The sequence below is a fragment of the Chiloscyllium plagiosum genome, unplaced genomic scaffold (genome assembly GCF_037043375.1).
Source record: "Chiloscyllium plagiosum isolate Xiang-an unplaced genomic scaffold, Cpla_swu_hap1 HiC_scaffold_23, whole genome shotgun sequence".
Classification (NCBI taxonomy): Eukaryota; Metazoa; Chordata; class Chondrichthyes; order Orectolobiformes; family Hemiscylliidae; genus Chiloscyllium; species Chiloscyllium plagiosum.
Genome location: NW_028270161.1, coordinates 12,691,142 through 12,979,499, shown reverse-complemented (window position 1 = coordinate 12,979,499; position 288,358 = coordinate 12,691,142). Strand labels below are relative to the sequence as shown.

The 288,358-nt window shown below is 42.2% G+C and overlaps 1 protein-coding gene and 2 long non-coding RNA genes across 6 annotated transcripts; 2 read left to right on the top strand and 1 right to left on the bottom strand.

Moving 5' to 3' along the window:
* Positions 1 to 28,515: 28,515 nt before the first annotated feature.
* On the top strand, positions 28,516 to 47,209 carry LOC148145813 (uncharacterized). The gene is made up of 3 exons (XR_015761204.1): positions 28,516 to 28,605; positions 33,020 to 33,088; positions 46,681 to 47,209. It is a non-coding gene; the product is annotated as an uncharacterized LOC148145813 (long non-coding RNA).
* A 34,479-nt stretch (positions 47,210 to 81,688) lies between these two features.
* On the bottom strand, positions 81,689 to 249,313 carry net1 (neuroepithelial cell transforming 1). 4 transcript variants are annotated; one of them, XM_043714079.2, is made up of 12 exons: positions 249,181 to 249,313; positions 200,833 to 200,896; positions 160,369 to 160,431; positions 89,840 to 89,947; positions 88,723 to 88,893; positions 88,120 to 88,182; positions 87,246 to 87,342; positions 86,828 to 86,904; positions 86,034 to 86,291; positions 83,874 to 84,044; positions 83,509 to 83,695; positions 81,689 to 83,103 (listed from the first exon to the last, which is right to left on the bottom strand). In XM_043714079.2, exons 1-12 carry the CDS (start codon positions 249,291 to 249,293, stop codon positions 82,673 to 82,675), a joined length of 1,803 nt encoding a protein of 600 aa, XP_043570014.2. In that variant the 5' UTR covers positions 249,294 to 249,313; the 3' UTR covers positions 81,689 to 82,672. The 4 variants fall into 4 exon arrangements, with proteins under 4 accessions (XP_043570014.2, XP_043570015.2, XP_087855493.1 ...); XM_043714080.2 differs by having other exon boundaries at positions 160,369 to 160,428; XM_087999367.1 differs by lacking the exons at positions 200,833 to 200,896; positions 249,181 to 249,313 and adding an exon at positions 166,344 to 166,457.
* LOC148145812 (uncharacterized) lies at positions 120,107 to 159,324 on the top strand. The gene is made up of 4 exons (XR_015761055.1): positions 120,107 to 120,210; positions 138,329 to 138,414; positions 154,023 to 154,135; positions 158,448 to 159,324. It is a non-coding gene; the product is annotated as an uncharacterized LOC148145812 (long non-coding RNA).
* Positions 249,314 to 288,358: the final 39,045 nt, after the last annotated feature.

Here is a 288,358-nt window from a genome sequence, read left to right as displayed (position 1 = left end):
TGGGGTCAGTGCATCAGCCCACTTCCCCATGATAGGGTCAGTGCTTCATCCCATTTCCCCATGATGGGGTCAGTGCTTCACCCTATTTCCCCATGATGGGGTCAGTGCATCACAGCATTTCCCCATGATGGGGTCAGTGCTTCACCCCATTTCCCCATGATGGGGTCAGTGCTTTATCCTATTTCCCCATGATGTGGTCAGAGTATCACCCCATTTCCCCATGACGGCTTTAGTGCTTCAACCCATTTTCCCATGATGGGGTCAGAGCATCAGCCCATTACCCCATCATGTAGTCAGTGCATCACCGCATTTCCCCTCGATGGGGTCACTGTATTAGCCCATTTCCCCATGACGGGGTCAGTGCATCACCCCATTTACGCATTATGGGGTTAGTGCATCACCCCATTTCCCCACGATGGGGTCAGTGCATCAGCCCATTTCCCCATGACGGGGTCAGTGCATCCGTCCATTTCCCCATCATGGGGTCAGTGCATCACCCCATTTCCCCATCTTGGGGTCAGTGCATCAGCCCATTTCCCCATGATTGGATCAGTGCATCACCCCATTTCCTCACGATGGGGTCAGTGCATCACCCCATTTCCCCATGATGGGGTTAGTGCATCATCCCATTTCCCCATGACGGGTTCAGTGCATCCGCCCATTTCCCCATGATGGGGTTAGTGCATCATCGCATTTCCCCATGATGGGGTCAGTGCATCAGCCCATTTCCCCATGACGGGGTCAGTGCATCACCCCATTTACCCATTATGGGGTCAGTGCATCAGCCCATTTCCCCATGATGGGGTCAGTGCATCACCCCATTTCCCCACGATGGGGTCAGTGCTTTATCCTATTTCCCCATGATGGGGTCAGAGTATCATCCCATTTCCCCATGACGTCTTTAGTGCTTCAACCCATTTACCCATGATGGGGTCAGAGCATCAGCCCATTACCCCGTCATGTAGTCAGTGCATCACCGCATTTCCCCTCGATGGGGTCACTGTATTAGCCCATTTCCCCATGACGGGGTCAGTGCATCACCCCATTTACCCATTATGGGGTTAGTGCATCACCCCATTTCCTCACGATGGGGTCAGTGCATCACCCCATTTCCCCACAATGGGGTCAGTGCATTAGCCCTTTTCCCCATGATGGGGTCAGTGCGTCAGCCCATTTCCCCATGATGGGGTCAGTGCATCAGCCCACCTCCCCATGATGGGGTCAGTGCTTCACCCCATTTCCCCATGATGGGGTCAGTGCATCAGCCCATTTACCCATGATGGGATCAGTGCATCACCCCATTTCCTCACAATGGGGTCAGTGCATCACCCCAATTCCCCATGATGGGGTTAGTGCATCATCCCATTTACCCACGATGGGGTCAGTGCATCAGCCCATTTCCCCATGACGGGTTCAGTGCATCCGCCCATTTCCCCATGATGGGGTTAGTGCATCAACGCATTTCCCCATGATGGGGTCAGTGCATCAGCCCATTTCCCCATGACGGGGTCAGTGCATCCGCCCATTTCCCCATGATGGGATCAGTGCTTCAACCCTTTTCCGCATGATGTGGTCAGTGCGTCAGCCCACTTCCCCATGATGGGGGTCACTGCATCAACCCATTTCCCATGATGGGGTCAGTGCATCAGCCCATTACCCCACGATGGGGTCAGTGCATCAGCTGATTTCCCCATGATGTGGTCAGTGCGTCAGCCCACTTCCCCATAATTAGGTTTAGTGCATCTCCCCATTTCCCCATGATGGGGTCAGTGCTTCACCCCATTTCTCCATGATGGGGGTCAATGCATCACCCCATTTCCCCACAATGGGGTCAGTGCATCAGCCCACTTCCCCATGATAGGGTCAGTGCTTCATCCCATTTCCCCATGATGGGGTCAGTGCTTCACCCTATTTCCCCATGATGGGGTCAGTGCATCACAGCATTTCCCCATGATGGGGTCAGTGCATCGGCCCATTTCCCCACGATAGGGTAAGAGAATCAGCCCATTACCCCACGATGGGGTCAGTGCTTTATCCTATTTCCCCATGATGGGGTCCGAGTATCACCCCATTTCCCCATGACGGCTTTAGTGCTTCAACCCATTTTCCCATGATGGGGTCAGAGCACCAGCCCATTACCCCATCATGTAGTCAGTGCATCACCGCATTTCCCCTCGATGGGGTCACTGCATTAGCCCATTTCCCCATGACGGGGTCAGTGCATCACCCCATTTACCCATTATGGGGTTAATGCATCACCCCATTTCCCCACGATGGGGTCAGTGCATCAGCCCATTTCCCCATGACGGGGTCAGTGCATCCGTCCATTTCCGAATCATGGGGTCAGTGCATCACCCCATTTCCCCACGATGGGGTCAGTGCATCAGCCCATTTCCCCATGATGGGGTCAGTGCATTATCCCATTACCCCATGATGGGGTCAGTGCGTCACCCATTTCCCCATGATGGAGTCAGTGCATCACCCCACCTCTCCATGATGGGGTCAGTGCATCAGCCCATTTCCCCATGATGGGGTCAGTGCATCAGCCCACCTCCCCATGATGGGGTCAGTGCTTCACCCCATTTCCCCATGATGGGGTCAGTGCATCAGCCCATTTCCCCATGATGGGGTTAGTGCATCATCCCATTTACCCACGATGGGGTCAGTGCATCAGCCCATTTCCCCATGACGGGTTCAGTGCATCCGCCCATTTCCCCATGATGGGGTTAGTGCATCATCGCATTTCCCCATGATGGGGTCAGTGCATCAGCCCATTTCCCCATGACGGGGTCAGTGCATCACCCCATTTACCCATTATGGGGTCAGTGCATCAGCCCATTTCCCCATGATGGGGTCAGTGCATCACCCCATTTCCCCACGATGGGGTCAGTGCTTTATCCTATTTCCCCATGATGGGGTCAGAGTATCATCCCATTTCCCCATGACGGCTTTAGTGCTTCAACCCATTTACCCATGATGGGGTCAGAGCATCAGCCCATTACCCCATCATGTAGTCAGTGCATCACCGCATTTCCCCTCGATGGGGTCACTGCATTAGCCCATTTCCCCATGATGGGGTCAGTGCATCACCCCATTTCCCCATGATGGAGTTAGTGCATCATCCCATTTACCCATGATAGGGTCAGTGCATCAGCCCATTTCCCCATGACGGGGTCAGTGCATCACCCCATTTACCCATTATGGGGTTAGTGCATCCGTCCATTTCCCCATGATGGGGTCAGAGCAGCACCCCATTTCCCCACGATAGGGTCAGAGCATCAGCCCATTACTCCATCATGGGGTCAGTGCATCACCCCATTTCCCCACGATGGGGTCAGTGCATCAGCCCATTTCCCCATGATGCGGTCAGTGCATCACCCCATTTCCCCATGAAGGGGTCTGTGCATCACCCCAGTTACCCATTATGGGGTCAGTGCATCAGCCCATTTCCCCATGATGGGGTCAGTGCATCAGCCGACTTCACCATGATAGGGTCAGTGCATCACCCCATTTCCCCACGATGGAGTTATGGCATCACCCCATTTACCCATGATGGGGTCAGAGCATCAGCCCATTACCCCATCATGGGGTCAGTGCATCACCCCATTTCCCCACGATGGGGTCAGTGCATTATCCCATTACCCCATGATGGGGTCAGTGCGTCACCCATTTCCCCATGATGGAGTCAGTGCATCACCCCACCTCTCCATGATGGGGTCAGTGCATCAGCCCACCTCCCCATGATGGGGTCAGTGCTTCACCCCATTTCCCCATGATGGGGTCAGTGCATCAGCCCATTTCCCCATGATGGGGTCAGTGCTTTATCCCATTACCCCATGATGGGGTCAGTGCATCACCCATTTCCCCATGATGGGGTCAGTGCATCACCCCATTTCCTCACGATGGGGTCAGTGCATCACCCCATTTCCCCATGATGGGGTCAGTGCTTTATCCCATTACCCCATGATGGGGTCAGTGCATCACCCATTTCCCCATGATGGGGTCAGTGCATCACCCCACCTCTCCATGATGGGGTCAGTGCATCAGCCCATTTCCCCATGATGGGGTCAGTGCATCAGCCCACCTCCACATGATGGGGTCAGTGCTTCACCCCATTTCCCCATCGTGGGGTCAGTGCATCAGCCCATTTCCCCATGATTGGATCAGTGCATCACCCCATTTCCTCACGATGGGGTCAGTGCATCACCCCATTTCCCCATGATGGGGTTAGTGCATCATCCCATTTCCCCATGACGGGTTCAGTGCATCCGCCCATTTCCCCATGATGGGGTTAGTGCATCATTGCATTTCCCCATGATGGGGTCAGTGCATCAGCCCATTTCCCCATGACGGGGTCAGTGCATCACCCCATTTACCCATTATGGGGTCAGTGCATCAGCCCATTTCCCCATGATGGGGTCAGTGCATCACCACATTTCCCCACGATGGGGTCAGTGCTTTATCCTATTTCCCCATGATGGGGTCAGAGTATCATCCCATTTCCCCATGACGGCTTTAGTGCTTCAACCCATTTACCCATGATGGGGTCAGAGCATCAGCCCATTACCCCATCATGTAGTCAGTGCATCACCACATTTCCCCTCGATGGGGTCACTGCATTAGCCCATTTCCCCATGATGGGGTCAGTGCATCACCCCATTTCCCCATGATGGAGTTAGTGCATCATCCCATTTACCCATGATAGGGTCAGTGCATCAGCCCATTTCCCCATGACGGGGTCAGTGCATCACCCCATTTACCCATTATGGGGTTAGTGCATCACCCCATTTCCCCACGATGGGGTCAGTGCATCAGCCCATTTCCCCATGATGGGGTCAGAGCAGCACCCCATTTCCCCACGATAGGGTCAGAGCATCAGCCCATTACTCCATCATGGGGTCAGTGCATCACCCCATTTCCCCACAATGGGGTCAGTGCATCAGCCCATTTCCCCATGATGGGGTCAGTGCATCACCCCATTTCCCCATGAAGGGGTCTGTGCATCACCCCAGTTACCCATTATGGGGTCAGTGCATCAGCCCATTTCCCCATGATGGGGTCTGTGCTTCACCCTATTTCCCCATGATGGGGTCAGTGTTTCACCCCATTCCCCCATGATGGGATCAGTGCATCACCCCATTTCCCCATTATGGGGTCAGTGCATCACCCCATTTACCCATTATGGAGTTAGTGCATCTCCCCATTTCCCCATGATGGGGTCAGTGCATCAGCCCACTTCACCATGATAGGGTCAGTGCATCACCCCATTTCCCCACGATGGAGTTATGGCATCACCCCATTTACCCATGATGGGGTCAGAGCATCAGCCCATTACCCCATCATGGGGTCAGTGCATCACCCCATTTCCCCACGATGGGGTCAGTGCATCACCCCACCTCTCCATGATGGGGTCAGTGCTTCACCCCATTTCCCCATGATGGGGTCAGTGCATCAGCCCATTTCCGCATGATGTGGTCAGTGCTTCACCCCATTTCCCCATGATGGGGTCAGTGCATCAGCCCATTTCCGCATGATGTGGTCAGTGCTTCACCCCATTTCTCCATGATGGGGTCAGTGCATCAGCCCATCTCCCCATAATTGGGGTCAATGCATCTCCCCATTTCCCCATGATGGGGTCAGAGCTTCAACCCATTTCCGCATGATGTGGTCAGTGCTTCACCCCATTTCTCCATGATGGGGGTCAATGCATCTCCCGATTTCCCCATGATGTGGTCAGTGCGTCAGCCCACTTCCCAATAATTAGGTTCAGTGCATCTCCCCATTTCCCCACAATGGGGTCAGTGCATTAGCCCATTTCCCCATGATGGGATCAGTGCTTCAACCCTTTTCCGCATGATGTGGTCAGTGCGTCAGCCCACTTCCCCATGATGGGGGTCACTGCATCTCCCCATTTCCCCATGATGGGGTCAGTACTTCACCACATTTTTCCATGATGGGGGTCAATGCATCTCCCCATTTCTCCATGATGGGATCAGTGCTTCACCCCATTTCTCCATGATGGGGTCAGTGCATCAGCCCATTACCCCATGATGGGGTCAGTGCATCAGCCCACTTCCCCATGATAGGGTCAGTGCTTCATCCCATTTCCCCATGATGGGGTCAGTGCTTCACCCTATTTCCCCATGATGGGGTCAGTGCATCACCCCATCTCTCCATGATGGGGTCAGTGCATCACCCCATTTCCCCACAATGGGGTCAGTGCATTAGCCCTTTTCCCCATGATGGGATCAGTGCTTCAACCCTTTTCCGCATGATGTGGTCAGTGCGTCAGCCCACTTCCCCATGATGGGGGTCACTGCATCAACCCATTTCCCATGATGGGGTCAGTGCATCAGCCCATTACACCACGATGGGGTCAGTGCATCTCCCCATTTCCCCATGATGTGGTCAGTGCTTCACCCCATTTCTCCATGATGGGGGTCAATACATCACCCCATTTCCCCACAATGGGGTCAGTGCATTAGCCCATTTCCCCATGATGGGATCAGTGCTTCAACCCTTTTCCGCATGATGTGGTCAGTGCGTCAGCCCACTTCCCCATGATGGGGGTCACTGCATCTCCCCATTTCCCCATGATGGGGTCAGTACTTCACCACATTTCTCCATGATGGGGGTCAATGCATCTCCCCATTTCTCCATGATGGGATCAGTGCTTCACCCCATTTCTCCATGATGGGGTCAAAGCATCAGCCCATTACCCCATCATGGGGTCCGTGCATCACCCTATTTCCCCACGATGGGGTCAGTGCATCAGCCCATTACCCCATGACGGGGTCAGGGATCAGCCCATTTCTCCATGAAGGGGTCAGTGCATCACCCCATCTGTCCATGATGGGGTCAGTGCATCACCCCATTTCCCCACAATGGGGTCAGTGCATTAGCCCTTTTCCCCATGATGGGATCAGTGCTTCAACCCTTTTCCGCATGATGTGGTCAGTGCGTCAGCCCACTTCCCCATGATGGGGGTCACTGCATCAACCCATTTCCCATGATGGGGTCAGTGCATCAGCCCATTACCCCACGATGGGGTCAGTGCATCAGCCCATTTCCCCATGATGTGGTCAGTGCGTCAGCCAACTTCCCCATAATTAGGTTCAGTGCATCTCCCCATTTCCCCATGATGGGGTCAGTGCTTCACCCCATTTCTCCATGATGGGGGTCAATGCATCACCCCATTTCCCCACAATGGGGTCAGTGCATCAGCCCACTTCCCCATGATGGGGTCAGTGCTTCACCCTATTTCCCCATGATGGGGTCAGTGCTTCACCCCATTTCTCCATGATGGGGGTCAATGCATCACCCCATTTCCCCACAATGGGGTCAGTGCATCAGCCCACTTCCCCATGATGGGGTCAGTGCATCACAGCATTTCCCCATGATGGGGTCAGTGCATCGGCCCATTTCCCCACGATAGGGTAAGAGAATCAGCCCATTACCCCACGATGGGGTCAGTGCTTTATCCTATTTCCCCATGATGGGGTCCGAGTATCACCCCATTTCCCCATGACGGCTTTAGTGCTTCAACCCATTTTCCCATGATGGGGTCAGAGCACCAGCCCATTACCCCATCATGTAGTCAGTGCATCACCGCATTTCCCCTCGATGGGGTCACTGCATTAGCCCATTTCCCCATGACGGGGTCAGTGCATCACCCCATTTACCCATTATGGGGTTAGTGCATCACCCCATTTCCCCACGATGGGGTCAGTGCATCAGCCCATTTCCCCATGATGGGGTCAGTGCATTATCCCATTTCCCCATGATGGAGTCAGTGCATCACCCCACCTCTCCATGATGGGGTCAGTGCATCCGTCCATTTCCCCATCATGGGGTCAGTGCATCACTCCATTTCCCCACGATGGGGTCAGTGCATCAGCCCATTTCCCCATGATGGGGTCAGTGCATTATCCCATTACCCCATGATGGGGTCAGTGCGTCACCCATTTCCCCATGATGGAGTCAGTGCATCACCCCACCTCTCCATGATGGGGTCAGTGCATCAGCCCATTTCCCCATGATGGGGTCAGTGCATCAGCCCACCTCCCCATGATGGGGTCAGTGCTTCACCCCATTTCCCAATGATGGGGTCAGTGCATCAGCCCATTTCCCCATGATGGGGTTAGTGCATCATCCCATTTACCCACGATGGGGTCAGTGCATCAGCCCATTTCCCCATGACGGGTTCAGTGCATCCGCCCATTTCCCCATGATGGGGTTAGTGCATCATCGCATTTCCCCATGATGGGGTCAGTGCTTCACCCCATTTCTCCATGATGGGGGTCAATGCATCACCCCATTTCCCCACAATGGGGTCAGTGCATTAGCCCATTTCCCCATGATGGGATCAGTGCTTCAACCCTTTTCCGCATGATGTGGTCAGTGCGTCGGCCCACTTCCCCATGATGGGGGTCACTGCATCTCCCCATTTCCCCATGATGGGGTCAGTACTTCACCACATTTTTCCATGATGGGGGTCAATGCATCTCCCCATTTCTCCATGATGGGATCAGTGCTTCACCCCATTTCTCCATGATGGGGTCAGTGCATCAGCCCATTACCCCATGATGGGGTCAGTGCATCAGCCCACTTCCCCATGATAGGGTCAGTGCTTCATCCCATTTCCCCATGATGGGGTCAGTGCTTCACCCTATTTCCCCATGATGGGGTCAGTGCATCACCCCATCTCTCCATGATGGGGTCAGTGCATCACCCCATTTCCCCACAATGGGGTCAGTGCATTAGCCCTTTTCCCCATGATGGGATCAGTGCTTCAACCCTTTTCCGCATGATGTGGTCAGTGCGTCAGCCCACTTCCCCATGATGGGGGTCACTGCATCAACCCATTTCCCATGATGGGGTCAGTGCATCAGCCCATTACCCCACGATGGGGTCAGTGCATCTCCCCATTTCCCCATGATGTGGTCAGTGCTTCACCCCATTTCTCCATGATGGGGGTCAATACATCACCCCATTTCCCCACAATGGGGTCAGTGCATTAGCCCATTTCCCCATGATGGGATCAGTGCTTCAACCCTTTTCCGCATGATGTGGTCAGTGCGTCAGCCCACTTCCCCATGATGGGGCCACTGCATCAACCCAATTCCCATGATGGGGTCAGTGCATCAGCCCATTACCCCACGATGGGGTCAGTGCATCTCCCCATTTCCCCATGGTGGGGTCAGTACTTCACCACATTTCTCCATGATGGGGGTCAATGCATCTCCCCATTTCTCCATGATGGGATCAGTGCTTCACCCCATTTCTCCATGATGGGGTCAAAGCATCAGCCCATTACCCCATCATGGGGTCCGTGCATCACCCTATTTCCCCACGATGGGGTCAGTGCATCAGCCCATTACCCCATGACGGGGTCAGGGATCAGCCCATTTCTCCATGAAGGGGTCAGTGCATCACCCCATCTCTCCATGATGGGGTCAGTGCATCACCCCATTTCCCCACAATGGGGTCAGTGCATTAGCCCTTTTCCCCATGATGGGATCAGTGCTTCAACCCTTTTCCGCATGATGTGGTCAGTGCGTCAGCCCACTTCCCCATGATGGGGGTCACTGCATCAACCCATTTCCCATGATGGGGTCAGTGCATCAGCCCATTACCCCACGATGGGGTCAGTGCATCAGCCCATTTCCCCATGATGTGGTCAGTGCGTCAGCCCACTTCCCCATAATTAGGTTCAGTGCATCTCCCCATTTCCCCATGATGGGGTCAGTGCTTCACCCCATTTCTCCATGATGGGGGTCAATGCATCACCCCATTTCCCCACAATGGGGTCAGTGCATCAGCCCACTTCCCCATGATAGGGTCAGTGCTTCATCCCATTTCCCCATGATGGGGTCAGTGCATCACAGCATTTCCCCATGATGGGGTCAGTGCATCGGCCCATTTCCCCATGATAGGGTAAGAGAATCAGCCCATTACCCCACGATGGGGTCAGTGCTTTATCCTATTTCCCCATGATGGGGTCCGAGTATCACCCCATTTCCCCATGACGGCTTTAGTGCTTCAACCCATTTTCCCATGATGGGGTCAGAGCACCAGCCCATTACCCCATCATGTAGTCAGTGCATCACCGCATTTCCCCTCGATGGGGTCACTGCATTAGCCCATTTCCCCATGACGGGGTCAGTGCATCACCCCATTTACCCATTATGGGGTTAGTGCATCACCCCATTTCCCCACGATGGGGTCAGTGCATCAGCCCATTTCCCCATGACGGGGTCAGTGCATCCGTCCATTTCCCCATCATGGGGTCAGTGCATCACCCCATTTCCCCACGATGGGGTCAGTGCATCAGCCCATTTCCCCATGATGGGGTCAGTGCATTATCCCATTACCCCATGATGGGGTCAGTGCGTCACCCATTTCCCCATGATGGAGTCAGTGCATCACCCCACCTCTCCATGATGGGGTCAGTGCATCAGCCCATTTCCCCATGATGGGGTCAGTGCATCAGCCCACCTCCCCATGATGGGGTCAGTGCTTCACCCCATTTCCCCATGATGGGGTCAGTGCATCAGCCCATTTCCCCATGATGGGGTTAGTGCATCATCCCATTTACCCACGATGGGGTCAGTGCATCAGCCCATTTCCCCATGACGGGTTCAGTGCATCCGCCCATTTCCCCATGATGGGGTTAGTGCATCATCGCATTTCCCCATGATGGGGTCAGTGCATCAGCCCATTTCCCCATGACGGGGTCAGTGCATCACCCCATTTACCCATTATGGGGTCAGTGCATCAGCCCATTTCCCCATGATGGGAACAGTGCTTCAACCCTTTTCCGCATGATGTGGTCAGTGCATCCGCCCATTTCCCCATGATGGGGTTAGTGCATCATCGCATTTCCCCATTATGGGGTCAGTGCATCACCCCATTTCCCCACGATGGGGTCAGTGCTTTATCCTAATTCCCCATGATGGGGTCAGAGTATCATCCCATTTCCCCATGACGGCTTTAGTGCTTCAACCCATTTACCCATGATGGGGTCAGAGCATCAGCCCATTACCCCATCATGTAGTCAGTGCATCACCGCATTTCCCCTCGATGGGGTCACTGCATTAGCCCATTTCCCCATGATGGGGTCAGTGCATCACCCCATTTCCCCATGATGGAGTTAGTGCATCATCCCATTTACCCATGATAGGGTCAGTGCATCAGCCCATTTCCCCATGACGGGGTCAGTGCATCACCCCATTTACCCATTATGGGGTTAGTGCATCCGTCCATTTCCCCATGATGGGGTCAGAGCAGCACCCCATTTCCCCACGATAGGGTCAGAGCATCAGCCCATTACTCCATCATGGGGTCAGTGCATCACCCCATTTCCCCACGATGGGGTCAGTGCATCAGCCCATTTCCCCATGATGGGGTCAGTGCATCACCCCATTTCCCCATGAAGGGGTCTGTGCATCACCCCAGTTACCCATTATGGGGTCAGTGCATCAGCCCATGTCCCCATGATGGGGTCAGTGCATCAGCCCACTTCACCATGATAGGGTCAGTGCATCACCCCATTTCCCCACGATGGAGTTATGGCATCACCCCATTTACCCATGATGGGGTCAGAGCATCAGCCCATTACCCCATCATGGGGTCAGTGCATCACCCCATTTCCCCACGATGGGGTCAGTGCATTATCCCATTACCCCATGATGGGGTCAGTGCGTCACCCATTTCCCCATGATGGAGTCAGTGCATCACCCCACCTCTCCATGATGGGGTCAGTGCATCAGCCCACCTCCCCATGATGGGGTCAGTGCTTCACCCCATTTCCCCATGATGGGGTCAGTGCATCAGCCCATTTCCCCATGATGGGATCAGTGCATCACCCCATTTCCTCACGATGGGGTCAGTGCATCACCCCATTTTCCCCATGATGGGGTCAGTGCTTTATCCCATTACCCCATGATGGGGTCAGTGCATCACCCATTTCCCCATGATGGGGTCAGTGCATTATCCTATTACCCCATGATGGGGTCAGTGCGTCACCCATTTCCCCATGATGGAGTCAGTGCATCACCCCACCTCTCCATGATGGGGTCAGTGCATCAGCCCACCTCCACATGATGGGGTCAGTGCTTCACCCCATTTCCCCATCGTGGGGTCAGTGCATCAGCCCATTTCCCCATGATTGGATCAGTGCATCACCCCATTTCCTCACGATGGGGTCAGTGCATCACCCCATTTCCCCATGATGGGGTTAGTGCATCATCCCATTTCCCCATGACGGGTTCAGTGCATCCGCCCATTTCCCCATGATGGGGTTAGTGCATCATCGCATTTCCCCATGATGGGGTCAGTGCATCAGCCCATTTCCCCATGACGGGGTCAGTGCATCACCCCGTTTACCCATTATGGGGTCAGTGCATCAGCCCATTTCCCCATGATGGGGTCAGTGCATCACCCCATTTCCCCACGATGGGGTCAGTGCTTTATCCTATTTCCCCATGATGGGGTCAGAGTATCATCCCATTTCCCCATGACGGCTTTAGTGCTTCAACCCATTTACCCATGATGGGGTCAGAGCATCAGCCCATTACCCCATCATGTAGTCAGTGCATCACCACATTTCCCCTCGATGGGGTCACTGCATTAGCCCATTTCCCCATGATGGGGTCAGTGCATCACCCCATTTCCCCATGATGGAGTTAGTGCATCATCCCATTTACCCATGATAGGGTCAGTGCATCAGCCCATTTCCCCATGACGGGGTCAGTGCATCACCCCATTTACCCATTATGGGGTTAGTGCATCACCCCATTTCCCCACGATGGGGTCAGTGCATCAGCCCATTTCCCCATGATGGGGTCAGAGCAGCACCCCATTTCCCCACGATAGGGTCAGAGCATCAGCCCATTACTCCATCATGGGGTCAGTGCATCACCCCATTTCCCCACAATGGGGTCAGTGCATCAGCCCATTTCCCCATGATGGGGTCAGTGCATCACCCCATTTCCCCATGAAGGGGTCTGTGCATCACCCCAGTTACCCATTATGGGGTCAGTGCATCAGCCCATTTCCCCATGATGGGGTCTGTGCTTCACCCTATTTCCCCATGATGGGGTCAGTGTTTCACCCCATTCACCCATGATGGGATCAGTGCATCACCCCATTTCCCCATTATTGGGTCAGTGCATCACCCCATTTACCCATTATGGAGTTAGTGCATCTCCCCATTTCCCCATGATGGGGTCAGTGCATCAGCCCACTTCACTATGATAGGGTCAGTGCATCACCCCATTTCCCCACGATGGAGTTATGGCATCACCCCATTTACCAATGATGGGGTCAGAGCATCAGCCCATTACCCCATCATGGGGTCAGTGCATCACCCCATTTCCCCACGATGGGGTCAGTGCATCAGCCCATTTCCCCATGATGGGGTCAGTGCATTATCCCATTACCCCATGATGGGGTCAGTGCGTCACCCATTTCCCCATGATGGAGTCAGTGCATCACCCCAGTTACCCATTATGGGGTCAGTGCATCAGCCCATTTCCCCATGATGGGGTCAGTGCATCAGCCCACCTCCCCATGATGGGGTCAGTGCTTCACCCCATTTCCCCATGATGGGGTCAGTGCATCAGCCCACTTCCCCATGATGGGATCAGTGCTTCAACCCTTTTCCGCATGATGTGGTCAGTGCGTTAGCCCACTTCCCCATGATGGGGGTCACTGCATCTCCCCATTTCCCCATGATGGGGTCAGTACTTCACCACATTTCTCCATGATGGGGGTCAATACATCACCCCATTTCCCCACAATGGGGTCAGTGCATTAGCCCATTTCCCCATGATGGGATCAGTGCTTCAACCCTTTTCCGCATGATGTGGTCAGTGCGTTAGCCCACTTCCCCATGATGGGGGTCACTGCATCTCCCCATTTCCCCATGATGGGGTCAGTACTTCACCACATTTCTCCATGATGGGGGTCAATGCATCTCCCCATTTCTCCATGATGGGATCAGTGCTTCACCCCATTTCTCCATGATGGGGTCAAAGCATCAGCCCATTACCCCATCATGGGGTCCGTGCATCACCCTATTTCCCCACGATGGGGTCAGTGCATCAGCCCATTACCCCATGACGGGGTCAGGGATCAGCCCATTTCTCCATGAAGGGGTCAGTGCATCACCCCATCTGTCCATGATGGGGTCAGTGCATCACCCCATTTCCCCACAATGGGGTCAGTGCATTAGCCCTTTTCCCCATGATGGGATCAGTGCTTCAACCCTTTTCCGCATGATGTGGTCAGTGCGTCAGCCCACTTCCCCATGATGGGGGTCACTGCATCAACCCATTTCCCATGATGGGGTCAGTGCATCAGCCCATTACCCCACGATGGGGTCAGTGCATCAGCCCATTTCCCCATGATGTGGTCAGTGCGTCAGCCAACTTCCCCATAATTAGGTTCAGTGCATCTCCCCATTTCCCCATGATGGGGTCAGTGCTTCACCCCATTTCTCCATGATGGGGGTCAATGCATCACCCCATTTCCCCACAATGGGGTCAGTGCATCAGCCCACTTCCCCATGATGGGGTCAGTGCTTCACCCTATTTCCCCATGATGGGGTCAGTGCTTCACCCCATTTCTCCATGATGGGGGTCAATGCATCACCCCATTTCCCCACAATGGGGTCAGTGCATCAGCCCACTTCCCCATGATGGGGTCAGTGCATCACAGCATTTCCCCATGATGGGGTCAGTGCATCGGCCCATTTCCCCACGATAGGGTAAGAGAATCAGCCCATTACCCCACGATGGGGTCAGTGCTTTATCCTATTTCCCCATGATGGGGTCCGAGTATCACCCCATTTCCCCATGACGGCTTTAGTGCTTCAACCCATTTTCCCATGATGGGGTCAGAGCACCAGCCCATTACCCCATCATGTAGTCAGTGCATCACCGCATTTCCCCTCGATGGGGTCACTGCATTAGCCCATTTCCCCATGACGGGGTCAGTGCATCACCCCATTTACCCATTATGGGGTTAGTGCATCACCCCATTTCCCCACGATGGGGTCAGTGCATCAGCCCATTTCCCCATGACGGGGTCAGTGCATCCGTCCATTTCCCCATCATGGGGTCAGTGCATCACTCCATTTCCCCACGATGGGGTCAGTGCATCAGCCCATTTCCCCATGATGGGGTCAGTGCATTATCCCATTACCCCATGATGGGGTCAGTGCGTCACCCATTTCCCCATGATGGAGTCAGTGCATCACCCCACCTCTCCATGATGGGGTCAGTGCATCAGCCCATTTCCCCATGATGGGGTCAGTGCATCAGCCCACCTCCCCATGATGGGGTCAGTGCTTCACCCCATTTCCCCATGATGGGGTCAGTGCATCAGCCCATTTCCCCATGATGGGGTTAGTGCATCATCCCATTTACCCACGATGGGGTCAGTGCATCAGCCCATTTCCCCATGACGGGTTCAGTGCATCCGCCCATTTCCCCATGATGGGGTTAGTGCATCATCGCATTTCCCCATGATGGGGTCAGTGCTTCACCCCATTTCTCCATGATGGGGGTCAATGCATCACCCCATTTCCCCACAATGGGGTCAGTGCATTAGCCCATTTCCCCATGATGGGATCAGTGCTTCAACCCTTTTCCGCATGATGTGGTCAGTGCGTCGGCCCACTTCCCCATGATGGGGGTCACTGCATCTCCCCATTTCCCCATGATGGGGTCAGTACTTCACCACATTTTTCCATGATGGGGGTCAATGCATCTCCCCATTTCTCCATGATGGGATCAGTGCTTCACCCCATTTCTCCATGATGGGGTCAGTGCATCAGCCCATTACCCCATGATGGGGTCAGTGCATCAGCCCACTTCCCCATGATAGGGTCAGTGCTTCATCCCATTTCCCCATGATGGGGTCAGTGCTTCACCCTATTTCCCCATGATGGGGTCAGTGCATCACCCCATCTCTCCATGATGGGGTCAGTGCATCACCCCATTTCCCCACAATGGGGTCAGTGCATTAGCCCTTTTCCCCATGATGGGATCAGTGCTTCAACCCTTTTCCGCATGATGTGGTCAGTGCGTCAGCCCACTTCCCCATGATGGGGGTCACTGCATCAACCCATTTCCCATGATGGGGTCAGTGCATCAGCCCATTACCCCACGATGGGGTCAGTGCATCTCCCCATTTCCCCATGATGTGGTCAGTGCTTCACCCCATTTCTCCATGATGGGGGTCAATACATCACCCCATTTCCCCACAATGGGGTCAGTGCATTAGCCCATTTCCCCATGATGGGATCAGTGCTTCAACCCTTTTCCGCATGATGTGGTCAGTGCGTCAGCCCACTTCCCCATGATGGGGCCACTGCATCAACCCATTTCCCATGATGGGGTCAGTGCATCAGCCCATTACCCCACGATGGGGTCAGTGCATCTCCCCATTTCCCCATGGTGGGGTCAGTACTTCACCACATTTCTCCATGATGGGGGTCAATGCATCTCCCCATTTCTCCATGATGGGATCAGTGCTTCACCCCATTTCTCCATGATGGGGTCAAAGCATCAGCCCATTACCCCATCATGGGGTCCGTGCATCACCCTATTTCCCCACGATGGGGTCAGTGCATCAGCCCATTACCCCATGACGGGGTCAGGGATCAGCCCATTTCTCCATGAAGGGGTCAGTGCATCACCCCATCTCTCCATGATGGGGTCAGTGCATCACCCCATTTCCCCACAATGGGGTCAGTGCATTAGCCCTTTTCCCCATGATGGGATCAGTGCTTCAACCCTTTTCCGCATGATGTGGTCAGTGCGTCAGCCCACTTCCCCATGATGGGGGTCACTGCATCAACCCATTTCCCATGATGGGGTCAGTGCATCAGCCCATTACCCCACGATGGGGTCAGTGCATCAGCCCATTTCCCCATGATGTGGTCAGTGCGTCAGCCCACTTCCCCATAATTAGGTTCAGTGCATCTCCCCATTTCCCCATGATGGGGTCAGTGCTTCACCCCATTTCTCCATGATGGGGGTCAATGCATCACCCCATTTCCCCACAATGGGGTCAGTGCATCAGCCCACTTCCCCATGATAGGGTCAGTGCTTCATCCCATTTCCCCATGATGGGGTCAGTGCTTCACCCTATTTCCCCATGATGGGGTCAGTGCATCACAGCATTTCCCCATGATGGGGTCAGTGCATCGGCCCATTTCCCCATGATAGGGTAAGAGAATCAGCCCATTACCCCACGATGGGGTCAGTGCTTTATCCTATTTCCCCATGATGGGGTCCGAGTATCACCCCATTTCCCCATGACGGCTTTAGTGCTTCAACCCATTTTCCCATGATGGGGTCAGAGCACCAGCCCATTACCCCATCATGTAGTCAGTGCATCACCGCATTTCCCCTCGATGGGGTCACTGCATTAGCCCATTTCCCCATGACGGGGTCAGTGCATCACCCCATTTACCCATTATGGGGTTAGTGCATCACCCCATTTCCCCACGATGGGGTCAGTGCATCAGCCCATTTCCCCATGACGGGGTCAGTGCATCCGTCCATTTCCCCATCATGGGGTCAGTGCATCACCCCATTTCCCCACGATGGGGTCAGTGCATCAGCCCATTTCCCCATGATGGGGTCAGTGCATTATCCCATTACCCCATGATGGGGTCAGTGCGTCACCCATTTCCCCATGATGGAGTCAGTGCATCACCCCACCTCTCCATGATGGGGTCAGTGCATCAGCCCATTTCCCCATGATGGGGTCAGTGCATCAGCCCACCTCCCCATGATGGGGTCAGTGCTTCACCCCATTTCCCCATGATGGGGTCAGTGCATCAGCCCATTTCCCCATGATGGGGTTAGTGCATCATCCCATTTACCCACGATGGGGTCAGTGCATCAGCCCATTTCCCCATGACGGGTTCAGTGCATCCGCCCATTTCCCCATGATGGGGTTAGTGCATCATCGCATTTCCCCATGATGGGGTCAGTGCATCAGCCCATTTCCCCATGACGGGGTCAGTGCATCACCCCATTTACCCATTATGGGGTCAGTGCATCAGCCCATTTCCCCATGATGGGAACAGTGCTTCAACCCTTTTCCGCATGATGTGGTCAGTGCATCCGCCCATTTCCCCATGATGGGGTTAGTGCATCATCGCATTTCCCCATTATGGGGTCAGTGCATCACCCCATTTCCCCACGATGGGGTCAGTGCTTTATCCTAATTCCCCATGATGGGGTCAGAGTATCATCCCATTTCCCCATGACGGCTTTAGTGCTTCAACCCATTTACCCATGATGGGGTCAGAGCATCAGCCCATTACCCCATCATGTAGTCAGTGCATCACCGCATTTCCCCTCGATGGGGTCACTGCATTAGCCCATTTCCCCATGATGGGGTCAGTGCATCACCCCATTTCCCCATGATGGAGTTAGTGCATCATCCCATTTACCCATGATAGGGTCAGTGCATCAGCCCATTTCCCCATGACGGGGTCAGTGCATCACCCCATTTACCCATTATGGGGTTAGTGCATCCGTCCATTTCCCCATGATGGGGTCAGAGCAGCACCCCATTTCCCCACGATAGGGTCAGAGCATCAGCCCATTACTCCATCATGGGGTCAGTGCATCACCCCATTTCCCCACGATGGGGTCAGTGCATCAGCCCATTTCCCCATGATGGGGTCAGTGCATCACCCCATTTCCCCATGAAGGGGTCTGTGCATCACCCCAGTTACCCATTATGGGGTCAGTGCATCAGCCCATGTCCCCATGATGGGGTCAGTGCATCAGCCCACTTCACCATGATAGGGTCAGTGCATCACCCCATTTCCCCACGATGGAGTTATGGCATCACCCCATTTACCCATGATGGGGTCAGAGCATCAGCCCATTACCCCATCATGGGGTCAGTGCATCACCCCATTTCCCCACGATGGGGTCAGTGCATTATCCCATTACCCCATGATGGGGTCAGTGCGTCACCCATTTCCCCATGATGGAGTCAGTGCATCACCCCACCTCTCCATGATGGGGTCAGTGCATCAGCCCACCTCCCCATGATGGGGTCAGTGCTTCACCCCATTTCCCCATGATGGGGTCAGTGCATCAGCCCATTTCCCCATGATGGGATCAGTGCATCACCCCATTTCCTCACGATGGGGTCAGTGCATCACCCCATTTCCCCATGATGGGGTCAGTGCTTTATCCCATTACCCCATGATGGGGTCAGTGCATCACCCATTTCCCCATGATGGGGTCAGTGCATTATCCTATTACCCCATGATGGGGTCAGTGCGTCACCCATTTCCCCATGATGGAGTCAGTGCATCACCCCACCTCTCCATGATGGGGTCAGTGCATCAGCCCATTTCCCCATGATGGGGTCAGTGCATCAGCCCACCTCCACATGATGGGGTCAGTGCTTCACCCCATTTCCCCATCGTGGGGTCAGTGCATCAGCCCATTTCCCCATGATTGGATCAGTGCATCACCCCATTTCCGCACGATGGGGTCAGTGCATCACCCCATTTCCCCATGATGGGGTTAGTGCATCATCCCATTTCCCCATGACGGGTTCAGTGCATCCGCCCATTTCCCCATGATGGGGTTAGTGCATCATCGCATTTCCCCATGATGGGGTCAGTGCATCAGCCCATTTCCCCATGACGGGGTCAGTGCATCACCCCGTTTACCCATTATGGGGTCAGTGCATCAGCCCATTTCCCCATGATGGGGTCAGTGCATCACCCCATTTCCCCACGATGGGGTCAGTGCTTTATCCTATTTCCCCATGATGGGGTCAGAGTATCATCCCATTTCCCCATGACGGCTTTAGTGCTTCAACCCATTTACCCATGATGGGGTCAGAGCATCAGCCCATTACCCCATCATGTAGTCAGTGCATCACCACATTTCCCCTCGATGGGGTCACTGCATTAGCCCATTTCCCCATGATGGGGTCAGTGCATCACCCCATTTCCCCATGATGGAGTTAGTGCATCATCCCATTTACCCATGATAGGGTCAGTGCATCAGCCCATTTCCCCATGACGGGGTCAGTGCATCACCCCATTTACCCATTATGGGGTTAGTGCATCACCCCATTTCCCCACGATGGGGTCAGTGCATCAGCCCATTTCCCCATGATGGGGTCAGAGCAGCACCCCATTTCCCCACGATAGGGTCAGAGCATCAGCCCATTACTCCATCATGGGGTCAGTGCATCACCCCATTTCCCCACAATGGGGTCAGTGCATCAGCCCATTTCCCCATGATGGGGTCAGTGCATCACCCCATTTCCCCATGAAGGGGTCTGTGCATCACCCCAGTTACCCATTATGGGGTCAGTGCATCAGCCCATTTCCCCATGATGGGGTCTGTGCTTCACCCTATTTCCCCATGATGGGGTCAGTGTTTCACCCCATTCACCCATGATGTGATCAGTGCATCACCCCATTTCCCCATTATGGGGTCAGTGCATCACCCCATTTACCCATTATGGAGTTAGTGCATCTCCCCATTTCCCCATGATGGGGTCAGTGCATCAGCCCACCTCCCCATGATGGGGTCAGTGCTTCACCCCATTTCCCCATGATGGGGTCAGTGCATCAGCCGATTTCCCCATGATGGGATCAGTGCATCACCCCATTTCCTCACAATGGAGTCAGTGCATCAGCCCATTTCCCCATGACGGGTTCAGTGCATCCGCCCATTTCCCCATGATGGGGTTAGTGCATCATCGCATTTCCCCATGATGGGGTCAGTGCTTCACCCCATTTACCCACGATGGGGTCAGTGCATCAGCCCATTTCCCCATGACGGGTTCAGTGCATCCGCCCATTTCCCCATGATGGGGTTAGTGCATCATCGCATTTCCCCATGATGGGGTCAGTGCATCAGCCCATTTCCCCATGACGGGGTCAGTGCATCACCCCATTTACCCATTATGGGGTCAGTGCATCAGCCCATTTCCCCATGATGGGGTCAGTGCATCACCCCACCTCTCCATGATGGGGTCAGTGCTTCACCCCATTTCCCCATGATGGGGTCAGTGCATCAGCCCATTTCCTCATGATGGGGTCAGTGCTTTACGCTATTTCCCCATGATGGGGTCAGTGCATCACCCCATTTCCCCATGATGGCTTTAGTGCATCAACCCATTTACCCATGATGGGGTCAGGGCATCAGCCCATTACCCCATGATGGGGTCAGTCAGCCAATTTCCCCATGATGGGGCCACTGCATCAGTCCATTTCCCCATGATGGGGTCATTGCATCACCCCATTTCCTCATGATGGGGTCAGTGCTTTACCCTATTTCCCCATGATGGGGTCAGTGCATCACCCCATTTCCCCATGATGGCTTTAGTGCATCAACCCATTTACCCATGATGGGGTCAGGGCATCAGCCCATTACCCCATGATGGGGTCAGTCAGCCAATTTCCCCATGATGGGGCCACTGCATCAGTCCATTTCCCCATGATGGGGTCAGTGCATCACCCCATTTCCCCATGATGGGGTCATTGCACCACCCCATTTCCCCATCATGGGGGTCTGTGCATCACCCCATTTCCCCATGATGGGGTCAGAGCATCAGTCCATTACCCCATGATGGGGACAGTGCATCACCCCATTACCCCATGATGGGGTCAGAGCATCAGTCCATTTCTCCATGATGGGGACAGTGCATCAGCCCATTTCCTCATGATGAGGTTTGTGCATCAGCCCATTTTCCCATGATGGGGTTAGAGCATCAGCCCATTTCCCCATGATGGGGTTAGTGCATCATTCCATTTTCCCATGATGGGGTCAGAGCATCAGCCCATTTCCCCATGATGGGGTCAATGCTTCACCCCAATTCCCTATGATGGGGTCAGTGCATCAGCCCATTTCCCCACGATGGGGTCAGTGCTTCACCGTATTTCCCCATGATGGGGTCAGAGCATCAGTCCATTTCCCCATGATGGTGTCAGAGCATCAGCCCATTTCCACATGATGGGGTCATTGCATCACCCCATTTCCCCATGATGGGGTCATTGCATCACCCCATTTCCCCATGATGGGGTCAGTGCATCACCCCATTTCCCCATGATGGGGTCATTGCATCACCCCAGTTCTCCATGATGGGGTCAGTGCATCACCCCATTTCCCCATGATGGGGTTATTGCATCACCCCAGTTCTCCATGATGGGGTCAGAGCATCAGCCCATTTCCCCATGATGGGGTCATTGCATCACACCATTTCCCCATGATGAGGTTTGTGCATCAGCCCATTTTCCCATGATGGGGTTAGAGCATCAGCCCATTTCCCCATGATGGGGTTAGTGCATCATTCCATTTTCCCATGATGGGGTCAGAGCATCAGCCCATTTTCCCATGATGGGGTCAATGCTTCACCCCAATTCCCTATGATGGGGTCAGTGCATCAGCCCATTTCCCCACAATGGGGTCAGTGCATCAGCCCATTTCCTCATGATGGGGTCAGTGCTTTACCCTATTTCCCCATGATGGGGTCAGTGCATCACCCCATTTCTCCATGATGGCTTTAGTGCATCAACCCATTTACCCATGATGGGGTCAGGGCATCAGCCCATTACCCCATGATGGGGTCAGTCAGCCAATTTCCCCATGATGGGGCCACTGCATCAGTCCATTTCCCCATGATGGGGTCATTGCATCACCCCATTTCCTCATGATGGGGTCAGTGCTTTACCCTATTTCCCCATGATGGGGTCAGTGCATCACCCCATTTCCCCATGATGGCTTTAGTGCATCAACCCATTTACCCATGATGGGGTCAGGGCATCAGCCCATTACCCCATGATGGGGTCAGTCAGCCAATTTCCCCATGATGGGGCCACTGCATCAGTCCATTTCCCCATGATGGGGTCATTGCATCACCCCATTTCCCCATGATGGGGTCATTGCACCACCCCATTTCCCCATCATGGGGGTCTGTGCATCACCCCATTTCCCCATGATGGGGTCAGAGCATCAGTCCATTACCCCATGATGGGGACAGTGCATCACCCCATTACCCCATGATGGGGTCAGAGCATCAGTCCATTTCTCCATGATGGGGACAGTGCATCAGCCCATTTCCTCATGATGAGGTTTGTGCATCAGCCCATTTTCCCATGATGGGGTTAGAGCATCAGCCCATTTCCCCATGATGGGGTTAGTGCATCATTCCATTTTCCCATGATGGGGTCAGAGCATCAGCCCATTTCCCCATGATGGGGTCAATGCTTCACCCCAATTCCCTATGATGGGGTCAGTGCATCAGCCCATTTCCCCACGATGGGGTCAGTGCTTCACCGTATTTCCCCATGATGGGGTCAGAGCATCAGTCCATTTCCCCATGATGGTGTCAGAGCATCAGCCCATTTCCACATGATGGGGTCATTGCATCACCCCATTTCCCCATGATGGGGTCATTGCATCACCCCATTTCCCCATGATGGGGTCAGTGCATCACCCCATTTCCCCATGATGGGGTCATTGCATCACCCCAGTTCTCCATGATGGGGTCAGTGCATCACCCCATTTCCCCATGATGGGGTTATTGCATCACCCCAGTTCTCCATGATGGGGTCAGAGCATCAGCCCATTTCCCCATGATGGGGTCATTGCATCACACCATTTCCCCATGATGAGGTTTGTGCATCAGCCCATTTTCCCATGATGGGGTTAGAGCATCAGCCCATTTCCCCATGATGGGGTTAGTGCATCATTCCATTTTCCCATGATGGGGTCAGAGCATCAGCCCATTTTCCCATGATGGGGTCAATGCTTCACCCCAATTCCCTATGATGGGGTCAGTGCATCAGCCCATTTCCCCACAATGGGGTCAGTGCATCAGCCCTCTTCCCCATGATGGGGTCAGTGCTTCACCCCATCGCTCCATGATGGGGTCAGTGCATCATCCCACCTCCCCATGATGGGGTCAGTGCTTCACCCATATTTCCCCATGATGGGGTCAGTGTTTCACCCCATTGCCCCATGATGGTGTCAGTGCATCAGCCCATTTCCCCATGATGGGGTCATTGCATCACCCCATTTCCCCATGATGGGGTCATTGCATCACCCCATTTCCCCATGATGGGGTCAGTGCATCACCCCATTTCCCCATGATGGGGTCAGTGCATCACCCCATTTCCCCATGATGGGGTCAGTGCATCACCCCATTTCCCCACGATGGAGTTATGGCATCACCCCATTTACCCATGATGGGGTCAGAGCATCAGCCCATTACCCCATCATGGGGTCAGTGCATCACCCCATTTCCCCACGATGGGGTCAGAGCATCAGCCCATTTCCCCATGATGGGGTCATTGCATCACACCATTTCCCCATGATGAGGTTTGTGCATCAGCCCATTTTCCCATGATGGGGTTAGAGCATCAGCCCATTTCCCCATGATGGGGTTAGTGCATCATTCCATTTTCCCATGATGGGGTCAGAGCATCAGCCCATTTTCCCATGATGGGGTCAATGCTTCACCCCAATTCCCTATGATGGGGTCAGTGCATCAGCCCATTTCCCCACAATGGGGTCAGTGCATCAGCCCTCTTCCCCATGATGGGGTCAGTGCTTCACCCCATCGCTCCATGATGGGGTCAGTGCATCATCCCACCTCCCCATGATGGGGTCAGTGCTTCACCCCATTTCCCCATGATGGGGTCAGTGTTTCACCCCATTGCCCCATGATGGAGTTAGTGCATCATCCCATTTACCCATGATAGGGTCAGTGCATCAGCCCATTTCCCCATGACGGGGTCAGTGCATCACCCCATTTACCCATTATGGGGTTAGTGCATCAACCAATTCCCCACGACGGGGTCAGTGCATCCGTCCATTTCCCCATGTTGGGGTCAGAGCAGCACCCCATTTCCCCATGATAGGGTCAGAGCATCAGCCCATTACTCCATCATGGGGTCAGTGCTCACCCCATTTCCCCACAATGGGGTCAGTGCATCAGCCCATTTCCCCATGATGGGGTCAGTGCATCACCCCATTTCCCCATGAAGGGGTCTGTGCATCACCCCAGTTACCCATTATGGGGTCAGTGCATCAGCCCATTTCCCCATGATGGGGTCTGTGCTTCACCCTATTTCCCCATGATGGGGTCAGTGTTTCACCCCATTCCCCCATGATGGGATCAGTGCATCACCCCATTTCCCCATTATGGGGTCAGTGCATCACCCCATTTACCCATTATGGAGTTAGTGCATCTCCCCATTTCCCCATGATGGGGTCAGTGCATCAGCCCACTTCACCATGATAGGGTCAGTGCATCACCCCATTTCCCCACGATGGAGTTATGGCATCACCCCATTTACCCATGATGGGGTCAGAGCATCAGCCCATTACCCCATCATGGGGTCAGTGCATCACCCCATTTCCCCACGATGGGGTCAGTGCATCAGCCCATTTCCCCATGATGGGGTCAGTGCATTATCCCATTACCCCATGATGGGGTCAGTGCGTCACCCATTTCCCCATGATGGAGTCAGTGCATCACCCCACCTCTCCATGATGGGGTCAGTGCATCAGCCCATTTCCCCATGATGGGGTCAGTGCATCACCCCACCTCTCCATGATGGGTTCAGTGCATCAGCCCATTTCCCCATGATGGGGTCAGTGCATCAGCCCACCTCCCCATGATGGGGTCAGTGCTTCACCCCATTTCCCCAAGATGGGATCAGTGCATCACCCCATTTCCTCACGATGGGGTCAGTGCATCAGCCCATTTCCCCATGATGGGGTTAGTGCATCATCCCATTTACCCACGATGGGGTCAGTGCATCAGCCCATTTCCCCATGATGGGTTCAGTGCATCCGCCCATTTCCCCATGATGGGGTTAGTGCATCATCGCATTTCCCCATGATGGGGTCAGTGCATCAGCCCATTTCCCCATGACGGGGTCAGTGCATCACCCCATTTACCCATTATGGGGTCAGTGCATCAGCCCATTTCCCCATGATGGGGTCACTGCTTTACCCTATTTCCCCATGATGGGGTCAGTGCATCACCCCATTTCCCCATGATGGCTTTAGTGCATCAGCCCATTTACCCATGATGGGGTCAGAACATCAGCCCATTACCCCATGATGGGGTCAGTCAGCCCATTTCCCCATGATGGGGCCACTGCATCAGTCCATTTCCCCATGATGGGGTCATTGCATCACCCCATTTCCCCATGATGGGGCCACTGCTTTACCCTATTTCCCCATGATGGGGTCAGTGCATCACCCCATTTCCCCATGATGGCTTTAGTGCATCAACCCATTTACCCATGATGGGGTCAGAACATAAGCCCATTACCCCATGATGGGGTCAGTCAGCCCATTTCCCCATGATGGGGTCATTGCATCACCCCATTTCCCCATGATGGGGTCATTGCATCACGCCAGTTCCCCATGATGGGGTCAGTGCATCACCCCATTTCCCCATGATGGGGTCATTGCACCACCCCATTTCCCCATGATGGGGGTCTGTGCATCACCCCATTTCCCCATGATGGGGTCAGAGCATCAGTCCATTTCCCCATGATGGGGACAGTGCATCACCCCATTACCCCATGATGGGGTCAGAGCATCAGTCCATTTCTCCATGATGGTGTCAAAGCATCAGCACATTTCCCCATGATGGGGACAGTGCATCAGCCCATTTCCTCATGATGAGGTTTGTGCATCAGCCCATTTTCCCATGATGGGGTTAGAGCATCAGCCCATTTCCCCATGATGGGGTTAGTGCATCATTCCATTTTCCCATGATGGGGTCAGAGCATCAGCCCATTTCCCCATGATGGGGTCAATGCTTCACCCCAATTCCCTATGATGGGGTCAGTGCATCAGCCCATTTCCCCACGATGGGGTCAGTGCTTCACCGTATTTCCCCATGATGGGGTCAGAGCATCAGTCCATTTCCCCATGATGGTGTCAGAGCATCAGCCCATTTCCCCATGATGGGGTCATTGCATCACCCCATTTTCCCATGATGGGGTCAGTGCATCACCCCATTTCCCCATGATGGGGTCATTGCATCACCCCATTTCCCCATGATGGGGTCATTGCATCACCCCAGTTCTTCATGATGGGGTTATTGCATCACCCCAGTTCTCCATGATGGGGTCAGTGCATCACCCCATTTCCCCATGATGCGGTCAGTGCATCACCCCATTTCCCCATGATGGGGTCATTGCAAGACTCCATTTCCCCATGATGGGGTCAGTGCACCACCCCATTTCCCCATGATGGGGTCAGAGCATCAGTCCATTTCCCCATGATGGTGTCAGAGCATCAGCCCATTTCCCCATGATGGGGACAGTGCATCAACCCATTTCTCCATGATGGGGTCAGAGCATCAGCCCATTTCCCCACGATGGGTTCAATGTAACAGACCATTTCCCCATGATGGGGTCAGTGCTTCACCCCATTTCCCCATGATGGGGTCAGTGCATCAGCCCATTTCCCCATGATGGGGTCAGTGCATCACCCCATTTACCCATGATGGGGTCAGTGCATCAGCCCATTTCCTCATGATGGGGTTAGTGCATCAGCCAATTTCCCCACGATGGGGACAGTGTATCTGCCCAATACCCCATGATGTTTTCAGTGCTGTAGCCTAGGCAATAGGATCCAGAAACAGAGCTGGCTTTCTCCAAATGCAGGGCGCTATTGACTGTGCACACAATGAATTGAGAGCAGTATATTACAATGCTGCAGAGTAGATCAACTTTCCTCAATGTGCAAGTCATCTGTGATCATCACGATCTTCAAATATTGTGAAATGTACCTTAGGAGCTGCCATTTCCTTGAGAACTCTCAGGTTCCTGTTTCCTTTCTTCACCTGGATACCTTGCCAGGATGGTTACTCGGGTAAAGGACTATTGCTACAATCATTAATGATTCCATTATACACCTTGCTGACTGAGGCCATGCAGTGATACAATGCAGCCCATTCTTCCACCAGGCCACTGTCAAACAGATGAGTGACACCCCCTGAAGGTAAGGTTCTGACACATAGATCAGTCCAGCCAGAGGGTGGGGGTGGGAAGTGCAGTGCACATGACGCAAAGTGTGCCACATAATCCTAGCATTCTGTACTCTGCATCACTGAAGCAGACATAGCCAGGATATTTTGGATGCTGAAGAGTTGAAAGAGTAGGAGCAGTATTCCAAGGAGGAAGAAGAGGACACTGAGCAGGAGGAACATTACATTCTGCATGTCAGAACATTGAAACATCAGGCACAATAAGCCAAACAGAACTAAATTGACCCTCAGTTCCAGTGGATGGGAGCTGGGTGCAGAGATCACTCACCGACTGGAAATGTGTTGCTGGTCAAAAGACAAGGAGTCCTCCATCCCTTCCCAAAGGCAAAAGCAGCTTCTCTTTGTTTGGTGAATGTTTGCCTTGGATGGTTACTGAATAAAAGGGAATGTTTTGCACAGTTTGAAGGCTTTCCTCTATTTGATGGTCCTATAATGAACAATATTGAGCTACACTGGAGACTGGGGAGAAAGTCACACTCCCTTCGACAGGCTGGTAAGATGGGACGAGGCTGAGGTTGAGTAAGTTGTGTTGCTTTGTTCTGAAATAGAAATAAATGCACTTAATACTTGCAATGAAGTGTCAGCCGTGCCACTGATGTTCCCTGAGATCTGGGGTGGAATGGTGGCTCAATGGCTAGCACTGCTTCCTCACAGTGCTAGGAACTCAGGCTTGATTCCAGCGGGTGCTCCAGTTTCCTCCCACAATGCAAAGCTGTGCAGATTAGGTGGATTGGCCATGCTAAATTGCCCCTTGTGTTCAGGAATGTGTAGGTTAAGTGCATTAGTCCGGGGTAAATGTAGAGTAACAGGATAGGGGAATGGGTTTGGGTGGGTTGCTCCCTGGAGGGTCAGTGTGGACTTGTTGGGCCTAATGGCTTGTTTCCACACTGTAGGGATTCCTGTTTGCTTTTGATTGCACTCGCACTATGTGCACAGAGAAGGGCAGATGTGAATTGACGTGGTGAATGTCTGAGGCTCGAAGATGGCATCGGTACCAGGAATGCTGGGAAGGTGAAGACAGGCAAGTACCTCTGCCTGTGGTGAGTGGGATGAACAGGGTAAAATAGAGTGTGTACATTGGTAATGAGGCACATTTGAGAAGGTTGTGGGAGAAATTTTGCAGTCAGAAACCCTCCATATAAGTTGCAATTTCAAGTATATCTCAGCCCAATTTCTCAGGCTGATGATTCTGCTTCCTGGGAAGGAGGGTCTCTCGGGATTGAGAATGACTTCTTTCCACTCCAGTTTAGCAGGTACGTAGCTGGTTGACAAGTTCAATGTGCGATCTGCAGACTCTGCCAACATGTGGAGCAGCTGGTGCCTGAGGGGGTTGTGTAAATGGATTGTTTGGAGGTTTTTGCTGTACCTGTGATGCCTTAATGTCGCCTCTGTACAATCTAGACATAGTCTCCTGAGGTGCTTGGTGCATTCCTGAATGAGTCTTCTCTGACTTCCCACCATTTCTACAGGGAATGAACTCCCTCTGCTAACTACTACTCCACAGCTGAGATAAGGATGAGGTATAGCATTTGTCAATTGTGAAGTCCCAACATTGTTAGCAGTTCTATGTCTGCATGGCCTTCCCTACTCTGCATTTGAACATTCTTTAACTATATTGGAGCAATTATCTGGGAAACAATCACTTTGCTGGAATGTTTATCTCCATGTAAATTTAAAGAGAGAAATATGTCATATCTCAATTGCATTTTTTTCTCCACCTCAGAAAGTACCAAAGTACTTCATTTCATTGAAATGTATATCAGTAAATTTGCACACAGCAAGATCCCACAATGAGGTAAATGATGCAAAGTTGTTAGTTGAGGGGTGAATGTAGGCCAGGTTGCTAGACAGAACTCTCTGCAGTTCTCCAAATCAGGCCACATGATCTTTTGCATTCACCTGACAGGTCAGACAGTTCCTGGATTTAATATATCTCACACAAAAAATAGCACCAACAAATAATACAAGGTTCCGTCTTTGCTAGACTAAGAGAGCCAGCCCAAAGCAGCGTGTTATTGTACAACGCAGAGCTGACACCAGCTACTGAGCCAAGACTTTGTAAGAGCTTATATTGCCTCACGAGACGAGAAGGCCCAATCCTCAAAGCAGCCACGGCACACCATGTAAGTATACTATAGGATGCTGTGTTTGCTGTTTGCTCAGTGGCTCCTCCTCCCCCAACCCAACCCAGCCAAGACTGGGAACCTAGCATGCAAGGACCTAGATAGACGAGGTTAATGTTATCTTACTGCAATTTCGTACTCCATTAATTTAGCAGGAATCAGTAAAAGTGATGAAAAAGTAGTTTTGGACTTGACTATTTGTACTGGATAAGCAAATGTACAGTCGCAGAAAGTCGAACATTTGGTTTTGTTTTTATTTCAATTTTATTATACTTTTCCCTTCATAGCACATTGAAGCCAAGCTTGAGATATTTGGCTGATGCCTTTACTACCTTCACTCACTAGCTGGCCCCTGGGAATTGACAGTTGTTCAATGTGCCCCTCATTCCAAATATTGCACCCTGGGGAGAAACAGCTGATCTGGCCTTTGCATCTACTCCCAGCTGTACTGACCTCAAGCACAACACGATAGGGAGAATTGAGAGCGTGAACAGGCATCTGCTTCCTTCATTTCACATGGTAATGCAATTCATAAACATTTCACACAACCATCTTCTCAGTTAAATGGTTGTAGCTTCAACCAACATGATAACAATAAGCATTCTGTCAGGAAGAACTTTGAAAGACAATATTAAATCGGTTGTACAATTGTAAAGGGTGTGCTGGAGCAGAGGGATTTGGGTGTACATGCACTCAGATCATTGAATGTGGCAGGACAAGTGGGGAGAGCAGTTAATGAAGCATACAGTGTGCTTGGATTTATTAATAGAGGCATAGAGAACAAGAACAAGGAGATAATTGAATATGTATAAGACACTTGTTAGACCTCAGTTGGAATATTATGTACAGTCTTGGCACGACATAATAGGAAAGATGTGAATGCATTGGAGAGAGTCGAGGGTGTGGGGGCTGGAAAAGCACAGTCGGTCAGGCAGCATCCGGAGCAGGAAAATTGACGTTTCAGGCAAAAGCTCTTCATCTGGAGATTCCACATTTGAGTGCAGAAGTGATTCACAAGTAAGGATCCAGGAATGAGAAACTTCGTTTCTGACAACAGATTGGAGAAGGTGGATCTGTTCTTAGAAAGAAGAAGGCTGAGAGGAGATTTATTAGAAGTTTTCAGCGTCATGAGCGGGGGCTAGATAGAGTAGATAGGGAGAAACTGTTCCTGCTCGGAAAAGGAACAACAACAACACAATGTAAATTTGAAGTGATGCACGAAAGAAACAAAGATGATGTAAGGAAATGTTTTTCTTTCACTCAACAAATAGTGAGGGTCTGGAATGCACTACTTGGAAGTAGATACACTTGGGCATTCAAGAGGCATTGGATGATTAGATGGAAATGGTGTGTAAGGGTATGGGGAAAAGGCAGGAGATTGGCACTGGGTAATGATGCTTATTTGAAGAATTGGTGCAAACACGAATTGGCCTCCTCCTGTGCCACAGAGACTCTGTGAACATACCATCTGGAAAGTCAGAAATTAGACTGCAAGAACAGTCAATAGTGATGTTAGAATGAGCCGAAATGGGGTGTGGTACATAACCACAGAAAGGGATGCTTCCACATTCAATGCTTTGGCTCCTTACTGAATCTATCAACATCAGCTGGTGAGTAGTTAGCTTCCCATGACTCAGTTCAATGAGCTCAGGATAGGTGGTGGGGAGGGCAGCGAGAAGTCAGCACTCCCCCACAATCCCAAACTCTATTTGTTGAGCCCAGTATCCATGTCAACACAAGGTGGGGCAGGATGAGCTGTGGTTATGATGCTTTATCATTCCCAATGCAACCCTCACATTTCCCCCTTCTCTGCTGACGAGCCTCCTCCATAAAGGAGTGGGTAAGATATTGAACAGCACCCAAGCATGAAGCCATCTCTTCAGGAGAAGAGAACAAGGATAAACAAAGCTCAAACAAAATGCGCAGCATCAAACCAGGCAATTGCAGATGAACCCTATTGCTGGGGCAGTTTGACAGAATAGCTGGCGGATGAGATCAGGGAAAGATATTTTCAATTTTGCTTCATTTTGACATGTGGCAACAGGTGTTAGCTGTTTCAAGCAACAAAATCCTTCAGAGTGGTACACAGAGACATTGTAAAGGTCAAATTCCAAAGGAAAGTCAATAAGGAGTCAACCACAGACTTTAAAAAAGTACAGTGCTGGAAACTATAAAAGCTTGATCGTATCTGTAAAAACTATGAATAAGTAAAGCCAAAAAACTTGATCATTACTGTTAGAGTTATAGAGTTGTTGCAGCACAAATGATGATTGTTCAGCCCATTGAGTCCGTATAGGATTCCTTCACGAACATTTTCCCTTGTCCCATTCGTACAATCATAGAGTTATAGAGTCATACAACATGGAAACAGATCCTTCAGTCCAATTCAATCATGCTGACCAGACATCCCAATCTAACCTAGTCCCATTTGCCAGCATTTGGCCCATAACCCTCTGAACCCTTCCTATTCATATACCCATCCTGATGCCTTTTAGATACTATAATTGTACTGGCCTCCACCATTTCCTCTGGCAGCTCATTCCATACACTCACCATCTTCTGTGTGACACAGAGTCATGTACAGAGAAACTTCGATTATCCAGCATTCGATTAACTGAATTTCGGATGATCCAAACAAGATCACAAGGTCCCGATGTATGCCTCACCATATTATCTGGCATCAATTATCTGGCTTCAATTAACCGAATGAAATACTCCTCACCTGTGTCCTTTGGTAATTGAGGTTCCTCTGTATCAGACATTACCAAAACTATTCCTTTACTACAATTTTTTCCTCTCTTTTCTAAAAGGTGATAATGATGACAGTTCCACCGCTACCAAACATCCTCAAGAGATTCCCTCAAGTGGATATGCTTCAGGTATGAGCCTCTGGATATTTACAGGCTATTCAACTGTAATATGAACCAGAGACTTGGTGGGATGGTTGAAGAAATGGCATGTACCACAGTTCCACAAGTGGGGAAGTTAGCCAGGAGGCCAAATGAGGTATTGAAATGATCAATTAGGGTCATTTCCCACCCTGGAGGCATTAGTTCCTCATTGTGGTGTCAGATACCATCATGGCAGCTCCCCTGCCCCCCACTGAAACCAGAGGTCCTCTCAACTCCCTGCAGAAACGAGACAGTGTGCCTCGTTTTGGGAATGTCATGGCCCACAGAGGAATCACCCATATGCAGTGAAACCCTCTTTCCTTCTCCCTACCAATTGCCTGCTTGGGCCTAGCATCGCCCAACCATATTTACCCCTCTGCAGGGCATTTGGTCATTGAGATATTCTCTTCCTGTGGCTGTAGTATTAGCAATGGGCACTGCCAGGCCTACAGAACTGACCGCACTAGATTGGGTCAGCTATTGGGATGGGATGGGTGGTGTTGGGGAAGGTGGACAATGGGGTGTGGTGTGGCACAGAGATTGGAGATTGGTGAGGGTCTGCAGCTTTCTCAACTGGAAGGGACTCTGCCCGCCAAATGGTTGTTGCCTCTCCACGAAAATTAAGTCTGTGCTAATGCAGCAAAGCCCATTTCCGTCAAGTGTTCCTATAGGAACGAGAACACTTTTTTTTCCCTTTCCTTAGCCTCAGGATGTCAAAACCGATTATTGTATCAAATTGATAAACTTCTGAGACATCAAAGTTAGCATTGACCAAGGATTGAACCAGGGACTTTCCTAGCCTTTCCTGATACACGCTGCACGAGACATACTCCAGCTGAGTTATTGCAGCAGACTGATAGGACACAGGCTCCCGTCCATAACAATCCACACAACTAGCTCATCACTTCAATTATCTCAGGTAGTCATAGTTTCCCCATGGGTTGATTCTTAAAATTTTCTTTTACTTTTTTAATGGAGAGTAAATAACATTGGAAAAGCTGGCATTTATTTCCCAACCGTAATGCCCTTGGGAAGATGATGGTGGTGAGCTGCCTTCTTGAACCTCTGCAGTTTACAATATATGGTGTAGTTACACCCACGATGCTGTTCCAGGAGTTTGAACAAGTGACAGTGAAGGTGCAATGCATGTCCAAGTCAGGATGGTGTCTGGTGTTGAGGGATAACTGTGAATAGTGGTGTTCCCATGTATCCGTTGTCCCTGTTCGTCTGGGTAGCAGAGTTCAGGAGTTTCAATGATGCTGTCAAGGGAGTCTTGGTGCGTTGCTGCAACTTGTAGGTGGTGCACTCTGCTGTCAATGTGCATTAATGCTGAAGGAAGTGAATGTTGAATATGATGGATGGGGTGCAAATCAAGTGGCTGGGTTTGTGGCAAACACCTTGAGATTTATTGGAGGAGAACTCATTCAGGCGAGTGAGGAGTGTTCCATCACAGTCCTGACTTGTTGGAGCTCCATGACGATTCTTCCATCAAACTCCTAAAATGTGTCATGTAAGTGGTAAAAAAACTTCATGAAATCATAGGTTGAGTTATTTGCCACATCATTCCCAGTCTATGCTCTGTTCTTGCAGTCAGAATATTCATTTGATTATTCCAGTTAAATTTCTGCTCGACGGTAGCCTCCAGAATGTTCATACAGGTATAGCGTCCTATAGCACAGAAACAGACCCTTCGGTCTAAGCAGTCAAAGCTGATTATAATCCCAAACTAAACTAATGCCACCTGCCAGCAATTGGTCCACATCCCTCCAAACATTTCTTATTCATGTACTTATACAAATGTCTTTTAAACACCACTGGGCCCACATCCACCACTTTCTCTGGAAGTTCATTCCACAAAAGAACCACTCTCAGTGCAAAGAAATTGACCCTCATGTCTTTTTTTAACTCTTTCTCCTCTTCTTTTAAAAATATACCCCCTAGTCTTGAAATCCCTCATCCTAAGGAAAAGACACCCACCATTCACTTACCTATATCCCTCATGATTTTATAAACCTCGATAAGATCACCTTTCAACCCTCCACACTCCAGTAAAAAAAGTCCCAGACTATCCAGTCCCTTCCTTATAACTCAAACTCTCTATTCCTGGCAACATCCTGGTAAATCTCTTCTGAACCCACTTCAACTTAATAATATCCTTCCTATAATGGGACAACCAAAACTGGACACAGTATTCCAGAAGGGGCCTCACTGACGTCCAGTACAACCTCAACATAATGTCACAACTCCTATCCTCAAAGCTCTGAGCAATGGAGACAACCATGCTAAATGCCTTCTTAACCATCCTGTCTACCTATGATGCAAACTTCAAAGAATTATATCCCTGAACCCCTCAGTGTCTCTGTTCTACAGAGACACTGTCCTTTGTCTGTCCTTAGTCCAGGAACTCCCCACCTACGTTCGGGACACCACCCACGCCCTCCACCTCCTCCATGATTTTCGCTTCCCCGGTCCCCAACGCCTTATCTTCACCATGGACATCCAATCCCTGTACACCTCCATCCCCCATCACGAAGGACTTAAAGCCCTCCGCTTCTTCCTCTCCCGCCGTACCAACCAGTACCCTTCTACTGACACCCTCCTTCGACTGACTGAACTGGTCCTCACCCTGAACAACTTCTCTTTCCAATCCTCCCACTTCCTCCAAACCAAAGGAGTAGCCATGGGCACCCGCATTGGCCCCAGCTATGCCTGCCTCTTTGTAGGATATGTGGAACAGTCCATCTTCCGCAGCTACACTGGCACCACCCCCCCCACCTTTTCCTCCGCTACATCGATGACTGTATCGGCGCTGCCTCATGCTCCCACGAGGAGGTTGAACAGTTCATCTACTTTACCAACACCTTCCACCCCGACCTCAAATTCACCTGGATCGTCTCGACTCCTTCCTCCCCTTCCTAGACCTTTCCATTTCTATCTCGGGTGACCGAATCGACACGGACATCTACTGTAAACCGACCGACTCCCACAGCTACCTAGACTACACCTCCTCCCACCCTGCCCCCTGTAAAAACGCCATCCCATATTCCTAATTCCTTTGTCTCCGCTGCATCTGCTCCCAGGAGGACCAGTTCCAAAACCATACAACCCAGAAGGCCTCCTTCTTCAAGGACCGCAATTTCCCGCCAGACGTAATCGACGATGCCCTCCACCGCATCTCTTCCACTTCCCACTCCTCCGCCATTGAGCCCCACCCCTCCAACCGCCACCAGGACAGAACCCCACTGGTCCTCACCTACCACCCCACCAACCTCCATGTACAACGTATCATCCGCTGTCATTTCCGCCACCTCCAAACGAACCCCACCACCAGGGATATATTTCCCTCCCCTCCCCTATCAGCGTTCCGAAAAGACCACTCCCTCCGTGACTCCCTCGTCAGGTCCACACCCCCCACCAACCCAACCTCCACTCCCGGCACCTTCCCCTGCAACCGCAAGAAATGCAAAACTTGCACCCACACCTCCCCCCTTACTTCCCTCCAAGGCCCAAGGGACACTTCCATATCCACCACAAATTCACCTGCACCTCCACACACATCATCTATTGCATCCGCTGCACCTGATGTGGCCTCCTCTATATTGGGGAGACAGGCCGCCTACTTGCGGAACGTTTCAGAGAACACCTCTGGGACACCCAGACCAACCAACCCAAACACCCCTTAGCCCAACACTTTAACTCCCCCTCCCACTCCACCAAGGACATGCAGGTTCTTGGACTCCTCCATCGCCAGACCATGGCAACACGACGGTTGGAGTAAGAGCGCCTCATCTTCTGCCTGGGAACCCTCCAACCACAAGGGATGAACTCAGATTTCTCCAGTTTCCTCATTTCCCCTCCCCCCACCTTGTCTCAGTCAAATCCCTCGAACTCAGCACCGCCTTCCTAACCTGCAATCATCTTCCTGACGTCTCCGGCCTATCACCCTCACCTTGACCTCCCTCCACCTATCGCATTTCCAACGCCCCTCCCCCCTACCTTTTATCTTAGCCTGCTGGACACACTTTTCTCATTCCTGAAGAAGGGCTTATGCCCGAAATGTCGATTCTCCTGTTCCTTGGATGCTGCCTGACCTGCTGCGCTTTTCCAGCAACACATTTTCAGTTCTACAACACTACCCAAGGTTCTACTTTTAATTGTATAAGTCCTGCCCTTATTTGTTTTACCAAAATGCAAATTCAATGCCTCACATTAATCCACCTTGGAGGATTCAGCTACAGTAATGCCTCTGAAGATCAAGGCCAGATGGTTAACTTCCCTTGTTGGAAATATCATTGCCTGGTCCTTCTGTGGTCTATGTCACTTACCACATTATTTTATCCATCACATCAGCCTGAATCCATCACATCATTATCTCGATGCTGCTGCAAGTGAGCTTTCAGTCTCAGTTCTTGCTGTTAAATGGGACACAAGAATTTCTGGATTGTTGCGATTGTTTGTTATAAGAACCAGGTAAATAATGCACCAAGAAAGAAAAGTTAAACAATGATCTGGGGAATAGGAAAATGTTATTCAGAGTGTTTGCAAATTATGTAGACTGTATGTATTCGGTTACTAACTCCCCTACTCTATGTTTAACCTCATACAAAACAAATCTTGCACCATTGTTCTTAACTTCGTGTCTAATTATAATAGCATACTTAATTGAATCTCAGTTATGTTTTACATTTCTTAGACTCTAAGATCATAGGATATAAGGACAGAATTAGGCCATTTAGTCCAGTATTCTGGCTGATATGTTTCTTAACCCCAATCTCCTGTCTTCTCCCCAAAACCCTTGATTCGATTATCAATCATGAACCTACCTATCTCTGTCTTATATACATTCATTGACCTGGCCTCCACAGCCTTCTGCAACAATGAGTTCCACAGGTTCACCACCCTCTGGCTGAAGAAATTCTTCTTCATCTCAGCTTTAAAGGGCCATCCCTTCACTCTGAAGCTGTGCCCTCAAGTCCTAGTCTCTCCTACTAATGGAAACATCATCCCCACATCCACTCTATCCAGGCCTCTCAGTATTCTGTAAGTTTTAACCTTAATACCCATCCCCTCGTCCTTCTAAACTCCATCCACTACAGACCCAGAATCCTCAACCACTCCTCATACCTTCAAGTCCTTCATACCTCGGATCATACCTCTCAACCACTTCCAAAGCCAGCACATCTTTCCTTAGATACAGGACTCAAAACTGCTCACACTATTCCAAACGTGGTCTGACCAGAGCCTTATACAGCCTCAGCAGCACATCCCTGCTCATGTATTCTAGTATTCTGTATTCTTGTATTGTTGCTATCCAGAATAAATACTAGCATTACATTTGCATTCCTAACTGCCAACTGAACTGTTGAAACTTGTCTAACACAAATATATTTCCCAGTTAGATAAGCACAATGGGCCTTTCTTGGATTTGCAGTTAGAAATGGTGAAACATTTAGTTTGACTTTTCTTGACAAAATTAAATCATTCAGTTCATGTCACTGAAAGAGCAGATTAAACAGCATCTCTGAGAAGAGATGACTGATTCATAAGAAGAATTCCAACGTGGCCATCCTTCCAGCTATTTGGTCCCTTCTTTCCATATTACAGACATTACCAGCTTCTCAACTTACCACTTAGCCCTCTTGTAACTCTTGTTTTTAATTGAACAAGTTCTGTTTTGGAGTATTTTCTTGGCATTGCATATCATACCTACAATCAATACCAGGAATGATTTCTGAATGAGTAAAAATATCTTACATTGAGACTAAGCCGACTCCTCCACCTGTCTCAGAACTGACCTAACAGACCAAAAGTTCACAACAAGGCAGCAGTAGAAAAGGAGATTGTAGCTGAAATGATATGAAATGAAGACAAACAATTAACCATTTTGCAGATGGATGATCTTGCAACTCATTGCAACAAAGATTTAGGCCAATGGCTAAACTTTGCAGCCAAAAACTATGCACACATATTGTGATTCTTCTCAGTTACTGCCTATATGTGCAAGACATCAAGTATAAACGGCACTGGTGGAAAGTCAATACACGCATTTGTTATATATTAAGACTTTTGCATTTATGAATAGAGAAATTTAGCAATATACAGTCATTCAAATTATAGCTTACAATGTTGAAATGGTCATTATTTTAGCAGGACAGCTTCTACAGGACATAACTATAGCTTTTATATTGGTTATAGAATCATAGTCATGGAGATGTACAGCACGGAAACAGACCCTTCGGTCCAACTCATCCATGCCAACCAGATATCCCAACCTAACCTAGTCCCACCTGCCAGCACCTGGCCTATATCCCTTCAAATCCTTCCTACTCACCTATCCTTCCTGATGCTTTTTAAATGTTGCACTAGCCTCCACCACTTTCTCTGGCAGCCCATTCCATACACGTACCACCCTCTGCATGAAAAAGTTGCCTCTTAGGTTTCTTTTATATCTTTCTCCTCTCACCCTAAACCTATGCCCTCTAGTTCTGGACTACCCCACCCAAGGGAAGAGACTTTGTCTGTGTACCCTATCCATGCCCCTCATGATTTTAAAAACCTCTATAAGGTCACCCCTCAGCCTCTGATGCTCCAGGGAAAACAGTCCCAGCCTGTTCAACCTCTCCATACAGCTCAAATTCCCCAACCTTGGCAAATTCCCCAACCTTCTCAACCCTTTCAAGTTTCACAACATCTTTCCGATAGGAAGACCAGAATTGCATGCAGTATTCCAAGGTTGGAATTGGAAAATCTGATACATTTGAAAGCTGTTTCACTTGAAGTTGTGCTTTTCAGAAATATAAACTTTAAGCAAGGGGTTACTGCCTTTCAGAGTCTGGGGTCAAGGCAATGAGAGCTTTTGCCCGAAACGTCGATTTCGAAGCTCCTCGGATGCTGCCTGAATTGCTGTGCTCTTCCAGCACCACTGATCCAGCAATGAGAGGTACGGCTGTCAACAATTTAGCAAATAAACATGCTGAGAAGGCCACAGCTGGAAGACTGACACAGAACAAAACGAAGGGTTTAATCTTAAATCAATGAGTCTGTACAGACTGGTTCCCACTGGGGGATTGACAGGGAAAAAGTTCCCTCACCAGCAGTGTCCTTCCAGCTACACTTTGGCTGGTTTCAGGCCTTGGAGTGGCACATTTGCAGCGGACAGGAGCTGTGGGAGCAATAATAATGATTGGCGCCAACTTCACATCATAAAGAGTAGTCTTGGTTCAGCCATTCGAGAACATGATCACCAGCTTTCATCTACCAGGCTGCTGCTGTCCAGGCCAAAACACCATTCCAGCAGTCGTGATTTTTAAATGTTTCTTGTAAATGAGATTATGATGTCTCGGCAAGCAAAGAACTGTATCAGCTCTCATTCTTGATTTTACAATCTAATTTACAGCTTCAAAACTTAGCATCTCAGCAAGGATTTAATACAAGACAGAGAAGGAAAAGTGAATTTATTTCTTTGTTTTATGGTCTGGTTCGCACTGATCCAAAGGCATGTTTTTCATGCAGGTCATACAATAAGGACAGTTGGATTCATATTTAATGTCTTTTGAAAATACAGATTGGGTTTTAGGGTCCCTGTGGAGGACAATATTAATTGCACATCTCCAGATGCCCTAATGAAGGTGGTGGTAAGTTTTCTCCTTGAATAGTTGCAGATCTTGTGGAAGCTCTCACTAGGGAAAACGAAAGGGAAGTTCCCACTGAAAGCTGTTGGCTGTTGATTCATGGGTACTTTCCTCTCTTCACCCTACCAAAGTACTGAAAATTTATGTATGATTCTGGTCCATTGAATGGACACAGCCACATCACGTTAATGACACAGCATGGCAACTACTTCTGGGTACTGTAGTCATGGTTAGACATTTCATGTATTCTGGTCAAAATTGGACACCATCGCAAAACTTGAGCAGCAAAATAACAACAATATTTCGTATTTATATATCATGATGAAATGTCCCACGGCACTTCACAAGAGCACATTTGACACCAAACTATATACAACACCAGAAGAAGACAAACCAACAGCATGGCCAAATAGGCATGCTTTAAGGAGAATTCTAATAGAGAAGCAACATGACAAGCATTGTTCTTACACATAGCGAGAGCATTAGACACATTCAGCTTCTTTTTCTTTCTCCCTCCTTCCCCTGGGGGCCATTTTTGTGGACTGTTGGACATTTTATGCTATTGCTATTTTCACATTATTATAACAGTCCATTTTGTTTTTAATCAGCATGAGATCTCAAAACAAATCGCAGTCCATAGTGGAGCACTCTGCCAGATTTAAATAGAATGGAAGACAATGAGGCAAGTTCCATTAAAGCGATTAATTAGGACCAAATCTAGGTTTTATAAACGAGGGCAGTACTTAACCAAGATCTTAAGAGGATGCTATTCTATCATGCAAGATGGCATCAAGTTAGCACAGTCACACATTAAGTGCATAATATTGTATTTTAATGCAATTGGTGACATGCCTTAAGAAAGGAGAGTTTTAGCAAAAGGAATAATAAAGAAAATGACACTGAGTTAAAATATTGGACATGAAGATCTCTGGATTGATTAAACCATTATTCTAGCCATAATATATTCAAGAAAAATCATAGTGAAGAAGCACAAATGAAAATTACATGGAATATAGAGCCAATACAAATCCCTTACTGTCTTTATACCAGCCACCTTTTGTGTGTATGCGTGTGTGTGTGTGTGTATATACGTATGTTTGAATGTGTATGCGTATGTGCCATATGTGTGATAGTTTATGCGTGTGAGAAGAGTGTGTGTGCAAGGGTTTGAGCATGTCTGAGTGTGTGTGGCTGTGAATGTGGATGAGAGCATGTGAGAGTGTATGAGAGTGTGTAGAAGCGTCTGTGTGCGTGTGGTGTGTCTATCTGTGCATGTATGTGTGTGAGTGTGTGCATTTATGTGTGGATGTGTGTGTATGAGAGATTGTGTGTGTATATAAATGTGTGTGTGATTATGTGTATGTGCATTTGTGTGGATGTGTGTGTATGTGTGTGTGCGAGTGTGAGTATGAGTACATGTTGATGAGTATTGGCTGAGTGTTGTTGAGTGTGTGAGTATGGGCACATGTGGGTGGGTGGGAATATGTGTCACTGAGTGTATGGGACCACGTGGATGTGTGAGGACGTGTTTGGAGGTGGTTGTGGTTGTGGGTGTGGGTGTGGGGTCTGATTGTGAATTCTTACGACAGTGTTTTTGCTTTAGGATCAGAAGCTGGGCCAACAATTGATCCTTACATTAACATGACAAAGAAATCTTGTTGTGTAGAAGTTGTCAACAATATTCAGTATTGTATTGCAGTAATTACTAATTATTACATGTCAAAGTAACTAATTGTATGGTTGTGAAAGATGTGAAAACGTACTAAATAAATGCAAATCTGTCTGCTTTCAATGACAAAAAGTTCACAGCACAAAAATGTGACGAGAGATGAAATCAGCATAACTTTTCCCAGGTAATCAAAGTCTGTCTTTGTGTTGTTCAGGCCAGTTTAATGGGTGTCTTCCATTTAAATAAAGTCTGTTAACAAAACAGATTTGAGGGCGTGCATCTCAAATTTCCAAGAAAAGAATTTAGGACTGAGAAAATTAAACCCTTTATAAAAGGGAACAGGAGAAACTGGCTGCAAAATATATTTAACTTGTTCTTTTTCCAACATTTCGTAATCTTGACAGTATCTTGCACTGAGCCCTTGACAGAATTATCTTCATTAACAAGCAACTAATAAACACAAACTTTTTTTGTTTGAAAGCTTGGTTCAGTTTGTTATGGTCTTGCCCCTGCATTAGAAAGAATAGGTTTGAGCCTCATAATAGGTTTTGAGCTGATGTTACACAGATGCTTTGTAGCTGGACTGAGACAGCATTGCTGCTCTGTCAGATATGATTAGACAGGAAAATAATGGCCTTGACTGATTATGAAAGTTAAAGAGCCCATTGCCACATTCAAACAGCAGCACAGTCTCTGGCACTGAGATGGTGGTTGTTTAGGTCAGTTGGCTGGATAGCTGGACTGTGATACAGAGCAATGTCCAAAGGGATGGAGTCAATTCTTACTCTAGTTTAGGATATCATTAAATTCTAACATCCCTTGCCTGAGGTGTGAAGAGCCTCTGGCTAAACTCACCATCAATTGACTCTCTTAATGGGAGAGTGGTCCTCTGGGACTATGATAACTTTGCTACCTAAAACTAAAGTCAATCTGACTTCTATTTACGGCATGTTCCTGCAGTAGAATTGATACTACAAGTCATCATGTGGTGTTCTTTGAGGCTTTTCAGTTGGTAATACATTAGGTATAAATGCAAATATTGTCAGTTCATTTGAAACTGAACTGAATCAACCATGCAAATATTGCACAGCAGGTCAGAAACTGGGGATACTGAAGGGCGTAACTCACTTCCTTATTCCCCAAAGTCTGTCCACCATCTACAAGGGCCGATAGTGTGTTGCTGGAAAAGGTCAGCAGGTCAGGCAGCATTCGAGGAGCAGGAGAATCTACATTTTGGGCACAAACGTCGATTCTCCTGCTCTCAGATGCTGCCTGACTGGCTGTGCTTTTCCAGCACCACGCTCTCAACTCTGATCTCAGCATCTGCAGTCCTCACCCTCTCCCACCATCTACAAGGCTTTAATCAGGAGTGTCATGGAATAATTCCCACTGGCCTGGATGGGTGCAACTCCAACACCATCCAGGACAAAGCAGCCCGCTTGACAGGCACCACATCTACCACCTTCAACATTCACCCCTTTTACCAGCAGGGGAGGAACTCTCAGGATCCAGATTTTTGGGTAGGATGGGGGTTGAGGCTGCTCTGAGACCTGACAGTATTGAAGGGGAGGTTGGCAAGTTCCTGGATGATCGCAAACTTGCATGAAAGGTAATGCTGGGGTGAGGGGGGGGGAAACCTATACTTGAACATCCTGCTTCAATTCCAAGGTTACAAGGTGGGATACAACCCCTTGGAATAACCACAAATCAGCCCCATGAACCTGCCACATCTGACACATGGATAGGAACTCCTTATAGGAACAAATCATAGCTTTTACTTCAGGAGGCTGTCGCCACACACACACCTTGGAGGTAGGAGAGATTAAAGTGAATGTTGCTTGAGGTTGGTTTGCTTCCAACAGTCTCTGTGGTAACAGAGGTCATATTCAAGTCAACTGTAATTCGTTTCAAAAATGCAATAAACATCATGTTGTTTATTCAACAAGATTTCCTAGTTCGACCAGAGAGGTGGAAAGGAGAAACTGAGGGCTGCAGATGCTGGAGATCAGAGTCGAGAAGTATGCTGCTGGAAAAGCACAGCGGGTCAGGTAGCATCCAAGGTGCTGGGGAATTGACGTTTTGAGCATAAATCCTTCATCAGGAATGAGGCTGCATCATTCCTGCTGAAGAGCTTATGCTCGAAACGTCGATTCTCCTGCTCCTCGGATGCTGCCTGACCCGTTGTGCTTTTCCAGTGTCACACTCTCGACACAGAAAGGTGGAAAACCTAAACCACTTGGAGTTTAAATGAACCCACTCACAAGACTCAAAACTCAGAATGTAAGACCAAATTACAGGACAGGACAGGTTAAAGACGACAGGCTGGTTACACTGTCTACCACCAACACACAGTAGCAGCAACGTGTACATCATCTACAAGATGGACTGTGACAGCTGAACAAACTGCCTATATCAATCCTCCAAACCTGTGATCTGTACTACATAGAAGGACAGAGGCAACAGATACATGGGAACACCACCGCATGTAATGTCCCTTCCAAGCCACACACTTGGAAATATGTCGTCATTCCTTCATTGTCACTGGTCTAAACCCTGAAACTCCCTCCCTAACAGCACTGAGAGAGTACTACACCCCAAGGAATGCAGCAAAAGTAAAAGGCAGACCACTAACATCTTTGGCATGCAATTGCAGATGGGCAATAAATGCTGGACTAGACAACAATACTCCTATCCCAAGAACAACTAACTAAAAATTGGCTTGCCTTATCCGAATACAATGGGCTCAATTTAAATAATTATTCAATCTGAGGTTTAACTGCAGAATAGAATTTATATGCAGGTTCTGAATTATTTTCCTTTCTCAGTCTACTATAGCCGATGTCATGGTTAAAATCAACTAGGCAAACATGAGGACTGCAGATGCTTGAAACCAGAGTTTAGATCAGAGTGGTGCTGGAAAAGCACAGCAGGTCAGGCAGCATTCGAGGAGCAGGAAAATCGACGTTTCGGGCAAAAGCCCTTCATCAGGAATACAGGTAGGAAGCCTCCAGGGTGGAGAGACAAATGGGGGTGTGGGGGCAGGGAGTGGGCTTGTGGGGCTGGGGAGAAGGTAGCAAAGAATACAATAGGTGAATGGGGATGGGGATGGAGGTGGTAGGTCAGAGAGGAGGGTGGGGGAAGATAGCAAAGAGTACAGTAGGTGAATGGGGGTGGGGATGGAGATGATAGGTCAGAGAGGAGGGTGGAGCGGATAGGTGGGAAGGGAGATTGGCAGGTAGGACAGGTCATGAGGATGGTGCCTGGCCTGCTGTGCTTTTCCAGCACCACTCTGATCTAAAAGCTAATAGCCGATGTCATGAAAGTGTAAGGTTTTTATCTGGTATCATAGAATCCCTACAGTATGGAAACAGGCCCTTCGACTCAACAAGTCCATACTGACCCTCTGAAGAGTATCCCACCCAAACCCATTCCCCTACATTTACTCCAGCCTAATGCACCTAATCTACACATCCTTAAACACTACTGGCAAATTAACATGGCCAATTCATCTAACCTGCATATTTTTGGATTGCAGGAGGAAGCTGGAAACATGGAGGGAACCGACATAGAGAATGTGCAAACTCCACACAGACAGTCACCTGAGGCTGGTATCAAATCTGGGTACCTGGGACTGTGAGGCAGCAGTGCAAATCACTGAGCCGTCATAACTCGTTCCTCTCTTATGGGTCAAGCGTTATAGATTTATGCACGAGAATAGCAATTAACTACTTTTCTTATCATCAGTACTTTTTTTTAACAAACATTAAAACATAGAACTCAGTCTTTTACATCAAAAGGATTTTCCATGAAGTGTTAACCAAAAACAATACAAATCGGGTAACGTTATTGGGAAATAATCTCTGCTTGAATGTTTCTGTCATCACCAGAGATTTCAATCCCATATTTCCTGCTGTCAGATGTCTGCCCTTGAGCAGAATATTTGTTAAATGAAGCTATTTTTTCCACATTCCCTCCTCTTTTTTTGGAAACTCCCCACTTCACACAGCTGAGAAGTCTCAATCATTCCCACACTCTGACATGCAGTAGGAGTTTGAGTGACCTCTGGTGACCTGCCTGCATTCATTGTAAGGAAATGTTTGGTTCTCCCCATCCTTTCTGCTGAACAGTATCACTAGGAGTTTCACAGTTCACCATCCGAGAAGGAATCAGAGTCACAAATTCCTTCTCTTGGCACACCACAGCACCGTGCTACATAATTCAGTGTACTGCTCCTCAAAGTAAATCATTAGATAATTAAGTGTGCACACGTTCCATTGCAGGTGTGAACTCACAGACTGAGACCTTGAACCATGATCTCAACTGTCAACGTGGCAAACAGAAGCATGGTGCGAAATTGGTTACTTAAAACGGAAAAAATTCCAATATCAAAGCAGTATTCACATTAAAGGAACTCTTGGACTCTACCGTCTGTTCTGAGGAAGGGTCACTCAACCTGAAACGTTAACTCTGATTTCACTCCACTGACGCTGCCAGATCTGCTGAGCTTTTCTAGTCATTTCTGTTTTTGTTTCTGATTTACAGCATCTGGAATTCTTACGGTTTTTAATCCATTTCCTCTACTGGGTGATTAATTCCAAATGGGGTCATAAATTCTCCTGGTTTTTTGCAGGTGAATAAACAACACACATTCACCTGAGGCTCAAAGTCCATCCTGATTCGATGACTCTTTGTTGATGGCTGCAGGAAGTTTTACTGTAAGAGGCTCTTCCAGATCACTTTTTTATTTGAAATGTGAACCAGTTGATACCAGTGGTGGTTAAGTGTATTTCTGAATAAATGTAATTAAACATTTCCAGTGATCTACTATAGCAATCAGCTGCTTCATATGTTACACTGCATTCAACATGAGAGTCTCTTCTTAGACAGATCCTCAGGATTGAAGCCAGATGGGGTTCCATTCTAGCTTGATGGATTAAGAGACAGCAGATAGATCTGCAGCCTCTACCATATAGAGTGGCGGTTAGTGCTTGAAGAGTTGAAGTGATGAGTTAGTTGGAGGTGTGTGAACTCACTGCAACACTTTGACTTCAAGTTCCTGACAAAGTCTTTTGATGTGCTCGGAACCTTCCTGATTGAACCTTCACCATTCCTGATAAAGGGTTTTTACCTGAAATGTTGATTTTCCTGCTCCTTGGATGCTGTCTGACCTGCTGTGTTTTTCCAGCACCACTCTAATGTTGACTGATCTCTGGCATCTGCAGTACCCACTTCCGCCTTCATCATTGCAGTCAATACAAAACAGGAACTCCCACAAGTCAATCGAGATATTTAATCTCCTCATGGAGGTTTTAAGGGCATCCCAAACACATTTTCACTATACTCCCGAGACTCTTCTGCAGCAACTGAATTCCAAACAAAATCAGGAGTCAGGCAGATGAACAACATATCCTGCCCAGCAGAGCTAGTAAGTGGCAGATACTTAAGAGTAAGCTCGTGTTTATTCTTAAACATTTTCATAGGACCTAAGAGGCAACTTTTTCATGCAGACAGTGGTGTGTGTATGGAATAAGCTGCCAGAGAAAGTGGTGGAGGCTGGTACAATAACAGTACTAAAAGGGTATCTGGATGGGTATATGAATAGGAAGGGTTTAAAGGGATATGGGCCAAGTGCTGACAAATGGGACTAGATAAAATTAGGATATCTCATTGTCATGGACGAGTTGGACCGAAGAGTCTGTTTCAGTGCTGTACATCTGTGTGGCTCTAACTGTTTCCTTTGAATGGCAGAGATTATAATAAAATTACACCAGGGATGAAGGATGTCTGGTGAAGAGAGTAAGGAAGCTATGACTGTTTTTCAAAGAGCAGAGAAAATTAAAAGGGGAGTTGTCAGAGGTGTTCAAGACTCTGAGGCATTTTGCTAGAGTAAGTTAGGAGAAATTGTTCCTTTCGTAAATGAGTCAGGAACAAAACATCATATATTTAAAACAGTTGACAAAAGAACCAGAAGGGAAATGAGGAATATTGTTTCTCACACAGAGGACTGTTAATGTTTTGAATGCATTACCTGAAAGGATGGTAGAAGGAACGTTTGAAGGGTCACTGGACTTGAAGAGAACTAAATGAACCACTTGGGCTGTAGAACTAAATTGGGCACAGATACTATGGGCCAAATGGCCTCCTTCTGTTTTGAAAGAGTGAGTTTGACACTTTGCAGTGATAAAACTAACTCTTACTGTTTTTGCAAGAAATTAACAATCATTCACTTGATTCCCCTATTAACTTATCTAAGTGTACGATAGCAACTCTGGCAGGGTAATCAAACATGAGGATGTAGTGTTGGAAAAGCTTAGCAGGTCAGGCAGCATTTAAGGAGCAGAAGAATCAATGTTTTGGGCATAAGCCCTTCCTGATGATTCAAATGGCTCAGTGGTTAGCTCTGCTGCCGCACAGTGCCAGGAACCTGGGTTTGATTCCTGCCTCGGGCGACTGATTGTGGTGTTTGCACATTGTCTGCATGGGTTCTGTCTGGGAGCTTGGGTTTCCTCCCACAATCCAAAGATGTGCATGTCAAATGAATTGGCCCATAGTGTTAGATGCATTGGTCAGGGGTAAATGTAGGGGAATCAGTTTCAATAGGTTACTCTTTGGAGAGTCAGTATGGACTTGTTGGGCCGAAAGGCCTGTTTCCATACTGTAGGGAATCTAATCTAAAAACAAGTCTTTAAAAGGTGATGTGGATGCATATAAATATACCTTCAAGTTTTAAGCAAAGGATGCTTTGCAAAGGGAAAGGCACCAGGTACAACAGCAACAGCAAGGAGCATTAAGCTTGGATGGAGTTACACAGTCTGGAAGTCTGTGGAAGTCTCTTCCACAGAGAGGTCACAAGCCCAGTTTGTGAGTGGGATAAGGTCATTACATTTTTGTACTGAGTGATGGAGAATTGGAGAGCTGGCCGAGAGATAATAGCCCATTGTTCCCTCTCTCTTTCTCTTTTTGCAACTCTTTGTAGAAACATGTATGAGCTGAAAACCCACCAAATAGTCATCTTGGCCATTCAGGGAGAATTTTCTTGGAATCTACACTATCATCTAATGCAAAGGGAATTTAGTTCAGCAACACCAGTTCCTGGAAGACATCTCAGAACCAGAATCTGTGTGCAGGATAACTCTGAAATCATCAGCTGGGACAATCAGTGACATTTCCTGTCTTCATGAGTTTGACTATTACTTTGCCAAAGTATTTTAAAGTTAGCAGTCTGCAGAGTTTCGTTTCCTTTGTTTACCCTCAGACTTGTGTGTGCGTGCGTGTGAGTGTGGGTTAGTATAAAGGGTAACTGTTATGTATATACATATACTGTACACATTTTCATAATTCAAGGCACTCATCAACAACCTTTGCTTCTTTGTTTGAACAAATTTATTTTTAGTAACAATCCAGTTCTAAACCTAGCTGATTTGTTCTTAACACTGAACCTGACTCTGCCTGAGATGTATACAACAGGCCATCCCTCCAATCTGAATTAATATTAAAATTTGCTGTGACTAGCAGGGAGGTGGGACTAGAGAAGGAAACTGACTCCTCCAACTTTGGCTGGAACAAGGAAGATAAGTCTTGCAGTTAAACAACATTCACATCATCAATGCATCCCAAGGCACTTTAAATTCAAGTATTTAATTCTTCTTTGACTTCTTATACTTTGGTAAAATAGATTTGGGCTCCATTTTACACTACCTGTAAATATTTCCTCACATTCATTCTTTGGCCTCCTTTTTTCAGTCCCTTCTGTGGATTGCCACCATGCTGTGTTGGAGAGACTGGAGTCTCCCATTGAGCTCAAGAGCTAAGCCATCAGGAGTAATCAACTCCTGGCAAGGCCACCCATAACAGTAAGGTCAGAGAGGAGGGACCACACAAAGCACAATCCAAAACAAGTCCTCACCGGTGATCCTAGCTGAAAATATTCGTGTGATATCAATGGCTAAGACAGTGGGATGTAGGAAGAATCCCCAGTTGTCGAGGTTTGCTTGCCACTAGAACTGGATCTACGTCCTGTCAAGGACCATGTTTCTGCTGACGTGCAACACTATTCCCACGGTAAAAAGGGTCCCACAGAAGCTGTCGACCTAGAGGGGGCCAAGGACTGCTCTCAGTTCCCAGAAACACCTGCCAAGTGTATGGTGGGAGACATGGCTCCTCAGCCACACATGGACCCACAGGACCCAGGATCAGTGACACGGAATTTCCAAGATGGACAATCATACTTGTTAGTGAATGATTGCTGACAATGATACTTTTTCAGTTATCCTTTGCACTTTCTGAATTTACTGAATTCTGTATCTATTTGCCATTTGCCATAAATCTCCTGTAATCTTGTTTGATTTAACCTTTGTTTCTTTGTCATCAAGGGAGCTGTAGCTATGGATCGCCTTTCTTTCCTGTTTTTAGTTGGTAACTGAAGTCTCTCAATCTTGAACAGCTCCTGTTGCTTAGAGCTCGATGGACTAACCTCCGAATGTACAAACATGCGCAGGAGATGGGCATTACCTCAGAACATATGAACATGGACAAGCCAGGGAGAAGACAATGCTTTAAACGTTTTGTTTCAATTGATCATCTGCTCAGATGCTTTCCCCAGGAATGCATCCAGCAGCTGTCTGGTTAGGTTCACTTATTAGGCAGTGTCACCTTCTTCCCGGAAGGTCGGCTATGATCAATCTCCCCTCTGTGCTGCCTCCACACACTCCACACTGCATCCTGTCCATATAACCATCATCTATGTTCCCCTCTGTTTTCCTCTCCTATGCTTTCCCCCAATTGTCACCTGAAGAAGGGCTTATGCCCGAAACGTCGATTCTCCTGTTCCTTGGATGCTGCCTGACCTGCTGTGCTTTTCCAGCAACACATTTCCAGCTCTGATCTCCAGCATCTGCAGACCTCACTTTCTCCCCAATTGTCACCCTCCAATAAGTGTCTCTGTCTCCCATCTGCTCTTTGACCAAAATACGGTTTAATTCTCTCTTTCATGTTACGCACTCATATCCTCTTTTTTTCCAACCATTTCCACCACTTCCTCACTAATCATTTTCTGTGGGTTATGTGGAACATATAGTCTCAAAAGATATCCTTTGTTGAACAGTAATAGTGAAATTATTGTTTTGTGCTTAATAGGTTAGTCTTAAAAGCACGTGGATTCAAAGCATTTTCCATCTAATATGTAACAATGTTGAAATCGTTATACAGTGGGAAGAATGACTTAATGTCCAGTCTGTCTGCAAAGGTGGTAATTTTTCCATGGACACCTGCTGTTATTAATGTATAAAGAGAGGTGTCTATTTGATTCATGCTGTTTGTTCCACTTTCAGCCTCAGACTTTGCGTCTATTTAGCATTTATATTGCTAAATTATTTAATAGATGCAAGCAATTTCTCTACACATGTGAGATTCTGCAATAACAGAGAAATATTCTAACTTTTGTTACATTGAGGTGAATTAGTAATGTGTCCTATTTTACAAAATAAGGAAATACTCTGGTTTTCGAGAACTACTGCATTACAAGAGAGAGCGGAAGTGAAACAGTGCAGATTGTCAAAGAACAGAAACCCAAAGCCAGGGGAAACATTACTACAGCTACCGAGATTAGAATGTTCCTAAGGAGCTCAAATTCTGTATAAACTGCAAAAGGACACTCCGATTTAAAATATAGTTCCCAAAAAAAGATTTTTGTATCGAAGAAAGAAATTGGAAATACTTTGTGATTTTTTCATGCCCTTCATGAACTTTTAACCCATTGATATATTTTAGAAGTGGTGTTAATGGTATTGGAAACATGGCAGTACAGAGAAAGATCCCACAATGACAAGGCACGGTGGCTCAAGGGTTAGCACTGCTGCCTCACAACACCAGGGACCTGGGGTTTGATTCCACCCTTGGGTGACTGTGTGGAGTATGTACATTCTCCCTGTGTATGCATGGGTGTCCTCTGGGTGGTCCACTTTCCTCCCACCATGTGCAGGTTAGGGTGGATTGGCCATGCTAAATTGCCCATGGTGTTCAGGGATGTGTCAGGTTAGGTGGATTAGCAAAGGGGAAAGGCAGAGTTACTGGAAGAGGGTGAGGGGGATGCTCTTTGGGGAGCTGGTGTGGACTTGATGAGCCAAATGGGAGAAAGTGAGGGCTGGAGATCAGAGCCCTGATGAAGGACTTATGCCTGAAACATTGATTCTCCTGCTCCTTGGATACTGGCTGTGCTTTTCCAGCACCACATTCTCAATTTGATGGGCAGAATGGCGTGCTTCCACACTGTAGGGATTGTATGATTCTACAAGATAAACAGCTATCGGTGACATTGATTCAGTGAGTGGTATTTGACAGAGGGCCGGGAGAACTCTAGTGCCCAGTTTCAAGTTGTTACAACTTGAATCTGGCATCACGGTTTAATTTTGAAAGAAGTGGAAATGTTAAGGCAATTACATTTAGTCCTTTGTTTAAGTATCCAGTAGCCTGAGGCCAGTAACATGACACAGGGTTCTGACCTGCCTGGGACTAGTCAGCTTTTCAAACTGCTTTCCTGGTCTTGCACCGTGACAAACACCAATACAAATACTACTGAGTTAGTGGTGGATTCCGTGTAAGGTTAACCCTACTCAGCTAATAAGCAATTTGAAGGAACAGAAACAAAAGTTGCTGGAAAAGCTCAGTGGGTTTGGCAGCATCTGTGCAGAGAAATCAGAGTTAATTTTTCGGGTCTGGTGACCCTTCCTCAGAAGTGATGACAGCTAGGAAAATGTCGACTGATATGCAGAAGATAGGGTCCGGAGAGGGGGGTAAGGAGTAAATGATGGGAATAGAGCCCAAAGACAGAGGAGAGAAAAGTTGGATGGACAAAGAAATGGATAACGACTGTTAATGGAGACCATTAGTGGCTAACAATAGGTAGCTTGTAATGGCAGATTATGTGATAACAAGGCCTGGTGTGTGGGGGTTGGGGTAAGGACTTGGTAGAGCTCATACCCTAAAGTTATTGAATTGAGTCCAGAAGGTTGCAGGGTCCCCAAGTGGAAAATGTCCTTCCTGCTCGCTCTGAGGTTCCCTGGAGCAATGCAGCAAGCCTGAGACAGAGATGTTGGCTGGGGAACAGGCTGGGGTGTTGAAGTGGCAGGCAACTAGAAGTTCAGGGGCTGTTATTGTGGGCAGATAGCAGGTGTTCTGCACAGCAGTCACCCTGACAGTGATTCATTTCCCCAATGTAGAGGAGACCACAGTGTGAGCAACGAATGCAGTCATCTAGATTGTGTGAAGTGCAGGTAAAGTGCTGCTTCACTTGGAAGGTGTGTTTCAGCCTTTAGATACTTGGTTTCATTTAGTAATTTGCAGCAGTGCAGCCCCATTGGGTTCCATTCTATTCCAACTTCAATTTGATAGATAAAGGGCTGGATGCAGTGGGCTTTGGGACCCCGTCAGAGGCTCCTGACCGTGAGCAAGGGGATCCTGGGACCTTCCTAGAGGGTTCCTCCCCATTGGCTGCCTTTGGATCTGTTGTTCCATTCGAAAGGGCAGACAGGCCGTTAATGAAGCTGGCCCAGCCAGGTTGGTAAAAACAACGACTGCAGATGCTGGAAACCAGATTCTGGATTAGTGGTGCTGGAAGAGCACAGCAGTTCAGGCAGCATCCGAGGAGCTTCGAAATCGACGTTTCGGGCAAAAGCCCTTCATCAGGATTAAAAGGGGCTGGCAGCTACTGCTCCACTAGGAGGAGCAGGCACTGCCAAGAGAGGCCAGTGACATCTCAATATGGCAAGTTGGTCCACACACCAACCAACAGATAATCAACATCCAGGCTCTAGAAAGGGTTAAGAAAAGATTTACAAGGATGTTGCCAGGATTGGAGGATTGGACCTATAGGGAGAGGTTGAATAGGCTGGGGCTGTTTTCCCTGGAGCGTCGGAGGTTGAGGGGTGACCTTATAGAGGTTTATAAGATCATGAGGGGCATGGATAGGATAAATAGACACAATCTTTCCCTGCGCTGGGGGAGTCCAGAACTAGAGGGCATAGGTTTAGGCTGAGAGGGGAAAGATATATAAAAGAGGCCAAAGGGGCAGCTTTGTCATGCAGAGGGTGGTACGTGTATGGAATGAGCTGCCAGAGGATGTGGTAGAGGATAAATCATTTGCAACATTAAAAAGGCATCTGGATGGGTATATGAATAGGAAGGGTTTGGAGGGATATGGGCCGGGTGCTGGCAGGGGGACTAGATTGGGTTGGGATATCTGGTCGGCATGGACGAGTTGGACCGAAGGGTCAGTTTCCATGCTGCACATCACTATGACTCTATGTTAGGTGAAAGGGAGACCTCATGGGGATCTGTCTCAGCTGCAACTGTGTTTGTCTATAATAGTATGCCTTTCCGGGAGGCACAAAGTCTCCCTCTCCGATGAAATCCCATTCCAACCTCATTCCCCCGACACCTCACCCCACCAGCACTGACCCTGTCACAGAGAGCCTGCCCCCAGAGAGCTAAGTGAAGCTGGCTATGATGTTATGAAAGGGCCTCTCTGTCATTGTCCTGACAGTGGACAGGTACAAACTGCCTGCAAATGGTGCTTTAATACTGGTCATTGGCAGTCTGCCAAAGATGCTCTTGCCAGCATTTCCCTGGGAGCATACTTCACTGACAGTGGAAAATGGGTAAAAAAAAAAGCTCAACTCAAAACTTCCCACCCCTGTCAGTGCTTTGATATTCTGAGGATGACAGTCCCTCCTTTCCATAACAAAGATACAGTTTCCACTTATATAGGCATGTAATTTTCCACTGAGTAGCAAGGAACTGAAGGTCAAATTTCCAAAGCCAAATAAAACATATCTTCAACTTATCTTCTTGAAATAGTTTCTTGTTTTTTTGTTCTAAATTTCCTGGGACCCACCCTCTATCCTGTGAAAAACATCAGCATTTGATTGGATAAATAACAACCGCACGTCCCAATTTTATTTCAAGCAATTGCGTGACCGGTCAGTAATGATGGCTCTACTCATAGACACAGCTCGTTCAATCCTGTTAACACATCAAGTTGGGCTTAACTGAAGGACGAGTTAGTTTAACTATGATCAACATTCCTTCTAATTTTTTTCTCTCACTGTGTATATCCCAGTGATCTGTGCGTGGTAATGGCCTCTGGAAGGGGAAACCAATGCGTTGGCACACAATTGGTGTGCGCAGATCCTCCCAAGAAGCCCTGCAGCTTTGAGGGAATATCGACCATAACAATAACATGGAAGTAGGCAGATGTTTGGATTAAAATACAGTCGTGCACTCGACTCTTGGAATCTACCACAACACACACAGACAACTTAAATGACACTGCAAAAAAGTAATTAATACTGCTATGCTGTACATTCAAAACACCAGGCATTAAACTTGCTTGCAGCATAAATAGAGCTAAAGTTGATAAAATAATCTTGATCAGTGCTATTCATTTTACAGATATTTGGTAAACAGTCATGATCACAAACTGAATATCTAATCATTACATCTGGATTTCTCAATGACCAGTTTTATTTGGCATGTACGTGAATCTCTATAGACACTGCATTTCAAATACATAAGCAAACAGAAGCAAATCATTTGGCCAAATCAGTTGGCTATTTTTCCAATTGGAAATCCCATCTTTCCTCATCTAAATCAATTATCATAATTTTCTCCTTGTTTCTCTCTCATCTGCATGTCTGGACTCCCCATAAGTGTATCTGTGTTCTGCACTTCTCAACCATTCCTTGTCATTGCCAGTTCCATGATCTCACCACTTCTTGAAATTTGTTCTAAATTCCCTCTGGTGACTAACGTGTAGTGATGGATGCTGTACTCTTTCCCACGACTGGATAACCATAAATGGGACATAAACAAAACTTGCTGGAGAAGCTCAGCAGGTCTGGCATCATCTGTGTAGAGAGAAAGCAGACTTAATGTTTTGAGTCCAGTCGCCCTTCTTCAAAACTTGACTCGAACCCATTAACGCCATTTTCTCTCTGCAGATGCTGCCAGATCTGTTGAGTTTTTCCAGAAATTTTGTTATAGAATTCCAGCATCCACAGTACTTTGTTTTATCTCAGTCATAAACTGGACAACCCAAGCTTCAGATCCAGCAGTGAGATACGGCCTTCCCCCTTCTCTGGGTTACCAGGGGATTGACAGGAATGGCGGTTGCTTCAATGGCGGTATGGTTAGCCTGTGTGGGTCTCCAGGATCAGACTGTACGGGGAAAGCATGGCAAAAGGGAGGAGATTGGTCCCAGCATGGCTAAGCATCTTTCAAACACTGTAACATTTAACTCTGAGCTTTATTTCTTTTTTTTTTACTTTACACTAAGAATTACTGTAATGTTTAAGTTTTGACTTTGTTCTTTCTTTCTACATTGTTCTCAAGATTCTGTAACTAGGTACTTGTACCTAAAATGGCATCTTGGGTGACATGGTGGCTCAGTGGTTAGCACTGCTGCCTCAAAGCGCTAGGGACCCAGGTTCAATTCCTCCCTTGGGCGACAGTCTGTGTGAAGTTTGCACATTCTCCCTGTGTCTGTGTGGATTTCCTCTGGGTGTTCTGGTTTCCTCCCACAGTCCAAAGATGTACTGGTCAGCTGAATTGGTCATACTAAATTGCCCATAGTGTTAGGGGAAAGTGTCGGCATGGGTTACTCTTCAGAGGGTTGGTGTGGATTTATCGGACCAAATAGCCTATTTCCATCCTGTAGGCACGATATACACGTTTCACTGTACTTGAGTACACATGACAATAAAATCTAAATCTAAACCAATCAGTCCAATGTTTATATAAGTAATTCTATTCTCATTATCCAGAGAGAAAAGTCATTTTTAAAAAAGTCAGTAATACTTGGAGGTTGATGTACTGTTCATACTGGAGCACTGCTTTAAGATATACAAGATAAATCGGATCAGTGTGTCTCATTCGCAAGTCGTACTGGTTTTCTCCCTCTGGTTAGTGGTGGTTTCATTTCTTGGAGGTGGCCATGGCAGTGCAAACAGTTGTCCCAACATCTTGCTGAAAAACCTCCCCACCCCCCCTTACTTCCTCCTTGTTATAGTACAGCTGCTTCTGCCACCAGGATGATGAATGCTCCCTTTGCGACCTGAACAAAGGTTGATTTTAACGACAGGTGGTACTTGAATCTAGTTCGAGAGTTCCCAGTACCTCTTGTGTTTAACTCTGGAATGCGGGAACACACATAGAAACTTGACAGATTTCAAGCTGCTCCACCCTGTAATTAGAAGTGTAATTAATAGCTTAACAACTGTGGTGGTAACCAGTTATACCAACCATTCATTGAGATTACAAAATACAATTAAGCACATTCATTTGAAATTGATTTTATCGCCGCAAAAGCTTCTTTTTTCTTTTACTCCCAGTTATAAATACATTTAATAAACTCCAGGTTTACATCTATAACAGTACCATTGTGCAGGTGATGCCTTCTATTTTTATAAGCAATAAAACACAGTTAACCACAAGACAGCATTTCAGAACATTCTGTACAGCAATTATATAAACTTGGCCTTTGTTTAAAGCTGCCAAGTTTCCATCTAATACCTCCAAATGGAAATGTTGATCATAACCGGTAATAAAATAAAACTGAATAAAGAATATTAGACAGGCTATTTCTTTCATTCCAAAATGCAAATTGAGATTCTCTCCCTGGGAAACCTGTGTCAGTTATCAATAATATGTTTATTGTATTGTTAAGGCTCACATCGAGATTTGCTTAGACATAGACTTAGTTCCTTCAGTCCTGGGTGAGACAATGGCAGCAAAACTCTGCCATTGGCCTCAGTCTATCACGGTCTCTGTTATCCCAACCCAGATGGTGCCTGGTCTAGGATGTACCGCACCAAGTTCTACATTGGTCAGCGGTCAGTCTCATTTTCTTGCTGAAAATGTGTTGCTGGAAAAGCGCAGCAAGTCAGGCAGCATTCAAGGAGCAGGAGAATCGACGTTTCGGGCATAAGCCCTTCTTCAGGAACCTTGGGCTCATGCCCGAAACGTCGATTCTCCTGCTCCTTGGATGCTGCCTGACCTGCTGCGCTTTTCCAGCAACACATTTTCAGCTCTGATCTCCAGCATCTGCAGTCCTCACTTTCTCCTCCAGTCTCATTTTCTTGCCCCATTTGACAGTGAGCACTCTACCTTCACTCTGACAGGGAAGTGAGATGTGTGTCCTGTCAGTCTCAGTGTCACAATGTCTTGCAGGCACCTCTGTGCAATCCCATCAGCAGTTCTTCATTAGTGATGTTCTCTCTCCAAGTGACACTCAGTATTTACGTAGGCAAAGCTGCTGGAAGATGTCCAAACCTATCCACCACCATAAATGCTGGGGTCACAGGTCAGAACCTGCGAACTCTGGACCAAACAACTCGCCTTTTGACCTTCCAAAATCTTTCCACTACCTCGAACTCCTAAGCATATAATACTTTCTCATGAGTCAATTGAGAACAGCTCCACGAAGTTCAATATGATCCAGGACTGAGCAATTTTGATCAGCCACCTTTCCAACACCTGAAACAAATGCAGAGAATGCTGGAGAAACTCAGTAGACACAGCAGTTCCTATGAAGAGAGATGAAAATGATCAAGGTCCCATTGTGCTCTGAGATAATCTTCTTCGCTGTCTACCACACCACCTATTTTGGTGTCATTTGTAAACTTACTAACCAGGCTTCCTATATTCACATCCAGATCACTTATCAAAACCCATGTTAAGTAGTAATGATCACAAACTGAATATCTAATTATTATATCAGGGTTTCTCAATGACTGGTTTTCTGGTGTGCACATGTATCTTCATCGACTTTAGTTCTATATAGTTATCGACTATTGTGTGTATAGGTCTGAGGAAGAGTCATAGCCATCACAAAACTTTAACTCTGATTTGTTCTACTAATGCTGCCAGACATTTCTCCAGTGTTCTGTGTTAGATTTCCAATACCCTCAGTGTTTTGCCTCTAGCCACCAGCTGTAGCACCAACATATGCACTGCAATAATGTTCCAAGGATTCTTCAAGTGTCACCTCACAAATCCACAAAGAATGACAACAGCAATGGGAGCATGGAGATATCGCCACATGTAAGAATTCCTCCTGTTACACATTATCCTGCCCTCTTCATCGTGCCTGGGTCAAAATTCTTCAACTTCCTACCCAACAAGCACTGGGCTGTGTCCCTACTCGGCAGAGACTGCAGCAGTTCAAGAATGCAGCTTACATTATAAGGCCCAATTGAGAGTGTGAGAAATGCTGGCCTTGCTGTTGATGCTCATACCCCTCAAGTTATAATTAAAAAACAAAATGGGGAAATTGACTGAATGTGTTTATTGATTGATAAGACTTTTTTTGTTGTTGGAAATACCAAGTGATACTTTGATTGCTCAGTTTGATGTTTGGTCAGGTATCTCAGTTGCTGTTTGGTTAACTTTCATTTCTTTTCCATTCGGTTTTTCACCTTCTCTCCTGAAGGCTCTGAATTGAGTTAGAACTTACTTCTGAGCTGAAAATGTGATGCTGGAAAAGAGCAGCAGGTCAGGCAGCATCCAAGGAACAGGAGAATCGACGTTTCGGGCATAAGCCCTTCTTCAGGGCTTATGTCCGAAACGTCGATTCTCCTGTTCCCTGGATGCTGCCTGACCTGCTGCGCTTTTCCAGTAACACATTTTCAGCTCTGATCTCCAGCATCTGCAGCATCTGCAGACCTCACTTTCTCCTCTTAGAACTTACTTCTACAGGCAATGAATAGCCATCATGTACATGTCTAAGTGACCATTCCTCGTGTGTGATCCAGGATAGTTGAGTATTAGGTAGGAACCCAATCGCATTTTCACCTAATATCCCGCCAAATGCAGTTTCCATTGCAGTTCAACAAAATAACAATTAGAAACTGAAAGTCTGGCTGAACTTTTAAAGTTGAATAAACTTGCACTAAAGAATAAATCCTGAAAGTGTTAATCTACCTTTTGACATCCAGACATTGACAGACTTGGTCCTTCCAACAATTTTTTTCTCTTTTCCCTCACAGCCCATTTACACATTGACTTTAACAATTATGCTGACACCTGGGGGTTTATTACCACCCCTGCCCCCCAGACCTACATCTGACCTTTCCCTGTTCATTCCTGCTCTGGGCACCAAGGGGACAAGTTACTGCAAGAACATTTGTTCGCTGTGGTCTATACTGTCTGCACACACAGTTTTGCATCTATGTCGTACCAATAAAGAGCACCCTGAGGACACACACACACGCACAGACACTCCCACAGACCCATACACTCATGCAGACCCTTTGTCATATGCTCACACATACACACGCACACTCACGCACACACCCTCTCAAAAACTTATACCCCTTTACACTCATACTCACACACATACACACACACACACACTCTCACAGACACTCATATGCACCCCTCACCACCCCCCTCACACACACACACACACACACATACATACCCACATGCACACACACATATAAGTTTGTGGGGTGAATTTGTACTTGCAGAGTTACATTTTATTTTGCTCAAAAACTGTATGAATCCATATAAGATTAGGTAAATCACATTTTTAGAAATAGAATCAGTCTGAACATTGGGGCACAGACAGTCTCACACAGGGGACCTCACACCTTCAATGCATTATCTGGGCTGACATGACACCTATTGTTAAAGTTCACTTGAGAATATAACTTTAAGAAAGTTCTGGGATTTACATATGAAAGAATTGAAACCAACATGCCCATTCTGAAAGATGAGAGACTTAACAAACAATCCAGGTCTTTTTCAATATATAATTTCAGTTAAATCACACTGTAAACTTTTGCTATAAATTCTTTGTCCTACTATCTTATACTCCACAACCACCTGATGAAGGAGCAGCACTCCAAAAGCTAGTGTTTCCAAATAAACCTGTTGGACTATAGCCTGGTGTTGTGTGATATTTAACTTTGTGCAGCCCAGTCCAACATCGGCACCTCTAAATCATAACATTTATCGGAATACATCTAAGAAGGTTTGATGGTTTTATTTCCACAGGAAGCTGAGTAGTTTACATAGTTTCAATAACTGGACACATTGGCCATGGTGTGTGATGGGATTGATTCCTTGATTGATATTATAAACTCCCTTCTGTTTTATTTCTCCTCTCTATCACATATAAATACCCTATCAGGAGGAAGGTTAAGCTATCAATTCTGCCCATCTTTCAGCTTGATCTGGTGACATCCTTACCCTCAACTCACTTATTTTACTCCTCAGGCTCCTCCCATTAAAATATATTCTATTTAGCATTGCTAAACTCACTTCTTTCCTTTCTAAACTTTCTTCCCTCTGCCTTTCATAGTCACTTACAATCACTTTAATTTCTAATTCTATTCCAGCTTCTCTCCCCTCTGAACTCCTTGTCAGGATGCCAACACCTTGCAATGATTAAATTAACCCCAGTGACAACTCTCCCTGCAAAGATGGTGGCCCCATTTCTGTTCAGATGCAACGCATCCAACTTGTACAAACCCCACCTTGCACAGAAATCCTCAAACTGCCTGCACCAGCTCTCAGTCACATAGTCATCTATGCCATTTCTGATGAAGGGCTCATGCCAAAAACATTGATTTTCCTGCTTGTCGGATGCTGCCTGACCTGTTGTGCTTTTCTAGCACCACACTTTTGACCATCTATGCTATCATTCTATTCCTATACTCACTAGTGCATGGCACAGCAAGTAATCTTTGAATTTCTACTTTTCAATGTCTTACTTAATTCCCTAAAGTCTGCTCTCCCATTGCATATTAAACAATGTGCCTTCCATTTCTGACCATATTTCATGTGAAAAGTCGATAAGGTGTGGTGCTGGAAAAAGCACAGCAGGTCAGGCAGCATCTGAGGAGCAAGATGAGCCCTGATGAAGGGTTATGCCCGAAACATCGACTCTCCTGCTCCTTGGATGCTGCCTGACTTGCTTTGTTTTTCCAGTGCCGCACATCATCGATTCTGACTTCTCCGGCATCTTCAGTCCTCACTATCTCCACATTTATGTGAGAACAGATTTTCTTCATGTGACCCTTGCTTCTCCAGCCTGACTGCTCAGTACATGATGGCTGAATGACCTCCTCAAGTGCCATAGTCATTCGGTGATTCTGTCATTACATTTGCGGTCACAGGCAACCCAACCTCATTTGATGTTTCGGGCAGTCTAGGGGATGCAAAGAAAGTTTCTGGAGTTTGTTCACAAATCAATTTGTACGCAAGTCAGAAAGCTGTTTGTAAGTACAGGAAATGTTTGTTTCTTTTAATTCATGTCAGATCTTTAATGAGATCATGTTTGTATGCATGAGGGTCTGTAAGATGGATGTCCATAAATTGAGAATTCTTTTGTTCATCCGTACCATGGTGTCCACAAGCAGAGAAGATGCATTGTCTGCCATCACACCTCAGTCCTTCCATATGATGGGCATTGCTGGGGTTGGGTGGCATGGTGGCTCGGTGGTTAGCAATGTTGCCTCACAGCACTAGAGTCCCATACTAAATTGCCATACTAAATTGCCCATAGTGTTAGGTGCATTAGTCAGAGGGAAATGGGTCTGGGTGGGTTACTCTTCAGAGGGTTGCTGTGGACTGGTTGGGTCAAAGGGTCTGTTTCCACACAGTAGGGAATCTAATCAAACCCTCCACCACCCCCCCCCCCCCCCCCCCACCCCAATCCTCTGAAATGGGGAAGCCAGATGTGGCAGGTTAATTTTATACCTCTCCTCAAAATTGGTGCAACAAATAAAAACAAATTCAAGTTCTTTAAATGGGTGCAATGAAAAACAAATTCAACCTTTCTAAAGCCTCTGTATACCTCCTGAGATCCTTATTTATCTCCAAGCCTCCTGTGTAAGCTTTTGAATTCCACTTTATCACTGTATAAGGAAATATGATTGGGCCAGGAGATATGCTGCACTGAATGATGTGACAGGGGTTCAATAAATATCAGATCTGGATTTTCTTCTTTTTTTCAACCCAATGTAAAATGATGAAGTTGTGGGATTCTAAGACACCAAACAGGAACAATCAGATAAAAGGAGAAAGTGAGGACTGCAGATGCTGGACATCGGAATCGATCACATAATCAGATAAAAGCATGGTCAACTCATCAAACCCGACTTATCTTAAATCTACCCGATGATTCAATGATTTAAGCAATTCCATTACCATCTGTGCGCAAATGGACAGCCAAAACTGGCTTTTCAGGGTGAGTTTACTTTGCATGTATAATATTTGTGTGGACCATTTTCTGTTTTGCCATTAAGCTAAATTAGAAATTTGAGTAACAATGGAGAGCGAGAGCCCTCAGAGAGAATTCATCACACTGTTTGATTTCACACAACCTGGAGGCTAAAAGCCATTGCAGCGTCAAGTGTGGACCCATGGGCACTGCATGCATGGCCACCTTTTATTTAAGTACTTAGAGTGTGTGGAGCCTATCCAGTTTCTGCTGCTGGGATCCTGAAGGTGTGGACAGGACTCTGAGGGAATGATCTTCAAACTGAAGTGATTTCTAAAACTCACTGTCAAGCTTCACAGTGAGGAACAACTGGGAGGCAATGATGCTGGTGGAACTACAACTTAATGTGGGGCCAACAACATGTAAAGCCGATGGGAAGAGACAAAGTTGAAAATAAAATGATGCAGAAAATAAAGAAACTAAGTTTTTGCAAAAGAAGATTTGGCTGCAGATTTTGGAACTCTAAGACACTTGCATATGCACAGTGACATGGGGTTTAGGTCAATTTTGAACATGCAATGTATTTTTTTATCTTTGTACAGATCATCTGTATGAACTTTAACCATTGTTGAAGATAAAAATTGCGATAAAAATTGGATGGGGTAGCAAAATCTGCACAGCTGCAGTTAAAGGCACATAAAGTTCATCAGGAATCGGAATACACAGGCGTAAGATAATTGGCAAAGAAGCAAAGAGAGATAACATGCCCCTTTTTTCTCACTCAGGGTGTTATGAAAGGAATGGAATTCCGGAAAGGAAGCAGGAAGCAGATTTAATAGTTGTTTAGAAAAGGAATTGGAGTTGAAACAGAAATATTTGATTTGATGTGGTTTATTTATTGTCACAGGTATCTTGTTACAAAATTCAGTGAAGTGTATTGTACGGGGTCACCGCTCTCTAGTGCTACCTTAAAACCCAGAAAATGCAAACCAAAACATAGAATATAAAGGCAGATAAATGAAGAAATAAAGAAAAGATGTTCAGTTTTACAGTTGTTGTTGTTAAGTACTCCACCATTGGCCATGAGCCTGGTGGCTAGGCATGAAATCCATTTGTCTCATCGGCTGGAATGAAAGTTGCCAGTCTTGCCTCCATCGATGCCCTTGTCACTATGAATCTTTACTGGACCTTGCCAAAGCAGACGCCACCAATGTTCCCGGGACCAACCAGCCCAAACTCGACTCTGCCGCCAGGAATCTGCTTTGAGCCCACCTCACTGATGCAGCCTCTGCTCCCGGATCTCGTACTGGGCCCAAACCCACCTCCTCCGCTGCCTCCATGAATCTGCATGGGATGCAGACATTGCCAGGAACCCAAACCCACCTCCGTCGCAGCAGCTGTGAGTCAGCACAAGGACTGCCTCGTCAATGCAAACGCTGCTGTCCCCTCCAATGTCGCCCATTACCACATGTCTGCACTGCTGGGCCTACTCACCACTACCGATGCTGTCACAGTGACGTAGCTCTTCAGCAAGAGGTAAATAAAATAAAATAGGAGGGAAAGAAATGAAAAGAGGAGTGCACGAACGCTGGGCTCGAAGCCCTACCCCACTGCCATCTTAGCAGAAGTTGATATGGTGTAGCAGGGGAATTGAATTGAATTGAATTTATTGTCACCTGTACCGAGGCACAGTGAAAAGCTTTGTCTTGCGAGCAATACAGGCAGATCACAGAGTTAAGTAGCATAGATAGTAAATAATAGATAAACAGCGGTAAAAACAAAAACACAGGTACAGGCGAACGTTAAGAGTTTGTAAGTTCATTCAGTATTCTAACAACAGTAGGGTAGAAACTGTTACGAAACCGGTTGGTGCATATGTTCAGGCTTTTGTACCTTCTCCCTGATTGTAGAGGTTGTAGAAAAACATTGCCAAGGTGGGGTGGATCTTTGAGAATGCTGGTGGCCTTTCCTTGACAGTGGGCCTGGTAGATAAATTCTATAGATGGGAGTTTGGCCTTTGTGATTGTCCGGGCCGAGTTCTACACTCTCTGTAACCGTCTCCAACCTTGAATGGTACAGTTGCCATACATCCAGGCAGAATGCTCTTGATGGCGCACCTATAAAAGTTGGCAAGGGTATTCGCCCTTGGCAAGGGATTGGGACTAAATGAATGGTTCTTTCTAATGGCCGGCACAGCAATGGGCAGAATGGTCTATTTCTACAAGACTCACTGATTCGATGAGCTGCAAGGGTGAAGGTTAATCCTGTGGGGGCCAGAGGACTGCCAGCACCTCAGTCAAGCAGCAATGCTCTATTCCAGAAGAGTCTGAGGCCAATTGCAAGGCCCGGCAGCTTTTAACACAGGGGTTCAGTTATCTTCAATCCCCTCTACAACTCAATGGCACTGAGGTCAACTTTAGCACATTGCATACTGTGCCCATCAGGTCATAAATTGCTTCCTGATGTAATGACTGGGCAATCAGCCAATAACCGTGCTGATATATATCTTGAAGATCCATCAGCACTTCCAGTCTGCACGAGTCGTTACTCCCAGCAGAAACTGCTCCTTTGTCTGAAAAACTGGGACTCTCCAAGATGAGTGATATTCATTCTAATCAAGTTTTGTAAACAGGTTTATGGAGCTGTGTAACTTTCAGGTGCTTATTATGTTGATAACCTAGAGAAAGAGAGAGACAGACAGACAGACAGAGTATTTTACCATAGTGGTTTGGGCTATTAATCTGTGACTGATGACAAGTTCCACAATGGAACTCTGAGTTTACAAACATCTGCCTCAGTCATTAGATGCGGGGTTGTTCGAAAAACCCACCTGGTTCACTAATGTCCTTCCAAGGCTCCAATCACACAAGCATGACCCATTCTTACCCTCAGGAGTAACACTCAGCTGGAGATAGGTAATCAATGCTGATATTGCTTCCAATGCGAAAACTTAGCAATTCAACATTTAGTATCAGACTGGAGAAACTTAGCAGGTGTGGCAGCATCCGTGGAGAGAGAAACAGAGTCAGTGTTTCACGTCCAGTAGGACTCTTCTTCAATCTGTGATCCTGGGTTGGGTGGGGTCAATAACGTGGAGAATATTTATGAGATTACAGAGGCCTAACTGCCAAGGAGAAACCCAAAATTTCACAAGACAGTGAGGATTCAAAGGCTAATCCTGAAGGTGCAACGGTTTATTGGGGACACATTGGCCTGGTTTGGCCTGAGTAAAAAAGAGACACTTCAATAGCTAACACTAAATTCCTCTGTGATGTTTTACAATTATAGAACATTGGATCTTTACAGGCTATACCAAAGATCATCTACAGTGTATTAAATCAATGATTTATTTTGCTGGAATGTTTTATGCAATGATTAGATGATAGCACGTTCCTTTCCCTTGGCTATGTCCTCAGCAGGGCCTTCTCAGGGTTTCCTGAAGTTTCTTACAGTCAAAGAAGCATTTTTGAAAGGACAATGATTGTTATGTAGGAAATCCTAGTGCGGTTTGATCACAGGTAGTTCCACAAACAGCCAAATGAATTTAGTAATTTTGTAACTTGGCTTTTGATTGCACAATGCAGGCTGACCATGAAATCAGGAAAACCCCTGAAGCTTTCAATTCCTGCTGGATTTCCCCTTCTGCGTCGGGAATCACAGTTTAAAAAGAATCCTGCCGTACACTTTCTCAATTGCTGGTCGGAGTGGTATCTATGGATACCTCTTAACAAAGCAGATCATGGCCCAAGTGACTAATTAATACGTTTGCACCTTTGATTAAACTGAACTGGATCTACAAGGTCAGACAAATGACGTACAGGGCAGATGGTCTCAGCCTCCTTACTTCAACAATCCTGGTGCTGTCAAGATTTAACTACCCAGGCACTGTGTCAGAAGACCAAGCCTTTTTGGGTGTTACAGAAACATTTGATAGTCATGCATGAATCATTCTGACTTTGTCTCTGTACTTGCAGCCACTGGAATTGTAGCTATTCAGCTGAGTCCTGCAGACTTTCGTTTTCACAACTAGATTGTGAAAGAACATTGCAGGCACAAAGAGTGCGTTTTAATGATTTGGAAGTGCTGGAATTTGACTGGAGTGGACGAAGTTAAAAATCACACAATATCAGGTTATAATCCAACAGGTTTAATTGGAAGCACTAGTTTTCAGAGTGGCACTCCTTTGTCGGGTGGTTGATGAACCACCTGATGAAGGAGCAGCGCTCTGATAGCTAGTGCTTCCAAATAAACCTCAAGAGTGTGGTGCTGGAAAAGCACAGCAGGTCAGGCAGCATCTGAGGAGCAAGAGAATCGACATTTCAGGCAAAAGCCCTTCATCAGGAATGAGGATGAAGGGCTTTTGCCTGAAACGTCGATTTTCCTGCTCGTCGGATGCTACCTGACCTGCTGTGCTTTTCCAGCACCACACTCTTGACTCTAATCTCCAGCATCTGCAGTACTTACTTTCACCTTTCAAATAAACCTGTTGGACTATAACCTGGTATTGTGTGATTTTTAACTGAGTGTGTTAAAGTTAAGAGTGTGTGTGTCCATGGTGCATTATTCCCTCATCTTTCATTTTAGCAAATATTTTAGCCAAACTCAAATAATTAAAGCAAATTAGGAAAAATTGATCTTGGAAGTGAATGGCTTGTTAAGGGGCCAAAGTAATTGAAATGTTTGGGAAGTGTGTATACATCAAACACAGTACAATGGTTCAACTCATCTATCATCACACAGAAACACTTCTGTGTTGTTTATCAAGATTTGTTTACCTTTCATTGTGACTTCTGAAGCACAAATCTTGTACAGTTAACAGTATTGCTTAATGTAACCACTAATAACCTCAAATGAACAAACTTGATCTCTAAATCTGTCACAAACTCACTGCCTTTGCCTTGGAACTTCCAAAGGGATGAGTAAGTTCCTTAGCGACTTTCACAGTTGTAGAATCTTAGAGATTTCAGGCTGTGTCAAAGATCAACTTGATCACCTGCGTTGCATTAAATATTCCAGCAAATGAAATCAATGACGAAGTGACTGCACTGTTTTCATTTGGATACCTCTCAGCAGCTTATTCTCGGGATGTCCTCAAGTTCCTTCCAACCAACAACAAAGTTAAAATGCCGCAACTGTTGCTCTGTAGAAAGCTATTCTAATGGTGACTGTATAACTACAGTTGATTGCCATAAAACTCCACCTGGTTCACTTTGCTTGCTACCCGTGTACTACCTTACATAAAAATAATGATTATTCTTCAAAATTACTTCATAAGACATCCCACATCACCTTACAACCAAAGATCATACAAAGTGTACATTGAACAAGTTCGCTCTACTCTAGAAATGAATTTGATAAAATCAATCAGCCTTTCATCATAATACAAAAACCATAAGACTATAAGATACAGGAACAGAATAAGGCCATTCAGCACATCAAATCTGCTCCACACTCATTCTCTTGCCTTCTTCCAGTAACCCTTGATCCCCTTACTAATTAAGCACCTATCTCTGAGAACAAAAAATGCTGGAGGTTACAGCGGGTCACCAGCTTCAGCTCTGATGAAGAGTCATCTCAACTTGAACCAATAGCTTGCTTTCTCTCAATCAATCCTGCCTGATCTGCTGTGATTGCCAGCATTTTTTGTTTTCAGTTCAGATTCCAGCATCTATAGTAATCTTGCTCCTGTTTATTCACCTCTGTCCTAAATACACTTGGCCTCCACAGCCAGCTGTGGCAATGTGTTCCACAGATTTACCACCTTCATAAAATGCGTTCCTACACTCCACATGATGCATGTCTATGACTCAGGGTGTATTACTTGACTCATGACATTTGATTGTAAATTGCAAAACATTATCTACATGGGCTCTGGTCTTTTGAAGGAAAGTTTGAAAGTGACTCAGGATGAAGGCTTTGTAAAGAAAAGGCAATGAGAAACATGAAGGCAGAAGAGCAGCGCAGAGTCTTTGTGTCAGTCAATGCTCAGCTGCAATTGAGATTTAGTGAAGCTCATTAAACTTCTTAATCTTTAAAAAAACGACATTTTTAATTTATTCTTGGAGAAGCCAGTGCCAGAGTAAATAATTACACTTTATAGCTACCACTCCTACACTTCATAATGCCTGCCAAAGCAGACCGTGCCCCAATGATTCAATCACGAAAGGTTTCACGCCTCCGTGTACATTGAGTCTCAACGTATAATTAGCATTGGCAGCAACATATGGTGAGCCCAGTATTAAATTCTTACCTAATCATAAAGCATAAAGTTCCTCAGGGCATAAACTGGATTCAACTTGTCGTAAGGCACCAGCAAAAGTAGGCAAGACCTTTTATTCACTCATGGGACGTGGGCTCTGCTGGGCGGGCCAGCATTCATTGTCAATTTTTGTTGCCCTGGAGAAGATGATGGTGAACTATTGGAGTCCATGTGCTATAGGTGGACCGCCCCAGTGCAATTAGGGCGCAAATTCCAGGATTTTGATCCAGAGACAATGAAAGGTTATGTCCCTGAATGTGGTGAATCATTTAGTGAGTAATCTCTGTATTTCAGTATATGGGAAAATGTTTGAGGTTCTTATGGCTGGTCTTCCAATTCCTTGACCCTCTCTCTCCCTTTCTAGTATCCCTGGTACTCTCAGTGTCATTGTCCTCACTCCTGAGGCATAGACAGGCCAACACGTCAAGAGGCTACTCATCTGGTGTGAGTCCAGCTATGTGAATGTCAGTTGTCAGTTGCCAATCACTTAGCTGCATACACTACAATGAGGTGAACATTCCAGTACAGTGCTTTCCTTAAGTTATATCATTAGAAAGAACTACAAAAACAGGAAAACTTTCTCACAAGAAATATAAAACCAATATCCATTTTTTAAAAAAGACCCTGAAGGCTGCTGAGTGTGGGATGTACACAGTTGGTTCTCTAAACTGGTACTTCTCAACCCCCTTCGCTGGAAGGACCTCTTTTCAAACCAATTAGTGATCGTGGACCAATCCATCTACATTAGGGCAAATGTCACTGGGAAAATTTTGGTCTGGGCACCATTCTTTGATTCTATGAACAATTTAGATATTTTAAGAATATCTCCAGACTTGAATATGGCCAATGGGCTGAGAAATGGCAGATGGAGTTTAATTTAGACAAACGCGAGGAGCTGCATTTTGGGAAAACAAATCTTAGCAGGACTTATCCACTTAATGGTAAGATCTTAGAGAGTGTTGCTGAAAAAAGAGACCTTGGAGTGCTAGTTCATAGCTCCTTGAAAGTGGAGTCGCAGATAGATAGGATAGTGAAGAAGGCATTTGGTATGCTTTCCTTTATTGGTCAGAGTATTGAATACAGGAATTGGGAGGTCATGTTGCGGCTGTACAGGACATTGGTTAGGCCACCTTTGGAATATTATGTGCAATTCTGGTCTCCTTCCTATTGGAAAGGTGTTGTGAAACTTGAAAAAGTTCAGAAAAGATTTACAAGGATGTTGCCAGGGTTGGAGGATTTGAGCTACAGGGAGAGGTTGAATAGGCCGGGGCTGTTTCACTTGGAGCTTCGGAGGCTGAGGGGTGATCTTATAGAGGTTTACAAAATCATGAGGGGCATGGATATGATAAATAGATAAGGTCTTTTGCCTGGGGTGGGGGAGTCCAGAACTAAAAGGCATAGGTATAGGGTGAGAGGGGAAAGATGTAAAAGCGACCTAAGGTGCAACTTTTTCATGCAGAGGGTGGTATGTGTATGGAATGAGCTGCCAGAGGAAGTGGTGGAGGCTGGTACAATTGCAACATTTAAAAGGCATCTGGATGGGTATATGAATAGGAAGGGTTTGGAGGGATATGGGCCGGGTGCTGGTGGGTGGGACTAGATTGGTTGGGATATCTGGTCGGCATAGACGAGTTGGACTGAAGGGTCTGTTTCGTGCTGTTGATCTCTATGACTCTATAGCTGAACCAGCCTGCCATCGTAAGCCTTGGTAACAGCAGGTTTATCTGGCAATCTTGGTGCTGTTCTATGTCCATTCTTATCCTGGGTCAGACAGTTAGCACACTTGAACCTCTGCTTACAGCCCCACATCACATTCACATAATCTTATGGACCTTTGGAAAGGTGTTTGCAAATCTCCAGGCTTCTCTGAACTCCAATTTTGAAATTTGATGCCAATTCCTGGTAACATCTATAGGTGAAACAAAAAAAATCCAAAGAACTGCAGGTGCTGGAAATCAGAAACAAAAAGAGAAATTGCTGAAAAAGCTCAGCACGTCTGGCAACATCTGTGGAGAGAAATCAGAATTAACATTTCAGGTTCAGTGATCCTTCTTCAGAACTTGTTCAGCAATTTCTAATCTACCTGTGAATTTTTCTCCACACAATTAAATTTTAACTTCCTTCTGAAGTGGCCTAGAAGTCCATTCAGTTTGATACATCCTTTAAGAGAACAGTCTGAGAAAACCATCTGAAAGAGAGGAAGAGGCAAGGCTGTGAGAAAGAACAGGCCAGTGGGATTAAATTTGGATTGAACTGAGAAGGAACCTGCACAGACACAATAGTCCCCTTTTGCACTGTGAACTGTCATAATTGTACATCCCCAGGCACCTTCTTTGGTCTGAATTGGGAATAATGGTAAATTGTACCTTTTACACAATCTACAGTCTACACATCAACCGTGCTTGTTATTATAGCAAATGGATCACAATTAGTATAATTTACTTTAAAAAGTGACAGGTCTCCCACATTTTAAATATTTCATTTATAAATAAGTAAAAAAAGGTCACAGCACAGTTATCATTTTCAATCAAGAGACATATCAGTTTCAAACCATTAAAAAAGGGCTCAGTTAAAGGCGCTGTAGTTCCAACTCTTACTGCTGAGGTTTCATGAATTGCTTTCCTTCACAATGCTCATAAATTAATACTGTGTTAAAGTTAATGACTATGCCCTTTATGCCTGTAAAAACAAATGAGTTAAATTGCGAAATATATCCAATCATCAACCTTCATTTCCTCCAGAAATATTCATCCCTAAGGTATTTGCTCGCGGTTAACTTTGAACATACTGTCAGCTTCTCAAGGGCAATTCGGGATGAGCCATAAATGCTGGCCAGTCTGGTGACACCCAAATCCATGAACAAATTTAACAAAGTTATGTTCATAGGACATTGTAGGGTGTACAGCCAGGTTTCCCTGGACCTTTCCAACAAGTTCTTGTGAATTGGAGAAAAGTATGCCTGTGGGATAAGTGTGCCTTGATATTTATACTTCCAGAACAATAAGTGATTGAGTAACATCATGCTCACTGTAAAGTTTGAACCCTGTCTTCAGCATTGATGGGATGGAAAACAGGTATTAGTTGTTTTAATTTATAGATACACCTAAGCTATTCACTCACTATTCATGGACAGAACACTATCCACAATGTTGAACAAAGTTGCAATATTTATGAAACATCACTGGAGGAAGTCTTATGGAAAAAAACTGCATATTACACAACGCTAATGCAATTCAAGAGTTCTAAATATGTTCAAAGGTTCATGGGTTCACTATCAGGCAGTCACCACATGCCCGTTAAGGCTTTTCATAGATACTCACAAGGTGAAGGTACAGTTGCCATGGTCCGACCCGACCATTAGGCTGCTCTCTCATTAAGACAGGTGGTTTAACCTGAGGGTCACCATGCCTCAGGTGAGGGGTGCAGTTATGAAAAGTTCTTCATGACCTCAGCCAGTGCAGGAATTGAACCCATGCTGTTCGTGTTAGTCTACGTCATAAACCAGCCATCCAACTAACTGAGCTAACCCAACTTCCTCACACATAAGATTATTTCACAGTTGTTAGTTGGTCATACCATCGAGAGCTTTTGAAGGAAGAGCTGTGTACTGTACTAATCTCCACTTGTGATTGCCTAAGTCAGCAAGGCTGGAGTGACAGTGGCAGAAGGGTTAGGGAGAAACAGTGGAGGAATTCAGATTGATTATTGTATCCTGAGGGAAGGAAAGGTAGCCAGCCAGGTTCTTAATTCCAAAAACTAAACAATCATTTTAAATGGAAGTATACACAGCAAAGACAGGATTCAGCTTGCCTGCAATGTTCTCTAGTAAAATAGATGACAAACAAACTGCCCAAACCTGTAGATTAAGAATATTAATTGGACAGTATTCAAGAGGTTCCTTCCTGCGGAACTGTACTGCACAATCAATGCCTGAGGTAATTTGGAAGATGTGGAAAAAGTGCTGAATGTTGTATCCTGAGATGCAACTTCTGAACAGGTGACACTGAACTTCTGAATTAGGTTTAAAGTTTGCACCAAAATTGGGAAGCACGGCAGTTGTCACTAAACTTTGCCAAACATGAACCCAGAGGCCTCATTCATTTTAGACAAAAAACATGCACTATTTCCTATTCTGGGAGGAACTGTTCTCTTCATTTCAACTCTCCCATTCAATTTCCTCACTACAGGTGTAAAAACATCATAAAATCCTTTATTTTGTGTCCTGGAAAAACACATACTGATGGATGTAATAGTGTTGGACTGCTCTGAACAAATTTAATTCCAAAATTAAACATAAGCAACTTTATGAGAAGAAAATTAACTATCCCTTTTCAATGAATACATTTATGAAGGAATAAGAGATTTCCATTGATAATGATGTAACAAAGAGAATGCAACAACATCTAATATAATGTCCAGAGCAGAATAGATGGCCCTACCAGGTAAGTGAAAAACAAAACTTACAGCTCAGAAGTGGGTAATTCAGCCCTATTGATCAATACTGATGGTTATATACCACAGTCATCACCCCTCCTCTCCCCCCATCCCATCACATACACACATAACTGCCTACAATATCTAATCAATATATCCCTTCTCTCTCCTTCATGCGTTTATTGTTTGCATTAGCTACATCGTCATATGAAGTTCCATAATACCTCCGTGGATATATTTTATTCCAATTCGGTTTGGATCTGTCTTCACAGCAGCTAAAATTGGATGTGAATTCAACTGTCATGGGCTGTTATTAAAGGTGTTTAAATCCAAATTCTTGTGAACATTTGAGTGGGACATTTGCGGCAAGCTCACATCCATTTTTAGGAGGAATATCTACCAATAAAATCTCATGTCGCCCCTCTAAAAAATATGAAATCTTTTGCTCCTCCAGCAGATTGGTTTTCATCAGTTAAAACAACAAGTTTGTGCTGACATCTCAGACACAGTAACTTAGTCTGTATTTATTCTGAGGGAGTGAATGTTTTTTTAAAAACTGCTCAGGAAAAAGGAGGCACTCAGAGTTTTATGGACCTTTTAACATTTGAAAATAACACTGCCAAGTCACAGGCACCATTGGGAAAGACTGCATAATTAATCATTTTTGTCAGCTTATTTACTGTTGGCTGATCTAAGAGGTAGCTTAGTATCTTAATGTTTTGCGTAGCTGTAGAACTTACATGCTCAGTTCTTTTAAAACTGCCCAGAGCAACAAACTGATTTTACTAGATGGCCTACAAATGGATAGTTATTCAATAAGTGAGCAGAGCCATAGTTTGCTGATTTGTGCTTAAGAATTTTCCTTTTCTCCCAACCCTCCTTCAAACTCTGGAAGATTTTAACCCTCTTTAGCCCAAAATCATATTGGCCCAGTTGTAACTTGGGAATCAGGGTCTGATGGGAGCCTCGGATCCTTTTTAGTCGGAATATGGCTGTTCACTGTGCTTAGCTGCAAGGAATCAAGGTGTCCAATTTTTAAAAGTAACTGAGTTACATTGAGATGAACTCAAACAATTCTGAACAGAGTGTAGGTTTGGAATGGAAACAATGAAAACTTTAAAATTGATTAGCAGCGAAAGTAGAAGTCTTTTTCTCTACCCCCTCATATCATTTGATACCACACAGAGGAAGGATTTCAGTAAAACAGATGGTACTTTAGCATTCTTGGTCTGTAACCCTAACTCTACAGAGAAAACAAAACACTTTGTGGACAAATCCAGTTCATTGGGTAAATCACTTTGAACTGTTACAAGCCCCCCAGAATGCAACTAACTTTGTCTAACATTTCAAAGAAGAATACAAATTGCATACATTACAAATGATAACAGCTGGCTTACATCATACATGAGTGGTTAGAACAGAACTTGTTTGCAAAAATCTGCAGTTTTTATGTAACACAAGGTCAGTTATTTTCTTTATGTAACTGTAAAATAATACATGATCCAAACATTTTATCGTTACTTGTGGCAACCTTTCCAGATAATACCATGGTCATGCAAACAATATTGGTGATAAAAGGAACTTCAGCAATACGTAACAATTAGGATAAGGTAAGAGTCACTGAAGCAATTCAATTGCTCAGGAACAAAATCAGAAATTGCTGGGAAGACTCAGCTGGTCTGGTAGCACCTGTGGAGAGAAAGCAGAGTTAACAGAGTTCAACTTGATGTGACATGAAATCCTTCAGAATTCATTGAAGCTAGGAAAAGGCTGATATACAGTATATGCTGAAGTTTTGGGGGGGGGCGGGGTGGGTTTACGGATAAATGATCAGTGGAGATGGAGAGAGAGCGAGCAACAGTTCAGCAAACAAAGAAATGGGTAAAGCTCAGCCTGGGAGAATTAATAGCTGCTAATAGGGACCATTACTATAGACAATAGGTTGTGGTAGCAGCTCAGATGATGAGTAGGCCTGGCGTGTGGGGATGTTGGGTAAGGACATGGGAAGAAGGTGCTCAGGCCTCTAAGGTTATTGAACTTGATATGGAGTCCTGAAGGCTGCAGGGTTTCCAGGTAGAAATTAAGATGTTGTTTTTCCAGCTTCTGCTGAGATTCCCTGGAGCACTGCAGCAAGCCTGAAACAGAAATGTTGACCAGTGTGTTGAAGTTGCAAGCAGCTGGAAGGTTTGGGTCATTTTGACACACAAAATAGGCATGCTGCAAAGCAGTCCCCCAGTTTGCATTTTGTCTCCCCATGCAAAGCAGTCGAACACTTCTTCCGCCACCTCCACCTCCGAGCTTACTTTCACAATCAGGAATCCCGCCTACCTTCCGAGGACCCCTTCGCCCACCTCCAACACACTGCATCCACCTGGACACCCCACGTTGGCCTATTACCCGCCCTCAAACTCTTCATTTCCAACTGCCGCCGGGACATTAACCGCCTCAACCTGTCTACCCCCCTCCCCCACTCCAACCTCTCACCCTCACAACGCGCAGCCCTCTAATCCATACCTCACCATCAAGCCAGCAGATAAAGGGGGCGCAGTGGTAGTCTGGCGCACTGACCTCTACACCGCTGAAGCCAAACGGCAACTTGAGGACACCTCTTCCTACCGCCCCCTCGACCATGACCCCACCCCTCATCACCAAACCCTATTCTTCCAGACCATGCCCGGTTCTACCTCCTTCCCAAGATCCACAAGTGTGACCACCCTGGCCGACCCATTGTCTCAGCATACTCCTGCCCCACTGAACTCATCTCTACCTACCTCGACACTGTCCTATCCCCCCTCGTCCAGGAACTCCCCACATACGTTCGAGACACCACCCACGCCCTCCACCTCCTCCAAGACTTCAGTTTCCCCGGCCCCCAAAGCCTTATCTTCACCATGGATATCTAATCCTTCTACACCTCCCTCCGCCATGACCAGGGCCTCCAAGCCCTCCGTTTTTCCCTCTCCCGACGTCCCCAACAGTACCCTTCCACCGACACTCTCATTCGTTTGGCCGAACTGGTCCTCACCCTTAACAATTTCTCCTTCGAATCCTCCCACTTCCTCCAGACCAAAGGGGTATCCATGGGCACACGTATGGGCCCCAGCTATACCTGTCTCTTTGTTGGCTACATAGAACAGTCGATCTTCCGTAATTACACTGGCACCACTCCCCACCTCTACCTCCGCTACATTGATCTTTGCTACTACATCAAAACAAAATCAAGTTTGAGAGACAATTTCCCACACAAAGCCACGCTGACTATTCCTAATCAGTCCTTGCCTTTCCAAATACATGTAAATCCTGTCCATCCAGATTCCCTCCAAAACAACTTTCACACCACTGATACGAGTAGCAGAAATGACAGCTAATGATCCCTCTCACATCTATTTCAGTATATACGCCAACCTTTTCCTAATCAATTGCAACGTTACTAGTCCGGAAATGTTAACTCCACTTTCTCTCCACAGATGCTGCCAGACCTGAGCTTTTGCAACAACTTTTTTGTTTCAAATTTCTGGCATCTGCAGCTCTGCCGTCTTTGTGATTCAATTGTTCCCCGTTATATTTATAAAAAAAAACTTTTTGCAATCATTTGTCTCTTAAAACAGACTTACTAGCCTTCAGTTCAAAAACAGTCTTTTGCCAGCTTCAAATCCATACTGCAACTTTACAAAAAGTTAAATTTCAACTATTCCCCAACTAGGTACCTGTCAGAAATGAAGATACTTTTATCGGATAAATCTTTGAATTGCCTATAAATGTTCTTATAAATGCAGTCCCTCATATTTGCCCCAAGTAGTATTTTAAACACAGGGGAAGGGAAGGCACACGTTCAGTTCTAGTACTGAAGTGTCAGCATCAAGTGCTCCCAACTCATGTTACAGAATAATTGAGGCCAAGCAATGCAGCCTCTATCATCTCCCAACAAGTGGGTTGAAGGAACAGTAGGTTTAAGGTTGTAGAAATTTCAGACAATTAAAGTTAATAAAGGCATCAAACTCAAAATAAAGTAACACACCTTTGTTAGTACAGTGAAGACATTTATGCTGGGATTTAGTCTCATTATGTAACATCAACTGAGAAGAGACCTAACTAACTACTTAATACTCCTACACTGGATACTATTTAAATAAGTGCACCAAATCAGAAAGAACATGGGGTGAGAATTACTAGAAAATGGAATGAGTGTAATTAGGTGTTAATTTCACTAACATTCTCAAGGCTGAAGGGTTTTTTTTTTGCACTGTGGACTGCTATAACATGATTTATTATACTGTGAAGGAACATGGATAAGTTAGTTTGATTGCAAATAGGAGAAAGTGAGGACTGCAGATGCTGGAGATCAGAGCTGAAAATGTGTTGCTGGAAAAGCGCAGGTCAGGCAGCATCCAAGGAGCAGGAGAATCTACGTTTCGGGCATGAGCCTTTCTTCAGGAATGAGGAAAGTGTGCAAAGTAGGCTAAGATAAAAGGTAGGGAGGAGGGAGTTGGGGGAGGGGTGTTGGAAATGCGATAGGTGGAAGGAGGTTAAGGTGAGGGTGATAGGCCGGAGTGGGAGTGGGGGCAGAGGTCAGGAAGAAGATTGCAGGCTAGGAAGGTGGTGCTGAATTCGAGGGTTGGGACTGAGACAAGGTGGGGGGAGGGGAAATGAGGAAACCGGAGATCATCCCTAGTGGTTGGAGGGTTCCTAGGCGGAAGATGAGGCACTCTTCTGCTACATCGATGACTGTATCGGCGCTGCCTCATGCTCCTATGAGGAGGTTGGACAGTTCATCCACTTTACCAACACCTTCCACCCTGACCTCAAATTTACCTGGACCTTCTCAGACTCCTCCCTCCCCTTCCTCGACCTCTCCATTTCTATCTCGGACGACCGAATCAACACGGACATTTACTATAAACCAACCGACTCCCACAGTTACCTAGACTACACCTCCTCCCACCCTGTCCCCTGTAAAAACGCTATCTCATATTCCCAATTCCTTCATCGCCGCCGCATCTGCTCCCAGGAGGACCAGTTCCAAAACCATACAACCCAGATAGCCTCCTTCTTCAAAGGACTGCAATTTCCCCCCAGACGTGATTGACGATGCTCTCCACCGCATCTCCTCCACTTCCCACTCCTCCACCCTTGAGCCCTGCCCCTCCATCGCCACCAGGCCAGAACCCCACTGGTCCTCACCTACCACCCCACCAACCTCCATATACATTGTATCACCCGTCGTCATTTCCGCCACCTCCAAACAGACCCCACCACCAGGGATATATTTCCCTACCCTGTTAGCATCCCGAAGACTACTCCCTCCGTGACTCCCTTATCAGGTCCACACCCCCCACCAACCCAACCTCCACTCCAGGCACCTTCCCCTGCAACCGCAAGAAATGCAAAACTTGTGGCCACACCTCCCCCCTTACTTCCCTCCAAGGCCCCAAGGGATCCTTCCATATCCACCACAAAATCACCTGCACCTCCACACACATCATTTATTGCATCCACTGCACCCAATGTGGCCTCCTCTATATTGGGGAGGCAGGCTGCCTACTTGCGGAACGTTTCAGAGAACACCTCAGACACCTGGAGCAACCAAGCCAACCACCCCAGTGGCTCAACACTTCAACTCCCCCTCCCATTCCACCAAGTACATGCAGGTCCTTGGCCTGCTGCATCGCCAGACCATAGCAGCACGATGGCTGGAGGAAGAGCACCTCATCTTCTGCCTAGGAACCCTCCAACCACAAGGGATGAACGCATTTCTCCAGTTTCCTCATTTCCCCTCACCCCACTTTGTCTCAGTCCCAACCCTTGAACTCAGGCCAGAGGGGTTGGGAAGAAGATTGCAGGCTAGGAAGGTGGTACTATCACCCTCACCTTAACCTCCTTCCACCTATTGCATTTCCAACACCCCTCCCCCAAGTCTCTCCTCCCTACCTTTTATCTTAGCCTGCTTGGCACACTTTCCCGATTCCTGAAGAAGGGCTCATGCCCGAAACGTCGATTCTCCTGCTCCTTGGATGCTGCCTGACCTGCTGCGCTTTTCCAGCAACACTGATTGCAAATAAGGCAAGGATATAAACAATTTTCATTGCAGTAACAGTAACTTTTGTTTGTACATTTAAAATATTTTGCAAATACAGTAGGGTAAGTTATACAAGAAGCCACTAAAAAATTATGAAGCTTCAAATGGTAGAACTGCACCCAATGCTGCTAAATTAAGTTCAAGGGAGAATTTGTACTTGTGGCAGTGTTCCTACATTTAGGCCCGAAGACCAGGGTTCAGGTCCCACCTGCTAGAGGTATGCTGAGGCACCTTATTGGGAAGGTACTAGTCTTGGGAGGTGAGAGAAGTTGAGATTGTTGAGTTTCAGAGCACAGAAGGTGGATGCAGATAAGCTCCAAACTATATTAAAAAAGGTTTTGCACGGCAAATCAGTTTGATGATAAATCACTGACCCCGACCACATGGATTGGATTTTGCAACCCCAAGTCTTCCCCACTCCACCCCCTGCACAAAATATGCGGACAAAATTTCATGTTAGCGATTAAACCACCACACTAGTTTCAAATGGGTGGGCATAGAAATCGGAAGCCTTATTTCTGAAATGAGTTTAACATGCTTAGTCTGACTCTCCTGAATGAAAGTTATTGTTGCCTGCACCACTCTGGACAGACAGGAAAAACTCTTACGACAGCTAAGAAAAACTGACCTGAAAAGGTGGAAGAAAAGCCTGCCACCTGGATTTCTTCCATCAGATGAAGGTTTATTTTCTGAAAGTGGTAGAATCTGATATTTTGACGGACTTGACATTTTTTTGAACCTTCCTTATGAATAAAGATTCAGAAATCGGTGGGGCCTTTAAAATTTGTAGCCTTGGCCAAGTTCCTATTCACTGCATAGCTCCTGTTCCAGACTGCAGAATAGTCATGAAGCCCCTCCCATGGGCTTTTCCACCAAGCAGTTACCAATTAGCAGAAGAAATTCTAATTCATAGACAGAGTCGAGGGGGAAGCAAGCAAGCAGCTTACTCATTTTCCATGTCACCACCTTCATCCTGCCAGAAAACAAGATCCAGACCATTTACTGCTCCTCTCCACAGATGCTATTTGACCCAGTTTTTACAGCATTGTCAGATCTATTTCACTTCGAGTCTGCAGTGTTTTTGTTTTGCTTCATGATAAAATTGTGTAAAACATTCACACCGAACTGTCATTTACCTTTAGGTACAGCATTCCCTCATATGCTGCCAGAAGTGTCAAGTATTTCCAGTCTTGTTTAAAACCTGGAGGAGATTTCCAGTTTGAAGTGTTCTCCCACAAAAATCAAAACACCAGCTATTACCAGGGAGTGTAAACTGCAAAAATCACACTGGTCAAACAATTATAGGTTAGAATTTTCCAGTTTTTATTGTACATTGGAGGCAAAATTTGTACAGAGAATGCCCATCTTTAATACTTTTCACATGTACCACCTTTCCTTGTGTATTACACACAGTTATAACCACATATCAGACTCCTCCTTCAGCACTCACTTCCACAACATACTTGTGCCACTTTAGGTTGCAATATATTTCTCTCCCATATACAATACCAAGGCTGTTTAAGCCATAGTCACTTGTGCACTCACTCATTGAGAAATTACTGATTAGTCTAGCTAACCAGCTTTTCTTTCCTTAAATTCCATTAAATGCTCATTCTTCTCTACCTTCCTGCAACTTTCCATTATCCATCAACATTTGCTTCTTTGGTAATTCTCAGTAGTCAGGAGCACAAAACACTTTACACACTTACATTAACAAAGATCTTGTGCAAGATCATACAGTAGGTGAATAGTCAACACAATCACAGGAATGGCTCAGACTGAATTGCACAACACCTAGAAATTGACTTGACAAAATTTTTGCTGATCTTAAAAATTGCATACAATTTAAGTATTTTATGTCTGAATTGTTAAGTAATTTTTCCCCAAGTATATGTTGGATCTCAAATTTCCCTGGTTAATTACAAAATAAAAATCTTATAAACTACATAGAAATAAACTTAAATGCCTACAAGAAATATGGATGACAGAAGGGAATGTACTATACAAAAATATTGGTAAGACCATAGATGCCATTGACAAAACTGCAACAAATGAGGCTTTAACATAATTCTGCTGCAGTGAATAACCCAGTAATTTAAAAATCACTACTGAATTATTGTCACTTTGTAAAAGGATCAGTTGTTCAGCAAAGCTGACTTTGTTTAATAGCTGCCATAAAACATACAAAAACAAAAAACAAGATTAGCAATTTAATCCTGCTGCTACACCATAGTACACTGTACAGAAGTATAAATAAAGTCTTTTCCTGAACAAGAAACATGTTTACACTAATGTTTCTGTTCTCTTTGTCATTTTTTCTTGCTGTTCAACTGTTTCAATGCTTTGTTTCAATAAGAAATCACATTGCTCTATTTCTTTCTCTACGCTATTGCGCAGGTTGTTCGGCTCAGAATCACTTGTGTCCATGTTGGAGCCTGTTTCTGATCCACTATCTGCCATTTCTGTAACTTCGGAAAAGGTGGGTGACTGCACTTCTGCATGATCGGTTGGCTGGGGTGAGATCTGCTCAGATTCTTCATTCAACTCTAAAAGCTCCTTGTGGTCTACCAGACAAGGTGACATCTGGTAGAGGGACATGGCATTTCGTAGGCAATTCATCCACTGTTGTTTGTTGTAAATATCATTGGCCTGGAGTGTGTGAGATGACTGTCCTTGCACAGAATGTCGGAAACGAACTTTGAAGATGTTTTTAGCTGTAAGCAAAATATTGGATGAGAACAGTTAGTGGATAAAGGCCAGCTTGATTATGATATTCATTAATATCTTCTTTACATAAGAAATTGAGCAAACCAGCTATCTATGTCTACTTCACAAGTGTAGAGTATAGACAAATTGACCCAAATGCATTCATTTACTGGAAATCAACAGCAGCAATACTGGACAATAGCAAGAGACTTTTAAAAATACAAAATATTACCAATGCAAACCAAGTGTTTCAACATCAAAGCCAGTAAACAAAACTATCTTGAATTGCAATTAATTGACAAGTTATTTGCCTAAATTTCTGGCATTAAATGAAGCACAAAATTATCCTGCAGCTCTAATCAGCAATTCATGCAGCTGCTAACACCCTCCGTTCCAATTAAGCTTGACCTCACCTTTGTCAGAATTGCCAAAGGCTCCTCTGAAAGAACCTCCCATTTTGGTATCTCCATCTTGAAGATCTTCCAGTAGAAGCTCTTGAATTGGGATTGGCTGACGGTACACTTGGTAACACTGGCGGTCATTCCGAGACACTGGACGAGTCAGGACTAGGATTTCTTGGAACAGAAAGACGTATAGTTTCTAGAAAAGGTAAAATGGCAAAATGATTACACATTTTGAATAAGAGATCCTTCATTAGAATATTTAGTTAATAAAATCATACTAAAAAGATGATACACTTGGACATATTGATCAGTTTCTGTTCTGTTGTATAACTATAAATATAAAATAAGAATAAAACAAACTGAGGTAAACTTACTGTTCCGCGATTGTTTCGCAACTCTCCGTGGCAAAGTAGTACTTTGCTGCTTTCAATTCGAGCATCTTTCTGTCGATCCTCCAGATAGTCCAGTTTGTCAATGTAGTATTGACAGTCAGACTCTCCTTTTCTCACATTGATGTCTGATAAGACTCCCTGAATAATGGCAATCTGGAAAGCAATATTTGAAGATCAGCAAGTGCATTAAAATGAACAACCAGTTATTAATAAACAAATAACACTACAGAAAGCTAGGTCTGGCTGACTGACTCTTCAGAGCAGAACGATGTTGGAAAACATTATTTGCTTTTGACGAGAGGCAGAGGACGAACAAGGGGGCAGATGGTGTGCAGGCCCAAAGGGGAAAAAAAAAGTAGTGGTGACAGAAAATGTAAAATGGGTTTAAATTGAAAAGGTGCATGGGACAGCAAGAACAAACATGCAGTCAAGTTTCTGGAATTCAATAGAGACCAAGGCTGTAAATTGAGAATTAGTGGTTCCTCAAGCTTGTGTCTAGTTTCATTTGAACACTTAGCATGCCCAAGGCAATTCTGACTGACAGAATGGAGGTGTTCTGCAAGGAGTCCACCTAATCTGCATTTGATCGCACCGATCTAAAGAAAACTACACTGTAAACAGTGACTACAGTAAACTAGATTGAGTAGTACAAGTAAAACACTGCTTCAACAACAGGGTATGTTTGGGACCATGGATGGTGGTGAAGGAGGTGTTGAATAGGCAAATGTTACATCTTCTGCAATTGCATTTACTGAAATGATTTACAACAACCATTTGGATTACTCTTTAGTGGAGGAATTTAACAAACTATGACTCTGTGTGCAAAGTGAAAAACATTCAACCCTGTATTTAGTGTAAAGCTCTTACACCTGTCATTCACTCCTAGCATTTCCACATGAACTTGCAACCAAAATGTTGCCTGTAAGCCACATGGATGCACAGCACCCAAAATATGTCAAGACTATGCAAAGTGACCCATGAAAGTCTCAAATGTGGTTCATTTAAGATTTGCACAGTCACATACAAGAGAAGCTCGCTACTCTGCAGAGTGGAACAGAGATATAAATACTTATGGAAATGCTTTCAGGAGAAAAGCCATTGGAAAGCTAAAATAGGAATCTAAAATTTATATACACAGTGTGCTGAATGCAAAAAAAGTGGTAGAATATTAAAAACTGGAGAAACTCAGCTGGCCTGGTAGCATGTGAAGAGAGAAACAGTTAACTTTTCAGATGTAGGGACCCTTCTTGAGATCTGAAGGAGGGTCACTGGACATTAACTCTGCTTTGACTCCACAGATGTTGCCAGATCTGCTGATTTTTACCAGCAAACTTCGGTTTTTGTTTTTGGACTTGCAACATCTGCAGTTCATTGTTTTGGTGATGGAATATCAAGTGTACTTTAACCCACATTATAAAAGGAATTATATTGTACAGAGGGTAAGCCGATGATGCATCAATTGATAGCTCAAAAGAAAAAAGGATTATTTTGCAGCAGGGGGCCTAAATGGTTTTCTAAACAAGAGGTTCCAGGAGTAAATAAAGAAAAAAAGTTAGAATTAAGTAATAATTTGTTAGACGGTCAATGGAACATTCACAAGGGGGTATTAAAATCAAGTAGCTAATGTATTCTTCAAAAAGCAAAGCGGGTACATTTTCATTCATCCTCTAATTTTAATATTTTTGAAGTCAACAGATCCTATAGTGCTGTAATTTTAATAATCTGATCTACAGAATGTCAAAGCATGATTTCCATTTAAAGCAATTACAGTACAACCTCAATTATCCAGAAGTCAATCCAAATTTTGGATTATCCGAACAAGATCTCAAGGTCCCGGAAAAACGATATTAGACAACTCAGCATTCAGTTATTGATAAACGGCACTACGGAGTGTATTGCCAGATAACCAAGAAATCATCGGCACTCAAATTATCACTTGTTTACAACAGATCAGTTATCAGCTAAACTGCATTATGGCATGCATTGCCGGATAACCAGCACTCAAATTACACTTGTTTACGATCAGATCGATTACGTGAACAATTATCCAAACAAAATACTCCCTGCCCATCGCATTCAGATCATCAAGTTCTACTGTAATTCTCAATGACAATATAGCTTTTATCCAGTATAGGTACTCACTGCATCTTCCAGGCTCTTTTGATCCAAGTGATCAGCAGGTGTATGTCGCAAGATCTCCTTTAACAGCAAGGGGTACTTGACCAACCGGCTGCGAGGAATGTCCAGGAAACTCCAAAGGTCCAGTTTCCTGCTAAAGGGTGACTCCAGACAACGCTGAAGGAAATCCTGCACTCTCTTGTCCAGCTTCTTTTGATCCAAGAGTGCTTTTGCTGCCAGTTGATTACTGCAGTATTCCTTGTATTCATCAAGCCGTGGTAACTGGAGAGAAAATGAAATAACTTTGCATTACATTTGAAGAGTCAAACATTTTACTAAAAATTCTTCTAGAAACAAATATCATAATTAAATCACCAAGCTGTAATGTTCTGGATAACTGAACTAGGGAAATCAACATGCAGGAAAAAGTAGCCTTAGGTATTCACAAGCTATTTCAGGCAATGGAACGTTTGCCACCCCATAAGATTCAGAAAAATTGTTCTGATATGAAATCAAAGTGGAGGCCTTTCCTTTTAACTAAACTTGGGTCATTTTCAAATGAATTCAGAATTACATATTTAGACAGTACTAGCATTGACTTGAATGCATAGTACCTGGTAACTGATTTTTTTTTTTTTAAACAAAGGCTTCAGTAATGGCTGCTTGTTTCAGTGCCATCTGCATCATTAACCAAGGTCACCTTTTGTTACAGAAGTAACATCAGGTAAATTTGATAATGGCGATTATTAAAATCAAGTGTAAAGCCTTTGATTATTCCAGAAAATGCAACGTTTTATTTCTGATATAAAGCAACTCACCCAGCTAACAAGAATTTGACCAATTTGTTCCACTGTCCCATCTTGTTTTGTAGTTTTTGCAAGTTTGGTCAGCAGATCTGGAAGTAAACAAATACATTTGATTGTCAGCAGCTTCAATCATAATCAACTTGGAGATTTAAAAAATCTCAAGTAAAAAAGGAAATGTATGCATTACATGTAATTAACTTCAAAACAAGATTCAAAGTCAATACATCACAATAGCATGTAATATTTGAATAACTGAGGCAGTACAAGATTTGGTAGTAAGAGTGTTAATAATTGTGAATTACAGTTATGATTTGCATACTTTAGCATACAAATATGATGCTCACTGAAAGATTGGACTTAAGACAGAAATCATAATCTTAATCAGAATTGCATAATGGTTTAATACTTTCTTCATAAAAGCAATATTCACCTTCATGCAAAGGGATATAAGAATCAAGAGCTCCAAATATCTTTGTCAATTCTTCTTCGGTCATAATTGACAATTTCAGCATAGGATCATGATAAGCCTGAATACAAAGATATCAATGACAATATTTATAATCATTTCTTAAGTAGGTTTTAAATTACAAAAGCAGGCATGAATCCCAATGCTCACTCCACTAGATTGATCAATTTTAAAAGAAAATAAAAGACTGGCATTTTTAAATGACCCAAAATTAGCACTGCTACCACTGATTTTAAAACTTTGCTACAAAAAGCAGTTATGAAGTCTTCTAGGCAGAGGGTGGTCATGCAATAACCCAGTAATCCAAGTCCAAGCTGTGGGCACAAGGTTCTAAACCCACCACAGCAGTTGGTGGAATTTAAAATTCCATCGACAATCCCGAAATGGAAAACTAGCATCAGTAACTCTGACCATGAAACTATCAATTTTAAAACTCCATTTGGCACACTAATGTTCCTCGGGAAGGAAATCTGTGTTCCTTAATCTAGCCTATGCAAGACTTCAGATCCACAACGATGTTCCTGATTTTTAACTGCCCTCACATCACCCAGTAAGCCAAAGACAATTTGGAATGAGCACAAGTGCTGGTCTTGTTATTGTTGATACTAACCTCCCATGAAAGAGCAAACAAGAAACAACTTACTGTTTAATTAATCTTATAAGCACTCTTATACAATCATTTCATTATACCTGCCTCTTAAACTGGCAAGCCTCACAGGATTATACATTTATCCAAAAAGATGACTTCAGGAGTTAACTCCTACAAGGAATGGTTTAAAATACTGCCAAATAACGATTGTTATTTTTAAGTACTGCATGCCTTCACTAGAATACTGACCTTTCTTGCTAATTTTAGGTCTTCAATTAAGTCCTGTTCCCCTCGAACCAGTTCAAATATAGCCTGGAAAACAAAAAGCAAATCCTGATGACATGTACTTGGCATGAAGCAAATGCAAAAAATAGTATGTTACCATGATCATTTTAAAAATGAAGTTTATTGGCCCAAGATTATTTCTCATTTAAATTTAACTGTGCCCATTATTGTATTCTTTTAGTTTTCAAATCCAATGCTCATTACAGGGTGCAGCTGGTCAAAATTTAACCTGCGCTTGAGTGCAGGATTAACATGTGGAAACAGTTCTGAGTTTGATGTTAAGTCTAACTGGATATCACTGTAAATTAACTGCCCTGAGAAGAACAAACAATTGTGGATTTTGGAAGTAGTAATATTACTGGTAGGCCAAATTAAATAAATGGTGGATCTACATGGCTAAATATAGCCTCTACAATTCTTAAAATAATGCCAACATGGAAAAATGAATACACTAAGAGGTCCACAATTTAAAATTTTTCTTCAAAACAACTTTGATGTTTTCTTGATATATTTTGCCCTTATATATATAAAATGCCCTGAAAATTTTCAACTTAATGTATTTTATACCTCTTGCCGCTTAATTTCCTTTGAAGAAAAATTCTTCTTTGTACTCATATCAAGAGTCTCAGACCACAATTTGCTATTGTGCCTTTTAGGTGGAGTTGGGGCTGAGGTTTTGCTGCATAGCTTTTGAGAGCAACCTGGCGATTTGGTGTCAGTGCGGAACGTTATGGATCTCTGCAGATAGAAAATCAGGGCGGTTAGCATTCCAAAAACAAGGCAATAAAGCATTTAAATCAGATTTGAAGATAGTTTTAAAACACTATAACCTTTGTCTTAAAAGAAAGAAACTTCTTTGTGGACGGTTTACTTTGAAAAGGTGCATCTTTGGTTTCACGCAAGGGGAATCTAACACTAACACCCAGTAATATACAGAAAAGCTGATAAGATGGCACATACTCATGTGGACTTGTTAATTATTATATTTTATTTTTCATCTAAACTAGGTAGATGTTCAGGAGCTCCCTCCAAACCAACAAGATTTACACAGTGATCAAGATTTTCTCCAAATCAAACATGTCAGACTTCAGTCTAAGGCTCAACCACACTGCACCAGCATGCTGATTCCTATAGCTTATTTTGGTTAAATTGCAGCTGATCATAAAAGTCAACTTTGTGACTTTTAGCCAGCAAAACAGGTCAAACTTCATTGAGATCTATACATATACTCAGAAGTGTACAAAGTTTGTTTTGATACAAAGATAAATGAACTGAAAAGTTATTTAGGATTTCACGTACATACTATAAAGATGAACAAAAACTCAACACAATGATCTTTAAACCCGAACTGTAGTTAAAATATTTTAGCAGCCTCAAGGTGACCAAAGCCAAGTTTGTACTGATAGAAATTTCATCAGTAAATATCCTTCCAAGGGGGAAGTCAAAGAGGAGAACAAGGTTGACAAAGATGACCTTGCTGTTAATCAAATCAAAACATTTCTTAAATGGTGCTTTTGACAACTGTTTTGACAATGTCAGACGGTATTAAACTCCTGAGAACACTTGTGGAAGAGGGGGCAGGCTTTATTAAATGCTTGAGAGATCGAAATGTTTTAAAGATGCTCACAAAATCTTAAGCTATTCTAATAAGGTCTGTTAAGCAAAAAAACCCAAGAAATATTACCTGTAATGTTTGACCAAAGCGTCTGACTGCACCATTTTTTGACGGGGATATTAAATTTGCCAGAGATGATACACGTGACAAGGGCCGAACCCGTTTGTTGCTTGGCTCCTAGAAGAGAGGAAAAAGCATAGTTTGTCAACATGATGATTTTAAAGGAGCCCCAAAGAATTTTGACTACATCAGATTAGCAATAAAAGGTAGGTATCTGTTCACACACCAAATATACAAACACTTTCAATGTTCTCAAGACAGACAAAAGCAGTGTCTTGTTACTGACTTGAGTAGAATTTGGCCAGACTTGACTAAGGCAGGAACAGTGACTATTTTTAATTGAGCGGCAAGAGATAGAGAAACATTTGTCCTCTGGTGAATAAAAATTTTGCTGTGTCAAATTGATGAGAATGCCCTAACCTTGCATTAATATACAACCCTAGCTCTGTACAGCAGACTAGGTATAAGAATAAAAGGTGATTTGATGGCATTAGTCTGCCTTATGCAACATCACCCCTCCCTCCCCCCCAGGCTTCAGGATCAGCACTTTGAATGAACAAACTGAACAGTTACATAGAAGTGTATAAAATTGCTAACTGTACAAAAATCTGAGAACAGTACAGAACAGCAGCAGTTTGGACATTAGACTGACATGTGCTCTACCTGGATTTTTATTGAAATGTCTATAAACTCAACTCCAAGATGACCACCTTGGTTTTATTTCCCACCTCCCCTTTGCCCTCATTTGAACACAAAAGGACATTTTACTACAAGTATTAATTTTCAGTAATGGATCATGTTTAATTAGAAACAGAGAACATCTCTCAGTTTATTTATTCACTCCTTTTACACAGCTAAAGACCAGCAACTCATGATAACCACTACCTGAATGCTTTTCAAATGATTTAGCAATATGTTGGGGCAACCAATGGCTTGGCATGGGCATCAGGCAGCCAAGGGTAATCTTAAAAAGGTCTTGTCCAACTACTAAATAAGATAAATCACAAGATGTTAAATTTGAAGCTTGCCATCTGATGCAGGAGATGACAGTGTTGTGAGCTGGCAGGCGAAATACCCCATCAAAGAGGCCAGGGGAAATCAGGAAATAATCGAGACTAGAAGTTTTAAATGCAAGAGAAATACAGAAACAAAGGAAGCAATTTTAACAGATGAGATTCTATCATAAATTAAATAGACTACTGCATTATTCTTAATTCAGCTCAGAGGGTCTCCCATCCATCAGTTAATTCTCATGGTACAGGACATTGAAGAAAATTGATGTAATACAATGCACAGATCTGATTTTACCTGGATCTGAAAAAAGTTTCACACCAGGGGGAAAAAAAACAGACCAGTTCTTGGCTTCTGGGATTCAAATAAGACACAGAAGCTCAAAAGACTGTGGAAAAAAGTTTGAGCCATGTGAAAAAGGTTTTTCCTGGTAGCATTTCTTGCATGCAATGGCCGCATCAACTGCATGCCAGTGATTTGAGAGCTGGCACGAATTGAGTATTTTGCTCAAGGTAAAAAAAAACAAACGATAGAGATAAGGTGAAAGCATGCCTGAAGTGATCAGTAGGTCCCATCATGCAGCTCATGTTCCCACAGGAATGCTGAAACAGCACATTACTAGGTGTGAACTGGAGAGTTACAAGGCAAGTTCAGTTGTCTCCAATGTTCACCTGCACAATGTCACCTTGTTATTGATAGGGGTTATTGCATTTAAATTGTGGTCCCACAACATTTTAAAGTAAACTCTGGTCTCCAATTCCTCTACAGCACTGTCCTGCTTATCTTTATTCTTAAAAGGTAGCCCAATTAGGTCAGCAATCCATGGTTGGACATGTTTAGCAGGTACCTATTAGAGAAGTTAGAAGTAGAAGTAGAAGTTCAAAATGATAACTGAAGAAAATCTATGTTTCCAATGACAGGACAATGAGAATGTCTACTTGGCGGATGGCAAACAATTGGCACAAATAGCAACAGAATAGCTACAAAACAGATTAGCGAATTAGATTGACATCAACCTTACATTCCTTCACTTCCTGTCAGTCATCACTAACACTAATGGGCACAAAGGCACTTCACACAACATCTGAATGTTGTGCCTGCTGTACAGTTCTTTAACACTGAAGTGCAGTACTGGATGCCAAAGAAAATTACAGTATACAGTGAATACTCCTTGTATACAGTTCACTGATTCTTAGACACTGCCCAATGTAGCTATTCTGCTGATGGAAGACAACATCCCTTTAGCTAGCAGTATTGCCACCCCAAATTAACCCAATGTAGATTCTGATCAATTTTGTATTACTGTATTGTAATGCAAGAGAAAAAAACCCTAAGGAAATAGATTTGGAAAGTCAAGGGAAAAAAAAAGTCAGGTATACAATCTACTCTATGCCTCAATTTTGTAAGAATCTCTTCCCCATGGCAGACATGACTCAGACCAGAGAGCGTAAGTTTAAGGTGAACAAGTACTTTAGAGCAGATCAGAATTTTTTTTTTCCACCCAGAGGGCAATAGGTACATGTTGCCCACGAGTGGAGACAGGTACTCTTGCAACATTAAAGCAGCATTTTGATTACTTATAATATCAGGGCATAAGAGGCTATGGACCAAGTGCAGGTAAATGGGAGCAGTGTAGTTTGGAGTTTGTTGGTTAACACAGACATGGGCCAAAAGGTCTTTTTCTATGCTGCGTGACTGACTAAAATGCGGTCAATAAATTTTGATCTAACTTGAACAAAACTGTTAAGAACAAACAGCTGCCATTTGTCAACTGCTTGGAGTCAAGTTTGGAGCAGAGAAAAAAAAAGCCCTTCAGCACAGTGTCATAAACAATCACTGCTCATCATAGAACTGTATGCTACAGTGACAGGCCCCTTAGTCCACCACATCTGTGCTGGCCACGAAGGGAAAGAGTGTGGAATGTAATGGATGGGATGCTAATCAACAGACTGCTACATTCTTAAATGGTGTTGAGCTTATGCATTCACCACAGACCTCCTTGCATGTGACTTGCTCTTGTAACACTCGTATTTATACGGTTAGCCCAGTTCAGTGTCTTGTCACATGGCAGTCCCCAGGAGGGACTGTGAAGGATTTAGAGGTGTGCGCGCGCATGTGTGATGTTTACACACTCCCATGGAAGACAGTCATTGCCTGACATTTGTGGCAAGAATTCTACTGCCCCCTATCAGCCAGAGCCTGGGAGGTCTTGCTGCAAATAGGCATGGGTTGCTTCAGTATTTGAGTCATGAATCCCATTTTCCAGCACCTGCTTACTTCTATCATTTTCTCCATTGTTTCTTTAGTTTAATGAGTAACTGCACCTGTACAATAAACTTCAGTACTTCTGCTGTTTACTTTCCATTACATTTGCATTCAATGGTGAATGCAAGGAATAACCAAAATACATTGCCCAATACATGTGTTCTGCCCATACTTGCCAGGCACACTTGTACAAATTGTGTTACAGCTTAGTTAACCAGCTAGAATACATTCAAATAGCTTATATTTCAAGCAATGTTCAATTGAAAACAACATTTCCCTTGGGGCAGAAAAGTCAGACATTGATTTTAGGTCGTCTGCAATCTTGCTTTGCACGAAGTGGAAAACTTGTGACTTTGTTTTAAGGTGTTCCTGCATGTAAAATCACTGTCCTCTCCCTTGTTGATCTGAAGCGGAGACAGAATCAACCTGTGGCTATGCTGCTTGAACCTCCCATGCCCCTTCCAAAAATAACTGGTAAGCTTTCAAACAGTGTCAGAAACAACCAGCATATCTGTCAATAAGAATGCTCAACAGTCTAGATTTTCTGGTTGAAACTTCAGTTCACATTTAAAACATTTTCTGCCTATAATCACAATTCCCAGTTTTTATACAAGTTCCAACACAATGGTCAACTTGCACACCTTTCACCAATGTGACAAACCATTTTTATTCCACCACTTCTCTCATTCATTGGCCTAAGTCTGGATGGAAGAAATGGGCATCTAATGAGTTTCAAAATCACGGAATTCATCCTGCACATGTAATAAATCTTTCTTCCCATTGCATTGACTGACTCTGGTTCTGAGTCAACACTCAACTAGCCGCATTAGCACACTTCCCAATTCCTTACATACAGCTAAATCGAGAAAAAAGTTGAAAATACCTCTTCCTAATTGAGATGATTTTGGGTTATACTGGCTGATATGGGTCATTTTTAAGAAATAATGATCTTTCACACAATTCCTTTTCGATTCAACATTTAAAAAGTTGCAGTTCTCCAAAGCAGATTCTCAGAGTGCCATGAGCAGCAAGATCTTGTTTGATGTATTCAATTTTCAACACTGATAATTAGAGGATATTAGAATGTTGAACTATAGGACCTTCCATAAGGGAGACTTTTAAAAGTTTTTGTTGTGCAAATTCACGTGTTAAACAGCTGCAGCCTCTTATCGTAGGCACGAAGTTGACACCGAGCTATGGATGGATGCTATAGATAACCCAAGGTTATTTGATCCTTGGGAGTGACACTTACTTGACAAATGAATATTTGACTACATACATGGAGACACTGATCTAAACTTATTGATATTACATAGGCCTATGCTACTCCATATACTGGCATTTTTAAACAAGGTTTCTTCTATAAGCGAAAAAAAAAACTTAGATGGCACAACTTCAGTGGAAAGGCACTCTGGACTGTTAACAATCCCCAATTGCTGTGTTTTAAAAATACTCTTGCATTTGACTTTTTGGGGATTTTTTCAAATTTCAAATGTTGCCATGCTCTGACTTATTCCTCAATCACGTAACACTGCCTTCTCCCTATAACCTTTTTAAACAACTAACAGAGCTTGCTGCTGTTAGTATCAGCTCAATTATGAATGTTTAGATTAGATTAGATTACTTACAGTGTGGAAACAGGCCCTTCGGCCCAACAAGTCCACACCGACCCGCCGAAGCGCAACCCACCCATACCCCTACCTTTACCCCTTTAACCTATCACTACGGGCAATTTAGCATGGCCAATTCACCTGACCCGCACATCTTTGGACTGTGGGAGGAAACCGGAGCACCCGGAGGAAACCCACGCAGACACGGGGAGAATGTGCAAACTCCACACAGTCAGTCGCCTGAGTCGGGAATTGAACCCGGGTCTACAGGCGCTGTGAGGCAGCAGTGCTAACCACTGGGCCACCGTGCCGCCCACAAATGTTGCCCTCTTACAGTTGGGTGGCACGATGGCACAGTGGTTAGCACTGCTGCCTCACAGCGCCAGAGACCCAGGTTCAATTCCCACCTCAAGCGACTGACTGTGTGGAGTTTGCACATTCTCCCCGTGCCTGCGTGGGTTTCCTCCGGGTGCTCTGGTTTCCTCCCACAGTCCAAAAATATGCAGGTTAGGTGAATTGACCGTGCTAAATTGCCCGCAGTGTTAGGTGAAGGGATAAATGTAGGGGAATGGGTCTGGGTGGGTTGTGCTTCGGTGGGTCGGTGTGGACTTGTTGGGGCAAAGGGCCTGTTTCCACACTAAGTAAAAAAAAAAAACTTAGCATCTGTGGAGAAACAAGTTAACGTTTGAATCCACTGACCTTCGGATCTGCCATCAATTTGTTTTGTTTCAGATTTCTCGCATCTACAGTTGTTCTATTTTACAAAAGGTGACTGATTCTATATTGAAATACTGTAAATGGGACCACCACATTAACCATGCCAGACTTCTTTGAGAAAAGTACTGTTCTTTCACTCTGGGCATTGATGCTGGGTTAGGGTTTACAGACTAAAATAGAACCAAAGGTACGCTGGAATTTAGAATTGCTACAAGAACTGTTTTGCAACAAGAATAATTTGTTTAAAGCTAGCAGTTGGGAAAATTGTTAAATAGATTGAGTAGGAAATGATGCAATTAGTATGGAATGCTAACTTCTCAAGTTAGCTACACAAACTCTTTGTAATTGTTAATTCCAACAGTTGAAACCACCCACTGAAATTCAAATTAGCAGCAATTTCTAATTCAAGCTGTTGGCTAAAGACAAGAAACAGGAATTATTCTGACAATGGGGTGACAGATCGTATCAAATGGCCGTACAGCAGGAAGAATTCAGGAATCAAGATAGATCTGTTCCTTTTGTCCCATGATTAAGTGTGAATTCTTCACACTTGACATAAGGCAGCTGTCAAAGTGACACCAAACCACCCAGATTCTTGATTCTCAACTTCCACAGGTAGAAAAAAGTTCTTTTCATTTCAGCTATGATCATCAAGAAGATGCTTGTCAAGATAATGCTGAAAAACCAGCTCTGCAATGACAGCTGTATATTAATAAATCTATATTCAAATATCTGCATGCGTGCAAGTTTGCTTGTGGCAGTAAGCAAGTGGCAAAATGTGATGTTTTTTGATTGAAATTAAACCTTTTCTTGTTGCTTCCTAGAACATGCTTAAAGTACTCCAGGTCCAGTGGAAAACTATGAGTTCCTAGTACCAGATGATGTATGTTGTTTGGTGACCATAATTGGGCTCAGCACTTAGGGACAATATTATACATGTAAAACAAAGTCATTGTTAATCTGTACAGTGTGGACTGTCAATCTGTCCTGATGCAGTATGACATCTCCAGAGTAAGTGGGCCATAAACTTAGGTCATCAAGCTCAGAGATAGGGTATAATGCAAACAAAATAATGAGGCCCATTGCTATCCAGTTATTGCTGTAGGAGGATTTTTTTTAATACTCAACATCTACATAATTTATTGAAAAATGCAGAGTCTGTAGGTGGTGATCAGCTCAGTCACAGCATTTTGTTTAAAAAAAAAGCAGAAGAGTGACTTTTGGTGAAAAAATTTTAACATTACAAATGTTAATATTAATTATACTCAAGTGTTGTGTCAGGCTCTCTTACGTAAATGCTGTTATGTACAAACATTTCGTTTCCCAAAAACTTCACGAAAGTAAAATTTCACATCTGAAACGAAACTGGATTGGTTGGACAGGAAGTTATATAAATCACAAGCTATAAACTTTTCAAAAAAGGATGTTAGGGAAGAAGAATAGTCTTTAGGACAATCAAAAAATTTCCAACATGTGCATCCTGTAGCAAGAAAAATCCCTTCAAACATCAATCTTCTGATTTTGGCAAAGGAATGGACACCTCAAAATGGATTTATCAAATTCAGCCAATTTTTAAATCACTTCACGCATTTACATATTTGTGGGAAAATGTTTGCAGGCGGTATGGTGTTCTGAATTTATAAAGCTCCATCACCATTCTACAGAATGAGACTTTACGTAAAAATCCAGGCCATCTGGAAGGTTCCTCCACTACCTTAACTCTGCGCCCTCCATTGCACCAAGTGTCGAGAGAGTTAGGACTGAAATCTTCAAGTTTGAAATTTGTACAATTTTTCTGAGCAACTTAGCCAAAGTTCTGGATACACATTTTCATATCATAGATTCAATGAAATCTAAAGTTCCCCCCCAAAAAAGTGACAATCCAATTTTCACACTTCCCACTTTCCTAACATTAACTGCTAACTCAGACCAGAAACTCTTCGCCACAATATTTCCAGGGTTTGAAAAGATCTCTTCCAGATGCATGACAACCAAAACTGGACCCCATACAAAGTGAGCAAATTAAAAACACTCGCATGACTGCCATACTTGTACCCTAATCAGTTTTATAGTTCAGCATTCTATTTGCTTGTTGCCTTTATTCAGGATTCGTGAATATAAGTGCGGGCATATCAGACGAGACCAGCATTAAATATTCATCCCTTTACCCTTCCACAAGGCAATGATAGGGACCCATTTGCTGCAATTCTTTGTAGCAGGCCAATTCTTTTGAATGATGTGTTCAGCACCTTCAGAGCAATTAATCAATATTGGTCTGGAAATGGAGTCACATGTAGGGAAAAAAGTACAGTGGGATACACACAGTGAACTAATTAGGTTGTGTTTGATAGAAGTTCAGTAATTGTATTTAACTTCAGATTTTAAAAAAATTCTATTCAGTGATTTTGAAGTCTCAGATTATTAGTAACAATTACATTATCATGCCCACATTTTTCACATTGTTGAAAGTTGTTTTCTGTTGATTATTTTTGATTGAAAATTTAAATTTGTATTAAAAAAGTCTTTCTTCTAGCTCCAAATGTTGTCTCCTTCCAACTTTAATTCCAAGTTTGGTATCGCTCCCAATTGCAACCAGTTCATTCCAAGCTGCCCAAACTAGAAATTTGCAATCCATATCTTCAACTCTTTACAGAGAAGTGATTTGTGCATTATATAAAAGCTGAGAATGTCTGTTGGAGTTGTGCAAAAGTATAAAAGATGAATCAGCAGGACAGTAGTTTAACGGTGTTCAGACAAAAAAAAGGTCAAGCCCCACTGTTTCAGGTTTCACTGATAACCTCTCCATGGCCAAAGGAAGCATCTTGCTACATCATGTTTAGCTAGCCCTCCCTCGAACAAAGGAACACGCTGACTGATTATTTCAATACAGAATGCATCATTTCCATTTTAATTCAAAAGTGTGGATACAATACTTCAATTTTACTTTAAAATAAGATTACAAATTCAATATTGAAGTCATAATATTTCAAATACGAAGCTGAATACTGGATTTGTTTTGTTTCAGTTTCCCCAATTGTTACTTTGTTACACATTAAATCTCAATACATTTTGTTGACATTGCATCACTTGCATAATATTCTGAAGACAATATCTCCAGTTGGAATATGTACATGTAACTCACATTTTGCCTAGCAGGGATTGTTGAATAGGTAGCACTGTATCAGTGGAAACAGGTCGACTGGGGTATCGCCACCGCTATGTAATATCCAAAATTACTTGAAAAAAAAAGTGCTTACTTTCATGCCAACATGAATAGCAGGCATTTTAACAGAGTTTGGTTTATAAAAATACATTTTACAAGGTGCTTATAAAAGCAGAGGATAAAAAAGTTGCAGTGTATTTATAGGAAAACAAAATCCATGAACGGAGCTAAATTTTAGTCATAATAAAGAAATTGAAAAACAAAACAGGAAAGACAGAATAAGGGTCACAAAACACTGGTTGAAAAGAGTAGTGATCGCCTGTTAACTCTGAAGTGAAGCAACCATCTGAATATAACCAGTATAAAAACAACCATTTGAACAACTGCTGAGACAATCAAGCCACTTCCAGCTGATTCTCAACAAAAAACAACAAATTAACATGCTCAAAGTACACAAATGGCATGAACTTCGACTAAATCTTCCAAAGTCTCTACAAAATGCCCACAAAATATGCAAAATACATTTTTAAAGAGATAGCAATATGAATAGTTGAGATGCAGAACAGTGTTTCATTCTACTGATAATGACTTTGTCATATTGAATGTTGGATACTGAAGTGGCAAAAACCTGTAACCTCACACACCAGCTTAGCAGAGATCACAATTGCTAAAAAATGCTTTCCTTCGGACAGGGACAGAGAAAGGGTGAGACAAATACTAAGATAATTAGTTTTCTCTTTTAAAATGTTAGTCTTATTTCTAAAACTTCAGCTATTTTAGAGAGAAATATTTTTGTGCCTCAGTGAAGCATTTTTCTTCTGCAGCATAAACCAGATCAGTCACTCTAATCTAAATTATATTAAGTGCAAAACACAATCACTGACATTCTGCTTGCAATCAAAAGATTACAAAGCATTTTGCAAACCTAAGAGTTATGCAATATATTATCCATTAAGATAAGAAAAGTTCTTACTGAGCAAGAATTTAAACTGACCAGAGATTTGATCCATATGCCATTTCAACATGCTATCAGGCACCCAGAATCTTTTCAAGGGCGAGCAAAGTATATCAGTGATGATTGCCCTGCACAACTGTCCTCACACTGAGCCTTTTCTCTCAGCACACACGAGTAACAGGATCTGATTACACTGAGTACAAGCTGTAGCCCAAGGTCAGAGCCGAATTACTTAGTACCTTAGATAAAGGGCGAACCCAGGCAACTAACGTAGAGTTAAAACAACTTTTCTTAACAAAAATACTTTGAAACCTTACGGATCATAATAATACATAAGTTAACTTCACTGTTTATAACATTTCCATTCAAATTAGTATTAAAATTAAGCTTCACGAAGTACTTAAAAAAATCAAGAAAACCTTACCTCCAATTCCTTTGTGGAGGTAGCTTGTGACTGAACATCCACCACAGTAATAGCCCTTTTGGTGGGCAAAAGGTTTTGTATCTCATCAAAAGCAACCATATCTAATAAAATTCTTATTTAAATCCTACTTCTTGGGGGAAAAAAAACTGGTGTCCGGAGAGCACAAACACCACTCCAATCTCTGCGCTAACTTCTCTACACTATTACCGTAGACGAACTCACACGCAACTTCAGACAACTGGGAGGAGCTCAAGCTGAAGTGCAGCTGCCCACACTTAGATAATCAATCATCTACTGACTCTGTAGGTGGACCACACCCTCTGCTCCATCTACAAATCGTTGAAAAGTTCAATAAACCCTGAACAGACGGGGAAATGAAGACTTACAAGCTGAACTCAAAATAATTCAGCACAAATAGATCGATGGGGAAGGATTTAACAGATCCCGCTCGCCTACATTTCAAAGTCAACATTTCGTTCAACATACTCGTATTTTCTAATTAAAAATGTAGCAATTAAAGCAAAGTTACACATCCTATTATTCTTGAACAGATCTACCACACCAGTCTTCGACCATTAGGTTGTAACATCACGGAAGAGGTCGACAAGCTTGGCTCAGCTAAATTTGGTGGAAAGGTTAACATCATCTTTTTTCAAGTGTAAATGTCTTCAACTTGAAGCTGTTATGCCCAACAATAGCATTCTAGTTAATAGGGAGTCGAGCTTTCAGCTCCAAATTCAGTCAGTGTTAAACCTTTGGGACAAACCCCATTTCCATCCTTAATACCTCAAAAATGAACTTTACAGACCTCTTCAACTCCTCAGATTTCAGCTGATGTAAAACTCCGTGTCTCTGGTCCCCAAGTACCAATCACCCAATTGCTGCCAGTGCCATAGTTAATAAATATCAAAATTGCTCTGAAGACCTCCTCGTGGGTCTGCTCCTGGGCCTGGCCAAACTGGCCACCAACAGGTCCAGGCAGCGGGCCGTGGAGGGGGTCGTTAGGGCCGACTGCCTGCCCCTCTTCTGCGGTTACATTAGAGCCCGGGTGTCCTTGGAGAAGGAGCACGCGGTGTCCACTAACACCCTGGAGTTGTTCAGGGAGAGGTGGGCGCCGCAGGGAGTGGAGTGCATCATTTCTCCCTCCAACTCTATTTTGATTTAGTCCCTACCCTCCCCTTCACTGTTTTTGATCACACAGCACTGCCCTTTGATGTGAAGGGCAGTGTTTGTCACTGGCCACCCGGGTGTTTTCCTATCTTCCTGGTGGTGGAAATTGAATAAAGATTCGTGCACTTTGTGTCTTTCACTGTGTCTCACACCTGCACACACACACCACGGGTGCTGGGGGAAAAAATAAGCACTACCGCACTTAGGTGGTAGTGTGGGGGTTAAATTTAAAAGAAAAAATAAAAAAAATAAAAATAAGAGTCGAAAAAAAATAAATAGGGGAAAAGAAAAAAAAATATCAAAATTGTTGTCCTCACTATATTACTGACTTGCAGGAAGGAAATGAATGTACCAAAGCCACATTTGCAGACAACACAAACTTTAAGAATTGGACTTTTTTTTATATCTTAGATTACTTACAGTGTGGAAACAGGCCCTTCAGCCCAACAGGTCCACACCAATCCTCTGAAGGACAACCCACCCAGACCAATTCCCCTACATGTAACACTACGGGCGATTTAGCACAGCCAATTCACCTCACCTGCACATTTTTGGACTGTGGGAGGAAACCTGAGCACCCAGAGCAAACCCACGCAGAGAATGTGCAAACTCCACACAGACAGTTGCCTGAGGCAGGAATTGAACCTGGGTCTCTGGTGCTGTGAGACAGTAGTGCTAACCACTATGCCACCATGCCACCCCTTTTGTCTTTAAATTCTGGTTTTGTATTTGTATTTTACAATGGCATTGTCAAATGGAAACTTTGTATACTTTACACTGTACTCAAGTATACAGTTCATGACAATAAAACCTAGATGAAAAGATAGATTGCGAGAATGATACAAAGAGTTTGCAGAGAGCTTACACCAATTAGAAATTAGTGGACAAAGTTAAAAATCACACAACACCAGGTTACAGTCCAACAGGTTTATTTGGAAGCACTAGCTTTCGATGCGCTTCCAAGCAAGTGCTTCCAAATAAACCTGTTGGACTATAACCTGGTGTTGTGTGATTTTTAACTTTGTCCACCCCAGTCCAACACTGGCACCTCCAAATCATGACTAGAAATTAGTGACAAGTCTTTTTCCACATTCAACTGTAGGACATGTTATAGTGCCTGCTATTAGACTTGCCCACGATGGTTTTCAAAACTTTGTTTGGCAAGTTCCCAAAATGTGAACTTTTGATGAGGGGAAATGGGGCATCTGGGACCTGACTGAGCAAAATAATTACATAATTTTTAATCTAATCAATATCAAGGACTGGAAAATAACTTGTGCAAGACTTAAGATTTAAATTAGGGTGAATTTAATGTTAAACAGGTCCAGAAAGAGAAGAGAGGAGCAAAGATTGCATTGAGGGAAATGAGACAGAAAAGGTAATTTAAAAATCTTCAACAATTAAAATGTGAGTTGAGATTCATGAGTTGGCATAGTTAATTTTCAGAGCCGGAAGACATTAACTGACCGTAATTAACACTTCTATTAAAAGAGTACTTAGATGGAAACCACAGGACAACATTTTATGGTGAATTTATCTTGCAACAGGTAAGGAAATGTAGTAAAAGGACATTCTTCAACGCAATTCACTGGCAAGACAGACAATGAGATACCATTTTTGTGAAGCAGTTGGTGGAGTAGCTAATCTCAGATGAGCAACCTGTGAATTTCCACATTTAACTGCATGCTTCCATCTTGCTTGAAGTTGTGGTCAAATTTGTGCAGTTAGCTATGTGTTATTTTTGATAACAACTTATGTGCCAACATGTTTCAATATTACATGAAAGAGAATCCCGAGTGAGACACAGAAACAGAAGGCTGAAAGGTGACCTTATAGAGGTTTATAAAATCATGAGGGGCACGGATAAGGTAAATAGATAAGGTCTTTTCCCTGAGGTGGGGGAGTCCAGAGCTAAAGGGCAGAGGTTTAAGGTGAGAGTGGAAAGATTTAAAAGGGACCTAAGGGGCAACTTTTTCCTGCATAGGGCGGTGCATCTATGGAATGAGCTGCCAGAGGAAGTGGTGGAGGCTAGGACAATTACAACATTTAAAAGGCATCTGGATGGATATATGAATAGGAAGGGTTTTGAGGTACATGGGCGAAGTGCAGGCAGTTGGGACTAGATTAATTTAGGATATCTAGTCGGTATGGATGAGTTGGATCGTTGGGTTGTTTTTGTACAGTACATCTCTACAAAAATCGTGAGATCAGGTCAGTGAAGGAAAAATTACAAAGGTAACAGAATAAAGTGATATCTGGAACTTAAAACCAGATTTGCAACGTATTTCAAATCAGAACTCTATCTCACACCAAAACACACCACAAACCTGGAGTGCAGGTTCATAGTTCCTTGAAAGTAGATAGGATAATGAAGAAGGCATTTGATATGCTTTTCTTTATTGGTCAGAGCATTGAGCATAGGAGTTGGGAGGTCATGATGTAGCTGTACAGGGCATTGGCTAGACCACTTTCGGAATACTGCGTGGAATTCTGGTCTCTTTCCTATCGGAAGGATATTGTGAAACTTAAAAGGATTCTGAAAAGATTTACAAGGATGTTGCCAGGGTTGAAGGATTTGAGCTATAGGGAGAGGCTGAACAGGCTGGGGCTGTTTTCCCTGAAGCGTCCGAGGCTGAGGGGTATCTTATAGAGGTTTATAAAATCATGAGGGGCATGTTTAGGATAAATAAACACGGTCTTTTCCCTGGGTTGGAGGAGTCCAGAACTAAAGGGCATAGGTTTAGGGCGAGAGAGGAAAGATATAAAAGAGAACTAAGGAGCAGTTTTTTCACACAGAGGGTGGTGCATGTATGGAATGAGCTGTCAGGAGAAGTGGTGGAGGCTGGTACAATTACAACATTTAAAAGACATGTGGATGGGTATATGAATGGGAAGCACTTAGAGGGATATGGGCCAAGCGCTGGCAAATGAGACTAGATTAGGTTAGGATATGTGGTCGGCATGGACGAGTTGGACTGAAGGGAATATTTCCATGCTGTACATCTTTATGACTCTAAATCTAAGCTTTTCACTTGAACTTGTTACTTGCTTGAGTCAAAATCTCTTTAAAAATCTCCATTCACTGCACATCACATCAGCAAAAAGTAGATGAAGCTTCATAATGCAACTCAACTCAAAACAGAAGAAGAGAAAGGGGAATTAATATTGGGTATTGCTGAAACAAGCCAAGGCCTTGAATACGATTTTGAGTCAGTCTTCACAGTGGAAGACATGTCTAATATGCCAAAGAATGATGTGAAAGAAATGATGGGAGGTGAGAACCTAAATTCAATTGTTATCCCTAAAGGGGTAGTATTGAGCAAACCTGAGGGTCTAAAGGCAGATAAGTCCCCTGGTCCTGATGGAATGCATCCCAGGGTGCTTAAAGAAATAGCGGAAGTTATTGTAGATGCATTAGTGGGCATTAACCAAAATTCACTAGACTCCGGACAGTTACGGCAGACTGAGTCATAGAGGTGTACAGCATGGAAACAGACCCTTCGGTCCAACCCGTCCATGCCGACCAGATATCCCAACCCAATCTAGTCCCACCATATCCCTCCAAACCCTTCCTATTCATATATCCATCCAAATGCCTTTTAAATGTTGCAATTGTATCTGCCTCCACCACATCATCTGGCAGCTCATTCCATACACGTACCACTCTGCGTGAAAACGTTTCCCCTTAGGTCTCTTTTATATCTTTCCCCTCTCACCCTAAATCTATGCCCTCTAGTTCTGGACTCCCTGACCCCAGGGAAAAGACTTTGTCTATTTATCCTATCCATGCCCCTCATAATTTTGTAACCCTCTATAAGGTCACCCCTCAGCCTCTGACGCTCCAGGGAAAACAGCCCCAGCCTGTTCAGCCTCTCCCTGTAGCTCAGATCCTCCAACCCTGGCAACATCCTTGTAAATCTTTTCTGAACCTTTTCAAGTTTCATTGGAAGACAGCAGATGTCATGCCACTGTTTAAAAAAGGGTGTAGGTAAAAGGCAGGTAGCTATAGGCCAGGTCGCTTCATATCTGTAGTCGGGAAAACGTTGCAGGCTATTATTAAACAAGAAATAGCAAGACATCTGGATGGAAAGGGTTCCATCAGGGAGACGCCGCACGATTCAGGAAGGGAAGGTCATGTTTGACAAATTTACTGGAGTTCTTTGAGGATGTAACAAGCATGGTAGATGGAGGGGAACAGGTGGATGTTGTATACTTGGATTTCCAGGAGGCATTTGATAAGGTGCCGCATAAAAGACTCATCCATAAAAAAAGAATGCATGGAGGTGCAGGAAATGTACTGACATGGATAGAGCTCTGGTTAACCAATAGAAAGCAGAGAGTTGGGATAAATGGGTGTTCCTCTGGTTGGAGATCAGTGGTAAGCAAGGTGCTGCAGGGGTCAGTGTTGGGCCCATAACTGTTCATGATATATATAAATGATTTGGAAGAGGAGGCAGAGTGTAAGGTGTCCAAGTTTGCTAATGACACTAAATTGAGTGGAAAGGCAAATGAATAGAGGATGTGGAGGGTCTGCAGAGACATTTAGATAGGTTAAGTAAGTGGGCAAGGGTCTGGCAGATGGAGTACAATGTTAGTAAATGTGAGGTTATCCACTTTGGAAGTAAAAATAGTAGGTCAGAGTATTATTTAAATGGTGGAAGATTGCAGCATGCTGTTGTGCAGAGGGATTTAGGAGTGCTTGTACATTAATTGCTAAACATTGATTTCCAGGTGCAACAGGTAATCAGGAAGGCAAAAGGGATATTAGCTTTCATTGCTAGAGGGATTGAATTGAAGAACAGACAGGTTCTGCTGCATTTGTACAAGGTGTTAGTGAGGCTACACCTTGAGTGTTGTATGCAGTTTTGGTCTCCTTACTTGAGAAAGAATATTATGGCTTTGGAGGCAGTGCAGAGGAGGTTCACAAGGTTGATTCCGGAGATGAGGGGGTTACCCTCTGAGGAGAAGTTGAGCTGCCTGGGACTGTACTCGCGAGAATTTAGAAGAATGAGCGGGATCTTTTAGAAACGTATAAAATTATGAAAGGGATAGACAAGATAGAGGCAGGCAAGTTGTTTCCTAGTGGTGGGTGAGACTAGGACTAGGGGACATGCCTGAGGACGAGGGGGAGTAGATTTAGGATAGAGATGAGGAAGAACTGATTTCCCCAGTGAATCTATGGAATTCTCTGCCCAAGAAAACAGCAGAGGCAGCTTCATTAAATATATTCAAGACACAGTTGGCTGGGTTTTTGTATGATAGGGGAATTAAGGGTTATGGGGATAATGCAGGTAGGAGGAGCTGAGGGACGATGGATAGATCAGCCATGATCTTAATGAATGGTGGAGCAGGCTTGATGGGCCAAATGGCCTACTCCTGCTTCTATTACTATGAAACGTGTTTAAGAAACACAAATTGTTCCTGTCTTTTGCAACCAAAAGCTTAAGTATAGGCTTAAATTATTGTTGGTTTGCTAATCTTATAACTGTTGGCAAATCAATTAGCAAATCATCATAGCTTCACCGTACTGCTTTGTAAAATGTCATACTATTGATATACTGGCATAGCAAGCTTGCCTTTGGAGAAAGAACTGCAAAATAAATAAAACGGAACTAATACTACCACATCAAAAGCATCATGGCTCAACTTACAACAAGGTTTGGAACCTGAATCCAAAGGCAAACAACCAACATTCGGTGCTTCCATATCCTTAATATCTTTTCTTCTAATATGTCAGGAAGCTAATCCAAATAGGGAAATATTGCAAAATAACTTTACATCAACTGTATATGAGCAAAAAAATTATTTCCTCCAAATGATTGTTAAAAAATTATGTTTACAATTTCAGAACAATTAAGTTTCATACGAACATTAAATTTGTGATTATTAAATCTCTGTACAGCATAAATTAGGAAATTTGGCAGCAAGGAACTGGACTGTATTACAGAATTGCTTCCAGTTGCAGAAATTCAGAAGTATGCATCAGCTTTGCGTAGTGCTGATTCTGTCATACGTATAACGAACTGCAATTTTGGCAAGAATAGGAGAAAGCTTTGAATACTAAGGATACCAAGAAAGATGATGGAAGTTAACCTTTGTTTCTGGACGCTGGTGTGCTTGTGATTTTTCAGACATGTAGGTTCATGTAAATGATTTTCTTTCCAGGGCTCAGAATGGGAACAAAGCAAGAATTAAACTAACTTTCATCCCCGGTCCATACCATGGACTGAGTGTTTCAATAATTAGCAACATTGTGTCACAATTCTGCATTAACAGGGAGTGTTGCAGGTCTTACCTTGCATTATGTTTATTATCTATAGTAAACAGCTTCTGCAGCGCCAAATGGAGAATAGGAGCAGACTTCATGTGGCAGCCAGATCATAAGGACCATCCATTTAGTTTTACAAACAAACACATAAAAGTCCATCGAGTTTTGAAGTCAATTTTTTCAACTGGAACAATCTTTTATGTGTCAAGAAAATGAAATTTCCTGGGTGAAAAATCACAAACTTGCTGTAAAGTTTGTGAAGTAAATAATATTTTTTAAAGAATTTGTAAATACGGGAAAACCTGACAGAACTTTAAGATTAGTACTGAGTCAGGATCAGAGAGGCAAAACAAAATAATAGGATTCACAATAATTGTTCCACAAAGATGGAGAAATAAAACTACTTTTAAACATTCTTTAATGTACCTTAAATAATCAGATTACGTTACTTCAGAACAACAAAATAATTCCCTTACACTGCCTTTTGTGAATCAAGTTCTAGTACCTCACTGCCAGATATAAAATCATGACTGGGACTTAATTTGATTAGTCACAATGCATGGCTTTCACAGATTGAAGTCATATTACGTTTTAAATAAAGTATATTTCATGATGATGACTACCTAGCACCTGGTTTAATCAGAGTTGCATTTAAATTTTATTTCTGAAAATTGTAATTTATTGTTTCTATCTTCTGTTTGTTATTTTTGCTGGACTAAAATGCCATTTTATTTCATGATTAGGTTAGATGTTGCTACAAATGTAACTTAATTATAGGCATTAGATATTTATTCTACTGACTGGTACAAAGGAATGTAATCGATTTAATACAATTTCATGTAGAACCTTGGATGGTTCCAGCATTTTCCAGAATTCTGTAGACTCTGGAAGAGTTCCAATTGATTGGAGGGTAGCTGATGTAACCCCACTCTTTAAAAAAAGAGGGGAAGAGAAAACGGGGAATTATATGCTGGTTAGCCAGACATCAGTGGTGTGGTGGGGAAAATACTGGAGTCAATTATTAAGGATGTAATAACTGAATGTTTGCAAAGCAATGACAGAATTGGCCCTCGTCAGCATGGATTCACTAAAGGGAAATCATACTTGACAAGTCTTCTGGAATTTTTTGAGGCTGTGAACAGTTGAGTGGACAAGGGTGAATCAGTAGATGTTGTGTATCTGGACTTTCAAAGGCTTTTGACAAGGTTCCACACAAGAGATTGGAAAGGAAAATTAAAGCTCATGGTATTGGATGAAATGTATTGATGTGTATAGAGAACAGGTTGGCAGAGAGGAAGCAGAATTGGAATAAACGGGTCCTTTACAGAGTGGCAGGCAGTGACCTGTGGGATGCTGCAGGGCTCAGTGCTAGTACCTCAGCTGTTCACAATATACGTTAATGATTTGGACAAAGGAATTGAATACAATATCTCCAAATTTATAGGTGACACTAAGCTGGGTGGCAGTGTGTGCTGTGAGGAGGATACCAAGAGACTGCAGGATGACCCGGAGAGACTGGTTGAGTGGGCAATACTTGCCATATAATGGTCGCAAAAACAGGAGGGCAGATTATTATCTGAATGATGGCAGTTTAGAAAAAGGTGAGGTGGAACGAGACCTGGATGTCATAGTAGAGCAGTTGCTGACGTTTGGCATGCAGGTGCAACAGATGGTGAGGAAAGCTAATGGCATGCTGGCCTTCATAATAAGAGGATTTAAGTATTGGATTAAGAATGTCTTGCTGCAGTTATACAGGGCCTTGGTGAGGCCACACTTTGAGTATTATGCGCAGCTTTGGTCTCCTAATCTGAGGAAGGACATTCCTACTACTGAGGAAGTCCAGCTAAGGTTCACCAGACTGATTCCTGGGATGACAGGACTAGATTGATTGGGCTTGTACTCGCTGGAATTTATAAAAATGAGGGGGGATCTCACAGAAACATGTAAAATCCTGATGGGACTGGACAGGCTAGATGTGGGAAGAATGTTCCCAATGTCCACAACTAGGGGTCATAGTCTAAGAATAAGTGGTAAACCATTAAGGACTGAGATGAGGAAGAATTTCTTCACTCAGAGCTGTGAACCTATGGAATTCTCTCCCACAGGAACTTGTTGGGACCAATTCATTAGATATATTCAAGAGGGAGCTGGATTTGGTCTTTGCGATTAAAGAGGTCAAGGGGTATGGAGAGAAAGCAGAAATAGGGTACTGAGACTGCATGATCAGCTATGACCATATTGAATGGTGATAAAAACTCTAAGGGCAGATTGTCCTACTCCTGCACCTTTTTTCTATGTTTCAAGAATAGGTAAAGGTAAAGTCACCATTGTCCCAGAGGACCAGTCTCTCATGAGAGACAGATAACTGGTGATTGAGAAGATGGGATCATCATGATGACTCAGTTGGTATCGGAATCGAACTCGCGCTGTTGGCATTAATCTGCGTCGCAAACCAGCCAACTGATGTCCTTCCCAAGAATAACGAGGTACAAGTTTAAAGATATATGAATTATAAAACTAAGGATTTAGCTTTACTATTCATGTACTGCCATCTCATAATGGAGACATAGCAATATCATCAAAGTAATATTTTAGTTGAGTGTTTCAAACAGGTCAAATGACAAGGGCAAATAGGTGGTTAGCAAAAACAGAACTTGATGGAGAAACTCAGCTGGTCTGGCCGCATCTGTGGGAAGAAAATAGTATTAACGTTTTGAATCCTGTGTTGTAGTGCATGCAATGTATTAAGAAATCTTTGTTCTTTATTCACAGATCAATTGTATCTGATGAAGGGTTTATACTTGAAATGTCAACTCTCCTGCTCCTCAGATGAAGCCTGACTTGCTGTGCTTTTCCAGGGCCACACTTTTTGACTCTGATCTCCAGCATCTGCAGTCCTCACTTTGTCCTCCACATTGTATCTGTTGCTATATGCTAGAAAACAATAAGTTGATTAGGGATAGTCAACACAGTTTTGTGAAGGCTAAGTCATGCCTCACAAACCTTGTTGAGTTCTTTGAGAAGGTGACCAAACAGGTAGATGAGGGTAAAGCGGTTGATGTGGTGTATATGGATTTCAGTAAGGCATTTAATAAGGTTCCCCATGGTAGGCTATTGCACAAAATATAGAGGCACAGGATGAGAGTGATTTAGCAGTTTCAATCAAAAATTGGCTTGCTGAAAGAGGGTGGTGGTTGTTGGGAAATGTTCATCCTGGAGTTCAGTTACTAGTGGTGTACTGCAAGGATCTGTTTTGGCTCCACTGCTGTTTGTCATTTTTAAAAATTACCTGGAAGAGGGCACAGAAGAATAGGTTAGTAAATTAGTAGATGACACTAAGGTTGGTGCGGTTGTGGACAGTGCTGAAGTATACTGCAGGTTACAGAAGGATATAGATAAGCTGCAGAGCTGGGCTGAGAGGTGGCGTGGAGTTCAATGTGGAAAAGTGTGAAGTGATTCACTTTGGAAAGAACAACAGGAGTAAAGAGTACTGGACTAATGGTAAGAATCTTGGCAATGTAGATGAGCAGAGAGATCTTGTTGTCCATGTATATAGATCCCTGAAAGATGCCACCCAGGTTGATAGGGTTGATAAGAAAGTGTGTTACCTTTTATTGGTAAAAGGTTTGACTTTTGGAGCCACGAGGTCATGTTGCAGCTGTACCAAACTCTGGTGTGGCTGTACTTGGAGTACTGTGTATAGTTCTGGTCACTGCATTATAGGAAGGACGTGGAGGCTTTGGAAAGGGTTCAGAGGCAATTTACTAGGATGTTGCTTGGTATGGAGGGAAGGTCTTATGAGGAACGGCTGAGGGACTTGAGGCTGTTTTCATTTGAGAGAAGAAGGTTGAGAGATGATTTAATTGAGACATATCAGATAATCAGGTGGTTAGGTAGGGTGGACAGCTAGAGCCTTTTTTCTCAGATGGTGATGGCTAGCATGAAGGAACTTAGCTTTAAATTGAGGGTTGATAAGATATAGGACAGATGTCAGAGGTAGTTTCTTTACTCAGAAAGTCGTAGAGGCTTGGACTGTCCTTCCATTAATAGTAGTAGACTTGCCAAATTTAAGGGCATGTAACTGGTCATTGGATAAACAATTGGATAAAAATGAAATAGTGTAGGATAGATAGGCTTCAGATTTGTTCCACAGGTTGGCACAGCACCGAGGGCTGAAGGGCTTGTACTGCGCTGTAAACTCCATGGAGTGAAAATCAACTAAGAGAAAGTGAGGACTGCAGATGCTGGAGATCAGATTTGAAAGTGTGGTGCTTGAAAAGCACAGCCGGTCAGGCAATATCCGAGAAGCAGGAGAATCAACATTTTGGGCATAAGGCCTTCATCACAAAGCCTTTCCTGATTAAGGACTTATGCCTGAAATGTTGATTCTCCTGCTCCTCGGACGCTGCCTGACCTGCTGTGCTTTTCCAGCACCACAGTCTCAACTCTGTAGTGAAAATCATCCTCGCACAACCTATCTGGCCTCAAGGTAAACTATGGAATTTGGAGTGGTCTCATTTTTTTGCATCAGCTTTTCTCTCCTCACTTCAAGATATGCAATCTTCTTTGGAATCCAGATTCAGATATAAAAAAACAAAAAAAAGGCCATTTGGCCTAACTAGTCCATGTTCTGTTTAAGGTCAACTCAAGCTCATTCCATCCTTTCTCATCTAAATGGAAAATTGTAACCTTCATGATTTTCTCCCTCATGTTTATCTTGGACATTATTAATACTGAGTTTTTGATGTTATACAATCATCAGATGCATTGGCAGCATCGGAAAGTTTCCCTGGTGCCATCCTGCTTTCAAGACAAGGCCTCAGACATCAATGACAGACTACCAAATTGTTTATTTGTTTGAGATGAGCTAACTCAGCAAAAGGCTCCCAATTTCAATGTTCAGTTAACTTAGTGGTGACATTCCAACCTAGTTAGAAACTATCAATCAAAACTCACTCCAGACCTTGAAAGACATAACGTTGATAGATGTTTCCATGCGATACTGAAAGCACCAACAATGCTAGCTGCATTGACTTTCAAATGAGAAATTAAAACTACTCCTGCCCATGCAAATGGATGTAAAAAGCTCATTCCATTATTCAAAAGGGGGAGAAATGGAGTTCCCCTGCTATGTCAGCAAACATCAACAATTGAAATAAATTATATGGTTACATATCTCATTGACTGGCAAAATGTGTCAATAGCAAAACAGAAACTCATTTCAAAAGAACATAATGAGCTATGAAATATTTTTCAGATATTCTGAGAATGTGAATACTAGCACATGGAATCCCTATCGTGCCCATCAAGTCTACACTGACCATCCAAAGAGTATCCCATCCAAAAGCTCTCTCACCCTATAACCCCACATGGAAGGTTTACCATAACATATTATACTACCTAATCTGCACATTCCTGAAGACCATGGGGGGGAGGGAGGCACAATTTTTAGCATCACCAATCCACCTAACTTGCACATCTTTGGACTGTTGGAGGAAACTGGAGCACCCAGAGAAAGATCACACAAAGTATATGCAAATTCCAAACAGACAGTCGCCCAAGGCTGGAATCAAACCTGGGTCCTTGGCACTGTGAGGCAACAATGCGAATCACTGTACCACCCATATTAAGGTCAGCATTTTCTTCAAAGATTTAAGAATTTTTTCTGTTAGTTTCAGACATATTTGAATCAAAAACATCCCAGAAGGGTTTTACACAGCCTGTGGTAACTCTAATGTAAACCTACTGGATTCATTGTTTGGAAAGACTCCCCAACCTCTCCCAAGGATTTCCAGCAATTAGACTTTGTGAATTAAGCAAGTCTACATTGAACATGCATACTTACCACCTGCACCAGACTCACCAGTGGCAGAGAGGCGGTGGAGGTCTCCCTTGAGGCTCGGTACTGGCATGGACTGGGTGGGAAAACTGATATTCTGAGCTTTTTACTTCTTGATTTTTCTAATTTATTCCTAAGACATATAATGCTGGACTATTTATTTCTCTAGTTTTCTTCCCCTTTGTTTCCTAAGAATTTGATCTAGATATCTGAACCTCGATACCTTTGTAACTAAGGTGGCGCTATAATGAGGCAACTGCAAACTTTTCACTGCACATATTTGAGTACGTATAGTCATAGAGATGTACAGCATGGAAACAGACCCATCGGTCCAACTCATCTATGCCGACTAGATATCACAACTAATCTAGTCCCACCTGCCAGCACCCAGCCCATATCCCTCCAAACCCTTCCTATTCATATACCTGTCCAAATGCCTTTTAAATGTTGCAATTGTACTTGCTCCCCCCACTTCCTTTGGCAGCCCATTCCACCACCACCCTCTGTATGCTCCTTAGGTCTCTTTTATATCTTTTCCATCTCACCCTAAACCTGTGCCCTCTAGTTCAGGACTCCCCTACTCCAGGGAAAAGACCTTGTCTATTTACCCTACCCATGCCCCTCATGATTTTATAAACTGCAACATCATCCCTCCAATGCTTTCCAGAAGACTAGAGGTTGGCTAATGTGGTGACACTATTTAAGAAAGGTTGTAAGGACAAGCCAGGAAACTATAGACCAGTGAGCCTGACGTCGCTGGTGGGCAAGTTGTTGAAGGGAATCCTGAAGGACAGGATGTAAATGTATTTGGAAAGGTAAGGACTGATTAGGGATAGTCAACATGGCTTTGTGCCTGGGAAATTATGTCTCACAACTTGATTGAATTTTTTGAAGTAAAAAAGAGGATTGATGAGGGCAGAGCAGTAGACATGATCTATATGGACTTCAGTAAGGCATTCAACAAGGTTCCCCATGGGCGACTGGTTAGCAAGGTTAGATATCATGGAAAACTGGGAGAACTAGCAATTTGGATACAGATCTGTCTCAAAGACAGAAAACAGAGGGTGATGGTGAAGGGTTCTTTTCCAGATTGGAGGCCTGTGACCAGTGGAGTGCCACAAGGATCGTGCTGGGTCCACTACTTTTTGTCATTTATATAAATGATTTGGATGTGAGCTTAAGAGGTATAGTTAGTAAGTTTGCAGATGACATCAAAATTGGAGGGGTAGTGGACAATGAAGAAGGTTACCTTAGATTTCAATGGGATCTTGATCAGATGGGCCAATGGGCTGAGAAGTGGCAGATGGAGTTAAATTTAGAGATGCGAGGTGCTGCATTTTGGGAAAGCAAATCTTAGCAGGACGTTTACTCTTAATTGTAAGGTCCTATGGACTGTTGCTGAACAAAGAGACCTCGGTGTGCAGGTTCATAGCTCCTTGAAAGTAGAGTCGCAGGTAGATCAGATAGTGAAGAAGGCGTTTGGTATGCTTTCCTTTATTGTTCAGAGTATTGAGTACAGGAGTTAGGAGGTCATGTTACAGCTGTACAGGACATTGATTATGTCACTTTTTGGAATATTGCGTGCAATTCTGGTCTCCTTCCTATCGGAAAGATGTTGTGAAACTTGAAAGGGTTCAGAAAACATTTGTGGGGATGTTGCCAGGGTTGGAGGATTTCAACTGTAATTTGAGCATAATAAACATAACAGCATAAATTGGAGCTGAATGGCAATTTCTTATTTGATTGATTGTTGCCATTGAAATAAAAAATGTAGCAGTGAGCTGATATCAAATTGCTAAACATAAGTCACTTTGCCATAATGAATTTAAAGTTTCTGACAATGCAATGAAAGGGGAACAATACAATGGGTTGAAAAAGTAAGCCAGCAGTACTATAATGATCACAATATAAAAGAATCACCACTTAAAAGTCCACAAGCTCATTTGTCAACAGGGATCATTGGGAAATCTTGCTTTTTCTTACCTAGACCAAGAGTTCAGAGGCCTTAAGAACCATAAATGCTATCCTGTCTGAGAACACTTAACTCAGCATACGACAGAATTTAAATTGCAATTTGTTTATTGGGATTTGGGCATTGCAGACAAATCTGCATGTATCCATCCCGATTTACTTAGTGGTGCTGGACCTTCACCTTGACTTCTTCCAGCTAGTATGTGGATTCTCACATTGATATTATGTAGGCACTTCCAAGATGCTAATCCAGTGACAATATATATTAACATCAACATAACGAGCAAGTTGGACAGGAAACTGAATAGGAGACAGTGAGGAATGGCATTGGATGTTGTTCTTGCTCCTCTTGGTGGTAAATGTTACAAGGAACCAAGGTACCCTTTCAGAATGTAATTAAGAGCCAACTCCATTGCAGTGACTCTGAAATCATGTGCACACCAGACAAGGTAAGGCAATCAAATTATTCCTTAAAAGACATTTGTGAATCACATGATTTTTCTGATATATCTGACTGTTTCACCATTGCCATCAAAAAACTAAAATTTTATTTAAGGTACCTTTAATTAGCCAAATTTAAATTCCCAGCTGAGCTGGTGAGATTTTAATTTGTATCACTGAATCGTTAGTTATACACTTGATAATTAGTCCAGTGTCAAAAACACAATGCGACCGTAGTCTTATAATCATAAAGCATTTACACATATGAAACAAAGCACCTGAGGAAGTGCAATAGCCTTCACTTCACACCTTCATCCAATGGGCTGTGCAAGTACTGAAAATAATTGTTAAAATTGTTAAAAATCACACAACACCAGGTTATAGTCCAACAGGTTTAATTGGAACCACCTTGTACATGGCAGGTACTCATGTGACTCAGCCAACGTTGTCTATCTTATACGTTGCAGGCAAGGATGCCCGGAGGCATGGTACATTGAGGAAACCGAGCAAAGGCTACAACAACGGATGAATGGGCACCGCACAACAATCAACAGACAGGAGGGTTCCCTCCCAGTTGGGGAACACTTCAGTGGTCCAGGACATTCAGCCTCGGACCTTCAGGTGACCATCCTCCAAGGTGGACTTCGGGACAGGCAGCAGAGAAAAGTGGCCCAGCAGAGGCTGATAGCTACATTTGGTACCCATAAGGAGGGCCTCAACCGGGACCTTGGGTTCATGTCACATTACAGGTGACCACCATTGCACTATACACACACAGAGATACTCCTACACACACACACACACACACACTCACACACACACAGGCACTCCTAAACACACATACATACGGACATACATACACACAGACGCGCACACAGACACCCACACACACCCTTACAAACACACACTCTCCCACATGCACCCCCTCACAGACTTAAGACACTCTGAACTCACTACACACACATACATACACTTTCTCATACTCACAACCCCAACCCAGACAGACAGACACACATAGACAGACAAAGACCCACATGCACACATTTATTTTGTGGGGTGTATTTCTACTTGCAGGGTTACATTATACTTTGCTCAAAAATTGCATGCATTCATGTAGAACTCTGAGCTCAAAATCTGCATGAATCTATGTAAAACTCCGTTATTTCACTTTTTAGATTAGAATCAATCTAAACATCATGGCATAAACAGAGAACACAGGGGGCCAACACCTTCAACATATTGTCTAGCTATCACCATTATTAACAGCTAACCCGAGAATGCAACTTTTTAAAAAAAGGTTTTGTGATTTACACATGAAAGAAGTGAAACTATCACTGTATTCTAACAGATGAAAGGCTTAACAGACAATCAATTTTTCAATGTATAATTTCAGTTACATCACACTGTAAATTTTTGCTGTAAATTCTGTGTGTTAGGATTGAGCCCTCCACTACCACCTGATGAAGGAGTGTCGCTCCGAAAGCTAGTGTGCCTCCAATTAAACCTGTTGGACTATAACCTGGTGTTGTATGATTTTTAACTTTGTACATCCCATCCAACACCGGCATCTCCAAATTGGTTTGCAACACTTGTTAAGTAATTCACCTGGTCAGCGTCAGACACAAATACTTTGAAGATTAGTCATTACAGAAACAGACTTCCAGAAAGTGAAAGGAGATGCTTAAACTGGTCACAGTATTACCAATGTATGAGCTCCCATAAAGAATTGATTAAAATATAGAATATTTATTGGGAACCAGAAATTCTAAATTTCTAAGCAAGAATTCCCCACACATTTGGCAACTACTACTCATCCATACTAATAGAAATTCTTAGGTTCCATCTTTCTCTAAGGCAGAAAGGATTGAGCATTTTTTTTCCCAACAACTTTCACCAGTCCTTTCAATCATATTTTAAAAACAGCAAACTAGTTAAGAATAATTTGGAGGTGCTGGTGTTGGACTGGGGTGTACAAATCCCAGTGAGAAATTTCTGGAACTTACATATGAAACCAACATGCCCATTCTAAAATATGAGAGATTTAACAAATAATCCAGGTCTTTTTAAATACATAATTTCAGTTGCATCACACTGTAAACATTTGCGATAAATTCTGTGTCCTACGATCTTATACTCCACAACCATCTGATGAAGGAGCAGCACTCCAAAAGCTAGTGCTTCCAAATAAACCTGTTGGACTATAACCTGGTGCTGTGTGATTTTTAACCAGTTAAGAGTAGACCTTGATTGTTCAGATTAAACTGTGCTTCCCGTCCTCCCATTCTTAATTGTTCAACAAGAAAGAAATGGCGAACAATCCATGTGATATGATCATGAAGTCAAATATAATTCAAATGATTATTAAAAAGCTTACACTTTTGCAAGACAGGACAGCCCTAAACACTTTAATCAATTCAGTTATTTTGAATTATTCTCACTGTTGTAAATATGGGAAACATTGAGTTGATGTTTGTACAGAAATGACCCACAAACAACAATAATAACCAAACAATATGTTTTAAAAATGCTTGTTAATGGACACCAAGATGTAGAATTTTGACCAATATCTGAACTAAGTTTTAAAAATAGAAAATTATACAAATACCAAATCATGTTTATGCAGTATTTTGGCAATTCTAGAATATTGAAAAAGGCCTATGTGGACAGTGAACACAAACAATCAAAACAGTTGGATGTTTTGATTATTGAAAAGTTAATAAAAGATGATAAAGTAATGTAACTAAAATATAAAAAATAATAAAAGGTCAGTAGGTACATTGAAACCATATGAAAATCATATATTAACAGTAATAGGTTTAAAAAAATGGAAACAAGACCAAACAGCTTTATTTCTTACGCAACAAAATAGTCAACCTGTTCTTCAAATTTAAATAACACTGAGCCTTTTATAAAAAAAAGTCTGATATAGATGTCTTTTCCTGTTAGTCCCTCAACACACAATATGGACAGTTTATTCGGAAATACTGGATGCAAAATCAACCCTGTTTCAAATGTACTCCACAATCTTCTGTGAAATACAGTGCACAGGGAGTGATATCATAAAGTTTACTCCAGTTTGATGTAACCACGCCTGTTCTTTTCCCCCAGGGCTTATGCATGACCATCACTGGAGACAGGATGTCTGATCCTGCTGTGTGTTGTGCAGATGTCAGTGCTGGAGATTAGTGGCATAGCAACAGGCAGCTGCACTACTGTTTGATACTAAGAAGATTCAGGCTAACAAATTAGTTTGTTTATAACATACTTAATTTCCAGCGCCCTACAGTACAGGAAGACTACTGACAAACAATACTCAATCTAATGTTGAGCTCGACTAAGATCAACTTCAGAATTGATATCTCCTGTCGCTACATTTTTGATTTTGGTGCTGCTATTTTGCTACCTTTTCGATTTTGATTTAACTTGCTTTCTATTCACTTTCTTTGTGTTAGCCCTTTTGCTCAGGTTCTTCACTTTGCAAATTTATCCTCAAAACAATTTATCTAACAATTTACATTTTTCTTTTCTAACATCAGTCAAGGCTAAGTCTTGGCAATTCAGTAACTTGAGTTCCCTAAACTAGATGAAATAGCTTGTGGAGTCCTCGTGCTTCTCCATAGGGTGGGTGAAAGGAGTGAATTGTCTTCTTGACTGATTTTTTTTTACCCTGTGGATTGGTTTTAGGACTGTGTTCACTGCAACTTTAGTCAGAGTAAGATGCCAAAAGGAGCACAAACCATGTTGGTGGCTAACCACCAGTTATGCATGTGTTTGGCCTAGCTTTTTCTTAATACTTCCTTTTAATTACACTGTTAAATCAAGTGAATGTAGCAGACAAAGCTTGCTTTTTTTTATGCCTGAAAAGGCACAGTACACTGCAGGGGAACACAAAAAACAGAACTTCTGATTTTAATGATTAATCTTAGTCAAAATGCAACTAGTTACCTTGTTAACTGACTGCAAAAGTTAAGAAATTTTAAAATGCATATTTTTGGGCTAATATCTTTATCACTATAAGCAAATTGCAAGTTAAGAAATTTTAAAATGCATACTTTTGGGCTAATATCTTTATCACTATAAGCAAATTGCAAGATTTTTGAATTCATAGTGTATGGGTAGATTTGTTTGGAATCTCTCAAAATCAATGCAGATTCTTCTATTCCAGAACAAGTAGATTCTAGGAGGTGATTGTTTGAGGGTTGGCTTCTGTTCCCAGGTTACATTACCAGCTACTGACTCCTCAATCCAAAGAGGATCTCAGTAGCCCCATGAACACATTCTTCACTCCTGATCTGGACGCACTAAATGCTTGGAAAATACTGGGAAAATATCAGTTTCCCTTTAAATAATGAGCTAATCGCACCAGACAACTATATGCATTGTTTTATGAAATGGATCCCCAGGCTGTGGAAAAGCTTAAGGCTGTCATTGCTCTCAATATAAGTCAAAGCAACTGTTTACTCTGCGCTGGTATTTAACAATTTTCATTTGTGTGGTGAGTTGAAATCCAGGATAACACCTCAAAGTTGTGCAAGATTTATAAGAGGTAAGTAAAATCTAAAAGAGTTGGTTTGAAAGTTAAAGATATGTATGTGTGTGTGGAGGAGTGAGGGGAGGTGGAGGGGAAGAGAGAGAGAGAGAGAGAGACTTCTGTCCAGGGCGCATATTCATGGAGTTCTTTCTCAGGAACAACAAAATAGCTGAACACTGGCAAAGACAGTAGAATAAAAGGGAGAAGAGAGGAGACAAAAGGCTAGGTCAGAGATAGAGAGTTTTTGCTTTTTCCAGAGAATAAGTGTTTCAAACATGGTACTTCAGCCACTAACTGGGTGTCTAGTGAGATCGGTTAGTCCTCATGTCCATCAGTTAGTTTTCATGTCCATTAGTCTTGTCTGTGTGTTTTTATAGATGAGGTCAAAACTTTAAAATTTGATCGGTTGAGACACAGGAATATCATTAAGGTGTCCAGGGTTTAATTCAGAAAAGGAGGCACAAGGCAGGATTTTGAGAAACTTGCTTTTAATTGAATTGCTTGCAATTCAATAAAGGAATTGAATTGAATTGAATTAGCCTTATTTTCACATAATGTAAGGCTAGTTCAAGGCAATCTTGGTGAGATTGAAGTACATTAATAGGAATGGCCACTGAAAAGAAACAAAATTTGAAGCCCACGTTTATGGGAACAGTCCATGCAGGCAGCAGGAAGGATACAAAAAATTGTTAAGGCAAATACCATACTTTCCTTTGTTAGACAAGGCATGTCATGTAGCTAGGCCACAGTGAGACTATTGCATACAGTTTGATCTACATAGTACGGATGCAATCACACTGGAGATTTACAAGGATGACGCTAAGAATCAAGGATTTCAATTATAAAATAAAATAAGTCAGGCTGGGAACAGATATAATTGAGGTATACAAAAGTACAAAGGATCCACATGGAGTGAAAATTAATGTACTTTAACCTTACCAACATTAGTGATAGGTGCCAGCACTACCAGGGGAGCTGGTAGATGCTGATTTGATGGCAATGTTTAAGAGACATTTGCCACAAGAATCGGCACTGGGTCCACTGCTTTTCATCATTTAAATAAGTGATTTGGATGTGTGCGTAAGAGGTATAGTTAGTAAGTTTGCAGATCATACCAAATTTGGAGGTGTAGTGTACAGTGAAGAAAGTTACCTCAGAATACAACAGGATCTTGATCAGATGGGCCAATAGGCCTAGGAGTGGCAGATGGAGTTTAAATAAATGTGAGGTGCTGCACTTTGGAAAGGCAAATCAGAGGTCGACCTATACACTTAATGGTAAAGTTCTAGGGAGTGTTGCTGAACAGAGACCTAGGATGTTCATAGTTCCTTGAAAATGGAGTCGCAGGAAGATAGGATATTGAAGAATGCATTTTGTATGCTTTCCTTTATCGGACAGAGCATTGAGGTCATGTTGTGGCTGTATCGGACATTGGTGAGGTCCCTTTTGGAATGTTGTGTGTACAATTCTGGTATCCCTCCTAACAGAAGGATGTTGTGAAACTTGAAAGATTTCAGAAAGGATTTACAAGGATGTTGCCAGGGTTGGAGGATTGGAGCTACAGGGAGATGTTGAATAAGCTGGGGCTATTTTCCCAGTAGCGTCAGAGGCTGAGGGGTGATTTTATAGAGGTTTATAAAATCATGAGGGGTATGGATAGGCTAAATAGACAAGTATTTTCCCTGGGTTGGGGGAGTCCAGAACTAGAGGGCATAGGTTTAGGGTGAGAGGGGAAAGATATAAAAGAGACCTAAGGGGCAACGTTTTCATGCAGAGGGTAGTCTGTGTATGGAATGTGCTGCCAGAAGAAGTGGTGGAGGCTGGTACAATTACAACATTGAAAAGGCATCTGGATGGGTATATGAATAGGAAAGGCTTACTTCATAGAATCTTACTGTGTGGATACAGGCCCTTCTGCCCAAAAGTCCACACTGACCCTCCAAAGAGTAACCCACCCAGATCAATTCTCCTACCCTGTTACTCTACATTTGCCCCTGACTAATGCACCTCACTTACATACCCCTGAACACAATGGGAAATTTAATATGGTCAATTCACCTAACCTGCATATCTTTGGATTGTGGGAGGAAATCCACGCAGATAAGAGGATAATGTGCAACTCCACACAGTCGCCTGAGGCTGGAATCGAATCCGAGTGCTAACAACTGAGCCACTTTAGAGGGATATAGGCCAAGTGCTGGAAAATGGAACTAGATTAGGTTAGGATAGGTTAGGGGGCGGTACAGTGGCTCAGACGTTAGCACTGCTGCCTCACAGCACCAGGGGCCCAGGTTCGATTCTAGACTCGGGCAACTGTCTGTGTGGAGTTTGCACATTCTCCCTGTGTCTGCGTGGGTTTCCTGCGGGTGCTCCGGTTTCCTTCTACAGTTCAAGATGTGCAGGTCAGGTGAATTGGCCATGATAAATTGCCCATAGTGTTAGGTGCATTAGTCAGAGGGAAATGGGTCTGGATGGGTTACTCTTCAGAGAATCGGTGTGGATTTGTTGGGCTGAATCTAATCTAATCTAATCTAATCTAATCTAACCTAATCAGGATATCTGAGCTGAAAATGTGTTGCTGGAAAAGCGCAGCAGGTCAGGCAGCATCCAAGGAGCAGGAGAATCGACATTTCGGGCATGAGCCCTTCTTCAGGAATGAGGAAAGTGTGCCTAATCAGGATATCTGGTTGGCATGCACAAGTTGGACTGAAAGGTCTGTTTCCGTACTGTACATCTCTATGACTCTGTGACATGAGCAGAGAGTAGAAAGATATGGGCTATGTGCAGGTAGATAGGATTAATTCAGAATGGTAACATGCTTGATTCAGAATGGTGTGGCAGAGGGCCTGTTTCTATGCTGTACTGTTCTGTGTTCACTCAGAAGGTGGTGGGAATCTAGAACTCACTGCTTGTAAGTTGGTAGAAGCAGAAACCCTTATAACATTTAAGAAGTATTTAGATGTGCACTTGTAATGCCTAGGCATACCAGGCCATAGGCCAAATGCTGGAAATGGGATTAGAATATTTAGGTAGTTGTATTTGACCAGCATGGATGTGATGGGCTGAAAGGTGTTTTTCCATGCTGTAGATCACTATGACACAATTAATGCCATTCTCTTTCCTTTTCTCCACAACACTAAATGACAAATCATATAATTCCTTATGAATTTCTTTGTTGAACCTACCTCCACTACACTTTCAGACAGTGTGTTCTAGATCTAAACTTTGAAATTTCTTTTCTTTAATCACATTTGCTTCTTTTGCAAACTACATTATATATGTGCTTCTCATTCTTGATCTTTTATATTATTTTATTTCATGACACATTGATCTTTTGTGAACAATGGGGGAAATGTTGGTTTGGAGCATCCAATAGTCTATTCTCTGAAGGGCCTAGCCCAATGCATCAATGCTACCTGATATCATTGAAAAAAAATGCTTTGAGATATTGTGAAAAATGTTAAAAGTGATATATTTTTGAAGATTCATTGTATTGTTATCCACATTAATAGAACTTTTATTTACATTAGCTGATTGGATGATAAAGTGTGACCATCAGCTCATTCATGACCGCAAGAAAGTGAAGAAAATAAGCAGGACAGTATTTCACTTGCTTGCAGAAGATTATAGACCAGGAGAAACAAACTTGCAAGTTCTTCTGAATCTCTGAGTACAATTAAAATAGGGATGTGGACCTCTGATGTGCTAACACAGCATCTGGATAATTCTGAACATGTTTGTTTCAAAAGGGGAGCTATTGTTTGATGAAGATGTTAATGGTGACAAATTGAATTCTTGACTTTATGGATTTATAATATAATCTTCCAACCACAACATTAGTAGGATTGCTAGACTGACATTTTTTTGAGATATATTGTAATCAACCTGTTCAGAAGTGTAACAACATACCTCTACAGCAGATGGGTCTTGAAGTTGGGCCTCTGGTCTCAGAGCTAGGGAAACTAATACTGTGCCACAACAGCCCTCTAACGTGTCTTTGATATTTTTAATCAACCTCTTCACACATGGATTTCAACCTGGACCTTCTGGCTCAGAGGAAGGGAGACTACAACTGTGCACCCTGACATTCTTTGACCTATTTTTCTAATCAACCTGTTCAGAGATATTATTACACACCTCTGGAGCAGGTGGGACTTAAACCTTGCACCCCTTGGTCCAAGGGTAGAGACATTACCACTGCTCCACTGACACTTTATAGTCGAATGTGTTGCAAGCCCCATTTATCTAACCAATAATTAACAATCTGTGTTACGATCATTTAACTGAAAATGGATGTATTTCTAGCTTTGTAAATACAAATCTAATACTAATTAATTGCTGGTTATATCACAGAAGATCAGCTAAGACCTCATTCCTTCATGAATTAATTCTAAAAAATAAAAATGGCACAACTGTATTGGGTAAGGCTGTTTCTTTTATAAGGTAATCAATCATTATATATGTAGACAACAAAAAAAAATCCCAAAGAGTAGACAATTTTGAAATTAGGATTTGCTTATTGATATCAAGCACAAGTACTAGAAAAATAAGAGTGACAAGTTTAAACAAAACTGAAGAAATGGTAGGTAATACTTTCAAGATGACATGATGATAGGAAGTCAAAAAGAAGTAATAAATAATATAATACGAATGTGTAAATATATTCACTGTGGCTTACTGCTCTGATTGAGGTGCAAGACCACTTGTTTCCTTCTCCTGCTCTCTTCTTTGGCTTCAGCTACACCAAACTGCTGTGATATTCACTGATTTGTAGGAATGCCTGTAACCTGATCTCAAAGATGGCTTCTTCTCCCCTATGGCAATGTGAAACATATTAACGTAGTATTTAGGTTGAAATACTAATTAGCTATCTTTGACCTGAACTCCCTTTTACAGTTATAGACATGTACAGCATAGAAACCGACCCAGCGGTCCAACTCATCCATGCTTACCAGATATCCTAAATTAATCTAGTCCATTTGCTAGCATTTGGTCCATATCCCTCTAAACCCTTCCTGAAAATAAATAGATACTTTGTAGCACAACTTTTTATAACTTGATACCAATACCTTTCAGGGACTTTGGAAATCTCAAGGTCTACTCATGGTAAACTTGCATCATTTTCTTATCAAAATAATCTAAACCTTCCTTTTATCTCTAACAATTAAGCCATCTATTTTTACTATCAGACATGTGAACATGTTACATGAACCGTTTAATTTACCCTAAACTTCACTATTATTAACTTTAGAATAGCAACAAAGCAAATTCCAGTGTCAGAGCTCTGTGAAACTGTGCACTGGGGGCGAGAAAATCTTGCTAGAAGTAGCCTTGTAATGCTTAACTAATATGTAATCCATAATGTGTCACGTGATTTGTCAAATGTTTAGTTGATCAGCCAGACCATAATGACATTTCATAAATTTACATAACCTTTGATTAGTTAGAAAGCAACATGTCCTTGAACATGCCTGACAAGCATCTGAGTTCATCTTAATTAGGATATAATTTTGTGGATCCTAGTGTTCTAACATGTACAGGATAACTAGGGCTCTAGTGGCAACAAAGTTTAGCCTTGTTGGATTTAAAACTGAGTGAGAATCCAATATTGAGGTATAGCATGAGCAAGCTTTGAATTTGCAATTTAAAGGTTTAAAACACTTAGTGTTGTGCTACAGAAATCAGATTGTCTGGCCACTCAAACTCTAATGTAGTCACAGATTTTAATTGAGCATGCTGCAGTAATTTAAGAAGGGCTATAGAATTCCAGGCATCTGTGTTGTAAGACAAATTGATTCTGTAGTGCAGTTTTAAAGTCTGATGTTAGATGAATAGAGAGCATTATATTTTGCAATAGACACAAGGGAAACTATGAGTCCCGGTTTGATGGTAAACATCAACTACGGTACAATGAGGTCACCTGTTTCCATTGCTGAGATTGCTCCTTATTTCAATACAGGTAGTTCTTCTCTAACCTGATGGTTGTGTTCTAGTGCAACCCCACATTATTGAAAAATCACTCTTTAGAAACATTAAAGTATTGGCGATGCAGTTACGTTGCCAACACATGTTTTAAAAAGTGTCCTCAATTTGTCAAGTGCATTACAGCGAATTCACATTAATGAAATGTGTGTTTTAGCAGAACCACCTGTAATTCCAATCAAATTCAGTTGTTAATTACAAGCAAATTAAGTTCATCTGTGATGACTGCCACCTCCTCCAGTGATGAATACACTCAAGGCATTATCTATGCTCATTGAGGACTACTGGCCACATCAGACAAGTGGTAATTGTAGAACGATATAAATCATTACTTCTACAAGAAAACAGGAAGATTCCACATAAAAACTGTGCTCAAAACTACTACTTAACACTATGGAACAAAATCAAACATTGCAATGTTTCATTGATGATTACAAATGAATCACAAAGAAGAGTAGGTAGGACTTTAAGACATTTCATCACTACTTTTCAAAATTCACACTAATACAGATGATTTCCCAATTCCTAAATAAAAGCTTTTCACAATTTTACAAGGGCTCCAAATATAGCTGAGTGTTCTTGTTTCGTTGTTGTTGGTTAGAGTGCTGTAACATACCTTTTTGACTACACTACAAGCTGCTTTCAAGTGTGCCCTTTTTGTAACCAAACAGGAATAACACCCATGATCTCTCAGATGGAGTACAGTTGAGGATATAGCAATAAGCACTCTGTGAATTCTACACAGGGTAAGATTAATACAGTACTGGGACTGAAGTAGAGATAAATATTCTTTATGTATAGTTAGGTAGAGAGCAATTTGTGAACATGAGTATGTACATCATAGAACATAGAACAATACAGCACAGAACAGGCCCTTCGGCCCACGATGTTGTGCCGAACATTTGTCCTAGCTTAAGCAGCTATCCATGTACCTATCCAATTGCCGCTTAAAGGTCACCAATGATTCTGACTCTGCCACTCCCACAGGCAGCGCATTCCATGCCCCCACCACTCTCTGGGTAAAGAACCTACCCCTGACATCACCCCCTATACCTTCCACCCTTCACACTAAATTTATGTCCCCTTGTAACACTCTGTTGTACCCGGGGAAAAAGTCTCTGACTGTCTACTCTATCTATTCCCCTGATCATCTTAAAAATCTCTATCAAGTCACCCCTCATCCTTCGCCGTTCCAATGAGAAAAGGCCTAGCACTCTCAACCTATCCTCGTACGACCTATTCTCCATTCCAGGCAACATCCTGGTAAATCTTCTCTGCACCCTCTCCAAAGTTTCCACATCTTTCCTAAAATGAGGCGACCAGAACTGCACAGAGTACTCCAAATGTGGCCTTACCAAGGTCCTGTACAGCTGCAACATCACCTCACGACTCTTGAATTCAATCCCTCTGCTAATGAACGCTAATACACCATAGGCCTTCTTACAAGCTCTATCCACCTGAGTGGCAACTTTCAAAGATCTATGAACATAGACCCCAAGATCCTTCTGCTCCTCCACCTTACTAAGAATCCTACCGTTAACCCTGTATTCCGCATTCTTATTTGTCCTTCCAAAATGGGCAACCTCACACTTGACAGAGTTGAACTCCATCTGCCACTCCTTAGCCCAGCTCTGCATCATATCTAAGTCCCTTTGCAGCTGACAACAGCCCTCCTCACTATCCACAACTCCACCAATCTTCGTATCGTCTGCAAATTTACTGACCCACCCTTCGACTCCCTCTTCCAAGTCATTAATAAAAATTACAAACAGCAGAGGACCCAGAACTGATCCCTGCGGAAGTCCACTCATTTGTAAATACTGAAGAAAAGTACTCATTCAAGACCTCTCCTGTCTCTTCCGACTCAATACACAGTCTCCACTACTGTCCTTGATCGGACCTACCCTCGTTCTCGTCATTCTCATGTTTCTCACATACACCTAAAAGGCCTTGGGGTTATCCTTGATCCTACCCGCCAAAGATTTTTCATGCCCTCTCTTAGTTCTCCTAATTCCTTTCTTCAGCTCCCTCCTGGCTATCCTGTATCCCTCCAACGCTCTGACTGAACCTTGTTTCCTCAACCTTATGTAAGCCTCCTTCTTCCTCCTTACAAGACATTCAACCTCCCTTGTCAACCAAGGTTCCCTCACACGACCATCTCTTTCCTGCCTGACAGGTACATACATATCAAGGACACGTCGTATCTGTTCCTTGAAAAAGTTCCACATTTCATCGATATCCTTCCCTGACAGCCTGTGCTCCCAATTGATGCTCCTCAGATCCTGTCTTGCAGCATCGTATTTACCCTTCCCCCAATTGTAAAACCTGCCCTGTTGCATGCACCTATCTCTCTCCATAACCAAGGTGAAAGTCACAGAATTGTGGTCACCATCACCAAAATGCTAACCCACTAACAAGCCCATCACTTGTCCTGGTTCGTTACCGAGTACCAAATCCAATATGGCCTCCCCTCTGGTCGGACAATCTACATACTGAGTTAGAAAAGCTTCCTGAACACACTGCACAAACACCGCCCCGTCCAATCTACTTGATCTAAAGAGCTTCCAATCAATATTTGGGAAGATGAAATCGCCCATGACTACTAACCTGTGGCTTCTGCACCTTTCCAAAATCTGTTTCCCAATCTGTTTCTCCACATCTCTGCTGCTATTGGGGGGCCTACAGTAAACACCCATCAAGCTGACTGCTCCTTTCCTATTTCTGACTTCAGCCCATACTACCTCTAAAGGCAAATCCCCCTTGAACTGCCTTTCTGCAGCCGTTATACCATTTCTAATTAACAACGCCACCCCCCTCCTTTTTTAGCACCCCCCCTAATCTTACTGAAACATCTGTAACCAGGAACCTCCAACAACTATTCCTGTCCCTCTTCTATCCACGTTTCCATGATGGCCACAACATCGTAGTCCCAAGTACTGATCCACGCCTTAAGTTCACCCACCTTATTTCTGATACTCCTTGCATTGAAGTATACACACTTGAGCCCATCTCTGTGTCCGCAAGTATTCCCGTGTAAGTGCTACCTTCTCCACAGCCTCCCTACATTCTCCCTACATCATAAACGCTCTGAAGGTTACAAAATTGGTTTGTGGAGTTAGACTTGTAGAAAGTTATTGTAAGTTTTTTGGTGACTTCAATGGCAGAACAGAAAATAGTTATTAATGTGATACAAACAATTTAATATTTTTCTGCATCAGAATTGTGAAATCACTCTATGACAATTCAACTTTTTAAAACTGTTTAAATCTGTTAAATAATTATTTGTGAATTTTTGGTCTCCTGGTCAAATGACTACAGCAGTGGTTATGTCAGTTGTGATGAACTCCCCTGTTACGCTTTTTTTTGTACTTTGCAAGCCAACCATCTATGACTGGTAATTTTCATGGAAAGGCCAGTTATAAAAGTTGCTAGGAGACAACATTCATTTCTGCCCAGCAAAAGGGGAAGGCCTATGCAAGTTTGAAAAGATTACTCAAGAAAGCTTAGGGGTCACTAATGAGCAGTTCAGTAGATTACAGATAAGGACGAAGGTGAGTATGGGAAGGAGACAGAATAGGCTTTGTTAGAAATACTAATTTTGCTATTAAGAGGCTTACAGGGAAGTCAACTGAAGTACGTGTGTTCTTTGTAGGGGGTAATAAGTTCTAAAACAGTTAGATATCACTATGCTGCTAGAATTTCAGACTACCTTTTCAGTTATTAGACAGTTAGGTGGTATAGTCTGGGCTTGGGAAAGATCCTGGAAACAAACTTCAGCTTCAGCTACGGTGCTCCTCATGGGTAAAGCAACTGCTCTGACTCACTGTCTAGACTCACAAGAGAAACAAAGTATTTGGAGATGATAGCATCTCTGAAACTAGCTGGTAGCAAGAGTCAAAACCTTGTGGAAAAAGTTGGGTTTTGTGAAGTGGTGAATTATTTTACACAACTGCATACTTAAAATATTTTTGATTTCATGTTATTTTAGTTTCCAGTTAATAATTTAGTGTATCTTAGCTCTGTGGTAGCATTCTGTCCTTCAAAATCACAGGTAAAGTTCAAGCTCCAGTTCAAGATTTGAAAACCCATAAGCAAATGTAAAATACTGCTGATGCTAGAAATCTTTTAAAAAAGCACAGGATTAGAACAGATACTTTTGACTGATGCTTCAGTGCAACCCTTTCTCAGATTAGATATTGAATGTGATATTTAGTTTACTGACCAGTGCAAAAGATCCCACAGCAGCATTGAAAGAAAAGCAGAAAGTCCTCCCTTAACACTAGCAAGGCATATTAGTTAGCTAGTTTATTTGCCTTTATTAGAATCTTCAAGCTAAAAAAAAAGATTTTTTTTGCACATAATGTCAATTCTACTTCAAACATGACTCATTGACTGACTTGTGGATGCCCTGTAGATAACCCCACATTTAAAAAATTTAAGACTAAAAATAAGAAATTTGAAAATGAAAAAACCAACCTTTAAAAGCCCAAGCTATTTGGTAACATTGAAGCTTTAGTAATTATTACAAATGATGAAGAAATTAAAAATTTGTCACTAATATTTGCTTCACACTTTCAACATAAATCCATTTTATAATTCGTGGCTAATTTGAAATGTTTCACTTTTGACATATTCAGTCTACTAGCCTTTTGATAGAAGGCACTGTACGTCTGGAATGGAACAAAGTCTGTTGATCAACTTTAACTAAATACTTAAAAATAAAGGCTGATTAAGAGGTAGGAAAATAAGAGGAATAAGAATACAATATTTCAAGAAATACTGAAGATAAAATAGAACCGTGTGTGGTAGATCCTCTAGGCTGCAAAAGAAGAAAGTTTTAAAAACAAGGATCAAAGAATGGAATTCCTCAGCACAAGTCAAAACCTTGGTAATAGTTTCATTGTCTTCATTCCAAATTGGGGACTACTTCAGTCAGAACTACTTCTCTTTCTGCTTCCATGTGAAGCATTAAATATCCCATGTATTGTATTTCACATTCATAGCTGCAATTTGTGCAAAAACAAAACTGAAACAATTGTTGTATCAAGTTGTTATAATCCATTTGAGCACTGGAAATAGTATTGAAACATCAAGATACAAAAAGGTAAAATCTACTCCAAGGGAATCCCCAAAATCAACCAGCTCCTGCCATACGTATGGACAGAAGAGATTGAAAATGTTGCATACCTTTGTGCCTACAACAAGTCATTAAACTGATTTTTCATGATTTAAAGGAAGGACATGCTCTGATACAAAACTCTTCATCTCTCCAGAACATCTTGCTGCACTTCACGAATAATAAATTGTTTTGAAATACAGTTGTTACATTGACAATGTAGCTAATTTGCACTCAACAAAGTTCAATGTTGCTAACATTTGTATTGCAGAGCTATATTAATATTTGTAAAGGAACATTTTTAACGCTGTGAAATTTACCTGTTCTATACTGTTGGTTAGATTCCAAAACTCTCGGAAATGTATTTTTAGTATTTTAAGATGCAATGTTTTGATTATTTCCTAGATCTAAGATTCTTGTAATTCCAGGTTGTAGCTTAAATACTATTTTATGTACTTTGTGCATAAGAAAATATAAGTAGCAATCCTTACAACTGCACCCAGGACATAAATAGTCTGGGGACTCAGTTCTGAAGTTGACATGCAGTTTGATCAGATCTTTTAATAAATTCAAAATATCTGTACAAACTGTCACTTTCTGAATATTTCTCTCACCATTTAATAATACAACACATTGCTGTATTTAACGATTATATAAACTTATCAATCCATTGGAGCTTGTTCTTCATCAGCATGTTCTTCATCAGCATGTTTAGTGTCTTAACTTGATAATTCATATAAATCATTTTGTTCCAGTAAGTGAAACTACCATTTCTCAATCCACAGAAAGCTCAAGTAAAAATATGCATACCCAGATGTTTTCTGAGATTCAGGGGAAGCAGCTTGTCCTCAGTAATTACAACTTCTAAAAATGTAGCTAACACTGCAATGGGATACTCATAATTCAATTACTTCACTGCTTGTGTGACTACACATGTAAATTGACCATAGTTTTTAGGTGAACTTTAGTTCAGAGGTTCTATGGCTTTACTCTAAAGTAGACTTACTTCCTCACTCAATAAGAACAGAATAACACTACAGTACTACATTACAAGGAAAAAGCAACAATATAATGTTTTAGACTTTACAAAAGCCTGATGATATTTTCTTACAAATGCCAGCTGCGGTTGCACAGCCTTTATCATTTCTAATAATTTGAAAATTGTGATCATTTCACTTCTGAGTCATAAAGGCCCTCCTCAATGAATTGTTAGATCCATGCAAACATAGCAATGGGAAGATCAGATTATGCTGTGCAAAGAGGCAATGCTGCAAAAAAAAAAATCAGTGTTTCATTATTAGTCTAATTTCACCACTTCTCGAAGGGTTGGGGGAGAAACTTCAGTTAGGACTAAAATTATAAATGCCATTGCAATTTATCATTCCTCAGGAGCTCCTGCAAAACACCTATCATGTCTGACATTGCTTAGAAGGAGGAGTCAATGTCTATCCCTTCATTGTAACAGCTTGAAAATATATCGTCTACTTGATGTTCAGTTCAGTAATGGTGCAACATAATGAAACCTAAGGATTAGCAGAGTAAACCAAAACCAGCACATTTTGTCTATCCAATAGCAGCAGCAGCATGAAAGTAGATAACTACACTCAAGTGTTGAGGCAGATTGACTTGATATCTTCTGTAAAAAATGTCTAACACAGATGAGCAGTGATTGCAGCACATACAAAATTGAAAAAGATGTTCAGTCCCAAACAGATTGTAAACAAATTTAATTCACAATGCTTATTTGTAATGGTATAGGTTTTTTTTCTATGAAGTCCGAAGTAGTTCTTTTTTTGTGCAGACAATCTACATGGCTCAGAATGGATAATACCTAACACTGGTGGCAATGTTTTTGCAGTATTTATTCCTGGTTGAGAAATTTCTGAAACACCAAAAATATTAAAAATGGAAAATCAAATATTATTAGCCTGAGAAAGAAAGGTGGGAGGGAAGAGCAATGGGTGAAACTTTTAGCTAGAAAAATATTAATTAAATTACCAATTAAATTAACAAGAAAGTCAAGAGTCCTTTGTGGGAGTGGTGGATTTTGACTTGTATCTCGTAGTATTGCAGTTGTAGTCTAACCAGAGCTTTGTATAGCTGTTGTGTCATTTAATACTCACTTGTTCTCTTCCAGATGAAAATTATAATTTCTGTTTCTGTTCATGGCATTATATATTACCTATGTACTGTGTAAGAAACCATTCCCTCACCCAACAAGGTTCTTTCGACCTCCACTGTTTCCAACTTCTCGTTTATAATATACTGATGTTCAGAATTAATAACTTTATCTGCCACAGATTTGCCCATGTGCTTAAACTATTATACTTCTGTCGATGCTGCTTCTTATGCTGGCCATCTTTATTATCAGCAAATTTGGATACAAGGCTTTCTATCACATCTGTATCATTCATATGTGCAGTGAATAACTGAGGCAGACATCAACCCTTACATAAAATCACCATGCGCAATCTAATGTTTACAGTAATTTTCCACCATTGTCACTATATCTCCTGTAACTCAGCTTATTTCCTAGTCAGGTTTGTTACGAAGTTGAAAGAGTGTATGGTCACTTTAATATAGAAAATGTTTTCTGAATTTAAAGCACAGCTACAGCTGCCAGAACACAGTACAGCTAAGAGACAGGCTATTCCAAAATAAGATACATGTGACAATTGGCTATTAAATGGATACCTGAGTTTTGGTTGCTGTTTTGATGACAATTCAGATTTAATTAATAAATTTAACTTAAGCACAGGATACCAAAATCCAATTGTGTTTGAATTTATTGTATTGACATCAGACCATGAGAGGGTATAGTATTGGGGGATATAAAATGCGAGGGCATTTTGAAAATTGGTCAGAGCAACTGCCGGAGAACTGGAAAGCAAATGCCATTCAAAGAAATAAATATCTTGTTAGATTAGATTACTTACAGTGTGGAAACAGGCCCTTCGGCCCAACAAGTCCACACCAACCCTCCAAAGGGCAACCCACCTAGATCCATTCCCCTACATTTACCCCTTCACCTAACACTAGGGGCAATTTAGCATGGCCAATTCACCTAACCTGCAAAATTTTGGACTGTGGAAGGAAACCAGAGCACCCGGAGGAAACCCACGCCGACACAGTGAGAATGTGCAAACTCCACACAGTCAGTTGCCTGAGGCCGGAATTGAACCTGGGTCCCTGGCGCTGTGAGGCAGCAGTGCTAACCATTGCGTCACCATGCCGCCCAGTTTAAAAAACTGTTCTCAAAGAAATCTCAGAGGGCGCTATCTATCAAAAGGTACCTTTTCCTGTAAAAATACTTGCAGTAAAAAGAAAGAAGACACCAGAGAAGACAGCAGGGTCAGGAGTAAGAGGAAGGAAGGCTGAAGGAAGAGAAGAGACGGTGTGGACTTGAGATTAAGTTAATGTAACATATACTAATTGTTATTGGAGCAGCATTTTTAGAGTTAGGGGTCAGACAGTAATTAGATAAGAAGAAGGGGGCTTGGATTTGTTAATAGTTTTTGTTTAGTGCTCCTGTTAGAGTTAGCAAAATATATTGTTATTTTTCTTTAAATAGTGGAAATTAGCAGTTGTCTTTCACTCACACGCTTTTAGCAAATTACAAGGTGAGGCGAGTTTTTCTTGGTGTTCGGTTTTAATTAGCCGAGGGGTTCGATCTCTACATCGTAACAGGTTATATGCCTTTGATTCCATGAGATTCAACATTAGCTGGCAGCATCAAATGCCTTTGGTAAGGTCCGAGTAACATCCACAAAATTTCTGTCCTTGAATTAAGTCAGGTTCACCAAGTATGCAAGAAAAACGAAGTGCAAGAGACACTCAAGTCTGGCAGTATGTGTGGAGAGAGAACAAGTTAATGTTTCAAGTCTGATGTCACCCTTCTTTAGAAGGAGTTATGGCCTGCCCTTTTAAAAATCAATACTGACACTCAGAATGGTTAAACATTTTCCGGGTATAATGGGAATTGCTAGTTTCAATGAATGGTCACAACCTAAAATGTTAATTGTTTCTCTCTCTGCTTTTGCTGCCCAACCACTTGAAAATTTCATTTTAATTTCACATTTTCAGCATCTGCATGATTTTACTTTTGACTTATTCTTTCCAGTTAGTGTGATTGAAAAACAAAAAAGACCAGAGTTCTTGCTCTTAACTATCCAGTGAATGTCCTGGGAATTACACGAACATGAATATCCAAATCAGGAACAGCACTAGGCCACTTGATTTCGTTGAACCCATTCCACAGTTGAATATCACGGTTGATCTTTTGGGTGAGGGAGTGGGAAAAAGAAATTGCACTGAGCACAATGTGTAACACTACATCTTCATCTCTTCTCACGCAAAGAACAGTCACATTAGATAATATGCATTAAGTGTGGTGGGAACCAAGGAACAGTCCTCCAATACATTTCTCCTTGTTAAGGAATTTGGTTACAGAGGAAAAAGATCAAAAGGAGGAGAAAGCCCTGTGATCACCAAGGAATAAAAACATTTTAAAATAATATAGTGTCACACTGACCATTGTTTATTTAAGAACCAACATACAATTCCTCGATGTGGTGAAATATAAGTGGCACATATAGCTAAGTTATTTCACCATTGAGTTCAAGTGTCAGGCACCAGGCAACTCCCTGCATTCACACAGATTCATCTCAAAGCCAAGTACATGGAGGTGTTGACAGAAACCTGAAACCTGTTAGACGTGTACAAGTTTCTCATATCACAAATATCCTTTGTTCACCTACGTCCATTTAAGTGAAACCTTTTTGCTTCCATATATTGTAATTATTAGGAGTGCACTCCCAGAGAGCTGGCTGTCTCAAATGCTTTGTTACCGAAGTACTGTACCTGTACTTGACTGCTTGCTGCACATAGTTTTCTGATTATGTCATTGTATATCTTATTAGTTAAATATAATGATAGAGTGCACTTTTCAAGCCTAACACTTTGGAAATACAAATAGGACCTTTCACAGAAAAGCAAGCATAGAAATACAGAGTTGCATCCTAATGCAAGAACTTAATTCCAAACTAATAATGAACCACTATAGTTGAAGAGATGGACATGCACTGTTGGAGCTACTAGGATGAATCCTCCAAAGATAGTCTTGGCAACAATAAACAAACAGGAATATATTTCCAAGTCAGGATGGAGGGGCACTTGCAGATAATGCTGTTCTCTTACATCTCTGATTTTGTCCTCTGGGTGCCTGACAACAAAGTGCAGGAATCCAGCAGCTTTTGTCCTAAAGATGTGAGCTTCTGGAGTGTTATTGAAGCTGAATCCATCTTGGAAGTATATAATATTTCATCATAGTCCTGACTTGGCCTTTTTGACAGTGAACATGTAATGGGGAATCAGGAGATGAACTACACAGTGCTGAATTTCCAATCCCTGACCAGTTTTCATGGCCACAGTATTTTCACGGCTGGTCCTGTTCAGGTTTTGGTCAATGGTAGATCCTTGGATATTGAAGTCCATATTATGATTCAAATTTTAAAGTTAGCAAAATGTTTAAAATACATTTATTAGATTGGACAATCACATTACTGTTCATAGATTCCACCCCTGTGTTGCTCAAAGATTGGATTTGCATGTTTCCTTATTGCTCCAAGCAATTAGTATACAGCCTGTTGTGCTCATAAGTGGCAATAAGGTTCTGTTAAAGCTTAAATGAGAGAAAAGATTCACAATTCTAAATTATACTATTTCACCTTTCTATCAGTTTGACATGGTATACAATTGCATTTTGTATTTATTTGCACCTAGTTGTTTAGCTTTCCATAAAAGTAAAATACTGCAAATGCTGTTAACCTGAAATAAAGGTAGAAAATTCTGGAGAAACTCAGCATGTCTGGCAGCATCTGAGTGAGAGAAATAGAGTTAATGCTTCAAGCCCAAGAACTCATCTCCAGCAACACTCGTTGGACTCAAAACATTCGGGCTTTCTTTCTCACAGATGCTAGTAGACCTGCTGAGTTTCTGCAGCCCTTAGTTTTTATTCGCTCAACTTTCTAACTGTCTTTCTTCAAATCAGCTGTGACCAAAGCATTGATGTCTCATAGAATTAAAGGGAGAATGCAACAATTCATGCAGATGATTTCCTAATGAATAACCTGGTTTTATTTGTATTAGGTCAGGGGATGTGGGCATCAGTGGCTGGACTATCATTAGTTGCCCATCCCTGGTTGCTGTTGTGGTGGTGAGCTACCTCCTTGAACCACTGTAGTCCATTTGGTATAGGTACCCCCTCCACAATGGAGGGAATTACAGGACTTCAGTCCAGTGACACTGAAGGAACAATGATAAATCTCCAAGTCAGGATGATTAGTGGCTTGGAGGGGATCTTGCAGGTGGTTGTGTTTCCATGTATTTGCTGTTCCTGTCCTTCTAGATGGAAGATGTCGTGGTTCTGGAAAATGTTGTCTAATAAGTCTTAGTGAATTTCTACAATGCATCCTGTAGCTGGTGCACACAGCTGCAACCGTGCAGTAGTGGAGGGACTGAATGTTGATCGATGTGAAACCAATCAAGTGGTCTGCTTTGCATGGATGACATCAAGCTCGAGTTTCTTTGGAGCTGCACTTGTACAGGCAAATGGAGAGGATTCCATCATGCTTGTATTGTGGTTTGTAGATGGTGGATATGCTTTAGGGAGTAATGACTAAGTTATTCACTGCAATATTCCTAGCCTCTGATCTCTTCCTGTAGCTATAGTATTTATACAGCTAGTCCAGTTCTGTTTTTCATCCAGTGTAACCTTCAGGATGTTGATAGTGGAGAATTCAGTGATGGCATTGCATTTGAAAGTCAAGTAGTGATGGTTACATTCTCTCTTGTTAGGAGATGGTAAATGCCTGGCATTTTTGAGGTTCAAATGTTACATGCTATTTGCCAGCCCAAACCTGGATATTATCCAGATCATGATTTGACCATGACTGCTTAAGTATTTGAGGTGTTGTAAATGGTGCTGAATGTTGCACAATCATGAATGAAAATACCTATTTCTGACCTTAATGATAGAGGGAAGATCATCAATGAAGTTGTTGAAGATGGCTTGACCAGAACATTTTTCTGAGGAACCCCTGAGGAGATGGCTGTGAGCTAAGGTGAGTGACCTTCAAGAATCACGTGCGCTCAATATGACTCCAACCAGCAAACTTTTCTCCCCAATCCTGAATGACTACAATTTTACACGTGAACATTGATGCCACACTCTGAATGCACTTGACATTAAGTCTGCATTTCACAATTTCACCTTACTTCTGAATTTCAGCCCTTACACCTTGTTTGAATCAAGGTTAGAATGATATCATGAGTTGAGTGGTTCTAGGAGAACTTAAACTGAGCATCAGTGAGCAGGTTGATGAGGAAATGCTTTTGCTAGCACATGATGATTCTTTTTGATCATTTTACTGGTTATTGCAAATACTTCAATCTTATCTTTTGAATGGTTGGTTGGATTTATTTATTACTATGACATGTAATTAGGTACAGTGAGAAGTTTTGTTTTGCGTGCACTACAGGCAGATCATAACATACAAAGAGCATAGGGTGATTGAACAGAGCAAGGAGTACAAAATTACAGCTGCAGAAAAGATGCACATAAAGCAAGATCAACATTAGATTTGAAATTTAGGAGATCCATTCAGAAGTCTAATAACAACAGAGCAGAAGCTGTTCTTGAACCTGTTGGTATGCGTGTTTAAGTTTTTGTATCTTCTTCCTGATGAGGTGGGAGGGGTCTTTGGCTGCTTTTCTGCGGCAATGAGAAGTGTAGGTGGAGTCAATGGATGGTGTGCGTGATGGACTGGATTGGGTTCACAACTTTCTATTGTTTCTTACGGTTCTGGGCACAGCAATTGCTATACCAAGCTGTGTTGTATCCAGATAGAATGCTTTCTATCGTGCATCTGTAAAAGTTGGTGAGTGTCCTTATGGATATGCCAAATTTCCTTAGCCTCCTGAGGAAGAAGTGGCATTGTTATACGGCCTTAACTGTTACATCAATGTGGATGATCCAGGACAGATTATTGGTGAATGTTCATTCCTAGGAACTTGACACTCTTGACCATCTCCACCTCTGTTCAATTGATGTAGATAGAGGTGTACCCTCCTCCTTGCTTCCTGAAGTCAATGATTAGATCTTTGGTTTTGCTGACATTGAGGGAGAGCTTGTTATCTTTGCACCTCTTCACTTAACACTTTATCTCTTTACAGTATTCTATCTTGTCATTGTTTGATATCGGGCCTACAATGGTGGTCTCATCAGCGAACTTGTAGATGGAGTTTGGATGAAATTTGGCCACGTAGTCATGAGCACGCAGGGAATACAGTTGGGGGCAGGATAAACAGCCTTGTGGGCGCCGGTGTTGAGGATTATCTGCTGTTTCCTATCTTCACTGATTGTAATCTGTGGAGCAGGAAATCGAGGTTCTAGTTGCAGAGTGCAGAGCAGAGACCCAGGTATCGGAGTTTGGAAACAAAAACAGAAATTGCTGGAAAAGCTCAGAGGTCTGGCAGCATCTGTGGAGAGAAATCAGAGTTAACGTTTCAGGTTGAGCGATCCTTCCTCAGAAATGTTAATTCTGATTTCTCTCCACAGATATTGCCAGACGTGCTAAGCTTTATCAGTAATTTCTGTTTTTCTTTCTGATTTACAGCATTTTATCGGTTTTTCTTGGCGTTTCGAAATTATGGGTGCCCAGTCAAGTTGTTAGATCTGTTTTAAATCACTCCCATTGAAAATGGCAAGAGCCTACACAACAGAATGAAAGAAACCAAGAAGGTCTTGGTGAAGAATCATCCACTAGTCATCCCTGCATTGCAGAGAAAAGGATTCTTTCTTTCAGAGTACTAAAAGCGAGCTAGCTAACAAGCCAAACACAGAAAACAGAAGAAAAGGAGTGTACTGCCTTGTTCGGAGTGCTGCTAACCAACCACAGTCAAGAAACTAGGTCCAAAGAATTTCAGATAACCGTAAAAACCAATAATAATCCCAAAATTAACTGTACAACAATCAATATCTATTCTTCAAGAACCACATAAAAAGGCTGATGTTTTAACTTCTAATTTTTTTATATTTAAATGCTCAGTTCTTGTTCCTAATTGGTGTGCATGTGTGTTTTATTACAAAGTTTTATGTTTAATATCTAAAAAAACCTTTTGTTAACTCAGGAAAGCCTAAATAAGGTGGTTTATTTTAAAACAAACTCACTTGGTCTTCAAGAAAGTCATCCACAAGACAAGTATCCTTTTAAATTTAACCTTGTTACAACCAACTGAGGGGCCTGGTGAATAAAGGGGAGTTAGTTCATTCTTCCTCATCCACAAGCTTAATGACTTGGAGTGTTCATCTGGAACCAATAACAACTTGGAAAACGTCACCCAGAGTCTGATTGTAACACAGCCCAAGCCTGAACATTATCCAGGTCTTGCTACATATGGATACAGATGACTTCAATATCTGAAGTGTTGCAAATGGTGCTGAATGTTGTACAACAATAAATAAACATCCCCAGTTCTGACATTTATTACAGAGGGAGGTCAGCTGAAAATGTTTGAACTTCGGACACTATGTTGAGGAACTCCTTCAGGGATATCCAAGAGTCAAACAAATAGAACAATCATCTTCCTTTTGTGTTAGGTATGACGGAGGGGAGATGATGGTGTAACAGTGATGTCACTAGACAGTAATCTAGAACATATGGCTAATGCTCTGAGGATATGGGTTTGAATCTCACCATTGCCAATGGTGAAATTTCATTTCAATAAATCCAGAACTTTTAATTTATGTCTAATTGGCCTAGCCATGATTCAATGTTGTAAAAACCCATCTGGTTCACTAATGTCCTTCAGGGAAGAACATCTTTAACCAACCTGGCCTACATGTAGTTCTGGCCCACAATTTTGTGATAATATGTTAGTCCCTTGAATGGCTGCATACGTAATGATAAATTTTAGAGTGGCTTGTAAAGTCACCTCAGAGGATAACCATACTTTGAGACAATGGTAATGTATTTGTCAAGCCTGGTGTAGCACTTACAATTCCTAAAGAATCACTTTGATCCAGTTTGTTTTTAGTGACAGCCCAGCATCTTTCTCTGTCATTTTATATGATGCCATGTTACAATTCTTTAAAATTTCATTTTTGGTTGGCAGTCCATGAAATGACTTAAATTACTCCAAATGTGACTCAATATTCCCATATCCAAATATACAAATACAGTGCCTTAAAAAGGCAAGAATGTCCCTCTGCAAAAAAATAAAACAAATAAACCTTGTTGTTTCATCACAGGCTAAGTTAGTGTACATACAGGATACTAAACATAGCCCTAAGTGATCTGGTTTTCAATTCACCATGACAAGCCTACACAATGACAATGCTGAACACTCCAAACATAAAACAGAATAACTTTTACTATGACAATGTATCCAAACAACCTACTGTATATTTCACTGTCAATGTCAAGTGGTCTCTGTCTGTCTGTGCTGTTTTATTTCACAACTAATTAGCAGTATAGACTCAATCTTTAAGGGATATCCTTCTAGGACTTTCCATTATTTGTGCCATTGAAGCATCTATTTTTTTTCCATTCAGTTGGAAAATTTCTCAAGTTGAAGTAGTATTTTTTCCTTTGTTTTTGACACTCTGTAAAGTCCTGTGGAATATCAACTAAATTTAAGAAATTTTGTATAGCTAATAAGCTACAAGTAAAGTCCATAAGATATGTCGATCGCCTTTTGATCATATGTTTCTGAAGCCCATTCTCCTGCCTTCTCCCCATAACCATTGATCCCCTTAATAATCAAAAACCTATCTTTCTTGGTCTTAAACAGCCTTGATGACTTTTGCCTACGTAGTCTTCTGCAGCAATGAGTTCCACTGATTCACTACTCTCTGGCTGAAGAAATTCCTTCTCATCTCAGTTCTAAAGGATCCTCCGTTCACACTGAGGTTGTGCCCTTGGGTTCTAGCCTCTCCTACTATTGGAAACATTTTGTCCACATCCACACTGTCCTGGCCTCTTGGTTTCAATCAGATCCCCCACACCCCTTTTCTTCTAAACTCAAAGTACAAACCCCGAGTCCTCAACTGCTCCTCATTTGACAAACTCCTAATTCCCGGCATCATTCCTGAAACCTCCTCTGGATGCCCTCTACAGCCAGCACATCTTTCCTTGGATATGGGGCTGAAGGGGCCGTCTTGTGGTGCAGAGATAGTCTCCCTACCTCTGGACTGGGAGGCCCAGGTTCAAGGCTCACTTACTCCAGAGGTATATAACAACATTTCTAAACAGGTTGATTAGAAAACTAGGTTAAAACAGCTCACAATATTCCAAATATGGTCTGCCTAGAGCCTTATACAGCTTCAGCAGAATGCCCCTGCTCTTGTATCCGACCCTCTTGAAATGAATGCTAACATTGTATTTGCCTTCCTAACTGCCAACTTGAATTCTATTTTTTTGTACAACATGGTGATCAGTCACTGAACATATTGACAAAAGGTTGCCAAGTATCCTTGACAAAAGAACATTCGAGTTTCTTACACAAAAAGAAAATAAAAATGATATTGCTCCATACAACTATTAGAAAGATGTCATTGCAAAGAACAGAAAGATAAACCATTTTATCCCAGAAATACTCTTACAGACACTTGAACCCAAGTGAAGAGCCACCCATCACCACACAAACGTTTTACACAGTTGAAATGGCTATTATTGTGTTGTTTGCAGCAAATTACCGCACATTCTTCAGTTAAAGTCTCTTTCCAAGACCCTTAAAACAAACTGCTAATTCAGCTCACTTATTAATTTATAAAGGATCCCTAGACTCTTGTCTCCAACAGCCTTGCAGGATATCTTCCTCACTGAACCTTGCACAGACTTCTGCTTCTGGATTTGTTCTTCTCACTGACTTCTAACCATTTCAGGACTTTTCCTCAGAATGACTTCTTAGAAACTGCTATTAACATAATCTTTTCTGTTATCGGAGTCTTCTCTCTGCATCGCACTGCTTCAGAGTATTCTGTTTCTGTAGGTCATGAAACTCAAGTCAGCATACTGCTTTACAAACTCAGATAGCTTGCTGGCCATTTAACTGTGACACGGTGACTCAGTGGTTAGCACTACTGCCTCACAGCGCCAGAGTCCCAAGATTGATTCCAGCCTCGGGCTACTGTCTGTGTGGAGTTTGCACATTCTCCCTGTGTCTGCGTGGGTTTCCTTCGGGTGCTCCGGTTTCCTCCCACAGTCCAAAGATGTGCAGGTTAGGTGAATTGGCCATGCTCAATTGCCCATAGTGTTTGGTGCATTAGTCAGAGGGAAATGGGTCTGGGTGGGTTACTCTTCGGAGGGTCGGTGTGGACTGGTAGGGCCAAACAGCCTGTTTCCACACTGTAGGGAATCTAATCTAATCGAAATGTTCAAGACAGCATTTCCAGGAAGTCTATATTGAAATGATTTTCTGACCTTAAAATCACTGTCCCTGTAAAGTTGGGAAGTCATCCCAGGAGCAATTTAATTGTTCCCTGCAGTTAGATTTCATAGGGAGCAGAATTAGGTGGCCAGCTGCAGGGAGAAGACATTCAATCTCAATAAAGAATGCTGCGGGAGCAGGTTCCGAGCAGCTGGGAATCAGTATGTGCAGCTATGTGTTGGGGCTGGGGGTCAGGAAAAGCCCTGGGAGCCACTGGGGCTTGAAAGAAGCGCATGAGCTATTAGTAATTCAGTGAGGTTAAGAGTTGGGTGGGGGGGGGAGTGGAAAGGAAGTCTGGAAGTAAAATAAAAGCAAACTACTGTGTATGTTGGAAATCTGAAATAAAAGTAAAATGCTGGAGACTCTCATCAGGTTTGGCAGCATTTGTAGAGAAAGAAACAGAGTTATAGTGTTTTTAGTCCTGCATGACACTTCTCCCTTTGATCTAGAGAACAGTCATACAGGATCCAAAACATTAACTCTCTCTCTTTCTGCACAGATGCTGCTAGACTTGCTGAGTTTCTCCAGCACTTTATTTTTATTTGATAAGCAGTACTTGCTTGATATAGCCGAATGCAATAGGAGCTATCAAACCCAGGGCAGTGTTAGTTTGTTTGCGAGCTGTCTGCGGAAAAGACAAAATTATGACCAAGATAAAGTGACGAAGTGAAGTTTCCAGAATTCGGGAAGTGCAGTTGCTGGAAAGGACATTGAAGGACCAAGATGTGCTGTGTTGAGTAGCCTCTGACTTGAGTGGGTTTTGAGGGAGTTTAAAAGCTGGGTCTTTGAAATTGGAAACAAAACCTTTGTAAAGTTTCAATGAGATTGGTTTGTGACCCAGTGTCTCTAACATCTGGGATTGTTGAGAAATTCATTTGTTATAACCACATTTGCTATTTGGTGCTTTCTGTGGAATATTTGGCCATAATTTTAACCAGTTATATTTACCTCATGTTAATTCTGATGTTAGAAAATATATGTATAAATATATATATAAAATAGAATATTAAATGAAGTTAGAGTGATAAAACAATTTATTTTATTTATTTAAAAACATGCAATTAGATGGCTTTACTTTCTTCTAAGTACCTGGGATCTCAAACTTTGTCAACTTTTAAAAAGGTTACTGGCCAGACCAAAAGAAATTTTGGTGATTTGGTCTGCGACTAAAGCACATGTGGGCCAAAGCAGCTGATTTTAGAATGTAATCTTAAATGTGTGTTTGATTAATCCCTTCAGATATACACTCGGTACAGCTTTCCATGTCAAATTTTCTGCTACCCACTACTTTGATAGGTAAGGTAATCTAGCAGGTAAGCCACACAATACAGAAGATCCCAGCTCAATTCGTGTTGGGGGGTGGGGAGGCAGGAAGATATGTTTCACATTCATTAAAACAATAATTAAGTGTGGATCCCAAATAATCTGAATTTGACATGGGCTTAAACTTGGCGAAAGCAGAGTCAAAGAACAGAGTACCCGAGGTGAATCGTAATCTAGATATTTGTGGCCAAAGAACTGGGGGTGATTGAAAAGTAACTTGCTTTCAAATACAACTCTGATTAACTTGGTTTGCAGCTTTTAGACAGAAAGAATAGCTGCACATCTCAACGATGGGGAAATAATCAGAAACCGTGAACAATGATTTCAGAAATGAAGGTCATATACAACAAACCTAATAACTATTATTTAAAATTGTGACAGAAATAGTGTGTGGAGGAAATGTAGTGGATGGTGAAAAGTGGGGTGGAGAGGGGAGGATAACAGGGTATATTGAGTTGTAGAAAGTACACAACAAGGTACTACACAGAGAATTATGAAGAAATTATGGAAAGATCAAGAAAATTATGACAAACCATTTAATAATTAAAAATCAGTTAGAAGAGAAGAAAAATTGGTATGACAAGTTTTACCATGTTGTTCAAATATTTAGGTATATCTAAATGTTTATTGCAGGAAGGTATGTTTTTGTTTAAAACAGGCATTGCAAACAAGATCATTTCAAATTCGCTTTCAAAAAGGTGTTGAATCAAATAGAATGTTAATGTGGCAAAAGGGAACAGCGGCAAATATCAAAGTCAAGATGGTGTGAAACTTGAAAGTGATGGTCTTGTCATGCATCTGCTGCTTTACCTGAAAAGACTAGGACCCATGTCCTTTTGAGATACTGTAGATCACTAGCTTGAGAAATCCAGCCTCAGAATTGTTACAGTGCACCCGGTGTACAAAATAAACACTGCAATCATCATATACTGGGGGTGGAGGGGATTGATGTTTATGCTGAATGAAATAACTCCGCAGAGGCCAGTTATCCCATGGCACAAAATCACCCTTAATTTATAAGTGGAGAGTCCTTGACAATGATCCAGCTTCCTCAGAGCCAACTTTGAATGAACACAACCTCAGATATTCCTGTTTATATCTGTCAGTCAGGGATCCCTGATTGTGGCTGTTAATCTGATCCAATCAGAGAACATTTATTCTATGAGGTCCACCTGGCTAACCTCATTATAATCACTACACTGATTAGTATGAATGGCTTAGTGTAGCACTAAGGTAAGGTATCCATAGACCTCCTCGTGGGTCTGCTCTTGAAAAAAAAAGGTAAGGTATCCATACTTGCAAAAAATATTAAAACAGGAATCAGTAAGTTGTTCTGATGCTCAAAAGGAAGATGATATTGGGTTGATTAAAAATAGCAGATGGAATTCCATGTCATTAAACCAGATGGAACATTTAGATGAAAAGAAAGCAATTAGTATACACGGAAATAAGAAATGTTGAGTGATGTGAAAAAAAAAGAGGATTTTAGGGTTCAAGTTCAGAAGACATTAAAGAAGAAACACCTAACGTGCATAAGGTAATTAAAAATAATGAATACGGTGAGATTCAAGATGGCGGTGACCCAGCAAGTCTGAATCTGTAGTGCTCTGCCTAAGACTTGGGCAAAGTGGGGCACCTGCCTTCACCACACCTTTTAATTAATTTAAAATAACTTTTGCCCAGCATACTTAGTCATTTTGCATCAAACTTGAACAGTTTGGTGTTATTCTTAAAATGACTAAAGGCAAAAATTCCCGAAGTTCGCAACAGGCACGACCAAGAAATTGAAAAACTCGAACAACGCATTGGAAGGGCGGAGCAAAAGGCCGCGACCTCAGAAACTGCTGCCGAATTGGTCGTGGACCGGGTCCGGGCTTTCGAACAGAGAGTCCGGACCTTGGAGGAGCACATCGATGACCTCGATAATCGGGGTCGTCAAAAAAATATTCGATTGCTGGGCCTTCCCGAACGGGAAGAGGAAGGCCAGATTGCAGTTTTTTTGGAGCAATGGGTCCCTAAAATATTAAAGTTGGAGTCGGGATCAGGCCATGAGCGGGTGGAGTGGGCCCACCGGGTTGCTGTACGCAGGCCCGGGTTGGACCAGCACCCCCGCCCAGTTCTGTTCCGGCTCCAATGCTATAAAGAGAAGTAGATGCTCCTGGAAGCCTCTCGAGTCCTGGGGAAGGATCCCCAGGCCATGATCCGGAATAATGTTATTCCAGGATTTTTCTCCAGCCATGGTCCGCAAGAGGAGGGCATTCGATGAGGTGAAGAAGCGCCTAAGAGACCTAAGTATCCAATATTCCTTGTGCTACTCAGCAACGCTGCGCTTCAGCCATGAAGGATCCGTATACAACTTTGGATCACTGGAGAAGGCTAAACAATTATTGGACTCTCTTAAATAGACTGTAAGATTCAAATGGTATAGATAATGATTTTGCTTTGCACTCTCCCCCAGTTTACACCTTCTTTCCTTCTCCATCCCTTTTTTGTTCATTACCTTTTCCAGGGGGCAGGGAGGGAGGCTTATTTGTTATTCACTATGTGATTTCTTTTTTTACAGGCTGTGCGGCTTATTTGATTTATGTGGGAGGGGGGTTTGTTTTGTCCTACCTTTTTTTTTAACAGCGGGATTCTCTTCTTCTGTCATCTTACTTAGTTTTCTAATAATTATTAGGATTGTAACTTTATGATTTTATACATTCATATTTTGTATTATGTTTGCTAAACGCATCTAGGTGTTGGTGTGGATGGGTGGTCACTCACTTTTAACTTTGATTTTATAGAACATTTGAATTTGTCTACTCCATTTTATAATGTCTGGGTCGAGGGCGGGGCACTAGTTAGGAGAGGTTATGGTTAGGGTTATTGATAGGTAGTTACGCCCTCTGGGAGCAAGGGGGAAAATCAACTTTCAAATGTGTTTTGTATTTTTTTTTACTTAGGAATAGTTTTTAATTGTATTGGTGTAAATGTCTTAAAGAATTTTTGCTTTTGTGAATTTTTCATGGTCTTTACTCGGGGTGTTTTGGGTGGGGTTCTTCTTCCTGGGGGGGTCTCGGGCTTGCCTGGACGATCATGGCTAGCTATTTGCTTAGGTGGTGCACCTGGAATGTCAAGGGGAGTAATTCACCAATCAAAAGGAAGAAGATACTATTAAACCTTAAAAAAGAAAGGGTTGAGTCCAGGACTAGAGAGCATAGGTTTAGGGTGAGAGAGGAAAGATATAAAAGAGACCTAAGGGGCAACTTTTTCACGCAGAGGGTGGTACGTGTATGGAATGAGCTGCCAGAGGATGTGGTGGAGGCTGGTACAATTGCAACATTTAAGAGGCATTTGGATGGGTATATGAATAGGATGGGTTTGGAGGGATATGGGCCAGGTGCTGACAGGTGGGACTAGATTGAGTTGGGATATCTGGTCGGCATGGACAGGTTGGACAGAAGGGTCTGTTTCCATGCTGTACGTCTCTATGACTCTATGATATAGCTCTTTTACAGGATATACATCTACTTGACAAAGAGCACTTAAAATTACAACACGGTGGATATGACCAGGCTTTTTTCTCATCTTTTAGCTCAAAAAGTAAGGGAGTAGTCATCCTCATTCGGAAGAATCTTCCTTTTAAAATCTTAAGTCAGATAAAATATGAATCTGGATGGGAAATATTGATCAAAGCCTTAATAAATGGAGAGGAGTATGGGATTTTGAATCTTTATTGCCCCCCGGCACACCCCTTCAAATTTGTAACAGAGGCGTTCTCCAAGTTGATGGCTTTTGGGGCCCGCCATACAATTATAGGAGGAGATTATAATTGTATTATGGACTCAGAGACAGATAGGATACCCAAGAGTACTATGGGTATATCTCTTAGATCTAGACAATTGGCAGAGTTGAGTAAGGAGCTAGGGCTAGTAGATGTGTGGAGGTGTCTTCACCCCCAGGGCAGAAACTTTACTTTCTATTCTAACCCACACATGTGTCATACTAGAATTGATATTTTTTTGCTCCCTTGACCCATTTGAATTCCATATCGTTCTGCAAAATAGGTAACATAGCAATTTCTGATCATGCCGCAGTTAAGACTAGGGACGATGGGACAGGCCCCCGATATTGGCGTATGGATTCCTTTTTAATGGAGGATAGCAAATTTATAAAATATTTCTCTCAAGAACTCAAAACCTTTTTGGAAATTAATTCAGGTACAGCCAGTAACCCGTCGACAATGTGGGAGACCATTAAGGCTTATGTGCGAGGTTTAATCATCTCATATTCCGCGACCCAGAAAAGACAAAAGGGAGAACAACAGTGTCTGCTTGAGGCTCGCTTGAAGGCAGCTGAGACAGTGTCTGTTGATAGGCCCTCTACTACTAAACTACAAAGGATCACAGCCCTTCTGACAGCCTTGAATACCGCGCTTACCCAAACAGCAAAGAGAGAAATATTATTTGCAAAGCAAAGAGTATATGAGTATGGCGACAAGCCAGGCAGATACTTAGCGTATCTTGCTCAGATAAAAAAGGCTCCTCACGCTATTACGTCCATTAGGGAAAGTGCTGGTACTCTGACTTGTGATCGTAAAAGGATCAATACAGCCTTTAGAAAATTCTATTTTGAACTGTATAAATCGCAGGACTGTGAGGATAGAAGTAAGAAGATGGAGTCCTTCTTTAAAAACCTGGGCTTTCCAGATTTAACCTCTGAGCAAGTGTCGATCCTGAATGCGCCCCAAGTAATCTAGGAAGTACTCAACACAATTAGACAGCTTCAGAGTGGCAAAGCACCTGGACCAGAGGGATTCCAGGTTGAATTTTATAAAGAATTCATAGGGGAACTGACTGGTCCACTTATTGACATGTATAATTACTCACACAGAAAAGGCTGCCTCCCGCCTTTGTTGAGAGAAGCAAATATTTCTCTCATTCTTAAAAAAAGGCACCAGAAGATTGCTCATCATATAGACCAATATCCTTGCTAAACGTAGATTTTAAAATCCTTTCTAAAACTTTAGCATTAAGATTGGAGAGGGTCTTACCATATATCATAAAAGAGGACCAGACAGGGTTTATCAAGGGCCATGAATCATCTAACAACATTAGAAGGGTCTTAAATATGATACAAGACTGTCAACAGGAAAGAATACCGGGGTTAGTTGTCTCCTTGGATGCAGAGAAGGCATTTGACCGGGTTGAATGGTCATATCTTTTTTACACGCTGGAAAGGTTTGGTGTTGGAGAGTTATTTTCTAAATGGGTCTCAATATTATATAGTGACCCCAATGGTTTAGGTTCGGATAGCTTCAGTGTGGGTAGGGGCTGTTGTCAGGGATGTCCTCTCTCACCGTTATTATTCACACTAATAATTGAACCACTAGCGGAAGCTATACGAGCTGACTCTAACATAGTGGCTCCGAGAGTAAACATAAAATCATCTCTATGCAGATGATGTCCTCCTGTTCTTAAGTAATCCTTTGATATCCGTACCTCGCTTAATTCAAGTAATTCATCTATTTAGTATGTTCTCAGGCTACAAAATCAACTTTATGAAATTGGCGGCCATGCTGTTGGGGGGGTCTCGCTAGTATATCCAATTTATTGGACGGATCTTGTTCTCCCTTGCAGTGGTCACGGGAGGGTTTTCTATATTTAGGTATTTTTATCACCCCAGTATTTGGTCAGCTATATAAAGCCAATTTTATACACCTACTAGAGAAAATAAGGCAGGACCTTCAATGCTGGGGTGATCTCCCAATATCCTGGTTAGGCAGAGTAGCTTGAGTTAAAATGAATATTCTGCCTCGTCTCTTATATCCTATGAGAATGCTCCCTTTGATGTTGCCGAGACTGACATTACGTAAACTATATGGCTGGCTTGGTTCCTTTATTTGGAATCATAGACGGCCCCTTATCAAATTAGAGAAGCTGCAGTTTCCACAAGCAAGGGGAGGACTGGATTTTCCAGACTTTAGGAGGTATCAGTTGAGCTCTCTATTAGGCTATGTACCTGATTGGGTCTCTTGTGACCCACAATCAATTTGGTTAGACATCATGACATCCCAGGTGTCCCCTCATCAATCTTTTATGTTTAGATAAGATGAGAGCTATTATGGATTATTGAAAAAACCTTATTGTATTAAATACAATTAAAGCCTGAAGGATAATGCGGCAAGATGAGGGTAACTTACAAAAAACCACTCCTTATACTCCTGTAGTGGGAGCACGCGGCTTCCAGCCAGAGCAGACAGATGCTACATTTAAAACCTGGAGGTCCAGAGGTGTCTCTTGCTTAGGGGACCTGTTCGATGGGGAGGTTATGATGTCTTTTGAGCAGCTGTACCAGAAGTTTGCAGTACTTTTTCGGTATTTCCAAATACGAGATTATATGCAGAAGAAGACCACATTATTAGACAGTCACTACAGATCAGATAGGGAGAGAAGATTGCGAGGACCAATGGGTCCACCCTCGGTCAGTACTCTTTATCACTCATTACATAACGAGGTATCGAAAGACATGGAACGACTGTTTAAAATATGGAACGAGGTATTGGGGTTAGAAATCCCTTTGGAAATGTGGAAGGACATCTGGGAAAATGCCAGAAAGATCTCTATTTGTAATAGAACTCAAGCTATTCAATTAAAGATACTCCACAGGGCTCATATAGCACCGGAACGACTGGCAAAATTTAGGGTAGGAACATCTCCAATGTGTCCTAAATGTAAAATAGAAGTGGGCACTCTCATGCACTGTTTATGGACATGTCACAAGATCCGCAAATACTGGGACAGAGTAGCAAATGCTCTGACAGAAATCTTGGGAATGGAGATTGGATTGGATCCAGTGTCTCTTCTCCTGGGCTTTTCAAATATGCCCTACCTGGATGTGCAGGGGAGGAAATTATTCTCCATTCTCTCTTTCTGTGCAAGGAAAAGTATCTTAGTTAATTGGGTATCTGAGGGCCCTCCAGGACTTTCAAATTGGCATAGGTTAATCATGGAATATATCCCCCTTGACTTCCTCACAAATGTGGTGCACCAAAAAACTGAATTATTCTATAAAATATGGCAGCCCTTTCTGAATTTTTTGACAGATATTTCAGCTATATTATCAAAGGCTTTTGTCTAGCTGTGGTAACAGTTCTGGCTGTTCCGGGAGCCCCTTCGGGGGAGGAATCCCGTATAATTACGGGTTTCATTATGACTTGATGCTAATCCATTTTGAGTACATATTTAATTATTACGTTATTTCTTACTAGTAATGTAAGATATCTTATTTTATGCTTTGGTTGTTTGTAGGATAGATTAGTAGTTAGCTGAGTTTTTTCTCTCTTTTTTTCTTGTGTTGTGTTTTGGTTATTATTTCTTTTATATATATATTTAATTGTATATTAGTGTTTGTATTTGTTTGTATTACTTTGTAATTTTGTAAAAAATGTTAAAAAAACTCTTTTTTCTTTCAACAAAAATACCTATATAAAAAATGAATACAGCATTGGGCTTTAGGGCAAAAGGTGTAGAAAAAAAATCCATACTGATGGATCTACAGAGGACAAGATTACAATTGGAGTATATTCCACCTTGAGCTCTTGATTCACAATGACTAGAGTAGATGCTGAGCTGTTGTTTGTTTGTTTCTGCTGGTCAGGCAACCTGAAACACAAGGGTAGGGTCTGATGGGGCCATTTAGGACTGCGATGAGAAGAAATTACTTTGTTCAAATAGATGTGAATCGATGGAATTCCATAATCCAGCAGGTTAATTGAAGGATGCTAAAGACACATTATCAATCCTTCAGAGAAGAAGATGGAAAACAGAAAAGAAAGCAGAGTAGAAAACAAGATCAGCCATGATGTATTAAATGGTTTTGCAGGCTCAATGGGCTTCAAGATCTACTCTAGCTCCCATTTCCTGTGTACAAAGTTAAAAATCACACAACACTAGATTATAGTCCAACAGGTTTGTTTGGAAGTACTAATTTTTGGAGCACTACTCCTTCATCAGGTAGCTGTGGAGCAGGAGCATAAGACACAATATACTCAACAAACCTAGGTTGCTGTTCGGTCTTTCATCTTTTAGATGAGGGTTGCAGGATTCGGTTCATTAATATGCAAATCCCAGAACTCTTTCCAATCACATTATCGAGATAAGTTACGGATTTATTTTAAAAAGTGACATCTCAGCTCAGACAATGCATTAAAAGTGTGAGGTTAGAGTCTGTCTGTATCCCAACCTCGTGTCAGACTGATTCTATTTCCAAAGTAGGAGTTTATAAAATGTTACATGGTTTGACTGCCTGCAGATTGTGTGCTTTTGAACAAAATAGAATGTATCTGCAATTACAAATTCACCCCATACTTATACATGTGCGTATACATGCATGTGAGGGAGATGAGAGAGAAAGACTGTGTGTGTGTGTCCGTGTTTGCATGTGCGCGCCTCTTGGAGGCATGTATGTGTCCGAGAGAGCGTGTGTATGAGAGAGGGTCTGTGTGAGTGTGAGTGTATATGTATGTGTGTGTGTGAGACTATATAGTGTAGTGGGGTCACCTGTAGCGTGACATGAACCCAAAGACCCAATTGAGGCCATCCTCATGAGTACCAAACTTTGTTATCAACCTCTGCTCGGCTTCCCAGTCGGGGAACACATCAGCGGTCAGGGACGTTCAACCTCAGATCTTTGGGTGACCATCCACCAAGGTGGACTTCAGGATATGCAACAAAGCACAGTGGCTGAGGAAAGACTGATAGCCAAGTTCAGTACCCATGAGGATGGCCTCAACCGGGATCTTGGGTTCATGTTACACTACAGGTGTGGCATTCCTACTGGAATGGCCATAGTATGAATAATATGAGGAGGAGCAGGATCAGTTCACCTGCAATGCTTTTCACAATACAAAAGTCTCCTGTTTCTCACTGCTAAGGGTTCCATAGATGCCACAGTCATCTAGACAAAGAATTGAAGAATATCTGCGGAACTCGTATGGGATTATATGCTGCGAAATGAAAATGGAAAAAACGCATGTGTAAAACAACGGTAATTATATCCATGTGCTTTTATACACTTAGAGTCATAGAGATGTACAGCACAGAAATAGACCCTTCGATCCAACTCGTCCATGCCGACCAGATATCCTAACCTAATCTAGTCCCATTTGCCAGCACTTGGCCCATATCCCTCTAAACCCTTGCTATTCATATACCCATGCAGATGCCTTTTAAATGCTGTAATTGTATCAGCCTCCACCACCTCGTCTGGCAGCTCATTCCATACACGCACCACCTCTGCATGAAAAGTTGCCCCTTAGGTCTCTTTAATATCTTTCCCCTCTCACCCTAAACCTATGCTCTCTAGTTCTGGATTCCCACACCCCAGAGAAAAGACCTTGTCTATTTATCCTATCCAAGGAGAACAGCCCCAGCCTATTCAGCCTCTTCCTATAGCTCAAACCCTCCAACTCTGGCAACATTGCTTGTAAATCTTTTCTGAACTCTTTCAAGTTTCACAACATACTTCCGATAGTAATGAGACCAGAATTGCACGCAATACTCCAAAAGTAGCCGAACTCGTAATTCAGATTCTGGAAATAATCTAGAGAAGCATAGTAAGAACAGCTAAATGCATTAAGAAGGTGTTAGACTCTTGTAATGAATCCAAGCCAAATAATACCTACACTAAAGGTATGCTGAGTCAACAGCTTACGCAGGTATAATGGTTGCTAGTAAACAGGCAGCATAACAAACATGAGGAAATTTCTAAAGATGAAGCAATTTAGCTGTCTGTAGAAGATTCTGTACTGCCAATTTTGGCACTCAAAATGTTTGCAAGACTGATACATAGAAACAAGTAGGATAGACAACAGAGTTTTGGAATCAGGAGAGGTGAGAAACAAAGGCTTTCCTCAGTTTGACTGTTAAATTAATGCCATCAGTAAGGATAGTTCAAAAATTGGGGGTCTAAGTTATCCTGAAGTCTGTGTTTCAACTTTCACTCAGAGTCAGAAATGTACAGCACTGAAACAGACCCTTTGGTCCAACTTGTCCATGCTGACCAGATATCACAACCCAATCTAGTCCCACTTGCCAGCACCCGGCCCATATCCCTCCAAACCCTTCCTGTTCATATACCCATCCAGATGCTTTGTAAATGTTGCAATTGTACTAGGCTCCACCACTTCATCTGGCAGCCCATTCCACACATGCACCACCCTCTGAATGAAAAAGTTGCCCTTTAGGTCCCTTTTATATCTTTCCCCTCTCACCCTAAACCTATGCCGTCTAGGTCTGGACTCCTCCAATCCAGGGAAAAGACCTTGTCTATTTGCCTTATCCATGCCCCTCATGATTTTATAAACGTCTATAAGGTCACCCTTCAGCCTCCGACGCTTCAAGGGAAACAGCCCCGGCCTGTTCAACCTCTCCCTATAGCTCAAACCCTTCAACCCTGGCAACATCCTTGTAAATCCTTTCTGAACCCTTTCAAGTTTCACAACATCTTTCCGATAGGAAGGAGACCAGAATTGCAGGCAGTATTCCAACAGTGGCCTAACCAATGTCCTGTACAGCCGCAACGTGACCTCCCAACTCCTGTTCTCAATACACTGACCAATAAAGGAAAGCATACCAAACACCTTCTTCACTATCTTATCTATCTATGTCTCTACTTTCTTTACATAAAAGTTTAAAAAAAACACACACATATGTGCCACCATGAATATACTTGCCTCCCGACCATCACCACCACAAAACCCCACACAGTCTCAGTGTGTTGTAACTTGAATTAGAGGGGACATCCGAGCATTTCCCCACTGAAGGAAGCAGCAATGAGACCAAAAAGACTAGGATGAGTGTTTTGAAATATACCACTAAAATTAATTAATTTAATAATAAATTAAAATGAGCATAAGAGTACTATACAGCTGTCATTGCTCAAAGCTACAGGAGTTCACAGTCCCTTATGTGCTGTGTGATTCTAATTGGAGCTCGTGGCCTGAGCCGGATCTTCAAAACAGCCAGCTTGTTCCACTTCCCACAATAGATCTGTAAACTCCTTCCACAAAACAAAACTGGTCCTGAAGCAAACTATAGGGTTGGAATAAGCTTTTGTCTAAATTAACTTAACTGTAAAGAGTTTTAGGAACTATCTATTATTCTTGCACATTAGTTTACATATTAATGGGAAATACATGACAGCAGTACAGAGGCAAGTCTGAGGAACAGTGAAGAACAGTAGGAAGGAACTTAAAAATGGGAAGGACCTGCAAGTAGACCAGGATATCTCAAATGTTTTACAGTCAATATAGTGCTTTAAAAGTACAAGTCTTATATAGGAAATTCTTCAATAATTTGTGACAAGGTACCATAAACTGCAATGTACCTTTTTTTGTGCTCCCTTGGTGTAAGTTGAGGGATGCAGGTTGGTCAGAAGACAGAACATTTCCCTCTTCTTCGAAAGTGATTTTTACATTCCTATAAGAGTGCAAACAGGAACTTGGACTAAAGTACCATTTCAAAGATAGGAGTATTGCTGCATTGGTGATGGTAGTAGCACTCATTGAGATGCCAGCTGAGACTGCATACTTAGATTAAAACATAATTCAGCTATGAGCATCTGATTCAGAGTTGAGTAAATGTCTAATAAAACCAAAACATGAAGCCATTAACAACTTGTACGAATGGTAGAGCATCAAAATGCCTGCTGTGAGTGGAAAGCCCATAAATAAACTATGAAACTCTATCTTACTAACCCCACAAGCTTGTCAGGAAATTTCTGGTCATATAGGGGGAGGCATCCATATGAAGTGCATGTATCAATACTTTTTAGGAGAAGAGAGCTTACTGAAGCCAGACTGAAAAAGCGGTGCAACAATGCTAAATACAGAAAGGATTAACTTTCCATATTTCTCAGCTTCTGTTCTTAATCACTTCTGGATTAACTTGAAGTATTAACTTTTTGCTTCTTCACTTACTTGCTTCCCAAAAGTAACAGAATTTGCAGGGACAGAATCAATTGGCTCCCATGATGTGTGGAGCCAGCTTGATGCATTAGTTGATAGTTAGGAGTCAATCAACTTTATATGTGTGCATATTCTTGACCACTTCACAATCTTGCCACAATCTTGCTGGATATACAAAGATCTAATCTTGACTGAATGCTTCAATGGACAGAAATTATTTATAATTCCACTGGCATCCAAAGGTTTCTTTAAACTGATATAAGATGGTCTTTGAAATTTGAAAGTTGTTGAAATCAAAGAGGAACTCGACTGAAATGTTTCACTTCCTACTCTGGGAATGAGGGAGTGGGGATTCTTAAATTGGATTTCAAATAGAAAGAATTTACAATATGATCCACAGGATTGAAAATGAAAAGTAACATATTGTCTGGTCAGTATCATATCAGTTTTAATGATAATCTACAAACTATCAAATCTGGAAATGGGAGCAGCAACTAAATGTTCCATCTTGCCATTCCCTGTGGCTCCCACCAGTTTAAATAAAAGCAAATTACTGTGGATGCTGGAATCTGAAACCAAAAAGAAAATGCTGGAAAATCTCAGCAGGTCTGGCAGCATCTGTAAGGAGAGAAAAGAGCTGACATTTCGAGTCTAACTGACCCTTTGTCAGTTTGCCCACATCTATATGCAGCCCAAATCTAAAATATTAACTCTTCTATTGGCATGTGAATTTTAGTTGAGATTTATGGGGTCCAATTTTAACTTTGGGTCAGTGGATGAGTTTTGATTGAACTAAAAACTCTGCAGTACTTTTCAAGTTAATAATATGATTTCATAAATATGATAGTTTTAAAATAAATTACATGGCGCAAGGAAAACAGTACATGGAACACAGTTTAGAGATGTACATTTAAAAATATTATCTTTAGTCAATTTGAAATGCTACAAAAAGTGACTAAAGAAACCTTCTAGATTTGTCCATCACTTCTACACTGAAGAAACAGTTACTGATTACATATACAGTCACTGAATAAATGATCTGTTTCACCTTTTCAACTTGTTGACATTCAAATGTACAAATTTTATAAAAATGCACCAATTGGGCGTAATACTTAATTTCCTTTAGGAAAAGAGGAACCCACATTTCCAATGTATCTTCTACTACCTCAGGATGTCCTAAAACACTTCACAGACAAAGCATTTGAGAAGTGTCATTACTGTCATACTGTAAATACTGATAATGTAAGTATTGATATTGTGACTGCCAATTTGCACACAGCATGAGTCCAAATGCAGCAACATCAGAAAGTAACCCGATAACCTGTTTTTCAAAAATATGTAAGTGATTTGATTAGAGGATTCAGCCAACATTGTCTATCTTATATGTTGCAGGCAGGGATGCCCAGAGGCATGGTACATTGGGGAAACTGAGCAAAGGCTAAGACAATGGATGAATGGGCACCGCACAACAATCAACAGACAGGAGGGTTCCCTCCCAGTTGGGGAACACTTCAGTGGTCCAGGACATTCAGCCTCGGACCTTCGGGTGACCATCCTCCAATGTGGACTTCGGGACAGGCAGCAGAGGAAAGTGGCTGAGCAGAGGCTGATAGCTAAGTTCGGTACCCATAGGGAGGGCCTCAACCGGGACCTTGGGTTCATGTCACATTATAGGTGATCACCATTGCACTACACACACACAGATATTCCTACACACACACACACACTCTCACATGCACACGGACACAGATACACACAGACGCGCACACAGACACCCACACACACCCTTATAGACACACAGACTCCCACACATGCACCCCCCTCACAGACTTAAGACACTCTACACTCACTACACACACACACACATTCTCACACTCACAACCCCCACCCCAGACAGACAGACAAAGACCCACATACACACATATATATTGTGTGTGGTGAATGTTTTTGGTACGAAGTTACATTGCACTTTGCTCAAAAACCACACAGATTCATGTCGAACTCTGAGCTCAAAAACTGCATGAATTTATGTAAAACTCTGTTATTTCACTTTGTAGATTGGAATCAATCTAAACATCAGGTCATAGACAGAGAACACAGGGGGCTAACACCTTCAACATATTGTCTAGCTATCACCATTGTTAACATCTAACCCGAGAATGCAACTTTAAAAAAAAGGGTTTTGTGATTTACACATGAAAGAAGTGAAACTATCACTGTATTCTAACTGATGAAAGGCTTAACAGACAATCAATTCTTCAATGTATAATTTCAGTTACACCACACTGTAAATTTTTGCTATAAATTCTGTGTTACGATCGAGCCCTTCACAATCACCTGATGAAGGAGCGTCGCTCCGAAAGCTAGTGTGCTTCCAATTAAACCTGTTGGACTATAACCTGGTGTTGTGTGATTTTTAACTTTTTTTTACTGTTACAGTATTGTTAGCCAAGATTACATTGCTGTGGGACTTGAATGCCAGTACAATGACAGTAGATGAGTTAGGGATACCACACGATTCTAGACCAACCAAACACTGCACACCAAAGACCTATAGAAACCTATTTTAGAAACTTTTTTTTCTGATTCCCATCTCAATAGTTTCTTTTATTTTGTAAATACTCTTTTCTGTATTACTGTGGCAGCTGACTCCCTGATAGGTGGAAAGGATGGTCACCTCCAAAGATAACATTCACTCTCTAGATTCGGGTATGAATAACCAATTCTCAAGATTACAAAGGAAACTGGCACTTGTGCAACTCTGCTTGGGCATGATTCATCGTTACCTTAATATAAGGAATGGGAACATTGCTAAAGAAAACTAAAAAAAACCAAAGTTTATTCAAAATAAAATGAAAACATATGGCAATATAATAAAACAAAATTTTAAAAATTATTTTCTGTAAATTCTCTTTTCAGACTTGGAGAGTAAACTCTGTTTTACTCTCCACACATGCTGATAAATCTGCCGGGTTTCTCCAGTATTTCTTATTTACATTTCCAATCTCCAGAATCTGCAGGACTTTGCTTTTATTTTAAAAGCCTGTATTCAACATGGACTAGATAGCTTGTTTTAATTCTGTACACTCGTGATAATTTTGTAATGGACTAAACTGTTGATGCGAGAGATGTTGCTTACACTTTGTTGTTGATGTATACCATTGCATGATACTTGAGTCACAATAAGTATTGGCATTGCAAATTAAGTACACCACTCAAACACCAATTCAACTTGATAATACATGTTCTTCATAAATATATCCTTTTAAAGCAAATCAAATGTAGCCCCCTATTTTAGCCATAAAATGTTTACCTTAATATCGAGGCTGCATAGGCTGACAACGTCATCATCTTTTGCTCTTCTTTTCCTTTTCTTCTAGGGAAAACAAATAAAATTTGAGCAAGTTTTCTTATAACTAAGTAGAAATAGTTCAGAAAGACTCAGTACAAGAGAGAGTTAAGTTTATCCACAAAAACATTGTTCTAATGAGTTATATCTGATAGATATACAGTACAGGTATAGCACAGTTAACCACAAAATAGTGATAACACTTCAGGTCAAAATAATATGTTCTCTCCAGTATGAATAATCTCACAACTCTACCATCAATGAAAAACTGAAACTTCTACCAAAATGAAAACGCCGTTTGCTAATATGAAAAGAGTGCCATATTTCCCTTGTGCAGAAAAAGAAACAAGATTAAGAACGTTACACACACAGCTACACAATAATGTGATTTATATTCAAACATTGTTCCACAACAAATTAGGTCCTTTTAAAATGAGCGGTGATGTCATAGAATCCTGGAGATGTACAGCATGGAAACAGACTCATCAGTCCAAGTTGTCCATGCTGACCAGATATCCTAATTAATTTCCAATCCCATTTTCCAGCACTTGGCCTATATCCCTCTAAACCCTTCCTATTCATATACCCATCCACATGCCTTTTAAATGTTGAAATTGTACCAGCCTCCATCACTTCCTCTGGCAGCTCATTCCATACACGCACCATTCGCTGCATAAAAACATTGCTCCTTAGGTCTCTTTTATATCTTTCCCCTCTCACCCGAAACCTATGCCATCTAGTTCTGGACTCCCCCACCCCAGGGAAAAGACCTTGTCTATTTACCCTATCATAGAGTCATAGAGATGTACAGCATCGACCCTTCGGTCCAACCCGCCCATGCCAACCAGATATCCCAACCCAATCTAGTCTAACCTGCCAGCACCTGGCCCATATTCCTCCAAACCCTTCCTATTCATATGCCCATCCAATTGCCTTTTAAATGTTGCAATTGTACCAGCCTCCACAAGTTCCTCTGGCAGTTTATTCCATATACGTACCACCCTCTGTGTGAAAAGGTTGCCCCATAGGTCCCTTTTATATCTTTCCCCTCTCACTCTAAACCTATGCCCTCCAGTTCTGGACTCCCCGAGCCCAGGGAAAAGACTTTGTCTGTTTACCCTATCCATGCCCCTCATAATTTTGTAAACCTCTATAAGGTCACCCCTTAGCCTCCGACACTCCAGGGAAAACAGCCCCAGCCTGGTCAGCTCAAATCCTCCAAAGCTGACAACATCCTTGTAAATCTTTTCTGAACCCTTTCAAGTTTCACAACATCTTTTCGATAGGAAGGAGACCAGAATTGCATGCAATATTCCAACAATGGCCTAACCAATGTCCTGTACAGCCACAACATGTCCTCACAACTCCTGTACTCAATACTCTGACCAATAAAGGAAAGCATACCAAACGCCTTCTTCACTATCCTATCTACCTGCGACTCCATTTTCAAGGAGCTATGAACCTGCACTCCAAGGTCTCTTTGTTTAGCAACACTCCCTAGTACCTTATCATTAAGTGCATAAGTCCTGCTAAGATTTGCTTTCCCAAAATGCAGCACCTTGTAATTAATCCGAATTAAACTCCATCTGCTACTTCTCAGCCCATTGGCCCACCTGGCCAAGATCCTGTTGTAATCTGAGATAACCCTTTTCACTGTCACTACAACTCCAATTTTGGTGTCATTTTCAAACTTACTAACTGTATCTCTTATGCTCACATCCAAATCATTTATGTAAATGACAACAAGTAGAGGACCTAGCACTGATCCTTGTGGCACTCCACTGGTCACAGGCCTCCAGTCTGAAAAACAACCCTCCACCATCCTCTGCTTTTGAGCCGGTTCTGTATCCAAATGGCTAGTTCTCCCTGTATTCCATGAGATCTAATCTTGCTAATCAGTCTCCCATGGGGAACCTTGTTGAATGCCTTACTGAAGTCCATATAGATCATATCTACCACTCTGCCCTCATCAATCCTCTTTGTTACTTCCTCAAAAAACTCAATCAAGTTTGTGAGACATGATTTCCCATGGACAAAGCCATGTTGACTATCCCTAATCAGTCCTTGACTTTGCAAATACATGTACATCCTATCCCTCAGGATTCCCTCCAACAAGTTGCCCACCACCGACGTCAGGCTCACTGGTCTATAGTTCCCTGACTTGTCCTTACCACCCTTCTTAAACAGTGGCACCACATTAGACAACCTCCAGTCTTCTGGCACCTCACCTGTGACTATCAATGATACAAATATCTCAGCAAGAGGCCCAGCAATCACTTCTCTAGCTTTCCATAGAGTTCTCGGTACACCTGATCAGGTCCTGGGGATTTATTCACCTTTACCCATTTCAAGACATCCAGTACTTCCTTCTCTGTAATATGGACATTTTGCAAGATGTCACCATCTATTTCCCTACAATCTATATCTTCCATATGCTTTTCCACAGTAAATACTAATGCAAAATACTCATTTAGTATCTCCCCCATTTTCCATGCCCCTCTTGATTTTATAAACCTCTATAAGCCCTAGCCTATTCAACCTCTCCATATAGCTCAAATCCTCCAACCCTGGCAACATCTTTGTAAATCTTTTCTGAACTCTTTCAAGTTTCACAACATCTTTCCGAAAGGAAGGAGACCAGAATTGCACAAAATATTCCAAACATGGCCTAGCCAATATTCTGTACAGCTGCAACATGACCTCCCAACTCCTATACTCAATGCTTTGACCAATAAAGGAAAACATACCAGACACCTTCTTCAATATCCTATTTACCTGCCACTCCATGTTCAGGGAACTATGAACTTGCACTCCAAGGTCTCTTTGTTCACCAATACCACATTGTTGTTTTCTACTAAACTGAAATCAAAAATGGACCCTTTAACTCTGACCAAAGACGTTATGAGTCTAGAATGGGTCTACTTGATTTAAATTTTTTGAGGAGGTGACAAAGGTAATTGATGAAGGTAGAGCAGTGGATGTCGTCTCCTTGGATTTTAGTAAGGCTTTCAACCCTCATGATAGGCTCATCCTGAAGATTCAGATGCATGAGCTTCACGGTTACGTGATTGTTTGGATTCAGAACTGGCTTGTCTGTAGAAGAAAAAAGGTAGTGATGGAAGGGTGTTTTTCAGCTTGGAGGTCTGTGACTAGTGGTGTTCCATAGGGATTCATACTGCAAACTCAGCTGTTTGTGATATATATAAATGGCTTGGTTGAAAATGTAGATGGGTGGGTTAGTAAGTTTGCAGATGACACCAAGATGGGGGAGTTGTGGATAGTGTAGACGGTTGTCAAAGGATATAGCAGGATATGGATCAGTTGCAGATATAGGTAGAGAAATGGCAGATGAAGTTTAATCCAGGTAAGTGTAAGGTGCGGCACTGTTGGAAGATCAAAGTGTCAAGGAAAAGTATACAGTTAATGGCAGGACCCTGAACAGAGGGATCAAATCCATAGTTCCCTGAAAGTGGCCCCGCAAGTCGATAAGGTGGTAATGCTTGCCTTTTTTGGTCAGGGAATTGAGTAGAAGAATCAGGATGTCGTGTTGCAGCTTTATAAGACTTTGGTTAGGCCACATTTAGCACATTTTGTTCAATTCTGGTCGCCACATTACAGGAAGGATGTGGAGATTTTGGAGAGGGTGCACAAGAAGTTTAACAGGGTTCTGACTGGATTAGAGGGTACAAACTATAAAGAGAAGCTATAAAACTTCTGGTTGTTTTTTTTGGAGCAACGGACACTGAGGGGAGACGTGATAGAAGTCTATAAAATTATGAGATGCATAGATAGCGTTGAGGGTCAGAATCTTTTTCCCAGAGCATGCATTTAAGATGAGGGGAGCAAACCTATTTTTACATAGTGTGGTAGGAGTCTGGAATATGCTACCAGCATTGGTGGGGAAGCAGATAGGATAGGGGTGTTTTAAGATCAGCACATGAACTTGCAAGGAATGGAGGGATATGGACCAAGGGCAGGCAGAAGGGATTAGTTAATTTGGCGTTATTTTTGGCATGACATTGTAGGCCAAAGGGCCTATTCCTGTTCTGTACTCTTCTATATTAGAATGTTACGATTAAGATAAGGGAGGTAACTCCAGTATTGCTAAAGCAGGGGGCTAGGATATGGTCATTGGTATTCCTGTGCAACAGCCTGAAAGGGGTCAATTTTAGTAGACAAAACATGGAGAGACAGTATAGAATAAAAAGTACCATTCCAAAGGATGTGCAGACCTAGGTATATATGTACATGAGTCATTTAAGGTGGCAAGTTAGGCGGAGAGAGCAGTTAATTATTCTAGTTAAGGTAAAGCTGCCATCATCGTAGTGTTATGGACCAGACCTAACCCCCTTCACATATATCAAGGAGACAGTCTAGACCCTAACCTTTTCTAATTTAAAGGCGTGTAAGGTATTGTCTTGCAGATGTAATTCGATTGGCCATGCTACTCCGCTTTAAACAAAATATACTTCATTCTTTCTCCAGTTAAAATACAGACAAAAGATTTGAGGATTGGTATAACTTCAACTCTTCGGAATATTTAACAGAACAATAGATTATTTAACTATTAAACAGTAACTGTTCCAACATAATAACATCCCATAAGCAACCCTTGGCAAATGCAAATTCAGTAAAATAGTTTGTCTTCCATGCAATGTTTCTCTAGTCTAGGAAAAATGAGCAACAAGAGAAAATTCGAGCAGAGAGAGATCTCCAGCTTTTTGTTATGGCTGAGAGATGAATCAACTTCCACAGACAACTTCAAAACCCCAACAACTACTGAAAGCTAAATTAAAACCCTGGTTCTGTGGGAGCCTGACTCCACCCATTCAGGATGCTTCTATTGTTCTAACTTTAAAAATCACAGGGCCGAGCAAGCTGCTTATTTTATTGGCTTGGAAGAGACAACTCATCATCTCTGACTCAAAAACTCTCTTCACCTCTTAAAGCCATAGCAATGTTACAATAGGGCATGGCCAGTGGAGAGATACAACTGCTGGTGGTTTAACCTGAGGGTCACCATACCTCAGTGAGAAGAGAACTTGAGAAGATGAGTCATTCATGGTAACCCCACCCCCCAAATAGGTTAATAAAATACAAAAGCAAGGAGATTATGCTGAACTAGTATAAGACACCAGTTAGACCCCAGTATAAGTACTGCATATAGTTCTGGGTGCCACTGTTTCGGAAGGAAGTGAATGAATTGGAAAACATGCAAAAGAGGTTTATGAGAATGATTCCAGGGAGGAGACACTTCAGTTATGAAGATAAATTACAAAAGTTGGGACTACTTTACTTGAAGAGGAGGAGGATATAAGGAGCTTTGATAGGATTTTCCAAAATCCTGAGGGGACCGGACAAATTAATTGAAAAACTGTTTCGGTTCAAAAATGTTCTTGAAAGCAAAAAAACTGAAATGTTTTACAAAAGAAACAAATGTGAGGCAAAAAGGGTTTATTTCATGCAGGGAGTAATTAAGGTCTAGAATACATTGCCCAGAAGTATGGTGGAGGCAGATTCACGTGAGGCATTCAGAGGACGTTGAATAGGAATGTGTGTAAGGTTATATTAAAAGGCTGGAGAATAGCGCCAAGTCATTATGCTCATTTAGAGAGCTAGTGCAGACAGATTGAACTGGATGGCTTTCTTCTCCACTGTACTAGTTCTGTGATTCTATGCTGAGGAGTGCCATAAGCATGGTATCATGGGCCTAAATGGGAGAATAACTTTTAAGATCTTGAAGAAGGCCTACCAGCTGAATCTTTTTTAAAGAATCTGTAACAGTGTCTTTCATGTTCATGTAACTTGTACATAGTTGCTATCATGTCTTCAAGAAGATGAAGTTTAATGCAAGTCTCTTCTTGTAAGAGGACCACATATTTTCCCTTCGGGATTGAAAAATGCTAACTTTTTTATCCCAAACACTGTTGCTAAGTTACCAGTGTCGAAGAATGTGGTGCTGGAAAAGCACAATTGGTCAGGCAGTATCCGAGGAGCAGGAGCAACTTCGTGTATAAGCTCTTCATCAGGACCACACTCTTTGACTCTGATCTTCAGTGTCTGCAGTCCTCACTTTCTCCTTGCTAATTTATCTGGCCAGTACATTCCAGTATGGGCTCTTGACAGAGTTCCTGATGGGCAGAAAACAGAAAACTAAGCTCCCTTTCCAATCAAGGAAGTCTAAATCCACATTTACATCACAGAACTATGAAAATGGATATAAAAAGGGACCGTTCTATCAGGAGCAACTTGGGCCACAACTAATAATGGATGCTATCATTCAAGTCTGTTGACCCATTTGGGCCATAGGTAACAGGAAGGCATATAGAACCCAAAGAGGAAATGCACAATTTTTCAATGAGCTTCAAACCAACAGCGATTGTGTTGCGGTTGTACAATTAAAGGAGCTGTACAAGTGAACTGCAAGAATCTCATCCCACTTAAAAAACAGTTGTCTGCTTAACTGGGATAAACCCAATGAGCAAAGTTATAACAAAAATGACTCACAGGCCTTTCATTGTCAGGATCAAAATTAACAGTTTTCAAACCCAGAGATCTACCATCTTTCAAGTCTGGGGGAGATGAAGTAATGGTAAAAATAATTACGTACACAAATATTCATAATGAGAAAAGCTTCAGGGGAGATAATGTGAGGGTGCAAGGGTGAACAGCTTAGAATCTCAAAGGAATAACATCAACCATCTTCACAGTGTCTATAATCATGTCCATCACATCAGTGCTATTTGTGTCCTGTTGTTACCATACAATAAACTACATCTTGTTTAAGAGCCTCTTGTTGGATTACAATTGGCCTTCCTCTAACAAGTCAGATCAAGCATGTAGATCCTGATCATGAAAGAAATGGTGCTAGGAAATCTACCTTACAGTGAGCAAAATCACAGAGAGTAGTGATCTGGTTTCTTGTACAACAGAACAGCATTCTCACTATATTTTGCTAGAAACCAAAGATGTTCTGGGATGGTTTCTGATTTCCCCAGACATACACGTCATCATTGAGAATCCTCTTTCTCGACTGCCTTCTGCATATGCCTTCTGTTACTGAAGCCAATTGATTCTTGAGAATTCAACCAAATTAGATGCCTCCAGGATCTGATTCATACTGTAGTGAGTATTTGCTTAACAATCTAAATTAAATTTAACCCTTTGAGATAGAATAACTTCAACTTTCTCATTGTACTTCTACACTTCATAAAACACACATCATGAGAATGAAATCTGCTCAGCAGTGTAAGATGGTGCTTGAAGAGTGGCGACTTCAATGTCGGTTGGGTCCAGTGTAGATGGTGGTGAGGTAGTGGAGGAAGAATGGCAGCACAGGCGCAATTGATGATGGGCTGGCTCAAGACTGATGGACTCTCTTTAAGCTATAGGAGAAAGCGAGGACTGCAGATGTTGGAAATCAGAGTCCTGATGAAGGGCTTAAACCCGAAACATCGATTCTCCTGTTCCTCGGATGCTGCCTGACCTGCTGTGCTTTTCCAGCGCCACACCTTTCAACTCTCTATCTGTTTTTCCTTAAACCTATTCAAAATAGCACTGAGTGATGGCAACAGTGGGAAAGTTTTTCATTATATTTTACTGTTTTTCTCATTGTAAAATACACATGACAACAAGATCATTCATTCATTTGAAGATAATCTTGCCAAGTACAATTGGCTCCTTGTGTACCAGCAACCTCTTTCACTAGCCCACAAATGCCACATAGCATTCATCTGCCCTCACTATGATCTTATCCAGCTTGCAGGCCATTAACTTGCTGTCTATTTTTCTGACATTAGCCCAATTTCTTTCATCTTGTTCAGTTTCCTTTCTTAATACTCATTTCATTATCTTTCACACAAGGATGTTATTTTTAATCTTGCTTTTACCCTGTTATTTTATTTGTTTTTTTATCATCTGCAGCCATATTTAAAAAACAAAATACAACTTCGTTGCTTAAAATGATTTTTCCCGTATGGTGCTATAACATTATACGAGGGTTAAAAATCACACAACACCAGGTTATAGTCCAACAGGTTTATTTGGAAGCACTAGCTTTTGGAGCGTTGTGATTTTTAACTTTGCACATCCCAGTCCAACACCAGCACCTCCAAATCATTATACAAGGGGACTATATATTTCTCCAATGTAAGAATACTACCTCATAAAATTCTTTCATTCTCTGCCTCCAGAGGGAAAGCACTGTTGGTAGCAAATGTACACATAAATTGCTTGCGCCAGCAATGCTCACAGGCAGTACAAGTTTCACAATCTTGACATGCCTATCAGTAAATGTGTCACACCAGAATTTCGAAGTCGTGTTCAGTTCCTGAAACCCGTGTATTTCTCAGACATTACGTAATTCTGTATGCATGAAAAACTGAATCAAATTACAAGAAGCAAATTAGTTTACAAGCAAGTTTACACATTCGCCAGACACAAACATCAGGAAAAGTACAAGAGTTTGATGGGGGGTGCATTGCACCCATATCCTTATATTTTAATCAGATAATAGGGTGAATAGCCAAGCTCTTTTCCCAAGGGTAAGAAAGTCCAAAACTAGAAGGCAGAGGTTTAAGGTGAGAGGGGAAAGGTTTACGGTAAGAGGGGAGAGATTGAAGATAGACCTGAGGGGCAACTTTTTCACAAAGAGGGTGGTGCGTGTATGGAACAAGCTGCCAGAGGAAGTAGTGGAGGGGGTTCAGTTATAATATTCAAGAAGCATCTGGATGGGTGCATGAATAGGAGGGATTTAGAGGGATATAAGCCAAATGCTTGCTAATGGGACTAAATCAGTTTAGTTTATCTGATCAGCGCAGACGAGTTGAACTGATGGGTCTGTTTCCGTGCTGTATGACTCTATGTTCCTCTTGACTGTTTATGGAGTTTCACATTCTTGTTCTGTGTTTCTCCAAGAAATCAATCAGCTTCCTTTGATGTCTATGCAAGTTCTTGCCTTTGGTTGGATTGAAAATAGAGAAAGTGCAGACATAAACAGCAAGGGACATAGATAGCAATGTTTTAGGAAACAAAACTCCTTTAAAAGTACTTTTAACTGCTCCATGTCCACATTGAAATGTGATTTGAAGTCTTCCACCCATTTTGGATCAAATTAGTGTTACCTTAGCACAATGAAAGATCCAGAGTCTCTTGTGCCCAGTGCAGCATCAAGACAATCGCAAACCATTCCCATTAAACAATTACAAGCCCTTCATAATTTGTTAATTATGATGCAAGTTCCCTTGCTTGGAATGAAAAAGTGCATCCACTACTTGCCATACTTCGAATGGATACACAAAATAGATTTTGCATCATGTGAAATGATAGGGAGAGTTTTAAATATTAGCAACAAGGCGCTACAATCCTCATTTGTTTATTGCTACTTTGGGAAAAGGTCAATTCTCTGCTTGGAACATTTTCACTCAAATAAGAAAGAAGGTGTAAACCTACTGCCTTGTTTCTAATTTTAAATCAGGAGAAGCACCTCCAATCATCAGAAGTGCACTCCTACTAATATTCCAAACAGCAGGAAAGCCCCATTTAATATTCACCTGGTAAACACCCCAAAGTATATTGAAAGGTGAACCAGCCAAGTCCAAAATATCAGAACACCATAAGGTGCAAATGAAGATTTTAGTCACTGCCCTAAACGAAGAAGTGGATTGAGTAGTGACACCTGTAAGATCAAGAAGCAATGATAAACAGAACCCATTATGTGAGATGGCATTGGTTAGGTAAACTGTCCTATTTTTATATTACTGCACTGTTGCGAATAATGATCATGTTTCCAGCAACACAAAAATAGCTTTCCTCAAAACTGTTGCTATGGAATTATATAGTGCAGAAGGAGGTCATTTGGCCAGTTTAGATTGCTTTGGCTTTGTGAATTTATCCAAATACTCCCAATCCATTATTCTGTTCCATAACTCCACAAATGTTTTTTCCTTTTCAAGTTTCCATCAAATATTCTCATGAAACAGGGAATAACTCTGCTTCTACCATCTTTTCAGTGAATGCATTGTATTATTCAAAAAGTCTAAACCAATTATTTTAAATCTCCATCATCCAATGGACTGCCAGAAAGAGCAGTCCAAACGTTGTCGGTAGGCATAAAGATTCAGGCTACAGCTCCACTAGATATCAAACTGTCACGATTCCTATTTGTTATAGGACCACTCCTCATGCAACTACAGGGATATTTTCAGCAGGGTTGCTAATGGGGAGGATACTCCGTACCAGGTTAGATCCAATCTTCCGAGACTTTGGGGGGGGGGGGGGTGGCTGGTGGGGACGCCAGTTGTGAGCTGCCATCAGGAATGCCAATGCCAGATTAAAGAGTCTGCTAAGTGAGAGAGACACTTTACTTCAGGGGGATAAAGTTCGGTATAGGAGCCATGGGAATGGCCCTGCATGGATAAGAGGCATGGTCAACATGAGGTCTGGTCCAGTGATGTATAAAGTTTGCATAGGTGTGATGGTCCTGAACAAGCAAATGGACCATATGAAAGCTGCACACACGCAGGTGGTGCGAGAACAAAGCTTCCTCAGTTTTCCGACAGCCTTTCCAACTCTACTGAAACCCGTAGGCTCTCCCTTCCTATCAAGTATTGAAGATAGCTCAGAATCTGAAATGGACATGATAGATGTTGCCACCTAAACAGCTTTGCCACCTAAAGGAGAGAATGAATTTCTTCCGACTCATTCCAGGCACAAAAAGTGAGCTACTGTGTGTTACACACCACCCATATCAGAGGCAAAGTTGGAGGAACCTGACTCGGCGCTAAAATGTCCCAGGAGGAGTTAAAAAAGAACCACCTATATCCACTGACTTGGGGGGAGGGATGTACTGATTGTCATGAGGTTATCGAGGTTGACTTCATTGAATATGAGTTGCCTCATTGGGCTGTTAATCTAGTCCAATCAGGGAGCCCTGGCTAACAGATAAAAAGAGTGTTAGTTTCCTATCTTCCTGGTGGTGGAATTTGAATAAAGATTCGTGCACTTGGTGTCTTTCAGTGTCTCACACCTGCACACACACACCATGGGTGCTGGGGAAAAAAATAAGCACTACCGCACTTAGGTGGTAGTGTGGGGGTTAAAAGAAAAAAAAATACACAGAAAAAATAAATAAATTGCTATACCCTTTGATGTGAAGGGCAGAAAAAAAAAGAGTTAGTTTTCCTATCTTCCTGGTGGTGGAAATTGAATAAAAAATTCGTGCACTTTGTGTCTTTCACTGTGTTTCACACGTATATACACACCATGGGTGCTGGGAATAAAATAAGCACTACCGCACTTAGGTGGTAGTGTGGGAAAAAACAAGAGTGTTAGACATCCTCTTCATTCTGACAATTGGCTCTGAGGAAGCTGAATCAGTGTCAAGGACTGTCCGTGTGGAAAGAAAGGGTGACTTGGTGACGGTATACCAAACTCTGTGGAGTTACTTCAATGGTAATGAGGGTGGATGATAAGAAACATTTTTTCAGCTTGGAAACTGTTGTAATGGGTTTTATAAATTATATCAATGAATATAAAAAGGAAATAATGTCGAATTTGTGCAATACTTCGCTTTGTCTGCTATTGAATACTTGTGGGAGATGTGTACATGCCGTTAAAACCATCAAAAGAGTACAATGAAGGTGCAAAAGGATGTTCAGATTGTAAACATTGACACAAAGTAGCCCTAGATTTTGCTCAACTAAAAACAAATTAATTGGAGGTTTTATGAAAACTGTTTATATTAAATATTGCTTACAGGACTCAAATTTTAAAGGATTGAGCAAGAGGAATTTATTTCAGGTTTGGTGTACATAACGTAATTATTCCTAGAAATCACATGACTAGTGATAACATCTTGCTTTGCTATAGACTCTGCGGGGGCTGTTTTTGATTAATGATCAGACTGGAGAGACAATAAATCCATAAGACACAGGAGCTGAAGTAGACCATTCAGTCCATCAGGTCTGTCCCACCATTCAATCAAATCACAGCTGACCTGATAACCCTCAACTCCATTTTCCGGCCTTTCCTCAACATCCTTGATTCCTTTACTAATTAAAACATGTGTACCTCAGCTTTGAATATATTTAATGATCCAACCTCTACAGTCCTATATGGGAAAGAAATCAACAGGTTCAACACCCACAAAAGAATTTTCCTCCTCATCTGTCTATAAATAGGAGATGCCTTATTCTGGTCCTAGACTCTCTCACAAGAAGAAACTGTCATCCCGTTTCCACACCCCGAGTCGAAGCAAAATGCTCAGAGACAGAGTGTAGTTTTACCTCTTTCATCTTTATTCCAGGCCCTGGAGGGAGAGACATTGATCCCCCATGTGCACAGAGACATGAGTTCATGCTCTTCTCTGGAGGAGCAGTTTCTCAAAGAACTATATAGTCATTTTACAGGGAGGAGCATCCAGATAAGGCAACATACATATTAATTGGGTGATTATTACAATCAATGAGTATAAATAGCAGAGACCAAGCCCTTTACTGTGAGACAATGAATGTTCTTAACCTTGTTAACTAGATTTGTTAAGTGTGTACAAGAAAACTTTCTAATTCAGTATGAGGATGTATCTACTAGAGAAGGTGCAAAACTTGACCTACTCATGGGAAATAAGGCCGGGCAGGTGACTGAGGTGTCAGTGGGGGAGAACTTTGGGGCCAGTGACCATAATTCTATTAGTTTTAAAATATTGATAGAAAAGGGTAGACCAGATCTAAAAGTTGAAGTTCTAAATTGGAGAAAGGCCAATTTTGACAGCATTGGGCAATTGGGGGACGGATATTCGCAGGTAAAGGGACGGCTAAAAAATGGGAAGCTTTCAGAAATGAAATCACGAGAGTCCGGAGAAAGTATATTCCTGTTAGGGTGAAAGGAAAGGCTGGTACATATAGTGAATGCTGAATGACTAAAGAAATTGAGGGTTTGATTAAGAAAAAGAAAAAAGAATATGTCAGGTATAGGCAGATAGATTGAGTGAATCCTTAGAAGAGTATAAAGATAGTAGGAGTATACGTGAGAGGGAAATCAGGAGGGCAAAAAGGGGACATGAGATAGCTTTGGCAAATAGAGTTAAAGAGAATCCAAAGAGTCTTTACAAATACGTTAAGGGCAAAAGGGTAACTAGGGAGAGAATAGGGCCCATCAAAGATCAGCAAAGTGGCCTTTGTGTGGAGCCGCAGAAAATGGGGAGGGGGGGGGGGGGGGAAGCTAAACGAGTATTTTGCATCAGTATTTACTTTGGAAAAGGACATGGAAGATAGGGAAATAGATGGTAATGTCTTGAAAAATGTCCATATTACAGAGGAGGAAGTGCTGGTTGTCTTGAAATGCAAAAAAGTGGATAAATCCCCAGAACCTGATCAGGTGTACCCTAGAACTCTGTGGGAAGCTAGGGAAGATCTCTTACTGAGATATTTGTATCATCAATAGTCACAAGTGAGGTGCCGGAAGACTGGACGTTGGCCAACGTAGTTCCATTGTTTGAGATAGGTGGTAAGGACAAGCCAGGGAACTATAGACCAGTGAGCCTGATGTTGATGGTGGGCAAGTTGTTGGAGGGAATCCTGAGGAACAGGATGTACATGTATTTGGAAAGGCAAGAACTGATCAGGAATACTCAACATGGCTTTGTGTGTGGGAAATCATGTCTCTCACACTAGATTGACTTTTTTGAAGAAGTAACAGAGAGGATTGATGAGGGCAGAGCGGTAGATGTGATCTATATGGACTTCAGTAAGGCGTTCGGCAAGGTTCCCCATGGGAGACTGGTGAGCAAGGTCAGACCTCACAGAATATAGGGAAAACTAGCCATTGGGCTGCAGAACTGGCTCAAAGGTAGAAGACAGAGGGTGGTGGTGGAGGGTTGATTTTCAGACTGGAGGCCTGTGACCAGTGGAATGCCACAAGGATTGGTGCAGAGTCCACTACTTTTTGTCATTTATATAAATGATTTGGATGTGAGCTTAAGAGGTATAGTTAGTACGTTTGCAGATGATAGCAAAATTGGAGATGTAGTGGACAGCGAAGAAGGTTACCTCAGATTACAACGGGATCTTGATCAGATGGGCCAATGGGCTGAGAAGTGGCAGATGGAGTTTAATTTAGATAAACGCGAGGTGCTGCATTTTGGGAAAGCAAATCTTAGCAGGACTTATACACCTGGAGGTCCTAGGAGTGTTGCTGAACAAAGAGACCTTGGAGTGCAGGTTCATAGCTCCTTAAAAGTGGAGTCGCAGGTAGATAGGATAGTGAAGAAGGCGTTTGGTATGCTTTCCTTTATTGGTCAGAGTATTGAGTAGAGGAGTTGGGCGGTCATTTTGTGGCTGTACAGGATATTGGATAGGCAACTTTTGGAATACTGCGTGTAATTCTGGTCTCCTTGCCATCAGAAGGATATTGTGAAACTTGAAAAGGTTCAGAAAAGATTTCCAAGGATGTTGCCAGGGTTAGAGGATTTGAGCTATTGGGAGACGTTGAACAGGTTGGGGCTGTTTTCCCTGGAGTGTCGGAGGCTGAGGGATGATCTTATAGAGGTTTATAAAATTATGTGGGGCATGGGACAAGTCTTTTCCCCTTTTGTGGTTTTGTGCATGGTAGATTGTGCATTACCAATTTAAGAGTTCTTTGAGGAAGTGACCAAGTTGCAGGAAAGGCTGCAGATGTCATACACAAGGCGTTTGATAAGCTTCCCATGGTAAACTAATGGAGAAAGTGAAGTCACATGGTGTGCAGGGTGTTCTAGCTAGGTGGATAAAGAACTGGAGACAGAAGTAGTTGAAGGGAGTTTCTCGAAAGGGAGAAAGGTGACCAGTGGTGTTCCACAGGGATCAGTGCTGTGGCACTGTTGTTTGTGACATACATGAATGATCTGGAAGAGGGCATTGTTGGCCTGATCAGCAAGTTTGCAGATGACATGAAGACTGGTGGAGTAGCAGATAGCATAGGGACTGTCAAAGAATATAGACTGGAGAATTGGGCGGAGAAGTGGCAGATGGAGTTCAAACCAGGCAAATGTGAGGTGATGCATTTTGGGAAGTCTAATTCTAGAGCCAACTATACTGTAAACGGAAGAGTGTTGGGAAAAATTGATGAGCAGAGAGATCTAGGAGTTCATATCCATTGTACCCTGAAGGTAGCTGCACAGGTGGATCAAGTGGTCAAGAAGACATATGATATGCTTACCTTCATCGGACGGGGTATTGAGTATAAGAGCTGGCAGGCCATGTTAAAATTGTACAAGACTTTGATACTGTCGCATTTACAATACTGTGTACAATTGTGGTTGCCACATTACCCAAAAGGATGTGGACACTTTGGAGAGGGTGCAGAGAAGGTTTACGAGGATGTTGTCTGATATGGAAGGTGCTAGTTATGAAGAGAGGTTGAGTAGATTAGGATTGATTTCATTGGAAAAAAGGAGATTGAGGGGGGACCTGATTGAGGTCTACAAAATCATGAAGGGTATGGATAGAGTAGATAGAGATAAGCTTTTTTCCCAGGGTGTGGGATTCAAGGTGAGAGGTGAAAGGTTTAAGAGGGATATACACGGCAAGTACTTCACACAGAGGGTGCCTGGAACGCGTTGCCAGCAGAAGTAGTAGAGACATGCACCGTAGATTCATTTAAGGTGTGTCTGGATAGATGCATGAGTAGGTCGGGAGCAGAGGGATACAGATGCTTAGGAATTGGGCGAGAGGTTTAGACAGCGGATTTGGATCGGCTCAGGCTTGGAGGGCTGAAGGGCCTGTTCCTGGGCTGTAAGTTTTCTTTGTTCTTTGGGGCGAGGGAGTCCAGAACCAGAGGGCATAGGTTTAGGGTGAGAGGGGAAATATACAAAGGAGACCTAAGGGGCAACTTTTTCACGGAGAGGTTGGTGCATGTATGGAATGAGCTGCCAGAGGAAGTGGTGAAGGCTGGTACAATTACAACATTTAAAAGTCATCTGGATGGGTATATGAATGGGAAGGGTTTGGAGGGATACGGGCCGGGTGCTGGCAGGTGGGATTAGACTGGGTTGAGATATCTGGTCGGCATGAACAAGTTGCACCAAAGGGTCTGTTTCTGTGCTGTACATCTTTATGACTCTAATGGATAATTTTCCCCATGTTAGTTGACTTTGCATACTGAATGCTTCCAATATTGTCAAACGGCTCTATATAATGGCTGCTTTTCCACCTTGTTAACCCATTACCCTTGCCTCCAGCACCCCATTGTTAACTGTAAGTTTTTACCTGATCTGAGTTGTGGTCAGCTGAACCTCTTGTTTCACAAAACTCAGAACTTAACTTTTTCCCTGCCTGCTCATATTCGATACACATTCTCAAAACAACCTTTCTGCATTAACCCTGTCAAGTCACCAAAGAATATTAAATGTTTCAATAACATTTCCTCTCTCTCTTCTGTGTTCAAATAAGTGTAGGCCCAGTCTACTGAACCCATCCTCAGAAGACAGTCCATCCATACTTGATATCAGCCTAGTGAAACTTATTTGGTGTTGGAGAATTGAGCTCAATGGAACAGAGGCCACAAACAAGGATAGTAGTGAAATTGACAAGCGATTTATTACACAAAGTGATATCGCGGAAGAGGAATTAACCCGGCTGACACAGAACTGGTTCTCTGCACAGATGCTGAAAATGTGTTGCTGGAAAAGCGCAGCAGGTCAGGCAGCATCCAGGGAACAAGAGAATCGATGTTTCGGGCATAAGCTCTTCTTCAGGAAGGGCTTCTCTGCACAGATGGCCAAATGCTCTTCCCTGAACAGAAGTGTAGGCATATTTTTATAGGGGTAAAGTAGTTACAGTACAATGGTGAAAATTGTAGAGATTAAAACAAGAATAAATAGAATGGAAATTAAACAAGAGTCCGGCAGTTGCAATTCATTTATAATTGACACAGGAGATTCCAGCCACCTCCGTGAGTGGGTAAGAATGTCTTCTGGAAGATTCTTCATAGTATTTTCCATCTGCGCGAATATATACAAATGTCTCTTGTCCTGGTATCCAGGTGTGTCCATTGTGTTCCTCCTGCAAGCGAAGTCTGCCAGGCCCTCTCTGTCTGTCTATTTGTTTATGCGGTATTGGTTTCAATGAGAAATGAGCCTTCCCTTATGGTGCAGTGCTAATCGGGCTGGGAGCTGATTGTGAAAAGTTATTTTAGGGAGTGTATTCTCTAGTCTAGGAAGGGGCTTTGTTGTGTCAGGTTTTTATTTATCCTGTTTGGTCAAGACTGGAACACTCTAGGCAGTTTCTGTATATGTTGGCAGGCTTGATTTCTGTGTTTTGCAAACCAGCTTCTGTGTTTTTTATGTTGCCATACTGTGGGTGGGCAGGATGGCAGATCTTTTCCCACATCTGGCAGTATATCTTTCCTTAAATGAGTACTGCTCACAGTATCCCATCTGTGGTGTAACTAGTGCCTTGTATCATTTTAGCAAAACCTTCCTTCTATACTCCATTCCCTTTAAAATAAGATCAACATTCCATTTGTCTGCTCATTATCCGCTGAATTTGGATGCTTTTTTTTGTGATTCATTGGCAAGGACTTCCTAATCTCTCTGTTCCATATCTTTCTGCAGTCTTTCTCCATTTGAAGAATATTCAGCTCCTCTATTCTAATGCCAAATCACATAGCCTCACATCTCCCGACTTTCTCTTCTGTCTGCCAAGTTTTTGCCCACGCACTTAACCTGCTATATTCCTCTGCAAACTTGGTGTCATCCTCACCATAGAGTAGAATAGAATAGAACATTTCATTACACCACTTGCCTTCTAACCTATTTTTGTGTCATTCACAAACTTGGCTATAGTACACTCACCTTTCTTATCCAAGTCATTAATATATGTTGTAAATAATTGTGGCTCTAGCACGGATTCCCATCGCGTTCCACTCATACAGTTGCCATCTTGAAGATGGCCCACCTCTCCCCTCCCCCCCATTCCAACTTTCTGACCTCTATTAGTTGGCTAATTCTATGTCCATACTACCTCCAACACTACAGGCTCTTATCTTATTATATCACCTAATTTACGGTATCTTATCAAACACTTTCTGAAAATTCAAATATATCACATCTATTGCCTCCCCTTTATCCTGTTTATTATCTCCTTAAAGAATTTGACTAAGTTTGTTCAGCATGGTTTCCCTTTCATGAAGGCATGCTAATTCTGCTTGATTATAGTACGTATTCTGAAAGGTTCTTGTTTTATCAGGTTCAGATTCAAAAACACCAGCAACGGTTCTCCTTCAAGATCCTCCGCTCCATGCTCGCAGCAATGCGCCAGCACCTAACCTCTCTACAGTCTGCCCTGCCTCAGCTGAGGGCCACACCCTCTCAGAATTGCAAAAGGACCCCTCCTTTACTATATTCTCAGGAAAATTAATACTCTCAACAAACAGTATTTCAACTCCGTCTCAAACATCAAAAACTGTAAGTACAACAAACTTTTATCTATCCACCTCCACAACCAGCGCTCCTCAAACATTCCAGAAGATTCCCCTGGCCTCTGGAACTGCTCAGATGCCATTAGCCATGTGGCTGGTGCAGCTGCCACCCCACACCAGATCCCAGCTCCCAGCCCTGCTGAGTTTTCACTATCCTTCCAGACCTCCCCCTCACTGAGGACGAACAATCAGTCCTCAGCAAAGGACTCACCTTCATCCCCGTCCACCCACGCATCAATGAATTTAATACACGCCGTGACGTTGAACACTTCTCCCGCCGCCTCCGCCTCCGAGCTTACTTTCACAATCAGGACTCCCGCCCACCTTCCGAGGACCCCTTCGCCCGCCTCCAACACACTCCATCTACCTGGACCCCGCGCTGGCCTATTACCCACCCTCGACCTCTTCATTTCCAACTGCCGCTGGGACATTAACCGTCTCAACCTGTCTATCCCCCTCCCCCACTCTAACCTCTCACCCTCACAACGCGCTGCCCTACACTCCATCTGCTCCAATCCCGACCTCACCATCAAGCCAGCAGATAAAGAGGGCGCAATGGTAGTCTAGCGCACTGACCTCTACACCACTGAATCCAGACGCCAACTCGAGGACACCTCCTCCTACCGCCCCCTCGACCATGACCCTACACCCCATCACCAAACCATCATCTCCCAGACCATACAGAACCTCATCACCTCAGGAGATCTCCCACCCACAGCTTCCAACTTCATAGTCCGGGAACCCAGCACTGCCTGGTTCTACCTCATTCCCAAGATCCACAAGCCTGACCACCCTGGCCGACCCATTGTCTCAGCATGCTCATGCCCCACTGAACTCATTTCTACCTACCTCGACACTGTCCTATCCCCCCTAGTCCAGGACCTCCCCACATACGTTCGAGACACCACCCATGCCCTCCACCCCCTCCAAGACTTCCGTTTCCCTGGCCCCCAACGCCTCATCTTCACCATGGATATCCAATCCCTCTACACCTCCATCCACCATGACCAGGGCCTCCAAGCCCTCTGTTGCTTCCTCTCCCGACGTCCCCAACAGTACCCTTCCACCGACACTCTCATTCGTTTGGCCGAACTGGTCCTCACCCTTAACAATTTCTCCTTCGAATCCTCCCACTTCCTCCAGACCAAAGGGATAGCCATGGGCACCCGTATGGGACCCAGCTATGCCTCTCTCTTTGATGGCTACGTAGAACAGACCATCTTCCATTATTACACCGGCACAACTCCCCACCTCTACCTCCACTACACTGATGACTGCATTGGCGCCACCTCGTGCTCCCACAAGGAGGTTGAGGAATTCATCAACTTCATCAACTTTACCTGGACCACCTCTGACACCTCCCTCCCCTTCCTGGACCTCTCCATCTCCATTAATGACGACCGAATTGACACCAACATTTTTTACAAACCTACTGACTCCCACAGCTACCTGGATTACACCTCTTCCCACCCTACTTCCTGCAAAAATGCCATCCCGTATTCCCAATTCCTCTGCCTCCACCGTATCTGCTCCCAGGAGGACCAGTTCCACCACAGAACACACCATATGGCCTCCTTCTTTATAGACTGCAATTTCCCTTCGCACATGGTTAAAGATGCCTTCCAACGCATCTCATCCACATCCCGCACCTCCGCCCTCAGACCCCACCCCTCCAACCGTAACAAGGACAGAATGCCCCTGGTGCTCACCTTCCACCCTACCAACCTTCGCATAAACCAAATCATCCGCCGACATTTCCGCCACCTCCAAATGGACCCCACCACCAGGGATATATTTCCCTCCCAACCCCTTTTTACCTTCTGCAAAGACCACTTCCTCCGTGACTACCTGGTCGGGTTCATGCCGCCTACAACCCACCCTCCCGTCCTGGCATCTTCCCCTGCTACCGCAGGAATTGTAAAACCTGCATCCACCTCCATCCAAGGCCCTAAAGGAGCCTTCCATATCCATCAAAGTTTTATCTGCACATCCACCAATATCACTTATTGTATCTGTTGCTCCCAATGCGGTCTCCCCTACATTGGGGAGACTGGACGCCTCCTAGCAGAGCGCTTTAGGGAACATCTCTGGGACACCCGCACCAATCAACCACACCGCCTTGTGGCCCAACATTTCAACTCCCCCTCCCACTCTGCCGAGGACATGGAGGTCCTGGGCCTCCTTCACCGCCGCTCCCTCACCACCAGACGCAGGGAAGAAGAACGCCTCATCTTCCGCCTCGGAACACTTCAACCCCAAGGCATCAATGTGGACTTCACCAGTTTCCTCATTTCCCCTTCCCCCACCTCACCCCAGTTTCAAACTTCCAGCTCAGCACTGTCCCCATGACTTGTTCTACCTGCCTATCTTCTTTTCCACCTATCCACTCCACCCTCCTCTCTGACCTATCACCTTGATCCCACCCCCATCCATCCATTGTACTATTTGCTATCTTCCCCCACCCTCCTCCCTGACCTATCACCTTCATCCCCACCCCCCACTCACCTATTGTACTCTATGCTACTTTCTCCCCACCCCAACCCTCCTCTCATTTATCTCTCCACCCTTTAGGCACTCTGCCTGTATTCCTGATGAAGGGCTATGCCCGAAACATCGATTTTCCTGCTCCTCGGATGCTGCCTGAACTGCTGTGCTTTTCCAGCACCACTAATCCAGAACCTGGTTTCCAGCATTTGCAGTCATTGTTTTTACCCTTTATCAGGTTCAGTTAGAGGAAAGCTTGTTATGAACATCCTCCTCAGTTGATCTTTCCCATTTTTAAAAAGAAAACTATCCATATCAGTACAGGGTGAAACCTATTTGCTCTTTTGAAGTAGCGATTAAAAGAACATTGAATTTCCAGAAGAAGGTGTGCAAAACTTCAGAAACAACTGTACACAGTTAGTGACTGGATCACACGCCAAAACAGCAGAACAACTGATTCCATAATATCCTCTGCTTCATTCTTCTGCATTCAAGAAAACCCATTGGACAAAGTATTTTTTTCAGAAAGCCAATTACTGCAGAGAAATTGGTTTCTTCCCTCTCTTTTCCTCATGAGTGCATGTTTTTATATACACAACTACAGGAACAAGCATTTATATTTCTACTGATTGTGTATGCTAACCAATTATTGAATTGCTGTTCTGCAAGCTTTGTTCCAATAATAAAAAACACATGCGTTTATAAAGAAATTTGTTTCACACTTCAGTTTCTTTAAAATTTGATATAAATGTGATATCCAACTGGTCGTCTTGTCAATTGCAAACTGTATTTTAATGTTATGTTGTGACCCATGTGGAATGGCATTCGAGTGACGGTATACACCTCCAGCCATATTAGTAACGTAACTTTTAAAAGTATGATGGGCTTTGAGCTGAAGTAAACAATTGTTTCTGTTATTCGATGAATCAGTAACATGGGGTGCAGAGATCCCAGATGAATAGGTAGAAGAGCATGGAGAGGACTGGTGATCCCCCTGCCCATTACAAAATTTTAGAAAGTGGAACTAGGAAATGGGACAATCACGACAAGTCTAGCCAGGATACAGGCAAAAGGACAAATAAAATAGAATAGAATTTGTAGAGAGAAAGCAGAGTTAACATTTTGAGTCCAGTTACCCTTCTTTAGAACTGAGAGTAGCTAGAAAAAGGTGGTATTGGAAATAGAGCCCAGAGAAAAAGAGTGACAGGCTTACAAAAGAATGGATGAATGCCAAGCAAAAAGAAAAGTTAATAACGGGGACCATAGGTTGACGAAAGCAGCCCATGTCATGACAGGGCTTGGGGTGTGGAGCTGGTTGAAGGACAGACAAGAAGGTGTTCAGATTCTAAAACTGTTAACCTTGATATTGAGTCCTGAAAGCTACAGGGTCCCCATATGGAAAATGAAATGCTTTTCTTCCAACTTGCGCTGAGCCTCGTTGGAGCACTGCAGCATTGAGTCATACAGCATAGAAACAGAATCCTTGGCCCACCATGGAACAACAGACACCAAACGATACTGATTCCATTTACCTGCACTTGCTCCATAACCCACTATGCCCTGGCATTTTAAGTGCTCATCCAGATACTCTTAAATTTTGTGAGAATACCTGCCTCTACAATTCTCTCAGGCAGCATTTTCCACATTTCTACCACCCTCTGAGTGAAAAAACATCCCTTCTAAACCACTTGCTTCTTGCCTTAAGCTTATGCCCTTTGGTCTTAGGCATATCTGATAAGGGGAAAGGATTCTCACAATCTACCCTGTCTATGCCTCTCAATTTTGTGTACATTAATCAAATCCTTCCTCAGCCTCTTCTTCTCCAAGGAAAACAAACCCAGCCTATCCAATGTTATGACACGGTGGTGAACCCTTCTGTTCATTAAACCAAACACCCAGAATAGCTCACCTCACCTCGTAATCTGTTAAAATATGTGTGACACAGAACTCCCAAATACCACTGTTTTTTAACTCTAAAAGTGAACATGAAACGACAACTATTCACAACTCTAACCGCCCCTTCTCTTTACTGCTTATTACCTGCGTCCAACTCTGTAACAATATATTGTTCCATAAAACCCTTATTAAAATTGCATCAACTTAATTTCAAAACTATACAGCTGCTGTCGTCTTCAGTGTCTTTCATCTTCCGGCTGAAAATCTCCCTGGGTCATCTTTTTTCTTTTACTGTGAAGATGTTTCACATGAAAAGGTACCTTTGATAGAGAGTGTTCCTAATTTCTTGGCTCTTAATGCTAGTTGTTCTGTCTGATTTTCAAAGTTCCTGCCTTGTTTATATCCCCAATATTGGATTGTCTCATTGGTTTGATGTTGGCAAAACAATAAATTCAAACGCGATTGGGTTTTAGTATCCTGGGGCATAATTTAAACTGATTGGTTAAATTCAAATTGTTGTCAAAACAGCAACCACTGTGTATTTCACAGCCAAATATTACATATTTTCAATTTTCCGGTACACTCTGACACAGCTCTTATAAGCTCTCAGTGCAGGACAGCATTCACTCTCTCTTAAAGGTATAGTACATGCCTTCACCTTCATAACACCAGTCTCTCCTCATAGGTGAGACCCTTTAATCCAGGCAACATCCTAGTGAAAGTAATTTGCTCCTATCCTGGTGAATCTCCTCTGCACCATCTCCATTGCAATCATGTCCTTCTGATAGTGTGACAGCCGGAAGTGCATACAGTACTCCATTTGTGGCCTAACTAATGTTTTATAAAGTTGCCATAAGACTTCCTTGTCTGATTTTCTGTGATCCAGTGTTGGAGACAACATCCCATATGCCTTCTTCACAGCCTTATCTATGTATGCTGAAACCTTCAGGGATCGATGGACCTTTATGCCAAGGTGCCTTTGTTCCTCAGTACATCCTAAAGACCCATCTTTCATGTGCATTTCCTTCATTATTAGACCTCCTAAAATCACCTTGCAATTTATCGGGATTAAATTCCATCTGCCATTGCTCTATCCAATTTGCCTGCAGATCAATATCAGACGACAGCCTGTGACCATCTTCCTCACTATCGACAGCACCGACAATCTTCATGTCATCTGCAAACTTATTAATTATACCATCTCCATTCCTATCCAAGTTATTGATGTACATAACGAATGGCAAGGGTCCCAGCACCAATCTCTATGGTACATTACTGGCTGCAGGCTTCAAATAAAACACAAAAATAATGCTCCACCATGACTCTTTGCTTTCTACTTGCAAGCCAATTTAGGATCCAGTTTGCCAACTTGCCTTGGATCCCACGGGCTCTTGCCTTTTGGATCAGCTTTCCATAGCAGACTTTGTCAATGGCCTTACTGACATCCACATCAACTGCACTACTCTCAATATGTTTAGAGTCACAGAGATGTACAGCATGGAAACAGACCCTTCGGTCCAACCCGTCCATGCCGACCAGATATCCCAACCCAATCTAGTCCCACTTGCCAGCACCTGGCCCATATCCCTCCAAACCATTCCTACTCATATATCCATCCAGATGCCTTTTAAATGTTGCAATTGTACTAGCTTCCACCACTTCCTCTGGCAGCTCATTTCATACACATACCACCCTCTGCATGAAAGACTTGCCCCTTAAGACTCTTTTATATCTTTCCCCTCTCACCCTAAACCTATGCCCTCTAGTTCTGGACTCCCCGACCCCAGGGAAAAGACTTTGTCTATTTATTCTATCCATGCCCCTCATGATTTTGTAAACCTCTATAAGGTCATCCCTCAGTCTCCGACGCTCCAGGGAAAACAGCCCTAGCCTGTTCAACCTCTCCCTATAGCTCAAATCCTCCAACCCTGGCAACATCCTTGTAAGTTTTTTCTGAACTCTTTCAAGTTTCACAACTTTCTGATAGGAAGGAGACCAGAATTGCATGCAATATTCCAATAGTGACCTAACCAATTTCCTGTACAGCCGCAATACGACCACCCAACTCCTCTGACCAATAAAGGGAAGCATACCAAACGCCTTCTTCACTATCCGATCTACCTGCAACTCTACTTTCAAAGAGCTTTGAACCTACCCTCCAAGGTCTCTTTGTTCAGCAACACTCCTGAGGACCTTACCATTAAGTGTATAAATCCTGCTAAAGGTTTGCTTTCCCAAAATGCAGGACCTTGCATTTATCTGAATTGAATTCTATTTGCCACTTCTCAGCCTATTCTGATTAAGATCCCGTTGTAATCTGAGGTAACTTTCGCTGTCGACTACACCTCTAATTTTGGTGTCATCTGCAAACTTACTAACTATACCTCTTATGCTCACGTCCAAATCATTTATATAAATGACAAAAAGATATGAACCCAGCACCGATCCTTGTGGCACTCCAATGATCACATGCCTCCAATTTGAAAAGCAACCCTCCACCACCACCCTCTGTCTTCTACCTTTGAGCCAGTTCTGCAGCTCAATGGCTAGTTCTCCCTATATTCTGTGAGGTCTGACCTTGCTCACCAGTCTCCCATGGGGAACCTTGCCGAATGCCTTACTGAAGTCCGTATAGATCACATCTACCACTCTGCACTCATCAATCCTCTTTGTTACTTCAAAAAACTCAATCAAGTTTGTGAGACATGATTTCCCACAAACAAAGCCATGTTGACTATCCCTAATCAGTCCTTGCCTTTTCAAATACATGCACATCCTGTCCCTCAGGATTCCCTTCAACAACTGGCCCACCACTGACGTCAGGCTCATTGGTCTATAGTTCCCTGGCTTGTCCTTACCATCTTTCTTAAACAGTAGCACCACGTTAGCCAACCCCCAGTCTTCCGGCACCTCACCTGTGACTATCGATGATACAAATATCTCAGCAAGAGGCCCAGCAATCACTTCCCTAGCTTCCCACAGAGTCCTAGGGTACTCCTGATCAGGTCCACTCCTCTGTAATATGGACATTTTTCAAGATGTCACCATCTATTTCCCTACATTCTATATCTTCCATGTTCTTTTCTAAAGTAAATACTGATGCAAAATACTTGTTTAGTATCTCCCCCATTTTGTGCAGCTCCACACAAAAGCCGCATTGCTGGTCTTTGAGGGGCCCTATTCACTCCCTAGTTACACTTTTGCCCTTAATGTATTTGTAAAGACCCTTTGGATTCTCCTTAACTCTATTTGCCAAAGCTATCTCATGTCCCCTTTTTGTCCTCCTGATTTCCCTCTTAAGTATACTCCTACTTCCTTTATACTCTTCTAAGGATTCACTTGATCTATCCTGTCTATACCTTACATATGCTTCCTTCTTTTTCTGAAGCAAACCCTCAATTTCTTTAGTCATCCAGAATTCCCTATACCTACCAGCCTTTCCTTTCACCCTAACAGGAATATACTGTCTCTGGACTCTGTTACCTCATTTCTGAAGGCTTCCCAAAACTCAAATAATTGTGGCCAGGGAACATAGCGATGTTTGAAGTGGAAGCTTGGTGTCATTTTTGTTGACGTAGGTGTTGAATGAAGTGATCTCCTAGTTTGCATTTGCCTCCAAAATTCAGAGGAGACCACATTGTGAGCAGCAAATACAGTAGATTGAGTGAGTGCTGGTAAATCATTGCTTCACCTGGAAGGTATGTCTGGAGCCTTGGATAGTGAGGAGGGAGGAAGTAAACTGGCAAGTGTTACACTTTCTGCGATTGCATGGGAAGGTACTGTGGGGTTGTGGTGAGGTGCTGGGAGTGGATTCAGGGTGTCTTCGAGAGAATGCTCCCTGCAAAGTGGTGACAAAGAAGAGAAGAGGAATATGTGTCTGGTGGTGACATCCCTTTGGAGTGGCAGAAATGGCGGCTTATGATCCTTTGGATGCAGTTGATGTGGTGTGGAAAGCGAGAAGCAGTGCGACTCTATCGGTATTGTTGGAGGAAAGAAAGGGCAGAAGAAGTGTGGGAAATGGTCGGACATGGCTAAGCATCCTGCCAATCACGATGGTAGGGAATCCTCGTTTGAACAGAAAGGTGTACTTCTCCAAAATCCAAGGATTTTTGCAAAATTGCAACCAATGCACCCACTATCTCTGTAGTTACTTCGTTTAGGATCCTATGATACAACCAAGGTAAAGAGCATTTGAATTGATTCAATCACCATCTCAATGCTGTCCATTTGTGCAATTCTCAGAAAGAAAATTAAGAACAGTCAAACCTTAGATTTCTGTATTATGAACAAAGAGGCACCTTAGAATACTTTGCAGAGCAATGAGTGAAAGAAGGGAAGGCGAGAAAGAGGTATACTGTGTGTCAATTATCATTAAACAGCAAACATACCCTTCTTAAATTGGATACGCAATATGAAACCAGACATTTGTTTAACCCAGATCACTTCTCTACTTGACTGGGAATATTTCTGGTGTGATATCTGTTGTTGACAAATGATACCATCTCATCAGAAACTGAATGGTAGCAGTGTTCCAAAACTAGAGATAAATCAATCATACTCGAAACTACCTCAGGTTATTTTCATTTAATCGACAAACTGGAAAGCCCTGTTTTTCGAAACTCAAAACTACAGGAGTCCCCTTATACTCAGTCCTCTGCACCAAAAGCTGCAGCCAGCAGAAATGAAATGACAGCAACAAAAGCAGCACAACAACCCAGTCTTTTGTTCAACAACTTGACAGGTTTGTGAAATGCCCCAAGATTTCCTGTTTATTTGTTCCATTCAATTGGGGATAGCAATACAACATGATCAATGAACAGAAATTCAGCTTAGAATTTCTAAAAATTGCTTTTACTTGATTAAGATCTGAATTTTCTCTTCACTTTCCTTGCCAATTTTAAAATTTGATCCTTTTTCTTAATGCAAAGTGAAGTTTCCAATTAAAATAATCAGTGCATGAAGAGGAATAGCTCTTACCTTGACGCTTTTGACATCTCTGCACCCACACCCCCAGCAAGTCGATTGTTAAATTTAGAGTTGCTTAATTCAGGTTGCTGTATTAATCAAATGCTGTGTGTAAAAATAAACTCTTGTGTCATTTTAATAGTTACTTAATTTCAATTACTGGTCACATATTTGGTGGGGGAAGTAACTTTGCATTAACGATAATAGATTCCTGAACAATAAAAGAACAGGAGTTAAAAGCGAAATTTAACAAGTTTCATAGATTGAACAGTGGAGGCAGTCAGTCTCAAAGCATAACATGCAAAGCTCATGAAAAAAACTTCCATCAAAGCAAAATCATACAAAAATATTATTTGCAAGGAAAACAATCACCTTCATGATTACCAGACATCTGCAAAAACTGGTGTTATGAATGTTTGGAATAAGGAAGACACAAATGTTTTTGGACCAAACCTGTTTCTCCCTGGGGCTACAAGTAACATTCATACCACACTGCTTTCAAGCAATGACCATATACAGCAAGAGAAAATCTAATCAACTTTCCTCAAGTGGGCAGCACGGTGGCACAGTGGTTAACACTGCTGCCTCACAGCACCAGAGACCCGCGTTCAATTCCTGCCTCAGGCAACTGTCTATGTGGAGTTTGCACATTCTCCCCATGTCTGCGTGGGTTTCCTCCGGGTGCTCCGGTTTCCTCCCACAGTCCAAAAATGTGCTGGTTAGGTGAATTGGCCGTGCTAAATTGCTTAGGAGAAAGTGAGGACTGGAGATCAGAGCTGAAAAATGTGTTGCTGGAAAAGCGCAGCAGGTCAGGCAGCACCCAAGGAACAGGTCGTGCCGCTCATAGTTTCAGGCTTAATTCAGCAGTGGGCTCTAATACTAAGTGTATATAACTGCAAATTATAACACCATCTGGGAGACCAAGTAGGAAGTGTCGATGCATCGAGCTGCCTCCCACTGGTAGATACACCACCGATGATACTGTCACTGGAACAGTCATACAGCACGGAAGCAGACCCTTCAGTCCAACCAGTTCATGCTGAATATATTCCCAAACTAAATTAGTTCTATCTGCTTTCTCCTGGTCCAAACCTCCAAACCTTTCCTATTCATGTATTTATCCAAATGTCTTTTAAATGTTGTAATTATACCCACATCCATCACTTTCTCAGGAACTTCATTCCACCCACGAACCATCTGTGTAAAAGATTTGCCCCTTATGTCTCTTTTAAGTTGCTGTCTTCTCACCTTAAAAATGTGCTAACTCATCTTGAAATCCCTATCCTAGGGAAAAGACAACTAACTTTAAGTCTATACCCCTCATTATTTTAGAAACTTCTATAAGATTGCCTCTCAATCTCCTATGCTGCAGTGAAAACAGTCACAGCTGATAATTCTTTCAACCACCTGATGAAGGAGCAGCGCTTCAAAAGCTAGTGCTTCCAAATAAACCTGTTGGACTATAACCTGGTGTTGTGTGATTTTTAACTTTGTACATCCTAGTCCAACACCGGCATCTCCAAATTATAATTCTTGAAGATTTTTGCTGAGTCAGAGATCTGGCAAAATATAAAAACAAGCAAAGACTGGCCTAAAAAGAAATGAGGGAGAAATTAGAGTATGAGAGAAAGTTAGACAGAGCAAAGCAATCTCACAACAACAGATCAGATCTAAGCTCTGCAGTCCTGCCTTGAACGGTAATGAACAATAAAACAATTCACTGGAAGAGGAAGTTCTACAAATATACCAATCCTCAATGATGGAGTATCACAACACATCAATGCAAAAGTCAAGGCTGAAGCATTTGAAACAATCTTCAGCTTGAAGTATTAAAATGGATGATCCACTGCGACCTCCTCTAGATATCTGCAGCATCACACATGCTAGTATCAGTCAATTAGATTAACTTCTTATGATATCAAGAAACAGCTGAATGCACTGAATAGTGCAAAGGCCATGAGCCCTGACAACTTTTCGGCAATAGTCCTAAAGACATGGCTTCCAAAACAATCTATGTCCAAACTCTGCCCCTCCCCAACCAAACTGCTCAGTATCAATACTGGCATAATTCCAGCAGTACGCAAAATTGCCCAGAAATGTATGTTCACAAAAACCCTATGACAGTGTGAACCTTTTCCCGCGTATGGAGTCGGGTATTACAAGGGGGCATAGCTTTAAATTAAGGGGGGGTAGATATAGGACTGATGTTAGGGGTAGGTTCTTCACTCAGCGAGTCGTAAGTTCATGGAATGCCCTGCCAGCAGCAGTGGTGGACTCTCCCTCTTTATGGGCATTTAAGCGGGCATTGGATAGGTATATGGAGGATAGTGGGTTAGTATAGGTTAGGTGGGCTTGGATCGGCGCAACATCGAGGGCCAAAGGGCCTGTACTGCGCTGTATTCTTCTATGTTCTATGTTCTATGTTCTACTCTCAATCAACAGAAAAGTAATGGAAGAAGTTGTCAACAACACTATCAGGGGTAATTGCTCACTGACACTCAGTTTGGACTCTTTCAGAGCCCCTAAGCTCTTGACTTTACAGGACACAAGTGCAAGGCAATAAACGTCTCAAACAAAAGGAAATTAGACCACCTCCCATCGCATTACCATCACAGAATTCTTAAAATCCGGGGGGTTACTATTGACCAGAAACTGAAAGGTATCAGCCATATGGATACAGTGGCTACAGGAGCAGATCAGAGGTTAGAACTTCTGTGACAAGTAACTCACAAATGTTTGAAAACATGTACCAACAGATTTAAAAACAGTTTTTTCCCAGCTGTTATTGGACTAATGAACAGACCTTTCATATATTAGAGTTTGATCTATTTCTGCACCTTCTCTGTAGCTATAACACGATATTCTGCATTCTATTCCATTACCCTGATGTTTTTTGTAAGGTATGATTTGTCTGGATTGCACGTGAAGCAATACTTTTCACTCTATTGCAGCACATGTGACAATAATAAATCAAATCAAATCAAACCTTCTAACTCCCCAAAACTACAATTTCAAAACACAAGTTAGAAGCATGATTGAATACTCTCCCAATTGTTTTTTATGAGTATAGCTCCAATAATACTCTAAGGGTATGAAACCAACCAATACAAAGCAATGCACTGATTTGGCACTCAACCTACAATCTTCAACATTTATCCCTTCATCACTGATGCACGATGCAGCAGTGTGTACCATCTACAAGATGCATTGTAGTAACTCACCAAGAATCGTTTGACAGAGCATTTGAATCTGCATCTTTACCGCCGAGAAGGCAAAGGGCAGCTAATGTTGGCAAGAGGTTATGTCTGGTAGCCAGGATTGGATGCAGACATAACTGCATTGGTAGGGCAGTGCTCAGAGTGCCAACAAGGACAAAGCTGCAACTTACAGGGTACCCTTCGTTGTCCAGGTACTTCCCAGGAACCGAAAAGCTACGCCATGTTCTTTGCAGCTCGTGACAGTTTATCGATGAGGACGAGCACCTTGCCAAGACCTTCTCCACGCCTCCACATCTCACCTTTAAACAACCACTAAATCTCAAACAGATCATTGTTCACAGCAAACTGTCCGGCCTTCAGGACGACACCATACAACCCTGTCATGGCAGATGCTACAAGACATGTCAGAGTGTTGACACAGACACCCTCATTACACGTGGAGTCACCACCCACTATGTAGGCGGCAGGTATTCACGTGATACGGCCAACATTGTCTATCTTATATGGTGCAGGCAAGGATGCCCTGAGGCATGGTACATTGCCGAGACTGAGCAGAGGCTACAGCAACGGATGAATGGACACAGCACAACAATCACCAGGCAGGAGTGTTCCCTCTCAGTCGGGGAACACTTCAGCGGTCCGGGACATTCGGGACCTTTGGTAATAATCCTCCAAGGCAGACTTCGGGACAGGCAACAACACAGACTGGCCAAGCAGATTCTGTTAGCCAAGTTTGGTGCCTATGGGGATGGGCTCAACCCAGACCTTGGGTTCATGTCACACTACAGGTGACCCACTACACACTCTCACACACACACACACACTCTTACAGACCCATATACTTATACAGACGCTCTCTCATACACAAGCTCTATCTCATACACTCACACATACACACCTCCCTCACTCATATCCACACGTGCACCCTCTCACAGAAGTATACCCCTTTACACTTACACACACATATACCCACTCTTTCACAGACACACACACACCCTACACACACACCCAAATGCGCACACACACACACATATAGGTTTGTGGGGTGAATTTGTACTTGCAGAATTACATTTTATTTTGCTCAAAAACTGCATGAATCCATGTAAGATTCTGTAAATCTTTTTTTTAGAAATAGAATCAGTCTGAACATTGGGACACAAATTTTATCTTTAAACTTTCAATGTATTAACTGACCTGACATGGCACCTATTGTTAAAGTTCGTCTGAGAATGTAACTTTAAAAAATCTGGGATTAAAATATGAAAGAACTGAAACTAACATGGTCATTCTAAAAAGATGAGAGACTTAACAAATAATCCAGGTCTTTTTCAATAAATCACCTGATTTGCATCACATTGTAAACTTTTGCTTTAAATTCCATATCCTACAATCCTATTCTCCACAATCACCTGATGAAGGGGCAGTGCTCTGAAAACTAGTGCTTCTAAATTAACTTGTTGCACTATAACCTGGTGTTGTGTGATTTTTAATTAGGACAAAAGTTACCACCAGCTGCTCCCTCACTGTCGTGGGAATGGCCATATAAACCTTGAACTCGGTTAAACATCAACTGTGCATGTACCTTCAGGGGCTCAGTGTTCTTGGTCATTCTGGATGTCCACTTAAAGTGGTTGAATATGAATAGAGTTAATCTGTCAAACACTAAGGATGATGATAGAAAAACTGTGCATTTTTTTTGCAATACAGGGATTCTGAAAGTGCTGATCATGGATAACGGGCCATTGTTTACAAGCACAGAATTTGAATATTTCTCAAAGTGGAATGGTATTTGACATATAAGGACAGCTCCATACCACTCGTCATCCAATGGTCTGGCAGAAGAGCAGTCCAAAACTTGAAGGTAGGATTAAAGAAACAGCAAGCAGCTTCACTAGATACCAAACTGTCCTGGTTCCTATTTGATTATAGAACCAACTGTCATGCAACCACAGGGAGAGCTCCAACATAAGACGGTGGCACAGTGGTTAGCACTGCTGCCTCACAGCGCCAGAGACCCGGGTTCAATTCCCGACTCAGGCGACTGACTGTGTGGAGTTTGCACATTCTCCCCGTGTCTGCGTGGGTTTCCTCCGGGTGCTCCGGTTTCCTCCCACAGTCACAAAGATGTGCGGGTCAGGTGAATTGGCCATGCTAAATTGCCCGTAGTGTTAGGTTAAAGGGGCAAATGTAGGGGTATGGGTGGGTTGCGCTTCGGCGGGTCGGTGTGGACATGTTGGGCCGAAGGGCCTGTTTCCACACTGTAAGTAAGCTAATCTAATAAGAAGATTCTGCATCAACTTAAATCTGTTCGTCCTTGACCTTGGATGAAGGTGAAACGGCATTAGGAGCACCAATGGCAGGCACAAGACTCAGCTAAGTGAGAGAGGTGGTTTATTTCAAGGGACCAAGTTTAGTGGAGGAACCATGGGAATGGCTCTGGATGGGTAAGAGGCACAGTCAACACAAGGTCAGTTCCAGTGACGTATAAAGTTCTGGTAGGTGCGACGGTCCTGAACAAGCATATGGGCCATATGAAAGCTGCAAACTCACATTTGGTGCAAGAGCAAAATGTTCCTGGCTCCTTGACAGCCTTTTTTTACAGTTCTGGAATCCATAGGTTCTCTCTGAATCTCTCTGTCAAGTGTTGAAGAGAGCTCTGAATCTGAAATGGACATGACCGATGTCACCGCAACAATACCTTTGCCACCTGAAAAAGAGAATGAATTTCTTCCGAGATGGTGTGGGCGCAAGAGATGAGCTACTGTGCGTTACACACTACCAATATCAGAGGCAGAGTTGGAGGAACCTGACCTTGTGCTAAGAAAGCCCCAGGAGGAGCTACAAAAAAAAGCCGGGCTGTCTCTTTCAACTCAGAGGTGGAGTGATGTAGCGATTGTAATGAAGTCAGCTAGGTGGATTTCAAAGAATATGAGGTCCCTCATTTGGGGCTGTTAATCTCATCGAATCAGGTAGTCCTGGCTTACTGACTGATAACAACAAGTGTTAGACATGCTGTTCACTCTGAGAGCTGGCTTTGAGGGCGAGGGATCAGTGTAAAAAGACTCTCCATGTGCAAATAAAGGGTGGGTGGTGATGAGATACCGGTCTCTGGAGTTATTTCATGAATGGGCAGCTATTATTTTTTCTCTCGCACACATATTACAGAATCATAGAAGCATTATAGTGCAGAAAAATTACTTTGTGCCAATTGTGCCTGCACCAGCTTGCTAAATGAGTTTCATTACCAAATGTCATTTTCCTGCTTTTTTCTCATGCCTTTGGAAATTGAATGGTTATTTGGATAAAAATCAACACTCTCATGAATACCTTAGAGATGAACCAGCCACCAACACACTTTTCAGCGGTACGTTTCATACCCTAACTACTCAAAGAGTGAAAACAGATTTTCCCCACTGCATCCTTGCTTCTTTTGCAGGTCACTTTAAGCCTATGCCCACTTGTTCTTGTTCCCATTATTATCAGGAATAATTCCTTCCTATCTATTTTATTCAGCCTGCTCATGATTTTGAAAACCTCTATCAAATCTCCTCTTAGCATAATTCTCTTCAAGGAGAATAGTCCTGACTTCTTCAATCTATCCTCATAACTGAATTTTCTCGTTCCTGGAGCCATTCCAGATTTTTGCATATTATTCTCCAGCATCATTCTAAACCTAATGATAAAATGATCACCATCTCTTAAATATTCCTCAACTAACACTTGATCCACTTGACTCCACTTCCAAGAACCATGTCCAACAGTGCATACTTTTCTGCTGGACTGGAAACTTTTCGCTGTAGGGAGCTCTCTTGCACACAATCCAGGAACACTTGGTCTTCGCTGCCCTGTACATATATTCCAGTTTATGTTTGGGTAATCTAAGTTTTCCATTATAACGATGGCAGCATCTCTGTGCGATCTCCTTGCAGATTTGTTCTTCTACATACTTTCCACTAGTTGGTGGTCTATAGCTTACACGTAGTAACATACCTTCTTTGTTCGAGCCAATTGATTCTGTGCTTGAACCCTCTGAGATATCCTCTTTTTCCAGCACTGCCTCTCCTTAACCAAACTGCTTCTCATTCTCCTTTCCTTTCTTCTAACTTTTCAGAATATCTTGCATTCAGGAATATGTAACACCTGGACTTGCCCTTCCTTGAGTCACGTCTCTGTTATCACCACAATCATGGCTTTCTAATCTTATTTACAATGCTCCGCACATTCACATACATAATAATCCCGAGACTTAATTTCTTTCTTCCTTACTCTTCCTTACTCTGACTCAACTACTCTCTTGCTATTGTCTATGCTAAGGCCAGTTGCATCTCTAAGTATTTTGAGTGCCTGGTCTTCTCCTCTAATATTCTCTCTTGGTTCCCATATCTCAAACCTTAAAGCCTTCCCAATAGCACCAGCAAAATACTCTGGGTGCACCACCTGACTTGTACAGGTTCAATCTTCCCCAGAACCAGTTCCCAGTCTCATGCACAATTTTTCCAGCAATGCATTCGCCTGTCTTACTCTACTACTTTTGTACTCACTTGCACATGGCACTTGGAGTAATCCTGAGATTATTACATCTGTTTGCTAACTTTTTATCTAGCTCCCTAAACTCTGACTGCAGTATCACATCCCCCTCCTATCCAAGTCATTAGTACCAACATGGACCACACCTCTGGCTGCTCACGTCCCTTTGAAGAATGACCTGCAGGTTACGTTCAGTGACATCATGGACCCTGGCACCAGGGAAGCAACATACCATCCTGGAGTTACGTTGACATCCACAGAATTGCCCACCTGTTCCCCTAACTAATGAATTCCCCCTCATTATTACTCTCCTTTCATTTTCCTCCTCTCCTTACAGTTGAAGTGTTTGACAATAGACAATAGGTGCAGGAGTAGGCCATTCAGCCCTTCGAGCCTGCACCGCCATTCAATATAATCATGGCTGATCATTCCTAATCAGTATCCTGTTCCTGCCTTATCTCCATAACCCTTGATTCAACTATCTTTGAGAGCTCTATCCAACTCTTTCTTAAATGAATCCAGAGAGTGGGCCTCCACTGCCCTCTGGGGCAGAGCATTCCACACAGCCACCACTCTCTGGGTGAAGACGTTTCTCCTGAGCTCTGTCCTAAATGGTCTACCCTGTATTTTTAAGCTGTGTCCTCTGGTTCGGCACTCACCCATCAGTGGAAATATGTTTCCTACTGCCAGAGTGTCCAATCCTTTCATAATCTTATACGTCTCAATCAGATCCCCTCTCAATCTTCGAAACTCAAGGGTATACAAGCCCAGTCGTTTCAGTCTTTCAGTGTAAGGTAATCCTGCCATTCCAGGAATTGACCTCGTGAACCTACGCTGCACTCCCTCAATAGCCAGAATGTCTTTTCTCAAATTTGGAGACCAGAACTGCACACAGTACTCCAGGTGTGGTCTCACCAGGGCCCTGTACAGCTGCAGAAGCACCTCTTTGCTTCTATACTCAATTCCTCTTGTTATGAAGGCCAGCATGCTATTAGCCTTCTTCACTACCTGCTGTACCTGCATGCTTGCCTTCATTGACTGGTGTACAAGAACATCCAGATCTCTCTGTACTGCCCCTTTACATAAATTGATTCCATTGAGGTAGTAGTCTGCCTTCCTGTTCTTGCTACCAAAGTGGATAACCATACATTTATCCACATTAAACTGCATCTGCCATGCATCTGCCCACTCACCTAACTTGTCCAGGTCACCGTGTAATCTCCTAAAATCCTCATCACTTTTCACCCTGCCACCCAGCTTTGTATCATCAGCAAATTTGCTAATGTTATTGCTGATACCATCTTCTATATCATTAACATATATTGTAAAAAGCTGTGGTCCCAGCACGGATCCCTGCGGTACCCCACTGGTCACTGCCTGCCATTCCGAAATGGAGCCGTTTATCACTACCCTTTGTTTCCTATTAGCCAACCAATTTTCAATCCAATCTAGTACTTTGCCCTCAATACCATGCACCCTAATTTTACTCACTAACCTCCTGTGTGGGACTTTATCAAAAGCTTTCTGAAAGTCCAGGTACACTACATCTACTGGATTTCCCTCGTCCAACTTCATAGTTACATCCTCAAAAAATTCAAGAAGATTAGTCAAGCATGATTTCCCCTTCATAAATCCATGCTGACTCTGTCCTATCCTGTTACTACTATCCAGATGTGCAGTAATTTCATCCTTTATAATAGACTCCAGCATCTTTCCCACCACTGAGGTCAGACTAACTGGTCTATAATTACCTGCTTTCTCTCGCCCACCTTTCTTAAAAAGTGGTATAACATTAGCCACCCTCCAATCCTCAGGAACCGACCCCAAATCTATTGAACTCTGGAAAATAATCACCAACGCATCCACGATTTCCCGAGCCACCTCCTTCAGTACCCTGGGATGCAGACCATCAGGCCCCGGAGACTTATCAACCTTCAGACCTAACAGCCTCTCCAACACCAAATCCTGGCAAATATAAACTCCCTTAATTTCAGGTCCTTCAGCCACTGTTACCTCAGGGAGATTGCTTGTGTCTTTCCAAGTGAACACAGATCTGAAGTACCCATTTAATTCCTCTGCCATTTCTTTGTTCCTAGTAATATATTCCCCTGTTTCTGTCTTCAAGGGCCCAATTTTTGTCCTAACCATTTTTTTGCCTTGCACATACCTAAAAAAAGCTTTTACTATCCTCCTTAATATTCTTGGCCAGTTTACCTTCGTACCTCATTTTTCCTCTGCGTATTTCCTTCTTAGTAATCCTCTGTTGCTCTTTAAAAGCTTCCCAGTCCTCAGTTTTCCCACTTATCTTAGCTATGTTATACTTTTTCTCTTTTAACTTTATACGTTTCTTAACTTCCCTCGTCAGCCACGGCCACCCTTGCCTCCTCCTGGGATCTTTCTTCCTTTTAGGAATGAACTGATCCTGCAACTTCTGCATTATACACAGAAATATCCGCCATTGTTCCTCCACGGTCATCCCTGCTGAGGTATTGCACCATTGAACTTTGGCCAGCTCCTCCCTCATAGCTCCATAATTCCCTTTATTCAACAGAAGTACTGTCACTTCCGACTGTACCCTCTCCCTCTCAAATTGCAGATTGAAGCTTATTGTATTATGGTCACTACTTCCCAATGGCTCCTTCACTTCGAGGTCTCTGACCAATTCTGGTTCGTTCCACAATACCAGATCCAGAATTGCCTTCTCCCTGGTCGGCTCCAGCACCAGCTGCTCTAAGAATGCACCTCTGAGGCACTCCACAAAGTCTCTTTCTTGTGGCCCAATACCATCCTGATTCTCCCAGTCTACCTGCATGTTAAAATCCCCCATAACAACTGTAGTGACATCTTTGCGACAGGCCAATTTCAGCTCCTGATTTAACTTACATCTGACATCCAGACTACTGTTTGGGGGCCTGTAGATGACTCCCAAGAGGGTCTTTTTACCCCTGGTATTTCAAAGCTCTATCCACACTGACTCTACATCTCCTGACTCTAGGTCCCCCCGCGCAAGGGACTGAATATCGTCCCTTACCAACAAGGCCACCCCACCCCCTCTGCCCGTCAGTCTGTCCTTACGATAACACGTGTATCCTTGAATATTCATTTCCCAGGCCCTGTCCACTTGAAGCCACGTCTCAGTTATCCCCACAACATCGTATCTGCCAATTTCCAAAAGAGCCTCAAGCTCATCCATCTTATGTCTAATGCTTCGTTTGTAGTGTCACAAACATAGCACTGACTGCACTTTTTTGAGAAGTTAGTGCCTTCATCAGCTTTCAAAATGGAAAACCGATTTGCGAGCCGGACAAAGGGGATTCTAGTATTACCTCTCTGATTCTCTTGGACTGTTCGGTAGTCACTCAACCACTCCCTTCCTTCCTCCAAGCTCTTATGTTGTGATGTGACCACTCCTCTGAATGTTCTACCCACATAACTCTCAGTCTCAGAGATGTTCCGCAAGAGTCTCCAATCATTATTCAAACTCTGAAACTTTACAGCTGAAAGTACATCCCGCAAACATAATCTTGGAGCCTGGTAGGGTCTCTGATTTCCCACATACTACATGTCACATATACCACTTGACCAACCTGTGCTGCCATGTCTTAAATTCTCACAGAAACCTATAAAACTCCAACAGAACCCTAGACAGGGTAAACTTAAGAAGGATTTCCTTTCGACTAGGGAGTCCAGAACCAGGGGTCACAGTTTGAGGATGCAAAGTAGGCCATTTAGGACTGAGATGAGGAGACATTTCTTCACCCAGAGAGTGGTAAGCCTGGAATTCTCTGTCACAGAAAGTCATTGAGATCAAAATATTGAAATGTATGCAAGAAGGAGTTAGATGTAGTTTTTAAGCTTAAAGGATCAAAGGATATGAGGAGAAAGCAGGAACAGGGTGCTGAGATGGATGAATACCAGAGTCGGCCGAAAAGCTTAATGGCCTATTCCTGTTCCTATTTTCTATGTTTGAACTTACTTAGTCTTACTTACTTGGTTTTAACCTTAATTCCCTTTATGCTAACTTTACTTCACTTACAATACTTTGCTAATTATATTACTTTAGTACAATGGCCCTGACTTTCATTTACCCTTATTGTTTTACACTCCTCTGTTTCCACCGTTTTCAACTGACTCTGTGGACAGAATAGTTAATCCATGGATTAGCAGCTATCTGTGATCCACAGTTATTTATTTAGTAATTGATTAGAACTGCACAGATCATGCCATCACCCAATTTTAGACAGACAGCATCTTAATCTCAGCTCAGACAGCAGTTGGGTATTACAACTGAGCTAATATAATCAACCTGCAGAGAGGGGTGGGAAAATGGATAACATTATTCTGAGATTTCCACTCTTGCTTGCTATTCAATGATTCTTGCTGGAAAATGTTCATATTGAAACACAGTGTCGGGCACTGACATAGAGACATCTTCATGCACAAAATTAGTTACTTGGGAAAACATCAAATTTGCCAATATCTATGTTGGAAAGACAAGCAAGTATTCACTGCTCTTGGACAATTGCAAAATTACAGAAAGAATGTAGCTAATAAAATGTGTAAAACAAGAAAAGCATCTTTTTTCAAAAACAAAATAATATTTTCTTTCTTCCTTCCATATTCTGTATATGATAAAATTACACTTGAAAATGGTGCACTTGCAGTTTGGTCACTCCTCACTGAGGCAATACATGCAATTGAATGGAGGAGATGTATGCTTTAACAAAAATGCTGTGAAATAAATTTTGTATTATTGTTTATAGAGATGTCAAATACAACCACCATCTTTGCAACTTGCAAGAGCTCTTAAATTAATAGCCATCACATAAAGAAATCAAAACCTTTTATAAAAGGAGTGATGGTATACCACAAGGGACACACTTACCAAAGTAAAATCCCAAGGGCTGGGCGTCAGAAAGGTGAAGGAATTTCCTCGTCGGAGAGGTGGCCTGAAAAACAGAAAGCCCAGTTTATAGGAATGTTTGTCATCTGATTTGACATGACCCAGTTTGAAGATCCCAATGTTGTCTCTGTTATGTTTATAACTGATCTAAGCCTATCAAACAAACTTGAATATTGTCCAAATAATTCAAAATACGAGCAAAAAGACATATCAGCAGATGCAAGCCATGGCATCTCCTCTGTGGCTTTTTGGAGGTCAGTACCAGGTTAAACAACGAGATGCTAAATGCTGTGGTGTAGAGGACTTTCAAACTCATTATCCACCCCTTCAATGATAAAGGCAAGACCTTGCTTACAATAATTGAAATTTGAACAAGATTATTTCTTGGTTTAAAAATGTCATCATGACCAAATACACTTTGCAATACTTATAGATTTAAGCAGCAACATATCCATTTGTCTGACATTGCTTTTTCACTTTCTTGTCGATCCAATTAGGAATTAAATATCTTTTTAAAAGCTGGATCAAAAAGAATTCATTCAGATTTCATGCGGACTTCTGTATGATTGCACTTTCTTAAACAAAACAAAAAAATTGCCTAAAGACCTAAAAATGACCTAGATATCTATTAAAATATGAGACAGGAACTGATGAAGCAGCCTTCCAGCTGACTGAACCTGCTTCGCCAGGAGGTATGATTATGGCTAATGGAACTTTTCAATGCCTTTTACCTAAAATAAATCCATTTGATTTGATTTGATTTGATTTGGTTTTATTTACTATTATCACATGTGCCGAGATACAGTGAAATATATTGTTTTGCATGCTAACCCGACAAATCATACCATACATAACTACATCAGGGTAATAGAACAGAATGCAGAATATAGTGTCATAACTACAGAGAAGGTGCAAAGAAAGATTAACTCTAATAAATGAGAGGTCCATTCTTAAGTCTGATAACAGCATGGAAGAAGTTGTTCTTTAATCTGTTGGTAAATGTTTTCAAACTTCTGTATCTTCTGCCTGATGGAAGAGGGTGGAAGACAGTATAACAGAGGTGGGAGGGGTCTTTGACTATGTTGGCTGTTTTCCTGAGGCAGTTGGAAGTATAGACAGAATCAACGGAAAGGAGGTTTTCTTGATGGACTGGGCTGCGTTCACAACTCTCTGTAATTTTCTGTAGTCTTGGGCAAAGCAATTGCCATACCAAGCTGTGACGCACCTGGATAGGCTGCTTTCTATGGTGTATCTATAAAAATTGTTAAGCGTCATTGTGGACATACCTCCTTTAGCCTCCTGAGGAAGTAGAAGTTGCCGAGGCTGCTTGACTGTAGTGTCAACATGGATGGACCAGGATAGATTGTTGGTGATATTGTCACAAAGCTGGTGCCTTTTTTCTAAAAGTTGTGCCTTTTCTCAAAGATACTGTGTCCTTGGTTTCTTTCAGAGGGATCGTAAACAACTCCCGTCTCTGAAGTGACTAGTTTTGTACAGAGATTAAAGGGTATTGAGAGGCCTTTTTGTTTATGTGTAAACAATGAGACTTCAGGCCAAAGTGGTCATGTTTTAGAAGTGACCTGTATAATGAAAGGGGAGTGGTCAGCTCTCTAGCTGCGCAGGTCAATCCAGAACAGGTTAGGAGTCCAGCTGTGTGGAAACAGGCTGCAAAACTCTCTCTCTCTCTCTCTTTCTGCCCTTCTAAATTTAGTCTGTAAGCATTTGTTCCATTTTTACTGTTTTTTAAGGAGGTTTGCTTATTGGGACTGTTGTGTATATTCGGAACAGCTTCATAAGTCTAGTTTGAATGGATTGAGTTCTATAGGGGTTCTTTATTCTGTTCTTTGTGTTTCTCTGTGTAATTTTGTGAATACATTTTTGTCTGCTTTAAAACCTGGTAGTCAACTTAGCTACCTCACTCTGGGTAATTTTCACTGTATACTTACCGACACAAATTGCAAAATTATGATCTGGGCTGCCTGCTTAAGAATATTTTGAGTGGTCTGGTCTAGTCCATAACAATATTTACTCCTAGGAATGTGGAGCTCCCCACCACCTCCACCTCAGCACCATGCCACTAAGCTGTTTATGTCTTTCCTGTACTCTATCTTGTTATTGTTTGAGATCCGATCCATTATAGTGATGTCATTGGCAAATTTGTAAATGGGATTAGGGTTGAATTTGGACACTAGCCTTGAGTGTATAAGAACTATAATAAAGGGCACCAGTGTTGAGGTGTGCCACAAGAGCCTTTCTGTTTCTGCCTTTTTGTGTAATATAGTTATAAGTAACTTTTCCACTACATTCGTTACATATTTTTCTAATCAGCTTATTACACACCTGTGGAGCAGGTGTTGCTTGAACTCAGATGTTCTGGCTCAGAGATAGGGACACTACCACTGTGCCACAAGGGTCCTTAAGAAAGAGAACTTCAGATCAAAGCTGGCAATGGTAGATTTGAACCCATGCCTTCACAGAATTTGCACCTTGAGTCTACTGCAGTAGAGCCCTCAGCCACCTGGCTCTGCTTTATTTAATTTTCTCTCCTAATCAATCTGTTCAGACATGTTATGCCTAGAGCATAACTTGAACCCGCACCACCTAGTCCTGAGGTAGGGCATATGCTGTGCGAAGTGAGCCCTTTAAAATTCTAAAGAGGGAGTTGAACCCATAACCTTGCAAGTCCAAGTAAGACTGCTACCAACTGAGCCACAGTTGATCAAAGTCCGGCTCTGCTTTATTTTGTTTATGGTGAGATCATTGAGTCTGCAGAGGACACAAGAAATGACTTAGATATTTTCTAATCAATCTGTGCACAGATGTGTTTACACAGCACTGAAGCGGATGGGACTTGAAACATGGCCTTCTGGCTTAGAGGTTGGGGCACCACCACCATGCAACAAGACCCCCTAAATATCAGGGACTTTGGATGACAAGTCAAAAGACATTACCACTACACCAGATATTTTCCAAATCAACCTACTCTGGGATTTCATTACACACCAATGGGGCAGGTAGAAGTTGAACCCAGGCTTCCACATAGACTTGCTACCACTTCCCCACAAGGGCTCAGTTAATAAGTCCCAGCTGAGCAGGCCATTGCCTGTTACCAAGAGAACTCACACTCAACAAACTCTCCAGGGAGATTAATTAATGATTCTCGTGGTTTATCACAATAGTGGCTGGTTGGCTAAATACAGGTTGGCTAAAGCACATTAGTTCATGTCTGGTCAGTACTCAATGTCATGTCATAAGAAGCAAAGACAAAAGAGTTACTTGCTCAAACAATAATAAACTTGCAGTTTAATAGCATCTTGAAAATGCAAGGGAGGGACAAAACTATTTTAAATGGTTTATCACAATAGTCCATTTTATTTTGTTTTGCAAGATTGTGTTTATATTCTATTCTTCCTTTCCTCATCAGTTTGCTGACTCTGTTCTTGCTGTATTCTAAGAAACCTCCACAGATTTATTACTATTTCAGGGCATTTTATAAGCATTTATAAATTTTCCACAGTTGTTTACTTTTTTTGTTGGTCATTGTTGACTGACTTTTTGGATTTTTGTCTCTTGAAGGGGTTTCAAGCCATGTCATAGTTCTTTGAATATTGCCCATGGCATACGTATAGTCATGCTTTTTAATATTTTTTCTCAATCCAGATCAGCCAATCTGTGCCTCATGCTTTCATAATTTTCTTCTTTAACTTTAGCATCCTTACATCAGAGTGAACTACCTCACTTTCAAATGTAAGGTAAAATTCTATTGTTGCCTTTTGATAGTGAAGGAGCCCAGACAAATAGAGCACGTTTATAAACTAAAACAACATTGCATTCAAAAACGAATTGAATTTGCCTTTTAAGAGCTAACCGGCGGTTTGCCTTCAAGTTTCAACTTCGTGTGAACAAGAACAACAGCATTCTGTAATACTTAATCAATTCCTGAATTCTATTGATTTCAAGCTGGAGAAAGGCACTACTTAAATAGCCTCTCTTCAATGGAGACTAGCCTGATGAAGGGCTTTTGCGCGAAGTGTAGATTTTCCTGCTCCTCGGATACTGCCTGGCCTGCTGTGCTTTTCCAGCACCACTCTGATCTAAACTCTGGTTTCCGGCATCTGCAGTCCTCACTTTTGCCTAATGGAGACGATACATTAAGCCAAATATGTAAGACATCTAAAATGGGAACAATAATCACAAACAACACTTCAATCATTGCTTAGTCCCAAATATTTTTGAACCAACAAGTTCACAACTAAACTAGTGTTTATTCTGTCTACTGTTCACATAAAAAAAAACTGCCACAGGTTGGAAGGGTGTAGAAGTTTAGGAATGAAAGCTAGAACTTTATTTGGCAGTGCATTTGTACAGCTAGCTAATATTTTCATTGTTTAAAAGAAATTGCAACTATATTCAAGCTAGGTGACTGAACGGTCACTTGGAAAGCGAATCACTTAATTATGTCAATAATCCTAAAGGTTCAACAAGAATGAATTTCACTCTTTGTTCAAGTAAGAACACAATCAATATAAAACCACGTCTTCTGTGGCTGTTGGAATTTAATCACTGCAAATTGGTGCAAAACAAAATTCTGGCAACGAGCTCTGCAGAATACAAACACCAGAAATCCTGTATCAAATAAATTATAACCCAAATACAGGTTGGCTAAAGCACATTAGTTCATGTCTGGTCAGTACTCAATGTCATGTCTTAAGAAGCAAAGACAAAAGAGTTACTTGCTCAAACAATAATAAACTTGCAGTTTAATAGCATCTTGAAAATGCAAGGGAGGGACAAAACTATGCAGGGAACTTTTAAATCAATATTTTCTATTCAGGAACTGTGACAACTGTAACATGTTTGTCTTAATTGCTTATTCCTAATTAGCCTGAAGTTAGCTGGGGTTTTTGGCATGAGAGGAGAATGGAAGCAATCATTGAATTGCTGCATCTTTATGATGCTATGTAGGAATTTTCAGCATCAACATACCCAAGTCAGAATGATATGAAACTTCAAGGGGACTTTATAAATGATGCTGTTTTCATTATCTTTCTCCTCTCTCCTTTCAACAACGGAGGTTATGGACAGAGAAAATGCTATCCATTGGTGAGTTGCTACAATGCATCTTGCCAGTGCAATTGGCAATACATTTGCTCATTGGTAGCACTGCTACTTCACAGCTCCAGGGACCTGGGTTCGATTCCTGTCTCGGATGACTGTCTGTGTGAGTTTACACATTCTCCCCGTGTTGGCATGGGTTTCCTCTGGGTGCTTTGGTTTCCTCCCACAATCCAAAGATGTGCAGGTCAGGTGAATTGGCCATGCTAAATTATCCATAGTGTTAGGTGTATTAGTCAGGGGTAAATATAGGGTAGGGGGTTGGTTACTCTTCAAAGGGTCAATGTGGACCTATTGGGCTGAAGGGCCTGTTTCCATACTGTCAGTAATCTAATCTAATCTTGTAGCATCACATACTGAGGAACACCAAGGTGAGTCCATTGGTTTTGTGTCAGTAAACTAAGCCAGCAGGAGGATGGGAACCAGGAGAAAATATTAGAACATTATCCCACCTTTATGAAATGCTGGGAGAAGCAGAGAGGTTTACAAGAGAGAACAGTAAGTTGACAGGTGATGTTAGAATAAGGGAGAAAGAAACAAAGTCCAAATCAGGGCTACATTGTATGAATTAGAATATACTGAATGTAGAAAATAATACCTGACTTCAGGAAGGGAAGATTTGAATATTAAATATTCTTGAGCACAAGGTGTTCAGAAAAAGGAGAAGAAAGAAAGGAACAGGTGGAGGGGTGGCAATTTTAGTTAAGGATAACATTGCAACACTGGAGAAAAGGGATGTTTCAGCACAGAATTATTTTGGCTAGAACTAAGGAATAAGAAGGGTGCAATTACATTACTCGTTGTAATATGCAGACCACCATCTAATGGAAAGATACAGGAGAACAAATCTGCAAATAAATTATGGAGTGGTGTAAACATCATAGAGTCTTTATAATGGGGGGGGGGGGGCTTTAATTAGTGATGATTTCAAAGGCAGTTCATGGAATAAAAGGCACAATAGCAATGTGGATACAATATTGGATAAGGGACAGGTTTGTAGTGGAGTTCCCCGTGGGTCAGTATTGGGACCCTTGCTTTTCCTATCTGTAAAACAATCTCAATCTTGGTACGCAGGAAACAATTTCCAAATTTGCAGATGACACAAAACTTAGGATATTGCTGAGTTGCTTCAGTGGCAGACAGCTGACAGATGAAGTTCATGTGGAGAAGTTGGAGGTGATGCACTTTGATAAAAAGGACATGTAGAGATAGTATAAAATAAAGGGTTCTACTTTTAAAAGTGTGCCATCTGGGAGTATACAGGTGTCATTTAAGTTGGCAGGATAAATGAAGAGAGCTGATAATAAAACAAACTGTATTCTAGGTTTCATAAATAGGGGCATAGAGACCAAAGGCAGCGGGGCAATGATGAACTTATATTGCATAATGGTTAGACCTCAACTGGAGTATTGTGTACAGTTCTGGGTGCCAGAATATAGGGACAGTAGAAATGCATTGGAGAGAGTGCAAAGAGATTTATAAGAATGGCTCCTTGAATGAGACATTTCAGTTATGAGGAATGAAGCAAGATGTTGGAACTGTTTCCTTGGAGATGAGACATCTAAGTAAAGCTTTGATGGAAATTTTCAAAATCATAAGGGGTCTGGACAGAGTGGAGAGGGAGAAATTGATTCCACTTGTCAACGAATTGAGAATCAGACAGCAGAGTTTTGAAGTGTTTGCAAAAGAAGCAAATGTGAGGTAAGGAAACTTTTTCACATGGTGCATAGTTGGTATATGAAATGCACAAAATCAAAGTTTTTTAGGAGGCAGGTTCAATTCAGGCATTCAAGAGACCATTGAATGATTATTGAAATAGAAACAACATGCGAATTTACAGGGAAAATGTAGGAGGTTGAATTAAGTAAAAATAGTCGACATCCTCTGGAGACTCGGAAGGCAAGTTACTCACCATAAAATTTCCAGCCTCTGAACTGTTTTTGTGACCATGGTGATTAAAGGTTGGTCCAGTTCAGTTATATTTTGATTTAACATTTTGTGTTACTTCCAAGCCATGCTGCACTAGCACTGATTTTTAAAAATAAAAATGAAAGCAGTGTAATTATATTATGGGTGATTTTTAAAATTTCCCTCCAACAAAGCCAATTATAATGATACAAAATCATACAGAATTAATGAGTCCCAGAAGAACAAATGTATCGAACAATTAAAATTATCAGGTGCGCCACAAGACAGCAGTCTCTAAAGGGAGGGAAAACTGACCATCCAACATTGATGTTTAGAAAATTTGGCTTTGTCTGCCCTGTCTGAAGTATTACATCACCACAGCCTGTAACAAAACACAGTGCCCTTCTTTCCACTCAGCAGAGGAGAACTGGCCAGATCATTTTATTTGTTTTGGCAACCAAGCAATTTGAATGAGGAAAAAGGCAAGGCACAGAGATAAAAAAAGGTGGAAGTGGGTGGGAAGCGACATGAAAACACATTTGACAACAATAGGCCTTTGTTACTGCAGGGCTCAGAGGGAGTAAGTAAACTTCTTCCCAAGTTTCAGTATGCACAAAAATCCACAATGTCCCTCTTGGATAACTATGACTTAAAATTACATCGTAACAAACTACCATTGGGCTAAATCACCAGAGTAATAATACTGAGTTATTAGGCTTTATCGATCCCGTTAATTTCAGGTTTTTTTACATTGCTCCTTTGCAGTACTTCTCAGTACTTCAGACCTTTTCTAAAGGTCACAAAATTCTAGTGTGCTCACTATTCCACAGACATCATCTACATTCTAATATCTCACCCAAGAAACTACCTTTTAAAGGGGACCTGAGATTAGAAACAACCACACAGTAGCCCATGGGTCAAACAGACCCATCACCTCACAACATGTCATTGCAGTTTGCAAAACATTGGCAGTTTAAACTCATTTTAATTGTATTTCTGATTTGCAGGTTTGAATTTTGAGGGCATGAGTTATAGCTGTAATATCAGTGGAGACACTGTAAACCAAACCAACAAAGATTCAATGACTCAACACCACTCACTGTCAGTCCCACTGCCATTTAATTCCAGTCTCTATGTTGGCTTGCTAAAGAATCAAGAATGTGTAGAGATAATGAAAAACTCATGTAAATTTCATATATGCCCTACTGCACAAACATTGATGGCTGACAAAGACAAAAAGCTTAGCTTAAATAACCTCAGGTCAACCAATGACCATTAGGATGCTGTTAATCTCTAAAAACCACGATAAATGAACCTGTAGCGTAAACTCTTGGGAAATAGGACCCAATTTTTGAGTATGAAAAAGAAATAGAAAAATGGGAAAGAAATTACATAATATCTTGAAATTTTAATTCAATACAGAGTGTGCAATACAGTTTAAATCAATTCCATAATCAAGAGTTGCTATTACTCCAATTTTGAGAGTCAGTTAACTGGACAGCTGGTTTGTGATGCAGAGTGATGTCTATAGCATGGGTTCAATTCCTGCACTAGTTGAGGTTACCACAAACAACTCTCCTTCTCAACTCTCATCCTTACCTGATGCGTGGTGAACCACCACCAGTCATCGTTCCCTAATGTGAGAGCAACTCGGTGGTCCTCTGGGCTATGGCAACTTTACCCTTACTCCAATTTTAGTCTCAATAGAGTGTGATTGCAAGTATCGAAAAACAAAGTGTGAAATCATAAACTGTTGCGGTTTATTGTGGAGATGTCTTTGGACTCCACTACTACTCTTGGGAAGAGGTGATGACCTAGCGGTATTATCACGGCACCATTAATCCAGAGATCCAAGTAATGTTCTGGAGATCCAAGTACAAATCCTGCCACGGCAGATGGTGAAATTTGAATTCAATTTTTTAAAAATCTGTAATTACGAATCATAATGGTGACCATGAATCCATTGTCAATTATCAGGAAAAACTCATCTGGTTGACTAATGTCCTTTAGGGAAGGAAACTGTCATCCTTTCCTGACCTGGCCTACATTTGACTCCAGATCTACAGCAATGTGGTTGACTCTTAACTGCCTCTGGGCAATTAGGAATGGGCCTAGCCAGAAACGCTCTCATCCAGTGAATGAATAAAAAAAAATTACAGTTACATCAGTCAGTAATTTACCACTGTGTTCCATACCATTCCTGGACATTGAACTTGAGGCAAGCTAAGCATATTTTTTACAGTGTGGAAGTATCAAAATGAATCACAAACTGTTGTAGATGTACAGGACAAAAAGGCCTCACACAGTTCATTGTATAAATAACTAAGTAAAAGGCATTACGTTATTGTTCTAAATAGGGTGGAATAAAAATGTATCATCCATGTTTCACCACAACAGAAGATGAACAATAAGATGATTAGGATCAAGTTTATCTGTTTGTAAATGTGTTAGCTGGGCTAAATTAACTTTGAGGAAATTAACTCAACTAAATGCAACAAAATAAATGGTAAGATATACAGGTGAAAACAGAGTCTATTAGTTCAGTGCAGCACATTGTGCTGGATCATCAGATCACATTTAGTGCTCAAAAATAACTTGGAGGTATCTACTTCAACTGAAAATAAGTGATATTATTTTCTTGTGCTGAAATGATATATGTTGTTCCTGAATTTCTTCACTTGGAACAAAATCTATCTTGTTTATTATGGCAGAGTTGAAGCAAACATTCAGACTGGAGTTGTTAGAGAATAAAAGGTAATTATCAATCAATTTTATTTTCAAAAATAGCTTCCCTCAAACAAATATATAATATGCTGCCTTAACCTCTCTTCACAACTCAAACATTACATACTTGGAAAAACTGTCACTCACCTCCATATTGTGTTGAAAGTGTGATGGACACTGGAGAACAATTGGGCTCTCATTCACATGTTATAGTCCATGACAGGTCCACAGCACTTTCGATACACTCAATTTTCACTTAGCTGTCTGGGCAACTGTTACATATGATGTAATAACATAAACATGAACTCAACACTTTTGGCCACAGGTCTGTTTACTGATCCACCTTATATTAATCATCCATATTCAGTGGGTAATATTTAGTATTACATAGCAACAGAGTGGCATAAACTATTGAGAAAGACATGGTTTCCCAATTGCCAAGTCTCAGTACAGCAACTTTGCTATCCTTTTACTTAGAGCATCGTCCCTCTTATGTAACTTGAAGACATTTTCCTTGGAACACTTTCAAGACAATTATCAATTGACATAAAGTCTAGAGAATTTGGAAACTAATTTATTGGGGGAGGAAAGCATAAGGGGAAAGTTGAAAAGAGTAAATGACATTAATTACTCATGAAAGGCACCAGCTATGGCTCATTGGCTGTGATATTTTGAAGATGAGCAAGGAGAGGCTCTCCTTGCCCTCATGAATATTTCTTATCTATTCATTATTACATTATAATTTGTAGGTATTTGTTATGCACCAATTGGCTGTCACATTTCCTACCTTAAAACAACTAGACTTCAAAAAGCAATTGGTTCACTGTGAAGTGCTTTAGTGCATGTAAGGGCAGTGAGGTACACTATCTAAGTGAAAGCATTTCATCCCATTACAGCAAACATGCTAATAGTCAATGATTTACAGGAAACGCTAATTACTTACTCAGCTGGCATTTCTTTACTTAACTATAACTTCCTCTCTTCCCATTTACTATAATTTCAGTTTTATCTATTGATTACGAATTGTTAGTAATTGAGTCATGTTTACAGAAAATACATTCTATCCCTTCTAAATCAAAGTACTGCATAATCACGTGATATTCTTGACATTCTCGATGCTTGGCTAACTCCTAAGTTAAAAGTCAGAAATTTAAAAAAAAGCTTTCCCTCAGCTTTAAATTGGTAATAAAATAAATTAAATTAATCTTTTTACGAGCAAGTTAAAAAATTCAGCATGAACATCAAGATTTCAAGAATAGTATTTTACTTGATTTAGAGGCATAGTTTTTCTATGCACTCCAAAAGCAAGCTAACTGACCAGTAGCAGAAAATGCATAAGTGACATAGAAGAGCATTGAAATGTGTACACTGCTTAAAGGAATCAATAGCGTAGATACTTTGGAAATGTTTCTTCTTGCTGGGAGTCTAGAATTAAAGATAACAGTCTCATGTTAAGGGCTGAGATGAGGAAAAATTCTTTCATTCAAAGGGATGCGGATCTTTGGAATTCTGTATTGAAGGCAACTGCAGAGACTCAGTAGTTAAAGACATTCAAATTAGTATCCTAAAATCTAAATCACAAAGGAATTCAGGGGTAATGTGGAAAAATGGATTTGAGGTAGAAGATCAGCCAAGACCATATCAAACAGCAACTACTTCTACTCCTTGAACTAGATGGAAGATTACAAAAATAAAAATGCCACACTGGTCTCAAGAAAGTGGATTAAAACAAGACCAACATTAAAATTTTTAACCCCATTAATGTTGTCACAGTTATTCATTGTTTGAACACTCTATGAATAATATTAGGACATTGTGTTTGAAGATTGGATTGGACTGCGTTCCAATAAACCTGACCTTTCGATAATCACGGTTATGTGTTTATTATCAAAACAAAACATATTAAATTTTCGGTTACCATATATAGCCAGTAATATGGAAGTATAAATGCTTATCTCTTTAAATATCCCCAAACACACAGACAGACAACAGACAAGCACTCTTCAGAAAAAGAAAACAAAGCCTTGGCCTATGAATTTTTCTTGAATGCAAATAGATTTCATTAAACACACATGGTTGGCTCAGAAGCCTTTCAAGCACTTATTCACAATAACAAATACTTTTCATTCTGAACTGATTTGCAGGGAATTCTTTGTAAAATTGGGGAAGATCAGTTGAGCAACTTGTCCATTGCAAACTTTCCTCCACCTTAGTTTGTTCTGAGCAGGTTTTCCTTATACTCAGCTGATTCTTAGCAGGTTTCTCTTCGACTGAACCAGATAAAACAAAAACTGCTCCAAGCCAGCTCTGTTCAAACAGCCCAGAAAGGATCTAGAGCAAAGTATGAGGTCAGTATCTGCATTTCTGTGGACATTTGTAACCTATCGTTGTAAAATTTGTCTTTTAAGAGAGGGTTGATACAGCTAAAAATGGATATGGATGGGAATTAAATGGCTGTGTGGAGAGAGACACCCCCCCCCAATGAAACATCACACCTATGCTGCATCAGGAACTTCAAACAACAGCCCCGTAAGGAAAGGGAAAAGAAGAGGAAAGTCAAAATGACCAACTGGACTGTGATCTCATGACTATAAAAATAACGAGTGAGGATGATGATGCCCTGCTCAACAATAAGCCACTCCTCTAGATTACGTCCCAAACTGCAAACACATTTTGTGTCTTTTCCTTTGAAAAACACAATTGATAGGAGTTTCATTTCTACTTGTGTTTGCTAATGGACTGACCTTTCTCATGTGCACCAGCCTGGGTTTGAGCAATATTGTGCTGTGATGGTCACAGTTGAAGAACTATCCCCTAGTCACTCCTATCTTGTGAGGAAAGAGACTGTCTCACTCAGTGCTAGAAGTCAGCTAGCTATTAGCCATACGAATGGTCTCTCTCACCCTGAATGATGGAATTTAAAACATAAACAAAAGGAATCAAAACAACAGTTATTGCAGATTGGTTAAGATTCTAAGGATCATGAAACCAACAGGTCAGCTGCTGATATTAATGCAACTAGTAACCTCCACTGCAGTTGCAGTGTTCAATTGTCCACACTCCATATATTTGTTATGTTTTAATCCTTTTGGACTCACTTTTAATCTGTGTCTATGTTTGTTGCATTACAAATGCTTCTTGCATTTAGTGATTAACAAACTCACTCTTTGCTAACTCAAGAAGCGTGTTCAAATTGGAGACTTAAAATATAAGTTCACTTGCATCTGGGGAAAAAGCTATCTACAAGCAAAGAGATCTGTTTCGAAACTAATATTGTTGTGATCAACCCTTGGGAGCAGGTGCATATAGACAGGCAGCCAGTTCATCCCTCCACTCCTGGGAGCTTCACAATTTGGAGTATCTTGTATGAAATTGATACAAATTAGGAAACCTCACCCAGGGTCTGTGTGGAAACCAGTCATGTGATTTTTAGGAAGCCTTGTTCAGAGTGAACTTTCCATTACCTCTTTTGAAGAAACTACTCCAAGTTAAAGCCACCAAACTTGAAATAAGTTCCTTTTTCTGCGTCCTTCAATAAATTTAATATAATTTTTTTATGATAAGTGCTTTTTAAGACGGTAAAGGCAATTCATAGAGCAAGATTAAAGGTGGCAATATTTTAGCATTGGTTTGGTCTTAAGGGGCAGCTTATAAAAGGACAGAAGAGAGGCAGAAAGGTAAACGACTTTAGGGAGGAAATTCCAGAGTTTAGTGCTTAATCACTGAAATTATGATGGCAATGATGAAGTGATTAAAATGGAAGATGCTCAGAAATGGAAGAGCACAAACAACTTTGCAGATTGGAGACAGTTACTGTAGAGCTGAGACCATGAAAGTATTTGAAAAGAAAAGTGAAAATTTAAGAAAATAAATCAAGGCAATGATAATCAAGGCATACACAATGGGAGTCAGCGTACGTCAGTGAACATGGGCGATGAAGACACAGCTTTACAGTTTTGGATGACAGTTGTGGAAGGCCAGCCAAATGTATTGGAATATTCAAATCAAGATACAAAGGCATGGAAGGGTTTTAGTAGCAGACCAAACCAAGAGCCAAGAATTATTATGGAGGTGGAACTAGGCTGCCTTCATAATGATGCAGATGTGTAATCAGTACTTCTTGCGGGTCAAATACAAAGTCAAGGTTATTGATGCTAAACTTTCTGGTTTAGCATCAGATGGTTGCCAAGGAGGAATGGAGTTAGTGAATAGAGATTAAATTGCCTTTCTGGAACAAATAGGAAACATATTGATGATATCTTCTTTCTGGTCACAAAAATATGTTAGAACTGAATAAATAAACTTATATTTTCTATTGGCTGGAATGAAGAGGTTCGCATTGATGGTACAGAAATTACTTTTATCTTCAAGGCAAATAATATATGTGAAAAATAAAAGTGCATCGTGAACCTTGTGTTTGCTATTTGAGCCATTTGGAAAAGACACAGTATACACAACTATGGTTCAAGTGGTTTTCCTCTTTCCTCCAAGTCAGAAGACTCGGTCTCTCTTATTAATTATTTAAATTAGAAAAGTGAATGTACTATAGCCAAGTTTGTGGATGACACAACAATTGATAGGAAGGCAAGTGCTGAGGATGACACCAAGTCTTATGCCTGAAAAGTCGATTCTCCTGCTCCTTGGATGCTGCCTGACCTGCTGCGCTTTTCCAGCACAACATTTTTCAGCTGTGGAGGGATACAGACAGGTTACAGGCAGAGAAATATAATAAAGGGGTTGAATGAGGTTATGTACTTTGACAGGAAGAATAGAGGAGCTGAATATTATTTAAATGGATAAAGACTGGAGAAAGCTGCAGCACAGAGGGCTTTGGGAATCCTCATGCATAAGTTACATAAAGCTAGCACACACATACAACATCTTATAAAGAAAACAATAGAACATTGGTCTTTATTTCAAAGGGAATGGAGGATAAACACAAGGAGGTATTGTTAGATTATACAAGGCACTGGAAAAGTGTGAACAGTTTTGATCCCCATATCTAAGCAAAGATATACTGGCATTGAAGGCATTCCAGAGAAGGTTCACTAGGCTGATACTGGGTATAGTGGGAAGAGAGGTTGAGTAGGCTAGGTCTGTACTCAATGGAATTTGAAGAACAAGAATCAGCCTTATTCAAACATATAAGGTGCTTAGGAAACTTAACTGGTTAGGTGTTGACAGGTTGTTTCCCCTTGTGAGAAAGTCTAGGACCAAACGGCATAATCTTAGAATAAGGAGTTGCCTAATTAAACAGAGATGAGGAGGAATTACTTCTCTCAGAGGCTGGTTAATCTATGAAGTTGTTTACTGCAGAGAGCTGTTGATGCTGGTCATTACGTATTTTTAGGACGAAGATAGATAGATTTTTCATCAGAAGGAAATCAAGGGTTCTGGCAATAAGACAGGAAAGTGGAATTAAGGATTCCCAGATATCCATGATCTCAGTGGCGGTATGATTTAACAAGCCAAATGGCCTTCTGCATTTGTGGAGGCTGGATCATGAAATGTATTCAAGACTAAGATAGACATATTTTTAATCAGGAAATTAAGAGTTGAGGGGAAAAGTAAGTAAAGTAAAGTTGAGGACTATCAGATCAACTAAGATCTCACTGAATGTCTAATTCAATGGGCTGAATGGTTGCTTCTTGTCCTACATCTTGTCATCACTCCAGTGCAGAACAGAGGAAGTGCTGCACTGACAGAGATATTGAGAATTTCTGAGAATTTAAATCAAGACTCTGCTTTCTCAGGTAGAAGTTAAAGATCCAAAAGCATTCTTCCGAACAAGAATGGGGAGTTACCCCCAGTATCCTGGTGAAAATTTATTCCTTAGTCTGTAGTTTGTGGGTTTTGAATGTAGGTTTGCTCGCTGAGCTGCAAGGTTCATTTCCAGATGTTTCGTTACCTTTTGTGGGTGTTTGCTATGTGCAAATTGGTTGCTGTGCTTTCTAAATTCCAATAGTGACTACCTTACCAAAGTCCTCCATTGATAATTTTAAAACTTTTGGGACATTGAGAGCACATAAAATGTGTTAAATAAATGTAAATCTTTTCTTTCTTTATAACTATTGACTTTCATTAAGTTTCAGGCTTCTCTTTCAGTTGACATGTCAACCTGTTTGCTGCTCACGCTTTGTAACTCCAAAAGTAAAGAAACTTAGCAATTGCAAATTCATCACAATGATTGAATATCATAATCTAAAGAATTAATGACTGAAAATATTTTCCAATCAATCTGTACAGTGATGTTATTACACACCATTGAAGCAGGTGGGACTTGAACCCAGGTGTCTTGGCTCAGAGGATGGCTTAATACTGACAGTAAACCTGTTCAGGCTGAAATGGGCCAGAATACTCTCACAGTCCACTGGCAGCCTCTAGTGGTGCATGTCACAAAATTACAATGCAATTCCCTGCTTATTCTTATCAAAGGAGTGTAAAATCTCTATGACAGGTTTAGAAGATTCAGTTAAGACAAAGTTAAAAATCACACAACACCAGGTTATAGTCCAACAGGTTTAACTGGAAGCACACTAGCTTTCGGAGTGACGCTCCTTCATCAGGTGATTGTGGAGGGCTCGATCGTAACACAGAATTTATAGCAAAAATTTGCAGTGTGATGTAACTGAAATTATACATTGAAGAATTGACAGACAATCAATTCTTCAATGTATAACTTCAGTTACATCACACTGCAAATTTTTGCTATAAATTCTGTGTTACGATCGAGCCCTCCACAATCACCTGATGAAGGAGCGTCACTCCGAAAGCTAGTGTGCTTCCAGTTAAACCTGTTGGACTATAACCTGGTGTTGTGTGATTTTTAACTTTGTACACCCCAGTCCAACACCGGCATCTCCGAATCAGTTAAGACAGGTTTTTATTTTGCTATTACACAGTGAATTATAATTAATTTTATATGTCAATGATATCCCCAGCAGTAGAATCTCTTCTTTCATTCTACCCTTAATAATTTCTCCTTTGAATGCTCCCACTTCCTCCAGATGAAAGGGATAGCCATGGGCTCCCGCATGAGCCTCAGCTATACCTGTCTATCTTCTACAATTTATAACGGCACCATTCCCCACCTTTTCCTCCGCTACATTGATGACTGTATCGGCGCCACTTCGTGCTCCCACGAGGAGGGTAAACAGTTAATCAAATTCACCAACGTATTCCACCCCGGCCTTAAGTTCACTTGGACCATCTCAGACACCTCCCTCCCCACCCTGGACCTCTCTATCTCCATCTATGGTGACTGACTCAACACTGACATGTTCTACAAACCTATCGAATCCCACAGCTACCTGGACTACATCTCCTCCAACCCTGTTTCCTGTAAAAATGCTATCCCTTATTCCCAATTCCTCTGCCTCCGCCGCATCTGCTCCCAGGAAGACCAATTCAACCACAGATGGCCTTCTTCTTCAAAGACCACAATTTCCCTCCCACGTATTTGACAATGCCCTTCAGCGCATCTCCTCCACTTCCTGCACCTCTGCCCTCGAACCCCATCCCTCCAACAGCAACAAGGACAGAAACCCCCCTGAACCTCACCTGCCACCCCACCAATCTCCGTATACATCGCATCATCCTCCGTCCTTTCAATCACCTACAAAAGGACCCCACCACCAGAGATATAGTTCCCTCCCCACCACTATCCCTTTCCGTAAAGACAATTCCCTCCGAGACTCCCTTATCAGGTCCACGCCCGCTACCAATCCAACCTCCCCTTCTGGTACCTTCCCCGTCTCCACAGGAATTGCAAAACCTGCACTCACAACTCCCCCCTCACCTCTATGCAAGGCTTTAAAGAGGTCTTCCACATCCATCAGGGTTTTATGTGCACTTCCACACATGTCATTTACTGTATCCGTTGTTCCCAATGCAATCTCCTCCACATTGGGGAGACAGGACATCTACTTGCAGAATGCTTCAGAGAACATGTCCAGGACAACCGCACCAACCAACCTCACCGCCCTGTGGTTGAACACTTCAACTCCTCCTCCCACTCCACTGAGGACATGCAGGCCCCTGGGCCTCCTCCATCGCCACTCCCTCAACACCTGATGCCCGGAGGAAGAACTCATCATCTTCAGCCTCGGGACCCTCTAACCATATGGCACCAATGTGGATTTCACTGGTTTCCTCATTTACCCTCCCCCCTACCTTACCCCAGTTCTAACCTTCCAGCTCAGCACCACCCTCATGACCTGTCCTACCTACCTAGCTTCCTTCCCATCCATCCGCTCCACCTTCCCCTCCGATCTATCACCATTACCCCCACCTCCATCTGTCCAATGCACTCTCAGCTACGTTCCCCCCCAGCCCCACCCTCTCCCATTTATCCCACCACTCCCTTGGCTCACAGCCTCATTCCTGATGAAGGCTTTTGCCTGAAATGTCGATTCTTCTGCTCCTTGGATGCTGCCTGACCTGCTCTGCTTTTCCAACACCACACTCTCAACTCTAATCTCCAGCACCCGCAGTCCTCACTTTCGCCCTCTCTTCTTTCATTGGCAACATCTCTCAATTCATACAATTTTAATAACTTAAAATGACTATTTGTTTGCAGTGACATTTATTTGTCTTATTTTGTTCTATGAGTCTATTAATAAGTAAACTTGAATTATTTATGATTAATATTTCTGTCGAATAAACCATTGTGTTAGCATTAATGCATGCATGAAACTTCAGAAGTCTGTAATTTCTGAAAGCAAGCTGAAGATACTACCACAAATACGCTATTTGGAAGCTCTCATATCTGTTTGTCAGTTCACACAAAATTCTCGCAAACAAAACAGAGTAAATTAGATTAGATTTTTTAGATTACTTACAGTGTGGAAACAGGCCCTTCGGCCCAACAAGTCCACACCAACCCGCCGAAGCGTATACCACCCAGACCCATACATTTATTCCTTCACCTAACACTACGGACAATTTAGCATGGCCAATTCACCTGACCTGCACATTTTTGGATTGTAGGAGGAAACCGGAGCACCCGGAGGAAACCCACGCAGACACGGGGAGAATGTGCAAACTCCACACAGTCAGTCGCCTGAGGCGGGAATTGAACCCAGGTCTCTGGTGCTGTGAGGCAGCAGTGCTAACCACTGTGCCACCGTGCTGCCCAAAGTTAAGTAAAGTCAAGAGATGTTACAATTACCTTAATTAGTGAGGTAATTGGCGGAGGTCGGTAACTGAGGATATAAAAATTCAGTTCAACTCCAATTACAAATATCCAGTGACTTAAATTGTGAAAAAGCATGGAATTATCAGCTGTACTCACAATCCAAATGGGCATCTCACATGGTTAACATATACTTGAGTAATTACCAGACAGAAAAACAAAGAGAAACTTTCCCAATGTTACAATCAGTTATTTTAAACCAAAACGCAGACCATATGAATCTTAATTTCAGACTCAAATTGTGCATTTTACTTCCAAATGCTGAATCACTTGCTTCAACAGAAGCTAAGTCAAGCGTTGATGACACAATATTTTATTACTTTAACATTAGAAATCCTGGAATATTATCAGGTAGTGATCTTGGTGATGTTTAACAAGTATAGTGAAAGTTCTATATTTTGTCTTCTAATTACCATTCACCACAGGCTCTTAGCTGATCAATGAAGAGACAAACTACCTTTAATGTCAGCATGCTTCTTACAACATGAAGAAGGATGTCTCTTGCAGGTTTTAAGACATGTTTCACTCTTAATATAGCGTATTAACATATTATTCTTAAAAAACTGGTAAGAGATTAATGCTTCACAATTATCTTTATCCTAAAAGATGGAGAAGTCCAGCACATTAGTGCATTATCGCACCAAGGCTCAAACAAAAGCACCTTCTAAACCAGCGACTTTTAAAACCTAAAAGAACAAAGGTAGCAGATTTATGGGAACATCATTACCTGTAAGTCCCTATCAAAGCCACGCATCATTCTGACTTGGAGCTATATCCCCAATGTCACCATCAAAATTCTGGAACCCCCTTCCTAACAGTACTATGGGTGCCCCTGCATCCCAAAGATTGTATTTGTTCAAGAAGGCAGCTCGACACGAGCTTCTCCATTGGCACTTCACCTGAACAAGGAGCAGTGTTCTGAAAGCTTGTGATTTCAAATAAACCTGTTAGACTATAACTTGGTGTCGTATGACTTCTGACTTTGTCCACCCCAGTCCAACACCAGCACCTCCACATCAGGCAATTGGTGATGGACAATAAATGCTGGCCTACCCAACTTTACCTATATGATTTTTTTCTATTTGTTCATGTATCCTGTCTTGCTCAATGTATCCCGAGAAAACTTGGAATCAAACAAAGAAGAAATTGCTTGGATATATTTATCAATCTATGAAATTCAAATTCATACAAAGCAGCCCAAATTCACCTGAGTGAAATAAAATGAAATAGAAGGTGCTGATGCCTAATTCATCACATTTGTGGTGAGAATAAATGCAGCTACACTGCAGATATATCTAACTAAAATTGCCAAGTATGAGACTGAAATTGGTCTGAGGAGAAAGTGAGGACTGCAGATGCTGGAGATCAGAGCTAAAAATGTGTTGCTGGAAAAGCGCAGCAGGTCAGGCAGCATCCAGGGAACAGGAGAATCGACGTTTCGGGCATAAGCCCTTCTTCAGGAAGGGCTGAAGAAGGGTTTCCTGAAGAAGGGCTTATGCCCGAAACGTCGATTCTCCTGTTCCTTGGATGCTGCCTGACCTGCTGCGCTTTTCCAGCAACACATTTTCAGCTCTGAAATTGGTCTGACTCAAATGTCCTCAAGTTACAAATGTCTACATTGCCTGTAGATGGATTATTTAATACTTCCCACTGCAACATGGTGAAGTGTTCTTTGTTTTGTCAGTAAACAGAACAGGTTAACACTACCCAGGTAAATTGTTGTGTCTCTGCCTCTACATATTTTAGAGTTGCTGCTGCACTTCACTTAAGGAGAATTTTATTTAATTTTGTTGTTTGAGTAATGATTCTGAAAGGTTCCATGTTGAAGACTGTAATCACTTCTGCCCAAATAGGAAATGTAAGAACGGGGGCGGGAAAGGGCAAGCAGTGGAACGTGAGTGAGGACGAACAAGAAAGGCAGGTGGGGAAGAGCACACAGGGAAGGATGCATGAAAGAGGACATGTGAGAGAGGGAGGGCACACAAAGGTGATTGGGGAAAGGAGGGTTCATACGGACAATCACGGAGGGAGGCCACATGAGGTGAATTGGAGAGGGCAGGTGTGTGAAGAATGGTGAATATGCATGAGGATGAGTGGGGATCGAGAATTCAGGACAAAAAGTGCAGGAAGGTGGGGGAGTGAGGGAGGGATGAGTGAGCAAGGATGAGTGGTAAGAGTGGTTGAGTGGGGGAGGATGAATAGGGGAGGACAAGTGGGGGAAGGTGAGTGTGGAGGAAGGGAGTTTGTGTAAATTTGTGAGAGTGAGTGTGCAGTTTGTGTGGGGGCAGGATACAACAAATGCATAACAGAATATGTGTGGGTGTGGCTGTTGAGAATGGGCAAGATGATGTATGGGGTGGGCTTGAGTGCTCAAGGGATTATATGGGCTGGAGGTTGATGAGTGAAAGAAAGAGTGTGTGAGGGTGGGGTTGGTGCACGGTGTATGCATGAAGGAGTGTAAGGAGTGAGAGAACTGCAACATCATCTGACCTCGTGCTGATAAATTAATGGGTACAATTCAGTGGGTGTGTGGAGGCCCCTAGTGGCTTCATATGTAATAAACACAGACTTTGTGACAATCGAGTCAACTTATCCGAAATATTCAAACTAATCAACCCACGAAATATCGAATAATAAACATTATAATTATGATATTCTACAAGCAACCCTGAAGTAATTTTGAATTATACCTTAGCAATTTCTGAAAACTGCCTAGTAATTAATGAGCTTGCACCAGAAACACAATGACAAAATCTTCCAGATTGCCAAATAAATCCAAGTAGCTCATTAATGCATGAATTGAAAGGGACCAAATCAATATTCAATTTGTCCCAGAGTTGTCCCACAGTCTATTCAGATCATTGTATCCCATGACTTCCAGGATGGCAGTTATAAAATAGATGGAACAGGCAATTTCTTTGTTCCCAACAGTCAACATTCTCGATTTCTCTATTATCACCCAGTACAACATACTCAAAGACAGAACTTTCGCAGCCACCTGCGGTGAAGGATTCCCAAGGTTCATGACCTTCTGAATAAAAAACAAATTCATTAGTTCAAAATGGCATCCTCCTTATTTTTAAGTTGTGCTCCCTGGTCCAAGACTCCCCCAGTCAGGGGAAACATCCAGCCTGCATCTACTGTAAGATATGGGAGCAGAAGTAGGCCATTCAACCCATTGAGAACATGGGTGGTCTGAAACTCTACTTCACTGTCCTGCCTTTTACCCTTAATTGTCTTACTGTTTAAAAATCTGTTTATCTCAGTTTTGAATATACTTAATGACTCACCCTTAATAGTCCTTTGCAACATAGAATTCCAGATTCACTACCCTCTGAGAAACAAATCCCTGCTCATCTCTCTCTTAGTAACAAGAACCTATTTATCTGTCTAAAATACACTCAATGACTTGGCCTCTACAGTTCTCTGCGACAATGTGAAAGACAGAATCTTCTGGCTGAAGAAATTTCTCCTCATGTCAATTCTAAAAGGTTACCCCTTCACTCTGATGCTGTGCCCTCAGGTTCTAGTCTCTCTTACAGGTGAAAACATCTTCTCCATGTCCACTCTATCCAGACCTCTTAATATTCTGTAAGTTTCAATGAGATCCCCTTCATCCTTCTAAACTCCATCAAATACAGATCCAGAGTCCTCAACTACTCCTCATATGATAAACTCTTCATTCCCTGAATCATTCATGTATACCTACTTTGGACCCCCTTCGATGCCAGCACATCCTCCCTAGATAGAGAACTCAAGACTCTCACAATAACCCAAATGCAGCTTGACCAGATTTTTATATAGCCCGACCAGTGCATCCCTGCTCCTGTATTCTATCCCTCTTGAAATGAATGCTAACATTGCATTTGCCTTCCTAACTGCTAACTGAATCTGCATGTTAACCTTTAAAGAATCCTGAACTAGAACTTCCCAAGTCCCTTTCTGCTTCAGATTTCCAAAGCATTTCCCTATTTAGAAAATAGTCTACACCTCTGTTCTTCTTAACAAAGTGTGTATCCTCACACTTTATTACATTGTATTCCATTTGCTAAATCTTTGCCCACTCCCATAGTATGTCCAAATCCTTCTCAGCCTCCCCACTTCCTCAACACTACTTATCCCTCCACCTATCTTTGTGTCATCTGCAAACTTAGCAACAACACCCTCAGTTCCTTTATCCAGATAATTAATATAAAATGTGAATAATAGTTGTCCCAACACAGACCCCTGCAGAACTCCACTAGTACTGTCTGCTATCCTGAGAACACCCATTCAGCCAATCCTGTATCCATACAGGACATGTTTGATGTATATTATGAGCAGCAGGGGCCCAAACACTGATCCTTGTAGTAACCCACTAAGTCACAGCCTGTGAATGCAGCAATGACCCATTTAATGCAACTCTGTTTTCAATCTTTTAGTCAATCATTGATTCATGCCAGCACATTACCTCCCATCTCATGTGTTTTAATTTTTTTCTAATCAGCCTCCTGTAAGATGGCTTTATCAAAAACCTCTTAAAAATCTCAGTAAACCATTCCATTGGCTTTCCTTTATCAACTTTGTTAGAAACATCTTTAAATAACTCAAACACATTCATTAAACAGTTTCCCTTTTACAAATCCATACTGACTATGCCCAACCACATCCAGCGTTTATTTATCCATTCCTTCATAATACATTCTAGCATTTTCCCTAATACTGATGGAGGCCAAAAAGTCTGTGTTTTCTTTCTCACTCTTTTTCAACTGTGGTGACATTTACTACTGTCCAATCTATAGGACTCATTCCAGAATCTAGAACTTTGCAAGAGAATTACCAATGCATTGACTGCCTCCAAGATTAGCACCTTCAACAGTCAGTGATGTAGATCTAACCTTAAAGACCAGCGACATATCAGGTAAGCGTCTCTTTTTTACTTTGTGACTAGGAGACTAGCAGGGATGGCAGTGCAGGGAGAGCAATGTTCCTCCTGCATGATGTTTGAGGTCTGGGACGCAGGAAGTGCACCTAACTCTCGCTCCTCCAAGACCATTTTAGGGAACTGGAGCAGGAGCTGGATGAACTTCGGATCATTCGGGAGGCAGAGGCTGTGATAGGTAGGAGTTACAGGGAAGTAGTTACTCCTAGGCACGAAGAAAGCTGGGTGACTGTTCGAAAGGGGAAAAACAGTCAGTGGAGGGATCCCCTGTGGTCGTTCTCCTGAAAAACATGTATACCGTTTTGGATACTGTTGAGGGGAATGACTTACCAGGGGCAAGCATTGGGGCCCAGGTATCTGGCACAGAGCCTGTCCCTGTTGCACAGAAGGGAAGGAGGGAAAGGAAGAGAGTGTTAGTCATTGGGGACTCAATAGTTAGAGGCTCAGATAGAAGGTTTGTTGGGAACGAACAAGACTCGCGGTTGGTGTGTTGCCTCCCTGGTGCCAGGGTCCGTGATGGCTCAGATCGTATCTTTGGGGTTCTGAAGGGAGAGGGTGACCAGCCTCAAGCCATTGTCCATGTAGGTACCAATGACATAGGTAGAAAGAGAGATAGAGATGTAAGGCAGGAATTCAGAGAGCTAGGGTGGAAGCTGAGAGCTAGAACAGAGTTGTTATCTCTGGATTGTTACCTGTGCCACGTGATAGCGAGGCAAGGAATAGGGAGAGATATCAGCTAAACACATGGCTGTAAGGATGGTGCAGGAGGGAGGGTTTCAGGTTTTTGGATAATTGGGGCTCATTCTGGGGAAGATGGGACTTGTACAAACAGGACGGTCTTCACTTGAACCAGAGGGGTACTATATCCTGGGTGGGAAATTTGTTGGTGCTATTCGGGTGGGTTTAAACTTGCTGAGCAGGGGGATGGGAACTGGAGGTGTAGCTGCAGTGGACAGGAGGATGAGAGTAGGAAGGACAGGGACAGGATTTCAGGGTCACAGGAATGTGCTGGCAGACAGTTAAGTGGTTTGAAGTGTGTCTATTTCAACACCAGAAGTATCCGAGATAAGGTAGGTGAGCTTGCAGCATGGATAGGTACCTGGGACTTCGATGTTGTGGCCATTTCGGAGACATGGATAGAGCAGGGTGAAGAATGGATATTGCAGGTTCCAGGGTTTAGATCTTTCATTAAAAACAGGCAAGGCGTAAAAGAGGGGGAGGTGTGGCCTTGTTAGTCAAAGATAGTATAACGGTGGCTCAGAGAACTTTTGATGAGGATTCGTCTACTGAGGTGGGCTGAGGTTAGAAACAGGAGAGAAGAGGTCACACTGCTTGGAGCTTTTTATAGGCCTCCGCAGTGTTCCAGGGAGGTGGAAGAGAGGATTAGCAACATTATTCTGGGTAGGAGTGAAAGGAACAGGGTGGTCATTATGGTGGACTTTAACTTCCCCAACATTGATTGGAAATGTTATAGCTCGAGTACATTGGATAGATCAGTTTTTGTCCAATGTGTACAGAAGGGTTTCCTGACACAGTATGTCTAACGGCTAACAAGAGGGGAGACCACACTGGATCTGGTGTTTGGTAATGAACCAGTCCAGGTGCTTGATTTAGTTGTATTTTGGAGAGAGTGACCATAATTCAGTTACATTTAGTTTAGCGATGGAAAAGGATAGGTATAGGTCGAGAGTTATCGATGGGGCAAGGGCAATTATAAGGCGATTAGGCAAGAATTAGGATGCATAGAATGGGGTAGCAAAGTGCAGGGGATGCAGACAATCGAAATATGGAGCTGGTTTAAGGAACTGATATTGTGAGTCTTTGATAGGTATGTCCCAGTCAGGCAGGGAGGAAGTGATAAGGTTGGGGAACGATGGTTTACTACAGAAGAAGGAGGCTTATGTGTTGATGAGGCAAGATGGTACAGATGAGGCGATGGAGATTTACAGATTAGCTAGGAAGGATTTAAAGAGAGAGTTAAGAAGAACAAAGAGAGGACACGAGCAGTTTTTAGCAAATACAATAAAGGACAACCCTGAAGCTTTCTATAGGTATGTGAGGAATAAGTGGATGACTAGGGTAGGAATAGAGCCAGTCAAAGACAGAAGTGGGGAGTTGAGTGTGGACCCTGTAGAGATCGGAGAAGTGCTAAATGAACATTTCTCATCGGTGTTCACTCAGGAAAAGGAGAGTTTTGTGGAGGAGAAGAATGAGTTTTGAGATATTAGACTAGAAAGGATCAAGGTTAGTTACGCACAAGTGTTATCAATTCTAGAAGGAGTGAAAGTAGACAAGTCCCCTGGGCCAGATGAGATTTATCCGAGGATTCTCTGGAAAGCTAGGGAGGAGATAGCAGAGCTTTTGTCTTTGATATTTGAGTCGTCATTGTCCATAGGTTTAGTACCTGAGAACTGGAGGATTGCAAATGTGCCCTTGTTCAAGAAGGGCAGCAGAGATGACCCAGGTAATTATAGACTTCTGTTGTGGGAAAGGTTTTGGAAAGGATTATAAGAGATAAGATTTATAATCATCTCGCAAGCAACAGTTTGATTTCAGATAGTCAACATGGTTTCGTCAAGGTCAGGTCGTGTCTCACAAACCTCATTGAGTTTTTTGAGAAGGTGACCAAGCATGTAGATGAGGGTAGGGCAGTTGACGTGGTATACTTGGACTTCAGTAAAGCCTTTGATAAGGTTCCACATGGTAGGCTGATGGAGAAAATGCAGAGGCATGGAATTGAAGGTGATTTAGCAGTTTGGATTAGAAACTGGCTTTCTGGAAGAAGGCAGCGAGTGGTGGTTGATGGAAAATATTCAACCTGGAGTCCAATTACTAGTGGTGTGCCAGAAGGATCTGTTTTGGGACAGATCAGCTCTGCAAGCCTCAACCCTTAGACTGAAGCTGGGAATTGTAGTCTCCATTTAGAAGGAACTTTATTGCAAACCGGGGGGGGGAGAATCTTGGGGAGAACTGGAATTTCGCATTTGTCATTTTTATAAATAACTTAGATGCAGTCATAGGTGGATGGATTAGTAAATTTGTTGGTGCACGGTGGCTCAGTGGTTAGCACTGCTGCCTCACAGCACTAGGGACTTAGGTTCGATTCCGGCCTCCGGCAACTGTCTGCGTGGGTTTCCTCCAGGTGCTCCGGTTTCCTCTCACTGTCCAAAGGTGTGCAGGTTAGGTGAGTTGATGCACTTTGGGAAGAATAAGAGGATGGCAGAGTACTTGGTCAATGGAAAGATTCTTGGTAGTGTGGATGTGCAGAGGGATCTTGGATTCCATATACATAGATCCCTGAAAGTTGCCACCCAGGTGGATAGTGCTGTTAAGAAGGCATACAGTGTGTTAGGTTTCATTGGTAGAGGGATTGAGTTCTGGAACCGCAATATCATGCTGCAACTATACAAAATGCTGGTGCGGCCACACTTGGAATATTGTGTACAGTTCTGGTTACCCCATTACAGGAAGGGTGTGGAAGCATTGGAAAAGGCGTAGAGGAGAATTACCAGGATGTTGCCTGGTCTGGAGGGAAGGTCTTATGAGGAAAGGCTGAGACACTTGGGTCTGTTCTCATTGGAAAGAAGAAGGCTAAGGGGAGATTTGATTGCGACATACAAGATGATCAGAGGATTAAATAGGGTAGACAGAGAAAGACTTTTTCCTAGGATGATGACATCAGCTTGTACGAAGGGCATAACTACAAATTGAGGGGTGGTAGATTTAAGACAGATGTCAGAGGCACGTTCTTTACGCAGAGAGTGGTAAGGGCATGGAATGCCCTACCTGCTAATGTAGTCAACTCAGCCACATGAGGGAGATTTAAACAATCCTTAGATAAGCTCATGGATGATTTTGGGATAGTGTAGGGGGACAAGCTGAGAATAGTTCCCAGGTCGGCGCAATATCGAGGGCCAAAGGGCCTGTTCTGCGTTGTGTTGTTCTATGTTCTGGACCATCAGGCCCTGGGGATTTATGAACTTGCAGCCCCATTCATTTCTCCATTACAATTTTCTAACTAATGTGAATTTCCTTCAACTCATTCTCCCTAATTACTTGGATTTCTAGCTCTGGAAGATATCTAGTATCTTCCTCAATGAAATCAGAGCCAAAATATTACTTAGCCTCTCTGCCTTTTTTAAGATTTCCCGTTATAGATTCTGCTGACTACCTGTAATGGACCTATGTTGGTTTTGGCCAAACATTACTTTTTTTGTGTGTACAGAGCGAAACTTTCACAGTGCCTTTTATGTTTATTGCTAGATTGCATTCATATTCTACTTTTCTCTTTCTTGTCAGTTTCTTAGCACTTTGATGTATCCTATAACCCTTCCAATTCTCTGAATAATGCTTTTTCTGGTAACTTAGTGGCCTTTTCTTTTAATCTTACACAATTCGGCGCTTCCTTTGTTAGCTCTGGTTGACTGACTATTTTTAAGATTTTGTACCTTAATGGAATGTATAATTGCTTTAAATCACATAAAAGTTCTTTAAAGATTATCCAGTGCCTAAATAAGTCTAGCTCAGCTAATGTTTGCCTCAGAGTCATAGAAATGTACAGCATGGAAACAGACTCTTTGGTTCAATTTGTCTGTGCTGACCAGATATCCTAAATTAAACTAATCTCATTTGGCAGTAATTGACCCATACGTCAAGCCTTCATAATTTCTCTTGCTACAGAATGAACTACCTCGCTTTCAGTATACTGTAAAATTCTAACATCTTGTAGCCACATTGTTTACACGACTGACGCAATTAAGTTTCTGGTCAATGGTGACTCCCAGGATTTGAAATGACTGGAAAGGGCTTTTTTGAGGAGGGTTATGGCGGTGGGCTGTGGTGGCATCAGCAGTGGAGAGTTTCCTCTCATTTGTATTGGCTTCAATTTTGCTAGGGCTCCTTGATGCAACACATATTCAAATGCTGTCCTGATGTTAAGGGCACTCTCACCTCAATTCTGCAATTCTGTTCAACAGTCGTGGGCAAAACATGTAGAAGAATGTGCTCTGGAATCAAGTGGCCTTGGTAGAAACCAAAGTGAGCACTGGGGAAAAAGTTATCTCGAAGCATTTAATTAGTAGTTATACCATTGTAGACACCTCCCACCACTTTGATAATGATTGGCAGTAGACTGATGGGTAGTTTATTGATCAGATTGGATTTGTTCTGCTTTTTGTGAATGTGACAGACCTACGCAATTTTCCATGATGTTGTGTAGATGTCAATGTTATGTTTGTAGAAGGATAGCTTGGCTGGGGACAGAGCTGTTCTGCACATATGAATTAAGAGCAGGAGTACACCATTTGTCCCCTTTGAGCCTGCTGTACCATTTAGTAAGATCCAAAGGTAGCCTCAAATCATTTTTCTACCAACCATGACAACCTTCAATTCCTTTGCTTGTGAAGAATCTATCTATCTCTATCTTAAAAATATTGAAAGACTCAGACCTTATTGCTGAAAGTTCCAAAGACAGATGACCCTCATCAAAAAATAAAATTCTTTTCATTCCTTTCATTCTTTTCATTAATGGGTGCACCCTTAATTTTAAACTATGTCTGTGGTTCTAATCTCATCCACAAGTGGAAAACCATTTCAGTATTCATCCTGTCAACTCCCTTCAAGATCTTAGATGTCTCAATAAGAGTACATCTCACTTTTTGAAATGCCAAAGGGTATGTGCCCTCCCTGTCCAATCTTTCCTTACAAGGTAACCGTCCCATCCGATGTGTCAGTCAAATGAACCCTCTCTGAACCGCCACAATACATTTATAAGTATAAATATGATGCAAGGTTATGCATGGTAGACTGTTTAGTAAGATTAAATCACTTGAGATCCAGGGGAACTTGCTATTTGGATATAAAATTGGCTTGAAGGTTGGAGACAGAAGATGTTGGTAGAGTGTTGTTTTTGGACTGGAGGCCTGTGACCAGCAGTGTGCCATAAGGATCTGTACTGGGTCCACTGCTTTTTGTAATTTATATAAATGGTCTGGATGCAAATATAGGAGGCATGGTTAAGTTTGCAGATGACACTAAAAGATGTGGAGTACTAGACAGTGGAGAAGATTATCTCAGCGGACAATGGGACCTTGATCAGGTGGGCCAGTGGGTCAAGGAATGGCCATTGGTGCTTAATTTAGATAAATACGAGATGTTACATTTTGGTAAAGCAAACCAGAATAGGGCTTATACAGTTAATGGTAGGGCCATGGGGACTGTAGCTGAACGAAGAGACCTAGATGTGCAGGTGCATAGCTTCTTGAACATGGAGTTGCAGGTAGACAGGTTGGTGAATAAGGATTAGAGTGGTGCTGGAAAAGCTCAGCAGGTCAGGCAGCATCCGAGGAGCAAGAAAATTAACATTTCAGGCAAAAGCTCAAGGGCTTTTGCCCGAAACGTCAATTTTCCTGCTATTCGGATGTTGTCTGACCTGCTGTGCTTTTCCAGCACCACTTTAATCTTGACTCTAATCTCCAGCGTCTGCAGTACCCACTTCTGCCAGGTTGGTGAAGAAGCACACTTGCCTTGATTGATCAGAACATTGAGGATAGGAATCGGGATATCATATTGCGGCCGAACAGGACATTGGTTAGGCACTTTTAGAATATGCATATAATTCTATAGGAAGGATTTTGTTAAACTTGAGAGGGTGCAAAAATGTCTTACAAGGATGTTACTGGGACTGGAGAGTTAGTGTTATTGGGAGAGGCTGAATAGGTTCGGGCTCTTTTTTTTGGAGCGTCGGAGGCTGAGGGGTGATCTTGTGGAAGTTCATAAAATCACGAGGTGCATGAATAGGCTGAATAACCAAGCTCCTTTTCCAAGAGTCGGAGAGTCCAAAATTAGAGGGTATTGGTTTAAGGTGAGAGGAGAAAGATTTAAAAAGGACAGGAGGTGTAACTTTTTCATGTGCAGGGTGGTGTGTGTATACAATGAGCCACCAGAGGCAGTGATAGAGGTGTGTAAAATTACAACATTTAAAAGGCATCAAGATGGGTATATGAACAAGAAAGGTTTTGAGGGATATGGGCTAAATGCTGTCAAATAGGACTAGGTCAGATTGGGCTGTCTGGGTGGCATGGTCGAGTCGGACTGAAGGTCTGTTTCCGTGCTGTATGACTCTAAGATGATAAATCTTAAATACTAAAACCAACCTGTTGTCAAGTGCATGGTTAGTGTCAGCCACTTCCTCATATCATGTCGAATTAATTAAACTGGCCGAAGAGTGGCATCTGCTGGGGACCCAGATAAATCATCCATTTGGTGTTTCTGGCTGAAGATGGTTGCAAAAGTTTCAGCCTTTTTATTTTGCACTGACATGATGGGCAGCCCCATTTTGAGAAGGGGGAATATTTGTGCAGCCCTATCACCTGTTAATTGTTTTATTGTCCTCATTCACAACTGGATGCGGCAGCTCTGCAATGCTTTGATCTGATTAATTTGTTGCGGGATTACACGGCTAAATCTGCTGCTTTGGCTGTTCAATTTGCATATAAATCCTGTGTAATTGATGAGTGGGCACCTTCTGTGTTGTAATTTTTTTTCACAAGGAAATTGATGTTATTTCTTTATGCCCAGGAGAATACATGGACTTCTGTTTTAAATAAAGTTAAACTCTGTGTTTACACTGAACAGTACTGTTCAGCATCTGCTCACCCAGTGGTGAATCAAACCCAATGTATGAACCAAAATCTGGATATTAACTACAGATTTAGAGTAAGCTGTTGTGAAGCAGTTTCTTGACATGTTATTGTTTGAAACTTGGGTTTTAAAGTTGACAGAACTACTAAGGCTTTGATTTGTATTTCTACAGTTAAGAAGGAAGGACATTTTTGAGTTCTGAGAGTAATCTTATGTTGACTGGAAATTTGTTTTCAAGAGTGTTTAAATGAAGCTTTAAAAACCCTTCAGATGAATAGTTCAATGCTTTAGAAAATAATGTAGAAGAGAGCAAAGAAATTGGGCTGTTGTTACAACACAGACTGTGAAATCAAATCAGCTTCCCTATCCTCATATTCATAACAGTAAAATTAAAAGATTCAATGACCCTCAAAATTGACCACAACGATTACTATCTAGACTTCATGAATAACTGAGACTAGACACCAAGTTTATAACTTAAACAAAAGAATGAATAATTTATTAGTAACACAGTAGCTTTAACAGAAGCAAAGATAAGGTAATTAATTAATGTTTATGATTTAAACTCAATCCCTTTTGATTCCAACACCCTCCCATACATAGACAGACAGATAAAATTAAGGGATAAATTAAGTAAAAGTAAAGAATATGTAACTGGCCAGTTCGTTTAAGCAGTTTCCACAATCCGTAATATCACAGGCACATGAGATTGTATGTTGTTTGTTTTCTGTAGATATCGGCCAATGCAAATAGCTTCCAGTTGGCTCTGAGAAATATTCCGATGAAGGGCTTTTGCCCGAAACGTCAATTTTCCTGCTCCTCAGATGCTGCCTGACCTGCTATGCTTTTCCAGCACCACTCTGATCTAAACTTTAGTTTCCAGCATCTTCAGTCCTCAGTTTTCCCTCTGAGAAATATTAAGTTAATACTTGTAACTGAGATTCTATTCTCCAAACTTTCAATAAACTGACAATGGGAGAATAACTAGAGAGCAAGTAGATCTCCTATCTGTAGTTTTGGCAGACACACTCCTTGACTTAAACATAGTTCAAACTTTGACTCCTCTTTTTTTTTAAACATTCTCTTTATTAGACTGGTTAACACTGGTTTCACTGACAGACCCCAGTGACATTCAAATATCTGCTGTCTGTTTAAGCATCCTGCATTTCGGGAACCCAAAAAGTCTACTTTCCTTTGAACAAGAATCAACTTGAGTTGAACTTCCTGGCCTGACCACATAACAAACAAACTGATATGTGTTTCTGTTTTTTAAAAAAAGTTTCTGCTTACAGTCCAAAGGTCATCTTAAGCTCTCAGTTCACAACACCAAACCAAAAGTAATAGAAAAAATTAAAGTTTCAACACTGAGGCCTAGCAACAATGTGGTCAATGCTGAAGATACACAAATAAGCTTCCTTTAACAAAGATAGCAAAGATAACTGAGGTTGAATAGGATAGGGCTGTTTTCCCTGGAGTGTCAGAGGCTGAGGGATGACCTTATAGAGGTTTATAAAATCATGAGTGGCATAGGTAGGATCAATAGACAAAGCCTTTTCCATGGAGTGGGGGAGTCCAGAACTAGAGGGCATAGGTTTAGGGTAAGGGGGAAAGATATAAAAGAGATCTAAGGGGCAGCTTTTTCACACAGAGGGTGGTACGTGTATGGAATGAGCTGCCAGAGGAAGTGATGGATCTTAGTACAATTGCAACATTTAAACGGCATCTGGATGGGTATATGAATAGGAAGGGTTTGGAGGGATATGGGCCGGGTGCTGGCAGGTGGGACTATATTGGGTTGGGATATCTGGTCAGCATGGACAGGTTGGACCGAAGGGTCTGTTTCTATGCTGTACATCTCTATATCTCTCTGTCCAGGAGGTGCATGTTTGTTTTAGATCATTCATTAACAGTCTCCAAAACCAGTCAGAGAAGAAGAAACAATCTGAATGACTTAGTAAGAGATGAGCTCTAGAAACATAAGGTCTTAAGGTGCCAGACAGGAAGACATCCTTCAAGGCCACTAAATGCATTAGGTTAAAGAACACATGTTAAGGAGCGAGTGAACTGTGTTAACGGTTTGTTTTAGGGTCTTGAACCATCAGCGAAAGAAATAGAATTGAGTAACTTCAGACATTTGCAGAGAAGAAACTGGTTACAGCCATTCTACGTGAATCAAAGAACTTTAAAATGTAAACCGGCGATCCTTCACTGAAGTTCAAGCATCAATAAGATTGGTATTCAGTGCAAGAAAGGTTTCAATCTTTCTCTCTGATATTTGTAATATTAATGTTTTAACTAGCTTATGTTTTCTTTTTTCCTCAATAAATTTTTATGTTCTTTGTTAAAAGCACAGAAAATATGTTCAGCATTTTACTATGACAATAAACAAAGTTACCAAATGTTTTGCTTTTGCAATTCAGCCAGGTCTTACTCTGGAATCTGACTTGTCCTTTAGCACTAGCAGCTGGGATCATCACACCACAGTAATGTAAAGACTACATGAATTCAAGAAAGTTGAACCCAATGGTTAAAAGCTTCATTTTCAGCCATGTGGATTGGAAGCTGATAACTGACACAAATCAGCATTTGATTTTCGGTTAACATTTTGAGCATCCATCTCTGACTATTACAAGGTAACCCAGCAGGATATGTTCTTGTTGTTTCTTCTTATAAATTGCATCATCTCGCATTTATCAGGTTAAATACTCTCTGCCACTGGCTTTGCCAAGTGGTAGAAGCAGATACAATAGCAAAGCTTAAAAAGCATTTAGGCAAACACATGAACATGCAGGGAATAAAGGAATATACAGCATGTGCAGCCAGATGGGAGTGGTTTAGAATGGCATCATGTTCAGCTCAAATGCGGTGAACTGAAGGACCTGTTTCTGTGATGTACCTTAGCAAGTTTTGAGAAGATTTGTAGCTCAGGTTGAGGTTCTGGATGTAGGTTTGCTCACTGAGCTGGATGTTCATTTCCAGACGTTTCGTTACCCTACTAGGTGACATCTTCAATGGGCCTCTGGGCAAAGCACTGCTGATAATTCTTGCTTTCTATTTATATGTTTGGATTTCTTTGGGTTGGTGATGTCATTTCCTGTTCTTTTTCTCAGGTGGTGGTAGATAGGGTCAAACTCGATGTGTTTGTTGATAGAGTTTCGGTTGGAATGCCATGCTTCTAGGAATTCTTATGTGTGTCTCTGTTTGGCTTGTCATAGGATGGATGTGTTGTCCCAGTCGAAGTGGTGTCCTTCCTTGTCTGTATGTAAGGATACTAATGAGAGAGGGTCATGTCGTTTTGTGGCTAGTTGATGTTCATGTATCCTGGTGGATAGTTTTCTGCCTGTTTGTCCAATGTGGTGCTTGTTACAGTTCTTGATAGGCATTTTGTGAATGACAGTAGTTTTGCTTGGTGTCTGTATAGGGTCTTTCAAGTTCATTAGCTGCTATTTTAGTGTGTTGGTGGGTTTGTGGGCAAACAAAAGTATTTCAACATGTTGTGCTACCGAACCAAGATGTTTTATTGATCCAAATATAATCAGCTATTGAGCCATATGAAAAGTGAACTTCGTCAAGCTGTTTTTAAAGGTAAGTGTCATAGTTTAATAAACAAGGTAAACAAAGGATTGCAATGGGATCTCTTCTGGGCCTACTTGTTTTGGTACACTTAATGACCATTCTGAGCAGAGTCATAGTACCATATATGGGCCCACTTCACAGAAGAAAGAGAACTTATATCTAATCACAACTAATGCTTTCTCAAGTATCTAAGAGAACTGTTACATTTATAATATGTGGTCTCTGACCTTAGTAGAGATCAACTAGTTCAGCAACATTTTAAAAATGCCAAGCTAATAGTTTAGAAAGAAAGCTCCCCAGATTTGGAGAATGGGAAAATATACCACAACTTACAAAGAACATAATAGGAATGTAATGTAAAACTCTCACTCTGCCTTGAGGAGTCCAGCTCCAAAAACCCATGAAACTCAACAACATCCAAAGGACAAAGCATCCTGTTTAATTAGCACCCCAGTCACCATGTTAAATATTCACTCCCTTCGTCGCTGGCACACAACTGGAGCATTGCATACAATGTACAAGATGCACTACATCACTCACCAAGGCTCTTTCAACAGTACTTGTCAAACCTACAATCTCCAGCACTGAACAAGACAAATGCAGCAATTGTATGTGAACCAGGTAATGATTTTGAAAAAAATGCTTCTGGTAGAACAAACTCAATTTCAACAATCTGTTGATACCACATAGTCTTTGGGTGGAGGCTGAATGTTCTACACTGGACTTCAAAGGAAATAGATGTGTTCTGTAGAGTTTACAAGAGTCCTGAATAATTTTGCTTGACTAATAATGTAAAATGTACTTATTGCTATCATGCAAGAAAGCAGCATTTTTTAATAAATATTTTTATTACAAACTTTTTCAAATCTTTTACAAAACATCTATATTTCAAAAAGAACAATGCCAAAATACAGAAAGATTGAAGCAGTACAACAATGTCATATTGCGATACTATTAATAATGAACTACCTACTATTCTATCAGAATAAACGTATCTACTTAAACTAAACTACAAACAAATTAAATAAAATTTAAATTAAACTGAATTCAAATTGACTTAAATTAAATTGTTTAACATTACTTTATTCTATTTCACTCACCACAGCACCACTGAGCCTCCCATCCCTGGGAACACCAGTCATTGTACCCATATTTTTTCCCCCAGCCTCCTCCTCCCAGGGTCCCACGGCGCCCAGACTGATTCCCACGGCTATACCATGGCCCTAATTAATATTACTGATGAGTATGGGTAAATATAATTTAGGAAGGGTTGCCACGTCTTGGTAAAACTACTCCGTTTTGTGGTGCACCATATTTGTGAGGTAGTCTCGGGGGAGATGCTCCATTACCAACCCACGCCACCCTGTAAGACCTCGGGGTTTTTCCAATGTCCAATTCATTAAAATGTTCTTTCTTGCACAGTGGGTAAGAATGTTACACAGTGTCTTCCTGTGTTCCCCCAGAGAGGGCAAATTTGGCAACCCCAGAAGAAATACTGGATCCATTTTAACTTCAATCCCCAGGATGTCCTTCAGCTCCCTTACTATAGCACTCCAGTATCTCTGGATCTTACAACATAATCAGTAGCAATGTGTAAGAGTGCCTATACTAATTTTACATTTGGGACACCTTTGTGATGCTCCTCTCCTGAACTTAGCTAGCCTCTCTGGCACCTTATGAGCCTTGTGTAAAATCATCAATTACATGGCCTGCACTTTGTTACATATTGAAATTTTCCTTACATTTTCCCATATATCTTCCTATACTTCCAATGAAATATCCTCTTCTAGCTCCCGATTCCACGCCCTACAGAGTCCCTCCACGTCCCCTAAGGCACGTCCCTTCTGTAAATGATACAAAGTTCTAACTGAAAGAGCGACCGGACACTGGAGAACTCTTTCCTCCACGTCTGACTTGTAAAACTGAATCAGGAGCATGGCCTTCCTTTGTATATAATCCCTTGTCTGAAAGTACCGGAAAAGGTCCCTGTTAGACAATCCATATTTCTGACTTAGCTGACTAAATTGCATCAAGATCTCCCCCTCGAATAAATCTCCCAAACAAGAGATTCCCTTATTCTCCCATGACTTAAAGCTGGAGTCCATTGCCCCAGGTTTAAATCCTTGAGCTCCCACTAAAGGGGTAAAAGACAAGGTGTGAAGCCAATTGCCTTCATCTTGCCTCATTATCCTCCAGGCTTTCATGTATTTAAAATGATTGGACTCTTACACTGCTCGGTCACAGATTTCATTTTATCCATGAAAAATAATCAAACTATGGGATATATTTTCTGTGAGGCTTCAACATCAAGCTGAATTGACTCCGAATCTCCCCATACCCAGTCACCCACTTTTGCTAACAAAGTGCTTATTTAATATTTCTTCAAGTCCGGAAGGTCCACCCCCACCTTATCCTGAGAGAGCTGCAATTTGGTCAATTTAATTAGGGGGTGCCTGCGACACCAAATAAAAGAACCTAGCCAACCATTGAGCCTCTGTAATACTCGTCTGGGTAGCAACAGTGGTAGCATTCTCATCGGGTACAACAGGTGAGGAAGAACATTCATTTTAATCAGGGCCATTTGGCCTAACCTTGATAACAGTAATCCCTCCCACTGCTGCAAATCCTGTTTTATTCTCTCCAGTAGTTGTACATAGTTAGCTTTATACAGCTGGTGGAAGGGAGGGGCAATAAAAATTCCCAAATACAAAAAACCTTTTGACGACCATCTAAACGGGAACTGCATTCCATCCTTCGAGAATCAATCGAGGAATAGACTCCTCCATTGGTCAAGAACAAAAGGACATCATCAGCATATCGGGTGATCTTATGCTCCCCCCTTCCCACCCCTGGCGCACTATTTCAGGATCCCTCTTGATAGCCTCAGCTAACAGCTCAATTGCCAAGGTAAATAACAGCAGTAAATGAGGACACCTCTGTCGACTACCTCTCCCAATATTAAAGTTATCTGACTTGGTGCCGTTTGTGATGACTGCTGCCTTAGGCTCATAATACCGGCACCCATCTGGCAAAGGCTCCCCTCAGACGAAAGCGCTCTAGGACCTCAAACAGGTACGGCCATTTTATCTGGTCAAATGTCAAATGTCCCACCAAACCTGGGACCAATCTTTGCTGGCATACCTGCACTATGTTCAGTACCCTCCTGATATTGTTGGCGGAGCTATGGCCCTTGACAAAACTCGTCTGATCTTCTTTCATAATATAGGGCAACACCTTTTCCACCTCAGGGCCAGCATCTTGGATAGAATTTTAAAATCTACATTCAACAGTGAAATTGGTCTGTATGAAGCACATTTTTTGGGGTCTTTCTCCTTCTTTAAAATGAGGGAGATATTAGCCTCCCTACGAAAGGGCGAAAGACAATCCTGTGCATATGAATAGCTATACATCCCCAGAGTTGGTTCCACCAACACATTTATGAATTCCTTATAGAATTCACTTAGGAATCCATCTGGCCCCGGTGCTTTGCCACCCTGGAGATGCTTTATTACTTCCTGCATCTCCTGTTCCATCATAGGTGCATTCAACAGGGAAACCTGTTCCACGTTTATACTGGGGAGGTCCAGGTTCTCAAAAAAAAGACTGCATTCTTGCTGCACCATGTTTGTCTCCCTCTGACCAATATAACTCTGCAAAGGATTCCCTAAATCTAACACTGATCTTCTTCAACTCACGGGTAACTGTGCCACCCTTCTGTCTAACAGACATAATGGATTGGGAAGCATTTTTCTTTCTAGCCAGATATGCCAGATATCTACCTGGCTTATCTCCAAATTCAAACAATCTTTGTTCAGCAAAGGACACCTTTTTTTTGCCATCTGTGCTTGCAATGAGTCGAGAGCAGCCCGGAGGTTGTGACCTGTTGCAGCTTGACCTATGAAGGCCTATTATAATATATTTCCTCAGCTATCTGCAGCCGAGTCCCCAGCATCCGTTGTTGCTCCTCCCTCTGCTGCCTTCTAGTCATTGAACATGAAATAATCAGGCCTCTTAAACATGCCTTATTGGCTTCCCAAAGTATTGCCCGATCACTGGCCATACCCATGTTGATAATCCAGAAGACCCTGAACTCTCTTGTGATGTACTCAACAAATTTGCTATCCCTTAACAGGAATGGGTCCATGCGCTAGTGTCATGCATCCATTCCACCACCCTTGATTTTAACATCTAAATACACTGACGCATATAGACAGCTATATTCCCAATTTTGCATGCCAATGTTCTGTCCAAACAATCTGATGGAATAAAACATGTCAATTTCCGTGTGGCACTTGTGTGGGTTGGAATAGAAAGTAAGTCTCTTCCATTAGGGTGAAGGTGCCTCCACACATCCACTAATCCCAACTCCTCACACAGGTCCATCAACTGCTTAGATTGCGCGGGCGTACCTGCTGGGCCCCTTGGCATGCTGTCTACCTCGGGATCTATTAGGCGATTAAAATCCCCTCCTATGATTGTGCGACACACCCCAAGACTCATTAGTTTAGTCACTGCATCAATTAGAAATTTAAGAGAGCACACCAGGGGACAATACACATTCAGGATGCCATACTCTTCTCCATGTATTACAGCATTAAGAATGATGAACTGTCCATGTTTATCCTTAATTTGCTCAGTAACCTGGAAAGGGAGGTTCCTTCTTACCAGAATAGCCACACCTCTACCCTTGGAGCTAAAGGATGAGAAGAATACCCTATCATACTCCCTGCCGCAATTTCAGATGTTCCTTATCAGTTAAATGTGTCTTGCAGCAGGGCGGTGTCCACCCCTTCCTTCCCAAGGCTTGACAGCACCATCTTTCCTTTAATAGGAGAAAGGTTCCCTTTTACATTCCAGGTGCATCACCTGAACAAATCATTAGCCATGGTCATGCAGGGCAGCCAATAGTTTCCCAGGAGGAGGACGTTTATCTGAGGTGCGACGAGCATTACATTAACTCTGTAAAGTCTAAAAACGACTCTTACAAAAACCACTACAACTCAAAAACTAATCACTACATTTAACTCAAGCAAACACCCAAAATCCCTACAATTCACTAGAGATCACCCTGCTTGCTCATAGGGGGCACTCCTCCCAATCCTTGCTACCATCCTGGCTCCTTCAAGCTGAGGCCGTGCCGTAGCCCCAGGCAATTCACAGATGAAAAAAATCATGTTATTTACATTCTGAGAGTTAACAATGTATGCCCATTCCCACCCCGCCACCCACACCTCTTCTCCATACAACTTAACCAGAGGTATAGCCACCCCCAATCCAAAACCAAAAGGACAGCAGTAAACAAAAGGCCCCAGATAATAACTCAACTGACTGATACACTAAATCATTCTGGTTTTATATCAAGGCAGTACGTATAAAGCTGACAACCACAAAAAACGGGGAGATAGGAGAAAAGAAGGGGCAAAAGAAAATTTTTTAAAAACTGTACCATTGTCTGCAATGATGCTCCTCCCCCCAACCCCCACCTTGACCTGAGTCCTTTAATCAGAGAATTCACAAAGTCCTTCGCCTTTTGTGCTGCATCAAAATTCTAATCCGTCTCTCCATGAATGAAACGCGACACAGCCAGGTACCTCAAGGTATATTGAATGTTCAGATCCCTTAATTTTCTCTTAACTGCATCAAATGCCCTTCTCTTCTTAATTATGGTTCCTGAAAAGTCCTGAAAAAACATTATTTTTGAGCTTTTGTGCATTAAAGCCTGTGAAACTCTTTCCAGTCTTCTTGCTGTTTCAATCACTAACTGTTTCTCTTTAGAGTCATAGAGATGTACAGTATGGAAACAGACCCTTTGGTCCAACCTGTCCATGCCGACCAGATATCCCAACCCAATCTAGTCCCACCTGCCAGCACCCGGCCCATATCCGTCCAAACCCTTTCTATTCATATACCCATCCAGATGCCTTTTAATTGTTGCAATTGTACTAGCCTCCACCACTTCCTCTGGCAGCTCATTCCATACATGTACCACCTTCTGCATGAAAAGGTTGCCCCTTAGGTCCCTTTTATATGTTTCCCTTCTCACCCTAAACCTATGCCCTCTAGTTCTGGACTCCCCCACCCCAGGGAAAAGACCTTGTCTATTTACCCTATCCATGCCCCTCATGATTTTATAAACCTCTATAAGGTCACCCCTCAGCCTCTGACGCTCCAGGGAAAACAGCCCTAGCCTATTCAACCTGTACCTGTAGCTCACATCCTCCAACCCTGGCAACATTCTTGTAAATCTTTTCTGAACCCTTTCAAGTTTCACATCTTTCCTATAGGAAGGAGACCAGAATTGCAAGCAATATTCCAACAGTGGCCTAACTAATGTCCTGGACAGCTGCAACATGACTTCCCAATTCCTGTACTCAATACTCTGACCAATAAAGGAAAGCATACCAAATGTCTTCTTCACTATCCTATCTACCTGCGACTCTACTTTCACGGAGCTATGAACCTGCAGTCCAAGGTCTCTTTGTTCTGTAACCTCACTAACTATACCTCTTATGCTCACATCCAAATCATTTATAATGCAGGAGTCGCACTAGAACCGCGCGGAGGCGCAGGTCTGGCCTGGACCTGTGCATTGCGATCCGGTGGGCCCTCTCCACACTCAACAGACCCAACTCCAACTCCAGGCCCAGGAACTTTGGGAGCCACTTCTCCAGGAAATCAACAAGCTCTTCGCCTTCCTCGCGTTCCGGAAGACCCACAAGCCGTAAGATCTTTCTTCTACTTGTGTTTTCCTGGTCATTCATTAGGTCCTGAAGGACCCGAACCTGGTCTTCCATTGTTTGGGTCCTTCCTCCTGAGACCTCCGCCATGGTCTCCGATGCCGCGATCCTCAGATCCACTGCCTCTGCTCTTTGGTCTGACATTTGAATATCCTGCTCATGCTCTTTCAGCATGGCAGATAGTGGTTCCACCACTGCTTCAATCTTTTCTTGGAGTTTGCCAAACTCCAAGAGTAACTGCTGCTGCAGCAAATCCAAAGGGGCCGCCCTGGGTGTTTGAGCAATGTCCACAGACACCCCTGATGCAGTATGGGAGTGCCCTGCCTGCTGCACTCCTTTAGGCCCCTTTCCTTTATTTGTTTTCATCCTGGTCTTAAAATTGTCAAACCACAATTTTAGCAGTAAGATGTTCAGTAAGTTTACATTAGCAATTTTTTCTCCTGGGGTGGTTAACGAGGCGGGTAAAGGTCCACCTTGCCAGGGAGTATGGCACAGAACTCAGCACAGACCACTCAGACCACTGCCACCTTGGATCTCTAGCAAGCAGCATATTAATTAAAACAGGTTCCATTTATGACTATCCCATGTGGACTAGTCTGGTCTATATATGGATTATGGATAAAGCAGGATGGTAGCAAACTACCTTAAACAATCCATAATCTGTACCACATACAGAAACACATGGCAGATACAAGATGCCAGAGGTAGCAGTCAAGGTAAAGGGCACAACTATCACCTACAAGTTCTTTTCCATGTCATTCACCATCCTGATCTGGAACTATATTGCCATTTCTTTGTTTTCATTGAGTACAATCCTGGATCCCCACCTCCTCACTCCCATTTATTGCCCTTTGCATGTAATTACATCACATGGATTGTAGCAGATCAAAAAAGACAACTTACCACAACTTTCTTAAGAATAATTAGAGATGGGAAGCAAATGCTGATCTTGCTAGCAACATCTCTATCCTTATTTTAAAGGTTTATATTCCTAGTTCATTGTTTTCTGATAATTTGTGAAGCTGCCTTTTTCCCAAAATAATCTATTTGCACCACCTAAGGTTTATCTGAGTCAAGGCCTTGTGAACCAATGCACTCTTGGGCATCAATATGGCACATATGAATCTCCAGTCTTGTTGTGAATACATCAGGTTCTGTTGCTTAATATATCGGTTGGCCAGAATGCAAGCTCAATGCTTGTATATAAACAAGAGACCAGTCAACATTTTTGATTTCTAAAAACAAATTTGCCTGCAACAGTGACATTGATAATATGCAATGTAAATTTTGTTGCCCAGTTTACCAGTTTTGCTGTGTATGACTTAATCCATATTTTCCTGCTTTTCGAATTTTGATACATCTCAATGAGCATACCAACTTATGGCTAATGTATGACATGAGGCAGCATTGTGCAACTGTTTCTGAAGTAACAAAACCTCAGCTTTTTATTGAAGAATACTGTCATTGAAACAGTTCATCCTTAATTTTGTCACCAGCACCCCTGAAAGTGTGTGTTCATCCTCAAGTTCTAGAATTCCTTCCATCAGCTTCTCCACCTCTCAACCTCACTTTTCTCCTTTAAGACACTCCTTAAAATGTCTTTGAACATCTTTTGGGTCATCGTTACTTGACTTAGTATCATATTTTGTTTCATAACACATATGAAGGACATTCTATAGTATTATGATGAAGGCACCACTTAAGTATAAGTCATTGCTGTTTATTTAGCTTTCTTTGATAATTTCACTGAACTTTAATTTCTGGGGCTTGGTAGCTGTTTGTATCCAATTCTGGTAAACTTTAGTTTAAAGGTAACATAGCAAAAAGGTGTCAAAAAATTAATTAGTTGCTTGTATTGTAATGAATATGGCGATGGGCTGTCTGAAGTCTTTTCCATTTCGTTCAATTTGTTTACACCAAGAGTATTAAAATACAAATAAAGAAAAGCCAAGCAGCAGGAGGAGACAGTATTCAAATAGAGAACCAAGCTTTGAGTGAATAAATACAAAATTTGTTCATGGGATGTGAACGTCACTGGCCAGGTCAGTATTCATTGCCCATCCTGAATTGCCCAGAGGACAGATGAGAGTCAATGCCATTGCTGTAGATCTGGAATCACATGTAGACTGGGTAAAGATAGAGATTTCCTTTGCTAAAGGACTTTAGTAAACCAGATGGCTTTTTTCATGACAATCAGCAATGGTTTCATTATCATCATGAACCTATCCCAATAGTCACTTCATCAGAGGTCAGATCAGCTTTCCTTCGTGTGAATCCAAGGAAAGCGATGGCACCAGATGGAGTATCAGTCCGTGCACTCAAAGCATGTGCAGATCAACTGGCAGAGGTCTTCTCGGACATTTTCAACCTCTACCTGCAGTAGGCCACTATCCCTGCCTGTTTCAAGAGACCCAACATGATCCCTGTTAGTAAGAAGGCTCATGCAGCATGTTTCAATGACTACTACCCAGTGGCCCTTCGGTGGTCAAGAAGTGCTTTGAAAGGCTGGTCATGATATTAATCAACTCCAGCCTCCCCATTACTCTTGACCCACTCCAATTTGCCTTTTGGACCAACAGATCCATGTCAGATGCCATATCACTTGCCCTTCACTCCTCCCTGGAACATTTTGACACCAAGAACAGCTACGTAAGAATCTTACTCATGGACTACAGTTCAGCCTTCAACACTATTATCCCCTCGAGACTGATTACAAAACTTAGTGATCTCCGACTAAGCTCCACTCTTTGCAACTGGATCCTCAGTTTCCTGACCCACAGGCCATAATCACTGAAGACTGGGGACAATATTTCATCCTCACTAACACTCAACACTGGAACCGCCTAGGGATGCATACTCAGCCCCCTACTGTACTACTGTATACCCATGACTGCATCGCCAAATACCAGACTAATGCCATTCCCACGTTCGTTGATGACACCACCATCATCAGTCGAATCTCAGATGGCGACGAAACAGACTACAGATGGGAGGTGGAAGACCTGGAAACATGGTGCACTGAGAACAACCTAGCTCTCAATACCGGCAAAACCAAGGAACTCATTATTGACTTTTGGCAGGATGTTACTCATGCCCCCCTACACAGAGGTGGAACGAGTGGAGAGTGTCAAGTTCCTGGGAATGGTCATCCACAACAAGCTTTCTTGGGATCTTAATGTGGATGAACTGGTTACAAAGGCACAACAACGTCTCTTCTTCCTCAGGCAGCTGAGGAAATTTGGCATGACGGCGAATACCCTTGTCAACTTTTATAGGTGTGCCATCGAAAGCATTCTGTCTGGACGTATCGTTACCTAGTATGGCGTTCAAGATCGGAAATGGTTACAGAGAGTGGTGAACTCAGCCCGGACAATCACAAAGGCCAACCTCCCATCTATAGAATCCATCTACCAGCCCGCTGTCAAGGAAAGGCTGCCAGCATTCTCAAAGATCCATCCCACCCCGGCAATGCTTTTCTACAACCTCTCCCATTGGGGAGAAGGTAGAGAAGCCTGAACACACTCACCAGCTGGTTTTGAAAGAGTTAGAATACTGAATGGACTCACAACTCTTAACATTCGCCTCTACTTGTGTTTTTGTTTCTGCCGCTGTTTACCTATTATTTACTATCTATGCTATTTAACTCTGTGATTTGCCTGTGTTGCTTGCAAGACAAAGCTTTTCACTGTGCCTTGGTACACGTGACAATAAATTTGATTCAATCACTAGATTCTTATTCCCACTTTTTAAAACTGAATTCAAATTTCACCATCTACCATGGAAAGCTCCAAGATTCTTTTAAAAAATTGTAAAATTCTTTTTAGTATGTAATTATAACCAAACTGAAGAATCCACTTGACCCTACGGGACAGCAATGATAGTGACTGAAAAAAAGGACTGCTAATTTGCAAATTTTATCTAATTTTAATACCTGGAGATTCCACAAACTACAATGGTTTTCACAAAAGGGAAAAAACACTGCCTTAAAATGGCCATACTATTCAGCATATTAGTATCATGGATAGCCAGGGATGAGGTGCCAGAAGCCTGGAGGTTCCAATATTTAAGAAAGGTGGTAAGGAAAAACGAGGGAACTATAGACTGGTCAGCCTGACGTCAGTGGTGGGTAAGTTGTAGGAGGGGATTCTGAGGGACAGGATTTACATGTACTGTGTTTGGAAAGGCGGGGACTGATTAGGGATAGTTAACATGACTTTGTGCATGGGATATTGTGTCTCACTAACTTGATTGAGTTTTTGGAAGAAGTGATGAAAAAGATCGATGAAGGCAGAGCAGCGGACATTGTCCATATGGTTTTCAGTAAGGCGTTCAACAAGGTTCTGCATGGTAGACTTGTTAGCAAGATTAAATCACATGAAATACAGGGAGAACCAGCCATTTGGACACAAAATTGGCTTGAAAGTAGGAGAGAGAGAGAGAGTGGTGGTGGAAGGTTGCTTTTTGGACTGGATGCCTGTTACCAGCAGTGTGCTGCAAGGATCAGTGCTGGGTCTGTTCCTTCTTAACGCAATATAAATGATTTAGATGTGAATATAGGGGATATGGTTAGTAACTTTGCAAATGGCACCAAAATTGGTGGTGCAGTGGACAGCCAAGAAGGTTACCTCAAAGTACAATGGGACCTTGATCAGATGGACAAATGGAGGAGAAAGTGAGGTCTGCAGATGCTGGAGATCAAAGTTGAAACTTTATTGCTGGAACAGCACAGCAGGTCAGGCAGCATCCAGGGAACAGGAGATTCGACGTTTCGGGCACAGGCCCTGAAGAAGGGCCTGTGCCCGAAACGTCGAATCTCCTGTTCCCTGGATGCTGCCTGACCTGCTGTGCTGTTCCAGCAATAAAGTTTCAACTCAGATGGACAAATGGGCCAGGGACTGACAGATAGTGTTTAATTTAGGTAAATGTGAGGTGCTGCATTTTGGTAAGGTAAATCAGTGCAGGACTTGTACACTTAATGGTAAGGTCCTGGGGAGTGTTGCTGAAAAATGAGACCTTGGGGTGAAGGTTCATAGTTCCTTGAAGCTGGACTTGCAAGTAGACAGGATAGCGAAGAAAGCATTTGTTATGTGAGCCTTTACTGGTCAGTGCATTGGGTATAGGAGTTGAGAAGTCATGTTGTGGCTGTGCAGAACATTGATTAGGCCACTTTTGGAATACTGCATTTAATTCTGGTCTCCCTGCTATAGGAAAGATGTTGTAAACTTGAAAGAGTTCAGAAAAAAATTACAAGGATGTTGCCTTAGTTGGAGAGTTTGAGCTACAGGGAGAGGCAGAATAGACTGGAGCTATTTTCTCTGAAGCATCAGAGGCTGAGGGGTGACCTTTTAGGGAGTTTGTAAAATCATGAGGGATATGGATAGGGTGAATAGTCAAGGTCTTTTCAAGGGTAGGGGAGTCCAAAACTAGAGGGTGCAGATTTATGTTGAGAGCGAAAAGATTTAAAAGGGATTAAAGGGGCAACGTTTTCACACAGAGGGTGGTGGGTATTGAAATAAGCTGCCAGAGGGAGGTGTTGGGCGCCGGTACAATTACAGCATTTAAAAGACACCTGGGTAGGTATATGAATAGGAATGGATTAGAGGGATATCGCAAAATGCAGGCAAATGGGACTGGATTAACTTAAAGTATCTGGCTGGCATGGACAAGTTGGATAGAAGGGTCTGTTTGCATACTGTACATCTGTATGACACTACGTGGCCTAATATCTCCTTATGTGGCTTGGTGTCAAATGTTTATTCATAATGCTTCTACAAAGTATTTTTGATTGCTTCATGACATTAAAGACACCATATAAATTATTGATGTTGAAATCACAAGGCTATCACATTATTATGTACATGATTTTTCACAATCACTACTGATAATTTTATGGGAGTATATAGACTGTAGGGAGAGTGTGAATACAAAGTTATGATAACTAACAAATTCATTTTTGGCATGGACAATAGCAATGTGGTACAAACGATGGCACGTAATAAGGCTAACGTTTCCCAGAACATCAATTCGACAATAACAAAGTGCGTCCTAGATGCATTACAATGAATCAAATTCAACCAAAATCAATCATGCGGACAAGCAACTTCAGCTTCAATGAAAAATTGACAGAAGCATTTATTTCAGTAACTAAGCTCCCACATCCTTAACTTGAAAAATGTCAAAAAATCCAAAAGATTTAAAAGAATAAATGTGTAAAATTAAAATTTATTGAGCTATGTTAAGATAACATTTATATTAAGAATTTGTATTATTTAGACTTTATTGTCTCTTGCACTCAAGTACGAAAGCACACGAGTACAGGGAAGTTTTCAATCATATATTAAGCAAAGTTATGACCAAATTGAGGTGTTTATTTAATTGCTTCTGCTTTGTATTCAATCAAGGTGTACTTGTATGGAATGATTAGTATTATTGTCACTACACCGAAAGAGATGGGAATCGGTGAAGAATGTGTTCAGCCCGGCTCCAGACTCCTATCCCAGCTTCCACTCACTCACCGCCTGCTGCTATCCGCTGGCCCTGGGGTGCTGCTGCTGCTGGATGCTGCTGAGGATTTCCTCTTGTTCGAGAGCCGCCTGTTCTCCTTCGCCAGCGGCTGGGCCTGACTCATGGTTCTGGGTGTGAGGCTGCTGTCACCAGCCCCAGGACTCCACGGACCTCGCTGTCCCCGGTCTCTCCCAAATGCCCCTCGATCACTCCCTGATTCCCTCGGTGTCTCCCCCCGATCACTCCCTGATTCCCTCGGTGTCTCCCCCCGATCACTCCCTGATCCCCCTCCCCCCCGATCACTCCCTGATCCCCCTCCCCCCGATCACTCCCTGATCCCCCTCCCCCCCGATCACTCCCTGATCCCCCTCCCCCCCGATCACTCCCTGATCCCCCTCCCCCCGATCACTCCCTGATCCCCCTCCTCCCCCCGATCACTCCCTGATCCCCCTCCTCCACCCCGATCACTCCCTGATCCTCCTCCTCCCCCCGATCACTCCCTGATCCCCCTCCTCCCCCCGATCACTCCCTGATCCCCCTCCTCCCCCCGATCACTCCCTGATCCCCCTCCTCCCCCCGATCACTCCCTGATTCCCCCCTCCTTCCCCCCCCGATCACTCCCTGATCCCCCTCCTCCCCCCGATCACTCCCTGATCCCCCTCCTCCCCCCCCGATCACTCCCTGATCCCCCTCCTCCCCCCCGATCACTCCCTGATCCCCCTCCTCCCCCCGATCACTCCCTGATCCCCCTCCTCCCCCCGATCACTCCCTGATCCCCCTCCTCCCCCCGATCACTCCCTGATTCCCCCCTCCTTCCCCCCCCCGATCACTCCCTGATCCCCCTCCTCCCCCCGATCACTCCCTGATCCCTCTCCTCCCCCCGATCACTCCCTGATTCCCCCCTCCTTCCCCCCCCGATCACTCCCTGATCCCCCGGTCTCTCCGGCCTCGGGCCTTAACCGCCCCCTGCGTTTGAAACTGCCGCCGCTCGAATGCACCAATCAGCGGCCACCTCGTCGCTGGGGCAACGCCGGGGCCTTCCCGATCCATGTCCAATCTGAAGCCTCACTCGAGCTGAGAAGGCGCTTGTCAGCAAAATACTCTACACCAGTGTGAAAGAAAGGCAAGAACACATCGATTTATTAAACACGTGTGTCAACGAATTGTATTCCCTGAACTTATCATATACTGAACGCAAAGTTTATAAGTAGCAAAATCTTTTAAGTTCGCATTATTTTATGTGTAATTATTTTCCTGCACATTATCGTTAGATTCACTAATTTTATTTGTTTCTTTAGATAACTTCAATTGTACATATTGCAATTATATATTTAAGGTGAGGGGGGATTCAAAGGAGATGCGGGGGCAAGTTTTTTTTACACAATGGTAAGAATCTGGAGCAGAAAGTGAGGTCTGCAGATGCTGGAGATCAAAGTTGAAACTTTATTGCTGGAACAGCACAGCAGGTCAGGCAGCATCCAGGGAACAGGAGATTCGACGTTTCGGGCACAGGCCCTTCTTCAGGAATGAGCAGAGAGTGTTCAGCAGGAGAAGATAAAAGGTAGGGAGGAGGGACTTGGAGGAGGGGCGTTGGAAATGTGATAGGTGGAAAGAGGTCGAAACGTCGAATCTCCTGTTCCCTGGATGCTGCCTGACCTGCTGTGCTGTTCCAGCAATAAAGTTTCAACTTTGATCTCCAGCATCTGTAGACCTCACTTTCTCCTTGAAGATTTCAACCTACTGCGAATCCTCTTACAAGGATGCCTTCCTTGAAGAAGCTCTCTGCCTCTCTCTACAAAGATTTCAGTGAGTCCCTCTCTCACTGCACACCCCAGGTCCTACTCCGACCTATCACCCTCACCTTGACCTCTTTCCACCTATCACATTTCCAACGCCCCTCCTCCAAGTCCCTCCTCCCTACCTTTTATCTTCTCCTGCTGAACACTCTCTGCTCATTCCTGAAGAAGGGCCTGTGCCCGAAACGTCGAATCTCCTGTTCCCTGGATGCTGCCTGACCTGCTGTGCTGTTCCAGCAATAAAGTTTCAACTAAGAATCTGGAGCACACTGCTTGGGGTGGTGATAGAGGTAGGTATGATAAACTTCTAAAGGTTTAAGGGACTTTTAGAAAAGCACGTGAATATGCAAGGAATTGAGGGATATGGACCAAGGCTAGGCAGAAAAGATTACGATAATTTGTTGTCATGTTCGGCACAATATCGCAAGCCGAGGAGCCCACTCTACGAGACAATTCTCTGTTCCAGTTAAAACACATTCTTTTTTGAACAACTCAAATTTGTGTAATATCTGAGTTAGTGATTTTCTTGGGTATCTTTTTAGCTGGTGCCTGAAAGCTGTACCAGGTTCTTCAGGAGATGCTCTGTCACCACTTCAGGCCAACAAAATCCTTAACTGAAATTCTGTGGAAATGTCCATAAGTTTGAAGCAGAACTGGGGAGTGAGGACTTTTCAGAATCACTGATCCTTTCAACTGGCCTCCCTGGTATGACTGGTAAGTAGCAGAACAAAAAAAACGAAGAACATGGAAGCTGGAAATCAGAAAGAGCACTGGAACCAAAATGTGGATGAGTTTCTCTAGCAAATTCTGTTTTTATCAAATATTTGCACAGTAACTCTTTAAAGTTGCTCGTACTTGTTAATTTTGTGTGTTTAATTAATTTTAGTGTCACTCTTTATAACTTAATATTACACTCCCTTGATCAGTCTAGACCTTTAGAAAATAAAATATAATTATATTTGTACAATGACATTTTCACACTGATTTTAATGTACACTATTGCTTACTGTAATATCGTCACAGACTTAAACAGAGTATGGAGACTCTAGGACAGGAGTAAACTGACTGTGTTTAACCAAGGAAGTTAAGAGTAGTACCAAATTGAAAGAAAAGACGTACAATGTGACAAAATCATGCCAAAGATTTGTGGTAACCTAGAGGATTAGGAAGGTATTAAAAGCCATCAAAAGACAACTGAAAAAAAGTCAACAATAATTATAGGGCAAACTAGCAAGTAATATGAAAATGGAGAGGAAGATCTTCTTTAAATTAAAGGAAGCATAAGGTCAAAGTGGACATCGGCTGTTTAGAGAATGAGGCAAGGGAAATCGTGATGGGAAACTAGGAAGTGGCAAAAATGTTGAATACTTACAAAATGTTCCCATGTTGCAAATGGGTTCTGTTATTGAATCCATTTGCAAATCAATGTGTATGAATGTTGGAACAGAATGCAGGATAATATAAAGTAGACATTTATAAATACAGAAAATATTCATACGTTGGATCTTTAAAATTACGCCCATGTATAGGATTGCATTCATAATCACGACTGATCATAAGTCAGACGTAGTTCCCCTGTACTTTGCATCAGTTTTCATGTTTGAAGATTCTAAAAGAGGGGAGGCAAGGAATTAAACACAATAACTGTCAAAAGAAAAAAAATACTCAGAGAACCAGCGCTGCTAAAGGTCAATAAGTCTCCTGGATCTGATGAGTTTCAGGAGAAAGTGAGGTCTGCAGATGCTGGAGATCAGAGCTGAAAATGTGTTGCTTTTGCCCGAAACGTCGATTCTCCTGTTCCCTGGATGCTGCCTGATCTGATGAGTTTCATCCAAGAATATTGAAGGAAGTAGCTTCAGTGATAGTGGATGTACTGGAAGTAATCTTCTAAGAATTCTTAATAAGTTTCAGAGGACTGAAAAACTGCCAATCCAACATCCTTACACAAAGAGCAGAAGACAAAAACCAGTAACTATAGGCCAGTTAGCTTAAGAATGTTATTGGGAAGATATTGGAGTCTATCATAAAGGATGTAAAGGAAGACCATTTAGAAGTACATAATACAATTAAGCAGAGTCAGCTTCATAAACAGGAAATCATGCCTGTCAAGTTTATTAGAATTCTTTGAGGTGGCAATAACATAAAGAGGAAGCTTTATATAGTTGAATTCCTAAAAGGCATTCAATATGGTACTGCACATAAGGGTACTTAATAAGAACTAGTGGTGTTAGGGGTAAGTATATTAGCATGGATAGAGGATTAGCTAACAAATAGAATACAGAGAGTTAAGATAAAGGCATCATCTTTTCAGGATGGCAACCCGTAACTAGTGGAGTGCCACAGGGATGAGTGCTGGGGACACGGTTATTTACAACATATATTACTGGCTTGGATGAAGGAGGTGCACCGAGTATCACTAACTTTTTGGAAAATACCAAAATAGATGGGAAGGCAAGGATGAAGTGAAGATGACACAAAGAGTGTGCACTGGGATTTAAACAGAGTGGGAAAAAAATCTTGACTGATGGAATATAATGTAGAAAAATGTAAGATCATGCACTTTAGCAGGGAGGTTAGAACAGCTGAATATTATCTAAATTATGAAGACAGCAGGAAACTGCTGCACAGGGATTTGGGGATCCTCCTATATCCTCATCCAAGTTCAGCAGGTAATAGGAACAGCAAATGTCAACTTTAGCCTTTACTTCAAAGGGAATAGGTGAGAAAAATAGGGAGGTTTTGATTCATCTATAAAAGGCACTGGTACGACCACAACTGTGAATATCTTTGGGCCCCTGATTTCAGCAAAAGTATAATGACATTCGAGACATAACAGAGAATATTCATCTGATTGATTATAGGTATAGAGGGATTTCCTATTGAGGAGAGGTTGAGTATATTGGGTTTGTACTTATTGGCGTTTAGAACAATAGAATATCAAAACAGATGAGATTCTTTGGAGGCCAAATGGGGTAGATGCAGAAGGGTGCTTCCCCTGTGAAAAAATCTCAGATCAGAGGGCATAATCTCAAAGTAGAGGAATGCCCAATAAAGGCAGCGATAACGAATTTCATCTCTCAGAGGGGATGTAATCTGAGGAATTCTTTACCTAGAAGGCTGCAGTGACTGGGTTAAATCTATTCATGGCTGAGAGAGAGCTTTTACCACTAAGGGAATTAAGCATTGTGGGGAAATGGCAGGAAAGTAGAGTTGAGGATTATCAGATTAATTCATAAGACTATAAGGGATCGGCCGTTTAGCCCCTCGAGATTACTGCACCATTCAATCGGACCATGGCTGATCTGACATTCTTCACATCTAGTTTCCTGCCCTGCCCTTTCCCCACAGCCCTTGATTCCCTTACTGATCAAGAATCTATCTATTTCACCCTTAAATGTACACAAGGGTGCTGGTCCCATAGCTTTCTGTGACAAAGTGTTTCAAAGGTTCACAACCCTCCAAGAGAAGAAATTCCTCCCCATCTCGTTCATAAAATTGGTGCCCCTTTATTCTGAATCTATACCTTCTGGCCCTAGATTCTCTCGTGTGGGTAAACCCGCTCAGCATTTACCCCGTCAAGCTCCTTAAGAATCCTATATGTCTCAATGAGATCACCATCTCTTGTTCTTCTTAACTCCAGTAAGGAGAGTCCCAACCTGTTTAACCATTGCTGATAAGACAACAGGAAATGATGTCACCACAGGAAATGACATCACCAACCCAAGGAAACCCAAATACATAAATAGAAAGCAGGCTATACCACCAGTGCTTCATCCGGAGGCTCACTGAAGATGTTACCTAGTATGGTGACTAAACGTCTGAAAACGAGCCTTCCAGTTCAGTGAGCAAGCCAACATCCAAAATCTATCAATCTCTGCCTTGAACATACCCAATAATTGAGTCTCCACAGTCCTCAAGTATAGAGAATTATGAAGAATCACCACATTCTGCATGAAGAAATTCATCCTTATCTCAGTCTTATCTAATCTATCTCTTATTCTGGGGCTTTCTCTCCTGATTATAGTCTTGTCCATCAGTGGAAACATCCTTCCCAAACTATCGTGTCAACTCTTGTAAGAAGTCTGTATGCTTGATTGAGGTCATCTCTATTCTTCTAAATTCCAGAAAATAAATGCTAGTTTATTCAATCTTTCTTCAAAGGACAGTCCCTCCATCCCAGGAATTAGTTTGCTGAATCTCTCTGCGGCAAGTATATTTTTCCGAATGTAAGGAGACCAAAACTGAACATGATACTCCAGATATGGTCTCATCAAATGGTTTATTTAATTACAGTAAGAATTATTACATGGGTCGACATGGTAACTCAATGGTTAGCACTACTGCCTCACAACACCAGGGACCCAGGGTTGATTCTAGCTTCAGGTGACAGTCCCTGTGGAGTTTGCACAATCACCCTGTGCCTGTGTAGATTTCCTCTAGGGTTCCAGTTTCATCCTACAATCCAAAGATGTGCAGGTTGCATGGATTGGCCGTGCTAAATTGCCAGGTTTGTGCAGGCTAGGTGGATTAGCCATGGGAAATACAGGGATAGTGAAGGGAGGTGGGTTTCAGTGCGATGCTCTTCGGATGGTTGATGTGGACTTGATGTACTGATTGGCCGACTTCATCACTGTAGGGATTCTATGCATTTTTAACTCAGTTCTCAAATTCTGTTGTAATAAAGGCCAGCATACTATTTGTCTTAATTACTTGCTATACTCTGCATATTCAGTGACTCTTGAACAAGGCTGTTCATATTCCACTGAGTATCACAGATGTTTCAATCAGCAACAAGGCAATTATATTCAACTACAGTCTGTAACCTTATGGCCGGGCATACCTCCCAATCTACTATTACCATCAAACTAGCTGATCAGTCGTGGCTCAGTGATGACTGCAAGAGCGCATGCCAGAATTATCACCAGGTAAATGAGATGTCAACTGAGTGAAATTACAATACAGGTCTACTTGTGTGCCAAGCAGTGTAAGCAGTATGTGCTCAACAAAGCTTAGTAGTACTGGAACAAACAGATCTCATTTCTTCAGTCCTACCACATTCAGTTGTGAATGGCAATGAACTTCTCTTTATCATAAGATCAAAAGTGCAGACATTTGCTGATGTTTGTACAATGTTCATCAATTTGCACTTCCTTGGATAATGAAGCAGTCAATGTCCAAATGCAGTAACTTTCAGGCTTTGGCTGATAAGTGGCAAAAAGCATCCATGCCAAACATGTGCAAGGTATTAACCAACTCCAACATGCTGTGGGTTACCACTGACTAGAAACTGAACTGCTCCAGCAATATAGATGCTGTGGCTACAAGAGCAGGTCAGAGACTGGGAATTCTGTAGCGAGTGAGTCACTTCATGACTCCTCCAAAGCCTGTCGACCAACTACAAAGCTCAGGGGTGGGATGGAATAATCTCCACTGGATAATTGTAGCGTGATCAACACTCAAGAAGCTCAACCAACATCCAGGTAGAAGCAACACACTCAAATATAATCCCTTTAATATTTATTCTTTTTATGACTGATGCTTTATAGCAACAATGTGTACCATCCACAAGATTTACTACAGCAACTCACCAAGGCTCCTTTGACAACACTTTCCAAATCTGTGACCTCTACCACCTGGAAGGACAAGGGCATCAGGTACATAGGAACACAGTTTCCTGCAAGTTGCCCTCCATGTCATACACCATCCTGATATGGAAGTATATCATTGTTCTTTTACTGTCACAGGGTCATAATTCTGGAACTTCCTCCATAACAACATTGTGGGTAGACCGTGGACTGCGGTGGTTTAGGAAGGCAGCTTGTTCCTTCCATCTCAAGGGCAATTAGGTATTGGTAATATTTGCTGACCTGACCAACATGCCCACAGCCGATGACTGAAGAAAAGGGAAACCGTAGAACATTTAGTTTAAGGCCGACAGTATTGCTTTTGGGAAAACTGGTGATCGCCATAATTAAAATGACTAATGCATTCACTAACCTGCAACAGAATGGCCTGTATCACCCTATTGTGTTTCTGAAAATGTGTTACTTATGAAAATAATACTTAATTGAATAATTCTAACTTGAGACACAAGCTATTGCATTAGAAGTGATGCATTATTTACAGCAGTACATTATTGAATTTTTTCCGAGCTCCAATTTCAATGTCTAATAAAAGAGAACACATCTGTATTTATTCAATCTTAATACACCAAATAGTAAAATGATTCTTAATCTACATTTAAAAAGGGATACAGTTAAACAAACAATAGTCCTTTAGAAATGATAAAATTGTAACAAGGCTCAATTATTATCATTGAAAAATGTTGAGTATTTTGATATGGACTTTTTGGTGCTTGCTCTGATTAGATAGTAGAATTAGGTAAAATTTATTGTATAGAAACGATCAGGGTGATTTTCACTTGGATCAAATGGATTAAGACATGGACTCAAAATTGTGAATTAGCAAAGTGAACATTTGGTAAGAATACCGTATGAAGATATGTAGCCACCATGATCAATTTTAAATTACAGGAATCCTAATTTAGCATCAGTAGCCTATTGAGGCATTATCAATTATAATGAAATGTCAGTTGAGCAAAGGCTTCTGGGTTGTAATTTCAGTGTGACCAAAATCAGAGAGCATCATGAACTAATCACTGTTCAAACCTGCCTTGAGAGAGATTGCATTGACTTGGAACTTGGTGCATAATTTGAGGATACTTATTCTGCTGACAGTGAAAAATAAGGAAGAACATCATATACGACAGCTGCTCTGCAGTACTTAGAGAAATTATGAAAATATTTTATCCAAAACAGGTAAAAATAGAAATAACATATAAAACATTTTGGCTAGCAGAGATTTTAAGGAGATGCTCAGAAGAAAAGAAATAGCTGTCAGGAAGTTGCCAAAGAAAAACTAACTCTCAAGATCCACACAAGACCAAATACTCTCTTTTGAATTTTGCTCCCTGATATTATTGTCTGAAAATAAACAGTGTCTTATTGTTAAAATCAGAAAACCAGATGAAAATCTTGCTTAATTATTGACCTTTCAGGTTCTTAGTCTTTAAATATTTGTGAAGAATTGCCAAAAGTAAAAAAAAGATTTTTTTAAAAGAAAAAAAAAGCAAAAGCAGTGTAGAGATGAGGCTTAATGAATGTGTAGGTGGTGATATGCAAACAAAACGAGGATGGTGTGAGAAAAAAATGAATTCATACAGCGAGTGGTTAGTATATGGAATGCAGTGCCTAGAAATATGCCGATGCAGGTTCAGTTGAGGCATTCAAGAGGACATCTGATGATTATTTGCATTAAGGTGGTGTACAGGGAAATGGGGAAAAGGCAAGAGATTGGCACTTGATAACAATACTGGTGTTGACATGGTGAATTGAATGGTCTCCTCCCACACCATCCCATTATATAATTCTGTAGGTGAGTCTCTGATGTAAACTGTGATGTAACTGTCAACTCAATAGTTATGTGATAGTACTCCGATAGGAAGTTGGAATTTGGAACTCGTACAGCTCAGAGCATACTGCTCTGTCGCCTTACTTTCATGCACAGATTGTTAATTAATGTTGATTAAATGTAAGGACAAAGTGAGGACTGCAGATGCTGGAGATCAGAGCTGAAAATGTGTTGCTGGAAAAGCTCAGCAGGTCAGGCAGCATCCAAGGAACAGGAGAATCGACATTTCGGGCATAAGCCCTTCTTCAGGAAGAGGGGCTTATGCCCGAAACGTCGATTCTCCTGTTCCTTGGATGCTGCTTGACCTGCTGCGCTTTTCCAGCAACACATTTTCAGCTTGATTAAATGTAACCCAAGTTTATCCTGAGCTATTATTTAGAACTGAAGAATATGACTCACTTGAAAACGTGGCAGCAGGGAGATATCAGTTTTGGATAGATGGTGTTTTTCTCAGAAATCTGAACAGCCACTAAGCACTGTTGAGGAACTACAAAGCTAAGATTTGAAGATTTACTGGAAGTGAAGTAAATTGAAACACACTCTGAAGTAGCATGCCAGTTAAGCGGTCACTATCATTTCCACAGCCCTTCGATACTGTTGAACAATCAAGGCATATTTCAACAGGTACAGAATCGCTTCAATCTGCATTTGAAGCAGCAACAGCTCTAGGTCAATACCTCCCAAACTTGGTAAATCCCACTGTTGATAACATTCTTATCCAGCCTCAAACCTCAGCAGATTTTCAGAGATGGAAGTTCCAGTACTTTAAGCTTCACAATGATCTTTCAAGCAGCAACAGACAAAGTCTGATAACTTTGTACAAGATGACAAAGAACAATAAACTCTACCTATGCAGGAAGGTCCTACAGCCATACTATAGCATGATGATAATGTTCCACTTTTTTTTTATTAGAGCTCAGAATATTCTTTGTCTAGTGACCAGACATATAGTCATAAATGACAACAATGTTGAAATTTCCTCATTTTGACTTTTTGTCTGCAGTTTCTGGTGATGTATTTTCTAGCCAGTTCAAGTATAAATCTCTGAAAAGATTTTCATTAATCGCTTGCAGTCCTTTCACAACCTTTCAAAGAAGTGAATCTTTACTTGAATACTTCCTGATGATTCACTCATCTCTTCATCTTTAACTTGACAGTATGGCACCTGATGTGGCAGCCCACTGGCAATCAGTTCTTTCAGTACTATGAGTTTTGGGATACTGTTACTGAATCTACTTTCATTTTAACTGCTAAAAGTACAGTTCAGCACGCCATCAGGCCATTACCCTCAAACATCATTTTGAATGACTAGATGAGAAGAATTATGAGATTCCATGAACAATGGACTCCGTGTGGTTGTTTTTTGTTAGGAAAGGTGGTGGAGTTGTAAATAAATGCATTTCCTTGAGAATCTCACAATAAATGCTCAGCCTTTTAAGACAGAAATGAGGAGGAATTTCTTCTTAGAAGTTAGTGAATTTTATGGAATTCTTCAATGCAGAGAACTATAGAGGTTGGGTCGTTAAGTATATGCAGTGTCGAGATAGATTCTTAAACAGAAAGGAAATCAAGAATTATGGAGAAAGGCAAGAATGTTGTGCCAAGGAGTTTCAGAACAATCATTATCTAATTGAATAACAGAGCAGGTTCAATGGGCTGAATGGACTGCTTCTGCTCCGATGTATTATGGTCTTAGAGATAACTTTTCAGTCAATAATCTTGTTAGTTCTGGTGTGAATACTTGAAATTGAGAAAGGGTGCTTGCAGGAGATGTAGAGATAATGTTTAATGACTCTGATGAGACTGAGGTAATGTGTGGTGTAACTGTAACCTCAGTAGTTATGTAGTAGTACTCTGCTGGTAATTTGCAACTTATTCAGCTCTCAGCATGCTGCTGTGTAGCCTTAACATGTACAAATTGTTAATAAATTTATTTTTAAAAGGTAACCTATAAGTCTGGCCTGTGCTAATATGAAGAGCCAAAAAAAAACCAATGAAAGAATCCAAATTTCAGTCAAGCAAATACCAACCTTCAACAGCTTCTAGATCAGAACTAAACTGAGTGCAAAAATCTCCAACTCTGAGAATTTAACCTTGAAAACATTGTTTAAACAATGTGCTCATACTCATTATCCAAATGTCAATCATGCAGTTACAGTTGTTCAAGTTAATGAGTAGCAAGTACCAAATGCAACTCATGTAGTTTATTGTCATTTATTTGCTTTAATTCTGCTACATCCTCCCAGTTATATAAGATGACAATAACCAGCTTGACTGCATTTTTGTCAGTCACTGTCAATACTAAATTTATCCGCAAATGCATGTCTCAATATTTTGATGAGCGATTTGTGTGTTCAAACAAATGAAAAGACAAAAATCTTGTCCATAGGGCCCTCTGAGTGGGAAATAGCCAAATTCTTTGACAGAACAGTGACCACTCTCAATGTCACTTGTTTCTTTCAACTGGATGGACTTGACATGTACTGCCCTTTATAAGAAATATGACCAACTCTGAGCTCATGCTCTATGTGTTTGCTCAATAAAACTGTTATGCCTTTTTAGGGAGCTGTCATGACATGATAGGATGAATTGCTTCCTGAACATAAAATATTGCAGATGCTAGAACTAAGTCTGTCAAGAATCAACCAGTGGTTATTACTATTCACCCATTTATGGTAACAATAATTGAAGTCTCTGTGAAGTCCCTTTTTCTTTGTGATGCCTGACAATGGATGAATCTGGATAGATTCATTTGTGAGGGTCAGAGGTGATGATTGTCAGAAAGTTTCCTTGGCTTTCTTTGACTTAAAGTCTTTGGGTCTGACTGGGTGTCAGGACCAAATTTAAGGATGTTCAGACATATTGCCATTCAACTGTACATCAAGGCCTCACTCTGATAGATCTATTTATCAGGATATTTGTTGAATAAACTGGAAATATTTACTGATAGAGATGATTATTTGACTATAACAATACCAAACTACTACTTGACGGGTTTATAGGACAGTTGGCCATCAGCTTCTATGTAATAGTAAGGAAGAGGTCTTGGGAGGATCAACCAAGCCAAATAAAAGCAACCACTGCATTTGTTGGAAGTCTGAAATAAAAACAGAAAGTGCTGGAGAAACCCAGCAGGTCTATGGAGGGAGAAACAGTTAACATTTTGATTCCAGTATATCTTCTTCAGGTGAAGATTTTTATTCCGGCTATTTCTCAAGCTTTCATCAGTCCACAGATTGGCAAAGTTAGTAAATTTCAGCTTTACAATTTTTAAAAAGCAGTGTGTGTTTTATGAAATCAAACATGTGTTTATCCATTCATTGTAGAGTTGATTTGGCATGTCATCCTGATCAGTACCCAAAACAATGGCTCATTTTTATTATCTTTAGTTGCTTCTAAATTCATCCACCATGATATTCCCTAAAATATGGACCAATCTATGGAGAAGATAAGTTGCATTTATTTATTACCTGTCACCTGTTTATAGTCAGCTGACCAGGTTTCCTAAACTGAACTAGTCCCATTTGCCTCTGTTTGACCTATATCCTTCTAAATCTTTCCCAACCATGAACCTGCACAAATGTCTTTTAAATGTTGTAATTGTACCTGCCTCAACTACTTCCTCTGGCAGCTTGTTCCATATATGCACAACACTCTGTATGAAAAAGTTCACCCTCATGTCTCTTTTAAATTTTTCCCCTGTCACTGTAAACCTATGCTTTCTAGTTTTGGAGAACACTAATCCTGGGGAAAAGATTTTAGGTATTCATGATTTTATAAAACTCTACAAGGTCACCCCTCAGCCTCCAAAGCTCCATGGAGAAAAGTACTAGCCTATTCAGCCTCTCGTAATTCAAATCCTGAAGGCTTACAACATCCTTGTAAATATTTTTTGCATCCTTTCCAGGTTAATAATATCCTTCCTATAATAGGGTGACCAGAATTTTTAAAAAATGTATTCATTTGTGGGATGCAGGCATCGCTGGCTGGGCCAACATTTATTGCCTGTCACTAGTTGCCCTTAAGGAGGTGGTGGTGAGCTGCCTTCTTGAACTGCTGCATGCCACCTGCTGTGGGTTGACTCACAATACCATTAGGGAGAGAATTCCAGTGACAATGAAGGAACAGTGATATTTTTCCAAATCAGGATGATGAGTGGCTTGGAAGGAACTTGAAGGTGGTGGTGTTCTTTGCTGCCGTTGTCCTTCTAGATGGAAATGGTCATGGGTTTGGAAGGTGATGTCTGAGGATCTTTGGTGAATTTCTACAGTCCATTTTGTAGATGGCCCACATTGCTGCTATTGAGTGTTGGTGGTGGAGGGAATAGATGCTTTTGGGTGTAATGCCATTCAAGCAGACTTTGTCCTGGGTGGTGTCAAGCTTCTTGAATGTTGTTGTGGTTGCAATCATCCAGGCAAGTGGGGAGTATTCTATCACACTCCTGACTTATGCCTTGTAGGTGGAGAGGCCTTGGGGAATCAGGAGATGAGTTCCTCACTGCAGTATTCCGAGCCTCTGAACTGCACTTGTAGCCTATGTGGTGAGCGCAGTTGAGTTTCTGGTCAATGATAATCACCAGGATGTTGATAGTGGGCGATTGAGTGATGGTAACACCATTAAATGTCAAGGGGCAGTGATTAGACCGTCCCTTGTTGGTAATGGTCATAGCCTGACATTTGTGTGGCACACGTTACTTGCCACTTGTCTGCCCAAGCCCAGATATTGTCCAGATCTTGTTGCCTTTGAACATGAACTGCTTTGGTATCTGAGGAGTCATAAATGGTGCTGAACATTGTGCAATCATGAGCAAACATCCCACTTCTGACCTTATTTAGATTAGATTAGATTACTTTCAGTGTGGAAACAGCCCCTTCGGCCCAACAAGTCCACACCGACCCTCTGAAGAGCGACCCACCCAGACCCATTCCCCTACACTTACCCCTTCACCTATGGAAGGAAGGTCGTTGATGTAGCAGTTGAAGATGGTTGGGCCTAGGACTCTACCCTGACGAACCCTCGCAGAGATATCCTGGAGCTGAGATGACGGACCTCCAACAACCACGACCATCTTCCTTTGTGTCAGGTATGACTCCAACTACTGGAGAGTAGTTCCCCCCGATACTTATTGATTCTAGTTTTACTAGGGCTCCATGATGCCACACTTGGTTGATGCAACTTCGATGTCAAGGGCTGTCACTTCCACCTCACCTCTGGAATTCAGCTCTTTTGTCCATGTTTGGACCAGGGCTGTAATAAGGTCAGGAGCTGAGTGGCCTTGGCGCAACCCAAACTGGGCGTCACTGAGCAGGTGATTGCTGAGCGGGAGTTGCTTGACAGCACTGTTGATGACACTTTGCATCATTTTGCTGATGGTCGAGAAGAGAGTGATGGGGTGGCAAATGGCCAATTGGAATTGTCCTGCTTTTTATGTGCAGGGCATAACTTGGTAATTTAATACATTGTCAGGTAGATGCTAGTGTTGTAATTGTATTATACAGTTTGGCTAGAGGAATGGCAAGTTCTGGAGCAAAAGTCTTCAGTACTATTGCTGGAATGTTTTCAGGGTTCATAGCCTTTGCAGTATCCAGTGTCTCCAACTGTTTCTTGATATCATGTGAAGTGAATCAAATTGGCTGAAGATTCGTATTTGTACTTCTGGGAAACACTGGAGGAAGCCGAGATGGATCGTCCACTTGGCACTTCTGGCTGTAGATTGCTGCAAAAGCTTCAGCCTTATCTTTTGCACTGATGTGCTGGGCTCTTCCATCCTTGAGGATGGGGATATTTGTGGAAGCCCCTCCTCTGGTGAGTTGTTTAATCGTCCACTAACATTTGCGACTGGATATGCCAGGACTGCAGAGCTTAGATCTAATTTGTTGGTTGTGGGATTGCTTAGCTCTATCACTTGCTGCTTATTGCTTTTTGGCATGCAAATAGTCCTGTTTGGTGGCTTCACCAGGTTGACACCTCATCTTGAGGTATACCTGGTGCTGCTCCTGGTATGTCCTCCTGAACTCTCCATTGAACCTGCATTCATCCCCTGGTTTGATGGTAATTGTTGAGTGGGGTTTTATGCCAGGTCACGAGGCTAAAGATTGTGCAGGGGTACAATTCTGCTGCTGTCGATAGCCCACAGGACCTAGTCTTTAGTTGCCCAAAGTCTGTCCCGTTTAGCATGGTAGTAGTGCCACAGAACACAATGGAGGTTACTTTCAATATGAAGGTGGGACTTTGTTTGTGCTACATCAGACATTAACTTTTCAAAACATTATTCAGTAACTTATGCAGTATTTTTAATCTGTTAAATAAACTTTGAAATTCTGAATTATATTTTAAGTAGAAAAATGAAATTAATTAGTACCATAATGTAGCCATTCCTGTAAAAGAACTAGTCTCCTTCCAAAAAGATGACTCCACAAGGACTGTTTGGTCTAACTGATACTATCATGGACGGATGCATCTGCTGCTGGCAGATTGGTGAGGATCAGGTCAAGTATGTTTTTCAAATGCAGTAACTCTGACTGATGAAGACAAGTGTGCCAAATGCATTCTTCACCACCCTGTCTACTTGTGATGCCACTTTTTCTGTTAGATTCACAAAACACTTAACTGCTGAATTACTTTTGAAACGTAACTATTGTTATTGAATAAGTGAAACGCAAAGGCAGGTTTCACAAGCAGTGAGAAAAATTATGTTTTAGTAGGATTGAGGGCATCATCTGACAATTTCTAAACAGTTCTGAGATATTTTACACATCACCATTTACTGAACTGACAGATGGAGCTTTGGTTTATGATCTCATCCAAAGAATTCAATCTCTGACAATACATCAGTCCTTCAGTGGTGGTATACTCCAATGTCAATTGAAGTTATTTTCTAGAGTCTTTCGGATGTGGCTTGATCTCACAGCCTTCCACCTCTAAAGTGTGAGCTTTAAATTGAACCTAGTTGAAGTAGTTTTTGTCCAATTAGGGTTACAGCTCCATACACCCAAACACTCATGAGGAACAACCTTGACAAACAATCACAATGTACGTAATACTCCATCAGCGGCCTAACCAATGTCCTGTACAGCCGCAACACAACCTCCCAACTCCTGTACTCAATACTCTGACCAATAAAAGAAAGTACACCAAACGCCTTCTTCACTATCCGATCTACCTGTGACTCTACTTTCAAGGAGCTATGAACCTGCACTCCAAGGTCTCTATGTTCAGCAACACACTCGAGGACCTTACCATTAAGTGTATAAGTCCTGCTAAGATTTGCTTTCTCAAAATGCAGCACCCTGCATCCATCTGAACCAAACTCCATCTGCCACCTCCGCCAATTGGCCCATCTGGTCAAGGGCCTGTTGTAATCTGAGGTAACCCTCTTCGCTGTCCACTACACCTCCAATTTTGGTGTCATCTGCAAACACACCAACTGTACCTACCATGCTTGCATCCAAATCATCTTTGCAAATGACAAAAAGCAGAGGTCCCAGCACTGATTCCTGCGGCACTCCACCGGCCACAGGCTTCCAGTCTGAAAAACCCTCCACCACCACCCTCTGTCCTCTACCTTTGAGCCAGTTCTGTATCCAAATGGCTAGTTACCCCTGTATTCCATGAGATCTAACCTTGCTAATCAGTCTCCCATGGGGAACCCTGCCGAACGCCCCACCAAAGTCCATACAGACCACACTCACCACACCGCCCTCATCAATCCTCTTTGTCAGTTCTTCAAAAAACTCAATCAAGTTTGTGAGACATGATTTCCCATGCACAAAGCCATGTTGACTATCCCTAATCAGTCCTTACCTTTCCAAATACTTGTACATCCTGTCCCTCAGGATTCCCTCCAACAACTTGCCCACCACCGAGGTCAGGCTCACTGGTCTATAGTTCCCTGGCTTGTCCTTTCCACTCTTCTTACCAACGTCCAGTCTTCCGGCATCTCACCTGTGACTATCGATGATACAAATACCTCAGCAAGAGACCCAGCAATCACTTCGTTAGCTTCCCACAGAATTCTCGGGTACACCTGATCAGGTCCTGGGGATTTATCCACCTTTACCCGTTTCAAGACATCTAGCACTTCCTCCTCTGTAATCTGGACATTTTGCAAGATGTCACCATCTATTTCCCTACAGTCTATATCTTCCATATCCTTTTCCACAGTAAATACTGATGCAAAATACTCATTTAGTATCTCGCCCATTTTCTGTGGCTCCACACAAAGGCCTCCTTGCTCATTTTTGAGGGGCCCTATTCTCTCCCTAATTACCCTTTTGTCCTTAAGGTATTTGTAAAAACCCTTTGGATTCTCCTTAATTCTATTTGCCAAAGCTATCTCATGTCCCCTTTTTGTCCTCCTGATTTCCTCTTAAGTATACTCCTACTTTCTTTATACTCTTCTAAGGATTCACTCAATCTATCCTGTCTATACCTTACATATGCTTCCTTCTTTTTCTTAACCAAACCCTCAATTTCTTTAGTCATCCAGCATTCCCTATAACTACCAGCCTTTCCTTTCACCCTGACAGGATTTCTGCTCATTTCTGAAGGCTTCCCATTTTCCAGCTGTTCCTTTACCTGTGAACATCTGCTCCCAATCAGTTTTTAAAAGTTCTTGCCTAATACCATCAAAATTGGCCTTTCTCCAATTTAGAGCTTCAACTTTTAGATCTGGTCTATCCTTTTCCATCACTATTTTAAAACGAATAGAATTATGGTCGCTGGCCCCAAAGTGTTCCCCCACTGACACCTCAGTCACCTGCCCTGCCTTATTTCCCAAGAGTAGGTCAAGATTTGCACCTTCTCTTGCAAGTACATTTACATACTGAATCAGAAAATTGTCTTGTACGCACTTAACAAATTCCTCTCCATCTAAACCTTTTACACAATGGCAGTCCCAGTCTATGTTTGGAGATTAACATGTGGGTTCACTATTTCTGGAAGTTGTTGGTAAAATATAGTTCTATGTGTTCATTTGAGTATTACTGCCTCCAACCATTCGGTTTCAATTATTTACCTTAGTGAAAATGAGGTAATTTGAAACATTATGAGAAACTATATTTTTTTCTGGCAATGGAAATAAGTGTGTTCTGGTATCAGATGTAAAACAGCAGCATGTCCAATTTTATTTCACCATCCCATTCTCTGTTAATCTTTAAGTATCTTCAGTCATAAAATTAACAGACTGGCCTGCAGTCAACCATAGTGGAGAAGACTCATCTTGGAATGCACTGAACACAATGTGACACTTCATCGGGAACTTGCAGAGGAAACTTCAGGCTTCACAAGGTATACATAAATCACTAAACACCTCATTCATCCAACCCTTCAGACCACCACCTACCCCACATACTGGAACCTGCAAGTTGTGCATTGGCCTCATCTACCATTCTAGAACCTATTAAACCAGGTCAGCCTCAATCCCAAGGGACTGCTGAGGAAGAATAAGAACTGAAACACTCACCAGAAGTCACTACGTCTGTTTTATACAATCCAGCAAATGTAAACATGTTGAACACAATCATTAACTTGCAAATGTTGCCACATTTGGTTTAGCACTCATTCACATTTAAAATGAACCAGAAGATATAATTTTCTTTGTCAAAGATAATTTGTATCTTAGAAATTATTACCAATCTGCTTGTTGTCTTGTGAAATGATTTTGTGAGTTGCTGAACAATGTGCCATTGACTGAGAATTGAGATGAGTCAGCTGCACAATCAAACAATAATCTAGTAGTTTGGCTCCAGTGGCAGCATGCTTTCTTCTGAATCAGAAGGTGTGAACTCACCACAAGATCTGAACCTGACTACGTTACAGTATTGTCAGAGGCACTGTCTGCTTTCAGGTCGCTATGAAACTTCTCAGTGAGAGTAAGCATTCCTCCATTAACCAATAGTATCAACAACAGCCTCATTGATTATTCATCACACTTGCAGTTTGTGAAACACTGCAGTGTTCAAACATGCTGTGAATTTAATGAGAACAGGTCTTCAAAAGTAACGTTTTTTGGGGGCTACACATAAGGAGATAACACCATGTATATGAAATACTGTATGTTTAAGAAATGTAAAAGTAAATCAAATGAATAAATAAGAGCCAGAAAGAATCAGTTCCCATCCAAATTGTTGCATCTGTTAACCCAGCAACAAGTTGCTTCATAATTATATAATGTCAGAAAATTGGTTCAAATCCTGTTATGGCAGCCATAATTATATAATGTAAGAAAATTGGTTCAAATCCTGTTATGGCAGTACAATGGTATGGAGGAGAAAGTGAGGTCTGCAGATGCTGGAGATCAAAGTTGAAACTTTATTGCTGGAACAGCACAGCAGGTCAGGCAGCATCCAGGGAACAGGAGATTCGACGTTTCGGGCACAGGCCCTTCTTCAGGAATGATTCGACGTTTCGGGCACAGGCCCTTCAGGCCTCCTGTTCCCTGGATGCTGCCTGACCTGCTGTGCTGTTCCAGCAATAAAGTACAATGGTATGTCTGGCTCCGAGCTACAAGGACCTTCTCAAAGATATTAGATTACATTACAGTGTGGAAACAGGCCCTTCGGCCCAACAAGTCCACACCGACCCGCCGAAGCGAAACCCACCCATACCCCTACATTTACCCCTTACCTAACACTACAGACAATTTAGCATGGCCAATTCACCTGACCCTGCACATCTTTTTTGGACTGTGGGAGGAAACCGGAGCACCCGGAGGAAACCCACGCAGACACGGGGAGAACGTGCAAACTCCACACAGTCAGTCGCCTGAGGCGGGAATTGAACCCGGGTCTCAGGCGCTGTGAGGCAGCAGTGCTAACCACTGTGCCACCGTGCCGCCCACCAATGTCATAAGACAATAGAACAAATTGATTGAAAAAAGTGCTCGAAAAAAATTGCACTTTCATTGGAGGTCTCAAAAAGCTTTACAGTACAATAAAATCGCGGTTGTAATGTAGTAACTAAAAGCCAACTTGCATGCAGCAAGTTCCCACAAACAAGGCAGTAAAAAGAAGCACAGACAATCCGTTCGCCACGATACTTAAAATTGCAAGTGGGAGAAGATGCTAGTTCTACATCCATCCCCCGTTGTTTGCTTTTAAAAGGAGTGCATGCAGGAGGGAGGAAATGAGTTGGGGCAATGGAGCTCCATGATCAGGCTCCAGGTGCTTATTCATCCATTCCATGGCCCAGGTGGGTCTGCCCAATGTCCCGGAAGTGATTCCCGGGCAGTGCTTAGAGTCGTTGCCGCAGCGGGATCCGTTGGCAGGCGCGAGCCGTTTCCATAGTTCCCCTGTTTGAAAAGTGGCCTCGAGGGCTCGGTCAACGAAACGTCCCATTCCGGGCGAAGGAGGGATTTAAACTCACAACTCGAACCAGAGAGCGAGCGAGAAGAAGGAACATGGAAGTTACTACTTAACACAATGCAGCGTCGAACCCTTCCTTCAAACGGGGAAAAAAGAAGGTAAATCGTTTATATTTTCGAAAAGTTTTCTTTTCTTTGGGAGAGAATGGGTTACCATCCAGGTAATCATATTAACTTTATTATTTAAAAAAAGTAAAGTACGGCGTTTGAATAAAGGATGAGAGAAAGAGCCGCATTTCTAATACGGTGTGCAGCGCCTCGCTACCGCGGCCTAGCGGAGCGTCCGTCAGGGCGGCCTCCTGCAACCAACCTTGCTAATTATCCATGCCCCACCCTCTTCTCCTGCCATTGGCTGTGAGACGCGGGCTCCCGTCCTCTGGCTTTGTCCGATTGGTCAGCGACCCATGTCAATCATTGACGGTGGTCATTTCCGCTCCCCTGCAGCAATGTTTGGTTGGCTCGCGTTATTAATCCCAATGAGGGAGAAACAATTGGTCAGTGAGAGTTGTGCCTGATTTATTTGATTTTCTTTCCCCCCGCAAGGATCTAAACTGACTTACCTTTATTCTCAGCTGACAGTTTCGCGTGCTTTATCAAGATTTGAAGTTCTGCAAAAGTTGATTTATTTGTGTTGTTCTTCTCCCCACCTCCCCCACACAATAATTATGTTTCGTAAAACCATGTAAATTAATGGAAGTGGGTTTGTAAAACCGTGGGCTCGATTTTTTTTAAAAAACAGTCGTTTCTTAACTGGTCCCGAGATAAAATCTCTCCCCTCTTCTGGAAGTCCCCTGAAAGTTAAGCAGTTTTTTTGTTTGTTGGGAATTTTTGCGTCTTCTCTCGAAAGAGAACCGGAGGCTGAGCCGTCTCTGCCACTCCTGCCAGGAGGGAACCTGCTTTGCGAGATTTCCCAAGAAAGTAGGGAGAATCAAAACATGACTCTTTAAACATTTTCTTGAGGTTTTTTTGAAAGTTTTTCACCTTTATTGCGAGCTTAACACGAGACCAAAAATTATAATGGCTACGTCGGCAATTTAATTAACAAAGTCTGTACATTTGTTATCGGAAGATACATAGCGTAAAACTGAAGATTGTTTTGTTTTGATATTAACTTGAAGGATTATTGTTTCCCAGATACATTAGTAAAGGGTGTAACTTGTATATCTCCACACTTCAGTTGAAGGAACATAACATATATTGAGAAGTTTTGGTTAACGTAGAAGCATCAAGAAGCATAATTACATTTGAATTGTGCTTTTGACAATTTTCTCGTACTGCTTAAAAGCATTTTGTGTTTAATAGCTTAAAATGATATAGGGCATTCAATTTGAGACAATAAGTAATTTTCTAGCGTTTTTTTTAATGCCTCTTTTTGCTTCATTTAATCTTTTTGAAGAGGTGTACTGAATTTCTGTACGAAATCAGTTCTCACTTTTGTAATATTTTAGTTTACAAAAGTGATTTATTTATGTCATGTCATTATTGTAGTAAATGTCCCAATATATATGACAGAATTGTTAGTTTAAAAAAAGACAAATTTCAGAAGGTTCTGATGAAGAGACTCCAGATGTGAAACATTAACTTTGCCTCCTCCCCACAGATGCTGGCAGGCCTGCTTAGTTTTGCTGGCAATTTCTGGTTTTGTTTCAGGTCTTCAGCATCCATAGTTCTTTGTTTTATTTACATCTCAGAAGATGTTTTGATCATGTAAGATGCTCCAAGAAACCTCCTTTCAATGTGGAAGAGAGTGCATAGAGCCAGAAGAGATTCTCTCAGCCAAGACAGCTGAAGATCTAACCGCCAATTAGAAGCACTGACACTGGGGATGTGCAGGAGGCCAGGATTAGAGATCTGCTGAGATTTCTTTGGGGAGAGGAGGCTAATAGTGGAATAATTTATAGAGATAGCAAGGGACAAGACCATAGAAGGATTTGAAAACCAAGGAATTAAAATTTAAAAATTCTGAATTGGACTTATGAAAATATTGCTGAACCTGGAATCTGTGTAGCTTAACACGCCTATTCCTTATGGATGAGCAGGTTTTGAAGTAGCTGAGGATATGGGCGACAGTATTTTGGATAGCCCGTATAGGCAGGTTAGCTATGAGAGCATTGGAATACTTCAGTCTAGAGAGAGCAAAGGCATGGGTGAGATCTCTGCAATGAATGAGCTGTGGCAGTGTTGGAAACTGGCAATGTGATGGAGAATATGTGATCAGAACCACAGTACTTTGAAATATGCCAATATTGCTGACAGTCTTGTTCACTAATAAACTTTATTTCCTTTTTCAAAAAATAATGTGATTGCCACTTTACAGAATTATTTTAATATCCTACTGTCAACAATTTAGTTGTTATTAAAATCATATTGAGACATAGTCTTGTTATTGTTAGATTTAAGGAGTTGAAAAGCTTAAAACCTCTGAACCTCCACTAAATTGTTTTGGACAATTTAAAGAAGAGCAAGTTTTCTCGTGCATGTATAGTTTATTGCTAAGTTGATAGTTTAATATCTGACTGTCAAGCATTCAATCTGGATGTTTGAAAACTTGGACAGTGTAAATAGTAATACACAGGGCCCATGTTATTTTTAGATAGAAAACTCATATATAAACTGTGCCTGTTTCAAACTGACAAAATAGAGATGACAGCCATTCTCTTGTTTATTGGTCAAAACAAGGTGCTGAGACATCAGGGTCAACTTGCCTTGTTCAAAACTAAACCAAAACTGGGCAGTTAGCTCTTGGTCATTATTAACTGGTGCATTTTCTATGGCAATACCTCTACCTGTCAGGACCCATTTGCCAATCAATCAACATTCTCCTCTCTCAATATGAATGTTTTTCCTTTTATTTTGGTATTTCTTACGAATGTCTTGAGTGCAAGGTGAAAAACGTTTGATAGTGTCTGTCAGAAATTTCTCACTTATTTATTTCTCTGTCATTGTGTGTAGAGAGGAATGATGCACTGATTTTGGCCAAAATGTTTGAGCATTCAGTTTCCCTTTCATTTGGGTCAGGGCTTGCACATAACATGATGGTTTTTGACCTAATTAGCAGTCTCAGTAAAGCTATAAGCTGTTCTGTGGAGGGATTGGAAAGATGGTTATCAAGCATAAATTTGGCCTAATGCTCAGTGAGCAGACCAAATTGTCATATGGCTACATATAAACGATTATTGACAATCTAATACAATCTTGTTCTTGCCTTGTGTTTCAACACAGAAACTGGCTTGCAACCTTGCTGACTATCTTGATTTGTTGTTGTGGTTCTGTTCGCCGAGCTGGGAATTTGTGTTGCAAACGTTTCATCCCCTGTCTAGGTGACATCCTCAGTGTTTGGGAGCCTCCTGTGAAGCGCTTCTGTGATCTTTCCTCCGTCATTTGTAGTGGTTTGAATCTGCCGCTTCCGGTTGTCAGTTCCAGCTGTCCGCTGCAGTGGACCCAATATACCGACCACTGCAGCAGACAGCTGGAACTGACAACCGGAAGCGGCAGATTCAAACCACTACAAATGCCAGAGGAAAGATCACAGAAGCGCTTCACAGGAGGCTCCCAAGCACTGAGGATGTCACCTAGACAGGGGATGAAACGTCTGCAACACAAATTACCAGCTCGGCGAACAGAACCACAACAACGAGCACCCGAGCTACAAATCTTCTCTCAAACTTTGAATATCTTGAGTTGTTTTAACTCCACTTGCACCCCTCTCCAAGGGCATACAAATTTTGGGGCATAGATGTTTAGAACTGTTTTGGGACTACAATCATTGACTCCAAACTTTTTTAAAATATAGGGCATGAGCTCCTCTCTCGGGATAGATAATTACAGATCAGCACCATATATCTATCAGATGCAGAAGAACACGCCATTATGAGTGAGTAAATATTTGTTAAACTTCAAAGTGAGTTGGTATTACTGAATGTAAAGTTGATCATTTTAAGAGCTCTAGAAACCGCAAATTAAGATAGATGTGAATATTCAAGATAAAGAACCTTTTAAAAAGACAGTAACTCTCTCTCTCTCTTTTTTAAAATATCAGTGAAGGACAAAAACAGTTGATCTTTCCATTTAGTTTAAGTGACTGACATTACAATCCAAAATCAGTATTGCCCAGTTATTGTTGAGATCGGTATTTGGTTAATATTGAATGTATGCATTAATCTGCAACTGACCAGTGAAAGATTGAAAAGGAGATGGAACAGATTTGAAGAATGGTATATTTGATTTCTTTATCCATTGGTATTTATGTTGGCATAATGTGAAATGAAGGCAGTGCCAGTATTTCTGCAGGACCATGTTCAAGTTATATTTCAAATCTGACTGCTGTTTGCAAGAATGTGGCAAAACTGGCTTTAAACTAAAAACCATAAATGAGGCTGAAAACAATAAATGTTGGAGATCACATGGATGCTGTCTGACCCTCTGTGATCTCCAGCATTTGTTGTTTTCAGTACAGATTTCAGCATCTGCAGTAATCTTTTGCTATACCACGAGGGAGGCTTACTGTTTCCAGCAGTCACTTTTTTTTCCTTCTGTTCAGTATACAGAACAAGGTCGCAAGGTCTCGTAAAAATGTTATCCATTATCCGAACAATCAGTTATCTGAACAAAATACACCCTGCCCATCTCGTTCGGATAATTGAGGTTGTTCTGTATATACGTCGTCTGTTCCCTAGCCACTAACTAGTTTCCTTTCCCTGGCAACTATCTTAGACTGAACCACACTACTAAAGCCTTTATGTTGTAATTGAACTGAGATGAACTTTCAACCATGTATCTGCTAAAAGACAAAGACAGACTGCTTAAACTTATAAAACATTGCATGACTCCATCCTTTCTTTGCTCACCATCTCCTGAAGTCTTCATATGTTTTTGTTAACCTGTAGACTTGATTACTATTCTGATGCTTTTCTGGTAGGATTCCAACTTTCCACTGCACATAAAGTTCACCATATCAAAAATGTTGGTGCCTGTACTTTCACTTGCACCAAGATTCTTTCCAAACATAACTTTTGACCTACACGCTCCTGGTCTTGTTTTAAAGTCCTTTTATCCCCAACTTTTCTAGCAATGCAGTCCATTCAAACACTGCAAGCCTTTAATTTTGGAACAGTGAACATCCCTGATATAATTATTTGTCATTGGTATTGTGCTTGGAGTTTCCTAAACTCTAATTTCTGGATTTCTCTCAGTAAATGTCACCATTCTACTTCCTTTACTTTCCTTTTGTGAAAGAAAATGTGTTTTATTCATTACATAATCTGGGATTTCTATTTAAAATAGAGGCAGGTGGATGTGGGTCAGTTCTGTGAAGGTAACCTTTTAAAATAAACCTCTCAAAGTCATTTGGAAAGCGACCTAAGTGCATCAATTCCAAGAAAGCATGTTACTGCATTCATGTGCCTGGTCGAACCCCTGTCATGTTGATGGAAGGAATGTTTATATTGCTAAGTTGGCAATAGACCAAAAAACTTTTCCTTTAGTTTTAACGTAAGAACCAAAGTTATAAAGTCGCTGTTCAGAAGAACCAAGAGTTCAGTGCACAAGGGCGAAAAATGTCTTTTAGCAGAGAAATCAGTCATCGAGATGTACAGCATGGGAACAGACACTTCAGTCCGACTTGTTCATGCCAACCAGATATTCTAAATTAGTCTTGTTCCCATTTGCCAGCCTTTGGCCCATATACCTCTAAACCCATCCCATTCATATACCCATCCAGATGCCTTTTAAATGTTGTAATTGTACCAGCTGTCATCGTAGCAAAATGTTTTAAGTATTGTGAAGTTCTCAAACCAGCTGAGTTTGGATAGAATTCTTCAATTTGTTAGAACAAGTAACATTTTAAACCATCAGAATTGTGAAAGATTTATGCCAGAATTTTGGGAAAGGAATCATAAAATTTTCTCTTACTGTCTAAGGAAAAGAAACTCAGGAACTAGTTAAATAAAAATGTCAAGGTAGGAATGAAATTGGAAGTGAGTATTTAAAAAGGTACTGTTGCTGAACAAGTTGAAACTTTGTTTTGCAGTTTATGTTAAGATTTCTCTAATTGTCTTAGATATATTGCTTTTTTCCTACCTTGTATATTGATCTTATGTTTTGTTGTTGAAGAACAAAAACCTTTTGTGAATATGTTTCAGTGATGCACCACCACAGTACTCAAGTGCAAAAAGTAAACAGATGATCTATCAAGCCAGGCTTTCTTATGGTGTCTGATGTAGTATCAAGTGGGATCATGTAAAAATCACATTGTCCAAGCTTTTAGCTGCCTCCTGACATCCTTCATGTGGCTTGGTGTTAAATATCAGTATCATGATCACTTCTATAAAGTGTTTTTATAAGCTTTAGTGCGTTGGTGATATATTATTATATATGCAAGTTATACTAAAATTAGTGTGGATGTTTTGGGTTTGTTCCGAAGGGTAATGTTGGGCACCATGTACTTAATTTATTACATATTTTAAATCCTAAAAAACTAACTTTCTTTTCAGCTGAATATTCTCACTATACTGGTTGGCAACCTAACTCTGTTACTGTTCCATTGAAATGCCGTGGTTTGCCTGCCTCCCTTCCCTCTACCCCAAATTATTTTCATTCCGTAGTTGGCCAGTCAACAAGATTTTTTTGAGTACATTGGACAAAGAGCACTTTGTTCATTGTGAGCTCCACTTGGTGCTATATTTTACTTAGTAAAGCTCTAGTCTCTAGCATTTACTTGTGTTTATGTATGACAAATGAGTGATAAGTCCATGTTGAATTTACAGTAATCACAGGTAGTTCGTTCCTGTTTGTTCAAAATAATTTTTGCCCTTATAATCAAATTATATAGTTGCTTCTATTGATCATTTTTCAAATGGTAGGGGAAAACATGTTCATCAAGAACTCCATTCAGTGGCTTTGGACAGCTGAAAGACAAATATGGTATGATTGTGCCATTACGATTATTGTTTTAAGTTGCGTTGATTTCTGAAAACAAAATTAAATAAATTTGACACAACTTGATGTGAATATGTACCAGATGAGATGAATTTAAAATAGAGATGATGATTAATTTGGAATTATCGTGAACATCTTTTCAGGCCCTCAGGAAGACCAAAACACTTGTTAGCGAATTATATCCTTCTGTAGTGTTTTCGCCATTGTAATGTCTGCAAATAGGATACAAAGTGCATGATTCTTGCAATAATGTTTCATCCTGACACTAAACATTTCAGATTTTAAGAGCTTGCAACACTTAATGTTTTATGTAACATTATGCTACATTTTGTGAACTTCTAATGGGCTGAGATTCTCTGTAACCTCTCCTTTATAAGTGTCCAATGGTTGTTTGTTCTTAGTGAGAGAAAAAGAATTTTTAAAAAATGCTGGAATGAGGAGTTATTAACAGTTTCTCTTGTGTAGGAGCAGTAGTGATATTTTCAATACCACCATATGAATTGTAATTACAACAGTTCATTGTTTTGTTATAAACATTTACTTGAAAGCAAGTACAGAAAATCAGTTCAGTACTCCAGGTTAAAAAGATTGTGAAGATTAAACTTTAGTGTAGAAACAATCCAGAACTAGAGGGCATAGGTTTAGGGTGAGATGGGAAAGATATAAAAGAGACCTACGGGACAACCTTTTCATGCAGAGGGTTGTGTGTGTATGGAATGAGCTGCCAGAGGAAGTGGTGGAGGCTGGTACACTTGCAACATTTAAAAGGCATTTGGATTGGTATATGAATAGGAAGGGTTTGGAGGGGTATGGGCCAGGTGCTGGCAGGTGGGACTAGATTGGGTTGGGATATCTGGTCGGCATTGACGGGTTGGACCGAAGGGTCTGTTTCCATGCTGTACATCTCTATGACTCTAAGATATAAACTTCAATGTGTCAGCATTATTAGTATTCCGTTTTGAGTTTTTTTCCTGTTTTCCTGTAAATAAATCAATTTTGAAATATTTCATTGGAAACCAATTGCTCCATTCTCCGTTTATGTTCCATTACTTTGTGGGAGCTTGAAAATTTTCACTGGGACGCCTCAAATTGGTTTTGAGAGAAAGCAAAACATAAACTTTGGTCATGATATGTGACAAAGACAATAATAAACTGCATGGGTGCATATTTAGATTTGTTTTTTGTGTGTTTTTTTTTGAGTTATAGATATATACCACCTGGTTTTCCAAGGTCATGGGTTCTAGCCTTCTTTCAAGACCTGAGCACAACATTTCTGTTTATAATTGTGCAATACCAGGGAATAATGCGTTGTTGGAGTTGCAGTGTTTTGGAAGAGGCACTAAATGTTGACTTAGACATAAAGACTCCCATGCCATCATTGATGAACAAGGGACTTTTTTCAGTGTCCTCTGACCAACAATTACCCCTCAATCAACAGCAGTAAAACAGATGAACTGGTGACTTTAAAATTGCAATTTATAATTATGACATATTGGCACTTGATGTCAAGGCAGTTATTAAGGACAGCTAATAAGAAGATGAGCTCGCAAAATCGAGATGAGATGTGAAATGGTTGAGGGGCTAGTGTCATGACTTAATAAAGGAAGCTGGGTGTGATTGGTGGAGACCAATCATTGCTTTCCCAGGAGAAATATTTCCGTGTTGTTCTCAATCCAACTATCTTGAGCCATTTCATCTGTAATATTTTTTTATAAGATCATAAGTGAGTTGGTTTATGGATTATTATAAATTGTTTAGCTTCAAATGCAACTTCAAATAATGCAGTAACCCATAGCCTGGTGAGGAAAGAAAATAACTTACACTTGCATAACAGGTTTTAAGCTTGCGGGGCTATCCTGATGCATTTTGTTGGTAATGAAGTAATTATGTAGAATATGTGATATTGGATTTGTGCACAGATTGTGCTCAAACTGTAAGCTATATGACTAAGTGGTTGGCTTTATTGTTATTGGTTAAGAAGTAAGTACTGCTTGGGATGTTAGGGAGATTCTATTTCCCTTCTAACTCATGCAAAATTTCTTGATCTCAGAACAGATAAGTCCTCTGATGTTTTGTTGTGTTTAATATAAAGGGGTTAAAGACTATCAGAGATTGGAACTGAAGTAGGCCATACCTCCCATCTGAGTCTGTTCTGCTACTCAGTGAGATCACAACTGATACGATAGTCCTGAATTCCACTTTCCTGCCCTTTCCCCACAACACTTGATTCCTTTATTGATTAAAAATCTCAGCCTTGAATGTATTAACAAGCCAGCTTCAATAGCCCTCTACAGTAAAGAATTCCAGAGACTGACCAGCTTTTGAGAATAAACAGTTCCTTCTCAACTCTGTCTTAAATGGGTAACCCTTACTCTGAGATTATGCTGTCTGGTCCTAGACTCCCACTAGGGTGAAACAATTTCTCCATATCTACCCAATCATGTCCTCTAAGAATCCTGTATGTTTCAATAAGTTTGCCTCTCAATCTTCTAAACTCCAATGAGTACAAACCCAAACTACTCCTCTCCTCATTAGGTTGTTTCTTGAAATGTAGGAATTTTATAATGAGGTTTTTCTGGACTACCTCCAGTGCCGTTATATCTTTCCCTGGACAAGGGGACCAAAACGTCACATAGTATTTCAGCTGTGGTCTGACTTATGCCTTGTTTTAACAAAACCTCCCTATTTTGATACTGTGTTCCCTTCAATAGAGGCCAACAGTCTGTGTGCCTTATTGCTTAATTGCTGAATTTCTATGAATTCATGTGCCAGGACCCATAAATCCCTGTGTGTTTTTTGTAGTCTTTCTTTCTCCCATTTAAATAATACTCAGCTCTTCTAGTCTGCTTGTCAAAATATACGACCTCATTTTTCCATATTATATTTCACCTGCCAAGCCTTTACCCATTCCTGTAACCTGTCTCTCTCCCCACAACTTGCCTACCCACCTATTTGTGTCATTCAGTTTGGTCATAGTGTATTCACTTTTGTCATCCAAGTCATTAAAATATACTGTAATTAATGATGGCCACAGCACTGGTCTTTATGGCACTACACTAGTTATAGGTTGCCATCCTGAAAATGTCCCATTATCCCAATTCTTTGTCTTTTAGTCAGCTAATTTTCTATCATTGTTAATATACTACCCCTAACACCATGAGTTCTTATTCATTAGCCTTATAAACGATACCTTGTCAAATACCTTTTTGAAATCTAAACATGTTACACCTAATAGTTTCTCTTTATCTCAGCTGCTTTCTATCTCTTCAGAACTATAACATATTTGTCAGAAATGATTTCCCCTACATGAAGCCATGCTGACTCGACTTGATGATATGTACTTCTATATGCTCTGCTGTTACATTCCTTATTATAACACCTGTCATTGGAAAATTGCTTGAGTCCAGTCCCTTCAGGTGTAATGACAGGCAGATAAAGTGGTTAAGATGGCATATGGTAGACTTCCATTTATTAGTCGGAGCATAGAGCTTTAAGAGCAGAGAGTTTATGCTGGAAAGAGGCTACTTCTACCACATTTAGAGTATTGAAGGCAGTTCTGAAATCCATATTATTATAGGGGGAATGCAATTGTACTGGAGAGGGTGCAGAGGAGATTTACCAAGATATTGCCGTGGCTGGAAAGTTATGACGAGAGATTAGATAGGCTGGGATTGTTTCCCTCGGAACAGAGAAGATTGAGTAGGGATATGATTGGGATGGATAACATTCTGTGGAGCATAGCTAGAGTAGACAGGAAGAAAGTTTTGATGGAGGGATCAATGACCGGGGGCATACATTTAAGAGGCAGCAGGTTTACAGGAGGTGAGGAAAATCTTTTTTTCTTGGTGGGAATCTGGCAACTCCCTGCCTGTCAGGATGGTTGAAACAGAAATCCTTTTAGATACTTTTCATTATTATATGTGCAGTTCTGATGCCAATGATACAATTGGTGGAAATTGGAATTAGTTAAGTGGTGGTTTTTGACTAGTGTATGAACGTGATGGGCCAAAGGTCTTTTTCTGTATTGTAGATTTCTATGACTTTAACTGGTGTAAGCTGAGCTTTAGTAAAATTGATTGTGTGTCAAGATTGTGCATTGATTGATGCCAGCTTGAACAATACCTTGAGAAGAGGTGTTATTGCAATATGAAAGGAAATATTTCAAGACCAACCCAAAGCTGCTCTGATGTTTGTTTCTTTTTAACCCTATCTCCTGAACAAAAGTGTTGTTACAATCTTCTTTTTAAATGTGTCTGCTGATTTTTCACGACAAAATCTTTTTTTCTAAATGTAAAAGTACCAGTTGTACCACTGTATCTATGCATGATTGTATGTTGTAATATTTAAAGCATTAGTTCAATTACTGGCTGTAGACCTTGCTCAATATCAGGAGAAAATTCTCCTTATTTTTCATTGAAAATTTTGCAATGCCAATATTGCGCTTAAAGGTCCAAAATGCTTGCAATTCAAACATACCCAGATGCAACTTCCAACTTCACCGTTATAAAAGGTGAGTATTTAAATTTTCATTTGGGGCATTAGAATTTTGTCATCAACAACAACAACAACAACAACAAACAAAAACAGAAATTGCTGCAAAATCTCTGCAGGTCTGGCAGCATCTGTGGAGAGAAATCAGAGTTAGCGTTTTGGGTCCAGTGACTCCTTTGTCAGAACTGATGGTAGCTAGGAAAAAGCTGGTGGTAAGGAGTAAATGATAGGTGGAGATAAGACCCAAAGAGAAAGAAGAGTTGGGCAGACAAAGGATTGGGAAAATGGGTCAGCCAAGGAGAATGAATGGTTGCTAATGGGATTATTAGTGGCTAACAATGGGAAGAGTGTAAAAGCAGACCATGTGATAAACATGGTCAGTTAACTACAGCGGTTTCAGCAGCATTGAATTATGATAAGCCTTTCACACTAGATTCGGATGCCACTGGTAATGAAATAGGATGGCACCATCAGCTTTATTTTTGGAGAAACGCAATGCATGTAGATGGTATTTTTGACAATGGTCAAAGAAATCTTGAGTCTTGTGTTTGCTGTTCACAGGAAAGAACTGGGGAGAATCTCCCTACAGATACTGCCAGACCTGCTGAGTTTCTCCCGTAACTTCAGATTTTAATTCCGGTTTTGAGCATCTACAGTTTTAATACTTCAGAATGGTGGCTAATAGTTTGGAACTGGTACTTTCTGCCTAAACTGAAGATGCCATAGCAAATTAACAAACTTAATGCCATTTTAAAAATTATAAAATAATTTTTCATTTGTCACCGTAGTAGCTGTCTGGAATTCTATAATGTCTATAATTTGCAGTTAATGTTATGAACTTTTTTGAAGAGCTGGATGGTTTTTTTGTTCACAAGAAGAATTGAATATTTGTGTAGACTTGAATAGATTATATACCTCACAACACTGGTTATTGTGCTGTTGAAACTATAAAGTCATCTGTGAAGTGCATTGTTCAATAATGTATATGGTGGTGTTGCAGTGTGTCTGTACTGCAACACTGCATCAGTCAGCAGTTTTGCTTTTCTGGAATTCTTTGTGCTTTGGAAAATTGCTGTGTTTGTTTTTATGCTGACCCATAAAAAATGAAACAGAACAAAATTTACACTGAAGATTGTGCATGGCATGCTTGAAAAGTTTTTTTTATGGCTGCATTTGCTGACACCTGGGAGCGTAGCAGTGAAATATCTGAAATAAGGAATAAAATTTAATTTAGTCTGGATAATTTTGAGGTGATGCACTTGGGCAGGACAAACAAGGCAAGGGAATACATAATGAATCGGAGGACCCTGCAAAGCACTGAGGATAGAGGGACCTTGGTGTGCATGTATACTGGTCCCTTAAGGTCATTAAGAAGGCATATGGTTTAAGACCAGTGCGGTTATACTGGAACTTGAAAAGAGGTTTGCTGGGTCACTGCAAGAGTATTGTATGCAATTCTGAAATCCACATCATCAGAGGGATGTGATAGCACTGGAGAGGAGATTTACCAGGATGTTGCATGGGTTGAGAGTTTTAGTTAAGAGAAATTGGACTGACTGGTCTTGTATGCCTTGGCATCGCAAGTGCACACCTAAATATTTAACGTTTGAGGGTTTTTGCCTCTACCACTCCTGTAGGCAATGAGCTCCAGATTCCCACTGCTTTCTCATGGAAAGGTTTTGCTCATGTCTGCTCTAAACCTAGTGTTTCTTAACTTAAATCTATTTCCCTGGTCATTGATTCATCCATCAAGGGGAAATGTTTCTTCCAGTCTCTATCTATGCCCCACAGAATGTTATACATGTCAATCATATCCCCGCTCAATCCCCTCTACTCTCAGGAAAGCAACCTCAACCATAGAGTCATACTCCTCCTCCTCCCTCACCTGCTCTCAGCCACAAAGTAGGAGTGGATCACTAATCCATTGGTTTTTGTGGTGACTCCAAACATGTTTTCCATATCATTACCTGAACAATAAGAAATTGGAGCAAGGGTTAATCTTACAGCCATTCTAGCCTAATCTATTATTTCACAAGGTTATGTTTGATCCTTAATCTCTACACCATTTACCTGTCTGATCCTATATTCCTTGATTTTGTTAGTCTGCAAAGTTCAGTCACAGGCTTGAATATACTCTACAACTGAGTATCAACAATCCTGAGGTAAAGTATTCCAAGGATTCACAGCCCTCTGAATCATTTAGCACTCAGCATCCTCCTATCCTATATGATTAGCCATGGTGGTATTAAATTGAGCAGGCTCAAGATGTTGATTTGCCACTTACTGCCCCTAGTTCTTGTGTATGTTCTATCCTGATGCTATGGTTCGTTTTGTTCTTGACAACCCATCTAGGGGAAACAAACTTTCATGATCCACAGTCTCACTATTCCAAGTTGTACAGAATTGGGCCCATTGTCCTTCTAATCTTAAGAATCAGTCTAATGAAGAAGTCTTTCCTCGTGAAGTAAATGTATTCTTTCGGGGTGCAGGGACCAAAATTGTGCCTAGCTGTACAGGTGTTGTTTCCCAAAGATTTGTATGATCCCTGGAAGACTTCCTTAAGTTTGTACTCCAACCTCTCAATTGAGTCATCCTTAATTAACTGAGAAGCTCCTCAATGTTTCTCAACCTTGTCTTGATTTATTGTACTTCTAAAATGTCATTGTGATCTTGAATATTCATGTCCTATCTTTATCTTCTTGAAGCTATGTTATTTTAATAGCTATCAGATATTTATTTCCATTTGCATTGTCAATTAATCTGCTGCAGATGGTATGTGCTTTCAAATTTAAAGCCTTTCGGTCTGTTATTTTTAAAATTTTATGCAGTTATGGACATGTACAGCACAGAAACAGACCTTTCACTCCAACTCATTTATGTTGAGCAGGTATCCTAAATCTAGTCCCATTTCTAACGTTTGGCCCACATTTATCCAAACCCTTCCAATTCATATACCCATCCAGATGCTGTTTTACATGTTGTAATTGTATCAGCCTCCACCACTTCCTCTGGCAGTTCATTCAATAAATGCACCACCCTCTGTGAGGGAAAAAGTTGCCCCTTAGGTTCCTTTTAAATCTCTTCCCTCACCTTAAACCTATGCCCTCTAGTTTTGGACTCCCCCCAACCTAGGAAAAAGACCTTGACTATTCACCCTATCCCTTATGATTTTATAAACCTCTATAAGGTCACCTCTCAACCTCTGATGCTCCAGAGGAAATACTTTCAGCCTGTCCCTATATCTCAAACCCTCCAACTCTGGCAACATCCTTGTAAATCTTTTCTGAGCCCTTTCAAATTTCACAATATATTTCTTATAGCAAGGAGACCAGAATTGAATGCTGTGTTCCAAAAATGGCCTAAACAATGTTCTGCTCAGCTGCAACATAAGCTCCCAGCTCCTATATGCGACAATGATCAATAAAGGCAGGTGTACCAAACCACTTCACTAACCGGTCTGCCTGGGAGTCCAATTTCAAGAGACTATGAACCTGAACTCCCAAGATCCCTTTGTTCAGCAACATTTCCCAGGACTTTACCATTAACTGTATCAATCCTGCCCTGATTTGCCCTACCAAGATGCAACATCTCGCGTTTATCTGGGTTATACTCCATTTGCCACTCCCTAGTCCATTTGCCCATCTGACCAATGTCACATTGTACTCTGAGGTAATCTTCTTCGATGTCCAATACGCCATCAATTTTGGTGTCATCTGTAAATTTACTAACCATAGCTCCTATGTTCATATCCAAATCATTTATATAGCTGATAAAAAGCAGTTGATTGAGCACTGATCCCTTGGGCACACCGTTAGTCACAGGCCTTTAGTTCAAAAACTGTTGTTACACTTTTTGATTTGTGAATGCTACCCTTTTTCTGTCGTACTCTGGTAAAGATTTACCTTGGTGTTAATTTGTTCTCTTACTTCTCTACTTAAATTTGGGATGATCTGATAAGTTGATTGCCTGCTCCAACTATTTAATTTAAAGCTCTCCCTATCGCCCTGGTTATGTAACTGGTTCTGCAGTAAAGATCCCAATAATATAACTTCCCTGGTGCCAGCTACTTGATGAAACAAATCCCATTTTCTCTTACATCAATCTTTGAGCTTGTATCTCATCTCCTTTACTCTCTGCCAGTCATCTTGTGACTCAGGTAGTCATGTAATGCTTTAATATAATTTTAGTAGTGATCTTTTCAGGTATAGCGGGAGTCTGGGTGGGTCCCAGACAACTGGAAAATTGGTAATGAAGCCCCCCCCCCCCCTGTTTAAGAAGGGAGCAAGGCAAAAGGCAGGAAATTATAGGCCAATTAGCCTGACCTCCGTCATTTGCAAGATTTTGGAGTCCATTGTGAAGGATGAAATTTCTGAATACTTGGAAGTGAATGGTAAATTAGGGCAAAGTCAGCATGGTTTCATCCGGGGAGGTCATGCCTGACAAATCTCTTAGAATTCTTTGAGGAGGTAACAAGCAGGTTAGACTAAGGAGAGCCAATGGATGTTATCTATCTGGACTTTCAGAAGGCCTTTTGATAAGATGTTGTACAGGAGGCATTTAATAGTTTCTCATCACCATTTTGTGTTTCAAATCCGATATTTTCAAGGAATGCGTGTTTCATTTCAGTTGTATTTTGCTTGTTATTAGTGCCACTCTGTGGTATCCTGCTACTTTGAAGTTCCCACCTTTTCTTATAACACTTCCATCAATGTAGATAGAAGTCTTTTAAAGTGCTTATCCATGTACTTTTAAATGTCATAATATTTAAATCTAATGTTCAGAGCCAAGTGTGAGAAAGTGGAGTTAGTGTAGATAGCACAACTTGATGGGCTGAATGGTTTCTTTGGAACTCTGTCACTCTACTTACCATGTAGTGATTAAGTTAATTGATATAGTGGCAAATGGATCATGACAATACTCCATTTTTCAAAGTATTGAAGTGCAGAAAAATAGACTATGAATTTGATAAAGTGAAATTAATGGTTGAAGAAAACCATCCTGCTCCTTGGATGCTGCCTGACTCCTGCTCCTCTGAGCTTTTCCAGCACCACACTCTCGACACTATACAGTTTCAAGTTCATTTCAAGTTGTGGGAATCTTTTGACCTCCTATACTCAACATTGAAATAAGCAATAGTAGACTCTTTTTCAGCCTGCTCTTAGGAAAAATTAATTGCTCCTTAATTATGCAAAAATGCCTCAACTTATTTTAATAAAAAATGCAGACAGTGTCTGGTTCTGTGTGGGAGCACTTCTGTTGCATTAAAATAAAGCAAAGAATTGCAGATGCTGGAAATCTGAAACAAACAAACCCTTTCCCTTGACTGGACTTGAAACATTCCCTCTGTTTCACTTTCCACAGATACACTCAGACCTGCTGAGTTTTTCTCTAGATGTTTCTGTTATTACTTTCGTTGCATCATTCTCTTTACCAATAGCCTTTAGTATAATTCATATCTTGCTGTGTCATTTGTAGTCGGTCTTCCCTGAGAAACAAAAGTGCATTAGCTTTAAGCATACACAATATGTTTTCATATTATCAGGTATAAGCAACTTTTCGAATCTATTTTGGCAGATGACATTTCAGCTGTTCAAAAAAGTCCTGAGGTTAAATTTAATGAGCTTTTGGTACTCTGGATCTTGGTTGTTGAGTTCACAATTTCTTTTGTGAACAATTGTCAGGAATTTTAATTTGCTCTTTTTAAAAAAAAATTGGAGGAAAAAAAGCTTTGTTTAGCTGACCAGACTCTGAAATGTTTTAAGACTAATAGTGCTTTGAAATCAAATTGACATTCACATGTTTAGTGGAGTTTATTACTGAGGAAATGTAAAACTGAATTTAGTCTATGTGCAAATGACCTTTCTTTAATTTCATGAGTTTCTCCTGAGCTTTAATGTAGAGATAGTGATAACTCTTAGCTGAGGTTTGGGTGCTTATAAAGATATTGCTAGGATAAAAGGAAGAGTGTGAATTGAATTTTTTCTTTAATATTTGTGTCGAATGTAAAATGATTTTTTAAACCTGTTTAATAAGCATTCTATTGTTTGTGATAAAAGTACAGTGGCTTGCTCTTGTGTCTAAATTTCCTTTTTGGAGGAAGCAAAATTTAGGATCTAATAAGCTTGCTTTAATTTGGTATCTGACTTGACTGTGTTATCATCAACTAGGATCTTCCATTATTTAATTTGCAATGGTAAAATTTTTTAGTTAATCCAACTGCATTGGAAGAATATTCCAACTTTTCACTGAAACTTGTGGAAAATTGCAGAACTGCATTGAAGAGAATAGAAAGTTTATACCTGGGCTATATAGACTTGGGAGTTTGTATATTTAAAAATATGAGACTATTTTACAGGTAGAGGCTGTCCTTGGTCCTCGTTGATGTCCAGTCCTTTGCCCAAGTAAACAATCTGGAAACATGAGGTGTGGACTAAAGAAGAGCCGTGAGCTTCGTGTATACTGGGGTTCACACTTGGACTGTGCTGCCTGTTCTAAAAAATGTTGAAATTGATTACAGTAGCGCCTCGACATACGAACGACCCCGTTCACGAACAAATCTGTTTACGAACAGGATTGTACGTAAAATTTTGCTTCAACGTACGTACGAAATTCAAGGTACGAACGAAGGTACGAACGCAAAAAGCCCGTGTGCGACCACGTGGTTTCATTGTTCTGCTTTGCTACATGCTTGTTGAACGCAAAAGGTCTCGGGCCCCGCATGATCTCATTTGGTTCGTCTTTGGCTCGTGCGCTGTGAACAGTGTTCGTTGCTACGTCCAAGCATTCTTACACTATCCGAACAATGGGAAAAATTGATTCAGTTCGCGAACCGGGTCCCGGAACAGATTAAGTTCGTAAGTCGAGGTGTTACTGTAGTCTTAAACTTCTTTATTTGCTCGTCGACCTGTTATAATTCCATTGCCAAAAGTGCATTGTTAAATTCAGTTATACTTATTTTTACATGAATTATAGGCTAACAGGCGACGTGTCTGCGTGGGTTTTCTCCGGGTGCTCTGGTTTCCTCCCACAGTCCAAAAAATGTGCAGTTAGGTGAATTGGCCATGCTAAATTGCCCATAGTATTAGGTGAAGGGGCAATATGTAGGGGAATAGGTCTAGGTGGGTTGTGCTTTGG

Excerpts from the sequence above, each read along its gene's own strand:
- net1 (XM_043714079.2), bottom strand. The coding sequence starts at position 249,293 with ATGAGTCAGGCCCAGCCGCTGGCGAAGGAGAACAGGCGGCTCTCGAAC. Across the intron at positions 88,894-89,839 it reads GCTTTGGTCAAACATTACAG|AGATCCATAACGTTCCGCAC; the intron begins GTAATATTTCTT and ends TTCTATCTGCAG. Across the intron at positions 86,292-86,827 it reads GTCAAATTCTTGTTAGCTGG|TTACCACGGCTTGATGAATA; the intron begins GTGAGTTGCTTT and ends TTTTCTCTCCAG.